The 288,358-nt window shown below is 36.7% G+C and overlaps 3 protein-coding genes and 1 long non-coding RNA gene across 6 annotated transcripts; 1 reads left to right on the forward strand and 3 right to left on the reverse strand.

The window, feature by feature from the left end:
- Positions 1 to 10,800: 10,800 nt before the first annotated feature.
- On the forward strand, positions 10,801 to 130,224 carry ALCAM (activated leukocyte cell adhesion molecule). 2 transcript variants are annotated; one of them, XM_087721401.1, is made up of 15 exons: positions 10,801 to 11,239; positions 92,616 to 92,716; positions 95,546 to 95,765; positions 98,613 to 98,677; positions 104,867 to 104,954; positions 108,133 to 108,315; positions 112,163 to 112,290; positions 112,654 to 112,783; positions 114,888 to 115,000; positions 116,024 to 116,159; positions 116,517 to 116,648; positions 118,784 to 118,912; positions 121,097 to 121,135; positions 123,502 to 123,619; positions 130,108 to 130,224. In XM_087721401.1, exons 1-15 carry the CDS (start codon positions 11,131 to 11,133, stop codon positions 130,193 to 130,195), a joined length of 1,779 nt encoding a protein of 592 aa, XP_087577527.1. In that variant the 5' UTR covers positions 10,801 to 11,130; the 3' UTR covers positions 130,196 to 130,224. The 2 variants fall into 2 exon arrangements, with proteins under 2 accessions (XP_087577527.1, XP_087577528.1); XM_087721402.1 differs by lacking the exon at positions 121,097 to 121,135.
- Positions 51,093 to 53,737, reverse strand: LOC148044356 (uncharacterized). Its single transcript, XM_087721400.1, has one exon. The coding sequence runs from the start codon at positions 53,015 to 53,017 to the stop codon at positions 51,542 to 51,544; it is 1,476 nt and encodes a 491-aa protein (XP_087577526.1). The 5' UTR covers positions 53,018 to 53,737; the 3' UTR covers positions 51,093 to 51,541.
- Positions 86,642 to 107,362, reverse strand: LOC148044357 (uncharacterized). Its single transcript, XR_015697476.1, has 3 exons — positions 107,162 to 107,362; positions 87,386 to 87,538; positions 86,642 to 86,671 (listed from the first exon to the last, which is right to left on the reverse strand). It is a non-coding gene; the product is annotated as an uncharacterized LOC148044357 (long non-coding RNA).
- A 21,659-nt stretch (positions 130,225 to 151,883) lies between the features above and the next one.
- On the reverse strand, positions 151,884 to 217,116 carry CBLB (Cbl proto-oncogene B). 2 transcript variants are annotated; one of them, XM_014066233.2, is made up of 19 exons: positions 215,866 to 217,116; positions 215,210 to 215,384; positions 208,191 to 208,441; positions 187,925 to 188,071; positions 183,647 to 183,803; positions 182,643 to 182,764; positions 181,888 to 182,025; positions 180,821 to 180,908; positions 179,204 to 179,365; positions 175,943 to 176,146; positions 173,705 to 173,890; positions 172,129 to 172,497; positions 171,173 to 171,267; positions 166,990 to 167,127; positions 164,706 to 164,794; positions 164,489 to 164,617; positions 162,672 to 162,815; positions 160,599 to 160,718; positions 151,884 to 156,068 (listed from the first exon to the last, which is right to left on the reverse strand). In XM_014066233.2, exons 2-19 carry the CDS (start codon positions 215,375 to 215,377, stop codon positions 155,812 to 155,814), a joined length of 2,964 nt encoding a protein of 987 aa, XP_013921708.2. In that variant the 5' UTR covers positions 215,378 to 215,384; positions 215,866 to 217,116; the 3' UTR covers positions 151,884 to 155,811. The 2 variants fall into 2 exon arrangements, with proteins under 2 accessions (XP_013921708.2, XP_013921709.2); XM_014066234.2 differs by having other exon boundaries at positions 179,204 to 179,335; positions 215,866 to 217,115.
- Between the last annotated feature and the right edge of the window lie 71,242 nt (positions 217,117 to 288,358).

Raw genomic sequence — 288,358 nt, forward strand, 5'->3', positions numbered from 1 at the left:
TGGTTTTGACATTATTATTAATTTATGTCTGGATTATTTTGTTATTAAATTGTTATTGTTGTTGTTAGGTGCACAGTCATCCAGATGTTTAGACTGAGTGTGACATTTTTATTCATCTATTGAGTCTTTCCCAAGGCCCTGGAATAGACTGTGATTGTTTGATGGTGTTAAACATATTTTTGCAAATCAACTTGACTTTTGCAATTGACTGATAGTGATTTTGTCATTGACAGTGGTGTTCAAGATTGCCCCCAAGGCAATATATTGGTACTTTCTTGGTTTCTTTTGCCACAAATGATCAACTTCTATTTGCAGGTCTTTGTAATTTGTGATTTTCTCCAGTTCTTTCTTCTATGCTACTCTTTACAGGTTCTAGCATATCTGTTATGCAGACTTTTTAGTCTTTCTTATTAACAACCATTAAGTCTAGGCTGTTATTTAGCAGGTGAATTTTAGTTTGTTTGTTTCCTATTTATTTGTTTTTTAGACCCACCAGTTCTTATTTATAGGGAAATGTTATTAATGATACTCCAGTGTGTCATTGTTGCTTTCTTCAACTGCCTGGTTTACTTGCAACATTCCACCCCCATCTATTTTCCTTGGTAAGTAGAATCTGTCAGTGTTGCTACATGGGTGAAGGGTATGATTTTTCTGGTCTGCCATTCTAGGGTTTTCAATCTGTTTGAGTTTAGTCCACTATTCCAGCTGAGAATCCAATGATTGGAATTGTCAGGTGTTCATTGCTTTGATGGTACCTTGTTTCCCCAAAACTGAGACTTCTCTGGATAATAAGTACAGTCAGGCTTTTAAGCTCATAGGGTAAAATAAGCCCTCCCCAAACAATAAGCTCTCCCCAAAAATATTGCAACACAGCAGCATCTATGAGGTGATCATGCTCGCCTCCTGCACCTCAAAAATAATAAGACCTCCTCGAAAATAAGGCCAAGTGCTTATTTCAGGGGTTAAAGAAAATAAGACCCTTCCACTGAATTTGGTCTTTAAAATATTCACTCTCGTGATGTATTCAATTCTAACTTTCTTTATGACACTAGCGTGCTTGATTCTGTCAGCTTGAAGGATGTCTAGATATTTGTAGTGATGTTCTTCATCCAGACTCTTTATATTATTTCACAAGGCAACTGGATTCCTTCAGTTTTCACTATTTTTCCCATTAATGGTAAGGTGGTACATTTGTCCACTCAAAGTATTAATACTTAAAACACTTTCATTTTTCTTTAAAATCTATATTTTACGTGTGTTAGCTTCCCGGTCTAAGGTTCATTTCTACCTCAATTTTTCTTCAAATGTAGGTTCTCTCTGTTTCCATTGCAGCACATTCTTCCATTTTTCCAATCCCATATTGATGGCAAATTTGATTTTTTCCAATGATGTATTAGATTGATTCTTGTTGCTGACGCACCATAACTTAGTAAATTATTTTTTAAAATTGATTTTTTATAGATCACCTATAATAAAAATATGGATCAACTGCAGCTAAATATAATAAATCACGGCTTAAGCTTATGCCATTAAGTTTGATAAGTGTGTATCTAAAAATATACATTTTGTATGCTTTCATTTTTTTGTTTCATTTTCTTCTTTTATAAAATTGTATATTTTTTCTTTAACTTTAGCTATCTAATTTAGCTATCTAATTTATACTTGTGTTGAGTAGGAAATGCTTCCAGATTTCATATTGTTTTGCATGCTTTCTACAAAACTGGCTGCAGTGGTATACAATAAAAAAGTTAGTAAAGTTATGAGCTTATGGGTCATTTTGGCTTTACATTGAATCCTACTGGCAAAAAAAATAGCACATTTCTAACCTACTCCTAAGAACACATCACCACTGTAAAAGTGGATCAGTGGACTAGAATTCCCTTCTCAATTTCTTCCAAATAAGACATTTCAATTTAGTTCTGGGGTCATGATGATATAAGTTGCAAAATATCATTTTACATATATCATAAAACTGTAAGATGGGAGAATATTTCAGAAGAACTTATTTTATTTGCAGAAATGGACTGTTGATATGTGTTTTTAATTAGCCTTTTAACCAAAGAACAACGGAGAGGATTTTCAAATTAAATTTCTTTGATTATTTCTATTACTGTTTACATGATTACTGGGGATTTTATTTCTCAGCATTTTTGTTTGCTTAAAAAACATTTCAACAATTGTAGATAACTATTGCAATATTAACTAAACATGTGACATTCTAGCTACAAGGCAAGCTTGGAAACATCATATATGATTTTGATTAGCTACTCAATGATCATTATATTTATGTATATTTATGCATTATACTTACAGAATAGATTTAAAAATAAAAAATGGGAAATGTGGGAGAAAAAAGTAGGGTTGATAGTTTGTCTAAAACAACTGAATTTAACAGGTTCCACATTGTTTGCTCACTCTCTTACTCTGTCTCCAGGTTGCCTATTTCTCTGAATAATTGTACGTATGTACAATCTAAATATCATACAGAAAGTTTCGCTTACATATACAGTATAGCATTCTTCAACATTCACTGAACTGAAAACTTTACTTGGCTAATGTAGCCATTAGCTAGCCCTGTGGTACTTGGATGTTTTTGAAACTTCCAAACTACGCAGTTTAAATTAATCATTCTGAGGAGAACTTAAAAAGCTTCCTCTGAGGATTTTGAATATCGTCCAATTTAAGTTTGAGCATTTATAATTAATACTTGCAATACCCAATTTGCTTTGGATCCTGTGCACAGTGCGCTAATTAATTTTGCCAAGTCAATGAAAATACAACCTAATAGAGGCTGGATAATAATTTGCAGAGTAGCCAGATAATTATTACCCATTTTCTTTTGGCCTCAGTTCTCCCAACTGCAAGAGGCTCAGGGATATTTAAACAGTAATGAGATAATACTACTATTTTTCTATTCTTAGGTATTGTACAAGAAGTCTAAATAAATATAGGTATGCATTATTTCTGACATGGCCACCCATTTTTATTTTATTTTTCTGATTAGTCTGTTTTCCAGCTGTTTTCTTATAATCTTCTAAGATGTGGCTTCTGACATCACGGATCCATTTAACACTTCTTTTCTAGCTGATTATTCAGGTCGTCATATTCTAATAGGAACAGCTGCACCTTAGCTTTGCCTAAAGAGTAACTTTTGTCAACTCATAAACATATTTTCTATTCTGATCATAAACTGTATCAATTATATAGTGTTTCCATATCCAAGACTCAGTTTTGCAATATCATAGACTGTGATTCATAGTGTTATATAAGAACAGAGTTTGTACAGAGTGTAGCCTTTGTGGTTATTCATTGTATTGTATAACTGAATCTCTCTTTTGCTTAATCACCAATTTGTATTGAACTCAGTGAATCTTTTTGGTTAATATACTTGATCTTTTTCTCACTTCTTTGCTAATTAACAGATGAGATATGCTAGGTCAAAAAACTATGTATTCATCCATATCCTAATAAAAAACCCAATGTTCTAATGATGGTATTATTTTAGCAAATTCTATAATGAACACTGATCTCCTTGTAGTTAATAGCTGAACTTCATATAAAGTTATAATTAATAGCTATTATACATATGTCAATAAATTAAAATTAAAATCATAGCCCTAATCTCACTATTAAAATAAAATAGCTATAAGAAACTAACTATACAAATCTGTACTATATAATTCTGGCAATATATGCATTTTGCATTTACCTGGAAGGAAAGGTGTTTTTCCATAATTCATCTGATTTTACAAAGGGAGGTTCATCTTACATTCATCTAGAATATGGGCATTTTGATCAAATCAAATTAAAAGAGACTTTCCCTTTTTGAAGCCTGCTGATTCAATTCAATTCAAGATAAACTTTCTGGTACTCGTAGTAGTAAACAATTTTTTGGTTTGTTAGACTTATATCCTGCAGAATTCATGTTTCTTAAATTTATATCTTCACTTTCTTCCAAAATTCAGGGTAGCATTCATCCTCCCACTGTACCTGTCATTTCAAGGTAAAACATTATTCGGGTCTTTTTACTACAAAAAATGTTACAGTATGTAACTGCAATGTAATCTTATCCTATGTATGTCAATTCTCAAATAATATTCACTGAATGATCCGTATCCAGGGCCGATATCTTCTAAGCAACTCTAGACTACGGTGTTCTGAAAGGAAGTATTTCTCTGGTAAAACTGTTTGTAATAAAAGGAAGAGGAGGAACAGATATAAATGTATAACTATTCAACTATATTCATACCACTTGTATCTCATCAGTTACTATAAGATATCTAATTATTATTCAGCCCAAGGTTTATTTGGGTTTTCTCTTAACATAAACTAATTCAGGCCCAGTTTGAATTAAAAATCAAATTAGCCATTTTAGGAAAGCTAATTTCAATTTGATATAATGAAATCATATCCATGCTATCACAAGAACTATGGACCTGCCTTTGAAGATTAACCAGGAAACAAAATTAGTATTACAAAATGTAATGGCCAGAGTTCTTGCAGATGAGAGCAGTTATGGCAAATAAACATTCATTTTGTGATTATGTTACCAATGGATTTCTGAGGCTAATTCAAGGTGCTGGTTATTAATTCATATAGCCCTTGGTCGATGGTCAGGACCCAACCTGTAAGAGTTCAAAAGGGAGTGTAAAACACCCTTTGAAAACTAACAAAAGAAACTTTTCATAGAAGTTCATTTGGCAGAATTTTATATAATCTTAGAAGGTAGACATCTGGGCTACTTATCACTGAGTAGTTATCTATTTTATTTATATTTATTTTATAAACTTGTAAGGCTGTCCAAATTTACAATGACTCCAAATGGCTTATACTAAAAACGTTTCATCTTACAATTAAAAAAAAATCCAAATGGAGAACAACCATTAAAGAACAATATTGCAGGTTTTTCAAAGCTCTTTTGAACATGTTCACGGTTGGGCTGAGATGTATCTCTAGGAGATAGTATTCCAGAGGACAAGTGTTGCACCAAAGTAGGTCTTCTTAAGTCCCATCAAGTTATACTCTCTAATGGATGGGACTTTGAGCATGCTAACTCTGCTCAATTGTGAAAACTGAGCAGGAATCATAGTAAACAGATGGTCCTTTACAGGTAGTTCTTGACTTATAATAGTTATTGGGACTGGAATTTTGATCACTAAGCGATATAGTTGCAAAATGCAACATTACCTAGCAACAGGTAGCCCTGAATTCCTGCTTGCAAATCCTAGTCATATGGTGAGGGAACATCTTACTGGCTTTCCATAACAAAAGTCAGTGGGGAAGCCAGCAGGAAGTTGCAAGTTCCACACCAGCAGACAAGTAAGTGGCTGCTGCCAGGTCAGGGAGGAATTGAGATGTGTGGGGATGTGCAAGATTATGAGGAAATGTGAGAAAGGCGTGGTGTAGGTTGAGGGCAGTGTGAGGCTGCAAGAGACTGCAAGGAGAGATTGAGAGGGTATATGGGGGTGAGCAAGACTATAAGATGCATGAGGTACAGTATGGTTGAGGGGATGTAAAAGAGTGCAAGGGGGTGTATCCAGGGTGACACAAGTGCAGAGGACTTTGAGGTTAATGCACAGATAGGGAAGACTTAATCCCATAAGTGACTTATGGAGACAAAGTGTGCTGACAACTCCATTAGCTTTCTGGGGAAGCCAGAAGATTGCAAATGTTGATGTGGTTGTCAGGCCCGGAAGTCAACTATTGCATTGAGGCTTCTGACCTGCCACATTTAATGCTGTGGGAAAATGGGAGGGGGGATTATATGGTGTATGAGAGACAGTCATAATAATATTCCTTTCTCAGACAGTCAAAGACATCTTGCCCTGACCTAGAAGTGTATGACTGCGAGGCATCTCCAGTTGGGATGGTGCTGATTGGATCATATTGATGGACATGTGGTTGCTGGGCAGGGACTTGGACTTTCATTTGGGTGGGGAAAACCTGGACACTTTCAGATTCGGGTTTTCCCAGATATGCCAATATGATAGCTCTAATAAAATGGAATTTTGAGGAATCTCAAGCCTCGGAGTCTTCTTTCATTGGGGGTGTTACTTGGAACCCTGACAATGGTGCTGCAGCCAGTTCTAAGTGCAAACCAATTGCCAATTTCCAAAATCACCATCAACTGATCACAGGGGTGCTGGAACATCAACATTCTGAGAGCTGTTCATTAAAAACATTGGTTCAACGCCATCCTGACTTTGAACACTAACTGTATGAATAGTCATACATTGAGGGCTACTTTTATATAAGAAGCCACTATGCTATCTAAAGTCATAGGGGTTCAGATAGGACCTCTTTAATCGTCTTTCAAACACCTTCTTGCCACAGAGAAAATGTTGCTTCTGTTTGCCAGATATTGGGAAACTATACATCTGTTCTTACCATACAATACTTTTGAAATGCTTTATGGCCTATAATTGTATTTTGGTCTTCTTGTCTCTGAGATGCTTAAAAAAAAAGAGAAAACCATTTGGTTGCATTACCATTATACTGTATCCCCTCCCCACCCACTAAAACCTGGCCTTGTACCTGGGCATAGGGCTTGTAATATGTTAAGGAGCCCTTTTGGGCTTTACTGTTAGATGTTTAACTATAACCTGCTGAATGTATGTATTGTTTGGGTGTTTAATTGCTTTAACTGTTATGTAGTTTTAGTATTGTAAGCTGTCCAGAATCATTTAGCTGAGATGGGGAACAATAGAAATTGAATGAATGAATGAGTGAGTGAATGAGTGAATCAATGAATGATAGAAATATAGTAAGTTTCCATAATCCTGAAAAATGTTCCTTTCTCTTTCCACACTTTTTATTTATTATGCGAGCATGAAAACTGAATGTGTGTTTTGGAAATGAGAATGTGAAAAGAGTATTTATCAAGAAAATATGTTACATTTATAGCATTGGTTCAGGTTGTCTTACAAGTCAAGCAATGAGCAGTGAAGCCTTAATATTTCCTCATTCTCTCTTTTGATAAAACAATTATCACCTCTAATCTGCCTGAACCTGAAAGCATTGTAGCAAATCACTTTTTGTTCTTATAGAGCAGAACCTGCTACCTTTAATACAAGGAAGTTTGATGTTGTTGCTGAATTTCCTATTTATCTATTCTAATAGTGGACATGATTGGTTTATTTATCAGCTGGGTAGAAAAATGGGGCCACCTACAGACAAGTGCTAGGAGTTTTCACAAACACAGAGGACATCTCAGGATTGATGTATGAATAATTTGTTTGTTCTGTTCTTTCTCCAGGACAATCTATGCTGTCTAAGGACTGAAACGGACAATTCCCACTAGGGATTTTCCATCATATTCTCCTGAAATTTTTCTATTTTTATTCATCAAAAGCCAAATAACGTTATGAGTCTCTTCTTCCAGGTCAACTTGAATTCTGAATGGTATACATTCCTCCTGTATAAGAAGGTTTTTCTATCTTACATAAGTTTGCTAAATCCCTATCAAGTAAATAAAAAATAAGTAAAGCAATTCTTTTGAAATATGCAAGAAAATTCTCAAGTACATGAGCATTTTTAAACAAAATCCAGAAACCACTCAGCTAAATGAAGGTTAAATGTATTCATTGCCCTGCAGGAGGCATGGGATATAGAAACATCATTTGAAAATAATAGGGCAAAGGTGCAAAATAATTAGTCTATCACAGCTCCTTACACACTCTGATTCCTATTCCCCCTCCAATAGTCACCAGTGCCTGCAGACTGCAGTATATCTGCAGATCTCTCTTGATTGCTACCAAATTCCGCATCTTTCCTAATTTGGTAGAGTATAAATTGTTATTTTTTTTCCAATCCCAAGACCAGCATGTTGCAAAACAAAGCCCCAGCCTCATTTTCATTTTTAAGAATTCCTATGGTAATTTTATCAAAACATAGCTAGCTGCTTGGAACAGGATTTTCTTTGAAAACACTCTTTATCAGAGAGAGATTGAGAGAAAGAGGGAGGGAGAAAGAGGGAGTGAAGGAGGGGGTTGGAGGCAATATCTTGAAAGTCTAAAAGGGATGCTAAGGAAGCAATAAGCATTGGTAGAAAGTATAAAAGTATTTTAACACAGTAGGTTGGTTTCATCAGGAAAAATAAATAAGATAAATTGAAGAAGTATCTTTATATTGTGACATGTGTTAGCTTGTTTATAAAATCTGTTCCTTTGTCTGGGTTGGTACATTGTATGCACAGCAGGAACATCCTTTTTTCTGCTTTTGCTTTTAAATCTGGGAATTATGCCTGTACAAAGCAGCTCTGAAATTGGTGTAAAGGAGCAATTTGATTCAAGTTATCCTGAAAGGTGCCTGTACTGAGGCGCTCAGCTGAAGCATCAAAGGCTTTTTCCTCTTGCCAATCTATTTCCAAGAAGTGCTTTCTGAATATGCATACCCATGTAGAACTGAAGGCCCTCAAAGTGGCCATCTGGATTTGAATCATGTTTTAATCATGATTTTATAAAGCTTAATAGTTATATGCCCGGTGTGTGTGTACTTATGCTTTCACATTAGTGGGGGAGGAGCATTCCAGTTTGCCTTCAATGTCTTCTGTGAAATAAATGGTGGGAAATATGAAAGGTTATTTGAAGCTCAGACCTACCTCTACCCTTACTCCCAATTACTTGGCTAATATGTATTTCTGTCTTCTTTGAAATAGATATTCAAACAGAAAATTGTAGCTCAAGTGAATAAAATTAGGGGCTAAAATGTGCAAGAATTTTTTTCCAAAATTTTACTTTACCTCCCAAACTGTCTTATATACCACTGAAGATAAGTATATCCTTACAGCCATGCACTTTTAATCTAAAAGTAGTTTGCTTAATTTAATCCTTTGTTCTAAAAGAACTGTTTTATGTATCCCAGCTCCAAAATTTCAGCAGTCAGCATTTTTAATGGACTAATTGTGCTAGAGTGCTAAACTAATATGTGATTGGGTAAAGATGAATCTACTATTTAAACCCCAGAGTGCGCAATTTCACATCTATATTATTAACTGCACAGATGGGACAGGGAGCAAAGGAAATTATATATTTTCAATATATATGATGCTTTGGGAGAGCCCAGTTTGTTTTCAATCTATTTCTGTCTTGGGTTTTCTAGGTTTTACTCTAGAAACTATGGTTCATATTAAAATCTATCTATCTATCTATCTATCTATCTATCTCTATAAGAGAACTCATGTCATGTGAGTCTTGTTTCATACAAATGAAAGATGATTTAAATAACTGCAGAACAAAGTATCACAAGAGTATTACTTGGAAGATGCTGATTTGCCCTTCAGGTTCATAAATATCCCTTGGAACTGTTCCCCTAATTAAAAAAAAGGCAGAGAAAAATCTACTTATAAATTAGTATGCAATCATTATTAATACAACTATTTTCCTGCGTATGCAAGTTTAAATGCACTAGGGTAAGCTAGTCCAATCATAAGATATTTTTTGAGACACTGTAAGCTCCTTTGAGGCAATGGGTAGAGCAAAGGAAGAAGAGGAAAGCAATCCCAGAAAGGAACGTAGGATTCCTTTGAACCTATTTCTCTGCTTAGCTTGTTTAAGATCAACAGGACAGTTATATTTAAAAAAAACAACAACAACCAAGGGCTAGGCAGTGCAGAGTTAAAAAGAATGCAGCAGTTTCCCCCCCCCCTCAAGTAATCAGATCCAATTCACCCTTCCATCTATCACCTACCGATTTAACCAAAGCCTTTGGCAGTATCAGAGAACATCTGAGATTTCCACATGAATCTCCTGGGAAAACGCCTACTTAAGAATCTAAACACTGTATCCACCAATTTAAACACTGTACTCGCCATAAAGTCATTGTAGTCCTTTGGGACGAAGCCCTGAAAAGCAATTAGATCGGCCCAAACGAAGAGAAAAACTCGTCCTCTTCACTGCATTCTCTTTGTACCTGTTAGCTTAAAAGTCTCACTGAGACAAACCCGTTCCTGGTCATCTAGCCACAATGATTTTGGCATCGCTATCCTCAACTGGATGCACCAAGGATTACAGCCGCGGCGCGCTTGCCTTGAGAATTTCCTGCAAGCCGGCGCTTACTCCGAGGTAGCAAATGCTGCCTTCTGCCCGCATCGCACGTTTCTGACAAGAGATCGCAGTCTCGCCACGTTGTGGCCTCAATCTCTTCTAAGATCACTCCCTCCCCCCCCCCCGCCCCAGGGATCAACAAAATCCAAAGCGATTTCCATCCCGGGGATGATCAAAGTTCCCCCCCTCCCCCCCCCTCGTCCTTTCTTTCCGGAATAAGGCGCCCTTCAGCCGGATTCGGAGCCTCCAGGAGGGCTGCATCCTTTGCCCTTTTCTGGGAGTAGTAAGCTCCCTTGCAAACCGTGGGAACTTTACTGCCATCAATACGTCCTTAGAATTTCGCCGGACCTGCCGCCATCGCTCCCACCCTGCCCAAACCCGGCGACCCCCTTTGGTTCCTTCCCTGCCCGGTCTTTCCCAGGGCTTTTCGTTCCAGCCCGCCAACCTCCGGCCGATCTCAAATCAAGACGCGCCTCAGGTTTCCATTCCGCATTTTATCCTGCCTGTTCCCCCCCACCCCCTCCCGCGGTTACTTTCAATGCGCCCTTGCCCCGCTATACAGTCAAATCGCGACGTTCCCTTTTTTCCCCCTCTCTTCCTTCGCTGGCTATTTTAGAAAAGCTTGGTCGGAAAGCTGGCAAACGGCTCCGGGCAAAAGGAGCGGGCACTTTGAGCGAGTGCAGGGGGCGTGTCCTCCCTGGCTGGCCCCGCCTCTTTCTTTCAGCTTTCGGTCTTGGAGCGCCGCTAGGCTGCCAGAGGAAAGAGCCACCTGCTTCGGAGCGGTCGCGTTTGGCGCCTCGCTAGCCCGCTCTCTCGCTCCTTCGTTCGTGCCTCCCTCCTCGGTCGCAGAAGAAGCCGCCAGCGGCCGCTTTACCCGAAGCCTCCAACTTCGGCTTCTACTCCCCCTTTCATTGGACCCCGTTGGCTGGAAAGTTGCGGAGCCTCCGCTGCGGTTCCTCTTAGGAGAAGAAAGCCGCCGTCGCCGCCTCTCTCTGGGGGGGGAAAAGAAGCCCGCGCCCTCGTCCTTCGTTCCTTTCTTCGGGAGGAGCAGCGGCCGAAGTCGCCGTTCGCCTGGCGGAGAGGCGGAATGGAGATGCCCTCCGCCGTCGCCTCCTGCTTTCCTTGCCGGCTGCAGCGGCAAACGCCGCTCTTCTTCCTCCTGGGGTTGCTGCTTTCTGCCCTTTCCCTGCGGCCAGGTAAGGGAGCGGTTGTCGCGGAGCTCAACTTGCGCCCGGCCGGGGGACAGGCGCGCCTTGCGGGGGCGGGGGACGGGACGCGGAGAGAAAGCGGTTGAAGGGTTCTGGCTCTTCGGCCTCTCGGTCCTCCGTTTTCTTTTGCTCTTTCTCGGCTGCCTGGAACTTTAGTGGTGGGAGGAGGACGAGCCGGGTTGCGGCTGCAGGTGGCTCTTTGGGGAAGTCTGGCTGGTTCTGGATCCGGTAATCGCGGTGCTTTTTTTCCCCTTCGGAAACCGGCTTCCTGCTCCGGACGAAGCTCGGCGTTTGTGTGCTTTTACAAATCGAGCGCCTTATCTTGTGTGGGGCGAAAGAGGGGGGGGGGATTGATCAGAACCGATCGGCCAAAAAAAAAAGCGTGTGGATTAGATTATGATTCCCACCCACCCCGTATGCTGCAGCACCTCCGCATGACTGCAATCCCTCACTTATTAAACTCATGGAGACTTTGGTGGAAAAGTGGAGACCGTCATCCTGCGTGGACTTGATGCATCCTAGTCAAGGAACCTTTGAAAATGATTCCCTCTTATTTTAAAATTATTATTTCTTTTTCGGGTTGGTCTGCCTCTCCTACCTCCCCCCCCCCTCCTTCCTGGCTTAAATCGCGTTTAAGATCCCACTCTCGTGTATTCATTTGGGAGAGAGAGAAGCCTGTTGATCTTGGCCAGTTTTATTTCTGACCTCATGGGCCATTAAACATTGAGCCTTTGATAGATGAGACTGCCCTGTTTTAAATTCAAATGTAAGAATCGTTAGCCCTTTTCCCTCCCTTGCATTGTACAAATGACAAAAAAAGTTTATTTATTTTCCTTAATTTGCTTGGGTTTTATAAAAAGGAAACAAAATGTGCCTGCCAAAATGTTCCTTTGAGTTCTCTGGGAAGCTGAGCAAGATTTGTAAGGTACAGAACAGCCTTTTATCTCTGGTGGGTTTCTCCTGCTCCTTTTAAAAGTTGCCTTACTGGTTGTGCAAGAGAGAGCAGAGCAAGGTGACTTCATCTGCTCTGCACATATACGCACACACCAAACACCAACAACCATGTCCTTTAGCTCAAAGAATCACAAGTACTATGTCTGTAGCTGGGGGGGGGGAGGCGAGGGGGGGGGTAGGGTTGAGTGAAAGATCATTCAAACCAAAGGCTAGTTGAAAGTTCAGAGCAGATTTGATTTCAAAGGATTAAATATCATTATAGGAAGCCCTCTAGATAAAATTATCATGTATACAATTCAATAAATGGCTCCCTAGATTGGAATAATTTTCTGCTGTTTCTATTCTGCATCTATATAGTTCTTTATGGACTTCGCTTCTCTGCCTGTAATGTGCACATCACCTTCATGGATGCTGTCCAATTCATCGTTGTACTGTTTTCAGAATTTTAGAGACAAAATATATATAGTCCTGTTACGGATGGTTGAATCTTTACGAATGACAGGTGGTGATATCGAAAGATTAAGTCAGTTGCAGACACTTGGAAAGTCTTCAGGCAAAGAAGTGTGAGATCCACCTGGAATATTCTTCTTAGTGTTGTAAGATCAGTTAGGATCTTGAGAACAAGCACGGGTTTTGCATTAATCAGCTCCATTTTGGAGCAAATTTACTCAAATATGGTAGAATTACTAATGAGTGTGATTTTCCACTGAAATTTTGGCTTGATTCCTATTGTTTCCTAAGCTTTTTAGGAATAAAGTAAACGGGACTACAGAAATAGCCTGCATAGTTCTCTTTCAAGTTTCTCTCCGAATCTATTTGTGTATTAGCTTGGACTGGAACAAGAGAAGCAAACTGCAAACTGTATTCTTCCTACACTGTGCAGCCTCTTATTATTCTTGTAGAAAGAGCGTCAGCCTGTGGTGACATTTTGTATTACTTGAAGAGAGCAGCTTTGTGTGTCGGCCTTGGAATGAATACAGAACCTTTGTAGTGGATTTAGTGTTTTCACATTTGGAGAACCCCCTTATTAACTATATAAACGCCATCTTTTTACTGGGATACAGCAAATAATATTGCAGTATTTAATTATTGTGCCTTTAAGCAGCAGTGAGGTTGCATTTTTAAGAAAACTAATTGCAGTGCAACATGAAAAGACTAGGAAAGCCTGAATTCAGGGGTTTGATTAAGAATGCAATTTAATTGATGGTTGCTAGAGAGTAGTGGGATTTATCTAATGAAAAAACGTGCCACAATATAGGATGGCGTAGATTGTGCAGTCCCCAAATAAAAGTATTAAAAATAAAAAAAGGAATAAAGTTGCCAAAAATGTTAAATATGCCTACTTAATTATTTTTGTGTCATCTCAAAACCATATACTGTGAGTGCGAAAAATCATAGGACTTTCTGCTTTGAATTTTTTTCCTTAAACAAGATAGAACTCCTTAATAGTTGTTTTTGCTTCAAAGGAAAATTTTCAAGGAATCAAAAATGCCATTTGGCTGAGATAGAAACCATTATTAAAAAGTACGTTGGATTGGTATCAGTGGCCTTTACCAGTGGACTGAGGCTAGTGTTGCTATATGGATGCAGATAGACACACGGTTATTTGTGATAACTATAAGCCTGATAGCTGAAATAGGTTTTCCTTTCAAAAATATAATTTTGGAAATCAGTCATTCCTTCTTCTAATGTTATACATACAGTACGTGCCACTGAAGTCTAAGTTAATGACAGTTGGCCAGCAAAGGCATTTTGAAGTGATGGTGGATTAGTCCAATGAAAACATAAGCTGCTGTGGAAATACAGTACTGTAGAAAAAACATTAAAATGAGAAAAATGTAAGAATTTTACATAAAGCTGTGCACCCATTCTGATATTTGCCATCCCAGGCTTACTACTGTAGAACTGGAAAATGTGGGGCACGATTACTAAAGTGGTCATAGGGAATTGAGTGGGAGAGTAGTTCAGAATGAAGAAAAATATAACAGAAACATATTAAAATTGCTAAAATACTAGACTGACCCAATGTAGGGAAAGAGGGAGAGAGCCAGTACAATTGTATTGTTTTTCTGATAGTTACCAAATTTCTCAGAATACGACAGTACACTTATGTACAAACTCATGAACATTTAGGCTATTAGTGAAACTAGTAAGTGGATTGTAAATAAATAATTATAATATTTATATTATATCTATGTAAATAATTTATCCCTACTATAATATCAATTAGATACTGTTGGCCACTATTTTAATAAATGTGAGATTTAGAACCATTGAATTGGGGAGCATTAACATGAAAGTCTGTAAATCAATCTGTAGACCTTTTAAGATAGAGATAGAAAACCTATGGCTGTACAATTATGCCCAATTGATTCATTAAATTTATATAGCTGTTACAGAAGTGCTGAGAGTTATAGTTCTCTATGTAAAAAAAAATCCACTGATTACTTATTCAGAAGTTAATAATCTGTGTGCTGTGACATATTTTCATCTAGGTTGATGTAAGGTACCATGTAAACAATGGTGGGATTCAAATAATTAAAGAACCAGTTCTCTGCCCTAATGATTTCTTCCAACAACCAGTTCATTGTTCAGAAAGTTAGCAACCGGTTTTCCTTTAGTGGTGCAAACTGACTGAATCCCACCACTGCATGTAGATGGGCATTTTATAGAGGGAGTTAGTTTAGTTTAGTGATTGGGCATGATTTATACAGGGAGCTAGTTTAGGTTAGTGATTAAAGGAACTTATCTAGAAGCTAGAGATTGTAAGTTCTAGCCCTGTCTTTTAACTCCCTCAGAGCTAGAAAATAGCAATTGCAAACTACCTTCAAAACATGAATACTACATGAATTTGTTCATTCAGTTAACAGAGTCATGATTAACTTGAAGGCACCACCAATATATCATATATATAATAAAATGAAAGAAATTTGCACATTACATATTTATCCTGAAAAGTGGATTTTTGTACTTTTTAATCTTTTTGCAAGTAGGATTACTTTCTCCATTTAGAGAGATTTGTTGTTCAGAAACATCTGGAAAGTCAGTGATTGCCATGTTAATTATTGCTGTACATTTTTAATCCAACATTGTATATCAAACTTTGGTAGGCAGATTACAGTGTACCTAGACAACATCTCACTCTCAGGCTTTATCTTCAGTTCATTTAAAATATCTTCTTTTCTGAGAGTATTATAAAACATACTTTTTGGTAAGTAGGAGAAATTTTCATTTCTCAGTGACGGACCGATATTTTATTCACATTTTATTGTATCTTTGACTTATTCTAAGAAATGTGAATGAGTTAGTGAATGACTGAAGTTAATCTGTATCAACCAGCCTCTGGGGTTCACCACTTAAATTCAAAATTTTATGACAGGATATTTTACAGTCATTCCAAAAAGAAACAGACTGTGAAACATGTAATAGTTAAGTGAGATCATATCCACCTAGATTGTTGCTGGATTTGCATAAAGTTTTTATGCACACTGTTAGTTAATAAATGTCCTTTAACTGACCAGTGTGTAATTCCTATTCACACTTATTCTCATAGATATTAATCCAGCATTGTAATGGCAAAATTCTCTGTTGGATGTCTACTTAGTTTATGATTCATTTCACTTTCTTTGTCTATTTACATGTTTTTACAAAGCATCAGTAACTAGTGCCTTAGTATTTTTTCATTTATAACAAATATATTTCCCTCTCCTTATTTTTATTAAAAGTGATGAAATAGTGAAAAGAGAAAGGAAAATTTCAGAATATAATTAACTCGTGTTTGGAATGGTCCTCCAGTGTTTACTTAAAAGCACCGAAGTAAAGAAACTCTATATTGTTCCCCAACTAGTTTTCAAAAAATAATATATTTATTTTATTCTCTCCTTTAAAATTATTTCTTCTTTATTGATTTAATCTTGATTTCAGTCCTATAGCATGTTCTCATTTTGATGTTATTTAATCTAATTTTTACTAAATTGATCACCTTCCAATGAATTGATCAATCCACATAATTGTTAGTTATTTTTAAGAATATATAGATGAAGAAAGTAGATATGCATCCCATAGTTAGTTTAATTAATGCAGTTCATATTAAGTATGATTTAGAAATGAGAGTATTAATGTTTTAAGAAATATAATAACTGTAACTCCAGCAAGTTTCCAGGCATTTATTTTAAGAAAATATTAGTCAGTACACACAGACACACATATATACATAGATGTATCTCCAATGTTGTAAAGTCTTAAATAATTGCAATAGTTTAGGCCAATGTATTTAGCATGCTGGGAAACCGTTTCCAATATTATTGATCTAGTTATTATGTTCAGACATGTGACTTTGATTACTGTTTATGTGCGTTGATAAGTATTTTTATGCGTGTGCTGCTCAATGATAAATTCTTGCTATTGAAGCTCACCATCTGGACCACTCAATAATCTCCAGTACTATCAGCTATGGTAGGTATAGATAATCTGCCTCCATATGTTTTATACTTCAACTAGTATCAACATTAGCAATAGCAATAGCAGTTAGACTTATATACCGCTTCATAGGGCTTTCAGCCCTCTCTAAACGGTTTACAGAGTCAGCATATTGCCCCCACAGTCTGGGTCCTCATTTCACCTACCTCGGAAGGATGGAAGGCTGAGTTAACCTTGAGCCGGTGAGATTAGAACCGCTGAACTGCAGATAACAGTCAGCTGTAGTGGCCTTCAGTACTGCACCCTAACCACTGCGTCACCTCGGCTCTTCATTAATAAATCCAGCCAAAGGCAAGAGATTATGGGAACAATAGTACAAAAATAAAGTTTGGCTTGTGGAATTTCTTTAGGCTGCTTTATGTATTACATGATAAACATATGAAGTTTTGGTGCACATTATTACTAAAATGCTGAATATATTGCATATTGCCCAACAATCCCAAATAACTATGGATGTTCTCAGATAATTATGATGTCAGTATTGGTCTAAATGGGAGACATGTTAATATAATGCAGATTTTGAACTTCCTGTTGTGACTAAAGTATTTTTTAATTTCAATAAAAGATAAAATGTGATTATTATAACAGAAGAAATTAGGAAATGTCTATTGTATTGAAGATGATGCAACTGAGCGTCTTGTGGATAAGCTAATGGGAGTTAGATTAATATTGTTTAAAGATATTTATCTTTGCGCTCAGTCCTACATATATGGAGAGGCCCGTGCTTTTTAAATTTTTATGAAAGAAAACATTTCGTTTTTAATTAAGCCTGATAAACTTTACTATGGTTTGGCCTCTGCGAATTTTATGACTTTACATTGTCTGGCATACTAGATTTTTACAGAGAAGAACAGATACAAACAAGACATTTGATTCAGAACTTCCCATACTGTGTGTATAAAGGAACTTTTCAAAAGTTTTCTACATTTTTTTTTCTTGATATACACAAGAATGAGGAAACATTTCTTTACGGAAAGTTAGTCATATATTTGTGACTAATATAAAAAGATAAATCTAAATATCATTTAAGTCTTTGTGATTTAATCATGGAATTAAAGATTGCCATGGTGATTTTACTATTTATATTATTGTCAACCTAGTTCTATAACATTAGGATAACACTATCCTTTTGGCAAACTAATGTAGTAGCTTTCAAAAATTGAAATTTAAGCAATCAGTGTATCTTAAAAATAGAGCCTTAGAGCCTGAAATTCATTTGGTAATAATGGTATGTTTTTACCATATTAATATGTTTAGGATCAAAATCTGAAGTGATTTATGTTTAATTCTTAGACTTAAGTCATTCAAGCAATAAACATTGCTTGAAAACCAGTGTTATTTTTATAGAAAGATCTTTCTACTGTTTCTGACACATGGTATATGTGTCAACTTGTCATATATGTTTGCTGGATTGTTATCATTAATTATGACAGAAGTGTTCAGCTTTTTCCTGTCTTCTCCATAGTACTGTTCTGTATATGCAATTTCCTTACAATTGATTACAAAAAACATTGCCCTGTATACTCTGATTGCATTTTTATTATAGCATAGAGATTTGACACTTATAAAGATCATAAATACTAGCACTGGGATAGAGTAGTGTAAAATATAATATTACCAGCCAATATTAACAATGGGACCATTTTACTTACTTTGAGAGCATCAACATTTTGAAAATCTATTAAGATGCTCCAACCATTTTAAATAGAAGTGGATGCAATTTAAACCAATTCTCTTTAATTAATTTATATAAGTTAAAAAAAATCTGTATGTACGATTGATAGACCTGTGATGTTCAGATATTAGGCAATCAAATTATTATATATACAACAAAGTTGTATCACAGCTCTTAGTTCTTTAGCTATAGTGTTGGCCTTCATTTTCATTGAGTTCTTCCCAATAACCTTGGATGTTATAACGAATTGGCAGAGTATATGTGTAGATCCGAGCAGTGGGCCTTCTGTTTTAACGGGAATTTTATCAGTGCATAAATTTTCTAAGTGTCATCCAGGGTTTTTTGGTATGGCATGCAGTAGGCTGATAACCACTAGTACCACCACAATTGGTTTATGCCATAATCTTTTCAAATTTGTTTTTCAGATCTTAATACTTTATGATCTTCTCCAATTTTCTGTCCTCCATTCTCCTATTCATAGATATTGTGACATCAATTATCTACACGTTCTTTCTTTTCAATCACAGTTAAATATAGTGTGTCATGTGCCAAGATTTTAAGACTAATTATTACTATGGTTGGTCATACAGTCAGCCAAATGTTTGGAATGCAATAGGTTGCTTGCTATTGTTAAAGGTATCATAGCAGAATATAAGATGTTCCAAGTAAACTACCCTTTGCAATTGACGGATATTGATTTTGTCAATCCTGATGGTATTCAAGCAGTAGTCTAGATATTTTGGGATTGCACCCAAGGTACCTATTATTGTTGCTACTATCCTTGCTTCCATTTGCCACAGTCATTCTACTTCTATTTGCAGCTTCTTGTATTTTGTGATTTTTCTCGTTTTTTCTTTTCTATTTTTCTATTTCTAGGCAGTTCTATACCTATTATCCATATATTTTTATTGTTATTATTATTATTTTGATTGTTGCAGAGTTGCCACTTAGTTACAATTAAAAAAAAGAATTAAAACTATAAACTAGCAATAACTCAGATATTTAAATAGAACAGAGGGTAGTTAAGATATTTTACCCAGCATTATATTCATGCTTTTCATTTATTTGCCATTTAAATAAAATGAAAACTTTAGCGCTCTTAAATAGATAAATTATATTTAATACTCTTAATTATTTACTAAATAATTAATATTTATTTAATATTAAATTAATTTCTATGAGTATTAGTAAATACTCTTAGTAGTTTTAATAATTAATACTGTTAAAAATTAATTGCTTTCAGAATCATACTAATATTAAAGAAATATACTCTAGTTCCAATATTAAAAATGTATGATGTAGGCAATACAAGTTATTTCAGTGAAACACTTGAAGAGCTTCAATATGAATTGAAGCTAAACATAAATATGCTACATTTAGACCTTGAAAGCTTATAGGATTACAATATGATCTATTCAAGGAGAGTGTTCATAATTATATTTCAGGAATTGAAAGTGATGGCCTTACCCTGTGAAGAATATGATATGTTAATGTGTAGAAGTCAGATTTCTAAGCTATAATTTGCTTTCCATTATGTACAAATACATTAAATTTAAAACTAATGGGATTTACATGAACATAAATAATGACAGGTTTGCAATTCAGTTAGTACATAGAACTAGGAAACTACTTTTTTGCAGTAATATTTGCAGGATTGAAAATAAGATTTTAAATTGTACAGAAAAAGCTTTTTAAAGCAAGTATCTAGATTCCATATAAACTATTTAAGTGGGTACTATTGTATTCCCTTTCACTTTGTATATATATATTTTAAAGAAATAAGGCTGTTTGTAATGCCTGGTAAAATGAAAGATTAAAGCGTAAATATAATGGACTGTTGGGGAAAGAGGTTTCGCTTATTTGAGGATCAAATGTTGAATGGCACTTTTGAGCTCAAAAAAATCCCAGGTACAGTAGGTAGGTATGAAAGAAGGGAGGTAAGAAAGAATGAGCTGAAAAAAAGCAAGATGCATAACAAATTACAGGAATTTGAGCCGGACAACCACAAATGGTGATACTAAATATGGGCCAAGGATCAGAATCTAAGAACACTGGAGCCAAAGTAATCACCCAGCCAGACATAGTGGACTCTTCCAGAACCCAAAGGAAGCACAGATAGGAACAGAGGTGAGCAACACATTGGGAACTAGGCACTGCCAGTTGTGGAAATCTTGGGGATTCAGCACATTTTGTACATTAAACCCCAAGACCACTGCTATTTTGAGTGTCTGTTGCAGTCATCTTAATTATGGACAGATTTGATATATAGTTTCTCCTTAAGTAAAATAATCTTTTTATTGTATACTAAAAATAAGCATTTCCAGCCCATTAGTATTAGCTACAAAATCGTGCCTGTTAAAGGCAATATCTTGCATTGGACATTTTCCACAATAAATCCATTAACAAGTATAAAGTTTTTGAGTCATTTTTAAAATTGGGTTGTTCATCTAGTTTTGGGACTTGTGTGGAGAACAGATCTTGTTTTAGGTCCTATTTATGCATAGGTTGCAGCTATGAGTCTTTGCAGAACAAGCTTTCTTTTGGAGATCCAGATGGTTTGCTCTTTTGTTGTGTTTTTTTGCAAGCCCTTGAAGACTGAGCTTTCCTCTTGGAGACTTCTATTTTAATGTGACATTATCATCTTTTACTTTATTTCTATTTTTGAGGCATTATTGTTTTTCATTATTATTATAAGGCACTTTATATTACATATTTTTCCTGTGTGAGTAGCTTCTGATTGCAACACTGTAGGATCATGTAAAATAAAATAATAAATAACTCAACAAAGAAACATTTTGTGGGAACAAAAATGAATATAATTCATAGTTGTCTTTCCAGGACAGAAATCCTAGCAAGTTTCAGACCGATGGCTTTGCAGGATGGTAATAGCGGTACCGGCTTCACCTTAATGCATATTAAAGAGTCTGTTTTGCCAATTTATTTTGTGTCATTTGCCATGAAAATACTGTCAATAGATGCTTATGCAAATAAACTATACCACTTTAGCAATTACAGTTTAAGAAAGACCACATTTAAATAATATAAACTGAAAGTCTATGTGTGCAGCTTTATATTTTATATTTGTATTTATCATGGTGGGGACAGGTATCATTTTTAAATGCTAAATGCCCCTTTCTTTCTGTAGTTTCTTTCAATGGAGGGGTTATGATAAATGTATAAATTTGTACAAACATATTATCAGCAACTTTTTACTGTAGATATCTGATATTGGTCTGAAAGTTTAGGAATAGTTCATTTTGGTTTGAGCTTCTTTTTGAGATCTACCTTGATAAATTCCAAATTACTCCAGAGGTTGGATCAGGATTTGCTAAAGTATATACTTTAAAAGAAAATATGAAATATAATTCTAAAGAATGTAGTAATACTTACTGTAGAACATTGAAATTGTATTTTAATTTATAAATAAATGTAAATGATAACTAAAGTTCCATTGATATTGAGCAGTTATAATTCTCTGTAGCATACAGTTAGAGAGATAGTCTTCAGTGGCTAACTTTCTTGTTTTTCTGAAAATGCCTAATGTTTTCAACTCAAATTAGCCTTTTGCAACTAGGATTTTGATCACTATCCTGCTTAAATCACAGGGTGTGTTTCTTTGTTATTGTATACATGCCTCTTCAGGAGTATACCACTCAGGAGAATAATATGCTAGCCATATACTAACACTATATGACGTCCCTAATGCTTGCTCTAAATGTAACTATTTTTCTTGTTCTTGCTGTCTTTTTCATGTGAATGATTAACAAATTTGTGTAGATTTTATGTGAATGATTAATAAATACTCCAGTGTCACTATTACCATATAGACATCAGCACTGCTTTCTGAAAAATGCCCATTGAAGTTCAAACAGAACTACCACAAAGCTATTTCAGCTCACATAGCTTGGTTAAATCTTTTGAGAATAATAGTTCAGTTGATGATATTGAAGGCTGCTAAGATGTCCTGATGTATCAAGCAGCATCATAGCAGAAATCATCTTACAATGTCGTTATCTCATAGTGTGATCAAGTATGATCAAGTAGTTTCTAGGATAAAAAGATGACTGAATTCTAAGAGAAATAATTTTAAAAATCCATTTTTTCCCTCAGTGTTCATGAACTGTGTTCTGAAAGCCATTGTAGGCAACAAATTTATCGTATGCTCAAATTTTCGGCTGTTATTATTATTTTCTATGGAAATTATTTCACAATAGCTTCCTTTAATGAAGCTAAAACCACTCTATGGTGTAAAGAATTTACCTCTTGTCTCCAATCCAAGATCCCCATTCTGCAAGGTGTAATATACCATCTGAAAAATGACTGTAATACATCAGTGATTGGCCAGAATGTGCAAATATTATGTATATATCCTCAATTATAAAAACATAGACTTGTTTTAAAAAATCACCAGGCAGTGCCTGGCATAGTTTGAATTGCCAAGGCTGTTAATTATTATCTAGCATCGCAATTACTTATCAAAATGAATTTGTTAGGAGAACCATGACTTTTCCTTCATTCTGATGTTGTTATAAAAGCATCAATCTATCGTCATATATTTCTTCTTTTTAAGTAATGTTCATTTTATTTTTAATCTTCCAGTGTGGCATACAGGCAGTTCACAACATTTCCCTATTATATGCCTGCTATTCAAACCAAACTGACATCTTAAGTTAAAGGTAATAGTTCTCTTCACACATATGTCCTAGACATTCCCAACTCTAGGGGCGGTGCTCATCTCCATTTCAAAGCCGAAGAACCAGGGCTGTCCAAAGACGTCTCCGTGGTCATGTGGCCGACATGACTAAATGCCAAAGACACATTGAATGCTGTTACCTTCCCACCAAAGGTGGTTCCTATTATTATTTTTTACTTGCATTTTTACATGCTTTCAAACTGTTAACTTGGCCAAAGCTAGGACAAGTAATGGGAGCTCACTCAGTTACCTGACACTAGGGATTCGAACTGCCGAACTGCCAACCTTTCTGATTGACAAGTTTAGTGTCTTAGCCACTGAGCCACCTTAAACTGACATCTTAAAAAGGGGAAATAGATTTTCCTCTGTAGAGGAATGAACCCATCACTGGCTCCTCCTACAATATTTTTTTCATAGCTGATTCACATTGACATTCTTAAGAGTTGTGCTGCTCTAGTTTCAGGTCTCTTTTTAATTTGACAGTTGGTTCCTTACTGACTCAAGCATATTTTATTTTTCAAGACATTTATTCTAAAATTGATCTATTTCTTCCTCTTGTGGTATTGGCTTGAAAGTTCATGATAGGATATTTAGTGCAGTAGCTGAAAATTTAGGGTTTATTTGCCTTGGATACTTTTGTACATGAACGAGAACATAATATGCAAAGAGAAGAAGGATGTATTTTAAACAGCTCAGCTAGGAATATGCAATTAACAGTTTTTGGCTGAGAACATAACTAAAAGGTAGAAAATGAGTCTGTACAAATTGCTACGATTATCTCATCACAGTTGTTTTATGTTTAATTAAAATACAAAGAAATCCCTTAACACAAATTTGTGCTTTGGTGGCAGTTTTTAATAAGACTTTTGTGAAAGACATGTCTTTATAGATACTTATCTTTATTAGTTTTGAGATCAGCATATATTTAATTAAAATGCATAGCTATTGGAGTCTGTGATGTTTGTTTCTGTATTTGTTGGTTTATTTCTCTGGCTACAGTTTGTAATCTAATTCAATTATATTGCTATTCAAATGCATTGTACTTTTTTTTCTTAAACTCTGTTGCAATTCATCTCCTAGTATTATGAGCATTTGCTAGAATATTGAAATATCTTACTCTTTTAGGATGTGAGCATTTGGACAAATATTTATATGAGATGGAATCCCATATCATTGCACACCAGAGGATAATTGTAATGTGCTTTACAATTTTGGCATAGGACAGTCTGTGTACAAATATGCAAATTAAGACACTGTGGCTTATCCATGGACTGTAATTAAATATTCTGGATTAACTATTATTTAGTTTAAAGAAGCAGCTTGTAAAATGTTTTATCCTTTTGCCTTAGCAGTTCACAGCTTTTCTCAGGCCAAGAGTGCATTTAACTTCTAAGTGGTGTATGGGTCATAGTCTCAAAAGAAGAAGCAAACAGGATATGTGAGCTATCAAATAGTAATGTTTTGTTCTATTTAAATACAAATGCATTTTAAATTAAATATATGAAATAGACTAGTACAATTGCTGTTTACATGCTTAGAATTTTTCCTTCTACTCTATTAATAACTACTGGAGATATAACAAAGGTTCAGACACTTTATTAGTACCGCTCTTGTGTATCCTCTCAAGTTATAGATCTTCTGATGGTCTCGGGAAGCTGAACCAACTAACTTAACAGAGTTAGCTTCATGTTCTAAAATATATATATATATATATATATATATATATATATATATATATATATATATATATATATATATATATATATATATATATATATATATATATATATATATATATAATACAGATAGTCCTCGAGGTATGAACCTAATGGAGTCTGCCATTAGGTTTGTAAGTTTAAAAAAATCATCGAATGAATTAGACTCAATTTTACAATTTTTTAAAATCAAATTCATTAAATGAATGAATGAAGCTCATTTGATGAATGAAGATCTGACTACTTCCAGCCCACCACTAATGAGCTGTTCTCCAGCTGATGGCGCAGGAGGGTCCAGAAGTGGGAGTTCAATCCTTATTTGCCCAAAAGACTGAGTCAGATTTGAAGCCACGCCTCCAGCTTCCCCTACTGACTTCCAATTCCGACTCATTCGTGTCCAAGAAGAGATGTATTTTTTTCATTACTGTGAGTTAGTATTTTAACTTTAGTATTATTTTCCTTTAAGTTACCTTTTCTCTGTTGTTTTAACTGCTGGATGGTGGAGGACTTGGCTCACAAGTTCTTTTTCACCATATTCGGTTTGTGTCTGAGACTATTCGAGCCGGGAGCCTATTGGAGGCTTTTACTCCAAGGCTTTTACTGTTTCTTACTAAGGTGCTGCTGGCTGCACTGGCTATCAGGGCTTTGTTGCAGTATCCTTTTACATTTTCCCATTGTGGTTGCCTATTTGTGGGCTCCTTCAGAGGTTCTAACTTGCCCCTGGCTCTCAGAGGCAACGGCGGGCTGCCGGCGATACGACAGACGGAGGGGGAGCGTGGTCAGAGCACTGGCACTTCTGCAGGACTTGTAGCGAAGCTGTGTGGCCGATCTGGAGCTCTTGGGGCTGTTTTTCCTCACCGGGAACACCAGACTTAGTTGAATGGCTTTCCACATGAGTATAGGGCCCTGGTGGTGGCCATTTGGGAAAGGACCTCATGGTGGCAGCCATTTTAGGGAGGACCTCATGGCAGTGGCCATTTTGTTGGTGACCACATGGTGGTGGCCATTTTGGGAAGTCCTCTGTTGAGTCATGAGGGCAGTGATCATTTTGTTATCATCTTTTTCAGCCACAAGGCTCACTGTGATTGCCGGTATCTGTGGTGAAAGTCGCAGGTTGAGCAGCAGTCGCAAGGCCTGGTTCTAGTGTGTTTTTTTCCACATTTACGATGGCTGATTCCCCCAGAGAATGCTCCTCTGGAGTGGTGCAGAAGGAAAAGGAACATGCTACTCCTTCTAAAAGCTCCAGGAAGAGGAAGGTCTCCTCATCAGATCCTCCAACCCTGACAAAGCAAGCTACTCTAAGCAGGGAGGTAAAGAGGCTGGGGAGAAGTCCAAGCAGGGGGGTGAGATAAGGTCCCTTTGCCTTCTGTAAGATCCCCCCTTCTAAGGGCGGCACCACTCTCTCCCTTACCTTCCCTCCCGAGGGCCAGCTCTATTTCGCCACCCCTTTCAGAGGTGGAGGACATGGATGATGAGTGTCATCCATTTGCTTACCTGGATACTGCCCCCAGATTGGATCACAAGCATAAACTAGCGCCCAGACCTGGGCCTAGCAATACTGTTGGTGAATTTGATGACCTGCCTGATAATATCCAATCTCTTATTCATCGAGCTATTGCACATGGCATAGCCCTTCAGAGTCGTTCCCCTGGCCAGGCAGATGTGGAGCCAAGTGCAGGCGCATATAGGATCCGGTTGCTCACTTGGACAGGGCGCAGAGAGAGGTATCCTCCTCCTTTTGGAGTGAGGTTTCAATCCAGGAAGATGAGGAACAAAAGGAGACTGAACTGTCTGATGAAGGTTTGGCACCTGATGCCCCAGCTTTTGCCAATTTGTTTCCTCCTAGTTTGTTTAGTTCCTTACTATTCAAGGCCAGAGGTACTGCAGCCATCGAGACTGAGGCTGACAAATAGAAGGAGAAAGAGAAGGGGGCGGAGGCTGATGCTTCAACCTCGAAGACAGCGCCTAAGAAAAAGCATTTATTTGTGGAGCCTGCAGCTCGGAAGGAGGCAATTCCTGCGCCAAAGCTATTTCTGGATGTCATTCAGAAGCAGTGGGCCAAACCAGGTACCTTCCCCACCCCCGGTGGGAACGACAGGCGTTTCTATAATATGGAGCCTGATATTTTTCAAGCATTGCAGGTGCCGGAGGTAGACGCTCCCATGACTGCCTTGGCATCCCCTACGCCTATGGTGGCGAGTGATGTGGCAGACAACTTGAAGGCTGAGGATAAGAGGACTGAACTGGTGTTACGTAAGACTTTCTTAGCTGCAACGTGGGCAATAAAGGCTGCCTCCTCGGCTTCCTTCTTCAACCGAGCCACACTGATGTGGCTTGAACAGATGCAAGAGTGGGTGCCGGCGCATGACATAAGGTTGCTCCAGGACATCAGCAAGGTCATGGCTGAGACCCAGTTTTTGGCTGATGCGACCTTGAATGCCCCTAAGTTTGCTTCCAGGGCACTTTCCTACTCTGTTTCAGCTAGGCAGATGGTGTGGCTCCAGAATTGGCAGGCGGATGCCAGGGCGAAGTGGAAGCTGGTGGCGGACCCATATGCAGGGAAGAAGCTGTTTAGTAAGGTACTGGACCCTATTCTTGTCGAAGATAAGAATAAATGTAAGGTTTTGCCTGCCACGACTAAGAAGCACGAACATAAGCATACACCTTACACACGTAGGCCACCTTACAGGGGCTCTGACACTGACTATCATTACTAGACTAGGAATTTCCAGCCATGTCAGGATAGGGGACAGGATAGGTCTTCCTACAGGCATAGGTCCCATTTTCAGTCCTAGGGTAAATGGCCCTTTTGTGGGGGGGGAGACGCCCCTTCCGCAGAAATAAATGAACGGGCTTTGGTGGCTCCCATAGGTGGCAGGTTGGCATTGTTGCCAACCATTGGGAGAGTATTACATCGGACTTCTGGGTCCTGAATACAGTGAGATTTGGCCTACGGCTGGAATTCCTCTCCTTCCCCCCAAATTATTTTTGAACCTTCACGTCCTCCAAAACTGAAGCCAAGATGCACCAGGCCATCAACCACTTGGTGGAGATCCAGGCGGTTGAATTGGTTCCAAGGGAGGACTGGAGCAAGGGGTCTATTAGAACCTTTTTGTGGTTCCAAAGTCATCTGGGAGATGGAGGGCAATTCTTGATCTTAAAAGACTGAACTATTTCCTAATTTACAAACGGTTTAAGATGGCTTCACTTCGATTCATCCTGGAGGGTGTCAGGGAAGGCAATTATTTGACATCTATTGATTTAACACAAGCCTATCTTCACATATTAATTTTTCCCAATCACAGGAAGTGCCTTTGGTTTTCCTATGCTGGTACCCATTACCAGTACAGGGGTCTTCCTTTTGAGTTGTCTTGGCCTCCCAGGACCTTTATGAAGATCCTGGCAGCTCTGATGGCTCATCTAAGAACAGTGCCCATCAGGCTTCATTGTTATTTAGATGACATCTTCCTCCGGGTGGAGTCCCCAGAACGGTCCCTTCAGGATCTGGGCCTAATGGTGGAAACCCTGCAGAGGTTAGGTGTGTCAAGGGATAACGGCCCATTCCACTAGGAGCACGGCCACCATGGCTGCATGGGACACTCAGGCTCCGATTGGGAATATTTGTAGAGCAGCGACATGGGCTTTCCCCATCACATTTATCAAGCACTATCGGCTCGATGCCTTTGCGTCTGCTGAAGCATCATTTGGTTGTAAGGTGTTTCAGGGGGTTCATGCTCCCTCAGGTACCATGGACCAATGAGTTTCTGCCCTAGGGACTGACTGCGGCTTTGGTATGTCCCACTTCTGGACCCTCCTGCCCCATCAGCTGGAGAAGGAACATTGGTCCTATCTGAACCTTCTTCTTAGCGTGGCGCAGGACAGTCCAGACCCCCCCCCCCTTGTTTGATGTGTTAGGTCCATGTCCCTCGAGCTATTAATGCTGCAGGTAGGGCCTGTCCTTCTTGTGTTTCCCTAGTTGGAGCTGCGCCTCATTGGAATTGGAAGTCAGCAGGGGAAGCTGGAGGCGTGACTCCAATTCTGACTCAGTTTCTTGGGCAAATAAGGATTGAACTCCCACTTCTGGACTGTCCTGCGCCATGCTAGAAGAATATTCAGGTAGGACCAACATTCCTTTCCGCCTCTGCTGATTAGCTGTTTCTAGTACAGCTGAAGGAGGAACAAAATTGCCTCCAATTAACTCCGTTTCAAGTTTTTTTTTTTTTTTAAATCAATTTGCTGCTGATCAACTCAAGCGTCTTCAGACAGCTGCCCAGCGGGAGATGGGGATGGATTTTACAGAACTTTTGGCTTGCAATAGTAACAGAGATGGAAAGGATCTTAAGTCATCTAGTCCAACTCACTGCTCTCACGAGTATTTCTGATAAATGCCTTATCCAGTCTCTTCTTAAAAGCCTCCAGTGATGGGGCACCCAAAACTTCTGAAGGCAATTTAGATTTAAAACCTCTTAAAAAAATACACTGCCCTGATCAGCACAAACCTCTCCAGGCAAAATCCAAAAACTGATATAAACAGCTTGCAAGTTTGAAAATCAGCAGTTTAGAGAAGAGATACAGCACACAACATTATAAAAGCTTTGTGTTGATGCTGGCTAGCATTTCTACAAGTAGTTTCAAAGCAAATGCAAACAAACTATCTTTGCAAACAACTGTACTTACAAACCCAATATTGTAGTTTGCAAAGTATAGTACAGTACTTAAAAAGAAGCAGAGCTGTTCCCAAAGTGGTTACAAACAAACAGCTGTTCTATACAGTAACAAAAAAGAATATTTTAAAATACTCACTGGAGTAATTCTAGCATTCTAGTTCTCAATCCAGCAGATCCTACGTGCAGCCCAAAACACAACACAATAGAACACAACACAAAACAGCCCCTCACAGCCGGCTAGCTGCAAAGATCACAGGATCTTGTTTTGGCCATGTGACCAGGGGCAAAAAACGCCCTACCCTGCCAGCTTCTGGAAATTGCTTCATAAGCCCAAATGGCATAGGCAAGACACAGAGTTAAAAATGGTGGCCGCTGTAGTAGTGACTGAATCGAAGTCACATGGCTACAGAGGTCTGTTTTTGAATTTCTAACATAATTGCCCTTTCTGAATACATTTTTTCAAATATTTTTATTAATTAATACAGTCAGGAATGACTGGCACATATGTGCGAGGGGAACATTTACTTTTACCTTTTTAGAAAAATATATTTTTATGAAGTATCTCCAGACTTTGAGAAAGTATAGATAGGTAGTTGTTCAGATTCTTGCCAGGAAATTTCTGCTCCTTTTTCAAAATGAGTCCCTTTTTATTTTTAACGAAATTCAGCTTTCCTCAATTCCTGGTCCTTTCAGGGTATGAGAAATAGAATGGAAAAACTTGATTGTTTAACAAGCAATAATTGTGCTTATTTATTTATTTAGCCGGCAAATACATAGTGGTTCAAATGTTAATGTCCAGTCCACTCAATCTGTTCAAGGACAGGATGGTCTATATTGAAAAAAGGTAGTTTGGGCTGGTGTAAGCTCTTGATGGACATTTGGACACAATGTGATGGATACTTTGTTGAGCACCAAAGTCACAATGAGGGGTAAAGACAAGACATCACTTAAACAATGAGTCCTTGCAGACACTATGGTGGGTATGGATCCTGTTCAGAGTTGACCAATGCTGGCAAGAAAGGTAAAAACCTGGCACCTTTTGTGTAGTGTCATCTATGTAACTTTCTGTATCTGGGAGTTCAGCAGCCTATTTGGCTTTCCACTGTATGCGGATATCAAAGTTGTTAGACAGCTGTTGAGTAAGTGCCAGAGATGCATGCCCAGGAAGAAATGAGTTTCTCAAAATTTTGTTGTACTCCTTCATTAAGGCTTCCTGCCTTCATAGAACTGAAGTGGCTCAAGACGGAGACCAGCAAGTAGGAGTAGATTTTATGCAACCGCTTATGATCCTCATTGTATCATTGTACAATGTGGTACAATAATTGAGCTATTTGAAGAGGTTATAAAGATGGGGAAACTGTGAGATTAGAAGTCTTGCCTAGAAGTCTGTTTTGAAAACAGTTTGCATTGTTATTTGAAGATGAAAAAATATAAAATTACAGCAGATTTCTCTTCCATATTTTAAAGATATTTAAAGCCAGCTAAATTTTGTTTTGGGAAACTGTTTTGTGATTGATGTGGTGAACTGCTATGTTGATAAAAATGTGTAGCACATGCTTTTAAAGGAAAAATTGTCAAGCACTGGGAAAAAATTTTTAACTTCATTTTATCTGCGCAGAGGTGGCGCAGTGGTTAAACGCAGCACTGCAGGCTACTTCAGCTGACTGCAGTTCTGCAGTTTGGCTGTTCAAATCTCACCGGCTCAGGGTTGACTCAGCCTTCCATCCTTCCGAGGTGGGTAAAATGAGGACCCAGATTGTTGTTGGGGGCAATATGCTGACTCTGTAAACCGCTTAGAGAGGGCTGAAAGCTCTATGAAGCGGTATATAAGTCTAACTGCTATTGCTATTGCTATCTTACAAACAATATTTCAAGCAGCATTGTGCACAGTTCAATCTGTTCTACTCCTGTTCTGTTTTATGCTTTTTAAAATGTCATTGTACTTTACTTAATATAGGATTCAAGGAGTATACTGAATTAACATTTTACTTAGTATCCAAATGATCTGATTACAGCTATTTTAGTTCTGTTGCTTTAGGTTTTCTTGGTTCCTGTGAACAAAGAAAATGGTAAAAGCATGGTAAAAGTTAGCTGATCTTTCTAAATATAGCACTCACTAATTATACTTTAAAAGAAGTTTCAGGTGTAAAATTATTAAAACAAAAAAATCAGGATCACAAAAGTCCTAGTGTTCTGTGCTTGTGTTGAAATCTTGAAAGGTATCAACCTTACGTTTTTAGATTCTTAGACTGTTGAATTATGAAACCATAGAATCAATGGCATGTAAAGAATCATCTCTAAGACACAGCTGCCTAGGTCCATGGAGGTCCATGTTCCTTTATCCAGAATGGGAAATAAAAATAAGTCTTTGGTTCTGAAATCTTTGGAGCTTATTGCCATTGTTGATTGAGGCATAAGTATTTCCATATTCCCTTTTATGATAATAAACACAGATGTGAAGAGAGAGGACATAATTTCCTGCAGTGTCATGACATGCTTGTTTGCTTTTTTTGTATGGTGTGGTAAAAAGGGACCTCATTGAAATAAAGTGTTCACTGAAGGAAAATCTTATGGGAAAGAAAAGGAAATAGTATTTATTCTTGGGAAATAACATATCATCATATGGAAAGGGTGTTTTTTTTTCAATCACTGTAAGATAAGTTTTAGGAATAAGGATGTGCTGCCCCACTCACACATACACGTCAGTGTGGTTTATGGAGAGTTTTATTTGTATTCCCCAGCAGTTCTCTATACCCAGCTTTAGAATTGTTCCAAACGAAGCCACCCACAAGCAAGCCCTGATTAATCCCCCAGTTTTATGCCCAATTAGTCCATAAAACAAATAGGAAGCTGCTCAAACAAGTAAGTCCCATAAACAAATACAATGCCTGGAGGGGGGCGGAAGAAAGAGGTGTATGGAGAGTGGAAGAGTGGAAGAGGTATATTGGGTTTCTATTTTTGGGGGTATTGTTGACAAGAGGAATTGCTGTGATTATTGTTTAATGTTGTATGGCCCTGGCTATGTACAGTATATATGTGAGTGTATGAAAATGAAAAATGGAAAATAAAAACATTTTAATATGAACAAATACAATGCCTGCAGGGAAAAAATGAAAGCCTATCCACATTAGCTCATTGGCTATAGAAATTCAGAGTCTCAAAGTCAAGCAGGAAACACAAACACAAACATAACCCACATGTTGTTCCCAGCAATGCCTCCCTCTGCCTGCTGTGCTAAATAGCTTCCCAATGCAGCCCATCAAGAGGGGCAGGACCTTCTCCTGAGCAATCTGGCACACCACTGTTTCTCTTCCCTGCGTACTCCAAGATCCATCATGGCAGGCAGCCTCTCTCCCTCCTCTTCACTGGCCTGCAAACTGTCTTCAGCCAAAGCCTGTAATTCTCTTTCTGCTGGCCATTCAAGGTTAGTAATTGACTCTGTTCCTGATGTGCCAGAGCGAAGGAGTAGTTGTCCAAGGGAGACATCACAAAGGAAGACTGTAGATAGCTGTTACAAATCATAAGCAGAAGTCTTCCTATGGTGCTTTTTAACAGCTTCACAATCTCTTAGCAATAGACTTATATACTGCTCCATAGTGCTTTGTAGCATTCTCTAGCGCAGTTGTTCTCAACCTTAGGTGTTGCATAAGACCATTGGAAAACACATATTTTCAAAAAAATACGGAAAACATAAAATAATTTTATGGTTGGGGGTCACCACAACATGAGGAACTGTATTAAAGGGCCGGGAAGGTTGAGACCCACTGCTCTAGCGGTTTACAACGTCAGTATTACCTCCAACAATTTGGCTCCCCATTTTACCAATACTATGTAGACATTTTTACTGACAATGAATATACAACCTGGATAAAAATGCATTTGATTTCAGCACAATATTATTTCCATGTACTGTCAACATACCATATCATACCAACATAAATCTTATACAGATTGATAACAACATCTAGGCCAGTTTAATTTCATTATCTAAGAAAAGGAATGTCTTTTATTATTGCTACATGACTGTAACTGAAGATGCTGCACTTCAAAGTAAAGATATATTTGGATAAAAATAAGTGACTGTAACTGAACTGTAGCCTATCTGTAATAATATTTCTACAGGAAGTACAGTATAGCTATAAAATCTGAGTACAAAACAAAAAATGCAAGTTAATTGCAATAAAGGAATAAATGGGACAGTTACAAAGATGTTAAAAGATTGCAATGATTTTAAATTTGGTTAAATCATGCTATTTATTCATAAACATATGTTGGTAATACTCTTTAGAATAGGAAGAATTGCAGAAGGACTGACAAGAATAGAAGAATGGTTTTAAATGGTTTTAAAAAGATGAGGATGAGAAGTGCCATGAAATATTGTAGAATTTATTTCAGGCATTAGGTCTGTTACAATTGTTTCTAATATGTATTGCCATTTCTTTCTACAGCTTTCAGTCTGTGTATTGGAACCGTTAATTTACTATGCATTTGCTCTCACATGGAGAAGCATGCATTATTCAATGTTCATTGGGAAAAGGTTAAATTGAAATATTTCTGTTTATTTGAGTAGTTGGGAAGGTGACAGCTTTTTGGAGCGAGGACCGTATGCCTATTTCAGGATTTAGTAGTATAGTATGAGCCTTTAATGAGCATTTGATTACACAGTAGTTGGTTCATTGGTTTGTCTGTTGTTTGTTTTTTTATTGTTGATTGTAAGGTGAAGGGTTTATTTGGACCTCTGGCATATGATAGATGTGGGTGTGAAGGTACAATATTTTTTTGGGTGGCTTAACTAGGTGCTCTGTCAGTTCTTACCGTATGAAGAACATCTGTTCAGCTTCAAGGATTTACTTTGTTCAGCAAAGACAATGCCTTCTACCTCATGAAGTGTCAACCAGAAGCTATAGCCATTTTACTTCATCACTTACCTAAGAGGATAACTCAAGGTCATCCCTCTATAGACACTGCCATTTGCTATTACCGTAGATATGACTTAGAATGAATTAAACTTTCATTCAATCTGTAAATCTTGTCAGGATTTTTTGAATTGTAATAAGTGTAAGATTGAACAGTTAGGACCTATCATCTGGAAACTAAGTTGGTTGGAAGCATAAGATAGTCATCAGCGATGGTTTCTTTTAATATGTAATAGAGTGAACCATGCTGGGACAGTTTCAGGCAACTTATAACATCATGGTGCATTTGAGAAGATAAATACTGTTCCTTGCTCTTTAGAAAAGTTTAGAACATAAAGAAAAATGGGTTAGCTGTCTTTAATTTGGCTGACAAAAGAATGGAGATGAGCTTTTTAAGGAATATGATTATAAACCTTCCTACAAGAAGGTTTTAACTTTTTAAAATATGTTTTTGGCTTACTCTGGGTACATTTGTTTATTGGCAGTTCAAGGATACAAATGACCTTAGAAAAAAAGTCATTAATGACCATCCTCAAAATTATGACCATCACACAACATCTATGGTCACATGATCGCAATTTGGCCATTTGGCTGCTGGCTCACATTTACAATTGTAGCATCCTTTTGAGACTTCCCAGTCAGCTTCTAACAAACAATTAAGGAAGCAATATTCATTTAATGACTGTGTGATTCACTTAACAACTGATGATTTGCTTAATGAAGTGGTAAAAATGGTTGTAAAATAGTGCTAAAAGTGTTACGAAAATAATCCTTGCTTTTCTTCATCTCACGATTTTTAGGATATTGTAACTACTATGTAAGAAACCAGCAGTATAGAGTATGATTAAAAGAACCTTGACTTTATGATTATTATTTTGATGTTTCGGGTTTTTATTGTTGCTTGTTTTTACTTTAAAATAATATATTATTGGTACCTTTTTAATGCTTAGTGATTTGCTTTGAATTCACAAAGTTGAAAACCAAATCCTATAAATAATTTAATGTTGTCTTATAATAAAGGTGAACTAGCTATACTTTAAACACTTTCTCATCTACAACTGCATTTTTTCTCATTTGGACACATTTGTTCTTTATTGCAATTAAGTATGCCAGAGTGATTATAGAAAAGAAACATATCTGCTTCTGTTCTGACCCAGCCTTAGCAGAAACAAGAAACAGATGATTCCTTGTCATGAAAAAAATCCTTTTTATATTCTGTGAATTAATGGCATACACACACCAAAAAGTCCAGGCAATAGTCTTTCAAAGAGTTAACTGCAGTATCAAATCAGTTCCTTGCGATAATTGCCAGGCCACGAGCTCCAGCCATAAAGCTGCAAATTAAGTTCTGCAAATAGTCTCTGAGGCACGAAACACGATGAACCAACTCTTCAGAAATCCAAACTGTTGTCTCCTACGACCACCATTCCCCTTTCCTTCTATTTATTACCCAGCCAGGGGGGGGGGGGCATTCACTGTCCATGTGTGCCTTGCTTCCCAAGTTGACTCCTTGTCCTCAGTTGTTCTCCTTTCCTAACAGTTCTGCATATATGCACATCTGCTGCAGACCCCAGCTGTTCTTCCTCCCCACGTATCTCAGCCTCCAAAAGCAGCTGCCTCTCTAGTGGCTGGGAAATGTTGGATGGCCCTGGATCTATTTCTGCATCTTACACAGAGCATCCATCAGAGCCTTTCCCAGACTCCAGAGCTGGCCCACGTTCCTCCCCAACCTTCTCATGCTGGCAGCTTGCGGGCCACAACAGCTTCATTTAATATTCATGATAGCATCATTTACTTTAAACTTTCTTAAAAATATATTTGCTTAAAATATTTGTCATGCAGGATATATGGTATGGTAAAATAAAATGTTGACTAAAATCAAAGCTTGTTGGCTGTTCTCCCGCTCCCACTTTATAACATTTATAATTTCCAAAAGGAACATTCAACGCTTATAAAATAAAATGAACAGTGCACCTTTTCTTGCATGCCTTAGTTTCTAAAGCTATTTTTCCTCTTGTGATGAATCATATTGATTTGAAAGGTTTTTTTGCACTTAAAAAAGAGAAAACATATTTTGATGAAATTGATCCTGATTTGTTTAGTCAGATTGGCTTCTGCAATATTAATGTGCTTTTGAATTTTCAAGAGAAAGAGGCAGATAGTGTGCTAATAGTTCTATGTATATACAGAATAAAAAAAGATTTTGTCAATATATATTCGTATAGCAAACAGAGAGTTTCAAGAAAATGTGCAAGATTATCAAACAGATTTACTGATTGCTTAATATCCTTACAAAGAAGAATAGAGCCATGCATAAAGAATGAAATCCTGAATTTTTCATGAGACCTATCCAAAGTGATTGAACCTAGGACCGTGAAGGCGAAGCTATGGCATGCGTGCTGGAAGTGGCATGCAAAGCTGTCTCTCCGGGCACGCCAAACATTGCCTGTTGCTCTTTCATGTTCTTCCAGCTGGTCTTTGCACGTGCGGGAGTGCCGGAAACCGGAAGAGCAGCTCCCTGGCATGCATGTGTGCGCTGGGAAGCTGAGCTTCTGGTTTCCGGCATGCACATATGCACCAGCCAGCTGGTTTTCGCACACACATGCATGCCAAAGCCCAGAAAACCTCTGCCTCTAATGTTGCCTATTCCCGCCGCCTGGAACAGGCCAAAAATGGGACGCGCGGAGCCTGAAAATGGGATGCCCAGAAGCCATAAACAGGATGCGTGGAGGCCGAAAATAGTGTGTGTGGAGGTGGCGATAGGTGGCAGCGGTGATGGGTGGCACCAGTGACGATGGGTAGCAGTGATCCCCGCAGCCTGGAACAGCTGATCAGAGGTATTCTTTAAATATTCTATATTCTTATATATAAGTCTAACTGCTATTGCTATTGCTGTTCTGGGAGGCAGATCCAACCAATCAGCCGCTTGTGCTAAATCAGGCTGACCACGCTGTTTGCAGTTTGCTGCAAGGAGGCAAATTGCTGGGAAGCAGAGGTTGAAGGATGGGGGCTGGCAGGTGGGTGGGCTTTGGCAAGATTCACTATATTAAGACACACAGACATTTCCACCCATTTTTTTGAGGGGGAAGTGCGTCTTATACTCTGAAAAATACAGTAGTTTAGTTTTTATACGTGGTTTATATATTTTTTCATTTCAGCAAAATTCAAAGTGATTAGAATTTTAGTTAATGTCTGATTATGAAACTTTAGGATACTTTCTTTTAAGTCTTCCCACTATTTATGATTTGCAGTTGAAGTTTTCTCTGTATGCCTTTACTATTTGTTTGGTGTGTGGTTTTGAATTAAAAACATATTTGATGCACTTAGTTTGGAATTCAGTTCATAAAGGGATTCCCAGTGAAGCCGTTCAGTTTTGTAGGCATCTGTTCAACATGAACCGATTTTTGTCACTTTTAGCTGGTGTTGTGTTTGTTTTTGTGCTGCATTTATATCTTAAGTTCATTTCAAGAGGTGCAATAATCTGTTAAATATGTAGCCTTTTTTACATTGACTGCTATTTCATTATTAATGAAATTCTGCAAAAACTGAGTGTCATCCAACGGTATCTTCCATGAATAAAAAACATGACTAAAGAAAGTGAGATGAGAAAGAAGCTATAGTTACAGAGGTCAATTGCTGCAAAAAAATAAAATAATGTTGAAAGAGACATGGTGATGATAGAATGGTTTGTTCAAATATTTTCTTAAAAGAACAAGGAATTTCAAAGTGATGTAAAATACAAAGAAGAAACAGTATGAAATCTTCAAATATAATAGCAAAGCTAAAATGAAAAAAAGAAAAAAAGATCATTTTACTAAGAAAACTTGATTTGTTTGAAATGATAAAGAACTGAGAGGATACTGAGGAGATTATGGCGATTAAAATGAGAAGTGACCATAGGGAGGGAGAGCGAATACTGGCTTCACAGTAAGAAAATATATTGTATATGTATTATACCCAAAATCTATCATTATACTTCTACACTCATGAGAGAAATGTAGATAGATTTGATTTAATGTACATGTTAAAGACTTCATTCAAAGGTGATTCAAAGTAGATACACTTTGGAATCAAAGCAATGATGATGATTATTTTTTTGCAATGGAAAATATTATTGTGAAAACATCATATTGGCTTCTTTTCTATAAATTGGTAATGGATCTGATTACAATTTATAAAATTCTCAGATGGAAAACCTGTGAACTATAGTCTAAAACATGAAATAGATGTTATCATATTTTGCTAAAATACAGCATACAATAAGAGTTAATTTGAATAATCAAACCAAATTAAAACTCTACTAAGTTTCTGAAAAGTGAAAAAGCCTTAAGAAAAATGTTATTTCTCAATATATTATAAGTGGCATAATCATTTGTGTGGTTTTTCTGATGCAGATTTAAAGTCTAGGCAGTTTTTCAAATTATGGAAATCCTTTTTTAGGTAGCCTGGTTTAGGCCATTTAAGATTTGAAGGTTAATATCAACATTTCAAATTGCAGTGAAGCAACAGCCAGTACACATCATACTATGATTGTGAAAAGAAAACATACAATGTTTTTGCCTTAATTTATTTTTTTGTTTTCAAGCATAATCCAAAGTATAGGTTTTATGTATTCAAAAGGGAGATTATTAAGAATATTGGCATTCATAGCTGGACCATGACTGTCTAGATCTGTGATGGCGAACCTATGGCACGTGTGCCAGAAGTGGCATGCAGAACCATCTATCTGGGCACACCAGCCGTCACCCATTGCTCTTCTAGCACTGGTCTTCCTGGGCACATGAGTGCCGGAAATTGTAAAACCAGCTCTCTGGTGCGCATGCGTGTGTGTGCTGGGAAGCTAAGCCTCTGGCTTCCAGCACGCACATGTGCACCAGTCATCTGGTCTTCATGCACACATGCGTGCCAGAAACTGGAAGACCAGGTGACCAGCATGCATGTGCACACCAGAAACTGGAAGCTCAGCTTCCTGGTGCGCACATGCATGTTAGGGAACGGCTCTTCCGGTTTCCAGCACTCCTGTGGGTGCGCACCAGGGAGCTGCTCTTTTGGTTTCTTGTGCACTCACATTTCAGCACTCAGTGCCGAAAAGGTTCGCCAACACTGCTCTAGTTGCTTAGTCCCAACAAACCTGTGTGCTCTGTCTTGGTCCTTAGGAGAAAAAATAGACACAATGAGATGAAACAAGCATTTACAGGAAACATGGTCAGTGGTAAGGGTTGCTGGAAAGTTTAGGTACATTACACAGGGAAATATGTTCTGATCTTCAAAGTCCTGTTTGAAAACTTAAGACAAAAGACATGTATCTTAAATACACATTCAGAGGGGTTTATTTGGGAAGTAATGGAACATGCTTTGTTATATATTCTTTTGCCACTGGTAGCATTTGTATACATCGGACTTCAGCAACTGTGATTCTCCAACCAGCCAATGATACTAACAATTTTAGGGAAATCAACAAATGGGGGAAATATCCATGAGGTACTGGAAACTGATACTTGACCTAGTGGGGGAATTTTTTGGACAGATATTGTAAGTGTATTTCTTAGCTTATTAGAAGCTTTTTATTCTGCATTTTACCAGCATACCATCTCATTTCCTCCTTTTTGCTTTTTCTCTCTGCAAAATACATTCTGTGTATTTTGAAGAAAAAAATCTTCTAAATACATTGTTTCCGGAATGTAACTGCAAATTGACTAGATTAAAAAACAACAATCTGCTTACAGAAAGTGCCTTCTACTCTTTGTAAGTTAACCTAGCAAGACTTTTTAAAAGGCAATTTCTTGAATGCTGGGGGAAGTGGGGTAATTTTCATTTGATGTCCACTAAAAAGAATGTTTACGTAATGCCACCAAATAATTATTACTATAAGAACCAGGCATCTTGATGCAAGTATATATATATATATGAAATTATGCCCTTTTCTTAGCAATGGTAATTGCTGTGAGAGCAACTAACAAAACAGCAATGAGCTGGTGTTTGCATTAAAAAGGCTTCTAAAAGACTTTTAAGGGGGAAATGCACCATTATTTTGCAGAGAAAATTGAAGCCTGACTGAATTTGCTTTCACTCAGTGTTCTAGCATTTGATAATCATATCGCTATATTAACAGTTAATGTTCACCATTTAAAATGCTTTTTTTAGTAGAAAACTAGCATTTATATGAAAAATCCTATTTGTTCTTTTTTCTATGAAGAAAATAGATGCTGAAAAATCGAAGAGCCTTTCTCCATTGTTAACCTGAAATACTATCCAAATATGCTGACAGGGTAATTGCTGTTCCCATTTACAGACACTGTTTGCCTCTATTGCCTCTGCTTGTGTTGTGTCATGCTTGTTTAAATAAATTGAATTTACTATTTAAATTCCCATTTTTGGGCAAGTGTTTATGTTTTTTGGGAAGCCATTTGTGTTTCTTGTTACTGTTAGAATTCAGGCTATGTTGCTTTAACTTTTTAACTTTTTAAATATTTTTACTGTTTTGGAGGTTATATCTGTTCTACAGTCCACCAGAATTACATAGTTGTAAAAAAATGTGAAAACATAATTTGAGTTCTTATTTATTAGGATCAACTATCCTAAATGTTCTCTATCATTGTCAGTTTTATGATTCCTTCATGCCGGTTCATTATGAATATACTCAGTTCCAAGGCAAATACTTCTGACCATTTATTCCCAAATAGAACTTGGCCTTGGAATAGGAATGTTACACAAATTGTTAACCATCAATACTTCAAATACCTTGAGTTTTGCCAAGTTAGTTTCACATTTACTGAAAGAGGGCTTGTGTTATGCTATTCTGTAAGCAAAATTAATTAGTTGGTAGTGACTTTTAATTATGGATTGGTTTTGTTTGTCCTGCTCTAAATAAGCTTCTTCATTAGTTAATAGCAATGTATAGTTGATAGAATGCCTAAATCATCCAAAAGGTAGATAGTTTGAGGATTCAACTCCAACTTTATTTGACATATTATGTCAAATATGAATATATTTCTGAATTCCGCTTATGATATTGTAGTATGGATTCAGCAAGAAAACACTGAATTGCAATATATTCCACTATTTTATTGGATCCCTGAACTAAGTAGCAGTTGATTGATTTCTACTTGTTTTTCATGAATATTTTTCTTTCATTTGGAAGTGGTGTGTGTGTGTGTGTGTGTGTGTGTGTGTGTGTGTGTGTGTAATTAATGCTTCTGCTTCCTATTTTCCCCATAATAATGGAGAATGACTGACCTAAAGTCACCAGCTGGTTTTTATGCTGAAGGGAGGCTAGAACTTACATTAGGTAACCTTTAAGACAAGGGAACATTTCAATAGGTAGCAGTTAGGTAAGAACATTTCAATAGGTAACAACCCATTTAGTTTAATTTTTAGATTTGGCACTCCCCCCCTCCCCCCTGAAACATACTGTATGTTTTACTAGACTACTGTATCAGACATAATTGTGCCAAAGTATCTGAATCTTCATGTTTCTTCTTGCAGGGAGGTATGTGTTGCTCTTTAATAACTAAGCTCTAAAATATTTTATTCTGCATGCTTCCTTGATTCAGTTTGATTGTATGCTGTAACAATTTGTTCTGTTGTGCCTTTGAAATCAACAAAGAACAAAAGAAACTCAAACCTGAATAAATGAATAAATTTGAAGGAATGAAGGAAAAAATGAAATTGTGGCATACATATGCTTTTTTAAATCCAAAATATGCTCATATAGTTTTAACAAAGGAGCTAGCTCATTGTTAGGTTGCTGCTGTATTAGCTGAGCATTATTCCTAAAGGCTTTCAAATATGGAACAGCATAATATAGTACCCAATATTTCTGTGAGAGAATTTGAAGACTTGGTATCAGGAATGGGAAGTAGGAGCAAACTCTTGCAGGGAATTTTCATAAAAGATTACAGAGTCTTGAGAACATGGAAAGCATGAGAAACAATACTACTTTCATTTTGTTTACTCTAAGATACAATATAAAGAACAGGCTTTGGTGTTTTGTTATTCCGCTTTACTTCAAACTGTAAAGGACATTCTGGAACCCCTTCCATGCCTATTTTTTTTCACAGTTAAAGGAGTGGTGGAGTGGGAAAAGAATAAACATTGCTGTAGAACCTTACAAGGACGGATCTATTATTCAGTACTTTGAGGTTAATACCATTTGGTCAAGTGTGTAAAATACATTATAAATATCCTTCAGTGATAACTGTGAGCTGTAAATAAAGTGAAAGGTAGGACATTGTAGGACTTGTAGCACTCTATATTTAAGGAATGTTATATAAAACAAAGGGGGAAATGCTATTTATCATTGGGATAATTGAAAATGAATTACTCTTGCACTACTAAGTATATGAATTAATGTGCATGTGGACTTGATGTCAAACCCTAGGAGACCCATTCTGTTCTTATATTCTCTGAGATAAATGAACAGTTATATTTTAATTTCCAGACCCCTGTTGAGCTAGCCACAATCCAAGTGGTTAATTAGAAATATTGGACTTTTTGAATTCAAAAACCATGTCCTTAAGGACATGGCCATATAGACATACTGTAAATGTTTTAGGTAACATATTATAAATCAGAGTATGGCATCAATGTAGATTGGATCTAGTCATAAACATGCTTAGTATAGCTGCTTTCACATTAATTGAGCAAAATTTTCATGATTAATTTGAGGCATACAAATTATGCATAGATCAAAACAATAATCATTTTTGCAATTATTCCTTTAACATTTCTGAACAGAAGTATTTTTACTATAATGAGCACTATATTTTTCAATCAACCTCTTAATGTACCAATAAAATGCAGAAATTTTGAATGAGTTACACAGCACTCTAGAGTAGAAATGGAAGTTGGTAGGGGAATTGTTCTATCAGTCAATAAGATGTATCAAGCAGAGTTCATTCTTTGCAAGAGCTCAGTAATTGTGCAATCATTCTATTGTGGGGAGGGGAGGAATCATTATAGCTATATGGTTACAGATTGCAAGAAAGACCACCCACTGACTTAATTGAAAGGCCATCTTCAAACTTTTTTCCTGCCTAAATATTTTTATATTTTTTATGTTTTATATATAATAAACTCTGCTTTGTAGTAGTGAACATTTGGTAAATTTCTTGTATCCTGTAGAAAATGTAGACAAACCATTCTAGGAGTTCAAATAAAGATTCGACAGTTGCAACTAGTGAAGTACTACAGTAGCAGCTGTTGTTATATGATGTAGCACTGCACTTCTTTCTCACGAAGAATATAAGTAGAATGTGGCTACACCATGCCACATACATCAGAAAGATCCATATCAACTTCTTCTGAATATCTAGCTGGTAAAATTATGGGGAAAAGTACCTATGACCTCTGGGGCCACCGATCATCTCTATTGGAGATCATCATATTCAGAATAACTTTGAGTTGAGATCAGATTCCTTTGGGAGAGATGTAAAAGCAGAAAATAGGATTGAACATTCTTGCCCTACTTACACAGTGAGTCACATATCCGTCTCAATGCAGTGTAGCAATTTGTTACCCATAGATTTATTCTAAAGCTCATATAAAATGATGCATTAGGTAAACTTTCAGAGGTTTACCTGCCGGCTTGTACTTGCAACTTCTTGCTGGCTTGCCCACTGTCTTTCTTCCTGCAAACTTCTCACAAGCCAATCAAAAGGGGAAACTGGCAGGAGTTCTAGGGAGGAAGGGAGCAAAGAAAGAAAGATTCCCAACACTTACTGACATTTTCCCACAAGGAAAGTCAATGGAAGCTGCCTGGGAGTCTCAAGTCATTCCTGCTCCTGCTGCTTGTTTACTTATTTGTTTGTTTGTTTATTTAGCACGCCTGCTATAGTCATTCTGTGTTTTAGGTTTAAGTAAGAAAATATATTTGAAATGATACCTTAACACACTCGCTGCGTCACGTGGCCGTCATGTGATGTATCACGATGTTTTTCCCCTTTGCAGACTGGGTGGGTGTGGCCTTCGTGTGATGTATCCAGGCTTCTGGCCGCCAGTTTGACCCCTCCTGCTTTAACAAATCATAGGTAGCTTAACTTATTTGTTTTTGATTGTTAGAATTTATATTAAACGTCACAGAACACAGCTGCACTTTAAGATGGCTTTTTACTTTTCAAGGACCTTTTCAAGGTGAAATCTATCTGCTGAATAATTTGATTTCTGTGTTATTAAAAAATGTGAAAGAGGAAAAGAGCTGTGTGGCAGTTGAAGTTCTTATATCAACTGTGAAGCCCTTTCCTTTTTCTTGACTTAATATAGCACATTAAACCTGAATTAAAACTTGTAATGCTGATTGATTTTATTAGTCTTATAAATGGAGGGGAAAAAGCGGGAGGCATACCATTTCAACCTTCACTTGACTTTGACTTAAAGCTTTTTAAACGGCTGAATTGCCTCCTATCTTATCTGGAAGACAGGCTTGCCCAATGCAGATTAATTAAGCAGTGGTCAAGAGTTACACTGAAAGTTTTTTTAATTTCTCTTTTTCTGGATGTAACTAATTAAGTAGTTATAACAAAAATATAATTATTTCATTTTTATATAAGTCATAAATATTATTATGACTTACATAGGCAGGCTTCATTTTTCTGATTTCAGCCATACTCTGAAGTTAAGCTGAAGTCATAAATAAATATGGAAATACAGATAATAGCAAATAAATGTATTGTGGAAGAAATAATATTCTGAGATAATAAAATACTTACTCTTCATGAAAATGTATAATTTTCCAGTAGAATTGAGGAAGGGGTTACACGTGGTTTTAGTCACAGCCTGATTGGTCCATAGACTGAGGGAAATTTCAATAATATTCCGCCATTCCCCATTGGCTCCCAGTTTTCTCTCAGTCTTTTGATCCAAGCACTGCTTTGGCTCCTAGGTAGGAAATTTACAAAAATATTCTTAAACTTGCTGAAATTAACTTGCTGAAATTCATTGACTCTGATTTGACTAATTGGATAATCTAAATTACTCAAATTATCTCAGCTGTTGCCCCTTTCTGTCTCGTGCAAGGTAGGAGAGCCAGTTGGGTGCTGCGCCTCCTACTCTTAGGGCCAGGGGCCCTGTCCGATTCGTGGGCCAGCGGGGATGACAGGCTTCAAGGCGCAGCTTTGCAGGAGCTAGATTGCAATGGAGATTGAGAGCCGGCAAAATTACAGCATGCCTAGGCTAAAGGGAGAACGAGCCGCACAAAGGCAAACCACAGCTTTTTTCCTGGTGCTGGGAGTCTCCTTGTGATGATTGAATATGCTGCCTTTCTGCCACTCTGAAATTGCCCGAGCACAATTTAACAGCTGAACTGGTAAGCACGAGCTGCGGCCTTTAAAAGGCAAGCCACTGCCACTTGTAGGCTCTCGGCAGCGCAATCGGAACCTCTGGGGCCATTTTGAAGCAACTACATGGAGGCAGCCATTTCCAGATATCTCATGGTTGGACACTCCGGTCTCTGCATCGCGGCCATGATCGATGCCAGCAGGTCATTATCTGGACAGACTCCTCTCAGCTCCGGAGCCTACACTGGCCTTGATTACTTCTGACACATGAGTGGCAACAATGGCAGCAACAAGGTCTGAGCTTCCACAGGCCCCATCAGAGGCTCCAAGTGAGGTCAGAGAAGGGGAATTTGACAGGCCCAGAACCTCTATGCCCTCAGCCGACCAACGCCCTTCCAGAGCCATGACCAGGGATGAGCTTAGGCACCAGCGGGCTCTAGAAAAGAGAATTGCTAGGGCAGAAAAGTAGGCCCAGTCCACTAGGCCCAACTCTGCCAGCAGATCCAGATCTCCTATGAGGCCCTAATCTCTCCACTCTGGTTCACTTCCTAGAAGATTCAGCCCATCTTCCCCTTCCCCTTCAGTCTCTCCTGCTAGATCCCACAGGCACTCCAGGCAGGAAGTTTTTCCTTCCCTTTCCATCTCCCCGAGAGCCATCAGCGGTGATGAAGGGAATCCCCTGGAGGGCCCCTCTAGGACCTACCATGTTTCTTCAGGGTTAGCTCCCCAGGAGCCTCCAGTTCCAGGTCCATCACAAGATGACCTTGAAGACCTGGATCTCCTTCCTGAAAGTATTATGGCTCATCTCTACAGCCATAACAAGGGGCATTGCCACAGGTCTGTCCCAGAGAGAAAAGGCATCACAGAATGGCAGGGCCCCAGTGGATCACCAGGGTCAAGCTTCCTCCTGTTTCTCATAGGCAGCACCACGTTAGGCCCCCTTCCCCTTCCATGGTTAGTGAAGGTTCCATTTTGGGGGAGGAGGCTCATTAGAACATGGGGTTTTCGGAGGATGAGGACTCAGTTCCTCCTGACCCTCCAGCCTTTCCTGGGCTTTTTCCACAACACTGAGCTGTAAGCCATAATCATCACAATTATGACAAATCACGGCTTGAACTATCTTGCTTTGCATGTAATGAGTCTATCTCATATATTAGTTTCACCTTTTAAGTTGCATTACTGAAATAAATGAACTTTTACACGATATTCTAATTTTTTGAGTTTTACTTGTATATCACATTTAAAATATTACAAACACATGGATTAGTTTGAAGTTGAATATTCAGCTTTTATTTTCTAAATTTGTGCAGATATTTAAGACAGTAGGAATGAAGCATTAAACAGAAGAACAAGTTGGTAATAACCATATCCACTCTATTTGTTGCACTTGGTGTCTGCAAAACATCTGCTGATGCTGGGGAAAAACAAATGAGTCAAATACCTTAGCAATTCTAAGTAGCTTGTTGAACAGTAATTCTTTAAATAGTTTGGCAGAGGATTCCTCCATTTCCTGTATAGCATTAGAGATTATCTTGATTGACCCTGGCAGTACATTTCTGTCCTCATTTTCCCTAGAAATTTTCAGTAAACAACAGATCAGGTATAAAAAAAATACTTTATTTGGAAATTACACAAAAAACCTCTTTGATGTTCTTTTTTCAACAAAGTAAGAATGGATTTTTTAAAAATAAAAATTGTTTTCATATTGACTATTATGTGTCATCAATTCATTGTTGATTCTGGACTTTCTGACAGTTTCCCTGCACTAAGTATTGGCGTTATTGCTGTTTCTATTCCTTTTATGTCATGGATATATCATTCTAAACCTGCATCGCAATGCCCATTTTCTATGCTGACAGTGTACAGCTTGGGAAGGGAAGAATTGCAGCACTGTGTCCAGACATAGAATGAATTGACTTAACCAATTGTTTGTGCTACATTATCAAGAAGAGTCTCTTGATACTCCTAGAGTCTCTTGATAGTGGTAGAGTCCAAAGGATGTCTGAAGTTTCGAGTAACATGGGATGTCCGTATTTGGATTAATAAATTTAATGTGTTTGTAATGGGCTATAATGAAATTATGATCTATGGTTTTTATCAATTTCATTGAATTAAGGGAAAAACTACATGTGTAAAGTTAGTAATTATGTAGCTTGCAAATACTCTGAGAAACTTGTAGTCTGTTAGACGCGAAGTTATTTAAAACAATACTTTTACAAAGCAAGACAGTTGTAAACCATAGATTAATTGAACTGTCCAAGATCTGAGATGTTCTTCTGAACCATGTTTCCATTTCTTATGACAAGCCAACTTGTTCTCATTAATGATGGTACACATTTGCATATTGATGGAACATTACTTTTGCCTAGATTCATGATGATGACATGGTCAACCATAAAATTTTAATCAATCAAAGATATGCCTGAACATAGTATATTCTGAATTATGTAATATTCAGAGATTCTTTATTAAATACATTTGGAAACTATAATGTTGCTTACTGTCTTTGGAATATACAGTATTTCTACTCCATAACATTCTCCTGTGCGCTGCTTGGAGACTCCATGCATGGGTATAACTTCTATCTATCTGCCCAGAGACTGAGTTTAAATTGTTTGGACACACCTCCTTGGCTTGACTGGTTTCAGTTTTCTTAACTCAGTCTAGTCCAAAGGCACACATTCTTCATTCTCTCTCGCTCTACTGAGCAAATAAACAAAACTATACTTCAGTTTATGAGGATTCTGCAAGGATTCTTCAAGCAGATCAGCAGGATTCAGGCAGGAGCCCCCTTCTCTGATTGGAGGGCTATGCGGTTTTAGTGACCTTCGGACAGCTGTTGCCCGAGGTAAGGAACGGCTGAAGCAAGTGAAGTGGGAACTCTGCCTTGTGGTTGGGACTACTCAGCCACTTAGGTGCAGCTGTTCCTTCTGCTTTACACTTTACCATTCAAAGTGTCAGAGTGACGGTTTAGGCAGTGATGGCCTTGAACTGATTGCCCTTGGAGCTATCCTCCCCCCCCTACACACACACACATACACACCAGCAAGGCTGAACAGAGCCCTAGGGAGCTCCTAAGCAGCTGTAGACATACATAGCAATACCCCCAATTCCTAGTCCTGAGATCACTATCCAAGAACCTGGTTACATCCCAGGGCTCTGGGGTTCCCCTTGGATAGTCACTCCTTTTCGCTTTTATTTCAGCATGGTGGTTCAACATCTGAAGAGATCGTGTCCTTTATCCAGTGGCGCATTGCATCTTCCTCATGGCTGACAATAGACCAAGCACTAGCTAGGCTAAGGCCAAGTCTTCTCATAAGAGATCATCTACTGCTCCTGATAACGCATTTATCTAGGCGTCAGAAGGCATTGGAAAAGCAGTTTGCCAAAAACCTCAATGCACCAAGCTAGTACTTCTGCATCTGCTTTGGCCCCTTCTCCTCTGCAAAGTAGGGAGAGATGTGATCTCGCTCCAGATTCCCTTCCTGGACCTCCAGTGTTACAGGCAGCTTGTTTTGAAGACACCTTTGCCCCATTTGATTGCCCCTGCAGCTGGGGGAAGTTTAGAAGAGCCATCCTGAGCACACTTGGCCTCGGCACCCGCTCCCCAGCAGAGGGTCTCTGCCCTCCAGCGGCCCCAAGCACCAGTCTCACTCAGGAAATCTGTGACTACATATCTGAGGCCATTGTTCAAGGGTTTGGCTGCATTCCAGCACAGAAGTCAACGGGCCTTGTTTCCATCTGAACCACCTGTTAACAGGTACGATCCAGCTGTTGGGAACAAAGCCGCCTTCACCGGTCTGTTCACCCCATCCCTGTTTAAGTCTCCTGTATAAGGCTACAGCCATAACTAATTTGGGTGGGGCAGGAAGCTCTGCTCCCCTTAGGGAACCTCAAGACCTAGTGAATGGCTGTTCATTGAGCTATCTACTGATTAGGAGAACATTCCTTCTCCTCATTTATTTAGGGACGTCATCCAGCACCAATGGGCTCAGCCAGGCTCAGTCACTTCTAGTGGATCTGACAGGCGTCTTTATACTGTGGCTCCTGAATTGGAAGAGCTGTTTGAATGGCCAAGGTTGATGCCTCCATAACAGGTCTTACGTCTTTGGCCATCATTCCCTCCAACTTCATGAAGGGTCTGAAGGTAGAAGATAAAAAGACGGAAACCTCTTTCAGCAAAACTCACCTAGCATCCGCATGGGCTATCAAGGCATCTATAGCAGCCTCATTCTTTAATAGGGCTTCCCTACTCTGGCTCCACCAACTGTTAGCTAGGGTCCAACCTGAGAACACTAGGCTCCACCAGGACATTAACAAATTAACAGCAGCTGAATTTTTGGCTGACGCCACCTTGAATGCTGCCAAATTTACCTCTAGGGCCTTGGCTTCTAATGTTACATCTCATCAGCTCGCCTGGCTTCACCACTAGCAGGCTGACATGTGTTCAAAATGGCATTTGGCATTGGTTCCCTTCAAGAGAGGCAACCTTTTTGGGGACACTCTAGATCCAGTCCTCATTGAGACAAAGGATAACAAGAAAATCTTACCTTCCAGCTATAGAAGAGCAGACTGCAGGTCCACTCCTTATTCTCATATGCAGTCATTTCGACCTGCTGACATTGGGTTGCCTACCCCCCAGCTGACCATCCCCAGGACAATGCGCCTTTTAGGATAGAGGCAGGCAGCAGCCCTACTCCAGGCAACCTTTCCAGGGGGGAGCAGTAACAGGCCCTTCCAAAAATCCAACTGACCCAGTTAGGCATTCCCATTGGTGGTTATCTGCAATTGTTCACGACTCAGTGGGGAAAAACTACCACAGTTGCGTGGGTCCTGCAGACAGTGAGACTGGGGCTCACCTTAGACTTTCTCTCCCCTCCCCTCATTACTTTATCCATTGTCCTACCTCAAGGAATCCCTTCAAACAGGGTCTCATTGAGGCAGAAATTCACCACCTATTGGATACCAGGGTGATAGAACCGGTTCCAAGGGGTCATAAAAGGACAGGATTCTATTCAACCCTGTTCCTTGTGCCGAAGAATGTAGGGTGTGTGGGGGATGGAGATGATCTTGGATCTGAAGAGCTTGAATGTACACATAGCATACAAATGTTTCAAAATGCAATCCCTTTGGTCCATCTTTGCTTGCATTTGAGAAGGAGACCTCCTCACTTCCATAGACCTCAAGGAGGTATACTTGCATGTTCCCATCCGCTCATCCCACAGGAGGTTCCTGAGGTTATGTGGACCATTACTATCAGTACAGAACCCTTCCATTTGGCTTCTCATTGGCTCCCAGGACCTTCACCATTGGTGGAGCTGATCGGTGATTGCAGCCGATCTCAGGTCTGTCCCAATACATCTGCAATATTACCTGGATGACATATTGATCCAAATCATCCTATCACCGTGCAATGCAAGATCTGCACATCACACTCTGGACATAGCATGGGTGTTGCATTTAGGGTTCCCGAGGCTGAAGATGAAAGGAATGTCCACTCACGGATAGCTGAATCAACCAAAGTTTATTGAGCATCCAGAATTAACATGAGAATCCACAGCAAACTTATTAATCATGAAACATCATTCTTATAGTGTTTTCAGCCTCTTTGAGCTCTACGTATTATCTCATTATTGGCTAATAAGTCTCCAAGGCACAATAATTGGTTAGTCCTTACATCATTGGTGTTCGTGAGAATGTTCACGTTATAATAGCTAAGTAAATCAAGTATTATCAAATAAGTGAATAAAATGTTGCAGGTTATACTTTGTATCATCCCGTGTCCTCGAACATCCCTGGGAACACTGCAAGAGCAAAGATTAGCTGACAGGCAAATATTTTCTGCAGATTGATGCAGTTTCTACTTACACGTGTAACCTCAGTTCTAAGGACCATCCAGATGATTCACTGTAAAAACCCTACATTTCCTCTCTTTTTGTTTTTAATGACGATAAAAGAGATTTTTCAAGAGCATGCATTTGAATCATATTCAAAGTAGGTGCAGGAGACTTACGAAACATAGCAAAAAACATAGCAAAAAATGAAGGAACACATTGCATACAACAACAGCAAAGTATAAGTAATACAATTATGCTCACACCATAGAAAAACAATTGTTTTAACCAAGAAATATTAGGTAACCAGCTAGTTAACCAATCAAAAGGAGAAAATTCATAATGTACATTATTTTTTATAGAAGCTTGTAAATTAGCTAATTCATCTTCAATAGTTCTATTAAGTGAATGAAAATGCACAGCACAAGCACGTTGACCAACTAAAGTGCAAAATCCACCTTGACGAGCTAGCAAATAGTCTATAGCAAAACGTTGTTGCATTAAATCTTGATTAAGTTCTTCAATTTCATTTTGCAAGTCTCTAATAATTGCAGCAGTAGCATTAATAGATTTCTCCAATCGGCATGTAAGACCTAAAATAGAATGTCTATTTTCTTGAGTTAATATTCCTGGGTATGATCCCAAAGAAATAGTTCCAGTTATTGCTCCAACTACTGCACGTCCAAAAGTATGCAATGAAGAAAATTGAGTATCAATAATAACTTCATCAGAACATTTTGATCCCAAGGCTGCACGTCTTTTTCTAGTTGGTAAATTTCCATAAGCACCCACTTGTACAGGTAACGACAAATATCCAATGGCAGCACATTGATAGTTTTGAGGGTGTACGTTAGTTGCATATTTGTCAAAGAAAAACCACATTGTAGGATCTTTCAATTGCCATCCAGCACAGATTGATCCACCTGTGTCAGTATTAGAAAAAACAGTTTGAAAAATAGGAAAATTTTCAGGATACATTTCAGGTATGATGTTATGACCTTGTGATGTTTTAATAGTACCCCATAACCAATATTTTTGAGTACAATAACTATAATTCCCTACTTTATCTAAAATACGTTTAGCTTTTGAGTAATCAGACCATTGATTAAACCAATTATGACGAGCATAACAACAAAAACATAAGCCTCTAGTAAATTGGTTAATGCGAATATACTTCCATCTAACTGAATTTAATTCATTTGGAGGAGTAGAAAATAGCCAAGAAGAAGAAATATGTTGAAGTTGCGAAACAATGAAAGCAGAAGAATTAATTAGATTAGGAATAAAAGCAACTTGACCAAGAGCCATAGGATGTTCATAATATAAAGTTATATTATGACCATGAATCAAAAACATATATTGAGCGTGACGAATCCAAAGATTAGGACTAAGAGGAAGAGCAAGAGTTGTTTCCGAGTTAGTAAAAACCGGAAAGGAAAAGAAAAAGAGAAAACAACACATGAGAAAAAAGGATTTTTTCAATTGATGTTGATCTTCAAGGTGATTCCAAGGCAATATTGGAGGACGTTGCATCCTTGGATCTATCATTTGTTTTTCCATGATAAGGACGAACACACCGGCCTGGAATCCACACAGCTTGCTTTGTTTGCAAATCCTCAACTGCAGCGTAACCTCGTCCCCAGGTTATAAGTTTTGTAGGTCCACGCCAGGCAGGATCAGGAAGTTGACGAAAAAGCACCAAAGGACGTGCCACAGGATCCTGAATATGAAAATGTAAATTCACTGGGAGGTCTGAAAAGGAATCTAGAAAAGTTAAGTAATTCCACGCATAAAGAGCAATAGAGATCAAATTTTGAATTTTTCTCAAATTGAAAGGACCAGATTCAGATTTTACCAACTTAGTTAATGTGGCTTTGAATGTACGATGAGCTCGCTCAATTATAGCTTGCCCTTGAGAATTGTAAGGAATTCCATGTATCAATTGAATGTTCCATTGTTGACAAAAAGAATTAAAGTCCTTGCTAGTATACGCAGGACCATTATCAGTTTTTAATTGAATTGGTCGTCCCATTACGGAAAAAGCAGAAAGACAATGAGACATGGCATCAAAGGTGCGCTCATGTCTAGCAGCAGTGACCCACAAAAAATGAGAATATGTATCAATGGATGCATGTAAATAAATGTATGGTTTAAAGGTAGCAAATTGTGTAACATCCATTTGCCAAATTTGATTAGATTTTGTTCCTCGAGGATTTACTCCCATAGGAAAAGGAACAGCAAATTGTTGACAAGAAGTACATCCTCGAACAATGTCACGAGCCTGAGGCATTGGAACAGAAAATTGTTTAGCCAAAGATTTAGCATTTTGATGAAAATATGAATGACTAGCAACAGGATCTGAAAAAAGAGTTGTGACTTCTTTGAGAGTCTCATCAGCTCGTCTATTTCCTTCCGTCAAAGGATTTTGAAAAGGAGAATGGCTCCTAATGTGCTCAACATATAAAGGAAAGACACGTGCTTCCAAAACATGTTTTAAAGATAAAAATAAAGACAAAAGATTAACGTCAAGAGAAACAGCACAATAAGCATAAGGAAGAGATTGCATTGCAAGAAAAACATATTTGGTATCAACAATCAAGTTAATAGGTTGATCAGAAAATAATCTCAGAGCCAAAATAACAGCTGCCAACTCAGAACGTTGGGCAGATGTCTGAACAGAAGTGAATTTAGAAAACCATTGTTGACCATCCGTCCAAACCACAACTCCACGAGTGGGTGATCCGTCTGTGAAAATTGTTAATGCTTCAGGAAGAGGAGAACGAGTAAAAATAGAAGAAAATGAAAGATTCAATGTATTTGTAATAACTATTCTAGGATCTTTAGGTAAAGAATATTGAATATCACCAAGGTAATTGGAAAATGCAATTTGATATGAATCAGAAATGGTCATCAAATGTTCATGTTCAAGTTTAGTACGAGTGAAAGCTATTCCATCCAGGTCATGACCTATTAATTGCAAAGATCTTCGTCGTGCTTTCATAATCAATTCTTCTAAAGCCTGTTGATAAGGAAAAATGTTTCTAGGAGGAGAAGCAGACAAATTCAACCATTCATGAATATGAATCACTTTTTCATCCAAAATAGAATAAAGACATCCAGTAGGTAAAGGTGATGTAGGAAGAATTGCTAACCACAACTTTTTGGTTATAGTAGCAATTCTATCAACATATCCCAATTTAAATTTATTTAGAATTTCTTGGAGACATTTCTTTTGCAAAACAGTAAGTGAAACCAAATCTCCAGGTTTTTTGGAACCTTTTAATAGAGAGAAAAGAGGTAACATTTCTCCTGTAGAAATTTTAAAATATGGACGAGCCCAATTGATTGTACCTAAAAGTTTTTGCCACTGAACCAAAGTGTATGAAGATTGCACCTTAAGTTCAGGTAAGATAGGAATGGAAGAAGATTGTAAAACTTTAAAACCTAAATAAGAATATGGTTCAGAACGTTGTATTTTTTCAGGAGCTATAAAAAGCCCTCTGCTTGCTACAATGGTAGTCAATTGTTGTAGCACTTGTTCTTCATCAAGATTTTCACCTGCGATTAAAATATCATCCATATAATGGAAAATAAGATAAGAAGGAAATTGATCACGAAAAGGTTGTAAAGCTTGATCCACAAAATATTGACAAATAGTAGGAGAATTTAGCATACCTTGTGGTAAGACACACCATTGAAATCTTTGTGTAGGCTGACTATTATTTAAAACAGGCACAGTGAATGCAAATTTTTCTCTATCCTGTGACTGCAAAGGAATGGTGAAAAAACAATCCTTCAAATCCACAACTAATAATTTATAAGACTGTGGGATTAAATTAGGATTAGGAAGACCACATTGTAAAGGTCCCATTGGTTGAATACATTCATTTATTTTTCTAAGATCAGATAAAAATCTCCATTTTCCACTTTTCTTTTTAATAACAAAGACAGGGGTGTTCCATGGACTAGTAGAAGGTTCAATATGGCCAGCAGCCAATTGCTCCTGTACCAAGGAATGCAAAGCAATCAATTTTTCAGAAGATAGAGGCCATTGCTCAATCCAAACAGGTGTAGAACAAAGCCATTTAAGAGGAAGCGCCATCATCCAAAATCAAATGAGCATTAAGAAGAGAAAGAAGGTCCCTACCCCAAATATTAGTATGAATATCTAAAATGTAAGGATGTAAGGATACAGACTTACCAGCAGAGGTCGTGATGGCTATGGAATGAATGCTTTGCCAAGCATTTGTAGACCCACCAATGCCCCACAAGGAATTAACATCACGTTTAGGCCATTGGACAGGCCACTGTAAAAGTGAGATGACAGTAACGTCGGCTCCTGTGTCCAACAAACCTTGAAACGGTTGCTTATTAAGATACAAAGTAAGAAGTGGTCTATGAGAATTAATAGACTGCAAGAGGCCTATAGAAGTAAGAGTAGAACCAAATCCAGAATCACCACGATTTCCAATACCTGGGTTAGGTATTTTATAGGGAAGCAAAAGAAGTTGTGCTACAGAAGATCCTTTAGGAAGAAATTGTGGAATGTTAACCCAAATTTGCATAAGAATCACTCCAGTGTAATCAGAATCAATAACTCCTGGAACCACAAAACATCCCAATTTATGAGCAGAAGAACGTGGTAAGATGATGCCAACCAAACCAGAAGAAAGAGGACCAGTGTATTGAGAAGCAACCAATTTTACTTCTAAAGGAAATTTAAAATCCAAATCAGCTTGAGTAATTAAATCGATCCCAGCACTACCTGCTGTGGCTGAGGAAGCGCTAGAGAGGGAGGAGGAACAAGAGAGGGGGGAGGAAAACTCACAACGGGAAAGGCACTCTTTGTTTTCTGGGTGGGTGCCACACCCACCTGGCCGTTTCCCGAACTCAAACGAAATCTACACTGATTTGCCCAATGAAAACCCTTCTTGCAAATAGGACACTTCTTCACAGGACGCTCACCACCAGTTGATGTTGAACGACAATCTTTCTGAAAATGCCCTAATTTTCCACATCTAAAACAGCTCCCTGGAGGCTTCCTCCCTCTTTGAATCGCTGCAGCCAACAAATTCATTTTATATGATTGAGAACCTACATCCTGACAAACACGTAACATGTCTGCTAACGTGTATTGATTTGTAGCTTTTAAAGGCTGCAAAGCACGTTTACAGTCCACATTAGCATTTTCAATAGCCAACTGACGAAGCAATTCTCCAGCCGCTTCCTGGTTATCCAACTGTTGATGCAAAGCTTTTGAAAGTCTCTCCACAAAATCAGCATAAGGTTCATTCACTCCCTGGCGTATGTTAGAAAAGCTAACTTTAGGTTCTCCGGCTTGAGGAACCTTGAGAAAAGACCTGAATGCACATTCAGAAACTACCGCCAAAGTTGCAGGAGGAAGTAAAACCTGATTAGGAATGTCTGCAAACTGACCTGATCCAAACAACTGTTCCACTGTGTAAACTCCACCACTACCTAAAGCAGCTGCCTGAGAATGACGCAAATACTCACTTTCCCAAACAACATACTGCATAGAAGTCAAAATCATTCTAAACAATTGTTTCCAATCCTGCGGAATCATGGTATAGCCATTCTTAATTCCTTCCAAAAGACCTTTAGTAAAATTTCCAGTGATACCATAATCAGAAATAGCCTTCTTTAACTCCCTTAAAATCTGAAATGGCAAACCTTCCCACTCAGCAATCTGCTGACCTGGTTGTGGCCCTGGTTGATATTGAACCGGACACACAGACAACAAATCAGCTAACTCTTCTCCAGAAATATTAACATCTGATTTACAATTTTCTACCATTTTCTGAAAAGCAGACTTTAGAAGAATATTAGCAGAAGGATGAGGAATAGAAGGAAGAGAAAAAGGAGGAGGAATAGGAGGAGGTGGAGAAGGTGGAATGGGAATAGGAGGAGGTGGAAGAGATGGAGGAGGCTTTATCATAATGTCAGAAGAAGGAGAAGAAGGTATTATTTCAGACTCAGATTTAAGATCAAAAGAAGAAATTTCTTTTTCAGACAGTGGAGGAAAAAGCACAGTATTAGAATGTTGAGAAGGAGGGGATGATAAGGAAGAAACAGAATCTTCTTTCTGACCAAACATTTCTACAGCATGCCGACACAAATGCCAAGCGTGCAAAACATCTACATCTTTCCTAGGCTCAGAATGCAAAACCTTGCCAACTTTTTCCCAATCTGACAACTTCAAAGAACCTTGTATAGGATAGAAAGGACAACTTAAAGCAATTTCACGGACCAGCCGAAAAAGAGCCTTTTGTGACACACATAACTCAGACTTCTTAAGAAGATACCCTAACTCACTAACATGCTTCCTTTGCTCTTGAGAAAGCGAAGATCCCATACTTACTAAGAAAAGCCCTTGGGCTGACGACGCGTCTGTCCTTCTCTGGACGAAGTACGGGTCCCTGTTCGGGCGCCAAAATGTTGCATTTAGGGTTCCCGAGGCTGAAGATGAAAGGAATGTCCACTCACGGATAGCTGAATCAACCAAAGTTTATTGAGCATCCAGAATTAACATGAGAATCCACAGCAAACTTATTAATCATGAAACATCATTCTTATAGTGTTTTCAGCCTCTTTGAGCTCTACGTATTATCTCATTATTGGCTAACAAGTCTCCAAGGCACAATAATTGGTTAGTCCTTACATCATTGGTGTTCGTGAGAATGTTCACGTTATAATAGCTAAGTAAATCAAGTATTATCAAATAAGTGAATAAAATGTTGCAGGTTATACTTTGTATCATCCCGTGTCCTCGAACATCCCTGGGAACACTGCAAGAGCAAAGATTAGCTGACAGGCAAATATTTTCTGCAGATTGATGCAGTTTCTACTTACACGTGTAACCTCAGTTCTAAGGACCATCCAGATGATTCACTGTAAAAACCCTACACATGGGCACCGTGAATGTGGAAAAAAGCCATCTGACACCAGGCATGAGACTCCTCCACTTGGGGGCTGTGATAGATGCCATTCACTGCACAGTGTCTCTCTCCCAGGATCATCTGAACAGCATAAGACAGTTAATGATCACGGTCAGTTCCCAACGGAGGGTGTCACTCCTATCACTGTGTTGTCTGCTTGGAAAGATGATCTCCTGTATAGAGATAGTTCCCTGGATGCGTCTACACTCCCGCCCATTACAATGGCTTCTTCTATCACACCAAAAGGATGGCTCCAGCACGTCCAACTTACGTGCCAGAGTGCCACTTTGATACTTTGATCCCTTCACTGGTGGACTTCATCGGGCATGCAGAAAGGGTGTCTGTTCAATGAGCCCAACCAGGTTACAGTCACCTCACACGCTAGCGTTTTCAAATGGAACACCCATCTCCAGACTCAAATGACTCAGGGCTGTTGGTCATAGGACAAGCTGGAGAACATCAACTGGTTGGAATTTGGGGCAGCTCATCTGGCCCTGTGTTATTTCCAGGAGAGAATATCCAGCCAACATGTTCTCCTGTTGATGATTAATGTAACCACCAAGGCGCATGTGAACCATCAGGACGGCACCCATTCCAGGGCTTTGATGCATGAGGCAAAATATTAGACCTTTGGGTGGAAAGTCACATCCTATCCATATGAGCAGAACACATATCCGGAACAGCCAATATTTGAGCAGATTGGCTGAGCAGGGCAACGATCGACCATTTGGAATGGTACCTGCATCTGGATCTGTTCCATGACATCTCTCAAAGGCTCGGCTGACCATTAATGGACCTATTCACCACTTCGGAGAACACTCACCTACCGAGATTTTTCTTGAGTTTCCAGTCTCTAGGGGCGGAAGGCATCAACGCCCTACTCTGTCATTGGGGCTCTTATGCATTTCCCTCTCTTCCTTTCACACAAGTCATCAGGAAGCTAATCACGGAGAGGGCGGAAATCCTCCTGATAGCTCCTCACTGGTCGAGATGCTCCTGGTTTGCAGATTTGATCAGCCTGTCCACGCCACGCCCCTGGAGAATACCTGGCAAAGGATATCTCAGCCAAGGGTTTCTGGACCACCCAGAACCACAGTGACTCCAGTTAACCATCTGGCACTTGAGAGGGACCTCCTGAGAAAGGGCAGCTTCTCCAGGGACGTTATCATGACCATCAAAGCATTCAGACGGGCATCTACAAATCGGATTTACAACGCAACCTGGACTGCATTTAGCAAATGGTACACCAAGGTGCGCATCGATGCTCTCTCGGCTTTCATTCCTCAAGTCCTGGAGTTTCTACAGCAGGGCTTAAACAAGCACCAGCACCATCTGGAGACAGGTGACTGCCTTATCCACCATTATCTCAGGCAGAGACCAATGTTCCCTCTAAGCTGCGCGGCCACACACGTGACAACTGCCGCACAGTGATTTTGAATGTTACAGCGTGATGTGGGGACAACTGCTGCTCTGCATGGTAAGCCTCTGGCCTTTCCCTTGCTACGTCTCCTGTTACATCCTGATACGGGCAAAACTTCCAATTGCTAGCGCCTCTTTCCCTTTTCCTTTCTCACCCATCTTAAATCCTAACCTAGAATGTCCAAGCTGAACTCATTGTTGTTGTTGTTTTCCCACTGTTTGTTTTTCTTGGCCTGTTTCCCTAAACTTTTTGAAGCCTCCCGCGCACTCTTCCCTCGTCTCCATTTCATACTGCCTTCCCTGGGTTAGATTTGGCGCTCAGAACACCTGCATGGCATGCTGGGAAATGTAGTTCCTGGAGTCCCACCCTCAAGCATTTACTTCTGGAGAAGAACTGGAGGGGAGCACCTGCCTTGTCTAACCAAGAGGCATGCTGGGAAGTGTAGTTGATAATTTTTTTGCTCCTCCTGCCCTTCAGTCCCAGTAAAGCTGCTGATCTGAAAAGAGGTGGGAGGCTTAAGTTAGAAGTTTCGTTTTAGGACAGGAAAGAAACCTGAGCTGGGGTCAGTGCCCGAGAGCATTGAGTCATGCTCCAAGGATGAAGGAAATAGGGAAAGAAGGGGGAACAATCACAATATGAGAGTCTTGATTACAGTGAGTAAGTCACCTAGGGAGGCCACCCTTGCCAGCTCAAGGCATTGTGCCTCCAAGGTGTTCTGCTTTGTGAACGTGCTTCTCAGCTTCTCATCAATGCTTGCTTAGTGGTTCCGCTATATTTATTTATTTTTTATTTATTTCATCAAGCATGTATTAGACAATGTGTGTGTGTATGTGTGTGTGTGTATGTATGTATGTATGTATGTATGTATATATGTATGTAATGTATGTATAAACATGATTTTGGATGCATGAAATGGATACCAGTACAGGGGAACATTAGGACAGGGACAGTAGGCATGCTGGTAGCTTTTTGCTCATCAGTTCTCATTTTCTGAAAAGATGTGAGAATGGACTGTGAATGGACGTTGCGTGGACCCTATTGAATCACATATTCCGAAACTTTAGTTCTTTGCTTGTGGGACTTCAATTCAAGAAAATAAGTGATTCACATAAGCGATGGCTTAGGACCGAGATCTATGTCTGTAGAGCCATAATATATTGAACTCCTAGGACTTACTAATAGATACAGAAATGTTTGCAACTCAACTCTGTTGAATTCACTGCTGTAAATCTAGCTTTAAAAAGTGGCTTGGGGGTCTGGAGTCTTATTTTCTAAAGGCAATTCCGGTAGGACTTGACTTCAGTAAACCTGTTTAGGATCTTGCTTTAAATCTAAAATAATTTAGAAGTCTCTTTAAGTGGTTCCACACCAACAAGTTATCTTTAATAGCTGATGTTTCCTTTCTCTTCTTTTTCTTTTCCCTCCTCCTTACACTTCTGTTTAATTTTTTCACTTGTAAGTATTTAAAGAGAGATCAATGTGAGTTTAGGGTTTAATGTTGAAAATTCACCAAAAACTTTTAGAAAGGATTAAAAATAAATAATTATTATATAACACTTTTAGTTAAGTGGGTACCTTGAATAAACATAACTTTGAGTTTCAAATAACACTGATTTTGTTGTTGTCTTGGGTGACATCTGTGAAAAAAAATCAGGTGCTCAGGCATGAAAATGTGCCGCTCAAACACCATACTTTTCTTCTCACACTGAAATAAAAATAGAGGGAACATCAGTGGAGACCCAGTTCCCACTCCAGCACCCAAGGGTGCACAGTTTTCTGAAAGGGGCAACCAATCTACAACCACCAGTCATGCATAGGTATCCATCATGGGACCTATCCAGGGGTGGGTTTCAACTGGTTCGCAGCGGTCCCTGCGAACCGGTTGGTCACCAAACGCAGAAGTAAGTAACTTCTGGGAATGGCGAAGGGCATGCCCGCCCGCGGTCCTTACCTGGTTTTGACGAGTTCTGCGCTTCCACGCATGCGCAGGACGCATACAGCGCCTGCGCGATCGTCCAGGAGCAGCTGGAGCATCGCGCAGACGCTAATACGCATGCGTGCACTGCGCGCGTACATGAAGATGCTGCCGGCCCCGTTCCAACCGAACTGGCGAGAAACCCACCCCTGGACCTATCTATCCACCCCTGGACCTGTCTTACAAGCTCTCACTTTACCAACATTCAAGCCATTAAAATCAACCAGTCTCAGACTCCTGACCTTCAATTTGGCCTTCCTCGTGCCTATCACATAGGCCAGGAGGATTTCTGAATTGGCAGCACTGTCAGCATGGGGGGACTTGTGTAACATATGTCCGGACACAGTTATTCTCAGACTTGATCTGTCTTTTGTGCCTAAAGTGAACTCATGGTTCATAGATCCCAGGAAGTCATTTTGCTGGACTTTCGCCCTGGAACCATTCATCTAACCGAAAAGCGATGGCATAAATTGGACGTCAAGCATGCAGTTCATTGCTATATGAAAAGAACAGCTTCCTTTAGATGGACTGAGGCCTTATTTGTATCATTTCAACCTGCGTCCATGGGAAAAAAAGGTGTCACTGTTCATGATTGGTCAATGGTTGAAAGCCTGAATCACTATGGCCTATGAACAGCAATCCAGGCCTGTACCATGATGCATCATGGCACATTCGACTTGCAGTGCTGTCACCACTGCTGCTCAGGCTACTCAGGCATCAGTAAAAGAGATTTGCAGGGCTGCAACTTGGGCTTCGCCATCATCAAACATTACAAGCTGGATTTGTTTGCCTTGGCTGTGGTAGTGTTTGGATGACGTGTGCTTCAAAGGGTTTACTCTGTGGAAGGGAAGGGACCCTGGACCAGCCTGTCACCCACCCTTCAATATCTATGCTTGGGTATATCCCATGCATGGAGTCTCCAAGCAGCACAAAGGAGAAAGATCGCTGGTCTTACCTGAATGGTAGTTATCTGTGTACTGCGGGAGACTCCATTCCTACCCTAAGGAAACTGGTCCAGCGTCCAAGTAGGATTCATCCTAAAGACATCATGATATTCTTTTGATCTACGCCTTCGTTAAGAAACTGAAACCAGTCAAGCCAAGGAGGTGTGTCCAAACAATTTAAACTCAGTCTCTGGACAGATAGACATAAGTTATAACCTTGCATGGAGTCTCCCGCAGCACACAGAGAGCTACCATTCAGGTAAGACCAATAGTCTTTTTCTTTTGATCTTTTCTGTTTTTTCCTGAACTTTGCAATAGTTTATTGAACTAAACAAGATTAAGGGTTTTTGTTGTTGTTTGTCATGAAGAATAATTTTGAATTTATATTAGCTTTACTTAAGACCAACAGGTAATAGGTCACGATAAATGGGCAATTACAATTACTAAATAGTGTGATTTGCAGACAGTGAACAGAAAATAAAAATTGGATTTTTTTTCCTGTAACATTTTTCATGATGAAACAGAAACATAAATGATGATAGGTATAAGGGTGGTTTTAAAATAAATACACAACCTAATCTCTCTCTCCCCCCCTCCCTCCCCCCTCTCGGGGTTTAGTGCTGTCTTATATGAATCCTAAGTCGGCCTTGTACAATCTTTTTGTTTTCTAAAATTTAAGTATACCCTAATCCCTTATCTGATCATATGCACTCAAAACATTGCACCTTGACTATTTTTTTCTGTAGCCTTAATGTTTAAAGAACATTGCTAATTAATTTACACATTCCATTTTCTAAACTCTATTTCTCAGTACTTCCTGTTAGCTTCCAAAGAAAGCTTTGACAGGTAGGATTAATTGAAAGGGCCTTCAGTCATGCTACAATAGTAATTTCTCCCTTTGGAAGCTGGTCAGTCATTGCTTCAGATGCTTCATGAAGGTTAAGATTACAGTTTTAGCATACATTCAGTTGAGAGGCAGCTCATAGAAATATTATCATGGTGAGAAAGAAAGAAAAACACTTTAATCTTTGCTTTATGCAGGTAATTATCTCTGGAATAGCATCTGCTGAGTTAGCCTTTACTAGTTTTGCTTTGATGTTAGTGCTCTTCAGTTTTCAGTGCTATATTCAGTCCATGTAAGAGCAATTTTCCTGCAGAAAGAAAGAAAAACCAACTATCCACTGGAGAATCAGATTGTAGCAAGAATTAGCCATAACTGCTGCCAATGAACATCTCAAAATAGACTAAATAGCCAAAGGAAGCCTGGCTGAAATAAAAATTTAGAAGGAGAGGACAGTTGATGGATGAATTGTACCCATAATGTATTAACATAGATCACAAAAAACTACTTGCTATGTATTCTAATAAAATTAGGGCTTCTTCTGTGACATGCACCAGTTTATTAGCAATAATCTTTAAGTGAGATTTTAAATAAGGATTTAGTGGATAGTAGTCATATCTTATTTAGACCTTATGTTAGTCTTATGACACTGAGCTGCAACACATTTGAAAATTTGAAAACATATCCTGTATCCTATTAATAATTAACTATTCTGAAAGGCAGAGCCTACCACCAAATATCAAAAATAACCTTATCTCTTTTCACATGACAGATAACATTTTCTTCTCTCTCCCTTTCCCCCAATGTTTTTTAGTCTTCCTCCCACAGCAGTTTTTTTTTAAATAACATTTCTGATTTTTCACCTCCTTTTTTGTTACTGTCATATTTGTTTTCTTATCCAGCATCTGATCTCCCTACAATGCTGTTTCCTGTGCTCTCTGCTGCTGCCTAGATCCCCCTGGGAGAAAGAAACATCTTTTAACCAAAAGAATATTTATCAGAGTTTCAGAAGAAAGCTAGTAGTTTGGTAATATGGCGACCTAGATCAAAAATAGTCACGTATCTAAGGGGTAATTTTTTTTCAAATAGAAAAAGGGGTAAGCAAGGCAATAAACCTTTGGATAACAAAATTCAAGAAGAGAAATCAGGAATGCCCAGTGGGAATAAGAGTGATAGAGACTGTGCTGATATATACGGATGTTGATAAATTTGACGTTTAAATCATTCCTTCAATAATTGTTGAGTGAATAGATGAGTTTCTTTTTGCGTATTCATATGAAAGAAAGTAACTTTTGTTTCATTTCCATTTAATTTAAACTTAATCTAAAATTACATAGTTAATTATTTCCAATTTATGAACCAGAATGCAGTTGTATTTCAGATTTGTCATATTTTTGAACTTTGCAGACAGTTCCAAAACCAATTAGGGAAAAGTCTGTGTAAAATATATCTAAGGGGAAATAGGAAAATCTGCAAAAAGGATTATGTTATGAAATGTTAATTTATATTGCTATAGTGCTATATGTTGCTATTATATTAGTAGTGAATATAGATGGTCCATGTATGAAATGCCATATGATAGGTAGACAGACAGACAGACAGTTACGTAAATAATCAGTTAATCTCTTAATTATTACAAACCACTTGATAAATCATTTAGCCACACTGGATTAATTTTGTTTATTCTTTCCTTAGTTCCCAGATTCTATTCTTCCTTGATGGAAAGTTTAATTAAACTATTAATTTTTGTAGTCACATAATGGTGGCCAAAGATGAATAAAACTAGAAACTGGAAATCGTTGAAATTATCAGTATCATAGGAAGATTAAAATGTTTTCTGATTTTGTGCAGTAAAATCACAATTTGTGTGCTTCTTTTAAATTGTGAAAACTCTATTTTTGTCAAAAATAACATTGATTAAATTAAGACAAATTATTTTAAAAACTACAATTAACAATTAAGTGTGTTTATATTCATTTGTTTTATACTGTCAAATATTTACTCAACAATGTTGAATTATGTAAATTCATTATAATAATATGATTGTAGGAGAATCGTATCTAATTTCATAACACTAGATATTATTCTTCCTGAATTTATAGGTCTGGAAAAGAAATGAAACAAAATTGCTTCTGTGCTTACTCTGATGGATTATCTGGTTACTTCTGAACACTTTACACTTTGGGATAGTAGCCAAAGGCTATATATCCAAGTGAATTGTATTCTGCTGCAGAGTTTAGCGTTATAGTCTGGAGATACTGAAGCTTCAAGATCTTATGGAAAAGACTTATTGCACTAAATTAGCTTTCCTCTTACCTATTAGTTATATAGCAGATGATCATGATAGAAAAGTTCTTGTACCTAAAAATACTTATCTTTAAGTCTGTAAGTTCAGCTCTTTCACATGAAAAGATTCTTTGCATTTATATGGCAGAGCTATTTCACCTCGATCTACAACAAAAATATATTATATTTTGCCAAAGGAGGCACAACATCTTTGAATAAAGGATATCCTCACTATCAGACCTTTCCTAGGTTACTCAGCTGAACATCTCTTCCTCCAAATCAAAATATTTCAAAATATTTATGTTATACATTTTAACTGAACTACCAGGTCCATGGGGTATTTAATATTTTTATGCATCATGTTTTATGATGATGTCTTGGATCAGAGGTTTGTTTACTGCAATGGCTTTCATATATGGGAGAATAAAACAGGTATGCCAGATGTTTAGTCTGCATTTGACATTTTTATCCACATATCAAATCATTCTTAAGGACAGGGAATAGGGAGATTTGTTGTTATTGTTATATAATCAAGTGGGAAATAGCTTCTTGTTATGCATTTATGCATTGGTGATATAGAAAAAAGAGAATTTATAATACCCACTCAAAGTTATAAAAACTAAAATGTATGTTTGGGAATTTTTCAGTTGTGGAGAGCATAATCAATCAGAAGACATAACAAGGTAATATTCTTAGAAATGAATGATGGTTCTCCCATAAATTGGAGAAAGTGGCAGCAGTCCAGTGGAAATGTATCAGGAGGTACTACTGTATGTGAAGGGTGCTCAAGACGAGCCTTCTTGGTCATTATGAAAATATATTGGAACTAGTCATTTGGAGTAGTCAGTATTGAATGAGGTTAATGCACATGGGACATCTCATCTCAATTCCTTTGGAATCTAACCTGGCCAGTTAGAATTTTACCAGCTATACATAGTGTGTGAATGACCACAGACCTCTTGTTTTAGAAAGTGAATAATAAAGCTTATAAACTGCATCTGTTTTTACATGTCTGAGTGATTAAAAAAAACAAATAGCACAGAAAGTGTCATAAACACTCTCTTTACTAGTCCCAAATTCAGAATTTTTTTATTACACAATAAATTGTACAAAATGTTTTTAGATAATAACCTAGACTAAGACTTCAAAAAATAGCTTTATAAACTTTGGTGTTCCAGATAAGGTTCAGATTATACTAAAATGAGAGTGACATTGTTTAGGGTTCAACATACTTATTGAGACTTTTTTGAATAAATTCCACCAGCAGTAAATTAGATATAGAACCATCTTGTCAGATGCTTAAAAACATAATATTTATTTTATCCTTTGATGGCCTTCTAACTTTTCGTTTTGCTAGAAAAAGGCATTTTTCATGGATAATGAAATTTATGAGCAGAATATTACATAAAACATAAATATTTGCATGTACAAGCTCATTTTCAGATTACTCCTGATATGGCATTACAATATGCACTGTCGAAGTATGCAATAAAAAGTTTTCAAAGGATTTTAATACAGTTGACTGACCATTGACACTGAAATCTTCAATATTTATATATGCTGCAATATTTATATGTGTCAGATACTTTTACATAATCATATTTAAGGCTGAGCTCTTTCCTTTTGAAAACTTAAGTATATGTTGAGGTTTCTCACCCTATATATCTGGGCTAAATAGCCCCAGACTTGAATGTGAAGCTGCTTCTTTTACAAGTAAAAAAATATATGAAAATCATATGAATTTGTAATTTATTTATAAATAGAATAAAATATTTAAGTCATACAGTGTTCTGTAAAAATCTCATCTAAGAACATTTGGAGTTTCTTTTTCATATATTTATCTGGATTATGCTAACATAAAAATCAATGTTTTGTTAAAAAAAATTTAAAAAATCAGATTTTTAAAAATGTAAATTGGTTTTTTAAAATTTAAATCAGATTTTTTTTATCAAAGTTATTTTAATACAATGCTTTTTGAGTAAAAATCTATCTAAAGGTAGTTTTCTATTTAAGATACATTAATAATTTAGTTTATTCAGTATGAAATGGAGCTTAGTTATGTAGCATGAGGCTGTATATTCTGCAATATTGGGACTGTCAGTGAGTCAACAGCGGGTCAGAGGAGAAGCCGTTGTGGGACAGAGATGACAGTTGCTCTTTTAAAATTAGCCTTTTTACCAGTGATTTAAATCATGACTTAAAATCATGATTTAAATCAAACCCACCCTGTAACATATTAATTTTATATTGAAGAAAAAAATTGCAACCTTAATATTACAAGGCTAAACATATCCCAAATGAAAAATTATGGGTTTTTTATTAATTTATTAATTTAATGAGCTAATATACTCATTCAACAAAAATAATTTCTGATAGTTTACAAAAAAGAATAAAATATAAAAGTGAATTAAAAGAAAAACAATAACTGTAATCCTCAATAACCATTTCTTTCACAGTTTCCAACAAGCTAACAATGAAGGTGTCAATCTATATTTGAGGTGGGAGGTAATGGGTACTTTGTATGTGGAAAAAGTGATCTTGTGAGTAATTCAGTGTCAACAACATAGGGCTTTATACTGTAGGCTAAAATTAACGGTTTGAATTGCACCCACAAAGCTGTTGATAATCAAATGCACAAAACCAGCTACTATATGATTATTACTACGTTGGTGTTCTATTATAATAAAATTATAATTGGATAGATAGTATGCTATCTATCCAATAGTTTTGTTAATTGCTCAGCCCAGATTGCTTTGCCAAGCTACAAGGCTTTAAATAAAATTGAAAAACAAAGAAGGGACAGATTTTGTGAGTGTAGGGACCATGTAGAGAACCAAATAGTACAAAATCACAGGATTGTGAGCAAGACTAGAAAGCAGGGGGGGGGGGAATCTCAGAATTCAGCAATACCGGCTGTTGAAGTTAATAATACTATGATAATGTATCCATGAAATCATTAAGAGTTGCGTATTCTTTATTAGAATTCCCCCCAATTTTGGGGGAGAAGGGGTCTGGCAGTATCTCATACAGATTAAATTAAGTTCAGATTTTGTGTAGATAAATGGGTACCTCTTTCCTGTCTTGTCTAAAAGTACTTCGATGATGATGATGATGATGATGATGATGATGATGATGATGATGATGATGATAATAATAGGTTAAGATCAGGAGCATTGAAAAAAGAAACAGAAGGCTTTATTTTGGCAGCTCAAGAACAAGCCTTAGCCACAAACTGTGTGAAGGCAAAAATTCAACATGTTACCACCAATAGCAAATGTTGCCTCTGTAATGAGAAAGACGAGGCAGTCGACCACTTGATCAGTGGGTGCAGCAAAATTTCACAAACTTGACTACCTACAACGCCATGACCGCTCTGCTCAGATTATTCCCTGGAAATTGTGCCAAAAGTTTGGATTTGAGTACAGCAAAAACCACTGGGACCATCAGGTTGAGAAGGTTTTAGAGAATGAGAAAGTCAAGATCTTGTACTTCAGAATCCAGACTGACAGGCACTTGGCCTACAACACACCTGACATAACAATAATTGAAAAGAAAAAAGTATGGTTCATTGACATTGCAATACCTGGTGATGCACGAATTGAAAATAAATAGTAAGAAAAAATCACAAAATGCCGGGACTTGCAAATTGAGGTTGAGCGACTGTGGAAAAAGAAATCATGTGTTGTCCCAATTGTAATTGGAGCCCTTGGAGGGCTACCTTGCTATTTGAAAATTCTAAATTTACCTGGCTTGAACATTCTGATTCTACAAAAAACCACCCTACTTGGAACAGCTTATATCCTCCGACATTACCTTAACAGTTCCTAGGTTCTTGGTTAAGACTCGAGCTGTTGAGCTACCAACCAGCCCCAAAGGCTGTAAATCTCACCAAAGATTAACCACATTAATAATAATAATAATAATAACAACAATTATGGAGCAATACCTAAAGGACTACCTCGCTAATTGGAAATTTTAAATTTATCAGACTTGAACATTCTGATTCTACAAAAAACCACGCTACTTGGAACAGCTTATATCCTCCAACGTTACCTTAACAGTTCCTAGGTCCTTGGTTAGGACTCAAGCTGTTGAGCTACCAACCAGCCCCAAAGGCTATGAATCTAACCAAAGATTAATATAATAATAATAATAATAATAATAATAGTAGTAGTACTAGTAGTAGTAGTAGTAGTAGTCACCGAAAATCAGATGGTCAAGATCTTATGGGATTTTGGTAAAAAAATTGCTGTAAAAAAATCGAACATACTGATTATAAATTGCGGCACAATTCAGTAGCACAAATGATCCATTGGAATTTGTGCAAAAATTATAATATTACAACAGCAACAAACTGGTGGGAACATCAGCCTGAAAAAGTCACCGAAAATCAGATGGTCAAGATCTTGTGGGATTTCCGTATACAAACGGACAAAATACTGGTGCATAATACACCAGACATCACACTGGTTGAGAAAAATAAGGTCACAATCATAGACATCGCAATACCAGGTGATAGCAGGGTCGCCGAGAAGGAACATGAAAAAATAGCAAAATACCAGGACTTAAAAATCGAAATTCAACGACTATGGCACAAACCAGCAGTGGTAATTCCAATTTTTGAATGTTCAGTTGGCTGGGTTTCATGTTTAATGAATAAAGTATATAATAATAATAGTTCTTCCTTCAGCAAGAAACTTCTATTGAGCAATGAATGTCAGTTTGAAATTCTGTAATATAGCTTCTTTTATTATGCAATAAAATGCAGGAGTGTAATAAAGAATAGAATAAAGGAGATAATATTTTGCAAGGAATATTTTAATTTTCATTGCCTCTTTCAACACCATGTTGCTTGTTCATCACATGCATCATTATGTTAGTTTTTTTATTATGTCAACATTTCATTGCAATTTCATCTTCTGTTCCATTTTCTTACTAAATTAGAATTGCCAAGGTTGAATTTACTGCTTCTGAATGTTACTAATAAATAATTAAGACCAACTTGGGGAATTTATGGTCCTCTAGTCACTGAAGAATAACTTTCAACATACCCTGTTACTTAGGACTCTTGGGATTGTAATTCAGCAACATGCAGAGAGCTTCTCATTCCCCCAACTGTGTTTCAGATTATAAATTAGAGAAGCCAACATGATGCCATTTACCATAGCTCCATCTAAATAATGATAAAATTTGTCAAGATACATTCACAATCAAAATAAAAAAGAATTATTATTTTGAATTCTAATTGTGTGTCAAGTTGTTGCAATTATAACATCTTCTTTATACTCAATAGAGTCACTTGCATTTTTCTGTCTTCAAATCTAAATCAACAAGCACACTTCTAGCAATATTTTCCATTTCTTTTCATAATATTTATTTATATTAAAAAGTACATTCCATGTGTAGGTGCCCTTTATAATATAGATACTGATGTATTTGCTTAAATGGATTATTTATCCCATTTAAATATGTAACAATTGTTTTTTTAGGCTGATTATATTATTTGATTTGAGTAATAAACAATAATATTGCAAGGTTAAGAACTGTTTGGATTTGGATTTAATAATACATCTCACTTTGCTAAAGAATATTAACTATTGTGTCTACATTTAAAATATGTATATAAAGTATTTGTTTATAATACTGGGCAGATGTTATAAAATGAATCTTACGTAAGTTATGATTAAATATCAAATATGCAAAACTACGAGGACAATAGTAAATTAAAATTAGGCTTTCAGTCTTAGTATTAAAAACAATGTTTTCCTTAATCATGAAATTACTTTCATTGTATATTGTCTATACAAAACCTCTATGGGCTTTTTAGATAAATCAGAGTATTGAGCTTTGTAGAATGACTCAGCCACATTAAAATGACAATTGATATGTTTCAAAGAAGATGTAGTGGCTCTCTTACAATGATCAGTGATGTCTTGACATGCATGCTTGATTGATGGGGTAGCTTCTTGTAGGCTCTTGAAAAATTAACACAATTTAGAAGAGATGTTTCATTTTAAAACTCAAAACTCAGATTCAGGATTTGCCTAAAGATAAACAATATATGTTTATGACACTTGCTCCTGGGAAGGAAAGCTATGGCAAATCTAGGCAGCATCCTAAAAAGCAGAGACAACACCCTGCCAACGAAGGTGTGTATAGTCAAGGCTATGGTTTTCCTAGTTGCAATGTATGACTCTGAAAGTTGGACCATAAGAAAGGCTGAATGCCAAAAAAATGAGATCTTTGCACTATGGTGCTGGAGAAGACTCCTACAAGTCCCATGGGCTGCGAGGCGATCAAACCGATCAGTCTTAGAGGAGATCAACCCTGATTGCTCTTTAGAAAGCCAGATCCTGAAGATGAAACTCAAATACTGTGGCCACCTAATGAGAAGGAGGGACTCACTGGAGAAGAGCCTAATGCTGGGAAAGAGTGAGGGCAAAAGAAGAAGGGGACGACAGAATGGACAGTTGAATGGAATCACTGAAGCAGTAGGCGTGAACTTAAATGAATACCAGAGGATGGTAGAGGACAGGAAGGCCTGGAGGAATGTTGTCCATGGGGTTGCGATGGATCGGACATGACTTTGCAACTAACAAAACAATATATGTAGTTATCAAACACATTTCTGAAAAGAAAATAAATGGGACAATAAGTGCCCCTTTAGATATCAAACATTTGTATATTTTAACTGTTGTGTATTTATATCTCTTTACTGAGGCATAATGAATGGATCCAATATGAATGGATGCATTTTAATCTTGTACAATCTAATCTTCTTAGTGTAGCCTTTGGGAGGAATGTTTAGAAATGTAAAATGCTATTCTAAGAAACCAGTTGCATTAAACATGCAACTGAATACTGTGAAAATAATGAATCAACAATATCTGTGGAATGAGATTTAAAAAGCAGATCTATTATTCTATTCTTTGTACTTTCATCTTCACTTTCATTTTTGTTTGATTTTAATTTTGTTTCTTCGTCATTTACTAGGTCATGATTTTATGATGTAGATTTAAAATCTTCTATGTTCCTTTGTTCCTTTGATGCTTTGTTTAATTTTGCATATCACAGAAGCGGGCTTGAGATGGAATACCAGAGAGACAAATGAAGTAAATAAATGAACTGTAATAAAGTCAATGAAAAGATGACTATCCTCAAATAAATTGTATTTGGAGATGACTGGCAACATGATACTTGAAACATTTCTCCTGATTTGTATATTACTTGTTGAGCAAAGAAGCTGTCTGCCCTCTAGAAACCCACATTTCAGACACATAATGATGTCTGATGACTCTAGTTCAATATATTCCTATAACGACATTTAGTGCTGTGCTATCATAAGTTATTTCCAAAGGTGAAGGACAGAGGTGGTATTCAGCCAGTTCTGGAGAACCAGTAGCGGAAACTTTGAGTAGTTTGGATAACCGGGAAATAGGCTGGCCCCACCCCACTGCCTCCCAGCTGATGATCTTTTGTTGCTTTGAACAGGAGAAAGGAGCTGGAAAGTGGGTTAGTGGGGTGGGGAGGGAATGGGGATTTTGCAGTATCCTTACCTGCCATACCCACAAAGCCACACCCACAAAGCAACGCCATGCCCAGCAAGCAACGGCCACAAAACCAGTAGTAAAAAAAAATTTGAATCCCACCACTGTTGAAGGAGCAGTATACAGTTTACCACATGAAAGCAGCTACCATCGAAATCGGTATCCGTAAGAATCCCTCTTATTTGTTGAATGAGACTCTAGCATCTCTACTTTTTAAAAAATTCTGCATGACACCTGTGTAATTTGGCACCTACTCATTTTCTCCACTGTCTGGGACTTCTGTTATAAATGATCAGAGTGTAGAAAATTGCTTAGTAAATGAACTAAGTAAAGATAATGCTTCACAAGACGTACACTCTTCATTTATTCTTGCAATTGGACTTTAAAGTCTTTTAATGCTTTATAATACAGGAATAAATGGACGTTATCGTATTTTTTGCAAAAGCAATGAAATTCAAGCTATGGCTGCAGTTATTCCAGCTGATCTATTCCGAAATCTTCAAAGGAACATCATGTGTCAATATGGATTGTAAAAGCTGTGTTAATGAGGGCACCACAGTGTTATTATTGAAATGAAATGCAGCTTCATTATATCATTATGTGAAGGAATATTTTAAGACATAAGTAGGTATGCTTATAGCCATAGTAACTTAATAGAGTCTTAGTTGAATTTATCTTGTAGTGATTCTTGGGACATCTATATTACTTTTATAGCAATAGTATGGTAATAGCTTGTCACTACTTCATTCTAAGTTCTCGATTTCTCGGTGTAATCTACTACTATTGTGTTAGTACTAATCACTCCTGGTCCTTCTGCTTCTAAAATCTGTCAAGTATAGCCACCTGTTTAATCTATGTAAAAGTTGACTATTTGGTGGTGGGACGGTAGTCTTATCAGTTTATCTTGAGGCTAATTCAGTTCAATCAAATTAAGCATACTTTTCAGGTGATGTAGTTAAGCTTCTAAGAATGTTAGTTAGTGTACAGTATCTTAAAATTAAAGCTCTTTTATATGTATGCCATGTTGTTACCTCAGACCTCACAAAATTGAAGCAAAGGGAGGGGAAAACCAGTCGCAACATCTTTGTACAGTACTTCATTAGCATAAGTAAGAGCTATTGGCATTGCTGCTAGGCGAACTAGACAAGATAATTCCTGAGGTTACTGGCCAAAGCCAATTTCCACTAGATCGTTCTTTCCATATGGCACTTGAAGCAAATGGTTTACAACATCCTATTGTTGCCAAACATCCACAATATTTTCTCAAGTACTGTTTAATTTAACATACCCCCTAAACATTCTGTCGTCATAATTCTGCATACCAAGAACAAGGGGGGGGGAGAATCCTTTAAGGGTGATCCATTTTTTTCTCTTGGCCTTCCTTAGCAATGTCCATCCACTACACACACACTTTTCAAAGTAAAGGTGTTTGTTTTTTTACTGATTCAAGTTTAATAAATAATGTATCAGGCAGACTGTCATATCTTGATTATTGTTTTTGTTGCTTTTGACCCAGGCAATCTGTAGACAAGGGTCATGAAATTTTGGTAATAGAAATTACATGCCTGCATTCTTCCAAATATTTTTCATGGTAAAACATATGTATTATGGGGAAACAATTCAGTGGATGCATTCATACTGTGTCTGAGTTCCGATGTATTTCTTTTTTGAGTAATAACAAAATCTTTGCACTTTCTTCCTTATAATGCATGTTTCAGCTCATTGCCATTCAAGAAGCAAGAGACTTGCGTTGCCAGCTCCATAGATCAGTGAGGAGTTGGTTAACTATTAAAAAAATGACTCAGAGGAAGAGCCTGTAATTTGTGTAGCATAAATCAAAAGGATTCCAATCTGACTCACAACATAGTCTCTTTCTTTTCCTTTTACCTGTAATATTTTACTTTTAGTGCAGGACCCATTGTCAGCCTCTGCTTTGCTGCTGCTTCGGCTGCCATTGAAACGGGGAAGGGGGGCATGGTATTTGGGAGGGGAATACTAATTGTGCTGGAGGAAGATTCTGGAGTTTCTGCTGCCTGTCTTACTGCGCATGCGGAGGAGGTTTCCCGCCAAGGCCAACGGCACCGACATTCCATCTGGATGATGCCTTTCGAAGTTATCCCACACCTGACACTTGGGAGAATTATGATTGGACTGTAACTGGGATGCCAAGGGGAGGGGAATGGGTTATTCTATATATCATTTGCTTTCGCGCCTAAATAATCAGTTTTCGCTTTGCTACGCTTCTAATCATTTATAATTAGTAAAAGTACACTTGATTTCTATCAATGGAGTCTCGTGGTTTTCTTTCCTAATTACTCAATGGAGGAGTGCTGACACCCATCTACCTGGAAATGTCACTTTTATGGAATTATTTCATCTGTTTGTCTGTCTATCTATCTACCTATCTAATCTGAATAAATGCAGATCTCTTTTAAATAATCCAACTTTTCTAGTTGTCTTGAAAAAACTATTTTCTTCGAGTTGATTATTTTGATTATATATATATTACAAACAGATATAATATATATGTGTGTGTGTGTGTGTTATGTATGTGTATATGTATATATGTATATATGTATATATGTATATATGTATATATGTATATATGTATATATGTATATATGTATATATGTATATATGTGTATGTATGTATGTATGTATGTATGTATGTGTGTGTGTGTATGTATCTTCCTCCCATATTTGGGCATACCGGGGGTTGTAAAAAAATCTAATAGATACATATATATATATATATATATATACAACCCCCGGTATGCCCAAATATGGGAGGAAGATCACTACTTCCATTCTCTGTCCTTCGGCTCGTCACAAGAGACCATCCAGGCAGAAACCCAATATTTTTTACTGTTGCCTTTTTGTTACATTTTTGTTTTTTTGTTTGTGCTGATAAATAAATAAAGGGAGACTAGTCTCCCTTTATTTATCAGCACAAACAAAAGACAAAAATATATATGTATGTATATACATACATACATACATACATACATACATACATACATACATACATACACATTTATACATAAAATCAAAACACCTAGTGAATTTTCTTGATACATCAAATTCTCTTCATTTTTAGAATGAATTTGATTTCATTTTCCAAAAAAAAACCCTCCACAGTAATTTAAGAACAGGTCAGATTGAACTAAAACCTCCTTTTCTTTTTAACAGCCTTCGTGGCATTTGCATTTTCTCTGTATTACAGTTTGAGACAATTTTGGCTGGGAAGTTTTCATTAATATTAGAACATTTTCTTAATACTTAGATCTTTTCATCATTTTTAGTATATTATAGCTAATAATTGGGTTATTAGAGTAAGTTCCAGTTTAAAAGGGTCACAGATTTGGTAATACACAGGATGTATTAACAAGGAAATGTGGTGCAGTGTGATGTCATGATGTAAAACCTTGATTTGTGTTTTGACGCTGCACACAAGTGCATAACTCATGTGATTTGTACTGGGTGCTTTGTCTTTTGACCTGCTTTGCCTCCACCTGTGAATATCCTTAGTGAATATCCTTAGATATTAAAAGATATCATAACACTTCATGTGATTTCAAAAAGACATATCTAAAGTACTTAGCAGTTTAAAGCAGTAAAAGAAAAAAAAACCAGATGATTCCCCCCCAAATAAATATATATATATATATATATATATATATATATATATATATATATATATATATATATATATATATCACATGCCAAACTAGGCATGTGATTTTCCTGCTGCTACTGCCTCCCTTTCAAAACACTTTAATTTTCAGCAATGATATACTGTATTTTTCAGAGTATAAGATGCACCAGAGTATAAGACGCACCAGAGTATAAGATGCACCAAGATTTTGAAGAGGAATTTTTTAAAAACAGTTTTTGTACTCTGCAGACCTCCCCAAAATGGTCCATTTTTCACAAAAACTGGCCTGTTTTTTTAACGGGCATGAATAGCCTTTAGGAGGCTTGTAGAAGACTTGTAGGGGGGCACAAAAGAGAAAAAAATGGACTGTTTTTTGCCAAAAAAAGGGCATGTATAGCATTAAGGAGGTTTATAGTGCTCCTGGGGTCGGGGGGGGGCAAAAGTGAGCAAAACATGGCCCATTTTTCACTCATTTCTGCCCTCCCCAGCCCCCAGGAGCACTCTGGAAGCCTCCTAAAGGCTATGCACGGCCATTTTGGTGAAGAGGGCAGGGTTTCGGGAGGCAAAAAATGCTGTATTCAATGTATAAGATGCACCCAAATTTTCAGCTTCTTTTTTGAGAGAAAAAGGTGTGTCTTGTACTTCCAAAATACCATAGTTGCGCTACATATAGTTGTCTTAGTTGAAGATAAGTTGTTTTTAAATATAGAAGAAATATGGGACTGCTGAAAAAGTAAGGTAGAATTGTAAAGAGAATGAGAAACTGTCTTTCTGCCATCATAGCAATTTAGCATGCTATGAAATTAGATATTTCTACTTTCTTCCATTTTTTTTTATTTTTTCCTGATCCCTGATAACATTTTTCAAATTTCTTTTAAGCACTTATATAGTGCCCTCTACCCTTGAGGCAATTTTCTAATTTCTCTAGAGATTTTTAATTTCAGCCTTTTACTTCCTAATTTAATATTCAGCTTGAGGCTTTTGCATCTTGACAAAGGCCATATCAATTTGATAATTGGTTGATAATAGCAGAGAATGAAATAAAACAAGCTTCGTGCCTCTGGGTGACCAAAATGCTATCATTTTCCAACACTTAAGGAAATCATACACTTTATTTTGGCAACTATTCTGTTGTCCTTATTCTCTTACAGAGTTCCCTTACAATAATAATATTGCAATTTTTTGGAAACATCAGCGATTCAGAAGCAAATCAAATTGATTTCTATGCTGGTAATGTGAACAAGCCAGCAGGAGTTCTGAAAAAAATAAGAGCAATTGTCAGGCAAAATTCACTTATGAAGTTTATGATAAAAAGGCAAGATCACTTTACGTCCTGCTGATGACATGGACATATCCATGTACTTTTCTTAGCAAAAGTATTAGAAATTTTTTATCATTCTCTTCTGGGATTGTTTTTTCTCTTCCCTTCCCTTCCCAGTCACTTCTTCATTTCTTCTTTCCCAGTAAGTAAAATGTACATGCACTAAAATCTAGTGATCAGCCTGATTCTGCCACTTATTGAGAAATATTAGAATCTGTTGTACCAAATATGTTTTCCTGTATCTTAAGCATCTCATGGTTTACACCAAAAAAGAGATTTTTTTAATCAGCCACTGACATAGATGAGTGTTGAGAAAGAGTGCCTGTCTTATGGTTACTTACCTGATTTCATAAGGAAAAACAAAAACCAGGGTCCATATTCGGGAGAATAGAATAGAGTTGGAACAGACCTTGAGGGTCTTCTAGTCCAACCCCCTGCTAACCATTGGGACTTACCATTGAGTCTTACCATTCATTCTAGCATCTTAATCACTATGCCATTCTGGATCTTTATAATTATGCAAAATAAATAAATATGTAGTTGTGCCTTTTTGACATCAATGCATACAATGTTTCATCTAAACAAGAAAATTAGGAGTCATTGGGTAGAGCAGTTTGTTTCCAATTCAGTATGGTGTTTTAACTTTTATGGCATGGGACCAAGTTATCAGAGCCATAGTGGCACAGTGGTTAGAAATGCATTTGTCAGGTTTCCTAAAAATGCCCTAATTGATTCATGAGTTGAGCCAAGGTTCAAAACAAAACTAGTCATTTATTAGGAGCACTGTTAGGCAAGGCCTTTTTTGCAGTCAGATCTGAGCTTCATTTGAATTTTAGCTGAACTTTACCCCTGTTCCTCTCCTTCCCTCAGTCTCACATCACATTCCCCAATGAGGTGCACCGCTTCCAAGCCTGCTGCAGTAATCTGAGATCCGACTCTAGCCAAAAGTATACGTGGAATGGGTTCCCCCACTTTCCTCACCATGACAACCTTAGGAGTTGACAGCATTATTGCAGGCTAACTGCCCAATGCCAGGAGTTTGATCCTGACTTGCTCAAGGTTAACTCAGCCTTGCCACCTTCCAAAGTTGGTAAAATGAGGACCCAGATTGTTGGGGGTAATATGCTGGCTGTGTAAATCACTTAGTGTGGGGCTGTCCAACTCACATCATCACAGTGGCATCACTTGACGTATCCAGATTTTTCACCCTTCTCTAAACTGGGCATGGGTGTGGCCAGTGTGTGACGCATCCAGCCCACGGGCTGGAAGTTTGACAGCCCTGACCTAGAGAGTTTTATAAAGCACTATGAAGTGGTATATAAGTCTTGAGTTCTATTGCTATTGCTAGTCTCTGAGGGACTCAGAGATTACATCACCCCTTCTTATTAGTTCTGACATAGAGAGTATACTATCGGTTCCATCTGTGAGGGGCCTACATTGATGGATCCCAGACTTTTTGTGCTGTGGTATCTACTTTATGGTTCATTTTCCACCTGAAGTTAGGTTATGTTCTGACCTAGGCTTCCTGATACAGTAAAAAGCACCCACTCAGTCCCAGAAAACCCTCTTTTTATTTCAAAGGCTATGAATTATGTTCATTCACAGCCCGTAATGAGTCCCAAATAGTTGTAAAGAGTCCTACATTAGGCTGCAAAAGTCTTTTGGCTGATAAGCATTCACCTTTATCTTCCTTGAAATGCTGCCCAAGACTTAATTGGCAATTAGCTTGGCAAGGCCACACGGAACAAAAAGTCAAAACGAAGCTTCAGAAGGGAAACTGACCAGCATGAACAAAGTTGCTTCCTGCAAAGGCTCACATGCCTTTGCTCCTCCTTTTTGTCCTATGGGAGGACCCAATCACCCCCAAGCCTTACTCCTGAGTTATCCCTTCTGTCTTAACTGTTCTTGCCTTCTGGCAGCTTTGCGCATGCATGCACTGGGAATGGGGAACCTGTTCCTGTGCCTCACTGATGTCTGACTCTGGAGGCATCACATAACTCCTAACTGGCCTGGCCCCCTCTCTGTCTCTGACGCAGAGCCCTCGTCTGAGCCTTCCCCAGACTCCAGGACTGTCCCATGTTCCTCCGCAAACTCCTCGCTGTCCCACTCTGCTGCCAGCTCCGCAGGCCACTGGTGGACCACAACAGATTAGCTCTATCTCTATTAACCTTCAGGAAGACCCTCAAACTATGATTATGTCATCAGGAAGGTCACAGGAACATTTTAAGGAAACTTCCCTATTGTGGTTAATATGCAGTTGCTATACCCCTTGTTTTTGTGGTTTGTTTATTCTAATTTTAATGATTTTTAATTTTTTTTAATAATTATTGTCTATATTTGTATAATTATTTGATTCTTGTATGTAGCCGTGTCATGTGTGGTGAGATGGGAGTAGGGGTGAAATACTAGTGGTTTGGACAGGTTCGTCAGAAAGTAGAATTTCCCGCTTTCTAGCTAATCTAAGTCATGTGGCACAGTGGAATCCCCCCCTCCCCCTCACTGTTCTACTTACCTTTGCAGGCGCACTTGGTAAGCTCACATTTGCGAACTGGTAGAGAAGGTAAGTAGATTTCACCCCTGGATGGGAGGATATATAAATTTGAGAAAAAAATATAAAACTTAAAAAAAACTATGTTACCATCTTATATCTCTTAAAAGATACATCGTACATTGTATGCCACCAATGCTCAGTTTCTAAGATTGTAATTTAACAACATTATACCCTATTCTTATGAAAGCATATTTTTATCAAGTTTATAAACTTGGTAACTTTGATCTTTGCTAAATAAAAAGTCATCATTCTTTTTCACCTAGGACAAAAAATAATAATAACCCATTATACTGTGTAAAGAGGTATGACTATCAATCCACTTGATTGATAATGTGTCATCTAGTTGGTATCAACTCTTAACGATTATGTAGACAGATTTTCTCCATGACGATCTGTACTTTCAGGTCTCCAAATGGCAGACTCATCACCACTGTAACTGAGTCTATCCACCTTAATGCTGGCTGTCCTCTTTTTTTTCCATTCACCTTTTCCACTATTAGACCCTTTTCTAGAGAGCTGAGTCTTCATTTTCTTACCAAGTCTTTTCAGAAGTGATTTCCCACTGCTTGCTTTCCAAAGCTAAGAGACAGTCACTGGCTCAAAATCACCCAGCTAGCTTCATGTCTAAGGTGGGACTAGAACTCATGGTGCTTGATACCTTCAGCACCATACCAAACTGGTTCCTTGGTCTAGTATTGCTTGTTCCATGTAAAGTATTCCTGGGACTCCATAAAATCACAAATTGCTATGAGAAATTAATACCTTATTTAACAATATGTTATGTAGTAATATAGTATATAGTAATATACTAATATAGTCATATAATAATACGCTCTTCTACATCATTGTTGTAAAGGTTTGAAATGTGTTTTAATGTTGTTGTAGTAGTTGGTTATGTTTTTTAAAGTTTATTATTTTACAAGGAAAAGATGATAATGTTGAATTTTTTTTCCTGTTATATACCACTCTATCACTGTATATGTTTTCACACACTCATATTGTCTTTGATGTATTCCAGAGCAGGATGTCATTATTATTTCAAGAATTACTTTTTCCCATATACTGTAGATAGCCAGATACATATACTAAGAGTGTGTGTGTGTGCATGCTCGCACACACACACACACACAAAAACACACACACACATCGGTATACAGTCCCCCTGGGGTTTTAGATGGGAAAATAAGAGAAAGATTTCCTGTTTCTGTTCACAGCAGTATCTGTACTGAATAATAAAATATTTATAACAAGTAAGCAAGACAGCCTTTTCCTCAGCTTAATTAGTTCTGAAGAATGTATATATGTGAACATTCTGATTAAAACAATAGCAATGTTACACTATTAATAAGTAATATATTGTAGATAAGTTAATGGGCAAGAAAATGGTTAATTTATTTTTAATATGACTGTTCATATATGAAGTATTCATAATTCATAAGATATTACAATTAAACAAGAAAAATATGCAATTTTCTGCTAAAAATAGCAAACTATTTATGCATCAGAAGAAATAATTTCTGTTTCTTTAATATGCACAAATGAAATAGTATTGATATATTTTTAAAGATTTTTAAGAAATCCTGAAATGCTTTGATTTTTTTAATTGAAAAACATTTTTAAAGCTTTTATAAGGCAAGTCATAATTTTACACAGCTCATTTTAGCAAACACCACTTCTGTATGTCACTCTCACTTTCACTTATACATTCTTAGACCCACATGGCAAACACAACTTGAATGATGTATGATATGTATGATGTACTGTCTATGTATTATAGACAATGACTTTTACAATAAAAGCTTTTCAAAGTAGTCACTGTTATGCCATATTAGATCCCGGCAACTATATTAAACAGTTTATTTGCCTTAATTTGGACTCCAGAGAATATGCTACTGCCAGAAAATTATGTAATATTTAATATTAAACATTTAAATATTGGAAGACACGTATAAGAACTGATCTAGATAGCTGTTGTCTATACTGAATTATTGTTCTCTAGAGTTTGAAATGTAATATAACAATGCTAAAAACTACTGTACAGTTAAGGAAAATGTTTTGTGCTGAAATTTTGAATTTTTACGAAAGATAATTTGATCAAGTAGGTATATAAACTATGCATCCTGTCATCAGCATTTCAGAGAATGATTGGTGGAAAAAAATCCATGCAGGAAGGGCAAATAGGCAAGCAAGGAAAAAGGAAGGAAAGTTGTTCTAGAGAGCTTGTTGTTTTGTTCTTTTTTTTTTAAAGTAAATATCAAAATTTAAATAAAGGTGGACATTTTTACAGATATCAATGAAAATGCATCCCTTTTCTCTCTTCCTCCCCTCCTACTCCCAATCAGATTTTAAGGCAGTCTGAGACATCTAGTTTCCAACTTTAAGAGGATGTCACCTTCAGGGCTTCTGTAAAGTAGATATGTTGAGAAGGGGAGATTGCAATCATGTGGAAGAGCAAGAAGAAAGAAAGTTACAAGTGAAACATCACAGCCAAAACAACTTGGTGCAGCATGTAGCAGGAGATCGGTGGCATGGGTAAAGTGATACAGAAATCAGGTGCCTAGCAACCAAAAGCTGAGAAGAGGGACAGCCCAATGTCCATGATAACGTCTTCAGAAATCCCAGCTGGCAGCTGGTAACATACCTTTCCTTTCCCAGTCAAAAACTATGAGTCTCTGCAATAATTCAGGATGCAGCAACCAGTTCTTGGCTGAAAATATTAAAATGCCAGCCAGCAAGAAAGCCAGCTCAATCTAAGATGACTAATTGGTAGCTCTAAGAGATGTCCATTTTTAGGTTTCCTCACAATTCATAGCTGAGCAAGGAACCAGCTAAGCTCTCTAAATAAGCCTGTTTCTTTACACAGGGTTAGGCAGTTCAACTGCCTGGAAAGGTAAGGGGGGACATACAATCGTTGAAAATTCATAATATCCATAGATAAGAATTCTTAGAAGTAACCACAGCACATCTAGAGACAGGCACATAGATCAATAGTCACCAGTAGAAGTCCAAAAGTATAAATCCAGAACACGTTTTGTCCAGTTGTTCAGAATAACCTGTTGTTTAATAATATTAATATTAAAATATTGTAAGGTGTTCCAAGTAAATATGTTAAATCATTATGCAACTAATGTAAACAGAAGTGTTAGCTCCTTAGGTTATGTCTTCACAACAATATTGCAACATTTTTTTCATTCTAATGAAAAGTAACACATATTTATTTGTGTAGGAGTGGGGCACAACTGTGATTGTCTATTTATACTTTTTCTGTAAAAATAAGATTCCTGTGAATTGTGGGATTTTAATAGCATAATGTAATATTTTTCTTTTGTATACTTAATTCAGGTTAGTTGTGTTAAGACCAACAAAGAGTCCCAATATAACATATTACACTTCAGTTGCTTAACATTTTATGGCATGTGTTTTCAAAGAGTAGCACCTACAACAGCTTCTCTCAACATGATGTTTTTCAAGAGGCATTTTTTTTTTAATCTGGGGATGATTATAATGTCTCAATTAGGCATACCTGGAATAATCTGGAGAGCTATTCAATAAACTATTTATGATTGCAGTTACATTTATATATGATATTATATGATTTGTATATGACATGATGCCATTGATGTTTAAAATTCCAGAGGGAATTATTTCTATATTAAGTTTTTATTGTTTCAGATTGTTCTTTGTTATAGGGAATTTGGAATCACTGATATGTTGTTTTACTTGATGTTGGCTTAGAGGTAGTGGGGAGGAAATTATATTCTATCTATCTATCTATCTATCTATCTATCTATCTATCTATCTATCTATCTATCTATCTATCTATCTATCTATCTAGGTAGATAGGTAGATAGATAGATAGATAGATAGATAGATAGATAGATAGATAGATAGATAGATAGATAGATAGATGATAGATAGATAGATAGATAGATAGATACATTCATTCACAAATAAGAATCAGGTTCACTGGACTTTTGAAAAGTCGCATTAATGACTTCATATTTTGTTTCTTTTAAAGAAGAAATGTTTTTATTCTAAAGTGTTTATTTTATTTTTTATTTAGTTTTTGAAAACTTTTTATATGGACGCATCTTAAACTACTGTGGGTAGTTTAGCGAAGATTAGTTTAAACCTATTTTTTAAAGAGCCATAGGACTCTTTTTTATTACAATATATATCTTTGTAATATCTTAGCAGGATGTCTATATTTAATGTATGGAGTTACTTACTTTACTTGGATCCGCTTTTGCAGTGCCATATTTTGTTATGTTTACATGCATAGAAAAAATCCAAAGGAAACTTTTTTATTTTTGTCAATGATGTTGTAGACTGTGTGTTGTCAGCCCTGGACTCCACCATCCACCCACACCCAGCAATTCTATTTACACAGCCAAACTTATGTGTTGACTGATATTGTGCATTTGTTACTATAGCAACTTGGAGGGGTTAAAATGCATTGTTTTAAAGTAAAGAGAAAAGATCAACAATGAAACTCACACAGGAACATTCTTTTATAATGACATTTAGTGTACTTAAGCAGGAAAGCAAATACTTATCCTCCTTTTTATCAGATGCAAAAATAGGTTCTGTCTGTGGTCTCCATTCATCCTAGTGAAAAATGTCAAATTTCTTCCGTGTTCTGACACAGCTCGTAGGTTTTAGATAAAAGATGGCTTTTCATTCTTTTAACCGTCTAATTTATAGATGTTTGGGTTATGGGTGGGTTTCTTTGTGAATTTATATTTGTCATTAATCTATAACATATTATGCACATTATTAAGCAATCAAAAAAGGTTTATATTTCCTTAGCACCATCTAGTGGTCAGACTGCTATATTCATTAAATTAAATGATAAAATAGCTGTTTTCAGCTTGTGCTTTAGATGAGATTGATCAAATTTAATTTAGAGAATGAAACAAAATATTATAGATGAGTGCATTACTGTTCATCTGCTAGATAAAAGTGCTGATCAATTGCTTTAGGCTGTACTAATGTGGGTAAGATGCATGTTTATACTATAACATTTTTTTAGTTTCTGCATTATTTTCTGTCAAATGTTTGCTCATAGATAATGTAGAGATAAACTGTATATTTTGAACAAAAGACTGCTACTTATTGCTGTTAGATATATCAAAAGATTGCATTTCTTCTCTGTACTGCTGTAATTTACTCGTAATAGACTTTTCTTTTTGTTTTTATTACCTAAGGATCCCATGTTAAGAAATATTATAATACCTGAGTATAGATAGTCCTCGACTTACAACCATTAGTGAGTGTTTTGTCCTCTCTACACATTAGTCTATGTGCAGCTCCACATGCAGCTAAACCCATCTCTCCTCCAATAAAACACACCATGTGTGTAGATCTGAATGCTTTATTGAAAAAACAGGATATGGTGAAACTGGGGAAAACAGGGATTCATACAATGAGAACTAAATAGAAGATAGACAGTACTGAGTTACTGCTGAACATAGCAATTAATAAATACAAGTGATTTAAATCTCACAGTGATGCTCAGTGTGTAGGATGTGGGGTTGTCCTTGGATGACCATATGCCACAGATTAAGATGGATTCTTCCTTGTACTTCTACCTTCTCCAAATGCTAAAGGAAATGGAGTCTGGCTTCCCGGCGTGCATTTGTTCTGAGAGTGTGGGCTGATAGGTAATGAGATGGTGTCAGCTTCAAACAATGTAACTGGTATTTGTTCCTCCGGCCACTGGATGGGGATAGAGAGCAACAATAGTATTCAAAGCATTTCTTGGGGCATATTTGTTCCTCCGGCTACTAGATGGGGATAGAGAGCAACAAGAGTATATAAAGTTATATGCTAGGGCAATGGTAGTCATCCTGGTCCCTACCGCCCACTAGTGGGTGTTCCAGCTTTCATGGTGAGCGGTAGGGGTTTGCTGTAACTCTGCTTTATAAATTTTATAAATAAAGTTACTTCCCTATTTTATAAATCGCCATTACTGTGGAACTGGGTGGGCGGTTAGAAAATTTTACTATTAACAGAGATACAAAAGTGGGCGGTAGGTATAAAAGGTCGAGGACTATCTATACTCAGGTATTATAATATTTCTTAACATTCCCCGTGCTAGGGTATGACAGTGAGTGTTTGAAGTTACAATGGGACTGAAAAAAATGACTTATTACTATTTTTCACATTTACAGCCATTGCACTGCCATGCGTTATGGTGATTCCAGTGTCCCTGGATCATGTGGTCAGCTTTTGCAATCTTCTGACAGGCAAAATAAGTGGAGGAACAAAATTCACTTAATAACTGTGTTACTAACTTAACAACTGCAGTGTTTCACTTAAAAACTGTAGCAAGAAAGATAGTAAAATGATGCAAAACTCACTCAACAACTGTCTGGCTTAGCAATAGGGCTCAATTGTGCTCGTAACTCAAGGACTATTGTCTATCATTACCTGTTAGTTGTTTTTTTGTAGGAAGAACAATGAGCATTCAGTGAATTGGATAGTGGTGGACAAATTATAAGCCAAAGTATTTAACATCTGAACACTTTGGATAGTTATATTCCTTATTTTGATTTTGGAGTAATGTATGCAAGTCACAAAAATCTAAAAAAAATGGTGGAAATGGGGAGAGTGGTTACAAAAGGAGTGTCCTTAGTTCGTATTTATTTAAAATATAATAACAAATCTTAATAACAATGCGGTACACTGTAGTATTTTTTCTGTTGTTGTATCTTTGGATAATATCATCTTTTATCATTTATATTTTCTACAAAAATATTAAAAACTTATTAGAATAAATTATTTACAACACAAATAATACCCAAGCGCAGTTTTGGTCTCATGCCTTACAACAGTGATGGTGAACTTTTTAGGCACGGAGTGCCCAAACTGGCAGGTGTGTGTGTGTGTCCGCATGCATGTGCTCGCCAGAGCACTGGAAACCCGACGACCAGCTGGCTGAGCTGGGGCAACATCACACGTGCCCATAGAGAGGGCTCTGCGTGCCACTTCTGGCATGCGTGCCATAGGTTCGCCATCACAGCCTTATAATGATTGAAGATGCTTGATGATTATGTGCCATCACGTCCTGTCAATTTTTAGAAACAGTATAGTTTTTCTTCAGAATGATTTGATCCCCATCTGATCCTTAAAGTTTTCCAGTGATGCACTGTATAATTCAGTTTATCCACCTTGCAGTTTTTATTTCTTTTTCTTCTACATTTGCCTCCCTCCAGACAACTCTGGAATGATTTGTTCTATTTGATTCATTTGTTTTGTTTCATGGTATTCCTAGGAATCTTCTGCAACAACAAAATCAAAACTGTAAACACACTCTTCTGTGTTTACAATTACTTGAATAAAGTATCAGAGGAAAAATTATCACTTGTATAATTCTGATTTTAGAAAGTACAAACACATCCTAGTATCTGAATATCTTTTCCAAGGTTTTTGCTACTTTTCTAAGTTCTAGTATGTGGTTTCTTTTCTGATTGCTAATTCCTTAAGATTGATAATTGATCCTAAAAGGCAGAAACTATCCATAACTTAGGAGCCATGGTGGTGCAGTGGTTAGAATGCAGTATTGCAGGCTAACTCTGCTGACTGCTAGCAGTTGATCCTGGGGTCTCAAGGTTGACTCAGCCTTCCATCCTGCCAAGGTCACTAAAATGGGGACCTAGATTGTTGGGGACAATATGCTGACTCTGTAGCCGCTTAGAGAAAATTGTAAAACACTATGATGCCGTGTATAAATCTAAGTACTATTGCTATCATTTCAGTATCCTCATTGTCAATTCTAAGGCTAGTCGCTATACTTGTTATGATTAGTGTAGTCTTTACATTTAATCTTTGTTTCATTTTTGTGCTCCTTCACTTTCATGCCAGTGCAGTTCAGTTGCATTTCTGGCTGTTGAAGTACCGTGGTATCTCAATACTCATTGTTAAGTATATAAGAGTATATAACCATTGATACAAGAGTATATAACCATTGAGCCCTTTCCAACCTAGAGCCAGGCCATATTACCATTTTCAATCTACATTGTGGGCTTTTGCTAAACGTGTGTGTGTGTGTGTGTGTGTGTGTGTGTGTGTTTATTAAATTAATTTGGTCCCCTGTCTTATCTCAGGGTAACCCTGGGTGGCTTACTGTTAGGAATATAATCTAACGGTTGGATTGGCAATATATAAATCATGTAGCAATGCTATACCTGATTCTTTAAATCATACTGTAAAATGTGATTGATTGCTGTTTCCTCAATCGGCCATATGAGGGAGCCAGAGTGACTGTTAGTTCTCTGTTTGTTAGATGCTGGGCTGATCTGATCTGAGTGTTTTGGAAACTGGCTGTTAGAAAGTGCCGTGAGCTATTGTAAGTTTTGCAACTGCTAGCATGTTATTTGGATTATCCCTTAACTAAAAGACATTGATGACTGACTATCTTATCCGTGTATGACTTGGACTGTTTGATGGACCCTGATACCTCTATTTCCACTACAGTAAAAGCCTATTTAAACTGCAGTGTCTCTGTATGCTGGTTTGTGTGTTCCCCAACACAATTCTCACAACGCTTCTCTGAACGCACTTGCTCTCCCAACGGGGAGCTTACCTAACACTTACAATAATAAAAAATAAAAACTGTAAAAGCATAAATAAGATATTAAAAGATGGGAAGGGTGGGAGGTGGCATCTATTGTTGATCAATCAACCACCTCCACTGCAATGCTTCCCCACTGGAGCTCCAGCCCACCAGCAGAGCCAGGTCTTTAGGATCTTATAGAAAGTCAGAAGGTTTGGAACAAACCTCACTCCAGGAAGCATGATATTCTACAGGGCAGGCACAGTAGCAGAGAAGACCCCACCATTGTGAATACTTAGTCCAATGAGGCCCACAGCATACCTCCTCTGCCAGCACCGATGGGATGGGCCAATCACAGTGGGATGAGATGATGCCCTAAGTGCTTATACTATATTTCTATGTATTCAATCTGATGATGCTCATGCATATTGGAATTATTTGGGCTATTGGAAGTCTGTTACCGATGAAAAGACAATTGGACTGGCAAAAAGTGATAAGTCAATCTCTTGCTTCATTTCAGTTTCTAGACTAAACAGTCCAATTGTATCTTCCTCAATATTCCAACTTTGGCATTACAGTCTCCACTATTAGGAACACCTTTTATTGCAGTTTCAAAACTGATCTGAGACACACATGATCTTTTAGGAAAGGAAAGTCAGAAAGGATGTTTGCAGTAGGCCAAAATGCTCCAAGCAAAGGAAAAGGAAGATAAAATAAAACAAGCTAATTGTACATGTAAACAGAAATGCACCAGATAGATAGGCTTGTACATTTGGAAAGTATGCTGATGCTAAATGATTTACTAGGGTCTTCATATATTTTTAACCCGCCTGCCCAGGCCATTGCTTCCAGATCCATTGTACAGCCATTAGCATAATTCTATAATGAAATAATCCATAGGGGACCTGTTATGGAAAGACATTTCCAGAGTATGGAATTACTGCAACACTAGTCAAATGTTATTGAGCCTAATATTTATTGTACTTCGCCGCCTGTCTATGTAATCATTCTTATTAATCAACTGCAAGATTTAGTCTTATTCACATGTTTTTTTCGTGGTCTCCAAATCATGCAAAATATCACATTGAACTGTAGCCATCATGCAGAGATAAAATCTCTATAAAATACTTTATCTTGTATTTTACTTTAGATAGAAGAGTAAAAAATTGAAATTGTTTTTAAAAGTTGTTAAATATTGATAAATGACTAATCTCCCTGAAACAATTCATGATTGTTTGTTTTGAGTACAAACTGACCAAGTTTACTTGTAATTAAATTAAATAATTGATATGCTTATTCTTAGATGCAAAAACCTAGTTTTCAAGGCTATCAAAATGTTTTATAGCCTTGTAAGGTTCTTTATTTTGACACACTGCAGTGTAGAAGATAACTGTATGGAATGCTTATTTGAGGCGCACATCTTTCCCTACAATAGGTTGGTGCCCTGGGTTAATTCCACCCTCCTAGTCATTGTGAGTTGATGTAACCATAAATAAGTCTTTGATACTTTATCCTTGAAGCAGGCAAATATCTTAAAGTTTGTATACACCCTTTGACTCCCTCCAAAAGTTCCTGCAATTGTTGGGATTAGGTATATTGCCTGAGTGTGGTTGGTCTTACTTTGTTGCTACCAAACGCCAGTCTTTTACACTTTTAAGCAATGTTGCTTTTGAGCACTCCAGCTGAGCTTCTAAGCTCAGACAGGAATCACACCAAGATGTGCTGCTTATCATAGTTTGTGATCCTGACAGTTGATTGACAGCCCTTTTGCTTGCCTGTAATAGTTGCAATTACTAGATGTTACCTGTCTCTTCTCAACGCGAAGGGATACAGTGGTTCAGTGGCTAAGATATTGAGCTTGTCAATCAGAAAGTTTGGCAGTTCAAATCCCTAGCAGAGTAAGCTCCTGTTAATTGTCCCAACTTGTGCCAACTTAGCTGTTCGAGCATGTAAAAATGCAAGTAGAAAAATAGGGATCACCTTTGGTGGGAGGGTAACAATGTACTGTACATCTTTGGTATTTAGTCATGCTGGCCACATGACCATGGAGACCTCTTTGGACAGCGCTGGCTCTTTGGCTTTAAAACGGAGATGAGCACTGTCCCCTAGAGTCGGGAACAACTAGCACATATGTGTGAGAGGAACCTTTATCTTTATTTCTCCCTTCTCACCTGCTCCTATCTTCTATCACCTTTTGTCTTACATAGCCACACCTATACTGTGTTAGCTTTCCCTTTTGTAAACTAAGGATATGAGTGGGGTAAAGCTGTTTATGAACATTGACAGATTCCTGAAAACACCAGCGTGTGGCTCCCATCTCCTCTCAAGTTTTCAAAGCTGTAAACTTTCATGGCCTTTTTTGGAGAAGCGGGTAAGCTGAGCCTGGCCTTGGGGAATTAGGGATGCAGAATGTCTATGCAAGCACTGAAAGAGCAATCTTAACTTCACTTCCTCACATATCTCACAATTGTTTTCCAAATTACTTAAAACTTTCCAAATCCTATCACACCACTGGGATTAAGTTAGATCACTGATAATGTTGCACTTCCAAGGAATCCAGACTTCACTGGGAAATTTTATATGCTAGCATTGAAACTTTTTCTCACCTTTAAAAATTCTCTAATTCACAAATAATATAGAATAAGAATACTTTAGAACAATCATATTGTTCCAGTGACTAATAAGAAAGAATTGTGCACCACCACAGCATGCTATTCAGATAGATGTGACGTCTATAGAGGCATGCACATGCACTGTGGAAAAAGAGGGGGCAAATCACAAAATCCAAAAGTATAGAAATATATAAATATGCATATACTGCAAATTTTAGCCTTATATTGGATGTGCCACAAGTATGGAGCCCTGTGTTCTTCTAAAATTGCTATCACAGATTTTTGCCAACTTTGCCGGCTTCATTTTGAATGGTGATGAATGAAAGACAACAAATATTTAATGCAACACGAACTAATTTTTTAAGAATGGGTTAAATAATTAAATTATTTAATTAATTTTGAAAATGTGTTTCAGTTGTACATATGCTTTAGCTAAGACTTAGAAAAATCCAACATTTTAGAATTAATAGTTGTTTCTTATTGTTTTTAACAGGACTTGGATTATATACAGTAAACACAGTATATGGAGATACCATTGTTTTGCCTTGCCATTTAGAAGTTCCTAATGGTCTTTTGTTTGCAAAATGGAAATACGTAAGTATAAATTATCTTAAATTATTTCTGGTATTGCAATGTAGGAGGAATTTTGTGGGATTAATGAACGTATTATTCAAAAGCAGGTCTTTAAAATTTTGTGTTAAATATGTCGTAATAAATAAGTCTCTTGGTATTTTTATGCAGAAACTGGTTAGCAATATGCCACTTCTCTTAGAGTTCATTAGGATAAAAGAACCATTATAATTTGTTTGCTCATTTGGAAACAGATTGCATAGTTGTTAGACCAAGTGTTTCACGTGGTAAAAAGCCTATTGCCACATTTTTATTATATTCACATTGTTTTATACACACTGTTTTTCATGCTCACTATAGCAACATGAAGCAAGTTCATAGAATCAATAGTTGTGTGTCATACTGTGTCTAAAAGTGCATTGCCTGCATAAAGGAGACCAAATACAGGTCCAGCAGAATGTAATAAAAATTGTTGCGGTTACTCTCGCTTCTCATAGCATGTTGAAAGCGCCACAGAATAAATAGCCCATTCTAACAGCAACCAATAATCCAGTTGTAGCTTTCTAACAAAGAAAGGAAGGTCTTTCTAGGTTTTGTGATTTTTTTTTCTTTATTTGGCTTTTGTTTTGTTTTGGCAAGGAAATGTCCTGCGGTGAATTACTCAGTGTATGCATGTTTATCTGAGTTGATGTAGCAAGCCTGTGTGCTCTACACAAAGGCTTGGGGGAAAAAGCTCCACCTTTTCTCAATAGTACAAGAAAGTGCTGGAATGCCAGGAGATAAGACTAAATATACTGACAAATGTGACCTGAAACAAACTCCTCATGAGTATTCCTACCAATTCTTCCACCTTCTTTAGGATTTTTCCATTTGGAGGTCAATATACATATCTTCTATGCAACTACCACCTAATGGTTTCTTGCTTGCAGAATGGAAATATGTCAAATTCTAGGTTACTGCAGGGGTGGGCTGCTTGAGGGTTAATGGGTTCAGGAGAACCTCTAGCTAAGATTGTGTACAGTTCAGAGAACCCCCAAATCCCACTCCTGGCTAGCCCCGCCCACCCCTCCTCTCCCAGAAGTTCCCAAGTGGTCCGTTTTGGATGCAGATAAGTGCAGGGTTCACGCAGAGACTTGGGGAGGGCAAAAGACAGGCCTACTGGAAGTTCGGGAAGGCCAGAAATGGGTCTATTTCTTGCCTCCAGAGGGCCTCTGGAACCTGTGGAGGCTGTTTTCACCCTCCTGGAGGTTCGAGAAAAGCCTCCAGAGCCCTGGGAGGACAACCCCCCCCCATGCCATGGTGCAGGAGGCCAACTAAGTGGCGCCCACCATGGCCACACCCACCCAGCAACCGGGCAGAAAACTCCTTGCTATAATTTTTGAAGCCCACCCCGGCTACTGGATAGGATATAACAGTTCTGATTGAATTATTTCAGGGAGGGAGAATAATGGTGACTAAAGGTTTTTTTTTTCACTTTAAACATTATTTATTCTTCTGCAAAACTTAGGTTTTTACAAGCTTTGAATATTTCTCCTTAGTACTTTTTTCAGCCATTTTAACAATATTGTCAACTATACAACAAAGCAATAAAAAAAGATGGTATAGCACAGATTCAATAGTACAGTAACCCACTGCATAAGGTGGTGTAATCTCTGTAGGGTTTACTAGAAATAAACCAAGGTGCTTAGTCCAGAGAAGTCTTTCTCAGCTTGGGATTCTCAAAATACATTAGATCAGTACATCTCAAGCTCATCAAATTAAAGGCTTCTTCAGATGCTTAGTGATTTTTATATCTTCAAAATTGGGTACTTCCTAATAAATTTTTGCTGCATATGATCAAATCTGTTGAATAAAATATTTTTTTACAATAGTGCTGAACAAGATATTTGTAGGAGCTATAAGAAAGATATGAGTTGTTTAACTTTCTTCACATGTTTTCCTAACACATACTGAGCAACAATTTGCCTTTGATGCAGGTAGTATCATATTTAATATGTAATTAATCTCTGGAATTGTTCCTAGTTCTGGTGATCCAATTTGTGATTTGATTCTCATATATCTCTGCTGTACCCCAAAATAATCTGCTGAAATATAATATCCGGCTTGACCTACCTAAACAGTGTAAACTTACACACAAAGCTGAACACACACACACAAACACACACCTACATTTGAATTGTATTCTATTGTGATTTGCTAACATACTTCTACATAGGAATGCTGAAAGATTTTTTTAAAAGTTATGAAAACTTGGAATTTTCTTCTAGAGTAGGGAAAATAAACTCAGAGATTTTAAATAGGAATGGAGAAAATTTCTTTTACTGTATTTTTAGAACTCTATTCTGCAATGAGAAGTAATCAGGCACAACATACCAAAATAGATATTATTCAAGATTGGGAAAAGGGTTAACTGGGTGAACAACTATTGATTTATTGTGCTGCACAGTTGTTGTTTTTTTTAATATCTTTTGAATAGCATGCGGTATTGTCAATGCCTCACAAACTCATAAGCTTTGTGAAGTTAGTCTACAATCTAAGCCACTGTGGGCTGTTGCTTAAAAATCTGGAAACTGGCCAGTTATCAGGTTGGAAAAAAATGGCCAAATCTTTATATTCTTTTTTCAATAATTTCCCAGATTTGTAATATATTTAACTAGAAAATTGGATTCGGAAGCCTTGAAAAACTGAATGTATTTTAATTGTTCATAATGTGTATTGTGTAAATATAAAGTAATATTGTATATGAATAACTCTGTTTTATTGAAGTGACATAAAACATTTGAGGGAAAGATAAGAGTCATCTGGTATGAGATAAGCAGCCGTATAAATTTGATAAATATTTCCCGCTTCTAGGAAATTGCAAACAAGGCTTCAGAGTCTATTGCTTTGCGATCTGCAAAAAAACCAAGTGCACAATATGACAATGTGCCAGAATACAAAGACCGAATAAGTCTTTCTGAAAATTTTACCCTGTCCATTAATAATGCAAGAATTGGAGATGAAAAGAAATTTGTATGCATGCTTGTAACTGAAGACGATGTCTTTGAACAGGCTACACTCGTCAAAATTTTCAGTAAGTACCGCTTAATTTCTCTAAATTGAAGGATAACGTCAAGGCCACTGAAAGCCATCAAGATTCTTTTCAAAAATTACCAATGAATTGTAATTTTTCCTGCAACATAAATTAAAAATTACATGGAAAATTATTCTAGTGATTGTATTTAAGTTAATTTTACATCAAATTGAACGTTTGTCCCAGTTCCTTTGTACTAGCTTGTGATATTATTGAACTGCAATTCTCAGTTTCTCAGTTCATGGAACATTTTTTCTTGCAGTTGTCATGCTTGTTCAAAATGGTGACTTCTAAAGTAAGGGGTTGAACACTCCCTGAAAAAGGGTGAATTGCAATTCTGAAATTTTTAGTACTTTCCATCTGGAAAACTTCAACCTGGGAAAGGATGATCTAATACAATGTGTCTTAATCTTGGCAATTTTAAGACACATGGACTTTAGCTCCAAGAATTCTGGGAGTTGATGCTCATATATCTTAAAAGTTGCCAAAATTGAGAAACACTGGTCTAAAAATTCAGTAATTAAAATTAATAGAGCTGAGGAGAAAAGTACAAATTCTGCAACCAATTACTTCTCTAACATAAGACTTAAGCATTCACTTTTTGAGCAATAATTTGAAAAGATTCAGCATATCTGCCAGAAGAAATTTTTATTCCCTCAAATTGAAATTCAATTTTTACACGTTTAAAAACACTTGTAAATATCTAATACTCAAAATTAGAATGCAAATATTTATCTACATGTTACGTACTGTAATAAATAACTCCAGTGGAACTTGCATAGGAATATATATATGCCTCAAGAGTAATATAGAGATTGTTTTTGCACTCACTCTTCAAGAACGTTTTTCTCTAAAATCTAATGTGGAACAATAGCAGCTTCATATATTGTTTGCTCTATTTCTATACTGGGTGGCAAGGAGCACTTCTTTCTTACAGCATTGAAAAATTAAAATCTCTGATCTATGAAGCAAGTTGGGGAGAATTACTCGGAGAAATCTTTTTAAGGAATAAATCTTGCTGTCAATTTAATGGGAGAGAGAATAGATGTAATGTTATAATTGTTCCATTAATCTCCAACCTAATTTTAGTTTTTGTGAGGTTAATTTACCATGAGAATATAAGAATAGTCCTGCCAATTTTAATTGAGCATTTTTTCCTCAAAATTTGCCAAACAAATTACTCCAGGCTTTGCACAACCAGGAAATGGAACTCTTTATCTTTCATATTATTTTCTTTCATCCGGTATTTCAGATATGCTGCCCCTACTTAGAAATAACATTGACTGTTCAAGAGAGTTGTTAAAACTACCGTATTTTTTGGAGTATAAGAACCAAGATTTTGAAGAGGTAAATTGAAAAAAAAAGTTTTTGCACTCTGCAGACCTCCCAAAAACGGCCCCGGTTTGTTTGTTTTTTTTTCCAAAAAAAGGGCATGAATAACCTTTAGGAGGCTTGTAGAATGCTCCTGGGGGTGCTCCCCCAATGAGCAAAAAAACGGCCCATTATTTGTGAAAATGGGCCTGTTTTTTGTCAAAAAAAGGGCATGCATAGCCTTTAGGAGGCTTATATTCTGAAAAATACAGTATCCCCCCATTAATTTATTCAATGCCTTTTTAACGTCATACAAGTCAGTGGATATCATCTTGTCCTATGGTAATGAATTTCACAGGTTAATAATGTACTGCATGCAGAAGTATTTCCTTTCTACTTCAGCATGCAGTACATTATTAACCTGTGAAATAGGTTAGAATCTCCTTCCAATCAGTTTCTTTGGATGGCCCATGGGCCTAACATTTTCAGAAAAGGAGAAAAACTATTGTTGGTGCTATGCACAAATTCATATCTTAATCATAGCACCACATTCCCCCCCCCCCAAAAAAAACCCAAATGTTCTTATTACCTTTCTTCCAATCCTAAAAGGATCAAACATTGTACCTTATTCTTATAAGGATGTTATTTGAGCTCTCAGTTAATTTTTATTACCCTTTCAATAAATCTATTATATCTGTTTAGAAATTTGATAATTAGAATTGTGCAGTATCTCGCATGCAGTCTCACTAAGTTTCTATAAATGTATTGTAATATTGACAATTTTATTTTAAATCATTTCTTAATGATTTCTAGAGCTGAATTTGTTTTTTTTTTCCTCTCAGTTGCCAACCAAGTTGACATATTTATTGATATTTACTTTATCTGGTTAGTAATGGATGGCTTATATCTATCAGTATTGTTACAATTATTTGAGCTCTTTGCATACATAATACGAAAATATAATTCTGTTACAATGACGGTTTCTCACATAATTTGATTCCATCCATGTTGAGAAAGCTGCATAAAGGTAGTCCTCACTTAATGACTACAGTTGGGCCTGGCAACTCTGTCACTGTGTTATTGATAAACAAGATAACGCATGGCTGCAACTGACTTAATGACCTCACTTTTGTGAGATTATTAAGAAATCACCTGTGGTCATTAATTGAGGTACTGTATCATGTGAATGTGATTTGTGATTTTATTGCTGGATTCTCCATTGATTGTATTTGTTGAAAGTCAGCTGTGAAATGTACAAATGACAGTGACTATGGGACACTGCAAAGGCTGCAAATGCCCACTTGTTGAGAAGTGCTCAATCTCAATTACAGGACCTCAGGGATGCTGTGATCGTAATAAGTGCAAGGAAGGACTGTAAAATTGCTTTCTCAGTGCTATTGTAACTTTGAATGGTGCCAAGCAGTCATGCATTAAGAGTTCCCTGTATGTGACTCAGTTCCAAATATCTGAAAGTTGAAATATAACCCAAGTTTTTATTATTTTCTTTCACTAAAAAAAACAACTCACCAACAACAGAGCAACCATCAAAGCCTGAAATTATAAATCAAGCAGAATTTCTAGAAACAGAAGAGTTAAAACTGGTAAGTGAACATTTTTGTCCTGTTAAATACCTTTAAGCTGATCTGTTATAAAACGTCTTGGAAAACAGGATAGGAAAAAAAAAACCTGTGGTAAAAGGGACACTTAAATCCACAAAAGGGATTGTGGAATCTTCCTTTTTGGGGGAGGATACAGAGCAACTCCACTTCAATTATACTACCGTAACTGTATGTTGAGTGGGAGAATTGCTTCCATGGGGTATCAAAATTATCTTACAGAAATCCAGGTTGTCCTTGTTTCATGAGCTTACCAGCCTCACAAGACTTATCAACTGTCTTATTTTGCTGGTTTTTACATGCATTGTAGTATGTCAAAGGCAAGCCTTATGTTAGGACTTAAACAGAAAAGCATTATAATTCTCATTAGATTCTCCCATGTTATGTAATATATTGGGCAGCAAACAGAAAAGAATATAGTTATAAAAAAAAGCTATTTTGTAATAAAAAAGGCTTAAAAATAGATAACATCCTGAATAAATTGGCCACATTCTATGGATTGTATGTAAATACAGCTGTCTACATAGTTAGTTTTTAATTAGTTCGTTTATTTGTCTTGTATGCCGCCCACTCCCGAAGGACTCCAGGCGGCTCACAATAAACAAGGGAATAGACAAAAACAACACTTTAAAATACGCAACATTCACAGTTTCCGTGGGGCTGGAAGTTTCACAAGCCCCCCGGCCTGCTGGAGCAGCCAGGACTTGGTGGCTTTGCGGAAAGCCGGGAGGGTAGTAAGGGTCCGGATCTCCATGGGGAGGTCATTCCAGAGGGCTGGAGCTGCAACAGAGAAGGCTCTCCCCCGGGGAGTCGCCAGCCGACATTGGGTGGCAGATGGAATCCAGAGGAGACCTAACCTGTGAGATCTAATCGGTCTATGGGAGGTAATCGGCAGGAGGCGGTCTCTCAGGTACCTGGTCCGATGCCATGTAAGGGCTTTATAGGTAATGACCAGCACCTTGAAGCGGGTCTGGAGATTAATGGGTAGCCAGTGCAGCTCGTGGAGGATAGGTGTGACATGGGTGTACCTGGGTGCACCCACAATCGCTCGCGCGGCTGCGTTCTGGACTAACTGAAGTCTTCGAACACTCTTCAAGGACAGCCCCATGTAGAGCGTGTTACAGTAATCCAGTCTTGAGGTCACAAGGGCGTGAGTGATTGTCTGAAGGGCCTCCTGATCCAGGTAGGGTCGCAATTGGTGCACCAGGCGAACCTGGGCAAAGGTCCCCCTGGTCACAGCCAACAGATGGTGTTCTAAAGTCAGCTGGGGATCCAGGAGGACTCCCAAATTGCGGACCCTCTCTGAGGGGCGTATAATTTCACCCCCCAGCCAGAGAGATGGAATAATTGGCCAATCTTTGGGAGGGAACATCAGAAGCCACTCGGTCTTGACTGGATTGAGTGCCAACTTGTTTGCTCCCATCCAGACCCTAACAGCCTCCAGGCACTGGCACATCACTTCTACTGCTTCGCTGAGTTGGCACGGGGCGGACAGATACAACTGCGTATCGTCCGCGTATTGGTGGTACTTAATCCCGTGCCGGCGTATGATCACACCCAGCGGCTTCATGTAGATGTTAAATAGGAGGGAACAGGACCAAACCCTACGGCACCCCATAGTTGAGGGGCTTTGGGGTCGACCTCTGCCCTCCGACCAACACCGACTGCGACCTGTCCAAGAGGTAGGAGGAGAACCACCGAAGGACGGTGCCTCCCACTCCCACCTCTTGCAACCATCGCAGAAGGATACCATGGTCGATGGTATCGAAGGCCGCTGAGAGGTCAAGGAGCACAAGGATAGAGGGGTGACCCCTATCCCTGGCCCGCCAGAGATCATCGATCAGCGCGACCAAAGCAGTTTCTGTGCTGTAACCAGGCCTGAAACCCGACTGAAAGGAAGCTAGTTAAAGCTATTTATGGAATTACTGCTAAAATCTAAAGTAGCCCTGGTCTGTAAGGAGGATGCTCAAATATATATTTTATTAGGAAAACATTTCAAGCAGAATTACTTTGTATATTTTGTAATCTGAATATTTGGAAAGATTCCATAGCCTTCATCTGTGGCATTTATACATAGAAAACAGTACACTATATTCACCTTCCCCACCTAGCTATAATAATAGATTGTCCTCAACTTATGGCCCTTCATTTAATGACGATTCAAAGTTTCAGAGGCCTTGGAAAAAGTGACCTATATCTTGTCTTCAAAGTTACAATTGTCACGCTATCAACATAGTCACATGATCACAAATTTGGTGCTTGGTAACTGGCTCTTATTTATAATGGTTGCAGTTTCTTGTGGTCGAAATTTGCAACCTACCCAACCAGCTTCCAACAAACACAGTCAATTGGGGAAGCAGGACTCGCTTAACAACTATGTGATTTACTTAACCACCATGTAGTTTGCTTAACCACCATGGTGATTTGCCTATCAACTACATAAAAGTGAACATAAAATTAAAACTAGTTATCATGAATCACTTAATGACTGCATCAGTTAATGACCAAAATTCCAGTCCCAATGGTGGTTGTAAGTTAAGGACTACTTGTATTATGGTTTAATGGATATCTTACATGTGTATTTTATTTTTTTAATTTCATGCAGGATTTTCTTTATAACACAATGATGTCTCCATTTATTTCATTATTTCAAATAATCTATCCTTATATGTAACATTCTTAATTTCTTATATTTCTTTCATAATATATCCATGTTCCAATAGCTATACTAGTAAAAATGAATAGAGAGTATGACAGGACTGAGGAAAATGTAGTCTTCCAGATGTTCAAATTCTCATAATCTCTAATGATTAATCATGCTACTTAGAGTGAATTGGAGTTGGAATTCATATCCCTGCCCTTGATTTATACATATATAATGATCTATTATGTAAGATCTGAGTTATACAACAATTGATTTAAAAGCTTAATGAAATGAAGACTTGCAAGACAAAGTGTAACAGGAAAGTTTTCAGACAGACAGACGGACGATGATAGATAGATAGATAGATAGATAGATAGATAGATAGATAGATAGATAGATAGATAGATAGATAGATAGATAGATAGATAGATAGATAGATAGATAGATAGATAGATAGATTTTCATGGGTATAGGTATGCTGGTCTTGTTGTATTCAGGTCTTTTCCTGTGTAAGATTGAGATTGTCTTGGCAACATTTCAGCGAGGTCTCAATCACCATCTTCAGGCTGGGTTTTGGATTTAAAGTGTGATCGGAGCTGCTGTCTTTCTGTAAACCTTGGTGGAGGTATGTGGAGTGCTGCCTTTGTTTCAGTAAGTGGAATGATTGGTTGTGTGGTTGTATCATGATTGGTAGATTGGTGCTGATTGGTGCTGGCTGCGTGTCTATTGTTGTTTCGTGTGGTAACGGCCTGGGTGGTGGCTGGGCCTCGTTTGTTGATTAGGGCTGGTTTCCAGATGTCTGGTACTCGGGAGGTATTGTCACGTCTATTGCTATTCATGTTGTGGGGGTGTATTTTGATAGCTTCCATAATTATTTTCTTGTTGAAGTGTTCTGTTTTGGAGATTAACCTGGTTTCTTCAAAATTAATTTCATGTCCTGTAGCTTTAAGGTGCTGGAAAAGGGAGGAAGTTTTTTCTTTTTTTCTTACTGCGTTCTTGTGTTCTGTGATGTGTGCATTTATTCTCCTGTTCGTTTGTCCAATGTATGCTGCAGGGCAGATTTTGCATGGTATTTTGTAGACTCCTTGGTTTTCTAGCTGGATTTTGTCTTTGGGGTTTCTTAAGATGTTGGCTATTTTTTGGTCAGTGTTGAAGGCTGTCTTGATATTGTGTTTGTGGAGAATTTTGCTGATTTTATCTGTGGTGCCTTTGATGTAAGGGAGGACGCCTAGCTGACAAAGACCACCTGAAAACTGAATTACACACTCTCACAAACATATTAATCTCCAACAGATTCCAAAGAAAAACTATTATCAACCTAATCCAAAGGGAGACTCCCTCCCAAAACCAAGACACAGAACAGGACAACGGCATCGCCCTCCTCCCTTACATCAAAGGCATCATAGATAAAATCAGCAAAATTCTCCACAAACACAATATCAAGACAGCCTTCAACACTGACCAAAAAATAGCCAACATCTTAAGAAACCCCAAAGACAAAATCCAGCTAGAAAACCAAGGAGTCTACGAAATACCATGCAAAATCTGCCTAGCCACATACATTGGACAAACTAATAGGAAATTAAATGCATGCATCGCAGAACACAAGAACACAGTCAGAAAAGAAGAAAAAACTTCCTCCTTCTTCCAGCACCTTAAAGCAACAGGACATGAAATTAATTTTGAAAGAACCAAATTAATCTCCAAAATTGAACACTTCAACAAGAGAATAATTATGGAAGTCATCGAAATAGAGAAACACCCCCACAACATGAATAAACGTGATGCTACCTCCCGCCTACCAGACATCTGGAAACTAGCCCTAGTCAACAATGAGTCCCAGCCACGAAAACTGACACCGGACTCAGAAAAAGTCAGGATGCAACCACCAATCACCCTCACCAGACTCAAACCCAAACCCATCCCATAGACAAAATGCAACCATCATCCAAATGCCAAACCACGGCGACATCACCAACTGCTGCATCCTCCTCCGACCCCCACACAAAGCAAACTGACACACGCTATGAACACATGGCCAGGCCGCAAACTTTGAGCCAAATCAAAGCCCGGGATGTTACACCTCAACCATCTGCTCAGGACATTACATCACAGAACTCAGGAGGTTACAATACAAAGGCTCAGGATGTTACAACGCAGCCAATCCCCCAGGAGGTTGCAGCACAGGACTCAGGATATCACTACAATAGAGGTCAGGATGTCATCACACAGCCCATTACCCAGGCCATTACAACACAAAAGAACAATAGGCACACAGCCAGTATCTCAGCCACACAGGATGCTATGAAACAGCCGACTAATCTGCAAACATCAACTCTATCAATTAATCAAGATGTTACAACACAGCCAACCAATCCTGTAACAGCAACAAAGCCAGCATTCTCCACCTTCCCACCAAAGCTCTGATCACGCTTTGCTCGCAAAAGCACAAATCTGAAGGCACCGGCCTCAAAATGACGAGTGAGACTTTGTTGAAACGTCAGCAAGATACTCTCAATCTTACACGGGAAAAGAAACACACACACAGAGAGACTAGATAGATAGATGGATGGATGGATGGATGGATGGATGGATGGATGGATGGATGTAGATTTTGTAGGTATGCTGGTCTTGTTGAATTCGGGCCTTTTCCCGTGTAAGATTGAGATTGTCTTGGCAACGTTGGCAACGTCTCACTCGCCATCTTCAGGCTGGATTATATATATCACAGCAGAGCAATTTAATGTGAATCCCATATTAGTATATTGGAATTGTAACTGCAAAAAACACACACCATCTTCTGCTGCATAGTTACTACCATCCCTCATTATGAGGGAAGCTTTTTTTAAATAAAAGTATACAAGAATAGATGTGTTGAAAATAATAATTAAATATACTAGTAGTTACTTGATGAGCTAACTGGGACCATTATCAAGTGATGTAGTCATTAGATCAAAAATGATGTTACCACATTAGGGGGTGGCAATTTCAGTAGTTCTAGTCGTAGTCATTATGCTAGGACCTCCTATTTCTCCTGCCCTTCTATGTTCACTTTAAGCCACTCCTCACACTTGCCTGTTGTTCTCACCCATCTCCGTTTTTTTGTTTCCCCTGAATTCCACTGCCTCACTGCCCCAAATGTCCTGCTACCCCCAGCATTTTGTGCTTTGATGCTTCTGCCACCCCATCATCCCTTATTCTGTTACCCTGCTACCAATATATATTTGATGTCTTTTTCCACCTTTTCTCTGCCCCTGGCGATAAGAGCAGCATAATGCAGGGCAGGAATGAACAGGCCAGGTAGAGTTGAAGCACATCCTTTTGTCATAAATGCAGGTGGTGACTCTAATTTTGATACATGGCTTTTGAGGGGTTCAGTGTTTGTATTTCAAGGACGTGATATGTCTACCAATAGTTCAGTGCCATCACAAATGTGAACAGTCACTGAACAAATGTTCATTAAGTGAAGGCTATCTGTTATGAACAAAAGAATATGCAATGTCCAGTAAATCATATATTTGAATTCTTAGCTTGGAGAATGTATTACAAGAGATGGTTATCCTGCAGGAAATATAACATGGTTTAAGAATGGAGCTATTCTGCAGTATACTGAAGAAGGTAGGATTTTGTATTTAGATGTTACTGCATGTACGTTTGTTTATCTTCCTCAATCAGTTTAAAGTAAATTAAGCATAGAAATCATTGGCTTTGTTAACAGTGCTGCACTTTACACAGTAAACAATGTTAATTGAATTTTGTTGTATTTTTACAATTTTTTAAATAATAATTATTGATACAACTTAAAGTAGTTCTTTAAAAATGTTATCTAAGAACCAGCATGATATAATTGTTCTGCATGAGAAGCCTTAAGTTTTAGCCCTCCTTAGGCTCAGAAGTAGCAGGCTGATTTGGGGCCAATCACTTCCTTTCAGTCCCAACCAGCTTCAGAGTCTTGTGATAAAGCAGTTGATAAGCCATATTATTATTGCATCATGCATTCATAAATAAAGCAGTATAAAAAACAAGTGCAGTGTAAAACTCAAATTGATTGAAGTAACTATGTATTGTTTATACACACTTTTATTTATTCTATGGTTCCAATTCTAATTATTTTCATTAATGTGATTCTATTCTTTCTAATTCTATTATGGGTATATTCTATTATATTCTAATTCAAATTCTTATTCTTATTCTATTCTGTTAATTTTAATTGATTTATGCTTTCCAATTTTTTTATATTCTAAGTTGTTTTAAGTTCTAATTCTGTTTAAATTCTAATTCTATTCTATAATTCAAATTCTATTCTAATGGTATTCTAGCTCTGATTCTGTTCTAATTCTAATTACATTATTATTCTGTTTTAATCTACTTCTGTTCTATTCAGATTTTAATTCTGTTCTAATTCTAAATCTATACTAATCTAATTATTTTCTAATTTTGATTATATTCTATTTCTACTCATTCAAATTCTATTCAAATTCTAATTCTTCTACTCTTATTATAATTGTTCTAATTCTATTCAAATTGTAATTTTGTTCAAATTGTAATTCTATTCTTTTAATTCAGTTCTATTCTAATTCTATTCCTAATTCTAAAACTATTCTAATTCTATTCTAATTGTTATTCTGTTCCAATTCTCTTCTAATCTGTTTAACTTCCACATTTATTCTATTCTGATTCTTTATTCTAATTCCATTCTAATATAATTCTAATTGCATTCTAATTGTATTCTAATTCTTACTTTTTTCTATTCTTTCTCTTGTAATCTAATTCATTTCTACATTTATTCTACCCTAACTCTAACTATTCTACTCTACTCTATTCTATTCTATTTCTTAATTTTATTCTAATTCTAATTTAATTCTGTTTCCCATGCCCTTGCCCCTACTTCTCTTCCCTTTTCTGCATCCCTTTCTCCTCCAAATTCCTCTCCCCATTCTCCTGTTGACCCCTGTCTCCCTCCCTTGCCCCTCCCTGTCCCCTTCACATCCCCACATCCTCCTTCAGTCATTCCATCCCTCCCTCATCCTTGCTGTCTCTTCTGTTCCCTTCTATATGTCCCCTCCCCTTCTTCCTACCTATCCCCGTTCCCTTCTGCCCCTCTTCTAACAATTTCCCTTTTCTTCACTCTCCCTTGCTCTCCCTTACCTCTTATAACCTCACTTACCTCTGATAAATCATGAAAACATTTAAATCCCTCCCGCATTCATTCCTACCCACCCTTCTTCTCCCTGTCCCATTCCCCAACTCCTCTCTCCCTGTTCCTCCACCCTGGCCCACTGTATCTCTTTGTCCTGCACTCCTTCCTCTCCCTCTTCCCCTTCCCCATCCTCTCCCTTGCTCTGGTGATTACCTGCCTTGATGAAGTCATAAAGGTATTAAAATTACTCTCTCCCCTCTCTCCCTGTCTTGTCTCCCCCCCTTTCCTACTAGGTCCATCCCCCACTTCTTCCCCTTCTTCATCCTGCTTCCTTCCCTTCCCTCTCCTCTTTGCCCTGTCCCTCTCCCCTCCCAATCTTACTCCATCTTTTTTCCCTTCCCCTTTCTCATCTTCGTTTCTGTCTTCCCTGACCCCTACTTCTCTCCTTTCTACCTTTTCTTCCTCCCATTCCCTATACCCATTCCCCTGCCTATCCCCTCCCCAAATCCTAACCCTGACTCTCAGCCTCACCCTCACTCTTAGCCTGTCCCTTACCCTTTCACCTATTCTCATCCTCGCCCTAACCATCTCGCCCCACCCTAAACCTAACCCAAACACCTTCATTTACCTCCTTAAGTGTTGTCTACTAAAAGAGGGAAGCTTCTCCAGAGTCCAGGAGCCCTACCGAAGAGCAGCTTACTTCTAGGAGGGCATCTTTACTCTGATAACTTATAACTGACAATAAATGACACTTTAGCCTGCTAGAATGAAATCATAAAGCCATTCAATTCCCATGGAGATGATCCGCCTCCCTTATCCTCCTATCAGAGTTCATCTGCTCCTATACCTTTTATGACCTACACCCATGTCACACAAATCTCTCTAGAAAGCTACCAAACCAATCACTAAAACTGCCTATCAGTCATTTTTTTTCCACGGAAGCCATAGGTCTTTGGATGTTGATTGCCTCTTGTTATAGAAGCTCCATTAAGCACTTCAATATTGTGAGCAGCTTAATAGTCTGCTGTTGGCTTTCTAAAGTCAGGAGTTGGAAGCAGACTTGACTGTGTTTAGGATAGCACTTGAAATAGATTTGTCTGCATAAAAATAACAGGATTGAATCTAACAGATTTCACAGATTTTAGTGGCACAAATTTGAAAACTTTGAATCCAGCTCATTGTCTGAAAAGATGTTAAACCAAAATTATTCACCCTGTCACATTTAGACTCATTGCAATATATATTAGGCATTGTTTTCTGTTTGAGAAAGGGGGAAAATATTTTAAATTTATTACTTACTTCTCTGTTCCACGTATATCTCTTGACATCTTGTATTATTTAATTAGTGAAGCTCCTTCTGTTTTCCTCATCAAAGAGGCCGGGTGCTGTAAATTTTTGAAAAATGACAATGGAAATGGAATATGGAGGGCAAATTAAACTGCATGCAAACCTATCCTAGGGGATCAATCTGCTTGTGTGTAACAATGACAAGAGGGTATTCTGCTTGAACAGAAGGTTGGACTAGAAGACCTCCAAATTTTCTTCCAATTATTGTTATTCAGTTATTCCATTTAAAAGAATAAATTTAGGATTAGACATACACAAGCTTTTTATTTGCAAGTAACTTTGTGTAAATCATGCTTTTTCTTTTAAAAGCTGTTGTCATAGATGAACAAATAGATGCAGATAAAGCCAGTGGACTCTATACCATCAAATCTTCCCTAAAATATAAACCAACAAAGGATGACACAAAGGCACAGTTCATTTGCACAGTGACATATTTTGGACCAACTGGACCAGAGATAATACAATCAGAATCAGCAGTCCCTGACATTTACTGTAAGTTTATTATCGTATAAATAACTTCATAACATAGATTTTACATAAATGATGCATTTCCAAAAATCAGACAAGCATTACATTTATGTACATGCAGTTGTTTGCCATGTCTTGTCCTTCCCTTTTGAGAAAAGGTTTTTATTCCTTTAAATTAAGAAGCAAGAGTGAAATCTGCTACAACCTGTGCTTCCTAATATTTGACTTGCAGCCAAAACTACCTACAAAATGCAGTGGAATTTTCTCTTAACTATATAAGCATCTGAGTAGCTATTCCCCAAATGGGTATTCTGCGAACATATAACTGCGGTTCTGAAAATTCTCAGCAATGTTCATGATGGTTGGCAAAACCTGAGAAAAAGATTACGTATAATTTACCCTATTCTGGGTGTTTTTTTTTTCATTAACACATTCTAAATTGAGTAAAAGAAAATTAGATTGCCCCCAAATACCTATTGAATTTACAAACATTTTAACAAAGAGATTAATTTATCTGATTCATTTGATTTCTTTTTTGAATCTGTACCTTCAGGCAAAATATGCTAGAGGATGGTTTTTCAATATATATATATTTCTTAATGCAGGCAGGCGCGTGTGCGCACACACACACACACACAGACACAGTATATAGCTTCAATGTGTTTTATCTAATGGTTAAGGCAGAAACCAGAAGACTCTGAGTACTAACCCTGCCTTAGGTATGAAGCCGTTGGGTAATCTTGGTCAACTCATTTCTATCACACACACACACACACACACACACACACACACACACACATATACACACACAATATATAGCTTCAATGTGTTTTATCTAATGGTTAAGGCAGAAACCAGAAGACTCTGAGTACTAACCCTGCCTTAGGTATGAAGCCAAGTTGGGTAATCTTGGTCAACTCATTTCTATCTCATCCCTTGGCAGGAGGCAATGACAAACCACCTAAAAAAATTTTCAAGGAAACTGCAGGAGCATGTCTAAGCAATTGCCAGGAGTGAATATTTACTCAAAGGCATGTGCATGCACACAGCCAAACACATGCACACATACACTATTTAACTCTTTCATTCCAAAATTCTGAACTGCGTTAAGGTTCTACAAGTATGGATCTTCAAACTTGGCAATTTTAAAACTTGTGAACTTCAACTCCCAGAATTCCTCAGCAAGCCATGCTGGCTAGGAAATTCTGGAAGTCGAAGAACTGAAGAAACTTCCTGGATAAGAAGCAAAATGTCAACAGGGGGGGAAAAAACCAAGTCCAGTTGCCTTATGAAAAACACCTTTGGGACAACCATGACCTGTATGATTGAGAATCTACCCTGTTTCCCTGAAAATAAGACCTCCCTGGATAATAAGGCCAATCGGGCTTTTGAGAGCATGTGCTAAAATAAGCCCTCACCGAAAAATAAGCCCTCACCGAAAATATTGCAACACAGCAGTAGTCATGAGATAACTACGTTTGCAGCCTCCTGCACCTCAAAAATAATAAGATCTGCCCAAAAATAAGAACAAGCGCTTATTCGGGGTCAAAAGAAAATAAGACCCTGTCTTATTTTCGAGGCAACATGGTATATCAGAGGTGTCCAACTCGATCCTGCAGTGGACTGCATCAGAAATATGTTCGCTTTTGCTTATACCTATGGATTAAAATTCTCCTTTTTTTATCATGCTTGATTTGATTGATTGGATTGTTTTTGATCTCCATTTAAGGGTTTTTTTCTTTCTTAAGCTTGGAATATAAAGAAGATAATAATAAGGATTATAAAGAGGGTTGTAACAACAGGAGGAAAAGCAGTTACACTGCCACCTGGAGGCAGGATACATTGTTTTTTCTTCTTTCTCTTTGATCATTTGAGATTCAAGGTTCTTTCAGTTTGTTTACTGACAGTGATAGTAGGAAGAGCACAAGTTGTTTATACAGGTGCTTCTTGGAAGCTCTATCACTAGCTATTGGAGGGAAGACAACATTTTGACTTGAAAGATAATAAATGAACCTGTTTGAAGTTTATTAAAATAGCCTTGAACCCTATAGTGGCAGTGTCTGCAAAATTGAAAGAATGGCTCAGCAGGGAAAAGAAACTGCAACATTGCAAATGATTATGTTTGAAATTCAAAATCTATTAGTTGTGACAGAGAGAATTGAAAAGAGATTGGAGAATATGGAATACAAAACAGAAAAATCTGATGGAGAAACTGAGGATGTTTACCAAATGAAGAAAGGGGAGGACAGAGTTCAAAAGATGGAAGAAAAAAATGAGCAAAGAGATAAGAAAACTGTGGATACTGACAACAAAGTGAGCGTGGTTGGTAGTGGCAAGAGCGGAATATGGAAAGGGGAGATAGATGGATTGGAACTCTACCCCAGACTTCAAAGCACAGAAGAAAAAAAGAGATAAAAATTGACAGAGATAAGGAGAGAAATCTTGACAGAAGCACTAGTGATAACTAAAGATAAGCTGATGGAAAGAACAGATGTTCGGTTTCAAGCTTCTATGAGATACGAAAGGAACAACATGTTGCGAAGAGAAGTTTACACGATTTATTAAGAACGTAACTAGAACATTAATGCTACAAATGGCAAGAGATATAAGACCGTACTATTACTGGAAAGATACAGGTTGATGCACTAAAAATGTATAATAAAAATTAATCTTAATTTCGTTTACTAGTAGTATGTATAAAATGAAGCGACAATAGCTATAGTTAAATAATAATATTGATAACAATACAATAGTTTGATAATATGAAATTTTATATAAACAACACATGGAGATTATGAGAGGGGGTTTAAAAGCTTTATCTAGAATATGTTATAAAGATGTATTGTGATTGGATGATTTTAGGATGATTTAATGGAATGTTATCATATAATCCTATTCTAGATTTTGAATATTATATTATAGTCAAATTAAGATTGAGATATAATAATTGTGATAATACATGAATATAGGTGAATTTAAAATATGCGATTTGATATGAAAAGCAGGTGGTGACTAAGGAAGAGGTGCAAGGAAATACTGTAACCAACTGACACACTTTCTACAATTTGTAATGGAAGATGGGTTTTTTAATTTTAATTTTTACGTTTGTTTGTCCTTGTTTAAAAACAAATAAAATTGTGTGGTTTTTTTTAAGAAATATGTTTGCCCCTGGGGGCGGGGGGTGTATGGCCAGGCCTGAGGCAGTACGGGCTGGTCTCTCACTGTCTCTGGGATGGCCCCATGGGCCAACTCCACAGCCTATCGTGGGCTGGATCCAGCCTGCAGGCTGCATGTTTGACACATCTGATCTACATAGATCTACAATCTTGAAGTTGCCAAGTTTGGAGTGCCTTTTTCTACAGTGATGTTTCACATATATGCACAGTGATGGTCAGTGGTTAGAATTCAGTATTGTAGGCTAGCTCTGCCCACAGCCAGTAGTTCAGTCCTGACCAGCTCCGGGTTGATTCAGCCTTACATCCTCCTGAGATTGGTAAAAATGAGGACCCAAATTGCTGGAGCAATATGCTGACATTTGTAAACCACTCAGAGAGTGCTCTAAAGCACTATGGAATGGTATATAAATCTAAGCCCTATTGCTATTTACCGATGTAGTCACTAAATGGGGTGTTGACTTAATTTTTGAGAGCACCATTTGGAGATAAAGAGTGGAAGCTCTGAATCAAAATTGTCAAACTGATGATTTCCCAGCTAAGACAGTCCAATATTCGCAGGGTGAGGCCCAGCACTTTTATTTTGCATCAAATTCTTGATGGATACAGCTTCATTGCACTTGCTTGACACAGATTTATTTTACCCTATCTTATGTATTTGGGAGAGGCAGATTATTAACCAGTTTGTTGCTTTACAGATCCCACAGAAAAGGTTCAGATTGAGATTCTTTCACAAAGAAAAACAATTAAGGAAGGTGATAACATTACCCTGAAATGTTCAGGAAATGGTAATCCTCCACCTGAGGAGTTCTTATTTTTCATCCCTGTAAGTATTGCTTATCTATGCAACCTCTTAAATCTGGGGAAGCCACAATTTGGTTTAGACAGGAAAGTGTCTTTCTCACAGTAGTCTGTTAATCAGTCTTACATCTTTCCATTCCTACCTTCCCAGTTCTTTTATGTTTTTCTCTAAATTTCATTCAGTTTTACTTTTAAAATGTGTACATGACAACTCTATGCAATAGTTCACTATATCTGTGACATCATCAGTTTTACATAAAATTGATCAAGAAGGCTAGAGCAAGAAACAATAATAACAACATCTGAAAACATAAGTGAACTAGAAGTTGTACACAAAACATAGACATTATATTGTACTGCAAACTTTTATTTAACCTTTTTTTTAAAGGGAGAGCCTGAACCAATTCGAAGTTCCAGTTTTCATGTGTTGACTGATGTAAGAAGAAATGCAACAGGCGAATACAGATGTTCTCTGATTGATAAAACTTTGATAGATTCCATAACAGTTACAGTACATTGTAAGTAATTTTCTTTCATTCCTTCTTATAGTTATATATCATTTTGTAATATATGCCAAGGCTTTTGCCACACTTTTTGTCTCTTGATTGAATTATACATGGATGTTTCTGTCAGAGACCAAGTTTTTTTTAAATTCATATCTGAGGCTTATTTTAAAAGTTCAGAGGTATTATTTTTTTCACATTCATCTTTTTGTATTTCTCTCCTTTGCCTCTAAACATCTGACTTTATTTTTAATCGATATTCAAATTTAATGTGGAATATAAACATTTTCTTATCTTTAACATTTGGACTGGTTAAAGCATAAAAAATTATATTATACCATAATTATAAAATGGTGGTCTTGTTATTGGGAGAGAAGAGAGAGTGATCCCAGTATTAAGGCATAGAGACTGCAATTGTCTGTCACGTAAGATACAGCTAGGATAGTCCATTAAAGGGGCTGTCCTCAGTTATTATTTTCCTGCATTTTAATGTTTTTGCATGTCAGACAATATTGATATAGGTGCACTTGCTTATGAATATAATTCTATTTTTCCTATTTACATTCCTTTATCATAGTATAAATATATGAATAGAAGCAATGTCTAGTTACAGAAAAAATCCAGGGCCAACTTAATAAAATATACTATCAAAAATTGTCATGAGGGCTTTGGGTTTACAGGAAATAATTCAACATAAAGCACACAAAAATGCTCACTTTTTCACTTCATCTACAGTAGAGTGGAATAAGAATGTGGCAGGGATTTATTATATACCCCTAGGTTTTATCTCAGATAGACATTTTAGTTGCTTACTCATAGGATTTAGCAGATTTATTAATAAATCTGTCAGTATGCTCACCAATAAAAGAATGCTTCTGAATGGGGGGAAATCCTGTTTTAGTATGTACATGCTTGTTTCAATTTAGGCACATTCTTAATAGAGGTTTTAAAATATAAAAATAAATAAATAATACCTTTGTAAGGAGATGTGCTTCTTTATACTTATCACATGTATTTTGTATGTTTTCCTGCCCAGGATTTACAAATGGCATAAATAATGGGTAGAGCTGGACAACCTTAATGGGACAATAAATATAAAATGTTTAATGTTATTACTATGTGGTCATAAATGTAATAACTTTCTTTTTCCATCATATCAAAAGTTGTTACTTTGTATTTTGAGAGTTTAATCAAGGCTTTCAGGGGCTACGTGTAGTCCTTGGACCCCATCTATATGCCTCTGACACCGACACCAACATAGATTTCTGCTTACTGTGGTGCCACAATTCAAAACTGCAACTCTATTTTACATGAAGTTAATATTAATTTGGAAGTAGATTTATCATAAGAAACTAAATGAAAATCTCAAGCGGTTATGTATGATTAAGAAGATGAAGATAAAAGATAAATAAAATTGTGTAATGTATTAAAAGTAACCAAAAAGACAAACATAGGAAAATGTAGTTAATTTTAATCTCACTGTATTTTGATGGGTTTAACATTTCTTTTAGAAAAAGTTTCAGTTTCAATTTCTAATCAGATTATGAATACATTACACTTTATTTATCTCTGTATCTTAGATACATGCTCAGAATACTTTAGTTGAGAATTTGCATTGCGGACTTCACTGTCTTAATTTTTTTATCATGGAAGCAAAGTTGAGGGAAGAAGTTGTATGGGAATGCCTCTTACTCTTCTAAACACCATTTCTTTAAAGAAAAAAAATATACAGATATAGTATTTCTTAACCATTTTCTCATTTCACATATTTTTCTTTACCCCAAAAAAATTTTAAGTAAAAATTAAAGTGTTTCATTTTATGCTATCTACTGATTACACGTGTTTGTGTGTGTGTGTGTGTTCTTTCTCAAACGCACACAAACACACACACACATGCAGTACATACACATACTATATAATACATGCAAATATTTCTGCTATCTTCTTTTTAAGTTTATTTTCAGTACTTTTGTAAAAAATAATTGACTGAGACTTTGAGAAATTGCATCTGTAACTGAAATTATCAAATAATTATGTCTTTTTTTTTTGCTTTATTTAAATTTCCTAAGTAAGCAATGTTTGTGAATATGAATATCAATCCTGAATTTCTTCAACATAGATTTGGATTTGTCACTTATTCCCAATGGAGAAGTTATTAAACAGATTGGAGAAGCATTGCCTGTGTCTTGTACAATTTCTTCCAGTAAAAATGCTACTGTGTTCTGGCTGAAGGTAAATATTTGTAACTTGGCAGTGTTTAATCCATTATTGTATCTGGAATGGTGATACTCTAACGTTCACAAGAACTTAAATGGTTCTTGTTCTATGACCAAATGCAGCCCTCTAAAATATTATACACAGATATTAGAGTTCTTCCAAAATTGTTTCCTAGATTGTAATGTTTAATATTCAAGGAGGAGGAAATGTTCAAACATGGGCAAAATAATATCCACATTTAATGTATTGTTAAATTTAATTTAAACTTGGAAAAAGCTATCTAGCTATTAGAGCGGTTTGACCCAGAACCAGTAAAAACTCAAATCCTCAAACAGGTGTTTTATTTTTCTGAAGATTTGAGTGAGACTCTTCCATAAAATTACTTCATGAAGCAATGTGGCTCTTTCACTTTAAGCAGTGAAACAAAACAAGTAAATTGTTTCCATTTGCGTAGCTGCTCCTTAGCATAACACTTCCACAGAAGCCTCTTCTGGCTTTGGTAAATTCTGAAGAATGCTGAGTAGTCCTCTCAAAAATTTCTGTTGGGTCCAAAGCATAGTCCATGTAAGAGTCATTTGAAAGATTTGAAAAAATGCAAGTCGAAACATATTTGCAATTGCCTCTTCAGTTTTGAGGAGAAAAATCAGGTTGTATTATGTGCTTCTTCATTGAAGTAAATTTAAGTCATTTTGTTCAGGACAAAACTAATTACTACAAGAGCTGGGAGCTCCTCTTTCCTTGACATTTCTAAGCAGAGACTAGATAGCCATCCTTTGGCTTCAAATTTATTGAAGGAAATTACAAGCTCTGCTTTATTTTAGAAGAGGGAATTGCATTGCATAACTTGTGGAAAGTTGAAAAGTAGATACAAATAGGTTTTTTTAATTTAGTATTAAATACAGTTTAATTGGAGAAGCAGTAAAAAGATTTTTGTTAGTACTCCAAAATGGCTAGTTCAAACTAGTTGTGCTGAAGAATATATTTTTTTTCCTGGAAGAAAGTAGGTTTCTAAGGATATGGGCATATATTTTTTTACAGGATAATAACAGAATGAGGTCAACTCCTTCTTTTTCGAGTTTGCAGTACCAAGATGCCGGAAATTACATCTGTGAAACAACTTTACAAGAAGTTGAAGGCTTAAAGAAAAGTCAAATTCTGACATTGATAGTACAAGGTAATGTAGATTCCTACTATTTTATATTGATGATGTGTTTAGTTTGTATGTTGCTACATAATTATGAAATGCTCACCAGCTAGAAAATACCCACTTAAATCTAACACTGCAAATAGAAATAAAATAAAAGGTGTTTGGCTAGCTTTTAAGAAATAACAGTATTTTACATGATTCAGCTTTGTGTGTCTTTGTGTGTATGGGACATGAAAAATACGCATGAATATCTAGATTAATTGGTTTCTAATTTGCACTGTTTAATAATGATATTTTAATTGGTCTTGAATCTCATAGTGATTCAGTACTATGAATGTAGCAATAAATAAATAAACAGTTTAAAAAATTCTTTTGCATTTTAAGGAAAGCCTCAGATCAAAATGTCAAAGAGAACCAGCACAGATGGATCTTATAAAACTATAGCCTGTCACGTAGAAGGATTTCCCAAACCTGCAGTACAGTGGACTAGCAGTGGAGGTGTCATAAATAAAGCAAGTAATTTTCTCATTATTTCTTACATGTTTATTTCAACTACAGTAGATATAGTATTGTGAACTTCTTGCTGCTCTCTGAACTTGGCTGCTTCATTATCAGACTAAATTCCAAACTATGGTCTGCTTCCTTTTTCTGGTTTTTTTTTGGGGGGGGGGGTTGCGGAGGGGAATGAGGTGAGGTGCTCATCTAGATAATGTTCTTACACAGCAGCTCTTGGGTTATTATTTTGGTAATGGAACATTTAGTAAATGTGAGGGGTTTTTCAATGGGCCCCTGTTTCTAATTTGTTGCATTTCCTCTGCTGATAGGGATATACAGGAATGGTAGTGTGTTGGTATTTTCTTATTTCCTTATGAATTTTATTCCTTGGAGATGCTATGGATTATTTCATGTGTTTTCTATGGTTATTCCTTTTTATTATGACAAAGATGTTACCTACATATCAAATCCATAGTTTTGGTTGTATGTGTGGGAGCGCTATAGTTTCTAGATGCTGCATTAATGTATCTGCTTTCTGAGAGTGGTGATCTCATGGGTGTTTCTCTGATTTCTTGGTATACTTGCCCATCAAACTGACAGTAGGTAGTGAAGGAGAGATTGATGAGTTCCATGATTTGGATCTTAACCTATTTGGTTTGGTTGGGTGTATTGTGTAGTACAGCTGCTATAGGTTATTTTGCTACTTCTGGGCATCTGGATGTAAAGTATTGTGATATCAACTGAAATTATAACCTCATCTTATTTTATTACTAGATAACTAGGTCTTTGATTTTCTAGAGCCACTTTAGTGGAGAATATTTACTCACAGATGAAGGCAGTATTTTTCTCCTTTGTGAGTTGCTCAAGCTTTTTTGTAAGTTCTTTATCTAAAAAGATAAAGAACTAACAAAAAGGTACAAAGAGGTATGTTGGGCTTGTGTATTTTGTGGCATAGAAGTATGGGAGGACAAGTACACGGCTTTTTATCCACTATTGTTTTTCTGTTGTGATTTGACCTTTCTTAGTTCGGACTTTTGTGGTTCTCTTGATCAGGTCGTCTAGTTTCCTGGGATGAAGGGTTTTTTTTGTTGTCCGGTAATTCTTTTGCTTTTTGTATCTATTATGATCCATACATTAGCAATATACAATTTACTGAAGCAATTTATCATTGAGTAAATAGTATGTTGATAATGTATATATATCATATGAAAAGTACAAAAGAAAAGATATAGTATTTTGTTTCAAGTATAATTTCAAATAATAGTTAATTATATATTTATTTAAAAAATTTAAAAAGCAAAGCATCATAATTTGTGTGGTATATATAAAATAATAATAAACAAAAAATAAATTAAACAAATAATATAAAAATAATGTAACAAAATGCAGTCATAGTCAAGTGTAGGGAACAGGTTTTCAACAGTCCCTATTGTATATACACTATTGATCCTAGTGTATATAATATTTTTTAATATAAAATCAATCTCTCATACCATTCAAAGGGTGTGTAACTGTATGGGAGTAGGATTGGATTTCCAGAAGAAAAACTGCAGACTTCAGGAACCAGGAGTCACTCAGGTGACTTTGAGGACACAGATAAACCTCCAAGTGCTTCAACAACCCCTGAAAAGGATGCAAATGACCAGCTGTCTCCAAGGAATTTAAATCCTTCCATTTCCCACTACCCTGTCAGCTGAAGAAGCTTCTTGGATGAGAAGCAAAACATCTTCAAAGAAAAAACAAAGTCCACCTGCCTCTTGAAAAAGCATGTTTGGGGCAACCATGCCCTGGATGACTGAGAATCTCTACAGACCAGTCCATATAATTGCCAGTAATCAAAGGTGCAAAAACAAGCAAAAAAACCCCATCTTAGTAGCATAGAAAATAGATCTGGAGACATAAGCGACAGATTTACATATTAACAGAGTTGCCTTATCAGAGAGATGAGTGGCAAATAAACGAAATAAACAAACAAATAAACAGATGAAAATAAATTTGCAGGATAAGTCAGGGTACTATTATACAGGTTCATGCTTGTATGTCATCAGTATAAATAGTTAGCCAAAGAGAGTGGATAGGCATGCACACATACAAACCTGTCCCTTCTGATTCTTTCAACTTTGAAATAACTGTTTTGAAAACTTATTTCCAGACAGAAGAAACTAAATATATCAATGGAAAATTTATTAGCAAAATCAAAATTGCTCCTGAAGACAATATTACATTAACCTGCATTGCTGAAAATCTACTAGAAAGAGCTGTCACCTCTTTGAATGTATCTGCTAGTAAGTATGTTTATTTTTAATATACTAAAGAAGAGGAGGAAAAGACCAAAGGTGATCATATTTCCTTATTTATTTACCTTTACATAAACAGTTCTTAGTATTCTTGTTCACATGCAGGTGACTCCAGGTTAGAATTTTGTTTATGAGTTACTTCATTGTCTTCCCATTAACAAAAGACATGTGTATGTGCATCTTATCTTAGATTTGTGTCACCATGCTACTTTCTGATACTTGTTGTGTTTCCAGAATATCTGCAGAAATGCAAATGAAATGTACTTAATACACTGCTAACTGATAAATCTCCATACTGTCAGATCCCATAATAAGAGTTCATTGTCTCTTGGTTTTTATATATTTCATCTTGTTGTCATTCTTTTGAAAAAATTCTTGTAATCTGAGAACTACCTGTTTTCTTTTTAAAAGAGCAATCCTATAGGTGGGTTGAATCTAAAGGCCGAGGAACCACTTAATCCAGACCTTGCTTGCATCATAGTAATAGGATAAAAGTTTTCCTTCCACATGTATGGACATATACTTCCCCTTCATTGCTCAATAAATAGATTAGTTTATTAATGGTTAATTATTGCGTAATTATAAATTAACCAAGAAATACAGTCCACTGAATTTATTGAGATGGCATGCTATGGTCGACTATTGTTAAGATGACAACAGGTTACCAATTTTAAATTGAATAATGCTACCTCTGACCTGGACTACATTATGTCTTAATAATTAATGGTTATAACAGACTACCTTGAGACACTTCTGTTTTCATTTTTAAATATAATTTAGTGTGCTGTCAGAGTTGAGAGGCATTAATGATAGTCAACACTTTTAGTCCATGTAGTTTTTTAGTTTCTCATTTTTTTTCTAGTCAGCACAGCACTAATGGAAAATCAGTTATTACGGAATATGTAATTTCGCAGTGGTTTTAAATAGGTACTGTAGTGGCACTCAGATGAAAATTTTATATTATCTATACACTTTGAATCATTCTCCTAAGCCAATCCTTTTCCTTAAGAGATCACCAACGGTGCACAATTTCTTGCCATAAGTATGGAAAGCAAACTTTGTGGAAACTAATGGTTGAATGTGAACTCAGTATGGTCATAACAAAAGGAATTATAATCATTGTCACTAATTATAACATGCAAACTATTCAGTAGTTGTCTTTAACACACAACTGCATACCCATATGAACAAATTATAACCGAGAGCTGTGGTGGCACAGTGGTTAGAATGGAGTACTGCAGGCTAATTCTGCCGACTGCCAGGAGTTCAGTCCTCACCGGCTCAAGATTGACTCAGCCTTCCATCCTTCTGAAGTTGGTACAATGAGGACCCAGATTGTGAGGGGCAATATGCTGACTCTGTAAACCACTTAGAGAAGGCTGTAAAGAGCTGTGAAGCGGTATATAAGTCTAAGTGCTATTGCTATAACAGTAATTAATACTGTTGAATTATCTGTTTTTTTAATATTCCAATTTTGAATTATGATTATTGTGCTGTCTCCAGACTATACAAGAACATGTGAAGACTTAACATAACAAATAAGTGCATAGTTTGTGCACAATAAACAATTATGTAGATAGACAAATTATTAACTAATTCAAAGAATGAACTTATCTTATTATAAAGATTTACTTCTATTTAGAGAACACTTCTGCACCATTTCGCAAATTCCTGAAATGTATAAATTAATATTATTCTCAATTATGCACTCTATACTATGGAATTTGCAGTGAGCTATCCAGGGCAGTTCCCATGAACTGTTTGATGGCTCTTTTCATTCTGTGCAGAGTCTCTAGAAGAGTTGATCAAAGGATGACTTCTAAATTCATTCAATGGTGCTAAAGTTTAATCAACTCTCTGTCTACAGTAATAAAGTGACAAAAAGTCAGAATGCAGGCCAGAACAACACATAAATACTTCTTCTGACTAGGCATTTGTAAGATTAAACTTGTCATTTTTTAGAATAAAGCATTTTCACAGGATGCATTATAGATACAAAGTAAAGATTGCTGCCTTAAAAATAAGATTAATCATTTTGTTTTGTAGCTGATGCTGATTAAGAATATTTTGGGCTCAGCTGAAATATAGATTATTAAATATCTTTAAATGTGGAAATTTTGAAGGTGACTTAGATATCAGCAGCTTTATTTTGTTGTTGTTCCTTTGTTTCAGTAAGTATTCGAGAATCTGATGAACCAGAAGAAAAAAGTGGTAAGAACATAAAAATATTCCACATTTAATACTATCAATTCAAAACTATTCTACTTATTTTTCTGGATTAAGGGTAGAGTTCTAAAAAGGAAAATAAATAGAACTAATTTTAAATGCTAGGTTTTACTGATGTGCAATCAAAATAGTACTGATATTAATACATAGCTATGTAAAATAAAAATTTAATTCAAAAATCATTTTTATTGGAAACAGTAATAATGTCCCAAGTCTTAACTGATTTCAGAAAAGCCAACGTTTGCCTAAATCTAAATCTAACCTATGCACACAAGGATAGTAAGAAAGAGTTGTACTTTTGAGAAAAAAAAATATTTTTGACAAATTTACATTGCTTTTCACATGAAACTAAAATGAGTATTTAATACAGTGATACCCTGGTACTTCTTTGAAACTCAGCAAATTTTAATGCTCAATACATTTTGATATGAAAATATGGTCCCAGTACTCTTAATTTGTTTGGTACTCAACAAACAAGCTAGAACTTATCGGTGTTCACTGCCTTGTGATTCACTACATTCTGCACGGGAAAAAATTGTTTGGTACTGATTTTTGGTACTTATCGTGCCTCCCCATACTGAGGTACCACTGTATTTAGTATTTATTAATTAATAATATTTAATATATAGTATTTTAACAAAGAAGGCTGTAATCCTTAGATCATTTACTCCAATAATTACTTGCTAATTCTGTAGTACCTTTATCTGTCTGTCTATCTATCTCTATTTATCTCTATCTATCTATCATCTATTCATCTACCAGGTTTTCCCAAAAATACAACCTACCCCCAAAACAATCCCTAGCCCAATTTTCACACCTGAAACTAATATAAACCCTATGCCAAAATTAAGCCTTAGTTATGCCCCACCCACCATCTGCTTGTACAAGATAGGGTGAGGTGCAGGCATAAAAATCAAGCTAGCCCCCTATCGGCTTACCTTAGGACCGTTGCAGCCAAGCCTCCCATGCTCTGATACCTCTTGGGCTAATGCCTGACTTCTGCCACCGCTTGCGGATGGAGTCTGGTTTCTCTTCAGATGATATAAATCTTTCGCCCCACTTGTAGCTGGACGCCACATGGTACATCACGCTGGTGCCACCACTCACAGCAGGATGCCCCAAGGTTTGTTGTGCTGTGTGCACAACAATATAACTTGGCACACAGTCACCTGCTGTAAGCCATGGCACCAGCACAATCCTCAAGTGGAAGCACCGACACAACAAGCCACAGAAGTTGGGCAGCGGCACAACAGGTGTTCGGGCATGGGAGGCATGGCTGCAGTGGTCTTAAGCTAAGCGGGTAAGACATCCCCCCAAAATACAAATTGATACTCATTTTGAGGCTGAAAAGAAAATAAGATCAGGTCTTATTTTCGGGGAAACACAGTATCTATCTATCTATGTATCTATCTATCATATTTGTATATTTTATTATATAGACTTAACTAAGAACCTTTTTTTATTTTGTAGGAAAAAATGCAGATAGAAATTTTATTGTACAAGAATAAAAAGCTGAAACAATTTATCTTAGTTTACCCAGTATAATGGTTCAAGTGTTCTGGCACTGTCAAAAAAAATCTATTTGAAAGTGCCAGATAGGTGCAGTTGTGACAACTGATCAAACTTGGTAGATAACTAAGAGCACAGCTTTTAAACGGGATCCAACAGCATTTATACTCAGTAAATGTGCATAGAGGAAGCCTCAATGAAAAGCAGTAATGCCAAATCTACATTGAGATTTAATATAAAGTAGAAAATACTTGGCAATTTGTGTGATCATTATGTTTTTGTTTTTCCTTTTCCACCCAGAACTAGAAAATCTCAAGCTTAAAAAGCCTCTAAAGGAAATTTGTGAAGGTCTTCTAGGAGTGAGGAGGATTAAAGTAAAAAAGAACCCCCACTCTCAGGCTTCAAACAATAGGAAAATAGCTAAACTAAATGTATTCCTTCCTTCCACTGTTGACAGTTGGAGATAAATTGCTTATCTTGTTTAGCAAAACTTGATTGGGCATAGGATTGCTCTGCCTACTTCTAATGCATCAAAGGTAGATTTTTCAGACAGTTCTCAGACTGCAAAAATCTCATTTGTAAAATCTCAGAATATCTGTGCCATCCTTGTGAAATAAGGACAATACCAAAATGTTTGTAAAGCAAATTATTTAAGGATTGCAGCCAATGTATCTTTGTTCTGTAAATGTGTATGCTCTCATAAGGATAACTTGTTGTTGCTGCTGGTTTTAAATAAGCTTTTGAAAGAAAAAAATAGTTTTGGATATTATGATCTATAGTGAGTGTTCCATATTTTATTTTTTTTCAAGACACTCCATCATCCCTTTCTTCTTTTGTTTTAGATGATAATAGGGAAAATGTTAATGATCAGGCAAAATTAATAGTGGGAATCGTGGTTGGTCTTCTTCTAGCAGCAACGGTGGCAGGTGTTGCTTATTGGCTATACATGAAGAAATCAAAGTAAGTCTTCACTGACTTTCTTAATATTTTATGGAAATAAAATGTGTTATCTCACCAAATCTGTTTTCTGTAGCATTTTGTAAAACCAGGCAAAGTATGTTTTTGTGTTTATTTGTCTAAAATGTTTTTCTTCTCCTTTTATCAAAAGTAATTCCATGGCAGTTTGCAGGTTTTTAAAAAATGTATGAATGTTATCAAGCACAAAAATAAATAATGAGATAGCACAAAAAGTATACTGGCGTAGGCTTTCACAGCTAGTGTCAATTAAAAGGTGATGTAGGCTAAATGGCTATGGGCCAATTCTCTAATATCCTGACATTTCATTGGAAGCTGTGGCTGGCATCCGCAGAGGCAGTGATTTTCAATTCAACAAAAGATAGATAGAAATAGAGATAGAGAGATATAGTTAAAACATCCCCAGTGGTAAAAGTACAGACTGAATTGGAAAATTATTGTAGAAACAAAACCTAAAAATAATTATTCAGTCACCCATGGATGAAAGAAATTCACTTTCTTCAACAGCATTTTAGACAGTTATATCAGTCAGAACTAGATTACTTAATCACAAACCATAAGCACCCAGTCAGTGCCTGTTTAGAGTTGCTGACAAATTCTCCTAACCTAACTAACTACTCATTAGTCATTGTGATCATTAGTTGAGGTAACCCTGTGACTGAACCTATTTTTCTGATATTTTTCATAGCAGTCAATAAGCAAATCATGTTGTCATTGAGTGAACAGCACAGTTGTTAATCCATTCTTTTGAATTCATTCTTTTGAATCAAATTTTTTTTTTGCCCAGAAACCAGCAAAATCGATTGCAGATTGTGGCCAGTGGTCATGGGTTTCTACAGCCAGTCGTAAACATGACTCAGTTGCCAAGTCACATGGCCACGGGGGTTGGGGGAACATTTTACAATACTCATTCTAAAGCAATCATAATTTTGAAAGAACATAAAACCACCAGTTGTAAGTTAAGGACTTCTGTGTGCTATGGAGCATATCACTTTGCCTCTGAAGACTCTAGCCACAGTCACCAAAAAAACATATCAAAATTTTAGAAATTAGACTGTGATCATTTAGCAGAGAAGTCCTTCATTGTTTGAAAGCACATAAAATTTTATGTAAATAGTTCAAAAACTGGAGCATTTTTTTTCCAAAGCTGCATTTCTCTTAATCCATACCCTATTTCCCCGAAAATATTGCAACACAGCAGCAGCCATGAGGTGACCATGCTCACTGCCTCCTGCACCTCAAAAATAATAAGGCCAAGTACTTATTTCAGGAGTCTTATTTTCGGGAAAACACAGTAGACAAAATGCCTCTCTGCAATTTTTACACATCTTATTTATGATGAGGAAAGTACATAAGAAAGAAAAATTATTAGACTCAGTTTTAGTGTATTGGGAATGGGGGTGTTGCAAAGACTTATCTACCCCTCAACTAAAAATAGTATATAATTATGAGACCATATTAGAGGGTTAGCTAGTAGGATTACAAGTTTGAATGTTGTAACTAACCAATAAAATTGTTTAAAAATAAGCAGATACTATGTTGTCTTAAGAAACAGTTGTTAGATAGAAATAATCACCATAAGTATTAATTTTCACTCATGTTAATTATAGTCTCTTCCTAGGTAATTGCAGTGGACATGCTGTAATTGTGATTAGTTCATTTGAACATTTAATAGAACAAAATAGGGCACCATCTGGTCAGAGTAATAGTTATCAGTACATATTCCCTGTAGCCTGAAGTTGAACTGCTTTGTGTATAGTTGCTGGGTTTGCTTAAGGTATATTAACTGAGGCTCAGAGGACATGAAATTCTATGTGTTGCTCACATTTTTTATGACATGCTAAAAAAATTTAAATATGAAATAAAAAGTCCTGTGGTGTGGTTTATGCATTTTTCCTTTGTTTGAAAAAGCTACTTTATATATAATATAGTTTATTTATTTATTTATAGGGTTTGTATGCCGCCCACTCTCGAGAGACTCAGGGCGGCTTACAGATAAAAAGGAAGGGGGAACATACAAAAATTAAAAAACCATTAAAATTCCACAACGTTCATAGCTTAGGATGGGGCTGGAAAGATCAACAGCCCCAGGCCTGCCAGAACAGCCAGGTCTTGGTCGCTTTGCAGAAGGCCGGAATGGTAGTAAGGGTCCGGATCTCCATGGGAAGATTGTTCCATAGGGCCGGAGCAGCTACAGAGAAGGCCCTCCCCTGGGGAGTCGCCAGCCGACATTGACCGGCAGATGGAATCCGGAGGAGGCCTAGTCTGTGGGATCTTATTGATCTCTGGGAGGTAAATGGTAGGAGGTGGTCTCTCATGTAGCCAGGTCCTATACCATGTAGGGCTTTAAAAGTAATGACTAGCACCTTGAAGCGGGTCTGGAGACCAATGGGAAGCCAGTGCAGCTCGCGGAGGATAGGTGTAACCTGAGTGTACCTAGGTACGCCCACTATCGCTCGCGTGGCTGCATTCTGGGCTAACTGAAGTCTTCGAACACTCTTCAAGGGCAGCCCCATGTAGAGCGCGTCACAGTAATCCAGTCTTGAGGTGACTGGTGTTTTATACAACTGAGTGTTAGTGTTTTATACAACTGAGGTTTGACATCACATATTAGCATGATTTCTTAACTATCTGATATATCATGACTCTAAAATTTCAAAATGTAGGCCATCTATTTGCTTATTTGTAAAGTAAGCTCTTTGTCATTATCATTGTTGATATTTAAAAATAGTCTTATTTACTGCAAATTAGTATTCAATGTATAAAATAGCATAACTGCTATTCAGGGACATGAAGGTTTGAGTATGTATAAAATAAAAAAGAATCGATTTGTTCATTAGTAAGACAAAATAAAAATTATTCTTTCCTATACTTTATTATGCCCTTGGCTTTGACTATCTCTTGTCAAGTTTTCCTCAGAAAAGTTGAGTGGAGGTGGGGGGGGGAGTGTTTTTGCTTTGCAGAATGTATTAGCCTGCAACTTTCCACAGTTATCCCCTATGAGTTGAAGTAAACTGGGATTCCTTTAAATGTGGGAGTTAACATGCTTAGTCACTGTATGTCAAGTCAGAAGGCAGGAAATTGTATGCCTGATAGCTTTTGATATTTCTATCCATTCATAGTATTCTTAGAACTAAATTGGGGAACCAATGGCCCATAAAAAGGGCTGCTGATACAAATCCAATAATGAAAAGTTTCAGATCATTTGATAAGCCTTCATGCATACATGAAAGTTGTCTGCCGTGTAGAAATCCCTGTGCGATGTAATAACATGCTATTCCCATGGAGTATCTGCTCACTGCCAAAATCACAGCACAACTTTATAGAGAAGACCAGCTGTTCATTTCTAAGTTCAGTTCTGCTTCTGGACAAGGCCTGAATTAGTTTAATTACAGTGAATGAAGTTGCTTCCCAAAGCTAAACTAAATAAGTAGTCTTGCATTGTGGCCTTTTCTTTTCTTAAAATTTCTTCCTGATTCCTCCCATTCTATCAGCAGCAATTATGTAGACCAGCTAAAACAAGTTATAAAGTTACCCATTCAGACAAAACTAACTATATGTATTTATTTTTCATAGGGAGAATTGAAATACCTTTGAAATTTAAATAACATTTAATTAACTAATACTATAGCTTAAAACATAATATATATTGCATTTGTTCTAATACTATAATAGTGTCTAATTCTACACAGAAACAAATAAATATATGTCACATTATATCACAATTTCATTCCTATTCACTTTCATTGGCTGATATCTTAAAAAGATGAGAAAACTAATACTAAAACACATCAAACATATTTTAATGGTATATTGTATAGAAATTATTATGCCACATCTCACAGTTAGCACATCAGTTAGCATTTAGGCTTCAAATGCTTTTAATCTTGCTTAAAATTTGGTCTGGCGCTTTTATTACATACAGAAGCCCAGGATTAATTTTATATTTTTATGCTATGACACTGTCCATACACTGCTCTCATTTAGTTATTATTTTCTTCCCGTCCATACAGTCTATTTCCTTTTTAACATTTATTTCTTTAAATGCATCAAAATGATCAATCAGCAAATTGTCCTTTATTATTTCTTTGTTCTATTTGTAGACCTAGTGCTGAACTTGTTTTATTAACTGCAATAATAATATAAATGTGTTGTCAGTAGTTCACATTAATTTATGAAGAGGGCCAATTGGCTTATTATCAGTTTATTTAAAGCTGATAATGAAATTAACAGAGATTCTGATGGAACTGAATGTTACTAAATTATAGATAATTACCAGACCTATCATTTTAGGATAAACGCAAACACTTGAAAGATTATTACAGGTAATCTATTTTGAGCATGCATGTGTGCCATATGAAATAATTGTTGCTGCTTTGATGAAAACAGTGACAACATATTTAACAAAATAAGATTCAATAGAAACAGCTGCCCAAGAGGTGGAAATACTTTCTATTTTTAAAAATCTTCTCTAATGTATAACCCACTCACTCATTAATTTTGGTATTCTTATCAATCATCCTTCTCAGGCACTTCTGATCAGTTATTCACATCACATCTATGAAAGTTATTTCTTTGTGTGTGTTTTTGGTCTCTGCTGTTTTAATATAATCCCTACTCTTTGGCAAGATTGTAACATATGGCATTGTAAAAGGTGATTTTAGATTTGTGGTTATTCATCAAAAAGTCATATGTTTTCCACTAAGAACAACAACAAAAAATAACTGGGACCTAATTAGAGATTTAGCTATAACTGAGTATTGGTATGGTATCAAGTCCAAGTTTTATCTATAGCTATGATCTAATTTTTCTATGTTACATATTATTTATAGCTATAACATGATTTCTCTGTTATAGGGCTTCATATTATTTGAGAATTAAATTTCTTTTTCTAAAATATCTGCAGCAGTTTTCTAACCCAACAAACTACCAAGTTTTAGATGACTCCTCCAACAATATACCTTTGCAGGATTTCTACACTCTTGTTCTCTGCACTCGAACTTTCTTGATATCTTTTGTTCAAATTCCATATTGAGCATAGGCATCAGCTCAGTAATCATTTCTTTAGAAAGGTAGCTATAGGATCCTCAAAGGGAATTCATTTGTAGCACCTTTGTGGGTTTCATGATATACCTCATAAAGCCAAACTGTTTAAAATGTTATCACATTGATATAGATGCCTCTCACCTTACTAGATTGTGAAAGTTTTCTCTATGTAAGAAAAGCTTTGTCAGGATAATGATTTAATAGCTGACCAGCTGCTGTAATGTTATAATTCTGTAATACTGTAACAATGATCCAATGATAGTAATGAGTCATTTGACTGCTACAGCTTTAAGAGGCTGTTAATATAAGAGAGCCCCTGTGAGAGCGTATCTCCCTCTCCATGTATGCTCCATGCTATAGTGGATGATTGATTGCCTGACTTTGCCTAGTGCATGTATGTATATACTCCTTGTATATAAACGACTGTTTGAAAGACAAACCTCTGTTTACTGGCTTGTGTTTTGGTCCTGGCTTGTCTCAAAATAGTCACACTGTGTGCACTCTTGACAAGCTTTAAAGTGTATTAAATTACTCAGATCCCCAGGCAATTAAAACATGAATTTACAAATAAAAGTGTATGTCTTCGTTTAATTTAAACCTACTTCTGTTTTGCTTTACCTTTCTTGGACATCTAGGGGTTTTCTGTGGATAGGCATTTTTGAGGGTTGGTTTCAAGAAATACCTGGATGCCTGTAGATATGGGCCAGTTCTTTTTGTGACTAGCTGCAAAAACACCCTGTGTTATATTACAAAATATATTTTGTAAATATAGCAGAAGTAAATTCTAGTTAGTAAATAAATGCATTTTTAGCTTAAATGTTGTTTTGGAAAAGAAAATATAAGTATTAGAATGAGATAAAACGTACATATTTGAGGGAAAAATAGTATCAGAATTATGGAATGCTATGTGAAATAAGCAATAGTTTTATTTTTATTTTATAGAACTTGCTCATAATTAATTGAAATCCTGCTAAATCAGGTTTTTGCAGAGAAGGAACAGCTAGTTAGAAAGATATGTCTTTTAGATTTTAATTATCCTTCAGTTTAGATTTCAGCAAAACAGGTATTATCTCAAACCATATAAATAAAGTATTTTAATGATAAAATGAGTTTATAGTATTTCGGTGTTAATATGCATATTATTTGAAGGAAACAAGAATTAAATCCTGATGATAGTTCCTCAAGCTAAAAAAGTAAATGTATATATTTATAAATGAGAGAAAAATAGAATTTGAATGTTGTCACTAGGTATATATTATTCCAGCATTCACTATTTTAGAGTCTTTCATTTGCCAATAAAATCAGATTCCTGTGTTGGTAGTGGAACAATTTTATGCTGCAGAAGTCAAAATGCTGTGCATCTATCCAGTAATTGGATATAATAATAACAGCAAGATGAGACATTAGTATTTTTATTTCTGTTTCAGATCAGCTTCAAAACATGTAGCTAAAGATCTTGGAAATATAGAAGAAAATAAAAAGTTAGAAGAAAACAATCATAAATTGGAAGCTTGAAACACCAAACTATTTGATTGCCATTCCAGGTATGTTTAACAACTTTATAAGGTATTATCCCCTCTGAATATAATTTAATCCTTACACTAGTTAAATTATGGGATAAGGAATTTCTTATATGTATTCATATCAAGAGAAATCCAAGTCTAGCCATTTAAAATTTAAAGTGCCTTCCACAGCAATATGTTGTCATTTTCAATGTTTAGGGGGGAAATATGCTTTAAAATGTACTGTAAGTTACACTTTATAGCCAACTGAACCAGTGCTACCTTAGACAATCCTGTAGAATGCATAGCAGAGGTGGTATTCAGCCGGTTCTCTCCGGTAGTGGCGGCTGCGGGAAGTTCCGCCCACCAAATTATGACTCATGTGACTTCAGATTCTACAACCAGTCATAAACATGAGCTGGTTACCAAGAACCTAAATTGTGATCACATGATCATGAGGGTGGTACAATGGTTATCAGTGCAGACACAAATTATAAGTCACTTTTTCTGAGGTAGACATAACTTAGAACTATAAGTCAAAGTGTACCTGGACTCAATTGTATTCTAATGTCATTAAAAATCCACAAGAAATGAACTACAGTTTCGAAAGTCCTGACCTTATACAGATTAATGGCTATTATAAAGGGTTGTCCTATATCACCACTCCAGTACGACTGTTGCTAACTCATTAAAGTGAGTTAATGGCAAAACATTTCTGTATTTTTAAATTTTAGTTTGACTAATCTACTTTATTTAACTATTGAACAAATACAATAGGATGACTACTGAGATAAATCTCTCTTGGCAGACATCCTTGTATTTCTATATCTAAGGCTTTCCAGCTTAGAAAGCTCTTAGGTAAGTGGAGTGGAATGATGTTCAAGATCCTAATAATATCAAATATATTTCTCTGTCACAAATTCAGCTCATAGTTTCAGGGGTTTTTCCCCCAAAATGCCAAATTCAGAAAATAATGGATTGGATTAAGGATCTGACTCTAGACAAGTCAGACATGCTCATACTAAGATCAATGAATGAGGAGTATTTCACAATTTGGGCTTGCTCCTAGAGCCAGATAATGTAACTCTCTGGTTTTGCAAATAGAGGCCACAGCCAGAAGCATTTTTAAAAAAATTAGATTTAGCTGATACACCAACTTGGAAGAAAATTGTGTTAAATTATATGGACTGCCTACTTTTGTATGGATAATGTATTTCATTTCATACAGAATGCAGCAGGAATACTTATCAAGATTTCTTTAGTGACTTTAAAGGGAGCTTTAAAATATTTAAAATATTGTAATATTTTTATTAATTATTTTAATGGCTATTATTTTGTATTTAATGTTATTATTGAAAATTACTAGGCTATTTCACTAGTATAGAAAGATTCATCAGCAAAATAATATACCTCTTAGCTGATAGGATGAAGGCAATAATACATTGCCATACACAGGTTTGATTAAGATTCAAATTTTTTGTATCTTACCAAAAAATCTTAATTGACCAAAGACGTATGAGCTGTATTTAGTACATAGCATCTTAAAATCTTAAATAACAACACTAATAACATAAAATTTGGCTACCTTCTTGGGTATTTCAAATGGCCTTAGTCTGAAATTGGAACACAATTATTTTATTGGGTAGTAGTTTGAGGATGAATGGAGACCCTAATTTTAAGAAAATCCTAAATACTTACCATATTTTTCAGAGTATGACACATTGGATTATAAGACGCACCTAGATTTTAAAGGAGGAAAACAAGGAAAAAAGTATTCTGAACCAAATGGTGTAGTAATATATTATTTAATAAAATACCAGTATAGCGGAATAATTTTTACCACCATATATCCTTTTTACAACTCTTCAATTCTGGCACTTGAAGTGCACAAGTCTTAAAACTGTACCCCTAACACTTAAAAAAACCCAAAAAATAAAACTTTATTTTTTAAAGCAGTTTGCACCTAGGGAAAGTTGGAACACCAGCCACACACCACCTCCACTGACTTCTCTTGTGCTGCCAAAACCCCTCGCCACTCTTTGCCTGTGGTCGCCCTTTTAAGCTCCCACCCATGGGGGAAGCATGATGATCCTCCTGCTTGGCAGTTGCTTGCTCCCCACCCCTGAATAGCATGGAGGCTGAGGAAAGGGAGAGGGGAGCTGTGGCAGGGAAGGAGTCTCTGGTGGCTGCAGCAGTAAAAGCGGTGGCGTCTGGAGCACAACAGCGGGCTGCCAGTTCCGGCTCTCCCTTCCCCGAGCACATCCTGTTGCTGCTGGCACAGGCGGAGCTCTTTCCATCGCTGCTACTCTCCGGTGGTGGCAGTAGCAGTAGCAATAGCAATAGCCCTGCCACCCAGCTGCAACCACCATGGGACATGCTTGAAGAAGGGAGAGCTGGAGCTGGCCTGGGGTTGTGCTCCAGACGCTGAGGACACTTCCGCTGCTGCTGCAGCCACCAGAGACTCCTTCCCTGCCACCGCTTGCATGGGATAGGGCATGAACATGGGAAAGGAGGAAAGGGCACCCGGATCCACGCAGTAGGCAGGAGAGATGAGCAGCAGTAGCTGCTGAAAATTTGGAGGCAGAGTGCAGGGAGAGGGCGAGAGGGACTGGTACATGCTGGGGATTGTCCCGGCCATCACCGACGCCAAGCTGGAGCCAGCCTTTGGGGTGAAAGTGGATAGGTCTCCCCGATACACTCCAACCTTCCCTCCCGGCTCCCCCTTTCACACCTGGTATGAGTAAAGTAAAGAAAGAAATGTGCAGGAACTGAACTCCCTTTCTGCCCGCTGTCCCCCCAAAAATCAGGACTGATTCAGGCTGGTGTGTATGTATGTGTGTTGTCTCTGCCTGTGGGCAAGTGGGCGGAAAAGGGATTCAGCTCCTGCACATTCTCCTACAGCACCCTCCTCCTTCGCAGACTCACCTTCTCTCCTGGCCAGAACCGTTTCAGGTGGCAGATCTGGCCAGAAAAAAAGAGAAGGTGAATTTGTGGAGGAGGAGAAGGTGTGAGGCTCTTTCCTCCATGATCGCTTTTCAGGCAACAGCTCCTGAGGGGGCCAAGCCTTCCCCGCTCGAAACTTCTTCACCCTGAGGGCCTGCATGCTCCAGGCAACCAGCAGCAGAACCAGCAAGCCAACAATTATCTGGCTGCATCTGATCTACTTGCCCTGTGCCCACGCACAGTTCCTGCGCCATCCCCGGACCATGTTGCCTGCTCACTTTTCTCCCCACCTCCCCTGGCTGATACGGCTGGCTAGGAGAAAAGACAAGGCAGGTCTGTGGAGGAGGATAAGAGTGCGTGGCTCTGCGATGTGAATCAGGGAACTGGGGAGAAAAGCATTTTCAGGTGGCAGCACATGCTTTCAACGCAGTTCCCCAGGCAGCTTCGGGAATCAGGCTCCATGTGGAGGGAGGATCCCCACTGCCCCTAACCACTGGAAAATATGACATGTGAGGGGGTGGGCAGCGCTACATTTGGAGTATAAGACCCATCCAGATTTTCACCCTCTTTTCTGGGGAGGGAGTGCATCTTATACTCTGAAAAATATGGTATTCCCTGTTTATTGTGGTACATTAGATATAGAATCATTTCAGTGCAATAAAGAGGGTAAATGAAAGGCTTCATAGAATTGGCATGTAAGAATTGGAAGAGATATAGTAAATCATCTAGTCTACCTTTCTATTCAGCATGAGAATATATTACTACAGATAGTTCTTGATTAATGACTATAATGGAATTTTGGTCATTATAGATCATTAGTTGAGGCATTATATGGCCAGACTAATTTTTTTAACCAGTTTTATAATCATCATAAAGTGAGTCACTATGGATGTAAAGTGAATCACAATGTAGTTAAGTGAATCCATTCGTCCTAATGGATTTACAAAAACATTGTAAATTGTAGTAATATGATCATGGGACATTGCAACCAGTCATAACTGCAAACTGGTTGCTAAGCCTCTGAAATGTGATCATATCACTGAGGAGGGAGCACTAGTCGTAACTTTAAGTATGGGTTATAAGTGAGTCATAAGTCGAGGACTACCTATACTGCATTTCCAACAGATAGCCATCCAACCTCTGTTTAAATGGGAGTCTTACTTCACAAAATGGTCTGTTCTATTTTGTACAATTCTTACCAATAGAATTTTTTTTTCTTGATGTCACATCACAATTTGTTTTCTTGTAATGTAAATCTTTATTTGCTTGTCCTGACTTCTGGAAGTTCTTAACCATTCTGCTTCATCTTCTTCATGGCAGAACTTCAAATACTGGAAGACAGCTATTATTTTTCCTCACAGTTTTCTGTTTCCTTCACTAAAACCTCAGAAGAATTTTCCTTAATTATCTGCTTTATAAGCACAAAGCAATGTATGGATGTTCTCATCTAGTTTCTCCAAAACTCTTAAAAACAGTGTAATTGGGGAACAGTGGTAAACACTACATAGCCAACTATTTCTGGAAACTATTAATATCCTAACAAGATATGATATGTAGTATATTGCTTTTGCTGCTAATTTCCAGACTACTGTCATTATTCTGCCAATCATGTTTGCTATTTAATTTCTCTTATAATTTTCAATTTCAATAACAATCAGCAAGAACTTTCTAGTATTATAAACGTGAACAGTGATGGAGCAATTTTCTTTACTAATTGCTGTTACATTAGAAAATAAAATTTCAACCATATTTTCTGTGCCATTTATGCCATCTTTATTTATTGTCTTTGTTCTGGTTTTAGAAAATAAACAGACCAACTGAAGCATGAACATGGATTATGTTTAAGATATATAAGAAGATGAGACGGCTTATACAGATCATTGTTTCAAGTTTTCAAAAAATATATATCCAGTTTTCTCAAGCTTACAAAATTTCAGCAAAACTAATTTTGGCAACAGCCGTAATAATAGGTCAAAAATTGTGTTCAGTTTGAATATATATATTATTTTTTTGTAAATGTCTGCACTGAAGATTACTTTTGGTTTGCCTTTATGTAAATTTTTTACGTAGCTATTTTTATACACTGTAAGGCTTTGTTCTGGGAGTTGCTGGTAATCTGATGTATAGTGTTTTTATTTTCATCGTTTTTGCACCCTTTAAAGAGGTACATTTCTAATTCTGACTGCTATCAGTAAATCTACTACTTTGCACAGTGAGTATTTAATTTATGAAATTGCCTTATGGGAAAAGGAAACATTTCTTTGTTTTTCAAAAATCACTGTAAGAAAAAATATTTAAAAAAAATATGTAAGGGAAAAATAGAAAAAATCAAATTAAACACTTTATAATATAATACAAATCTGCTAAACTATTAATAACATGTACATAATTGTCAAAGGGTAATCAGGTATTATTCAAGATTCATGTTATTGTGTATACCGATGTCTATTATGAAGTCTTTTTTAGACAGGAAAAATCTTTTTATTGATAGCATTCTGAAAAACAGTTGTTTTTTCAATTACATGATATATAGTATGAATGACTGGAATTAAGAATTAGTTCAGATTTTTTTTGTTATCCACTGCCTTAAAATTACCTTTGTTTTTTAAATTTCAAAAAGGAAAAAAAAATAATTGGAGGTTTTTTTCTTTTTTCTTTTAAGTAGTCATACTTAAGCTGCATTTTTCCACAAAATAGAATATATATATTTTTGTGTGTATGTGTGTGTGTTTGTTAACAACACTACAGATATTGCACCTTGAGATGATTTTAGTGTTTTTAACTGGTACATAATTTATCAAAAGTACAGAAATTGTAACAATAAAATGAAATCTATGTATCTTTAGTTACACCCAAGACTGTAACTTTGTAGACCTGTTTTATGCTTTAGAATTTTTTTAGAAAGTTAGCATAAAAAGAAACATTTGGATAGATCAGGACAAATAGTGTTTAGCAATGTTTCCTCTTTTAGCAGAAGACTAGGACAAAATAACATTTTTTATCAGCAGGAAGATAGAATTAGAATAAGCGTATGGTTTGGTTCACCGATTTATGAGTCTGGGGAAAGGATGAGTCTCTAGCTTATTGGAAAGTTCTTAGAAAAGAAATGGAGTTGGAAATTAGGAAAAGCATTTTGCCACACAGGAGAGGGGAGAAACTGTTGTGATTTTGTAAAATGTTAAATGTTTGGGCAGTAGTGATTAATATCTTAAATAAACCCTTTCTATGATGTATTTGGCATGGATTAAATACATGAAATGTTCTAGAAATTCAATAGTGTAAAAATATTATAGAAGAATCCTGTAAAAAGTCCTCTCTGCACTGGTTAAGGCTTTATTTGGCAATGTAACAACAGCAAATCTTGATAAATGTTAAACCAAAGTTAAAAGGGGGATAAAACCAAAGTCTTGTGTTCTATATGGCTAAGCCATTTATGAAAGCTATGTAAATACTGTGATTTTTCTTTCTTTTCCTCCTTTTCTTTTTTTAGAATTTGTTTACAATGATTCTAAAATTTTTAAGCACCTGTTTTCCAAAATAAAATGTGAACACATGCAAAAAAGATTATATATAATTTGTTCTGATGTGAAGTAATCACTACCTTTAAAAGAAAATTCAACTATTATGAATATAGGAAAGGGGGAAAAAGATTTAAAGTGCTACGTATTGGCCTTGGATAATATGAAATATAAAAATAAATACAAAAAAGTATTTCCATTTAGGAAAGGAGATCTCTTTGCTCTATTAATAAAAAATAAAATTATTCACACAACTGCTTGACCATGCTTGAAATGAAACTGAAAAAGAGAAAAGTGGAAGTGCTTAAATTCTGCATCCAGTGTCATCATGAGAAAGGACTAAAAATTTCTAAATTCTACTTCCCACTGTTATTTTGGGGGAGGGGTGCCTGCTCTACTGTTCAGAATTCATGCTAAACTTGTTACCGAAATCTACAGTGCAAATTAATTGTTGCCATTAATGCCTGAAAGACAATAAAAGCGAAGTATGTTTTCCCATTCCCGTGTGACATTTCAGTTCAAAGATATTATTTGTGTATAAAATAAATTTTTGGATATTATGGTAGTATGAATCTTCAGCTTTCTTCAGGTATTTTGACGTGTGTCAAATGAAACATCTTCATGCATTTTATTTATCTTAATTTATACCTGTTCCTTATATAATTTATAAAAGTTAAAATATTTAAAAGCAGAATTTAACACTTAATTATGAGGTACTTGTTTTATTTTATTTTTATTCTGCTCTTTCATTATTAAGAGAAGAGAACTTTACAGGTAGAATCTGAGTTCTAAGTTCCAAGTTTTATTTTTTTATCCAGCATCTTTATTTAAATCTATATTCTACAATATATTGAGATAAAATTAACTGTCATGACTATGAACATGGCTCAACCATTTCTGCATGCTTATTATTTCAATGTCACAAGGAAACGATACTATATTTTATTGAAAATGTTTGTTAATTTAATATTTCAGTGACAGAAAGAATTGATTTATTTTAGACCATTCTTTAAATTCATAGTCCAGTAAAATTACTTCCATGTGAGTTGCATCTTTGGCCAATAACCATTAAAAATAAAAATAGCAAGATAGGAATTCCAAATTTAAGCCAGAACTTTGTTTCAATGTTACATTCAACATTCTACTATTCTAATTCCTCTCTTTCTTTTTCCCATTAAATTAGCAAGAAATATCCATTGTTTTACTGGAGTAATTTCATTATTTTCAAAATTATGAATAAGACGGAAGTTTGGCAAAACGTAATTCCCCTGAAAGAGAAAATGTTGATTATTCTCCATCTAGAAAAGCTTAAATCTATTTCAGTACTTCACAAAAACAACTCGTAACTTTCAATTTTAAAGTTTAACATAACATTCTTCTTATGTGCTCATAGTTTTTTAAACATTCCTTTGTCAGTATTTGCAAAACAGGCAAGAATAAAAACTTTATTAATGCAAGCAGTGGAAAATAAATAACCTTTACTAACCAAGCTACTGATTAAATTTCAATCACTCTGATGTGATTTTAGACTATACAACACTTTTTCTCTGTCTAGGAGATTTTAATATACAACATTTTCCATTTGGAAAGTGAAAACTATGAAGAAGAGATCAACAGGAAGGATTACATTTACATTTTTCTAGAGAAAAATTGAATAAATCCCGTTACTGGAGTGACCCACCAGTCATAATCTGATTGATTTTACCAGTATTTTGCGGGAGATTATGTTTTACTGGATTGGCTCTGGACCAATTAGGGGAAAACCAATGTGACAGGAAAGATTGTTTTGAAAATCTGACAGAATGATAGCTGTCATAGCTGCTAAGAGGTCTTAATAGGTTAAATATGCACATCTACACATGTAGTAACTAGTCAGTGGATTAAATAATTCTAAATGTAGGAACATTTGTGCTAAAAGATACTGGTCTGATGACTAATTTTTCCATAGGCCATAGGTAATAATATCAGGAAAGTGAAAGAAAGAGACAGAGGACCTATATCTGGCTGCATAAACCAAACCTGAAGAACAAATGGATATACTGTAAAACCAGAATTGATAATGCAGCAGAATAGAAAATGCTCTCACTGCAAAGAACTGAAGAAACAGGGAAACACCTAGTTCGCTGCTGTAAAAAGATTGCAGTCTGACTTCAAAACCGGTATAACAAATTAGCAAAAATTGTGAGTTGGAATATCTGCAAGAAATACTATTTGTACTGATGAAACCATCAAAAAAACAATGTAATAGAAAATCAAGTAGCTAAAGTGCTCTGGAATCTTAGCATTCAAACAGAATAATAACTTTAAAAAAAGACAAAAAAATCTAGATAGTGACAATAGCACCTAGAAAAGCACAGGAAAAAAAACCAAAATGGAAAGATTTGCAAATAGAAGTAGAATTTCTGAGGCAGAAGAAAGCAAATATACTACCAATTGTAATAGGCACCTTGGCTACAAACCCAAAATATTTGGAGCACCATTTGAACACTTCTGGCATTGACAAAATCATCAGTCAATTGCAAAAGGCAGCTTACTTAGAACAACTTACATCCTGCAATAAAACAATCTAACAATAACATCTGCCTATCCAGTTGTATCCCAGGTCTTTGGAAGGGCTTCATAAGTGGATAAAAATGCCAAATCCAGTCTGAACATTTTGCTGACTGCAATGAATCATAATAAAAAATAGGGTTCTTCGTAAACCAAATTCTAATATTTCAAATAAAATATAGTCAAATCCCAAATCCTCAGCCAGTGCCAAACTAATGGCCATTGAAAGAAGCATATTGAAAATTACTTTCCAAAGCATCTGAAGGCCAGACAAGGAACAATGGATGGAAACTGATTGAGAGATTTAACCTAGAAATGACATTTTCTGACAGAACAATCAACCAATGCAACAGCTTGCTGTCAGCAGTTGTGGTGCTTTATCACTGGAGGCTTTCCAGAAGAGACGAGAATGGCACTTATCAGAAATGATATGGGGTCTCCTGCCTGAGTAGGTTGTTGGACTAGATGACTTACAAGGTCCCTTCCAATTCTGTTATTCTAAGTCTAAAGTCCAAAAGGGAGGGGAAGTCAGGAGTGCCAATGAAAACAATGTGGGAAATCAACATTAAGATTGTCTTCTGCCCCATTTTCATCTCTTGAGAGGACAAGAACTTACGTTCTAGACAATCTCAAAGAACATTCATTGTGAAAAAGGCAGTCGCTAATCTGTACCTGTGCCACTAAGTGGTGCTTTATGGGTGATACCCAGACATCTAACTTGCTGCTGCCAAAGTACCAACTATGGGTTATACTACAACTGTTCTATCAGCAGTCTAGCCACTGTATCCCTGACTAGCTGCATATTAGTCATATTCAAAGGGAGCTCCACATAGGGCACACTGCTATCGATAAGAGCATGGTCACTGTTGCCAAGCCTTCTTCCTGGTGGGGCTGTAATTCTCACCAATTAAAGCTTGACTGAGGCTTCTTTAACTTCAAGCAAAAATCTCCTGTGACAAATCCAAGAAAAAATCCATGTCACGGATCTGTTTTTAAGGGGAGCAGAATCCCATTTATACTAAGAATCAAAAGCAATGTAGATTTTTCATGCCAACTTAATCAGAATGACTGTAAACTGAATCTTTTGGGGATTAGAGACAGAAAGTGCAAAGTAAAGTGGAAAAGTGTGATAGTGATATTATAATAGTAACTATTGCGCTTTAGTCATGAGGATTATTGGCTCATAAATGTATTGCTATTTGTTGTATGTGTACTAATGTTTAGTATGGAAATAAAATTACTAGGGATTTTTAGTATAGGAAAACAAATGTAATTTAATAGATGTAGTAGAAAACTGATGAAATTACTCCCATTAGTGGAATGTAAGCACTAAAGGCTGTTTCCTTAAAAGGAACCAAAGCAATAGTAAGAGAGAAGAAGTTGAACAAATCCGACAGTGTTGTAGAGGGCATGTGGATTAAACCTGTGTAGTAATGAATAAAAGCAATTCTGTTGATGGTGTCTACTATCATTCAGTCAAGGAAAAGATGTGAGTGATGTGTTCCAAAGGAAACTGCAAATTACTCAGGGATGCATGAAGTAGCAGTGATGAGTGACTTTAATTACGCTGACATCTGCTGGAAGACAAATTCTTACTTCTCAGAATGGTAATTTCTCCTTCAGAGTGGAGAAAGGCACAAGAGGATCAGCTATCCTTAACTTGATACTGAGCAATAAGGAGGCTTAATCAATAAAATGTAAGTATGGGAAACTTGCAGTTGAATGCATGTCATTGAGTTCAGAAGAGTTTTATTTTTTAAACTAAACATAATCCAGGTTTCTATGCCCAACAAAATTGATGGGAAATTAATGGGAAAAGTTGCTCAAAATGCAAGAGATGTCTTTAATTGCATCATAAAAGTACTGTTGCAAACTGAATAAAAAAAATGACAGCTTATTGTGAATGAGCAAAAACAACAGAAATCAATGCAGATACACAAAAATGTCTGGAAAGAGTAGCACTAAGATATTTTTTATTTTATCTATGAAATTTATTTGTTGTCCATTTCATATCAATGACTCTGGGCAGCAGAGATAATACTAGGAAGATAGCTTAGCAAAGAACTACACAAAAATTGTTCATATGGTTTCAGGAAAACTAGGTTCCCAATCACCTTAGGTAAAAGTAAAGATTCCCCTCACACATATGTGCTAGTCATTCCTGACTCTAAGGGGACGGTACTCATCTCTGTTTCAAAGCTGAAGAGCCAGTGCTGTCCGAAGACGTCTCTATGGTCATGCGGCCGGCATGACTAAACACCAAAGGTGCATGGAACGCTATTACCTTTCCACCAAAGATGGTTCCTATTTTTCTACTTGCATTTTTACACACTTTCAAACTGCTAGATTGGCAGAAGCTGGGCAAGTAATGGGAGCTCACTCCATTACGTAGCACTAGGGATTTGAACCGCCGACCTTGCTGATCGACAAGCTCAGCATCTTAGCCACTGAGCCACCCTTACTTGTACAATAAAATGGTTTCTTCAAATACTGCCCTTGCTGAAAGAAAAGTAAAAGAAGCAGATGGAAAAGAACATTTTGTCACATAGACATTTAAGTAGGAACATAGATATACATTTACAGTTCCAAATAAGTTATACATTTATGGAAACAGGCTTGTCTGCAAATACCAAGAGGAGAAGATATACAGAGCACAAAGAAATGTTTATGAAATGATAGTGGGATTATGTAAAGATGTATAAAATTGTATGTGAAACAGTAAAAGTAAATGAGATCATTTTCCTTCTCATATATTAAGTTAATCAAATAGCAGGAAAGTTGCTCTATTTTAATCTCACAATACACAATTAACTTAGGAAAAGCTATATTGTTCAATGGCAGAATAGATGTCTTCATGCAACAATTCCCAGCATATAGTCCTGACAACTACCAATAGTTAAAAGGGCTTTTACAGCTTAAAAGCGGCAAACAACTGTTATCTGCTGCCAATTTATGATAAAAGTAAAGACACACACACACACACACACACACAAGGCAATATCAGTAAAATAATGGCAGACAATAGAATAGTTTTAGAAATGCAAGAAACCCATTTGGAATGACCTGCTGCCTACAACATACCATTCTTCAGCCCATTCCACTACTGCCATTCATTCACGTTAGCAATGTCAAACTCAAGGCCTGCAGGCTGGATCTAGCCTGTGAGCTGCTTAGCAATGTTCCCTCTAATTTTTTTTCAGTGTGTGCAGAAAAGTATAGTGTTTGAGTGGCACATTTTCATGTCTGAGCACCTGAATTTTTTTCACAGATGTTTCACAGAGCAATTGATTTATAGGATCTGAATTGGAATGGAGAAAAATGGTTTTGTGCATGAGTGTGTATGTATGTGTGTGTGGGTTTGAGTGAGCGAGGGTTCCGGTAAGGGAACTGTGCCTATTTAGAAAAGAAGGTAAATTATTGCAAACATGATATATGTTTCGAGAGAGAGGGGGGGAGGGAGGGAGGGAGGGAGAGAGAGAGATCTGCCGCCCAAAGACCGAACGGAGAAGCAAAGAGGCAGGAGAGATGAAGCGGGAGCCAATCCAGGTCATTCCTTCCAAGAGGCAACTTTCCCATCGAATGACTCGCTGCCCTAGACTCGAGGAGACCCTCTACAGTCCCTCTCATCTGGCCGGGATGCCAGCCAGAGTGTTGGGCTGAAGGAAGGAGGGATACTCTCTCTCTCTCTCTCTCCCTCCCTCCCTCCCTCCCTCTCTGGCAAGTCTGAGCAGCCGCTGCTGGGAGCCCGTCCCATGCCTTCTCCCAACCCCCACACCCCTTCTCTGAGCTACTTATTTTCTGACTTGTGGACCTAGAACTGATTGCTGTCTCCAGGCTGGCTCTCCTCTCCTATTATGGTGGAAGGCGTCTCACAAAAACCACTGTGCGGCAGTTGGAAATTGCTGCGTGGTGTTTTGTTGCCATGTGCGCGGCCGTGCGGCCGCACAGCTTAGAGGGAACATTCAAGAGGGGGAGGAGCAGAGTTCCAGGGAGATCAGCCAGGCTATAGAGTAGCCCAGGTGCTTCCTGGTGGCCTCCCATCCTCAAGCTAACCAGGCTGATTTCTCTCCCCTAAGTGAGGTCATTGGAGGCTGGGCAGCTGCCAGCTGTTGAGGGCTGATGATAAAATATCAGCTAATGTTGGTGATATCTGATCAGGCCAGGCCAGGCTCAGAGCCCCGACCCTCTCCCAGCTGCATCAGGCAGACATCCCACAGGGCTCGTATCCTGAGATGGCCTGAATCCTTTCCAGGGATGGGGGAGGGACTGGAGGGGTCAAACTCCACCCTGCCCTTCACTGGCCTCAGCAGGCCAGAACTGGGTATCCCCCCCCCTGTAGCTGAAGGAGGCAGCAGAATCTGAATGGGTCCCACAATTGTGTGTTTCGACACACCCAGTCACACAAAATTGGCCCCAGATCCAGGCAGACTCTGGTGGGAGGCCCATCGTTCTCCTGATCAAAGCAGAACTTCTAGGCTCTTTTCATGTTTCCCCCTCCCCCAATACACACACACACACAGCAGCAGCAGCATTTCTTCCTCCAACCCCCAACAGCTGCAGGGTTTTGCTTCCCCAGCGCTGAGGTCAGGCTGAACTAGCTGCTGCCAGAGTCACCGTGAATGACTCTGCTTAACTGTTTAAAAAAGCCTCTAATGACGTGCCTCACCTACGTCAGGATTTTTTCGGCTTTTAACCCTTGCTTAACTCTGCTCGAGTGATAATAAAACACCTAAAGTCAGACTTGATGATGCACGTTGTTCTCCTGCGGTGACTCTGGCAGCAACTAGCTCAGCCTGACCTCAGCTCTTGCCTTTTTCCTTTTACATTATTTTTTCTTTTCATGATGACAGTGGTGAGGCTCTGCCTCTCCTGCCTCCCCTGACTGCACGTCCCTGCCAGTTGCTCTCCCGGGTTCGGGCACAGCAGCCAGCTGGTCTTGACGTGCATTGGGGTGCCAGAGAACAGACGAGGAGCTGCCTGGGGTGCAAGCGCAGACTAGGGAAATGACCTCGTTTCTCGCTGAGCAGAGCAGAGCTGCAGTCAGAGATTCCCTCCCTCCCTGCCCGAGTGGGCTTCTTGCATGGCCCTCGCCCTCCAGCCCATGGCTCATCGGCAGTCCGAAGGGCTGGGCCAGCTTGGGCACCGCAGAAAAGCAGCGGCAGGTAAAAGGGGAAGGGCAGGAACAGCCTGAAGCCACCCCCACACCAGCTAGAGGGGTGCTATGACAGCCGCCCGGGACGAGGGGATGGCGGTGGCCAGGACGGGCAAGGGCTGCCCACCCTCCCCACCCAAGCGGGCTTCTTGCACAGCTCTAGCTGGCAGCTCGCATGGAGATCCGTGGTCCAGAGCACTGCCGCTTCCAGCGGGATATATTCTGCCAGGCCCTCGGCGGCGTCTTTAGGCGGGGATCTCGCCTGCCCGCCAGCAGCTCCTCCAGCGTCCCGTCTGGAAGCAGCAGCACAACGGTCGCCGTTACCAGGGGCGAAGGGGTGACGGTGGCGAGAACAGGGGAGCGCCACCCCTTCCCCTTCCCCAACATTGGCTGTTGCGCTTCCGCTTCCATTAGCAACGTGGTTGTTAAGTGAATCGCTGTTTTTAAATTAGTAATACGGTTGTTAAGTGAATCATTGCAGTTTTTAAATTAGTAACATGGTTATTAAGTGAATCACTAGTTCTTAAATTAGTAACACGGTTGTTAACTGAATTGCTGCAGTTTTAAAATTAGTAATGCTGTTGTTAAGTGAATCATTGAAGTTTTTAAATTAGTAACATGGTTATTAAGTGAATCACTAGTTCTTAAATTACTAACATGGTTGTTAAATGAATTGCTGCAGTTTTTAAATTAGTAATGTGGTTGTTAAGTGAATCACTGCACTTTTTAAAGTAGAAACATGGTTGTTAAGTGAATCATTACAGTTTTTAAATTAGTAACAGGGTTGTTAAGTGAATCACTGCAGTTTTTAAATTAATAATGCAGTTGTTAAGTGAATCACTAATTTATTTCACCAATTAGAAATCAGAGTTCAGAAAGGAGGGAAGGGGGATATTTCCAGTCACATTTAAAGACATTAAAAAACACTGCGCTGCACTTTGAAACTTGTGCGCGGTGTTTCTTTGATACCTGCGCGGCCGCTCACACGCGCACCTTAGAGGGAACGCTGCTGCTTAGATACGGCCCATAGGACCAGCCTGGAAATATTAAAGGACCACCCCACGTTGCCTCTGCCAGGCAAAACAGGCTGCATGGGGGGCTGCGTTTGGCCGCTCCCCTGGCCTGTTTTTGGCCTCCATGGCCTGCAGCACTCTGCCAGCTGAAAACAGGTGAGGGGGGGTCGTGAGATCCCCACAGCCTGTTTTTTGGCCAGCAGAGTGCTGCAGGAGGCTGTGGAGGCTGAAAACAGACCATGCGGGGGGGGGGGGACGACGAGTTGTTTTGGCCAGTATACTGCTGGAGAAAGCACCACCTTCATGTTCCCTTTAGCAGCATCTGTCAAGCAGAACTAGGTACCCTCCATGGTTGGGTTATTTTTTCCTCCCATATTTCCACCCAAATATTAACCAGGCTTAACTCTGCATAGCTTCTAAATCCAGATAAGGAAAACCAGATGCTAAGCTTTGAATTTAAGTATTGTATCTAAACCTTGAGACTCTGCCTCCTGAAGCTGATATAATTTTTCACATTTGATTCATTTAACATTTGTTCTTTTTTCTCCTCCAAGATGGTGTCTAAATCATTTGGCAGCAGTATAATGACATAAATAAAGTTGTGTCAAAACTGACTAGGCCCTTTGCTCCTAGCAAGAAAAAACAGCTTGAACTATGAACATAGCCATAGATAACAAGCTAGAATACAATGATGTCATTCCAAACTGGAAGACATAAATAGTTTAAAATCCTCACATTGGAAACTAACTAAATTCAGAATATTCCACCTGTAAATCCATTGGACAACTTGTATAACAATCCCTCTTCTCTAATCTTTCACATCACTTTTACTCCAGGCTAGAATCTGATGTTGGTGAAGTAAATATAAATGACTGAATAAATATAAAATGGTAAGAAAGTATTCCTGTGGATTCAGATATAAAGGGTTCTTTACTCATTTTAGTGTTCAGAGTCTAGCAAAGCCTGAGAAATGCAAATTTTGTACAGGATCTTTTTCGGTTCTCTTTGATGAGCTTTTAAAGGAAAGATGTGTGTGTGTCCATATTGTCTTGGTCTTTATTTTTCATTGTTACGATTATTTTGTTAATTTATAGTATGGATTAATCTGAATTGTTCTCTGTGCTTCTTCAATGCTTATTTTATTCTCTATATAGACTCCTTGCCCCTAGGAATAATCCTTTTAATGCCCAAATGGGCTCTTAACTGTTAATTTATATAATAGCAATTGCATTTTATTTTTATTTGTTAGCTCTGTCAGGCAAGTAGCCTGAAATATTTGGAGCTTTGGTATATAAAAAGGGAGACAAAAGCAGAATAATATTCATTTTCTCTTCTAAAGGGGTGGGGTGTGTGTGTGTATATTTTCCCAGATGAAAAAATGCTGCAGGTTATTTTAAAAGGTTCTCAGAGATTGTGGGAAATTGCAACACTAGGCTAAAAGGAGGCCTTACAAATTCTATTGAAGGAAGTAGAGAAGCCAACTACCACATTCCTGGGTATATAGAGGACCTGTATGAGTGCCACTGAATAGCCTGAGTACTGACTCCCTCTTCTTTGGCTTTTGCTTTAGGTTAAACATAAAAAGCAAAGTAAATATAAATCATTAAGTGAATGAAAAATATTGTACCATTTGACTCATTAAGGCTAATACCAAGTGTATGTGTGCATGATCTAACACATCTTCATTCATGCATAACCATCTATTCTTCCTGAAACCTAATTACAAGACTTCAACAGTAGCATTCAGTTTGTTTTGCCATTCATTTTAGTATGCAGTCATTTATAAGACAAATAACCTTTTTTCCTATTCTGTTCATATTGATGCTGTTTCAAGGCATCTGTCTATTCCCTTGTTCTATAATGTTCAATTATTTTTGTTTTATTTTTAATTATAAACTGCTAAACATAAGCTGGGTTGAACTGCAGTCCTCATTATGTTTTAACCCACCTTTCTGAAATTTATTTGCGAACTACTAGATAAGTAGGATTCTGGCAAAATTCAGTTTGCAAAATCAAATCAGTTCAGGGAAATCCACCCAGTTCAATAGTTTGAACCATTTCAAAAAAAAAATACCCATTTTGGATTTCTGAATTGATTTGCAATTAGTGCCTATGCAAACACATCTAAATCAAATATATTGCATCCAGTTCAGTTATATAATTTGATTTGATAGGCATTTTAATTGAATCTACAGGTCATTTTTAAAAAAAATTATAGCTTCCTTTCTGTAGAAGAAAATTCAAGAATTTTGCTTTTTGGTATAAGAAGTACTCAGCCATCACTGCATTGTATGTATAAGATTCTGTGAAATATTTCCCTGTTGGTCTTAATACGTTTAGAAATTTTAAAACCATTATTGAGTAAGCCTCCCCCCCCCATTCCTTCCTCCCCACACCAAATCATTTATCTTGTTTTAAATTGACTGCTAGCTTGTTTTCCTTTTTTTCCAATTTAATGGTCAAGGCTGTTAATTAGAGAGTCTGGGCCTTTCTGTTAAAAATACAAAGTGATTGGCACAGACAATTAGGCTCAGTGTGAGGATACATTAAATGCCAAATGCATATGGATAAAAGCTACCAATTACTGGGGACAGAGTGAGGAATAGCAGGTGGAACAACATACACTATCTGTCAGTACTGATGGCATTAAAGCAGCATAGAGGGAGGGAGGGAGGGAGGGAGGGAGGGAGGGAGGGAGGGAGGGAGAGAGAGAGAGAGAGAGAGAGAGAGAGAGAGAGAGAGAGAGAGAATGAATTAATCATTTCACTGGGGAATACTGAAGGGAAATTGAACTGCCAGAGTTTCATTCCTCCAGTGGATCAATAACACAAAAACAATTGCAAACTAAGAAGTACAAGATTACATTTAAAACAGGCAGAATAGACAATATCCTAAGCATGCGAACTATAGGAAGCATTCTGTACTTACTGATCATGAGGGAAAGAAGTTCAATCATGACAGCTGACATAAATATTTCAGTTTCTACTTTATCAATAAAATTTACATAAGCAGAGTTTGGAAAGGCATACTGTATGTCTGTATCCTAGCGTTATTTTGTGAAAGAACCAAATGGTACTGTTCCTTGGAAATTCCTGAAATATGGGGTGATCGTCTGCCTAATTATAAATAAAATGATCCATCAGCCTAAAAAAGTTTTCTCATTCTGGAACCCCAAAGAAAACCCCCACTGTATTCTGATGCACAGTGGCAGAGTAACTCCAATCAGTACAAGGGTCTGGCTAGTTCATTTAAAATTTTATATCAATCTTTCCTAGAGGAAGCTTTGATTCCACACTCAAATGATGAGATCATTCCATACTACCAGTTCGTGTCTGATCTCATAAAACTTATTTACATTCTCAAGATTAATAAAGCCTCTAGCTGTGACAACCTCATCTCCAGACCTGCAAGTGATCTTAATCATTCTATTTTTTTTAAAAAAAGATAAGGCTAACCCTGCCAACTACTATCTTACTAGCTTGCTGAGCATCACCAGCAAGCATAATTCATGCCATTTGGAATGGAAATTGCAAGAATGGTTGGCAGAGGTAACTATCTTCATTGCAAACAAGTGGAGTTTAGGCACACAGTCTAATCTAGATAATGCTCCTGTTTTATGTGGTCCATATTTATGTAGTTTATGGAAAAGTGTAGGGAAACATTCAGAACTCCCTTTGACAGTGGTTCTCAACCTTCCCAATGCCGCGACCCTTTAATACAGTTCCTCATGTTGTGGTGACCCCCAACCATAAAATTGGTATCTCAGTTCCTAAGACCATCGAAAATATGTGTTTTCCGATGGTCTTAAGCGACCCCTGTGAAAGGGTCGTTTGACCCCCGCAAAGGGGTCCCAACCCACAGGTTGAGAACCACTGCTTTATGAGGTCTTTGCTGACATTAAATCAGCATTTAATTTTATTTCAAGATCACTCCTATGGATGAAATGCAAGAATCCCAGCATTATTTGGAAATTATTTTCTTATCCAGAGTCTGTATAATGACTAGGATCAGAATGTGTTTTGATCCACAGGGATTACTATTAAAGCTAATTCCTATACATCAGGGAGTTAGCAAAAATGCCTTCTTTTTAAGATTCCTCTTAATCTATGCATATGCTTATTGGCTAAGGAACTTTCAGACCCAAATATTTATCTGCCCACAATTGCAAATATGAGTCTTCTGCAGTTACTTTATGCAGAAAATACAGCTATTATTTCTTTAACAACTTAATACACTGCTCTGGAGTGATAAACTATTTGAAGGTTAAAATACTGATTTTTGTTAAAACATTTAGGAACTTCTGAGAACAACTAGAGGATCAAGGGACTGAGCAGGTAAACACATATACTTACCTGTGATTTTTTTAAAAAAAAACCTATGGTCATGAAGTGCACATATTGACTATGTGATCCTGCAGCCTCAAAAAAAAAAATCTACCCCACTTCAGAAACACTTCTAAAAAGGGTTTTCACATTAAAAATAGGGAATATATCCCTGCAACTTTAAAACTATTCACAAGTAAATATCTGCCTTAGCTTTTTTTATGGTTCTGAGCTAGCTCCATATGCAAGTTACAGGTGCATAGAAGTGGTCCCAAATATATATCCAACTTGATTTTGAGCTAAAATGTGTCCAGCTAAAAACTTGGCTGTTAATTATTGTCTTGAATGCCCCACTTTTCCCAGCTGCTTTGATTTCAATCCGTCACCTATTATCCTAATGATTCACATGTCAAGCTAAGCCATTATACAATTTGTTATTGATGAAACATAGCCATTGTGAATGATAAATCATGGTTTACTTTTTCCTAAGCAAATCTAGCTATTTTATCATTGTTAAGTATGATGTACAAATAATTATAACTGGTTATAAAACAAATATATATTACAGTGCATCTCCCTTATTACACTAGTTCTCCACATTTTCCATACTTAGAAGAAATTAGAATTCCTTGAGAATATAATTGTCCTGTATTCCAAGGGTATAAAAATGTATATTTTAAACAGGGGGAAACTATTTTTCTTCAGATAATTGTTTATGATAGAGCAAGAGTATACACGGGTGATAAAAATTCCAATTCATTTTCTATTAAGTTATTAATCTGTATCCAAGATTATTCAGCTTCTATTTGAATAAATAAATCTATCTATCCTTTTACATAGGCCATGGACGTACTGTATATAAGATTCTCTCTACAGAACATTGACTGAAATAAGCATTAATCTCTCATTGCAATATTACAGCCCAGAGTCTATTGGAGTGGACAGCTGTGGAAGGAAAGCTTTGCAGTAGCCAGCATGTGTTTTTCCTTCCCTTGGTTTACTTCCCTGGGAGAAAGGCAGCACAGAAGGTTCAAGGAAAGCCTAAAGAACACTGTACTACATCTGAATTTCAATCATAAAAGGAAAAAGCTGAAACCACCAGTATGGGTGTGTGTGTTTGGAGGAAGTTTTATGTTGTGGGGGAAATAAGAAAGGTAGCATTTGCAGCCGAGGGAATGGAGCAACCATCAGCTTAACAATGAATTGATGGTGAAGGGACAGTTGGCTTCTACAGAACTTCCTAGTTAGAGATATATACAATACATACACTCTCTTTAATTTAGAAGATCAGATTCAAATAGCAGGGCTAATACTATCCCCTCACAATTCTTTCAGTTGTTTTTAAAAACTTCCAGTTTTTCTGTTTTATATTTTTTGAGATTATAATTATTAACAGCACAACATTCTCCCAAAATTCCCAATTTCCTGGCATAATGAAATGGATTTATACAATGGTTCCGTGAATAAGAAATAAAAATTGCAGAAATTTTAAAACTAGTCACAAATGTCTCATAAGAAAAACAGGAGCTAGTAAGATGATTCTGTATTGTAAGAATAATTTTGCCCTATATTGAGTCATTGAAATTCACAATTCACAAATTATAACATTTCTAAAAAAAATTGTAGAAGTATACATATGTCATCCTTTATGTACTAATAAAAGAAACTTAATAGACAATCAAGACAGTGCTTTAAATGATAACCATTGCAGAGAGGGATTTTGGCATTGATAACAAAACGTTAATTTGTTAAAGGACTGTGTCAATCCTAAGTAGGCTCTCCCATAGTTTGCTGACTACATCAGCTCTTGAGATCTGGTATGATCAAAACATGTTCACTGGCTGTTAATACTTGGTAATGCTTTATGCATCACACAAACTAGTCCTATAAGACAACATGCTACTACTATCATTGACACCAAACCTTTAAAATATGCAGGCCTATAAAACAAATATGGTTGATAAACATATTCTTGAGGGCTGTTGTTTATGAGAAGACAAATTTTTCATAGACAGCTCTTGAATAAACTCAAATGAACTCTTTGCATCCCAACAACTCAACTGGCATTTAGGATAGTAGCTAAAAGCTATGAAAAACTATTTTGCAAACACACATCTATACATTCTGAAGCCTGCATTCCTCATCATGTGGAAATGATGTATCAAAACCTAGTTGATGTTTGATAGAAAACAAAGAGAAGTCATTTTGTTAACATTAATTTTTATAAAATACCTTACAAGAACAATATAGTAACTTCAGGTTACATAATATTTAGAATTGAAAAAAAAGCTGAACAAAATATAAATTGATCACATCACTATTTTTACCACATTAAACAAGTTTATAAAAAGTATTTTTCTTTCAGATAAAATAGTTATTTAGAAGAAAAATCTTCAAAATAAAAACTATTGAAGTCCTTTCAAGAAATCAGTCTGAGAAGCATTACAGTTCCAGGTCAAAAGGCTGTGCCTGATTTAGAACTCACTTGTCTGCTTCCAAATGTATCAAGCTTTAAGACACAAATTAAAACATTTACCAGGTCAGTGCAAAGTAAAGCTTCAAGCTGGAAACAGGAGAAACAGAACAATGTTTCGGTCCAAAATGAATTCACATTATGAAAAGTCATTAGGTTATGTGCTCAGGATAGAAGGAAACTGGCATTAGAGTACTGGAAAGAATGTTAAAACAGATGCTTGTTATTTAGATGCTGAGTATCTATTTGTGCTCTATAATGTGAGATATCATCAACATTACTGGAACGCATCACTATCTGTTTAAACTATTTAAAATTGTTTGGCTGTAAGGCAAGGATGCATAAACTGCGCTTCCTTCTCCTGAAGACTTTTGTATGTGAGCCCAAAGTCATTCTGAAATAGCCATCTAGATGTAAATTTTTAAAAAATCAGAAAAAGAAAATATTAAATATGCATTAAGTAATCATGTTTTATTTAAATCAATTTAGATCTTGTATAGAAACTCATTCAAAGCCAGCAGACTGATGATTCCCCCCCCCCCCCGATCAACACTTTCAATCCAGATAAAGAATGTAAAATAAAAGTTGAAGTATGATAAAATTATTTAAGTTTTTGAATAACTCTCCATTGCAGAAACATGGTCATACTTCCAACCTAGCAAGTAGCTTATGGATTAGACTCCAAACCTGATTCATTTAGGACAGGGGTGTCAAACTAGTATCGTCAAGTGACATATCGGGACTTTTTTATCCTTCGCTAAACCAGACATGGCATGGCCAGTGCATGACATATCCTGCCCATGGGCCAGGAGTTTGACAGCCCTGATTTAGCAAGTGGTCATATAGCACAATATGATTGCTTAAAGTTGTGAAGTTGTGAATGCCCCAACACTGGAAGTCTTTAAGATGTTGGATAGCCATTTGTCTGAAACAGTATAGGGTTTCCTGCCTAGCCAGAGGGTTGGACTAAAGACCTCCAAGGTTCCTTCCAACTCTGCTTTTGTATTATTGTAAATATGTTTGTATACTTGTAAGTTATGTGCCCTTTTCCTCTGGAAACACAGAAATCTTGCAAAGATAATTTGCTATTTATTCTTCTGGCTGCTAACATGTGCACATTAATTTATAAAAGAATGTTTATATTTTGTTAAATTTAAATCCTGCTTTTCCTTGAGGAACCAATTATATCATACACAGCACTCTAAAAAAAAAAAGGTTATATTAACAGTGACCAACCCCAAGCTATTCAATAAGTTTCTTTGGCTGAGGATAGACTTGAATCTGGCCCAAGTCTTAGTTCATCACAATTATATTACACTGGCTTTCTATTTCTTTTGACTCTCTTCAAAAGCTGCACTTGAGAGCAAAAGACTTCTGTAATGGTGAAGAGATTTGTAGGAGTATTTTTCATTGGGACATGATATCATAATCTATCTTTTTTAGACAAGTCCTGTATATGTTTTACTACTATGTTGGCACAATCAATGTAATAATTATAAATATTACTATTCATAGGATTTTTTTAAAAATATACAGGACAAAATCCTCTGATTACCCTAAACCGCACAGACATATATGTGCCAACACACACATATACAATCCATTTTTCTGAACTACAATTGGGAAATTTTATTTTAAGAATGACATTACATCCTTTAATTTAGCAGCATATTAACTTTTTAAAACATACTTAAGTTGGGAGTATTAAAAATCATTTTTTTAAAACTTTGACTTCAAGGTAACAAGAGAAAGACTCTATCTACTCTTTTTGATACATTTAGATTTAAATGTAGTCATATTTCATGTTTATTTTTCACAGGGAGTAGTAGGGATGATGTGTCAGTGAAAATTCTATTTTTAAACAATCACTGTAAATGATGTTGATTCTATAGTTCTATTAATACACATTTATAATTTTCCAAATGACCAAGGATAAAAGATGTAACACTGGCATTACAGATTACAGGCATACCTGGCTTTTTATATTACTTGCAAATTCCACTAAACCAAGTCCAATCTTTGTGGAATGTTTACTATAGCTTTGGCCTGTCAAAGGCATCACCAGATGCTGAAATATTACCAAACCATATTCTATTCTATATGTTGCATCTTCCTCCCTCAATTATATGGGATCAGAGAAGACTGGAGGGTCAACCTACACATTTGTGTGTCTCTATTCTTACACTATGTAATATATAACTTAAACAGGTCAGTGATGGTGAACCATGCCCAAAGTGTAATATAAATGCCAATTTCATCCAGCAGGAACGGATTTCATAGATTTAAGAGAAGCTAGAGAAAATAGGCATTTCAAGATTACATTTTTTTTTTAAAGGAATTGGAAGATCTAGCTTTAAAATGTGGGCTTCAATTCCTAGAAATCCCCACCCAGCATTCTGAAGCCCACACATCTTAAAGTTGCCAAGGTTGAGAAACACTGATCTAGGGGAAAATGAAATTCATTGAAAAATTTGATTTGGCTTGTGCTTCAAAAAATTACTAGTCACTCAAGGCAGAAAGTTATGTTCAAGAATACAGACACAACACAATAAGTTGGTCTGGGGACTAAGTAAACATTTAAGGTATAATGTAACTTAATTAAAATCCTTGTAAAATTGGTTGATACAGAATAGAATTCAGAAACAGCATAGCAAATTTAAAGTGTTCTTAAAATGATTCTGTCCCCAAAGCTGTGATGAAATAATTATCTACACAGGAAATTAACCAAATACTTCTTTCCATAAGACAAGATAATAATTTACCTGGACACTGATAATATAATTCACTCTGATGGATTTCATATATCAGCCAATATTAAGGCACGCACAGCCTTTCATTAAGTTTGTCAAGGAACAAAAGTCTAATTTCAATCCCATACCTTTCGCATTTTGAATAACTATATCAAAAAGGATTTATGTTTTCAGGTCATTATCATGCAATTCTGTATATTTTAATTTTGTAAGATAACCATACTGATCTTGAAGCTTAACAACCACATGTCAAAGAAAAGCTACCCAGTGTTGCTGGTCAAAATACCTTTTAAAATAGACCAGTAACAAAGTAACATATTACACATTCATTATTTTTGCTTTGTGTAAATAGCAACGGTCTTATCAGAAAAATAAAATCAGTAGTGAAGGCCTCATTTTTCTTGCATTTTATTTGAGCAGAAATGCAAAAAGCTTTCAAAGCTTCTTGAAAAATAAAAATGGAGAGTGCACTTATATATGTATAAAAAGTAACTGACTTAGTAAATGGGGCAAATCAGTATAAAGACAACTGGAAATGCCTCACAGTAGAAAATATGAACAAGAACACAGGAGGACTATCAGCTTTAAAATTATCATTTACCATCTTGTAAACATGAAAAAAGCATTTCACAGATTAAAAGTTCATGGGAAGTAAATGTCTTTAAATTATTTGTCAGTTCAACCCTGATTCAAAAATATGGCTAGCAAAAATACAGATTTAATTCACTTATATCTTAAAGTGAGCAGTTGATCTTATTTTGAAAAATTGTTCCAACTCATTCTTTGAAGATACATCCAGGGAAAAAAATCTCACTTGAATCCCATCTCACAATTGTACAATATTTCTCATGTTTACACACACACATACAGAGAGAGAGAGAATTAGGCTTGCTGCAAGGTTTTCCATACTATAGATTGAGTCGTGGAGAAACTGATGGAGGAAAGCAAGCAAATTCTCTTAGAATGCTCCGTGCTACATCAAGATTATTCTGGGCTATTTCAAGGGCCCTCTTCACTTCTTCAAAAGAATAACCTTCTCCCATAAGTTTTGCAATCTTTGCATCAACATTTTCTATAGATGTATTATGTGCCTTCCTATGGTGTATTTCTGGAGCAGTCCTACGAGGAAGTGGTTTTGGAGGTCTGGCTGGTGCTTGCGAACAATCTACATAAAAAGGGGAAAAAAAGAATGATAATTTTTTATGGAGAAAAAAAAAAGATATTCCTGGCTAATACAAAGTCATTGATTCTATTCAATTGTCTAACTATCAAAGGTAATTTCTGAATTTGAACTGCACTGTGTATTTATACATATTTAGTCTTTGCACAGATAGGAGCAAAAGAATTATTACTTGTTTTGTTTGGTTCAAGAACAAGCCTTCCATTCTTCTGAGGTGGATAAAAAGAGGACCCAGATTGCTGGGGGCAACATGCTGACTCTAAAAACCTCTAAGAGAGGCTGTAAAACACTGTGAAGTGGTATATAGGCCTTAGTCAGTGGTTCCCAACCATTTTTTGGTTATGCCCCACCTAAACATCTATAAAATTCTGATGCCCCCACATGACATATAATTTTTATTTTATTCAAAAAGTGAACTCTACTTATGCGGAGAAGCCTAAAAGGCCATTAACTTGGTTTAAACAAGGTTCAAATTGCCCCCATTAAAAATCAAATTGTCCCCCTATGGGCATGAGCCCCACATTGGAAACCACTGGTCTATGTTATTGCTATTAGATGTTACCAAACCATGCAAGAAAGATATAATTAAAACTACTTCATTTTAACTTTAACTGATTTTCTCTAATATTTTCTATGAATCTAAGACCTTCACATTTATGATTCCTCTGTTATCACAATATTTATCTCTATGACGTGCAGTTGCAAACTATAAAGTGTTCTTGGAATTAATGAAAATCAGGGATGACATTTTAAAGCATAATTTAATAAATACAAATGCAAATAAATTATCTCAGAAATTACAGGTAGTCCTTGATTTATGACAATTGAATCCAAAATTTCTATTGCTATACGAGACATTTCTTGCCCCATTTTTTGACCTTTTTTGCCACATTTGTTAAGTGAATCACTGCATTTATTAAGTTGGTTAGACAGCTGTTAAGTGAATCTGGCTTCCCCATTGACTTTGCTTGTCAGAAGGTTGCAAAATGTGATCACCCCAGGACACTGCAACCACCATCATAAATATGAATCAGTTGCCAAGTGTCTGAATTTTGATCACATGATCATGGGGATACTACAATGGTCATAAGTGTTTAAAAAGTAGTCGTAAGTCACTTTTTTCACTGCTGTTGCAATTTTGAATGGTCACTAAATGAACTGTTGTAAATCGAGGACTACCTGTAATTACATATCCGACGACCTTCCATTCTTAAGGTTTTTAATTCAACGCATTCCAATAAATTAATTACAATGAAAGACAGTAAGGATTTTTATCTTAATCATACATATGAATGGGATTATTTAGTTATTATCAGCTGTGGTCACAGTAATAATAATTCATATGAAATTGATTTTTACAAGTCTTTATTCCATCAAATGGCTACATCAATTCTGATCATAAAATGGGCTGAAATAAATATAACATATGCCTTATTTTTATTCAAGAATATAAGTATTATTCACAATATTTTATTTGATTTGGGTAAAACTCTATGAACATAAACTATAGAATCTAAATCTATTTAAAAAAATATTTTCAACTAGTACACACATTTTCTCTTAATTTGGCTTCAATGTAAATTATTGATACATTCTGTATTGTATTGCTTGCAATATGACTAAGGGGATGGATATTTAGAAACATGTTATTTCAAATAATCTTAATATTTGAATATCCTTATTTTTTTTAAAAAAAATATGTTTGAAATTGTCAGCAATGAGAATCTTCTAGTGGCAACATTAATTTATTTACTAGTATCCAAAACACCACAATTAATAGATAGGAATTATTTATAATACATGCCAAATTATGGATATTGGACAATTATGTTGGATAGAATTAGTAAACAATGAGGAGTTCTTGGTGCTTTCTGAGCTTAGTTGTTTGCCAAAGACTCTTCATATCATTCAATCCTGAGCTATATATATTATCGTCTATTGGAATAAATAATGCATATAACTTATACATAGCTATTATAGCTTATATCAAGTATACCAACATCCACATTAAAAAGATCCAAGTGATTTAACTTGTACATAATGCACCTGGAAACATATTACATAAAATTGATGAAATTGAATTTTGGAAAAGATCTGTGTAAACTAATTGCATTACTATACACACTAAAGCAATATATTATAATAAGAGCTTGAAAATATTTTTTCACACCTTCTATTAGATTAGAACTTCAAACCCATTGGGCAGAGTTTATTACAAAGCAAGTTATGTTGAAGTTAAATTTAACCTCATACACTTACGGTATAGGTACATAAGAAGTTTCTACTGTTACAACTAATGCACTCGGGATTACCTGTTGTCTTTTTTAAAAAACAGTTACCACATCTTAAAAGACTTTCAGCCTATAGCTATCTAATAGCGTCACTGTATCTAATAGTGTAATTCAATTTTGTTTATTGGCAACAAACATATTTTTGGCATACTTTACTCAAGTGTCCAGTTTAATGGTTAAAATATGGGAATGCTCAGATGGCAGACAAAACCCTTTACTTACATAGCCTTGTACTTGGGGACTCCAAGCCAATTATAACTGTACCTTTCCACCACAAATCTTAAAGGAGATGTAATTGAAAAGTTCTCCATGGGCTCCTAAAGTTAAATCAACTACCATCCAATTACAAGTACCTCTTTGTTACTAGAAACATAGATCACTGAATCAAACTTGTAAAAAGTGTATTTTGAGTCATCAAGTTTAAGTATTGTCATCAAGAATACAATTTAAAACATCCAATAAAAATGAGTTGTCCAGCCTTTGTGTTGGCAATGTGCTTAATAATGTAGCAACTGGCTAGCTGCAGATATTTTGAAATGACATGATTTTAACTCTTTCCTAGGATTAGGCCTGGGTTTGCAAATTAGCATATCAGATACTCTTCTGAAGGACAGAGTTAAATACAATGCAATTCTATTGATGTTTGATGTCCATGTAGCTTAATACTGTCAACCACAGTAGTTCCTTGGCTTGTCTCTGTGAATTGACGGTGCCCTGTTACAATAATTTCACTCCTACTTGCACAGAGTTGAGTGACCATCTCTCTATCCTGGCAACAATACCATGGGGTACCTCAAGACATTATTTTGTCCTCAGTGATACACAATAACCATAAAAATTGCTGGAGGAAGATTATCTGGAGTTTGAGGGCTAATAACAATCAGTATGTTGATGATAAAATTCTCTGTAACCTCTGAATTAAGAGAGGCATATTCCAAACCAGGACACAGCAATGGGGTAGATAACAGCCAATAAATAGAGACTTTATCTTAATAAAATTTTGGAATGGGTGGTTTCCACATAAGAATTTCAGAAATTTGCTTGCTCTAACTGGAACCTAAGTGACATATTTCTAGTTTTTGTAAGTGTACCAGTTATATCTTTACATGGATGGGAACAGTTTAGCTGTATTTGTTCAGGAAAGGGAAACTTTGTATTTAGATTACTATAATATATGCTACAAGGGTAGCTTTGTGCCGATCTGGAAAGAGAAGTGCACACAAAATGTGGCATAGCAGGTTGCTAAGTATGGCGCATGATCATGCACATGTTATATGTTTCTGTTCGTTTCAAATTCAGTATTATGCCAGGTTGAAGATTCTGCTCCTTATATTAGAAGATCCTAAATAATGTGGCACTAGGATACCTAACAGATCAATTATGCTGTTACAGACCTGATTGGTAAGATCATCCTAGGAGGTTCTGCTGCGTGTGCTGAGACTGACTGATTGTCATCTTGCGGTTACTCACAGACAAGCCTTTTCTGTAATGATGCCTGTACCCTGGAATGCTCGGCCACCTGAAATTCATGAGGTACCTACTGTTACATCTTTTAGGTACCTTCTGCCAGGATTTCCTTCTATCAATGTTTGATGGCTAGTTTTGCTTTTATTTAACATATCTTTACTTTGTTTTTATTATTGGGTTTAATCCTTCTGATTGTAAACAAGTCCAGTATTTGACTGTATGAAAAGCACTATAGAAACATTAATAATGCATCTTGAATTTGCATAATATTTCAGCACATTTAATTATGGATTTTTTCTGGTAGTGATTGTGATGTTCTCTTTTTATGCTAATAGTGAATTTGTAGATACTAACACTACACAGCAATTTTGTTTGTTATAAACCAGCATAACCAAGACTGACTCCCAGCAGTTTACAACACAAAAACAGAAACACAGAATAAAAACCAGGAATGAAAACAGCAGCACATAACCCTGATGCCAAAACCAAGGACAATGGTAACGCCCTTTGAAAGTGATATGGAAAAGCTGTAGTTTCACTGCCTTACAAACAGATTAAAGGGTTAATACAAACTGAAGATCTATAGAAAGGGGGGAGGGATTGATATCCTAAATCACATATTCTCCATTTTCAATTTCAATGTATTTTCTGAAAGATTTAATCTGAAAGATTAAAGTAACAAATGTATCTTTTTGAGAAATTATGCAGAATATAAACAGTTCTGTAATTTTATTCCTATATATTGGATTTTAATTACCTGAAGAAGATGGCAATTGGTCATAATCCTGGGATATTCTGTGGGCCTTTATGTTTTCACCAGTTAATCTTCTAACGGGTGGTAAAGGAACTGAGCCATTTGTAGGGTCAAAAAAAAGATCTGTGAAAGGAAAAATAAAGATCATTTTGTGTATTTCTATTCATAGGACATACATTGACAAAAAGGTAATTCAAAGATAAAAAATACACAAGAAATGAATGGTGTAATATGTTAAATTTTAATTTAATTGAGTTGAATTGTAAGGTCCTCTTCATGAAAAGGACTCCCTTCTAATGTGGATTTCACCTTCTTTTTAACGGTTTACTTTGCTAATCAGAAAAAATGTGGTTAATTTTAATCAACTATTGAGATATGCCATAAAGAATTCACAGACAACCTGAAGTATAATGTTAAGACTATGCACTCTTTTAGTTGTCATGAAATCTTTCTATCCACTCATTTGCAGCTTTGTTCCCCACTGTTTGCTACTGCTTTGCTTCAACTGAATTTTATAAATTTTTAACATAGATTCACAGTAGAGCCACTCATGCAACAAAGCTTCTCAGAGTTTTCTTGTGGCCTCTGAAAAGAATTAGAGAATGTGTGGCATATCTTTCCCTCAGAGGAAAGAAAAAAGACTTCCTAGGTGAAGATACCTTTCATGAAGAGTGCTTTAAACCAAACATTATTGGCAAAGCATTAGTAAACACATATATGTTCATCAAAGGAGAAGAGTTATATTTAACAAGTTTAAAAAAATAAAAAATTAAACTTTTTACAATTACCCAATTAATAACTGTTTCAAAAGGAAATAATATAAAAATGAATTATTGTGCAAGGTAGGGCTTTAGAACATTTCCAGACCAAGTGCTGCACTTTGTTTTCAATGGCATGCTGGGAGCTTCATTCCCTAAAATAATTACTAGAATCAGGACAGTAGCTAAATTTGATTTCACTTCATTTAGTTTTGCATTTAATTAATATTAAATACAGTTACTATGATTACTCTCTAATCGTGTTTTTAATTTTTCTTTCATGTCCCTTTGTAATTTGAGAACCTTTAAAAGCCTCTGAGGACCATCGCTAAAGACTTTTTAAAGCCTCATATAAAAACTTAGAGAAACAAGTATTAGCAATATTCAATGAGAGAAGCATTAAAAAATTAAGACGGCAGTGAAATTGATAAAATGTATAAATTACGCAAAATTAGACTGTGCTATTACCATTTTATAAATGGTATCTCCATCAGCAATGCAGAGTCAATAGCTCTAACAGTTATAGATCCTTTAGCCAGCTACAGTAAAAATCTACAGCTGAGAGAAAGCAGAGCAGAAGCTATGAATCTTTCCCATTTTGAATTGCCAACTTTGCTCCTTGCCTCTCACCTCCATGAATGTATTTTAGATAGTTCCAAATTTTTATTGCCATTTTGCTGTTTATTCCCCACATTTTAAAAAAGTCCTGAGACTTGTATTTAAATTTTCCTTTGCTGAGGATTGAAGTAAACTCACCCAGTGCTGTAAATCCTCTAGATTCAAAAGTTTCTACTGGTCGAAAGGCAGTTAACAAGAAATTTCTTAATGTGATTAGAAAAGGAAGTATGCAAACTTAGCATCCTTTCAAAGGCATCAAGCACAGTTTGAGCAAGATGGCTATTCCCACATTTCCCAGAGTGCTAAACCCCCTGGAGACATTTGTGATCTTTTCACGAGGAGCAGCTGTCTGGGGCACTTGTGGGTGATATCAATTCCTCTCCTTATCTGGCCAGCTCTTCATTCCTCTGTGATTGTCAGCTCTGGATTTTGCAGAGTTGTCTTTAATCTGCCATTCTTCCAAATGGCAAAACTCCAAACACAAACTACCTCTTAATTTGCAGATCACTATACCATTAATAGTGTATATTTCAGAAATGTGAGAAATTAGCTTGCTCATTTTCATAACTCCGATTTTATAGTGTACTTCTCCAAATGCATGGTTAGATCTATGTTGACAGGCAGTTAAATATTTAAGAACATTTTTATAACTAAATCTCTATAGTAAAATAAAATAATTATCACCATCACCATCTCTTACCAGCGGGAGGGTGGTATAGTTCATGTCCAGACAGGGGTCTGTTTCCTGCAACAAGTGGTCTTGTTTGCTCAATGAAGCTATGGCGTGCAGGAGGTGGTGGAGGTGGAGGAAGGGAAGGTGGTAGATTGTCGGACAAATCTTCACCTGCATTGACAGAGAAATTATATAAACCCATTATTAGATCATTTTCCAAAACTTGATCTAGTAATACAGGGATTTTAATACAGGTCATTACAATGGAGCCTGGAATTTTGGTCATAAATTGTGTTAAGTGGGTCACCACAACAATTCTTTTTGGGAGGAAAGATAATCGGCGCTATCTCAGTTCTGTTATTTGTGACCAACACTTCCAGTCTAGACTTGTCTATTTTAGGAGCCAAACTGGTTAGTAGATAAATGAATTTGGAGGGAACAAATTTCTATTGAATCAGTCTTCAGTTAAACTCCAAAGCTATTCTGATTAATACTGTATAAGAAAAAATGTCTTTAACTAAAAAGTCAGAATAAAGAACTTTTAGTCTTTTTTTGGGGGGGGGGGGTTCAAATACTTAGCTCAGAATTTTCTTTAGGAAGTGTAAACTTTTATGATAAGTAGGCTCTTTGAATCTGAGTCCAGACTCAACCTTTCTGCTAGTAGAAAGCCACATTTCTTCATTTGTATGATATCGCCTTCCTTGGCCCAAATCAATCATCACTGTGGGGGCCGACAGCCAATACTATATTAATGCTTGTTTTCCTTGATTCAGGGTTATAAAACTATTCAGGCTCTTCCATAGCTGACCCAAGATACAGTCCACATTCTGGTGATATCCCAATATCAGTAATATCAGTCTTTGAAGCCATTATATAAAATGAAAGTAAAGTTTCTGCTAGAGAAATTGCTGACCCCTGTTTTAGGTTGCTACACATTGAAACATATTACATAATATTCTAGTCTTTTTCACCAAAATAAAGACACTAAAATTAAAAAGAATTTGGGACCTGCTTGACGAATAACAGCCAGGCAAATCGAGGTAATTTGAGAAAACATGCCTAGATGAAACTTGTTAATCTAGTTTATTTTTAAAAAAAAAAAACAATTAAATGTTCCCCACTCCCAATTTAGGAAATACATTAAAACAGAATACAGTATTATTCTATAGTATTATAAATTATGTTGTTATATTTATGATAATTTGAGATGGAATTCAATTCATTTTGATTTTGAATAAAATGTTCACATCTAGCTAAATTTACATGTGGAAGACAAATACATAAACCTGGACAAATCTTAATCTAATACTACTAAATATTACATCAAATATATTATCATTTGCAGAAAAATGTAATTATTTTAAATTGACTGTAGAATACTGGTATGCCTCAAATTAATACCACAATTGAGCCCAAACTTTGCCCATTTTACGATCTTTCTTGCCACAGTTTTTAAGTTAATCACTATAGTTGTTAAATTAGTCAAACTGTTGTTAAGTGAATCTGGCTTCCCCATTGACTTTGCCTGTCAGAATGTCACAAAAGGGGATCACATGATCCTGGGACACTGCAACCATCATAAATATGAGTCAATTGCCAAGTATATAGTACAGCCATATGTGTGAAAACTGGTCATGTCACTTTTTCAGTGCCGTTGTAACTTTGAACGGTCACTAAATGAGATGTTGTAAGTTGAGGACTACCTGTACAGTCATAAAAATCAATGAGGCATCATTTACTCAATACTTAGTGTAGGATCTTAGATTTAGTCTACATATAGCTGTGTTTGAAAGATTGATTATAAGGAGCTTGCTATATTGGAAAGAAAAAGAGAAATATATAACCTGGAGGATGCACAAGCAAGTCATAATCAGAGGACGTTCTATTGAGTACAGATGCATGTTTCAAATTTTCCCTCAATGGAGGTCGCAGAGGTGGCAGAGGTATTGGAATAGTAGATTCAAAGGCTTCTCCTAAATACCAAACATTTAAAATACCTTAATTTTTAAGCTTTCAAAAGCAGCATATTAATTTTTCCCTCTAAACATGTACTACTCATACCTATATCAGGTTGTTTCAATTTTTTCATCTCAGATGAAGTATTGTGCATTTCACTACTTATTCCAGAGCACTGACCATTCTCAAATACACTGAAAGCAAACATAAAACCTGTAGTTTTAATCACATAGAAGTTACATGGAATTAGATACAAAAATGAAACGCAAAATGAAGATACTTAAACTAGTACTAAGAAAATTTAACTTCAAACAACTTCAACTCTTTCCCTTTGCCCCCATTTTAAGGACTATCACCAATCTTAATCTTTAATAAAAGACAACATCATTGTTTTCTAGCACCAACTGCACACGAATTCAATAGAGGCAGATCAGAACTCAAACCAAACAAAGTTTGATAAAATGACTGACAATTATAATTCATTTCACAACGTTTCTATAAAGGGAAATACATACATGAATTCTAAGTTAAGTAAAATAAAATAATGAGAGGAGGGGAGGGAGGTAGGTTGATTTAATTTCTATAACCACCCATCTCAACAAGTGACTGAAAAGAATTAACAGTACAAAATTAATATATATGAAACCAAGCAAAATTTACTATGTATATTAATACAGCTTGGACATAGGGCCCTCAACACACTTAAGGCCCCAAGCCTGAGCACAAAACCAAGTCTTCATGGCCTTGCAAAAGGACAACAGAGTTAGGATCATCCTCGTATCTGACAAACGATATTCCAGCAGACAGAGCTGATTTCCTGATTTCTGTTAGTCAACACTCCTTGACTGATAGGATCTGCAGCTTGCCCAATCTGCCTGACCGAATTGGACAGATAGAAATAACTGGGAGAAGACTATCCCCTAGTAACCTGATTGCAGATCATAAAAGGCTTTTTAAGCAATAACCAGCTCCTTGAATTGCACCCACAACCACACAGGAATATTGGTAACCCACAAAACAGTGATGTTACATGTATCAAACACATATAGCTACAGTCTGTATCAGTTGAAGCTTCTGAGTGCTTTTTAAGGGCAGTCTCATGTAGAATGCATTGCTGTAGTTCAGAAAAAAAGCCACAAGGCATGAGTCAGCAAATCCTCCCTATCCAGAAATGCGTACAACAGTCATCTTATAGGGGAGATGGGTGGTATAAAGTTTAATCTATATATCAATAAACTGGCATACTATCCTAAGTTGTGCAAAGGCCTTCTAGCCACCTCTTGCATCCAATCTTCTAGCAGGAACCATGACTCCAAGAGGATACTTAGATTGTGCACTGGGTCCATCTGGGGCAATGCCACTCCATCCAAAACTAGTGGTGGCAAAACCTTATCATCATAAGCCCCAAATATGCAAACTCTGTTCTGTCTTCCGTGGGTTGAGTTGAAAACCAATATATGCCATCAAGATTCTTACAGCCTCCAGGCACTGACATGGGACAGGTAGTCCAGGGTGGAGATACAAAGCTGGATAGCATCAGCATATTGATACTGACCGCCGAGGTACCCCACAAAGTAGGGTTGGAACTCTATCCCCACATGTTGGAACTCTATCCCCATCAACACTAACTGGAATGGAGCCTGGAGAAAAAAGGAGAATCAAAGCAATGTTGCTCACCACCAATTCTCAAAGATGGTCCAGAAAAAACTGTGATCAATGGAATCAAAGGTCACTAAGAGATCAAGAAGAACAAGGACAGTCGCACAATTCCCATCTCACTACTGCCAGAGGTCATCTAAGAGCAGTCAATGCTGTCTCAGATCTGTACGCAGTCAGAACCCCTGACTGAAAAAGGTCCAGATAATCTGTTTCATCCAGTGTTCTCTGCAGCTGCTGCATAACCACCATATTTATAAACATCCTAAAAAAAGGGAAGGTTGGAGACTGGACAAAACCCAGACTGGTTGAGTCAGATGACTCCTTTAGGACAGAGTGCTCTAATGCCTCCTTAAGAGCTGACGGAATCACCTCCACCCTCAAGGGTATTAATTACTGCTCAGACCCAATTGTTTTTCTTTTTTGTGTACATGCATGCGTGTACTTGCTGAAATATGTTAAAAAGGTGATATTCTATTAAGTATTAAAAGTTGTGAATTATATTCTGAGAATGTATGTTGGCAAAAAGTCTATTCTTTGTATGGAAAATAAAAACTAAGAACAAGGCCTAAAAATTGAGCAGAGAGGTGCTGAAACCTTATACCAAAATATTTTAAATTCTGCGTAAAGATGTAATCTTAAAAGTAATATTATAATTAACATCAATCAAATATAAAACTAAACTGAATGTCATGTCAAATGGTTCTCTACCATCAACTTAAAATAACCTTACCGAGTATGAGACTTCATATTATGGCAATGAAGTGATTGTGAAGGCAAAGAAACAGGATGAGATGAAGGAATCTTGTACTCATCTTCTACATGGTCTCTTGATTTTTCAGAAAAGGAATTTATAACAGCAACAGAAGACCTCAAGAGAAAAGTACACCAAATCCAGATGAGTTTTGTTGGTACAGAAAATAAATATATCAATCACTGCATTTACAAATGGATTTAATTACATTTTTTTCTATTTTATTGCCACAACAAAGCCAAAAATAGAGTAGGTATGTGCATTTAATGAGATACAAATGTGTTCCACTTCCTTATGGAGGTTGTGCACTTTGCTCTCTTCTCTCTTTTTCCACAAGCCAAGGAAACACTCAGAAATTTCCAGCTTTGATTAACTGCAGCTTTCTTTGCAAAACAAATTCAGATGTCTCAAAACACAGAGACACACAAAGCAAAACTTAAGAAGTTTAAGCCATACTATGTTCGTTTTAAAAAACTAGAAGAACTGAACATAAAATTAAGGAATCATAGCTGTATTTTCTTTAAATAAAATTTGAAATGCTCTACATGTCAAAAAAACAATTGTTCCATGGAAATAATTCAACAAATTAACAATTCATTGATAATTTATAATGCAAATTATCACTAAAGCATATATCAAAATGCAAGATGCTATGAATCTATTTCCATAAGCTCCAAAGTCTTCCCAACTCTGAGAGTTCAATCTCCAAAGGTAATTTTAGGAACTGTCATTAATTATGTACGGATGTTTTAAAAGCAGGCATTTAAGACATTTATATAGTATTATAGAACTCAAAAGATTCTGATTATAAATGTAAACACCCTAAAGTGTAAGGGCGAAGTTATGGCTTGTTAGTGTCCATTTTGGTTAGCTTTAGGACAATTAAAAATTGAAACAATGGGGAAAAAATACCCAATGTGATGTGAGGAAGTAAAAGAGATAACTAGCTTCAAGCTACAATTTAGGGGGAGATTCATGAGAAAGGGAATATTTTCCTTCCAAAACAGGGTTTGAAATGTTCATTTTCACTATTAGGCATTTTGTACTATGCAAACTGTGTTTCAAAGCAGTTTAAGCTATATAAAATATAACAAAAAAGTGGCTTTTTAGATTAATTTATTTAATAAAAAGTATATAACATTCAATGAAATTTAAGGCTTATAAAGATAAAATATTACTTTCTGTAAAGTCTTTGAAATAAGACAAAACATACAGCTGTTTTAACCGGTATCCCAAATGAGTATTTCATTTGCCAGCAGGAATGTTATATAAAACTACAGAAACTGAATTAATTGTATTAACAAAGATATATGTAATTCAAGATTATATTTGAACTGAAACTATTAATTTGACATCTAGCAATGATCATTTCAGAGATAACATTTATAAGCTCTTTTTCAACTATAAGAACCATACCAAATGACACCACTGATCTCAAATTCAATTGTCAAGCATAGTGCTTTTATGACATACTTTATACATCTGACATATCATCATGATCTATCTAATGAAAAGATGATAAGCCCTGGCAAGTTAGATTTACTCTAATAAGCTTTATGCTGGCAAGATCAAAACTGGATTTTGGCCTGCTTCAGCATAACTTTGTGAGCAAATGATACTATATTCATATGAGATACTATTTTTGATTATGTAACTTAATTGACCTATTGAATTGAATTTGTACAGAAATTTATTTTTTTACAATATGTTTTTAATAGTATACAGTATAATGAAACAAACCAAGTAACCAAATTGTCTTTACAATCCCCAAGGCTTGTCACTAATTTTGAGCACCCCTAATGTTTGTAAATTGAAAGCTGAAAAAATTGACTCACCATAATACACAGTATACGTTCTTAGTTTACAACGTATCTTATTAGTTTTTTTTTCTTGTTTTGCTATTTTAGTTTGGCTTTATTCATTTCTATATTTTAAAACTTGTTTTAAATCACCTGGAGTTGTATGAGATATGCAGTATATAATAAATGAATAAATACTAAATAAATAAATAATTTTATATTATTATAAGTGGATTATTTATTTATAAATATATTATTTATAAATAAAGAATGACATGGGACTGCCCTTAAAAAGTATCCAAAAGTTTCAATTGGTTCCAAATGTGGCACTCCACATGGCTTTATGCAGGCCTAGATATACACATGTGTCATCTCTCCTGCGGAGACTGCATTGACTGCTGATGCACTCCCAGATCCAATTAAAGATGCTGGTTGTCACCTTTAAAGCCCTATATGACTTGGGGCCAGGTTATTTGAATGATCATCTTTTCCTAGTTACATTTACCTGACCCACCAGAGTGGAGTGGGCAGGGAATGTTACTGGTCCCTTCTCCTAAGCAGGTTCATCTAGCAGGACCAAGAAAAAAGGCCTTCTCCATGATGGCTCCCTCCCAGTGGAAAATCATCCTGTGGAGATACGATTAGCCCCCAATACAACTTTCAAAAGGCCCTGAAGACATGTCAATGAGCTCAGGGATTTCAGATCGGGATAGAGCCTATCAAGTAGTTTATTTAATTGATAGTTGTCATCAGGGGAGGGGGGGTACTGCTTGTTACTGTTTTTATATTGGGTTTTCAGCTGTCCAGATTTACTGACAGTGAGTTGGGCAGGCATATACATTTTCAAAAATAAAATACAGGTCTGATGTTTTGCCACATTTTTTTTTTAAAAAACTTAATGGTTTCATGTTTTATCAACTGCAGTGCATATCATGAGGATTCTATTAAATGCCAGCTTTAATAAAAATAAACAATTTCCTCAAGATCCACTCAGATGGTCTTGCATCTGCTACTTAATGTTTACAGTTTTTTTTTACTAGAAAGAACAGTCTTGCCTTTATACTTTGCCTAGAATAAACAGAGTTGATGGAAATATATAAAAGAGGTGGTATGAGAGATACTTATCATATCACCAGATTCATAAAAATTGAAAGATGTGGGGAAAAGGGATTATATCTAGTGGTGAAAAACAGCATTTATGAAACAGAGTCCCATAGAGGGAAAAAATAAAAAACTTTATTACAAGTCCTTTTAGCAGCACTATACATAATTCTATATTTATTCTTCCAGATATATGTCTAACATGTGGGAGACTAGAAGGAAAGAATGGTGACTGAAAATTGACTATTCTATGTCGCTTAGAGAAGCTAATTTCGATTTCTGAATTTTTAGTTTGAATTTTTAGGAAATGTAAATAGTTTTTTTTTTTTTACTCTTTTCCATTTTTATGATGGTAGGTTGGTGTCCATCGTAACCCACTTTCCTCAAATCTGGACACTAGAACTGCTAAAACTTTTTTTAAATTGTTTTTGAAACATTTTCATCAAAATTCTTTGAATGACTTCTATAAGTAAGCATTATTTGTGTGAATATGTGCCTTCAAATAAGTGTTGATGCCTGGTGAGAGCCTGGAAAACTCTTTATAGTTCCCTTGGCAAGATTTTGGAATTGTTTTGCCACTGTCTCCTCCCTATGGCTCCAAGAGGTTACCCAGAAGCTTCATGTCAAGGCAGAAATAGAACTTATAAGTCTCCTAGCAGTTGGCAGGATTTATGAAAAGTTCTGAAAAGAGTTTTTCAGGAGGTAAATCTACTCTTTCCTCATTTTAGAAAGTGTTTTTTATCATTGTTTAAAAATGAAACACTAGATCAACCTAATGACTCCTAAAACAGACTTTATTTCTCCTGGCAAAGAACCTATTGTTTCAACAAACAGAGATGAAGGAGAAGATGACTGGTTAATTCTAGAAACAATTTTTTCACTTTAGTGAATCCCATATTGACACAATATTATTATTGCCTTATTAACTCTGATTTTTCAGAGTTTTGTATGCATCACAAATTCTGCATCTTTAAGACTTCAAATCTAAGTTTTGTTATTATCATTATGAAATGCCTATTAACAGAATCTGAAGGAACTATGATATGGTAACTCAATATTTATTCACAGTCTTCTTTAATGCTCTTATAAAACACTTTTAAATATATTTTAAAAATTCATCTTTGCACAACACTTCGAGATAAATGACGATCTGAAAAGTCCCAAATTTGTGAACATATTCTGCTCAATACATAATTCTAATTCATAAAAATAAAAAATCTGCATCCTCATAATTTGTATAATTAATGTTCTTAAAAACTTACTTCATATTTGGCATGGCTGAAACAACTGGTGGGGGAGGTGAAATGCGAGGTGGAACATCATATTCTTCATTACCTAGATGGCCATTTGAAAATATCTGCAAGAGATGATTTCTCAGGATGGTAATTTGCAAACTACATGCAAGTAAAATGCTCATTTACAACATTTTGAACCCATTCTCATCTTTAATTTTATGTTCCATTCCACCTGTAATCAATATAAATTTCATGTGTTCACACTATAAATAATTCATCTAAGGTTTCCTCACACATTTTTAACAGAACAGAACATGTAACAAATATAACATATATCTAGGAGAGAAGCAGCTCGAGCTAAAAATTTTCCTGACAGTGAAAACAATTAACTAGTAGAACAGCTTTTAGAAGTTGTGGATGCTCCTTCACTAGAGGTTTTTAAGAAGAAATTGGAAAGCCATTTGTCCAAAACAGTATAAGGTCTCCTGCTTGTGCAGGGGGTTAGATTAGAAGACTTCCAAGTTTCCTTCCAACTGATATTCCATTTTGTATTTTGTTACCTAAATAATTCAGCTAGGGTTCCCTCACACACTTTAATAGAATATTCCTTAAAATGTCTAACATAGAATTTTTTGTTTTTAGTTATTTTACTATACAATTTTCAAAGAAATTATAATTAAATAGGCCACTAAATTTTATATTACATTTACGTTGTACTATATTATTATTTAAGGATTCATGTTCATTAAACTTCATATATTGCATCATGTATCTTCTATTGGTAATTCATGACATAAAAATTGTTGCAGAAATCTTGTATCATGCAATAATGTTTTCTACTGATATCTGAATTTGCAGTATCATTTCCTATAAATGTCTTCCTATTACTTAATTATTTTACATACTTCTCAACAGCATCAGACTTCAAGTTCAATATTCCTAACTAAAACTAAACTTCATGCATCATGCCATCTGGCTCTTACCTTGGTACCTTCTAAAGGTAATTCAGGGAATCTGTGCTTTCGTAGAAATAATGGATCAGAACCCATGCGACAATGTCTTCCATTCATATTTGAGCTTGCAGTAAGTCCAGGTTTGGGACAATTATCATTTCCTACTATACGACATCCCACAATTTGATTATTCCCACACACTTCTCTGGGGCACCAGGCTTCAAGTGGCATTGGTTGTTCTCTGGCAGATACACTTTCAGGATGATGCAAATGTCTACTTAACCTATTATCTGGAGGAATGGGTGGAGGCCTTTCTGGTGGAGGTGGAGGTGGATCTCGTATTGGTGGTGGTGGTGCTGGAAGAGGCTTGTCTTGTTTCCTCAGCATACCTGGAGAAGACTGTGACATAACACAAAATGAAATGCTTCATTAAGTATCTAATCTATACTTAGCAACAAATACAATATTTTAAGTCACTTTAATTAATATCACTGGCTAAAATGATCAGCATGAAATTAAAAATTAATATTGCAAAATTATTTGAATGAATCAATATAAACACACCCAAATGTAAAAGCAAACCCATGTTATAAATTAAATCTAGAAGCCAAATTCTTCAGTTAAAATGATAACCTTAATTAAAATATCAAATAACAATTTGCAAAGTTCAATAAATCAATATCTAACCATAATCAACCATTTTAAAAAACTCATCAAATCAGAAAAATAAAATACTAATGCAGTACATAACCAAGATGTTTGCATACATATGGAAGCACATATTCTTAATAACTTCTTTTTCTTTTATTATGCACCAAACATTGGTTTAAAAATCTGTTTAGTGTTCCAGCTATAATCCAAATCTGGATAAAACATAAAATAATTATTTCCCTTCTCATAAAATACTATCTTTATTGAAATTAGAAGTAGTCTCCGTAATTTTCTTTCAACTAATTGTAGATAGTAGTCTTGAGTGTCCCACATAATTTTATTTGTTCTAGTATCTGTGAAAGTAAGTGTAGAATATATAAGTAAAATAATTAACTTTATAAGGTAACTTGTGATTTGTGAAAAGAACATAGACCATCCCACTGACTAGAGCATCCCACTATATAGAGACATAGAATGGTTTGTATATATAATAATCCCAAAAAGTCACATAAAATATCAAAGTATTAACACAGGAAGTAGATTAGGCTGTTAGTTTGAGCTCTGAGCTTGGCAATTTGGTTGCAAATGTTTCGTCACCATTTGGGGAGACATCATCAGTTCAAAACGCACTGATGATGTCTCCTCGAATGGTGACAAAACGTTTGCACATTTCAACAGGAAGGAGAGCTCAGAGTTCAACAGTGAAGACACACATGACTTTATATAGTATGCTTTACTTGTTCTAATTATTGTTTGCTTTTCCAAATACATAAAATGACTTAGTGAAAAGAGAAGCAAAAGCTTAGGTGCAGGAATGGTCATAAGTTAATTGATTTCAGTGGATCTGAATAAAAGCAGAAAAACCCTGAGAACAGGAACTAAAGAGATCCTCATTAAGCTTCTAAGAAAAATAATGTTAAATTCCTAAAGCTCTATTACTAAATTGTACTTTTACCTTTGGTGAGTTTGTTGGGCTGGCACAAGGGGATCGGGAAACTCCTTTCTGTATTAGGTCCAATCGAGGGGGGACTGGTGGAAGGGTAAGATGGGATCCTTGTATGGGATCAGGAAATGGTTTCCTTCTTTGAGCAAGAGGAGATGATCCTGGAGATGTCACTGGGGAATTCTGTCTTTCATTACACTGCAACAGAAGATGTTATGAAGTATGTCATATTCACCATTCAAAGAAAACACCAACTTGTAAGTTCTTACTAAACACCTGTCAATTATAACTATATAAGATATTCAGACTGGATTTGGCATTTTTTGGGAAAGACTCACTCTATGGACTCTTTCCCAAGGACCTAGGACAGGCAGATGTGGATGTTTGGTGGTGTTAGAGGTATCATCTAAGGATGCAAACTGTTTTGGGTAAAGCTGCTTTTTAAATTGACTGATGGTGAATTTGTCAATGCCAATAATGTTCAAGTGGTACTCTAGTTTGCTTTGGGATTGCACCCAAGGAACGTATGACTATTTGTTAAGTACTACATTTGCTTTCTTTTTGCCAGACATTCTATTTCTATTTGCCGGTTTTTCTATTTTATTATTTACTTTATTAATATTATATCTCACTTTTAAAGAAGCACTTAGCAAAACTCAGCTCTTCTTTCTCTTCACAATTTTATTCATAAATCACACCCTCTGCTCATTTAGCAACTACAATCTGTTCCTTAAATCAGAACAGAAATGGTCATTAAGTAAACAGGTGACTGAAAGAGATATGTTACAAAAATCACTGGTTGCTGCTCTCTCATTCAAATAACCTCTTCCATACAGTGTCCTATGCCAGACCTGTTTGCTTTAGAAAGTTATTTATTCCTGACCTGCTTTTCTGCAGAGCAGCCCTTTCCTAAAAAGTGCTTAACAAGCTCATCTCTGTGACTTTAATTGATCCATCCATTGCTGCCTGAAACTGACCAGAACCTTATTCAATTTCACACTGAAAACTTTTTGTGTCATGCCAATAAAATTTGGTAGAAAATGCATGTGTTTTGATTTTTTGTTTTTAAATTTATCATTACCATTGCATTTATGAAATCACTTCAATGCTGCTAAATGAGGAGTACCTATAGTTCTGTTAGATTTGGATGAGAGCTTCATAAATAACTAATAAATTTGCTGTTAGAATTGTTAGATACCCTCATTCTCTCCTAAAATATTTCGTTATATGAAGCCAAAGGTTTGACTGGAACTTGTAAACAAGTGGAAATCCTGCTCCCTCAACAGAGACAACCCATCACTGTACATACATGAAGTAGTAACAAAATAGGTTGGCAAAACCCAAAAACCTACAATATCATAGATACTAGCAACTGTAGTTCAGCAACATTTGGATTGATACAGATCAGAGTTCTATTGTAGAAACTAATCTTCAACTGTGATTAGCTACTATAATTAATGGAATATCAGAGTGAATCTGTCTTTGATACCTGGTTTTAGATAGAAAACATAGGAAACACTCATGTACCCATACCTTTCTCATGGAAGTACTTAGATTTCTACTATTAGAAATAAGCTGCTGAGATAAATGGTTCCTTATAATAATACAAAAGGATTCTTCTTATTTTCCAACACTCTCCACGAAATAAAAAAGAGAATGCATCAGTTTACAGCCAGGGAATATACAATGATGTAATTTAGTCTACTAGTTCATATTTTTACAGATAGTCCTCAATTTGCAACAGTTTATTTAGTCAGTGTTCAAAGTAACAACAGCACTGAAAAAATGACTTATGACTGGTTTTCACACTAATAACCATTGCAAATTAGTTAATCTAGGGATGTCAAACTCAAGGCCTGGGGGCTGAATCTGGCCCACAGGTTGGTTAGATATGGCCCATGGGACCAACTTGGAAACAGCAAAGGACCAGCCCGTAGAGCCTCTGCCAGAGAAAATAGAGTTTGGGAGGGTCATGAGGAGCTCTCTTGAGCTCCATTTTCACTGTCAGAGGATTGCAAGATGCCATTGCAGCCGAAAACAGAGATTGGGAACTCATTTTTGATGGCAGAGCCCTCGAGTCACCACAGACACCCACACACAAGTGATGTCGAGCTGACCACGCCCACCCTGGCCACCCAAGATCAAACACAACTCTTATGTGGCTCTCAATGAAATCCCTGCTTTAATCAATGTGTAAATTGTAATTGCAAATTACAAAGTCATTGCATATTTCAGGAAAAAGAGAAGCACCTTTCTCACAGAAGCTAATCGATTCATCATCAAACACTCTTCTCTGTCATCATCATCATCATAGTCAAGCATAGGAATACCAAAGCTGTCCAAAATACTGCAGCATCTTATGTTTTCATCTCTTGGATCAAAGGGATCTACAATTATGGGTTCAGTTCCTTTGATTTCACAACGACAAAAGGGACATCCTTGACCATCTGATTCCTGAATTATGAAAAACAAAAACGCCAAAATGCTGATAACTGTTTAGAATTATTTTACTTCATAGATAATTCTTAAGGCAATGAAAAGCATATTAATAGTATTTTTAAAGTCACAGATGCAAATATGGAGATAGAGAGAGAGGGTGGGGGGAACTTCAAATGAATAGCAGCACCAGCAATTTTCTATTACATATGATGTTGGGAAAAATCAATGGCAATTGGACAGACTATCACACTCTTTTTTTTTTACATAAATAAGATACATTCATGCCTTTCTGTAAATCTCAACATATCTCAAACATATTTAGAGATTGGAAAAAATAATATTATTCCTCATATAATGGAATTTATATATATATAATTTTCTCCTTTGGTAATATTGCATAATATTTTATAATATTGTATTGTTGACACAAGTTGAAAAGATACATGCTGCTATTTGTGAGACATTGGTTTTTATCTGATTGATTAAATTACCATCATGTTGGTGTTGACTCTTAGCAACCATATATTTTAGCTGTGAGAAAGTAGTGCAATAAGATAATGATCAGAAACCTATTAATGCAGGATTCTTTTAAGAAATCTATATTCAATGCACTTATATCAAATATTTCATTAAGACGTTTAAGACGTTTTCCCTTTTAAGTTTTACCACAATTCCGTGAAACAGATTGTAGCAACTCATCAAAAGTTACCAACATAATTTTATGGCTGTGAGGGTATGCAAATATGGATCTCCTTAGTCCAATCATCACATTGCAGTGGCTTTATAACCAATACTTCTTATATATCATTGAACTCATATTTGATTTTCTGAACAGTGGAGCTGTAACTTACATAGTAAAAAGTTTAGGGTTGAGGAATATAATCTTTTAGATTACTAAGAACTAAACTGATGTCAAATTCTAAAGTCTCAGATCAGAAGAGCCAACTACCATTAACAATCTTTCTTAGGCATTCATACAATACAATACAATAGCAGAGTTGGATGGGACCTTGGAGGTCTTCTAGTCCAACCCCCTGCCTAGGAAGGGAACCCTATACCGTTTAAGACAAATGGCTATCCAACATCTTCTTTAAAACTTCCAGTGTTGGGGCATTCACAACTTTGTTGCTCTTCTTTGAACTCTTTCTAGAGTCTCCACATCTTTTTTATATCGTGGCAACCAAAACTGAATGCAGTATTCCAAGTGTGGCCTTACCAAGACATTAAAAAGTGGTACTAACGCTTCATGTGATCATGATTCTATCTCTCTGTTTATGTAGCCTAGAACTGTGTTGGCTTTTTTGGCAGCTGCTGCACACTGCTGGCTCATTTTTAAATGATTGTCCACTAGGACTCTAAGATCCCTTTCACAGTTACTACTATTGAGCAAGGTACCACCTATACTGTACCATTTCTTATAAATATGTAAATTATATACTTTAAATTTTTTAATACATAAATTAGGCATTTAATTTACCAAAGCCTTTTTAAACATTATAATGCAAAGCAAAATTTCCAAAATTCTTTTTACTGAGACTTAAACATTAATTGGACCTGGTCAGCTGAAAAATTGGTGGATATCAGTAGCCCTGCTATAACTAATATAAGCTTATACAAATTAGTTATTTTTGTCTGTTCTGTTGAACTGAACTACAAAAGAATCTAAAATCAAAATAAAAAAATACACATATGCTCCAACCTATATAATTCAGTTTGGGTTTTGGGCAGATACTTGTCAGATTTTTAAATGTTTGCTACAGAAAAAGGTGCCAATTTATTCAGTAACCTCTGCTTTATGCTTTAAGGTAAGATATGGATCTATGCAATATTATAAAACAATAAAAAAGCAAAATATGGCTATAGTAATATATACACAGAAATCAATTAGAAACCTTCGTTTACCGAAAAAACCCATCCCATTTTACCTTATTTTAGTTGTATTTTTATTTCAGTACCATTAAAACAAAGGATACCCAACATGCACAGAGACTGATCGACCTTCGGCATAAAATATCATTCAAATGTGATTTTGTATTCACTAAGGAGCTGGGAGTTTTATTAAGTAAAACAGATGCTTTATTATGATAAAAAAGTACCAGAACTCTCTCCTTAGGCATCTCTAACGAGCCATTATGACGGCAATTAAACACTAACCATTGGCAAGTAGAAACTGAACTGCTGCAGTATATTCCCTTCATCAGCTTGTTAATTATACAGAAGTTAAATGTGCAGTGAAATTTATTTAAAACGAAATGACTGTTAATGAAGGAAAACCTAATACTCCATTTACTTGGATGTCACTTGCTAAAGTTACAGCTTGAGTATTTATTAAATGTTTTTATTTTATTAAAAACCTACATTCCCACTGATGTTATGACCCAGAAAAATTCTATGATATTGTGCTTCTAATTCTATATTGTTTTCAGAACTGCTCCCAAGAGAACATCCCTATCAATGAATAAATGGGAAGATATTTTTCTAAAAGAGGATTCCTATAATTTATTCAGCCTCTTAATATTAGCTAATTTTTCTGATTAAGTGATTTCAGAAGTTACAAATCAATGTTGCAGATAAAATATTCTTACTGACTGAATATTCATCTTAGGTGGGAGAATTATATTGTTGGTTGATTTTTGTTTCATTTATTTGAGAATATTTTTCTTTCCATGCTCAGTTATGCCCCTTGCTATTACAAGTATCAAACCTTTAACAGTTACTTACAAACAAAAATTCAGAGCATTCTTTAAATAGATTTAACTAGAAAGGAGAATAGAATTAAGTTACTTAAAATTTGGAAATGTTAAGTTCAATACCCAGGTTTGTTAATACCCCGTTTTTTTAAAATCTTCTTCCTAACTACCTGCCGATACACTGCATTTTCCTGATAAAGAATATAAAACTGTTCTATGCTTACAGTATTTTGAAAGAAGTTATGCTATTTCCCTACATATGAATAAACTATCATTTCAAGATTTATTCCTACAACTAAAACATTTGTTAATGTATCAATAGAAAAAAGAATGGGAAGTAGAAAAAAGACATGTATGAATTTGATTACAGAAATATAGTTACCTGCCATGCGGTCAGGCAAGATGTACACATCAAATGTCCACAAGGTTCAATCTTCACATCTTTGTCATTTTCAGCACAAATTTTACAAAGCTGGAATGTGGAACCCATTTCACAATATAATTCATATTGTTCCTGAAAAGGAATGACTGCAATGAAGAGCCTCTGAAAATGATAATATAAGAGCTACTTGGCTTACCATTCAGGTTGCAACTTTTACATCATAGCAAATACTAGTAAGACAAATTGTTACTGAAGATATTCATATAATATTTATATATGTTATTGCTTTTTCAAAAAATGTGAATCTATTTATACACAAAATCTATTGCTCATAAACAACCATAACAAACCACCACAGCCTTGTAGCATCTTATCTAAAAGAAGTTATTCTGACTCAAATTTGTTGCACAAGAATCTACTTCTTCAGAGAAATAAAGTATGATTTGGTTTAATTCAAACATTACCAGTAGAGACAGAATTTTTAAGCAGAGAGTCAGAGAAAAAATACTTTTGAATCCCATCCCAAAGCCTACCATCAATTGCATCAGTTAATGGTAAAAGGACAGTAGTTCATTAAAATTTGGCCTAATAGATTTGTTCAGGTTTCAGAAAGTCCAAATACATTTTGTAGTTTATTTAAACCAGTGGTTCCCAACCATTTTTGGCCATGCCCCATCTAAACATCTTTAAAATCTTGATTCCCCCCCCCCCCGGTTGACATATAATTCTTACTTTACTCAAAAAGTGAACTCTACTCACACAGAGGAAGCCTAAAAGGCCATTAACTTGGTTTAAATAAGGTTCATATTGCCCCCATTAAAATCAAATTGCCCCACATTGGGTACCACTGATCTAAACACATCAAGCCTTTTAGAAAGGAATATTTTTCTGATATTTATTGGATTTGATATTATTTAATAATACCAAATTTTGCTAATACAATTGTTATATTGGTGGTAATACAAAGCCTCGACCAGCAGCAGAAACTGCGCTTAAAGTATATTTTTCTTTTAGAATTTTAAACAAAGATTTGTTGCCGTCTCCTAGCCATTGTTGAAATAAATACATTTAAGGTTAGGGGAAAATACAAAATATGGGTAAAAATCCCCCAAAATTGTAAAAAAGTTAAACAGAACAATCTAAAAACTTCAATGTGATGATGAACAACAGGAAAAAGAAGGGAGTAACACTTAAATAAAATGATAAAAACAATTTTAAAAATCTACCTGTCACTTTGTCATGATCATTTTTTAGAAAATTAAAGTTTGGGTTAATTTTTCCCCGATAAGAATAACAAATTCATTAAACTAACATGCCTATAGTGATACATACTTAAAAGATATCTGAAGTATCTTGGCAAATCTTTTCTTAGTATGGTTAGCCCAGTCAAAACTGGATTTTAAACTCATACTCAGAATTTTCATGGTCCTTGAGATATGTTGAACTGCTGCCCCCAAACCCTTCATCACTACAGTCTTTCTGACTGCTATCAGCCTAATATCAGTTATCATCATTAGGGGACACAATACATAAGCTGTTTAAAAAATATCTCTCTATATAAAGTTCTTAATGGATATGAATGAATAACACACTCCAAGTGAATAACATACAATATACCTGTGTAACTTTTATATGATCATGTGGAATAGGTTCACATAGTCCTGTCAGATCAGGATTATAACTTCGTCCATCTGGATAAAGATAGCTGAAATGGAAATAAATATTTGGCTTCATTTATATAGCTATTGAATACTTAAGATGATGAGTGAACAGTTTTGGTTTTTCTATTACAAATAGTCTTCAGTTAACTATGGTAATGGAGATAAGAATTTCCATTGCTAAGTGATATGATTGTAAAACTTGATGTCATGTAGCACAACTTAGTAATGACAGTTGCAGTAATCCAGTTGCCAACATTAAGTAAGAACTACATGGGTTTTTAAGCAAGGATTTCACATGGCCACGACTTAGTGCCAGCCTGCCCATTGACTTTGCTTGTGGAAAGCCAGTAGGAAGTCACAAATTGCAATTATGACTGCAGATTATTGCAATTGTTGGAAATCTGGGCTGGTTGCTAAGTGCCTGGCTCATGATCATGGAACTGGGAAGTTGTATTTGGCAGAATTTTGATGGCCAGTTGCAACATTGTTGGGCTATTTGTTCAACAATGTCACAAATTTGAACCATCGCTGATTGAATGATATTGAAAGACCTTCTATATAAGTATCCTCCGCTAAAAATTCCCATCCAGAAATACCTCAATGTTTTTCATTGAATGATCTATATTCTTACTGTCTTCCACATAAAAGACTCTGCTAACTGCACCCAACTTTCCACTGCTGATTTCACTTCACAGTTGAAGTGATCATCATTCTAGTCCTGTTTGCCCTAATTGGGGATACAAGAAAAATTCTCAGTTGAACGTTTTAAGATAAACTAGATTTTGCAATTATGATAATCAAATCAGATCAAGAATACTTTAAATTAGGGGTATCAAACCCAATTGCATTGAAGGCCGTGTCATGACGTATCAGGATTATTTTTGCGCTTGCGGAACCAAGATGTGCATGGCCTGCATGGGCCATATGTGGTCCGCGGGTCACGTGTTTGACACCCCTGCTTTAATTTGTGCCTGTTGTATTAGCAACCCATACCTTCCATATATATAAATAATTTATACTCACAATCCTTCCCGACTGCCATCAATTAGAGCTTGAAATAAAGGCTTATTATGTGGTATGGTCTGTAAAATATTTCCATCACCAGTAACATAACCAATAGCCCATTGTCCAAGTCGAGTGCAACTTAATCTGAAAATGTAGCTGTAAAACAAAGGACAATGCTATAGTGAATGAAAGAATTGATAAAGGCAGGATAAAATAAATTAAAAATTAAAAAAGAGAAATTAGAATATTTGTGTAATCTAAATTTACCAATATTTTTCACTTTAAAAAGTAGATAAACGTAATTGTTTGACTAACAGTGTATTATAAAGATTAAAAACAGTTTCTTTACTGTCAAATAGTTCTACATACTATGTGGTTGCTCCCTCAATTCCTATCTATAATGGTCATTATTGTAACTGCTTTTTTTTTAATATATGGCTCACCATGTCACTAGTTTTCCTATCACCACTCTTTGGAAATGACAACAACACAAATAATTTTCTTTTTATAGAAAATCTAGTTGTTCTCAACAGACCCCTAGCTAAATATGTTCAAGTTGTCCTGTTTCAACGTATTGTTCATGAGGATAATTATGATTTTGAATTACTTCCTCCCAATCCCCCTGAACCAAATCATCTCTTACTGCGAAGTTTCTGGTTATAGTCCAATGTCATTAAATTATGAAATTTCCCAGCCATCCAGAAACATGACTAACTAGTGGCAATCTTCCATAATCTACTGAAGTAAATTGGCAAAAATATTGAGTTCATTACCTTCCTGGTTTGGTGCTATATTTCTGTAACCGTGCTTTAACTTCATCATATGTCAGAAATGCCATATATCCAGGATGCGTCACAGCTAAGAAGTTCCAGTTTCTTAATATTGAACCCCAAGGCTAAGTGAAATATATAAAATATGTATTTATATATATATACTTAATATGTTGCATTTTTATCTGAATTTCCTCCAACAATAAAGAAAACATTTTCTGTAATACTTGCTACTTACCCATCAAAGATAACAGCCATTTAAAGTTACTTACAGTGAAAAATAAGGCAATGTAAAGTTCAGATTAAAAAATAGCTTAAAAGTGAACAAAGAATTAAGAATCTGAATAGTATAAGTTAATGGAAATAATTCAAGGCTGAAACAATCCCATTTCAGATCCAAAACTAATGAAATATATAAGCTTTTATTAAAATGATGAAAGCAGTACCACACTGCAAACCCTTTGGACTATTTTGTGAAAAGGAGCAGGGCTTCTGTAATCTGCTGCTTTCATAAGTCTGCCATTCGCCTCTTAACATTTGTATCATGCCTAGATTAAACCAATTTCATGTTCTGAATAAAAATTTAGAGTAATTAAAAATAAGAAATGAAAGCAGCACATGAAGAGAAGGGAAATGGGATTTAATTGGTAACTTAACTCATGGTTTACTAAACCAAGATAATTATGCCAGATCAGTTCATGTTTTCATGTGAATTCATTATTCCAAACAGTAATTTAAAAAAAAATTGCATGTGTACCTTTTAAAGTTTTATGTTACCCACAGAACTAGTAATATAATGTTAATTGTATTACCTCTGCTATGAAAAACATAAAAATATATCAAATTTACTAAAAAGAAATGGTATCCTGAATTAAAACATCTCCTAGCAGGAAAAATGGACAGAAAAAAAAATTATAAAATCCCATTTGTCTAAAATTGCAAAATCCAGATATGTTCCAATAATAGAGAAAAGCATGTTCAGTATTATTTCAGTTTAGCTAAATTACCTGAAATAATCTTGTGAAGATATCAAATTCAAAAACTGAAATATAGTCATTGCATGTTAGATCAATAGTAGACTTCAAAGCCATTGCTTCCAGACCAGAACTAATCTGATGCACCTCATGAAGACATTGTCGGAATACTTTCCAAGGCACTATGGTCCTATAATAAGGAAATAATATATATGTGTGTTAGATAAGACACCATTTTTAATTAGAAATAACTGTCTTTAATAACCACTTGTTCAATGACCATTCAAAGTTAAAACAACACTGAATGAGGAGGTGTTAAGGAAGATTCCCATAATCATCACCATCGCAGTGTCCCCAAGATCATGTTGATTATGATTTGGGTGCTTTGCAATTGGCTCACAATTATGACATGGCAGGATCCTGCAGTTGTATGATTGCCATTTGCAACTTTCACTGCTGCCTTCTGACAGAAATTTTCTCATTAGTTCTAGGCTGGTTCTTTCTTTGATTATTTTCCATCCATTTCTTCTTGTACTGCCTTCAGGTGCTTGGGAGAATAGATTGATCCATTCTTCTTTGTGGCAGCCCCTTAGATATTGGAACACTACTATCATGTCACCCCAGTCCTTCATTCCATTAAACTATACATCTATACATATCCCCTAATCATCTTTATTGCTCTTCTCTGCACTCTTTCTACAGTCTCAACATCTTTTTTATAATGGCAAAACTGGATGCAATATTCCAAGTGTGGTATTACCAAGACATTACAAAACAATACTAACTTTAGAAAAAGTATTAACATTTCATGTGATTTTTACTCTATCCACTGTTAATGAAGCCTAGGACCGTGGTGATTTTTTGGCAGCTGCAGCATACTGCTGGCTCATATTTAAGTGATTGTCCAGAAGGATTCCAACATCCTTCTCACAGTTACTACTATTGAGCCAGGTATCACCTACTCCATACCTGCGCATTTGGTTTTTCTTCCTTAAATATAGAATTTTACTTTGCTCACCATTGAATGCCATTTTGTTAGATAGGGCCCAATGTTCAAGTCTGCCAAGATTTTTCTCTACGTTTAGCCTATTTTCTAAAGTGTTGGCTATTTCTGCCAGCTTAGTGTCATCTGCAAATTTGATGAGTTCCTCTTCTATCCCCTCATTTAAATCATTTATTTAACTATTGAAGAGTACTGGGCCTAACACAGAGCATTGAGGAGCCCCACTGCATACTTCCCTTCATTAAGGATTACACACTGAGTGCAGTTGATCAGCCAGTCCATCTGGTGATAATGTTGTTTAACCCACATTTTTCTATCTTATCAAGTAATAAGTTATGGTCTATTGTATCAAATCCTTTACAGAAGCACAAATAAATTATATCCACAGCATTTTGCCAGTCCACTAATTTTGTCACATTGTCAAAGAATGCAATAAGATTTTGCTTATTTATTTGCCTATCTAACAACAACATTTCTATTTTACCTGAATTTTACCTTATTCACTCTTCTCAAGCGCATTAATGAAAGTATTCAAGAATCAAGAAATCAACTTGGAACTGAGATAGCAAGGAACAGTATATTTGGAGAGTACTAGGAAGTGGGCAGTTCCTTGTCAAAAAAAAAAAAAAGGAATACCTCTATAGCACAATAGAGAAGATGGAAACTTGTAGGATATCATGGATAAATAGCTAGGGTGTCGAAGAGTTGTATATAGCATTACTTTCTGGAAACAACTGTAGAAGGGAATAGAATTATTGCAAAACTGTGCTCTCAGGGCCCAACCCTAGATTTATTTAGGAGACTAGCACAGCCAATGTTTTTAAAAGCCATTAGGAAGTTCAAGCAAGTTAGCAAAAATGTATATTTCATATCCAATTCCTGGCAGAAGTTATCAACAGACCAAAGCAATTTTATTCCAATTTCCTGATTGGAATGCCTGTTAAAAGTAGTTCTATATTTTTCTTCCAAATGTGCTTAGATTTACAAAGCCATTGCCTTTTCACATATCTTAGGCAAATGTATAAATTTAAGACCAGGTCTTCCTTATCAAAGAATGTTGTTACTCTTTTCTCTAAAAGGCCTTTTAGCCTACTTATTTAAACTGGAAGACAAGTAGTCTGCCTCAAAAAAGATATTAAATATCTCCCTGAATGGGGCCAAATCCAACATGATAAGATATCAGCCAAGTTAAGCAAAAACCAAGTAAACAAATGCAGCCTGCCTACATCTTCAATATCCACAACCAAAAGAATATTCAAAATGAGAAGATTTGTACAATAAGAGCTTGCTGTATGTACTACAACATTTAATATTTGTGTTAGCATGACATTTAACTATAAATTATTTATTTTAATTACAGATAGTCTTTGATTTACAAATGGTCATTTAACAACTGTTCAGTTACCACAGCCTTAGAAAGGATGCTTCACAGCCCATAAACTCTTTCAGACAACGTACAATGTTATGCTGCCCTTCTCTGTGGTCACATGATCGCATTTTGAGTGCTTGCCAATTCGGTCACATTTACAATTGGTTGCAGATCCTGTGGTCAGCAATGGTTTTCTGCTGATTTCCTGTTTTTTGCCAGTTTCTGGCAAAAAACACCCATTTAGAAGCATGGATTTACACTGATTTGCTTTGTGTGATTTGCTTAATGATTGTGTGATTTAGACTTACCACTGTGCAACTTGCTTAATGACCACCATAACAAGAGATGTAAAATTCAGGTCTGGTCAGGTAGTTGTTTTACAACTGTCACAACTTACAACCAAATTCTAGTCCCAAATGTGATTGTAAGTTGAGGACTAACTCATTATCATTCAGAAAGCCCTAAAGAGGCATGTTTGCTTCATTATCTCATTAAAGCATGGTTGTAATTTTGTATTAACTGCTCCTTTTACTTTTTTGACTATATTCTTGTTACTATTGATTGTTTTTTATTTTATGTTGCTTTGAGCCAGTCTTTTGTTGCTTCTACCTATTATTTTTGTTAATCATGTTTTTATTTCAGTATTAATCATTAATACTGCCTTCTGCCTTTCTTTCTGAAAATCTTCCTAATACGTGTTTGCTTCTAAATATTTATTTATTCATTTATTTTAGATTTTTTTTACCCCGCCTTTATTATTTTTATAGATAGCTCAAAATGGTAAACACACCTAATATGCCTTCCTTTCCCTATTTTCCCACAACCACGTATGAGGTGAGTTGGGTTGAGAGAAAGTGACTGGCCTCAAATAACCTATATCATTTATAAATGTAAAATTAGTATAACACTGATGCCACATTACAGTGGTTAATCAAGATTCTATTGCTAATGGCAATAGCTTCTTTTGAATTTTTCACTTAATTCATACACATTGTGATTTTTACTACCTATTACAAAGTTATTATATCTTCAACATTTGCAACATAGCCAGGTAAATCTTTGGAAAATTATACACGATATGTAAAGATTTGTGATATATACAACAAACCAATTCAATTATGTGTTCTTCATAAAATCTTCTATATTTAGTAATAATTTAAAAGTTTATTTCCTATTGTCTATCACAAGTTTCTATGAAGAACTTATCACAAGTTTCTATAAAGAACGTATCACAAGTTTCTATAAAGAACTATCATTTGATAAAATATACTAATAAGATAAAACAGTTGAAATAAGCTTGAATACTAGAGGCCATTTTCAAGTACAATGAAATATAGACTGTTGATTGGATTAGAACCATTTAATACTTTGTATGTTTTTAGTCTGATTACCATAATGTCTTGAGAATTTGGTTTGGAGTATATCTGTGCCCAAGTTAAAAACGAAAAAAGAAGCAAGCATTTTCAAACTAACTTTTTATAAAACTATAGATTCAAATATATAATTTAAGGCAATTAGACTTGTTGATTAAAGGAGCTTTCATGAGCAGTAGGTTTCAGGTGCTTCTTTAGACAAGCAATAACTCTGTGGTTCTAAAACAATTCCATAGACTTTTACAGTCTGCTTCATATTAGCAATTTTTGAGAAGTATGCTTGCATCAATCATTCTATTACCAAAAAGGTCCATTTAAATTTGGGGGGGGGGGAATATCAATTTTTTTAGGAATCTCTATTAAATGTGAAAGTATACCACTGAATTCTTTTTGTATTTTCTTTGTTTATTGCTTGCATTTATTTATTCAATTTGTAGCTCACTGCAAATAATTTGTTGTTTGTGATAATATTATACAATTTACATGGATAAATGTAAATGAAATAAAAAGTAATAAAAAGACACTCAAGTGAAATAATCACTAGCAACTCTACCTTTGATACTTACTTTTCTCCAAAGAACTTCTTCCAGAATTCTGCAGCATCTGCTTTTGTGATACGAAAGTTGTCACCCTGGAATTGAGCGTTAGGGAAGATTGCTTTTATTTCTGCAAGCATATGACTGAAGATGAGGGACAATTTTGTAAGATTTCGCCTGCCAATACAAAAAAGAAAAACAAGAAAAAAATAAAATCTGAACAAAAATATTTCATTGAACATATAAAAAGAAGAGCTACATCATACAATAGGAATTCCCCTTCCTAAGATTAGGAACTAGCAGTGACTCATAATTGGGGAAAATACACCTCAATATAAACAAGAAATGTACAGGCAGCAGAGTAACCTGAGAATAAAACAGCTTAAATCATTGCTGATAAGCAAAGAGCCACCACAGAGAAAGCCCTTCTCCTTGGTCCTGCCACATGAACCACCTTAGGTGAGGGAATTCATAGCATTTTGTGCCTTCCTGTTCTAAGGGGTTAGGTAGATGTGACTAGGAAAAGATAGCCCTTCAAGTAACCCAATCCCAAGCCATGTAGGGCTTTAAAGGTCACCTGGAAGCAAACTGGCAGTCAATGCAGCTCCCCCTGGAGAAATGACATAGGTAAGCATCAAGGCTTGCAAAAAACTATGCAGGATTCTGTTTTTAAAACTAATTTAAGCTTCTAGATAGTTTTCAAGGATAGCCCCATGGAAAGCACACTGCAAGAAAGGAAATGACTAGAGTGTGAGTGGTTCAAGGGAATCAAGACAGGAAGGGACTAGGGTATGAGTGACTGTGAGAGGAATTGTTGCTCCGGGAAAGGGCATAACTGGCACATAAACCACAGTGCATGAAGTCCCTCCTGGGGAGTGACTGTGAACAGGAGTCCTGAAACCAAGAGAACTCTCTGAGAATGTATTGGATCTGTCTGGGCATTAACACCTCATCCAAAACAAGAGATGGCAATTCTCCATGGACCAACAAAGTTCAAACCCAGAGCCAGGTTCAGTTTCAGCCCATTGTTCCCCATCTATTCCATAACAGCCTCCAAGTACTGTGAAAGGGAGGTCACAACATCAATTAACTCACCATGGACTGAAACACATAGCTGTCACCAGCATATTGATGTTAACTCAGCCCACAGTGGTGGATAACCTGACCAGTTTCATATAGCTGTTAAACAAAAGCAGGAAAAGTAGCAAGCTCTGTGGCATTCTGTAAAGTAGGAGACAAGGACTGGATCACTTGCTTTCTATCAACACTGCCTGAAAGCAACCAGAGAAAGGAAGTGAACCAGGACAACATAGAGACCCTATTCCCAACCCTTGAAGCCATTCCAGAAGGACACTTTGGTTGATAGTACTTAAAGGCGCAGAATGGTCAAGCAGAGCAAAGATGGATGCACTACCTCCATCCTGCTCTCACCAGAGATCATCAAAAAGCACAAGCAATGCACATTTCCATCCCATACTAAGCCTGAACGATGACTGGAAAGGGTCTAGATAATCCATTTCATCCAGGAAACTCTGGAGTTGCCACACAACCATCTCAACAACCAATTCAATCCTGAATTACAAATATTCTCTCAAATGAAGGTGAATATTCATGGATAATGTTGCAGGATCCAATCTGGGTTGATCATCAGGACCAGAAGTTTCATCTTTCAAATTTTTTGACTGATGTTGGTGCCCATTTTCAGGGAACTTCTCTCTACAAATATTCTCTTTAATTGGTACTTCAGTTGTTTAGGCTGATATTCAGGCAGAAGAGCATAGCAGCAACTGATTATTTGTTCAGTATCAACTGTAGATCACTGTTTTTGTATGCTTAAATAAGAGTTATCAGCAAAGTTATCAGCAAAGAGGGTTTCTTAAATGACTGTAGGGAGGCACTTTGTCCATGTGTTTAATCATCAAAGGTCAAAGAATGTTGCCCAATTGGTACCTCCTTCAGACTATCGGTAGCATATGACGATATACAAATGAAAAACTGATTGAATAGAACTGGGACTAGCATTCAAACTTGTTTTATCCCATTGGAAATGGCAAATGCAGCTGATGTACTCTGTGGAGACAGATGATGTCACTTGGTGAGTGAGTTCTTTTTGAAGGCCTTTCTGATCTTGAGCCTCACTGACATTTTTACAGGCTTTAGCTGTTATACACTACAATTGTGCAAATTAGTGCTGCCTGTTGACCTGATCTTTCAACATCTTCTTAGCCAGCTAAATGACCTTCAGCTCCAGTTGACTGAAAGGCATTATTAATTCTTGATGGAACCACGATCCCGCACTCATCTGCTTTTGAGGCAGGCTTCTATTCCATCAGATCTATCCCAGATTTGCTAAGATTAACAACCACTGCAATTATCTAGCTTGGCAACACTATGCTTAGGAAGGATCCATTGATCCTGGGATGGAAGAAGGTACAACCACTGGAGCAGGAAGCAGCTGCCACTCAAGTAAACTGGAATAGAAGTAGACTTTGATACTAAACCCAGAGCCTCAATTATCATCACAAGCATTAGCCTCATTTAAACTTCCTAAGCCTGATGGGACTCAGGTCAGAATTTATTTTTATTATCAGTTTCCACTACAGTAGAGTTGACCTTTACTCCCAAATAGCTGCTTCTTCAAGAACTTTGTTGCAAGGTTGGCTTGTTTAGTGGAGCCATGAATCACTAACTCCAATATATTGCACTTCAAAGGCCTCCGAGATGACTATGAATTATAAAAAATTCATGATGTGTTATGTGAATTCTGCTGTTCTACTTAATTTATTAATGCCTTATTTTAAGCGATGGACTTCTATTGAGACTTCTGATTGGAAATTAGGTGTGCATATTATTGATATTTAAAGACAGCTGTAGCTGATTCCCAATACTACTGGTTCATGAGCTTGCTTCATCATTCCATATGTCTTATTTTGTTGGATTTATGAGTATTTTTCTCCCTCTTTTCCATTAATTTTATTATAGAAATCAGGAGTGTACTGTGCTCTTCTTTAACCCTCTGAGAAAAGCTCAGCATAGGAACACAATCTCAGGTGACATTACTTGGTCTCCTCTCTGGGAAAGGATTATCACAATAGGCTGTAGCTGGTATCTAGGCCAACAGTATGATAGAGCATGTTTCTCAACTGTTTCTTCACCCTCCAGAGGTCCGCAGATCATAGGTTGAGAACTAAGGTAAAGGTTCCCCTCGCACATATGTGCTAGTCATTCCCGACTCTAGGGGATGGTGCTCATCTCTGTTTCAAAGCCAAAGAGCCAGCGTTGTCCGAAGATGTCTCCATGGTCATGTTGCCAGCATGACTAAACACCGAAGGTGCATGGAACACTGTTACCTTCCCACCAAAGGTGGTTCCTGTTTTTCTACTTGTATTTGTATGTGTTTTCAAACTGATAGGTTGGCAGAAGCTGGGACAAGTAATGGAAGCTCACTACGTTACGCAGTGCTAGGGATTCGAAGTGCCAATCTTTCTGATAAACAAGCTCAGTGTCTTAGTCACTGAGCTACTGCGTCCCTTCAGGTTGCTGTGATAGAAATGTTTGATGTTGATGCTGCAGCTTGATTGTTTCATTTTGCTGCAGTAACTTTGTGGGTACTTTCCATTCCATTTAGTTTGACCTGTTTTTGGCATACAAAACTGCTCAGTCACATGTGGCTCACAGTACTATTCTTCCCTTTCATTTTTTCTATTCTCTCTCCAAGACTTGTTCCAAATGGTGTACACCACCTCTACCCCACACAGATACACCCATTTACTCTTTCTTCTTCCTGGAAGAAGATTGAAGAGGGCTTTTTTTAAGAGACAGAAAGAGGTCTTATGTTTATCTTCATCTAGATGAGGTAAACATAACCTTTTCCTGTTGGCTTAATCTCTGCTGACTGAACAGCCAAAAACACATCACAAAAAATAAAATCTAATCCATCTTCTTCCTAGAGAATGGAATCATTTTCAGTTAATGAAGAAAATTTTCATTGTCTGAACACTGATAGTAGAACATCTGTTCGGGTTGGGTTTTTAGTTTTTTATTTGACAAATATTTTTTCCAGAAGACTTTTGTTGACCAGCTATACTTCTGGGCTTTCATTTTCATTTCTGATTCTAACTTTTTTTAAAATATTGTATTTGTGAAATTTTAAGCATTAAAAGCTAAATGGAACAGTGTTTTAGCAGCAGATGGACAGGATATTAAAAAAGGAGTTTAAATAAACTATCCAATACTGCCACTTCAGGAAATCAATAAAAAAGCCAATTCATATCACTTGAGCAAATTTATATTATTGTGTTTTAGAAATGTGATGCTTTAAAACTCTAATCATTGTGAATTGATACATAATGCTGAAATAGATTTTGTTTATTTCCCCTACTCTCCAAATATGTTCTGCTTTCCTTAAGAGGCCTTAAAGAAAAGGAGGCATTAATATCACATAAAAATGAGTGCAGCTATATTTCACACTTATTCTGTTTTAATTAGCAATACACCTTATATGATTAACATATTCACCCAGTTTTAAAGTTGTATATCTTCAATATGCTATAAATAGCTTTTAACAGATAGTTTTATGTTTTATTTTTATGTTTTTAATTTGCTTTCTGTTACTGTGAAACTATTTACTGTGTTTTATTATTTGCATTAATGCTTTTAACTATTTTGTAGTTTGTGGAAAAATAAGATAAACATTTAAGAAATAATGTAATACAATTATCATATCTATATTTACATTTGAAGCAAACCTTCAGATGAGATTTTTCTCTCTTGAGAAAGTACATTAATGAGTAATTTAGAAGCCCTTCCAGAATGGACTCATCAACTGTGACTGTGATGTATTATTTAGCATTTATAAATCCCTGATTTATTTATTCCCTATTCTGTTTCTCCTGATCTTTCTGTTTTTATCTATTGGTACATTTCAATTTCTTTCTGCAGCTTATGAAATCTCAATTACTGGAAAAATGAAATAGTTTCCCTTAAAGATGTTTCACTTGTACATTAGTTCATCTTTTAGAATCTTTATCATGTGGCAATTTTCAAATTTCTGTTTTGAAGTCAAGGTTGGAAGGGGAAAACAGGAAGCTTTCATGTTTGAAAGCATACATCTTATAAATAATAACTCCGAAACTTGTGATTGTATGGTCACGTATCTTACAATTTGGGAGAGTATAATCTTGTTCCCTTTTAAATTCTGGGCCATTGCTACAAAGGAAGTACCAAGCATTCAGTATTAAACTGGTTCTTTCTGCTGGTATATAGTAGTAAACAATTTGATTACCTTGCTGAAGCTCCACGGCCATAATACTGTTTTATTTTTAAAGTTTCAGTTCCAATTCAATGTAGTGGAAGGAACAATGTTTTTACTTATATTAAAAAAAAGAATAATTATCCTATTCACTTCCATTCTCTTGCTTTTCAAAATAGCTACCTTTTGACCTAAAAAAATTAATCTTCTCTCCAAAAACCTTCCTACCCCAATAGCATTGCTGTTTGCTAGATGCATGGACACATGTAACTAGGAACCATTTTTTTTCTGTTTCAACCAGATGTATACTGCTTCTAGCTACGGGTAGATCTCCTCTGTAAAATCCCACTGAAGAAACTTTACCTGTGATTAGTCAGGAGGATCAGAGCAAGATCTGCTAGCCAAGGGAGGAAGAAACTTTAGTACTGTTTCCTCTCCATTCTGATGCTCCACGCTTCAGACAAGTGGAAAATATTGATGCTCACCTCCATTAGCAATCTAGGAGGTGTAGGGAAGGAAGAGGAGCTGCTTCCTTCTGAATCGAAGTCCAGGACACATATTGGATGTGCTGTAGGCCTGGGGCCACCATGTCACAGATAACTCTAGACCTGAGCAGACATGGCTGTTCCTCCATAGCAAGTTGCTAAATGTAGTTCACATAGTAGCTGAAATCATGAATGCATAGTAGCATTGTCATAAACTGCATAACTGAATCTGCTGGGCCTATTTATTGGCATTCAGCAGCACTGTCAACTGACTGGGTCTGTTTGTGCAGGATTATATTAGTCAGCATTGGTATCCTCTCAAATAGTAGAGCTTTTATGGATGAAGACCATAAGACCAATTCCAAATTATCCTCCTCTTAATTTTGGAGACTCATAACAACTTTTTTTTTTTTGGCAAAAAACAAGCCTTGTAAAAACAAAACACAGAAGGAAACTAGTTAGTTTGCTGAAATAAGAGAACAGAACAAGAAAGAACATACCGTAAAAAAAATATTGTTTTTAAAGGAAAGATATGATTATCTGCAGTTGCTAGAATTATTTTGGTAGTGTCTTCAACTTTCTCCAGTAAATATTATTGTCCTTGGATTTTCTTATGAGCTTATCTAAGCATTTTCAGTTGTGCCTGCGGTTAAGACCTGACAAGATTCTTTTCTGAGAAAAGACTTTGGATGCACTCAGGAGAGCTTGGCCTTAATGACAGCTGAGTTTTGGCATTGCCATTTATTAAGCTAGACAGTGGCCATAGCTATTGAGTTCTGGGCAAGCATAAAGCTTGTCACACTGTGCGATGCAAAAAAGAAGGAGACAATGATCTTTTCTGATCTTTGCTACAGTGTCTTTACTTTCAAAGGCACTCTAAAAGTTTACAATAAGAGGAATCAAGAGCAAGTATCGAGTATACATGCTTAATTAAAGTCAGCAAGCCATTGATATAATGGTTTAGCTTTCACTTGTTTATTTACCTTTTTCAAAAGTTGAATTCTGTTTATTTTGGATGGTTGACTTGGAAGATTTGAAATGTGGCACTTTTCATTTATCCTTGCACTTTGTGTTGTGTTCTTTTTTATTCTTTTTTATTTGTGGAAAATTCAGAATGCAGTTAAAATTATAAAACGTTCAATGTTGATTAGACTGCTAAACCTTGGCGCAACCTTCTATTTGTGCTCTTACGAATTGTAAAATTTATTTGCCCAAATTTGAACTATTAATTTGTTTATTTATTTAAGCATTTTAAATATAGAAAGTTATTTTGCCAAGCAAGTTATGTCCATGATTCTTAAGTAATCATTTGCTACTGAATATTAAATAAGTAGTGTACAAAATGTAGCATTGTTATAATGTTCCTTGCTCCTGTTTTCCTAACCACAATCCTGTGAGCTTGCTTAGACTGAAAGAGAATGACTAGTCTAAAGTCACCTACCGGTAATCAACTTCCACAACTAAGGGAAAACTAGAACTCGACTCTCCCAGTTTCTATTCCAGAATCTTAGAGACACACTGATTCTTCCTCATATTTATATGGCATGTTATCTGAGTTAGAGCAAAGTACTTTAAGAGTATGTGTAATACTCTTAAAATGTGGGAGCAAGGAACTGTGAAAGCAATTCTTAGATATAGATAGAATTTTACCTGGTTTATATGTCCCCTGCCCAAATTCCAGTTATACCTGGTCCATCTCTTTCCAGAGGTAGACTTATTTATATTTAAATAGTTAAGTACGAAAACTACATACTTCACATATTTTGTGCAATAATCACATAATACACGTGATGTCACTTGCCTTCCTTGTCCTTCCCTGATGACAGAAGACCAACTTGAATGTAGCATGGATTAAATACAAGACATTTGACTCTCTAAAACATGACTGGATAATCAAGGGTCTAGAAACAAAAGGAGTCACAGCATCAGAAACATCAGAAGTTTTGTGCAAATTTCAATGCACAATGAAAGATGTGGTTGCTGGTCAATGATGATAGATTCGGAGAAGTTAATTTTCAAGCAAGGAATCTTTCAAGAAGATTCACTTTCATCAGTACTATCTGTCATTGCACTGATTACTTTGTCAACAATACTGAATAATAGGCCATGGCTTTCAAACATCAAAAACATCTGCCAGACTTTTCCACATTATTTACCTGAACATGCATGGAAAAATACCATCTGAAATAGAATCAGTGCTCAATACTGTTAATCTATACAGCCAAGATATTGCAATGAAGTTTGGACTGGAGAAATGTGCCACGCTCACCATCAAATGGGAAGAAATAGTGAAAACTGAAGCAATCAAGATGCTCTATGAGAAATAAAATCGAGCCTGGATTACTACAAATACCCGGGCATCATTCAAGCTGACAACATCAAGCACACTGAAGTCAAGAAAAAGGTTAGAAGTAGATACACTAAGAGATTGAAAAAGATCTTAAAGTCAAAACTCAGTGGAAAAAATGCCATCCAGGCAATTAACAACTAGGCATTTCCAGTTATTAGATACACAGCTGGAATACTGGAATGGACTCAAGCAAAACTAAAGCCGTCGATAGGAAGACCAGAAAAATGACAAGGAATAATGTCGTTCATCCTTGCAGCAATATTGACAGATTCTACTTAACAAGGAAAATAGGTGGATGTGGAATGTTGAAAACATATAAGATGATTGAAGAAGAAAAAAGGGCATTGGAAGAAAATTTGAAGGACAGTAAAGATCCACTGAAACTAGTATACCAGGAAAGGCTACTGATTACTGGAGAGACCAAACTGGCTTACAAGAGCCAGAAAAGTGACATGGGAAGGCAAAATATACATGGCCAGTATATTAAAAAAGGGCAGGTAAGGGCTAACAGCAGGAAAGTTGAAGAGACTAAGGGGCTAATTCTGGCTGCACAAGACCAAGCCTTAAGAACAAATTCAACATCTCACACACAAAATTGTTCGGATTCATTCTCTGTTTGAACCCATGCATGGTGTAAATCATGTGAGGTGCCTGGGGAGAAGTCTTGCAGTTATCTGAGATCAGTTTGATCCTGTTGGACCTGAAAAAGTGGCTAGGATCTACAATGTTGTCAGTGTAACCACCTGCCAATTAGTTGCTTGTCCCGTCTAGTTGGTGAAAGCCTCCAGGATGGTGACCAGAAAATAGGTAGTGATAAACTCTTTACTGCAGGGGAGGCCACTTCCAAGGCCTTGTAAGGGTTAGCGTTAGAGTTAGCCCTAGTTCTCCCCTTCCTTAAAAAAACATTACTTGATTCCTCCTCTTGGGCAATTTTCCCATCCTCTTTTTTTAGGGAACGTAGAGAAATAAAATGGTTGTTTGGTAGCTTCAGAGGGTCCTGGATGAAACAGATTACCTGGACCCCTTTCAGTCAGGATTCAAGACTAGTTATGGGACAGAAATAATATTGGTCGCACATGCTGATAATCTCTGGTGAAAGTGGGATGGGGATAGTGCAATCATCTTTGCCCACCTTGACCTCTCAACAATCTTTGATGGTATCATTTTGGCTGGCTAAGGGATTTGGGGCTGGATAGTGCATTTTTGTACTGGTTTGACTGCTTTCTCTAAGGCTGGTGTTGAATGGGAGTGAGAGGTCCAGCCCACGGCTTCTCCTTTGTGGCATGTCGCAGAGCTTCGTCTTCTCTCCATTCCTTTTTAACATCTCCATTAGGTGAGATCATTCATCACTATGGATTGAGATATCATCAATACTATGATGATACTGAATTTTATAACTCCACCTCTGGTGAGCCAAGTGACATTGTGGCTGCCCTCTTGCAGTGCCTAGAGGCCAAGGGGGACTGGATGGGGGACTACAGGCTTCAGTTGAACCCTGCAAGACCAAGAGGTTCCAGGTGCAAGGAACTTTAAGATCTGAGACTTTAATATCCTTAGTTCGGGGTGGGATAGCATACATAACCAATTTGCAACTTTGGGGTTCAATCTGCAACAGGTGGCAGTCGCAGTCAGGAGAGCCTTTGCACAACTTTGTCTTGTGCACCAGTTCCAGCCTTTCCTGGATAAGGTGTCCCTGTACTCAGTCACTCAAGCCCTAGTTATTGCATATTTGGATTACTGCAATGCACTCTACAAGAGTTTATCCATTTGGAAGCTACAACTGGTGCAGAGGGCAGCAGCACAGGGAGTTCTTAGGGCCTCTAGAGTGGCCCATGTTATACCATGCTCTGTGAACTGCACTGATTACAGATTTGCTTCTGGGTGCACTTCAAGGTGTTAATTATTGCCTTTAAAGTCCTGAATGGCATGGGTCCACATTACTTGAGGAACTATCTCACCATGATGGGACGGGCCTGCCCCACCTACATGGGCAGAGGGGCATATTGCGGATCCCATCAGTCAAGAAATTTTGGTTGGTGGGGTCGAGAAGTAAGAAGAGCCTTTTCTGCACTGCTCCTGTCATTTGGAATATCTTACCCCGAGGTGAGATTGCTCCTACCCTTCTGACCTTCTGCAAGATCTGCCTCATTATTATCTGTGCTATTAATCAATAAGCAATACAAACAAATTAAAATATATATTATGCATAACTTCTTGGAAATTTCATCGACACTGAAGTTAAGAGAGTTTTTAATGTTACAATATAAAATGCATGTATCTAATAAAGCTATATCCTAAGATTAAAACTCAATTTTTAAATAACATTGTTAATCTCTATTTCCCATTTTCACATATTCTGAGGACTTCAAAAGCATAAATTTACAATTATTTGTTCTTACTTCATACTTCATAAGTATCTTGGGGACTGCACTGTTCCTTAGCAGTATATTTCTGGCAATGGAAACAGGAGTGATTGTTGCCATTTCATAAAATTGGAAGGAAAAACTTTAATTCTTCCTTTTATATTTTAATCCCATTTTGGTTGCTTAAAGCTTCTTAGCCATCAAAACAACCCACATTTTATAAGAATCTAATTATCTTATGAAGGACTAAATCAAATGCAAGGTTAACCAAAAATTCTTTTAAAAACAGAAAGACATTTTCATGTTCAGAAAACGGGAGACTTTTATAGCAACAATGTTATTGAACCTCAAATAATGATTTACAGATTAAAAATCTTTAAAATGCAATTAATACCATTATGTTTTTATGGAAAGAGAATGTCAAAAACAGCACTTAGGGACTGCTAGTTATCTAGTCTGTTAATACATTCAAGTGTTAGTTTGGCAAAAGAAACAGAAACATGGGCCTGCTGTTCTTACCTGCCTTTTAATTAACCACAAAATATATAAACAGGAAATCTGTTCTCAGTATGTTACACTATATAAATTTTTATACATATGTTTGCTATTTTCACAATGGCAACAAATTTTAATTATTTAAGATTTGTAAGTTGCAATGCACGTAACATAAAAATCTCCAAAAACTGGTCATAGATTTAATCAAAGTCCAAAAATTATGTTTCTTCTCTATCATCTCATTTTTCACAATTAAACATCAGGTCCAGACATTAAAAAGAAATACTTTGCTGAGACAATTCATAGCCACTTCCTTTCACAAAATCCTATACATAAATACTATAAAATAATAAAAGTGTAATCCTTAATAAGCAGGGAAAGATTGAACTTTAAATGTTTATAGACATAAATTATAAGATTTATTGAAAGAAAATTATTTAAAAATATGCAAACTCGGTGAATTATAAATAATACATCTATATTTGAGTTTTAATGTCTGCTTTTAAGGTCTCAAGGCAACTTATATTAAGGTAAAGTGTTATATAATAAAAAAGCCTTTAAACATATAAGTAAGAATCTGTTAAATAGCCATGCTTTAGTTAAAATTAAAACTTGAATTAACTTGATTGCAATGTGATATAATTCTCTAGACTGGTTGAAACAGTCCCTTCATTTCATCGGAAATAATACAGCACGGTATATTTCATTACCTATATAATTTCTTGTTTCATTTAAACTAAGATTAAAGGTTTTGGAACAACTAGGACAATAAATCAATTTCAATTTCTCTCTTTTTAGGCTGCCTTGTTCTATTAACCTATTAACCACTCTGCTCGGTTCAAATGAAGTGAAAACTTTCTGGATTTTCATAGAGAGCTTCCTGGGTTTGGTCCCTGATGAAAGGGAGATGTGCATATACTCAAAAGGCAAGATATGATCCTTGTATTGAACCATTAAAGGCATTAACATTTGAAATTATAAAGTTTTTTATCTGCAGAAATCTGAAATATTTGTTTCTACCAATGGCAATACGAATTACAATGGCTAATGTGGCAGTGACCTCTTCACATAGGGACAGGAGTAACAGACAAGCAAACACTCGATACATGAAAGGCATAGGGGACTTGTAGAACATGTCAAATTTTTAAAAATCAATTTCCAAACATTAGGGGTACTCAAAAGTTGTGACATACCTTGGGGATTGTAAAGATGGTTACTTTAATATAATTTAGATGTCCTTGGTAAGTAACTACATATATCATAACTTTTTAACATTTTGTTTGTTTCCTTTGGGTGAGGGTCTCTTTAACGTCTCAGCAACATAGCTTTAAAACAAACTAAACAACTTGTGATGCCTTGGCTCGTCATTTCAGAGATATTTCTTTATCAGATTCTCCAATATATTCAACAATGGAAGGCTTCTAAAGTACTTGAGAACTTCTTTAGAAGTCAGGGATATTTAGCCCATACTGACCTACGTAGCAATCAAATATCAGGAATTGATAGCAGGAAATGCTTTATAGTATTTTGTATTATGTCCTAAAATTCCTTATCATAATTTTGATGTCACAAAATATTTTATAAAAATTTCCAGATTTCAATTTTACAGGAATTAGAGGCCCCGGATTTTAGACCCATTCTAGGTTCCTTGGTTCAAAAGGTTTTTCCTTATTATATAATATCTCTTCCAGTTAAAGGCTTTAAAAAAGAGATTTTGAAGTATATACAGTATTTTTTGAAGCTATGATCTTAACAAATATAACTCCTAACTAAAGAGAGATGCTTCAAAATGATCCAAACAAAAACGTCCAAAGTAAACTATACATACATACATACATACATACATACATACATACATACATACATACATACATACATACATACATACATATATATATATATATATATATATATATATATATATATAAATGTATAGCACTTAAATTGGAAAAAGAGGGGGAGGAGAGATGCTACCAGAGCGCAATTCTTATGCTTATTTTTTTGGTGGGGGTGGGTGAGTTGCTTTTTAATTTATTTCTCAAAATATTTGTTTGTTTGTGTGTGTGTATAGTTTTTGTTTGTTTGCACATGTTAAATGTTATAAGTTCTTAGTGACCACAATTGTGACTGACAACTTGGTTGTAAAATGAAGTTATTTTTAAATATATTTTTCTTTTGTATTTTTTGCATTAGTTAATAAAAGAAAAACAAAAGAAGCACATTTCTATTTCTGTGTCCAACAACAAACCCGTTCAATCCTCTCCTCAAGAAACAAGTCTGGAAGACCAGCCTCAGCTGACAAAATTTAGAGAGCCTTTTTCTTGACAATAATTACCTCCTTTCTGGTAGCCTTCTTTGAGAGACCAACTAATTTGCTGGTAGAAAAATAAACTGTTTCAAATCCAAGTCTCTTTGAAAGGTTGAAGAAGTTTTACAGGCCAATAACAATAAGAGAACCCAATAACAGGGTGTGTGTATCTGTATGTGTACTCACTGTCTCCTTCATTTTTCTTTTCTTCACTCTTTGAAAGCTCTTTACCGGCAGCTCTTCCGAGACTAAGTTTGAAAATACTCACACTTATTCCCAATGTTTCCTTTTCACAACAGCTAATGATTTTTATAGTGGTATCCATTTTTTATTTTTAAAACTGGAGTAAAATCTATATTCTACTTATTACCTTCTTTTTCATAACTGTAACAAGAATTATAATAATAGAGGTGGATGATATATATATTTAATTCACTGTTATTAGCTCTATTTTATGGATCTTACTACTATAAAAGGGTGCATGAATCTGAACCATAATCTGATAATGCATCATATGGTATTAGAACTTACAAACTTTTTTAAAAAAATAGGTTTGTTAGACATATGAAATAAAGGAATGTTGCATATTTACTAGATATCATCTGGCTATAAACTGGCAATGATTAACCATACTGCTAATTGCCTCCAGCATCAGCTTTCTTTCTCACTGCTATTAAACTTTTGAAGCTAATTTATTCCATGCAGATTATTATATGAAAAGTAAAAAAGCTGCTAATTATCAGGAAGGTTTTTTTTATTAATTTTCCAATAAAATTGTTCTTGCTGTACCCTAACGTTAACAGACAATCTAAAAGAAATTTTCATGTTAGTGATCTTCCTTTCATGATATTATATTTATTATTATATGTATATTTCACATTTTTCTATGAGAAAACTGATTATTACAACTGAAGACCTCCCAATCAATCTGTTATTTACAGACTGACCAAATCAGGAAATACAGGTAGTCATTGACTTATAACAATTCATTTAATGACAGTCTGAAGTTACACCACCACTGAAAAATGACATGTTTTTTTCACATTTAGGACTATTGCATCATCCCCATGGCCATGTGATCACAATTCACATGGCTCATATTTATGACAGTTGCAGTGTCCCAGATCATGTGATCCCTTTTGTGACGCTTTGACAAGCAAAGTCAATGGAGAATCCAGATTCACTTAACAACCATGTAACTAACTTAACTGCAGTGATTCTTTTAACTATGCAAGAAAGGTTGTAAAATAGGGTAAAACTCAATTTCTAACTTTTGCTGAATAAATGATCATCATTCAAGGACTACCTATAGTATTGTGCTTGAAAGAATTGTAACTTTCCACGTAAGAAGTAAATTATGCAACAAATGTTACAACATGCAACACACGTTCCTCCCCTTTTGTATGTGTATCACAACCTCAGTTCCACACTCACCAAGTGTGCAAAGCACGGATCACAATTCTTGCTTCATTTCCCTGACAAAACTGTTGGTGTTCTGTGGACACAGCTGGAAAGCATATAAACATCTTGCAAGGGAATGCAAACCACTTCTATATTGTTCTTATATGAATATGACTATTTAATTATCAGAAAATAAAATTTGTAGGAAACTTTTCTTCTTCATGTCCTTCTTCCAAGGATAAGGATCCTTCCGATGAAACTATGAAATGAAGTCTTAAGGAAGATCCCATCTCTTAAAATTTATCTGTCTCTCTGTTATTTTGACAACATACCTAGTGGGGAAAAATGTGCTAAAAACTTGGGTTTTTGTTCAGCACACATTATCCATCACTTGGAAGAATGCATACTGAACAAGCAATTTGGTGCAGAGAAGGAAATTATGCAAATATAAAAGACTAGATAAAATATTAGTTATTCTTATGAATTGTTACAATGTTTTTGCATGTGACTGTCCTTAAAGTAAACTAATAGTCCAAGAATTTAGGCTCATTGTACCAATTTTAAAAGAATTAAATGAAATTTGAGATGGTAGTCAACATTTTTAAATCCCAAATAACAGCCAATCACAATATGGATTACATCTTCCCATTCAGCCTATCCACTCTTCTGAAATTTTGCACCCTTTTTTCTCACCCCACTTCACCTGCATGATTTAAGTTCATGGTTTTCAATTCATTTGACCTCTGCATGATTATTAATGATTAAAATAATACAAACTCTTGTATGAAATCGTATTGTATGAAATAGTATTTTTGCTCTAATGTCAGGCACTGTTTCCTTTAGCAGAAACTTCAAATAGGTATTCTTATAACTGTTTTCCAGCCTCTGACATTAACTGAGAGGAACTTTTCGCTATATCTTTTTTTCCAGCTGTGCAATGCTTGATAAATTCCTTACATGCACAGTCCATTTCAAAACACCCACAGAATCTCAATCTGATTTAAACCTGGGCTTTAATTTGACTATTTCAAAAACCTTCATTTCCTGAACTGTTTAGTGATATGGTCATATGGCAAGAATGACTCAGCTTTTGATTGATTTTGACAGATGTAACATGTTATCTGCAATCACTCTTGAGTACAATGATGAATTCTATGATGGATTCAAGGATGGTGTGCCATCCAGGCCCTGATACAGTAGCTTCAAACATAATATTTCCTCCATCATACTTTACAGTAGGTAAGAGGTTCTTCTGGAAAAATGATATAATTGGTTTTCATTAAACATATCTTCTAGTAAGTTGGCCAAATAATATGATTTTGCCTTGTATAACCAAAGCACATTATTCCAGAAGGAAGCATTTGGAATAATATTATGGTAGTAATAGTATTCCAGTAATTATCTGGAATAATATTGAAGGTAGTATTGTGGTATTTGACTAGATCTAATTTGTTGGATTCTTTCCAATAGTAGACTCATATATATTTTTTATATTAATAATGATGACAGTTATTTCTATGTCAAATAAGAAAAGCCTGGGATTTTTAGATACTTTTTTCAATATCCAGAATTCTATTTTTAGGGTGAACTTGTTGAGACAAGCTAAACTAGTTTTAAATCTTTTCCACTTGTACTTGATCTTTCAGATAGTGGAATGACTGATATCCAGTTGTTTGGCAATCTTTTAAAATACCTTTTGAGGCTCATAGGCATCTTTAACTTTCCTTCAGAAGGGCTCAATCTAAGAATGGTGATACCATACACAACAACAAAGAGCAAATTAAACTAAACGTCTCATGTTTAAATAAGACTGGTTCTTTCTAGATCTAGATGTTTTATCATTAGTTTCCAATCTTTTGCATCTGATTCTGATTTTATGTATTTTGAGTAGTGATAAATGTAAGGGTGCATTTACTTTTTCCATATGCAAAATTTGTGTATTTAAATTATGCAATACAATACCAATGTAAAAGTACATATTTATTATATTATATCCCCTTTATCTATTAATATTATTAAAATGAAAATCAAATATCTGCCTGTTGAAATACTTAAAAGTATTTGTTAAAAGTAAAATGTTAATGGCACAGCTGTATAACATTTTTCTAAAATTACATCCCATATTTTTCGTCTTAACTACAGGTATAAGCAAAATAATCAGCCAATATACTTTTGTTATCAACCAAGGTTTTCATGATTTTTAATTAAAGAATGATCATATAATTCTTTCCATTTTATTATATAATTGAACTAACATATGTTATGATGTTTCCAGATGAAAGAAAAATTGTAAAAACATTACTGCACAAATCCTATTGTGAAAAACTTGAAAATTAAGATGTTTAATGACAGAATCAACATAAAGATTCTTAAGCAATTATAATTAATTTTCTTGTGCACATACAGAGACATTAAAAAAACACACTACCATATAAAATCTTTCAGAACTAGACAATGTGCCACTTCAAAGTGATTGCCATACATATTTGTTTATTTCATCTACTTTCATCTTACATAAATAGCTACCCTTTCATATTTAAAATTAAAGCTAAACTAATAACATATTGCTAGTAAGTTATTCAATGAGGTTAGCTTCATTTGCTCAAAATCTGACAATGCTTAGGCACCAATTATTTTGGTCTTAAATGATTGGGTATATATATCTACTGGCAAACGATAGGTTCTACTGCAAAATATTTACAGTTCTATTAGTCTTAACAGAAAAATGATCTTACAGAAAAGGAAGTCTGAAGCTCAGAGACTGAGCTAAGTGATAATGAGCCAGTCATGGTTTATTGATATATAAAGTAGAAAAGCTTTAATCTTAACAAAGATTTTTCCTTGTTCATGTTTCTAATGATAGTGTTCCATTACCATTTCAACAAACCATATATTCATCAGTTTCACAGAAACTATTAACATAGATGATTACAATACTAAGTTATACTAAGATGGTTTCTTGATTTTATAAATATTTCTATATTAAAGAGAAATAAACAGAAATATCTATTTTATGGACTTTCAATTTTGTTAATAAGTTGGATTCCTAATTAATTAATATATTTAAGTTACTAAAACATTACTATATCAGTTTTATTGGGATAAAATTCCTTTAAATGACATTTGAAAGAAAGAAAATTCTTTATTCGTGTGTGAGAAGACAAAAATATTCTTCCCTCTATTGATGGCAATAATATTATCATCACGTTTCTGTTAATATATTCCCACATGATCTTACTTTGGGTACTTTAAAAAAGAAAATCTAAACTTCTCTCCAATATACTTTTCTGTTGATTTGCATTGCCCTTGTAACTCCACCAGACTACTTCTGTACCCAGGAGCATATATCATAAGATATTTGATTTGGAAAGCAATTTTAAATCTCAGAATAATTTATACCAATTTAGAATTGCTAATAAAGATATACAAATGGCTCATGGTTTCTATTTTTTAGGAACTATCATCAACAATAAAGGAACAAGCAATCATAAAATATATCACAAATTAGCCATTGGTAGAGTAGGCCTTGAAGGCCCTGGAAAAGGTATTCAGATGCCATATTTCTATATCTATATCAGTTACCTCAAAAGGACTGACAGTGTGCCCCCAAAATCTGGGACACATGATTTCCATGGAACTGAAATTTAGCAAATTTTATAAAATACTTTATGATACAAAAATTATCATAAAGAATTTTATGACAATATAAAATGTCGTAAAAAGTCTCCTGTGGTCAATACCTGATTTTTGAGTGTGTAGTTCAACATGAGCTACTTTCAAGGCAGATTCTTCCTGAATTTATAAGAATTTTTCATGTACATTAGAATTTTTGCCATTGTTGAAGGCAGTGAGGAATCTGGTAAGGAAATGTCTCTGAAATGATAACCCAATTAATCAGATTGTCTAGTTATTCAATAACACTCATGTGCTATGTATGGAGCTCAGTGTAGCATCTCAGGCATTAATACATCTTCACCTGTGCTTTGAATGGCCATTTTCATTTCTCATGACACAACACTTATACATAGGCAAAATGTAATTAGCTTTATAAATGATGCAAAACAATTAAAAATGCAAAGCAGAAAACTTAAATTACTTAGCTTGCTACCTGAAGTGTAGCCAATTAGTAACAAGTGACTTAACTTTAAATATAAAACTGTTTCTGTGTACATACATTTGATCTTTTAGTGTACTTGTATTTGGTGGGGGGGGGCGACGATCTAAGCTGTTTCAAATATGAAATGATGATTAGGCCACTTTAAAGTCAGAAATCAATAAAACCTTTCAGGCAATGACAGGATAGAAGTACTAAGTTCTTCCACTGAGTTCTTCCACTTCTTCATGCTTTCCACCCACTTTCCTGTCTCAAAGTCAGAAGGTTTTCCTCATTTTTCAGCATTTCTTTTTCAAATCAACACTTCTAATTATCTACTTAGCTATTAACTTTATCCAAAAATTAACAGCTAAGTTAAGAATGTTAGAATGGGAAAAAAATGCTTTCTATAAATGAAGTTAATACATCAAATAGGTGAGTACCTTTGTTCTTGTATCACAAAAATGCTTAATTTTAAATAAAAAACATGCTTGGTACTCATTTTAAATTATGAAATATCTCTAGCAGACAAAAAAAGATGGCATTTAAAATTGCCGTTAAAAATACTAAGACATTACCATTATTAAAATATAGTTTGCATTCTTAGTCACTAATGATTAACATTAAAACCTGGAATATTAACTAAAGAGTATATAAGTTTAGAGTATAATTATTATTTCATATATATAGAAGAAATACAAGTAGTTCCATAACAGACTTCAAAAACTTCATTTAACACTATTAGCTCAGGGGGAAACAAGCATCAACAGTGACATTTAGAAGCCTTCCCAAACATACAACTAAACTGCAACAAGTCTAATAGAAGATGCAAAACTATTTTAGAAATAAATGAAATTAATTCTATTACAAACTGGTATTTTCAACAAATTAATCTTTATTTGTTATAAACAGTCTAAGGATTCAAAATCAAACCTCAAATGTGACTGTCTAGGAAAACACATAAAAGGGCTATCAATTTGAACAATACAAACTTGCACATACATTAAAATGTTATGTATTTTCACTCTGAATAGCAACAAAAAGTCTGATGAATTTTGTTCAGAAAGTATATAGAATCATGATGACGAACCTATGGCATGCATGCCCAAAGTGGCACACAGAGCCATGTTGCCCGGCACGGGTGGCAGTGCCCATTCCTCTTCCCAGTTTCTGACATGCAATCAGCTATCCTTTGTACATGCAGCAGTGCAAGAAATTGGAAGAACTTTTCTTCCATTTTCTGGAATGAGCATTCACGCCGGGCAGCTGATCATTGCGCCGCATGCACACCAGTAACCAGACGTCTAGCTGGCTGGTGTGCATGAGCCTGCCGGAAACCGGAAGTGCATTTTCCGGTGTGCGCATGTCCCCGGGCCACTCTTCTGGGTAACATCCCCGACAAGCCCAGACGTGAAGCACGCATACACACACACTCCTTTTCGGCACATGGTGCCGAAAAGGTTCACCATCACAATGTTCCAAAAGAGAAAAATATATAAATATACATTAAAAGAATTAAACAGTTTGGATAGATATGTACATTCTCTTACCTGTCCTGTGACTGTTCTTCGTACATTCTTTCTTTTCCCTCCTTAAAAAGTCTTATAGCTCGTTTTGACTTTTTCATGAGACTATCAATATAGATTTTAAAATATTCATTTTCACTGAGCTGCGCAAGTTTCTGGTTTTCATCATATTTGCCCAAAATAAGTCGCAAGTGTTGGTACGTATCCGGTAAAATGTCAAGTATGTAAGGTGGACTGTTTTTCAATTGAAGTTTGGGATTCTGACACAGTCTGACCTAAAATTAAAGAATAATGTACATAAATTTAATAATTAAGTTTACTTCTCTCAAAATTTATTGTAGATGAGTAAGACAGTAGTGGGAAGCTTACACCTAAGTTATAACATTACCTAGAACTTAACTGTTCAGATACAGAGACTTATCCCATAGATGCTTTCTCAGGAGGCAACTGGACTTTCTTGCTTTGTTTTGTTTTTCTTTGAAGCCGTTTTGCTTCTCATCCAAGAAGCTTCTTCAGCTCTGACAGGATAGTGGGGAATGGAAGGATTCATATTCCTTGCAGGAATATATGTATTATAATATGTACTTACGACGGTTGTAGCATGCCCAGGTCATACAATCACCATTTGGGACCTTCTCAGCCAGCTTCCAACAAGCAAAGTCAATGGGGGAAGCTAGAGTTGTTTAACAACCACGTGATTCACTTAACAATTGCAGTGATTCACTTAAATCCATGATAAAAGGACACGAAATCACTTAATAACTCCCTTGCTTGGTAATAGAAATTCAGGTTTCAATTATGGCCATAAGTTGAAGACCATCCGTACCAAGTTTCCTCCTCAGTTAGGGCTACATTTCAGCTATGGTGTAGTTATTTTGTCTGTTTCTTTAAATGTTTTAATAAATAAACTATTACAATATTTCAGCTGAAAGGAATCAGTCCAAGGATCATATTTGGGATTTCTGAGATTTTCTAATTCAACTTTCATATAGTTGTATTAGAACTTTGTATTTTTGTATTTTATAGTTTTTATGAACAAGATACCTGAAAGGACATTCATTTTGTAATAACAAGATGTAATAACATACATTTTTTTACAAATTGAATTTGTCATTGGAATTTTAATCCACCATTAAAATATGTGCACTTGATTATTTTCTGAAGTTACAATAACTGTTCAAGAACTTTTCTGTCTAAAGACTGAGCACCTATTTTAGTATACATACAATAGTACAGTATACAATTAAGCAATAGGTCACATTTAGCTAGTAACAAACAGAGAAAGTATCATTGCCCCATTTTTAAAAGGCCAAGATTTCTACTCGTGAAAAGACAACTAAAAGCTTTTTCAAGGAAAAGAAAAAGGAATTCTACACATCAAATCATTACCTGCATACTTTTATAAGAATATCAAAGGATATTTTTTTAGAGTCCTGCGAAAAAATCGGTGGAACAACGGCTGATGACCTCTTTCTATCAGTCTACCATAGAAAGTGTCCTCACATACTGCATTATAGTATGGTATCTGATTTAACAGCTGGGGACAGGAAGGCACTATAAGAAACCATTGGTTGCCCTCTAACACCAATGAATGACATTGCCAGGTCTCGCTGCTTTAGCAGAGTAAGGAAGATACTCAGAGATGATTCACACCCTGGTCTCTTCACACTTCTACCATCGAGCAGAAGACATCAAAGCATAGCCAGCCGAACAAATAGGTTTAAAAATTGTTTCTATCCTTGGGCTGTCAGACTCTTAAACACAATCACAATCACTCCATGCACACACGGAAACGTATGACTAGTTTTTCTTTTTCTTCTTTTCCCCTAATTACTTGCATTTTATTCTTTATACTATTTATGTTGTTTGTATATGTTGTCATGGATTGCACCATTGGGCTAAAACCAATTTCGTTATATTTATTTTGTACAATGACAATAAAGGGGTCTCTCTAAACAATTTTTAAAGCATGAAAACTATAAATTAGATATTTATATGAAGCTGTACAAGTAAAAAGCAAATTGGCCAGACTTAGTAGCAAAGATATTACATTAAAATTCAGTAAACATATACTTTATCACAGCTGAGAATTTTTCTTATTATCATTCTATTCAATACCAAAGGATGCTAATAAAAATATATGTTTACACGGTAAATGAAGCAGGTTTCCTTAGCACAGGAAATCAGAATGGCCTCACACCCATTACACCACTTCCTCTTGTGCAGAGTTAATGACTTTCAGGTGCTAAAAATTTGGCCAGAATAAAATTGGGTCAGTCAGATAAGACGAGTACATATCAGGCCCCATTTCCCAACCCACATTATTTCTTAATATAAATTAATATAAATTCAGTCACAGTCAAGATACAGAATTTGCTGTCACAAGATGTAACAACAAATCAGAAAAATCAGAACTACTAATTTGAATTTGGACAGGAGACAATCAGAGAAATACCAATGATGTAAACTAGAATGATATCACAGAAATAATTGCGGGATAACAATAACTACATTTTGTTGTGAATTGCTATTTATTAAGAAACAGCAATACAGTGGGACCTCTGGCCACAGCCGTAAACTGTTCCAGGACTTCGGTCAACACCCGATTTGGTCGTGAGACTGGACACAAGACTGACTGTGCATACGCGCACACACAAAAATGTGGAAGGGGTCATCGCTGCGGCTGTGATTTATAGCCACCCAAGGATGTGTTCGTAAACAGAATGAAACATTTAGCAGATTTTTTGTTCGACATCCGATTTGGTTGTGGTTAGAAGCATTCGTGACCCGAGGTTCCACTGCGTACAAAATTATACATTGCTTATTTATAGAAGAGATTTTAAAAGCTTTTACTTATGCTTATATATCAGATGTTTCTGTTTAAAAATATTAAGATGAATAGAAATATTGCTTCAAATATGGAAGTTTTATATCAAAAGAATACATCTCTCTTGCATTCAGCTTTCAAAAGATTTTTCTGACAATCATGATATACATCAGAATGAGGGATTGCTACATAAGTTATCATAAGTTTGAAATAAATATTATAAATTAGATGGAGAGGAACACTATTTTGGGAAACAAATTCAAATGTCAGAACAATCTGTTATTCAGGAGAGCACACTGAATTGCAGTGGGAAAGGGGCAAACAGGAGAGTGGAAGTTGTTTCTGAACTTCCATATTTTAGAACTTTGCCCATTATATGAAAGCTCTTAAAATTATAACGATGATGAAACACAGTCTATGTTTATTTATCTAAACAGGAAAACTAAGTATTTTCATACAGTTTCGGTATCAGTTATATTAAAATATCATTGAAAAGCTTCTCAAAGCTTGATCCCAAGAATGATAAGTGCTTGATTAAATATAGATTATCTGATCTATATTTAATTAAACACTTAAAATTTAAATGCACAATTTTCTAAACCTAGGCTTAATCAATATATATACTGCCATTTTGTATTGGGGGGCGGGGGGAATGGGACAACACATTTCTGCAAAGCAATTTCATGTACTCTCAAATTTTATGTAGCAGCACATATCTTAGTTGGTTATTATCTCAGATCAACTGGTATCCAAGAAGGAACTTAAAACCATGTGCTACAAAATTTAAGATGTGCCAAAATATCTCAGCAGATTGCATGTGGCAGAGGTTTAATCCTAAAGGCATATCTCATTGGAAATTTCTCTCAAATTAGATAAAGATTATCATTAGCACAGGTAGTCCTCGACTTGCAACCACAATTGAGCCCTAAGTTTTGTTGCTAAGTGAGGCATTTGTTAAGTGAATTTTGCCTCATTTTACAACTTTTCTTGCCACATTTCTTAACTGAATCCCTTAAGTTAAGTTAGCAATAAGGTTGTTAAATGAATCTGGCTTCCCCCATTGATTTTGCTTGTCAGAAGGTGGCAAAGGATGATGACATGACTCTGGGGCACTGCATAAATATGAGTTAGTTGCCAAGCATCTGAATTTTGATAATGGGAATGCTGCAACAGTTGTAATTGTGAAAAACAGTCCCAAGTCAAGTGTTTTTTTAATCAGGGCAACCTGGTCTACCCAAATATGGGATGGAGGATATTGCTTCCACTTCTGCCTTTCAGCCCCAATCTAGGAACCTTCACAGTCACTTTCGTGACAAATAAAAAAATTAACAGTCCCAAGTCACTTTTTTCAGTGCTGTTGTAACTTGTCACTAAATGAACTGTTGTTAAGTCAAAAACTACAGGTATATAAGTTTAATTCATAGGATGAAGAAAATTAAGATGAATTTATAACATGAATTTTTTTAAAAATCCCACAGGATATCAATTTTAAACAACAAAACTGGTATATTAAATACATGTTTCATTGACCATTACTTTAGAAAAATGTAAAAACAAAACACCTAATTTTCAGTTGGAAAATGATAAAAACAAGGATTTTTAAAACTTTAAACTAAATAACATTGGGTTTTTTCTCACATAAATGGACCATGAGAAGAAGACATTTTGGACATCAAATGAATACAAATCCCACTTAATTTTGTTGACATTACAGTTATTTAGATTAAGCCCATGATTCCATATACCATTCTAACTCATCAAAATAGTATCAATTATAAATTTTAATATTCCTGTTACTGATTTGTGTTTTAAGAGTTTAAATATTACTATGTAATAACATTGTGCAAATCATCCCCAAAAAACCCCTTCTCAACTTTAATAACTTTGGCAGAAAAAATGTGGCAAGGAGATCAAGAATTGATGTTAAGGTACATCATATGAAGTTTTTTTGTAGCTCAGAAAAAGATAGCCAACTATTCTATGAATTTGGGATTTCAGGCTACCTCTTCTTTAAAAATTAAAACAACCAAGGAAGTTAATTCAAATTATTTTCAAATCCGAAATCCATTTAAAAATATGGTCCCAACTGTTAAGAGTAAACTTTTTCCAGACTCATGCAGCTGTTTTGGGAACTGCTCAACTATTTCCAGATATATGCATGCACTCACACATAGATGTAGTGACTATAGTGATATAGCACCCAAGAGACAACCATATGAGCCTAAAAAATGACATGACTGCTTCAACCATTTGAAAATACTGAGTTCATTTACAGTACCAAGCTCTTCTAAACCAGTTCTTTAGAAGAAATTTTGCAGCAGTAATATTTAATTATTGTAATATGTCTTGAAATCTCAAGTAAACAGGCAAGGAATAAATGTTTTAAATAAAAACTAAAACTGAAAAGCTAAGAGTTATATTGTGTATTTAGAAAATAGCCAAGTCTCATGAATAAAGGCAAATGTAACTTGTCCCAGGGTAATATTGCAATATTGAATCTGGATCAATCACCGAGTAAACCATAGTCAACTCTTTTTATAATATTTTTACTTTGGGAAGTAAAACTATAATCAGCAGTCAAGGGTTATGTAAAATGACCCATATTCAATTTTTGGCATTTCTGGTAAAAAAACATCAGAATAGAAAATGATGTAAGAGATTCAGGCTTTAATAGGTAAAGTCAAACTGTAAAACATTTTGAGCTGGTATAGTTATCTTATTTTGTTACATTCAATGTAATATAACTAGAATTGCATACTTATGTCCTGTAATTTTCCAACATTTCACGTTATAGCATATCACAGAATTACAGAGTAGGAAGAGTAACTGAGGTCATCATGTCCAACTTCCAGGTTAATGTTGGAATCCAACAAAAGTTTATTTAGCCAAGAAAAGTATAACCCATAACTTCAGCAGGTAATTGTTTTCACACTTAACATTTTTAACCTTAAATAAAAGTTTGCTCCTTTAAAATTGTACTAAACTAATATGAATTAAACGTAAAAGTGTAATTTTAAAAACGCAGATTTGGAACTGACAATGACTTAGCAACTAAATAAAAAACGTACAAGTCTACCATAGGTTTGAGTCAACAATACATTTCTATGGATATTTTAAATTCTGAACTGATTCTAAGAAAATAGGTTGTTACAGACATATGTTTTAATCTGAGTTATTGCCACAATTTTGGTAGTGCTCACTATCTTTAAACAACTTTCACGAGGCACCCAAATTGATAGTACATCAGAATTCCTGGGAAAAACTGTAACTATCTTGCCATATAACAGTAGTGGGAATAATATAATGCATAAAACCCTGTAAGACACTTATGTGCCTTGATGATCAATGCAAATGCTTTAAACTGTTTTATATCAGGTCTATTCCTCATAAAGAATCTATGAACTTTTTAGATAACTATTAGACAGACTGGTGGCCTCTTTAAAATGTTTTATATGCTACGTGTAAAAATATTACAGTTCTATGCATTTAGCATTTTCTACTTACAATTGTGATGTTTTATGAACACTACAATGAAATCACCCACAGAAATCTATGTATAAAATGTAATTTGCAAGGACTGAAAATGAGCTATTATACTAAGCTTATCACAAATGCTGCATATATAATTTTAAGAACATTCTACCTCCATTACAATACATTTTTGTTCAGAAAAAATACTGATTTCCTTCTATCTGTATTTCATAATACATGCTCCTACTAAATAATCTACAAAATAAGTAACTCTAGTTTAAAACAGATGATATTTTAGTACATTACTTTATCCTCCAATGATGAATAATTTTCCAAGATTTGATTACATAATATAATTTTATTGTGACATTACAACTGAGGATAATGAAACTGTTGTTCATCTGGTCAAAATAATAAAACTACTTTTTTTTCAGCAGATTTGATTGCATGCATACAATTAATGTAAGAGTAGATCTCAATCTGATTGCCTGAATTGGTTTCATTTTCAAGGAAACAGTACAACAACATAAGCCAAAGTGATATAAATGAAACATATTAACAATCTTACAACTGAAGAGCTGTATATTTAAAGTATATTTAATATAATTTTATACTGAGAGTAAACATAAAGGCTGAATAAGCATATAATATCTATTATGAACCTGAAACACACATTGTTTTGTCTAATCCATCAATAATTTCTGGGTACATATATTTTTGTTACAAATATAATTTACAGACTCACCACTTTATCCATTAATTTCCAAGTTTTTTCCACAGTCCTGCGATCAGCAGCTGCCTGCTTGGGGGGGCCAACTGCATCCTGAATAGCATCAATGAATCCCAGAATACGCCCTTTGCGGGGGTTTCCTCCTCGGCCACCTGGGTTCCGGCCATTGAGGGAATTGGCCATCTGGGATCTTAAATTTGGAAAAGAAAAGAAAAAAAGATGTAATGCAGTGATATTGTTGATATCTCTTGCCCAGACATAAAATATATCAATACTGACTTCACACAGTCACTCTAAGGAAAAATGTATGTAAGCTATACTGGGAGTTTTAACTTTTGATGGTGAAGAAGCAGCAGAAAAACCTGGTAATCTTTATCCAGAAATAAATTTGATCAACTGTTTTTCCTTCTAGCTCTTTTTATATCTTTAAAAATGTTATCAGTCCACTGTTTTTATGCCCACTTTTCCATGTTAAAACTTATACTTTCTCACAAATAATTCAAATATGGTTCACAAGGGACAAATACATCTGTCGAGTAACAAAGGTTTTAACAGCCATATTACCAACCTCCCTCCCCCAACCAGCATCTGGTAGCAGAGAAAGAGGGGAAAAATAACATCTCTTCTCTTACACACCATATATATGGGACAGAGACATTAAAAATACGTACAAGTTGGCGAACTACACGCGATACTTGTCTGTGGGTACCGTTATAGTTTTTTAAAAGTACCGAGGAAAGAAAATAAATCCCAGAATGGAAAGGTAAAGTTGCTTTTTTGTTAAATCCACAGTATCCAAGATGAGTTTCAAACAACCATCAGCCTCCTTTGCCTGGCCAGCTTTGGTGAGGTCGAAGGTTAGGCAACTGTGTCCCCAAGAAGTGCCGCCTGGTGAGCTTTTCTGCCGCCTCACTGCGACCTCTTGTTTTCTCTTTTCCCTGCCTCCCCTCCGGGCACACAACAGCCCGAAGCGCAGCCCGTGTTATTAAATCCCAGCAGTTTTCCTGGTTCCGGTTTCTTGGTAAGCGCTCTCCGTCCCTCGTTGCAGCCCTTGCAGCCAGCAGCACCACACGGCACGCCTTAAGCCTCCGCAGCGAGGCCGGCCGAGCCAAGAGCGATGGGACGCCTCTCCCCCAAGTCGTCGCGGTTGCTGGGGTTCCAGAAGGAAACATGGGTAGTTACTTCGCCACCGCGGGCCCGTTGCGACGACGGCGGCGGCAGCAAAAGCAGCAGCGGCAGCGCTGTTCTCGCCCGCTCTTGCTCCTGGTTCGGCGGCGCGAGGGTAAGGGGCGTGTGGAGGCGGGCTGCGGAGGCGGAGCTAAAGAAAGGCAGGGACAGGCGGCGGCGAGACCCGCTGCAATCCAAACGGCGGACGAGTTGCCTCGGATGGTTCCTCGCCGTTCGGAATCTTGGGATAAGAAACCCGGCACGCCGCCTGCGCGCTGGAAACGGCTCGCGCCGGCCCCTCCACTCCCTACCCACCCCGTTCTAACGGTATTAAGGTTCAGTTTCCAGATGTTGCCCAATCAAACGCGAGCGCGCGGCGGGGAAGAGGGAGAACTGAATTGAAACAGAGGCGCTGAAAGGACTCACATTCACAGACCACAAAGAACCGAGACTTGGCGAAGGGAAAGGGCAAGAGAGGCACAAAGCTCCTTTTCTTAGCCCTCCCTACTTAAAAGAAAATGCGGGGCAGTATTGCAAGTGTGTTGGTCCTCCAGGGCCTGATTGATAAAGTGAAGGACCAATGGGAGCGTGAGGAAGGACTTCCGGCTCTGCGCTCTCCTCCTACTCTGATTCATGAATCAGTTGGAAAGGTGAAGCGGTGGGCGACTTCGAGACTTCTGCAGAACATCTGTAAAGGGGCCGGAAATTACCCTTACGGAAAAGAGACTGAAACGGCTTTTTTGGAGCAGGAGTCGAGATGACTTGCATTAGTAAATAAGCCATTTATTACGGCGGTAGGGAAATGCTTATATAGTCATTAGGGGAAATGGTATTCGTAGTCCTAACCTTGATGTGTTTTAAGTCCTACATTGCCTCACTCCCCCGCCCGTGCGTGCATGGGCTTGTCAACCAATATTTAGAATAATGTGTCATATTGTCTACCGAACTGGTAATCCGATAACACTGGAGACAAGATATTTTTGAACTCCACAGCACTTAAATTGTGAATAGATCTAAAGAAGATTGTATGAACTTTGAGAATTATGTCTGCACAATACAGTTTTTTTTCTCCCTCATATAGAATTTGGCACCACACAAAGGTAAGTATTTTAATCCATGTAGTTTAAATTTCTATATTGCCATAAATAGCAAATAGGATCCCTGTGATTATATGATTGCATTCTGAGCACTTGGTGCCCAGTTCCCAATAGCAATGGCAGACTTCTATACTGCTTCAGTGCTTTACAGCCCTCTCTAAGCGGTGTAAAAAGTCAGCTTATTGCACCCAACAATCTGGGTCCTCATTTTATTGATCTCGGAAGGATGGAAGCTGAGTAACTCAGAATCAAACTTCTGGAGTGATTATTAATTAGCCCTGCAGTACTGTATTCTACTTCTGCCAAACTAGCAGTTTGAAAGCATGTAAAAAAAATGCAAGTAGAAAAATGGAGACCACTTTGATGGGAAGGTAACAGCATTCTGAGCGCCTTTGGCGTTTAGTCATGCCGGCCACATGACCACGGAGATGTCTTTGGACAGCGCTGGTTCTTTGGCTTTGAAACGGAGATGAACACCGCCCCCTAGAGTTGGAAACGACTAGCATATATGTGCCAGGGGAACCTTTACCTTTACTTTACTGGATTCTAGTCATTGTGCCACCACGGCTCTTGTAGGCAGTTGACACATGTCCTATGTGTGCATGAATTTTCCTGAATATATGCTTTGTTGCAGAGGTAGGTTGCACATGTTTTTTCCACCTTATATAGAGTTCACACAACAGCTTTATGCACTGCGGTTCAACCAAATGGAAAAATAGCAATAGCAGTTAGACTTATATACCGCTTCATAGGGCTTTCAGCCCTCTCTAAGCGGTTTACAGAGTCAGCATATCGCCCCCACAGTCTGGGTCCTCATTTCACCCACCTCGGAAGGATGGAAGGCTGAGTCAACCTTGAGCCGGTGAGATTAGAACCGCTGAACTGCAGATAACAGTCAGCTGAAGTAGCCTGCAGTACTGCACCCTAACCACTGCGCCACCTCGCAATTCATTCCAGAAGTTGTTTATTTCAATAAACATTTATTACTAAGGGAATATTATGTGATTAGTGTACAAATTCCCCAACCATGTACTACTTCAGTTAGGAAAATGAGCTAGCCAAAGAGGATATGCCCTGAGATAGGGAAAGTGTTATGAAAACAGTAAGAGGTGGTTTGGAAAATGAATGTGGCCTTAAAATTCAAATCCTGATAAAAATGGACAAAAAAAATCTGGGAGGTTTGTCCTATTCTGGGATCTTGCATGTAATTCATCCAGATCTGGAATTTTATACTAATTAAAAATAAGTAGTATTCTTGATCATATTATCTGATGTTTAAGCTTTAAGTCAGTACTTTCTACTTCTGTGAATAAATGTTTTTACAATTATAAATCTGGGTTTCTAGGATCTTATGTAAATGAAAGCAGCATACCTAGCTTCAATGTGTGACTTATGGTATCCAAGCAGCTAAAACGCTGCCTGATATCATATTCTTTTACTGCTAGATAGTCATATTTACCATCTATATTTGCTGTTCCCCATCTTTATTTCTGCTTATCTGTCTGGCTTGAACATTAAGATAACATTGAAAATGCCAAAAAATAGTGTGCCAACAGTCTCCTGAACCTTAACCTTAACAGGCTTTCCCTTCCCCTTTCCTTTCTCCAGTAGAATAAAGAGAAAAAATTATTTTTGTAGCTTTCACCATTTACAGGTAGTTCTCTAGCATCTCTTATAATCATGTCTTCCAACTTCTGCCAATTTCCCCATTGACTTTGCATATGGGAACCCAGCAGAAATCACAATTACATGATTGCAGCTTGCAGCTAGAGCCGTGGTGGTGCGGTGATTAGAATGCAGTACTGCAGGGCTAACTCACTGTTCACTCCAGTTCAATTCTGAGTGGCTCAAGGTTGACTCAGCCTTCCATCCTTTCAAGTAGGACCTAGATTATTGTGGTCAATATGCTGACTCTTTACACCGATTAGAGGGGGCTGTAAAGCACTGAAGCAGTATATAAGACTGCCATTGCTATTGTGAGTTGGACACCAAGTGCTCAGAATGCAATCATATAATCACAGGGATCCTGCAACAGCCGCAATGCTTAGGTCTAATCTTAAATCCCCTTCATTTAGAACCATTGTAACTTTGAGTGATCAATAAAAGAGTGATAATAAACCAAAGACTACTTGTATAAAGTATGTATAATAAATACTGAAGACAGTAGGAATAACCCACTTCAGGAAGCACTGTGGAATAAATAAAGGCAGTAGTTGTTTCTAGTATTAAAATACCTTGTATGGCACTGCTAAAAGTTGATAGATTTCACTGTAAGTTTAGGTGGGCATAAAGACTTTCTATCCAATTTTCATGTACATATATAATTTATTTCAAAATTAATTCCCCTTACACTGTATAGGTATTCTTCCTTGCATTAAAGTAATTACTGATTAAGTTTTAGTTTATTATTTCTCTTAGATTTCATCAGTATTACAGACAAAAGTTGTTTTCTCATACTGGGACCAGACCATAAAGAACAGTTAGTTGAACAACTGTTTGGCTAAACTTTAATGCAGGGTTTAAGTTTAATTTATCACATTATAAAAATGCGTACGTTTAGGCTCAAAACCACTTTTCCCCTGAGGAAATTAATTTGTTTTCATTTCCATGTCACTTTTTAAATAATTTTATTCCAGCTGCTAAAACAGGTGCTGTAGGCTCTAATTAAAATGTAACGATATTCTAATGCCTTAAAACTACTTCTCTTATTTCTTAAATCTACTTTATAATATTACAGAACATTAAATCATTCTGATTTTATTCAAAACTCATTGAAATATGTTTTTTTCAGTTTTTCTTTCAAAGTGGGTTTTTTTCCCACATTAGGAAATGGGACTTCCAATCATACTGAATTTTTAAAAATAGTAAAATTGTGTGGTCTTCCAATTTATCATTTTCACTTTTAAGAAAGTGGAGCTCAAATAATCTTTAGCTTTCTTTTGGAAGAATTATTAGGATAAGGCCTGCCCTTGCTACAAGCTTTTGACTATTTATTTGCCCAGTTGAAGTTGAAGGTTGTTTAATTGTTTGACAGTTGAGGAGAGTTATTTTGTTTTTAATTTAAGATAGACAAATTAGGCCTCGAGTAGCCCTGTTAGACATAGGGCACAAGAAGGTTTCTGTGAAGAATTCTTACTGTTAGTAAAAGTGTTATTTTCCTTATACAATATCCTACAAATAAGTAAATATTGTAGCTTGCTAGACAAAAAGTGTCAGAATAGATTGCTTTGCAGCCACTCATTGCTTGTTTCATCCTTACTGTCTACTGCCAGTAAAGCTCCTTCTTCAAGAGCAGAAGAAGGCTTTGACAGACAGGGGAAAAAAAGGTTCCTTTTTTGTTATTCCAGCTGTACAGGTATTACCAGTATAGTCTTGTTCATCCCATGCTAGACCAAATTCAGCCATCTCAGAAGAAAAAAGTGTGGCAGGAAGATAGAGGGAGAACTGATGCATCTAAATTGAAGCTGATTCTCCAGTCTCAGAGAAAGCTATCCAGTTGACTCCATGATCTTGAGATTACAGGCTACCCATGTAATGATGAGATTCAAATAATTTAACAACCTGTTCTTTGCCCTAATGACTAGCTGAGTAGGCGTGGCTTGGTGGTCATGTGACTGGGTGAGCATGTCCAAATCAACGTCACTCATGTTGATGGGCGCTTCGCTTTAGCTGTTACAACGTAAGAAGGGTTAACTGGAGAGGCAGTTTCTGTAAGCAGGGCAATAAAGATTAGACTACAAACAACACCAGAATGTTTCCTTCCTGCTTTCCCTACAGGATTAGCCCTGTAAAGTAGAGAAAAATAAAATGAGATTTCTTCCAACAACCAGTTCTCCGAACTGCTTAGAAAGTTAACAACCGGTTCTCCCAAATAAGTGCGAACTGGCTGAATCCTATCACTGTACCTATGTAATAAAATTCTGGGAGAATTCTTCCTAATATTACTTCCAGTGATATGATTTGAAATTAAGATTATTCTAACCAAAATGTATTTGAGAGTGTTAATATGTGTAGTAATTGTATTTACAATAGAAGCATTTATAATAAATGTGCAAGCTACTTTCTCATGTCTGAGACTCTAAAACTACAGATGTATTTAGTCTTTTAGTAGACTTCTCATCTCAGCAAAGTGATTTGTATTGCTTTAGAGGGCAGTAATATAGAATAAAGATGACATACTTGAAATTATTATTATTGTGAGGAATATAAAATATATAAATGGATCTGGCTGTCAAAAATTAAACTGAGAGAATATGTACTTTAGCCAATTAAATTATATAATAGGCATAGTGCTTTTGGCACAGTACAGTAGATTTTAGACAAACCTGTTGCATTCATAATTAAATTTTACAAAGGGCTTTATCTTTAGAAGATAAGATTATTTATGGATATTTTTGAGGCCTTACATTTTTAAGAATTGCCTAGGGAAAACACAAGTAATAAATTTTGTTCCTATCACTTTGTAATGTGCAGGCATTGGTGTAGTTCAGGAAAGATTTTTTTTAATGAATGAATGCCAGTGAAGTAATTCTAGGTCCATTTTTCACCTTCCTGAGCCTTCAAGGGCCTTCAGGAAGCGTCTCTGAAGGCTCTGGAGGGCAAAAACCAGGCATACAAGCAAACTGGAAGTGACTTCTGGTTTGTCAGTAGGTCCGTTTTTCGCCCTCCGGAGGCTTCAAGAGTGTCAAAATTGATTTCATTGAGGGCCATGTCAGGGATCTGTTTGATTTTGGAGGGCTGGGGTGGTGGTAGCCAGAGTTGAGCGTGACCATAGAGGGCGTTTGACATAGGCGCAAGATGCATTTCCCCCCCCTTCTTTCTTTCCACAGTTCTTTACTATAACCATTTTCCTATCTCTTCTACCAGATATTAATGGCAAACATTTATTACTTACTCTTCATATTCCATTAACTTTTTATTTCTAAACTTATACCCCATTGTTTGATAGTAAATTGCTTTTCCAGACAGAAATATAATTGTAATCCAGTCCAAGCCAATCCTCCTGCAGCACTCCGCATGGCCAGCATTCTCCTGGCCAACGGCAGAGGCACTGCAGGCCAGTCCTTTGATATTTCCAGGCTGGCCCTATGGGCCAGATCTAAGCATTGAGTTTGACACCCTGCTCTAAGCTGTCTAATACCCTTCAGAAACATGTACACACTAGAACATTACATTAATGTGTAAAATATTAAATTTGAAAAGCTGATTTTTAAGTGCTTCCAGAAAGACAATTCAGTGTAGAAAGCATTTCCTGAAATTAGGAAGAATGAAAACCACAAATATAGTATTGAAAATCTCTAGGATTTACTTTCCTTTTTACACTTATAAATTACTTTTTACACTATATACATTGAAATAGGACACAGTCAGAAAAATTAAGAAGGCTTCCATAATTTAGAATAATTTGGAGGCTGAAATATTGATAAAATGTCTTGGGTCTTTTATTACTGGAGGAAGAAGAATCTGCTGGATAGACAAGAAGCAACTGCTTGCACTTTGGAACATTTATCTGAATCTTTCACAGAATATTTTCTGACTAATAGGAAGATGAAGATCATGAAGCACTTTTCAAACTCATGAATCATTCTAAAAATTGCAAAGAGAATGAGTACCGTATATGAATAACTATGATAGCTATGAACATAGATGTAGGAATTTAGGACACTGAATTCACTGATTTCAATAGCATATGTATTTGTGGTAATTGTCTTTAGTGTGTCGAAGAACTCAGGAATTGTCTGAATTACTTGTACTTGCTTGTACTTGACGCCTCTTCACCCATCGTGGGTATAGGCGACTTCCATGGAGATTTGACGCCAACGGCGATCCATGGAAGCTGTTTCGGCTGGATATACCCAAGGGGACGCCAGTCCCAAGGGTCGACAGAGCCCGATTGGTGGGAACGGGGGGCACCACGTGAAGGCCGGGTTGTCGTTTGATAGTTGATAGTTTTATGAATTAGAGTGTCACTGGATCTCAAGTAGGATCTCAAATCATACTATATATATTTAAACTCTTTTATTGTGACATTAAGCTGAGCTAAGAAGGAATTTAGGAACAGCATTAGAGATTAAAACACCAGTTTCTAATATATGACAGTCACCAGAGATTCAAAGTCTAGACAGACCAATCTGAGCCCAGTTCAGATTAGCTACAGGAAAGCCTATAACTCAATCCCGCACACATGAATACTTGGCACTATACAAAGTCAACAGGACACTAAGGACCATTGTCAATAGAGGTGGAGATAGCATCCATACATGGATTGACATATATGCCTTCTGATTGGACTGAGCCTGATTAAAGATAGTTAAGACACGCCCCTTGATGCTAGCCTTACCCAGCTTTTCGACTCAGATCACTTCGAGGACGGTCATGTCATCGCTATCTCCTTGAGATATTTGTTTCTGACTCCTTGAAAGAATTGAGTATATTGGACTTTCCATATATTAATTATATTGGGACTGACATCTTAGTCTGGTCTGTGAGTGAAGGCTGGAGCGACTGGGCTTGGGCCCTCAGCTTGCCCTGGAAGACATCACCTGGCCAGTGGCATGGTCAGGGCGGAAGAAAGCGCAGCACTCTTTGGAAGGTCACTTAATGTGTCCCGGACCCCGCTTCTCATAACAATCGTGTCGTTGCTGTGGCTTTCCTCAGGATAGAGCCTGACAGCTCCTGCACTGAGGCTTTGAAATTCTCGTGCTGTGACAGTTTCCTTGCAGCGATGTCTGCACTCGGCTCTGGTAGCCGCTGGGGACCTCCTGGACGAGCTGAGGTGAGCCTCTTCTAATAGGGTGGACATAGCATCCATCCCCTCCCTTCTTTGATTGATCTGTTTTTATGTCTTGTAAGTTTATTGCTTCCATGTTGTAAATTACAAGCAGGGTTCTGCGTTCAGTGTATTATTGTACATACAGTTGTTCATTTTCTTGCCTGAAGGATTTCTGTTTACTAAACTGTTGTTCGATGACACCTTGAGTCTGTCTAAGTTCTTCTTCGCTGAAAAGCTGGGTAAGGCTAGCAACAAAGGGTGTGTCTTAACTATATTCAATCAGAAGGTGGACAATCTCCACCCATGTATGTATGGATGCTATCTCCACCCTATTAGAAGAGGCATATCAGTTAAGTACCAATGCCCTTTCTCAAGAATTCAGTGGGACTGTGGAACACTGGCAATCAACTTAAGTCAACTCAAGACAGCTTACACAAGTGGCTATCAAGTATGGTATAGAACCGTGATGGCGAACCTATGGCACGCATGCCACAGGTGGCACGCGGAGCCATTTGTCAGGGCACACGAGGTGTTGCCCTGTTTGCTGGCCAGCGTGCATGCACGTGCTAGCGAGCTAACTTCGGCCTTCTTTTGAGGCCGTTTTTCGCCTTCCGGAGGGTTCCTTAAAGCCTCTGGAGCATGAAAAACCAGTCCTATGGGCAAACTGGAAGTTCAGGAACGGACTTCTGGTTTGGCCATAAGGCCGTTTTTCACCCTCTGGAACCTTCAGGGAAGCCTCCTGGCCCTATGGTGAACCCAGAAGTCACGTGCGGTTTGCTCATAGGGCTGGTTTTTGCCCTTGGAGCCTTCAGGGAAGCCTTCTAAAGACCCCTGAAGGCTCCGACTGGCGAAAAATGGCCCTATGGCCAAACCAGAAGTCACAATTCCCGAACTTCTGGGTTTCCCATAGGTCCATTTTTCGCCTTCCGGAGGCTTCTCTGAAGGCTCCGGAGGGCAAAAACCAGGCATACAAGCAAACTGGAAGTAACTTCTGGTTTGTCAGTAGGTCCGTTTTTCGCCCTCCAGAGGCTTTAAGAGGCTTCTCTGAAGGCTCCGGGGGGGGCAAAAACTGGGCATACAAGCAAACTGGAAGTGACTTCAGGTTTGTCCGTAGGCCCGTTTTTCGCCCTCCGGAGCCTTCAGGGAAGCTTCCTGGCACACCTGCGCATGACCCCCTGTGCTCCCCCCACTTTTGTTATGGAAGCCAAAAAAGGTTCGCCATCACTGGTATACAACAAGGTGATATGCTATCTCCGCAGTTGTTCAGCAAAGGCTTGAACCTCCGCATGCAAATAATCACAAGGTTTGAGTATATAACTACCATCAGCCACATTGTGTTCATGGATCAGATCAAACTGTGTGTTAAGTGAACAAGATATTCATTTGCTCCACCTGAGATGGATCTACAATGAGGACATTGGCATGTCACTTAGATTGGAAAAATGTAGATGGATGATAGTTAAAAGAGGGAAGGTATTTAAGACTCATAGAATGGAACTCCCAATAGACAATACAGCACACTACAAATCTTGGTATCCCACACTCACATGATAATCATAATGTAAAGAAAACATTAACAGAACAATACAGGTCCCAAAGAGCCAGCTCAATGGGAAAAACAAGATCCATAGTGACTACAACTGATGATGTTACCTAGTTTGGGTAATGAAACCTCTGCAAGAAAACAACCAAGCTCAAAGAGCACCAAGCACCCCTCATTTCACTCCTGAGCTACAAATATTATTCTTTATAGAATCCATACTATCAACCCTGCCTTCAGATATCCTGCTAGTATTGTGAGCTGTCCAAAGGAAGACATGTAGACTACCTATGTAAAGACCCAAAACCTCTTCACAATCTACAGATATTTCCACCCTAAGTCCAATACCCATAGGGTGTACATTAGCTGGAAAGAAGATGGGCAGAGTCTATTGTCAAAGCCACTGACCTGATTCATCCCCAGAACACCCACAAGTTCATCACTAAGATGCTATGAGTTCTGAGAGAATGCCTGAGGCAGCAAGAAACATTGCAAAAAGATCAAGCAGAGGAAGTACTGTGCCAAGGCAAGACCCTGAATGGAAGTATTGTCAACAGAGAGCTGAGTTAGCTACATTAGGAAAACCTACCAATGGTTGGAAAGAGCTGGACTAAAGATATCACCGAGACTCTGAGCATAAGAGCACAAGAACAGACACTAAGCACCAGATCCATAGAGTCAGGGATCTACCACACTAGACAGGACCCAAGGTGCAGACTATGCAGAGAGAATTCAGAGATAGTCCAACGCACTGTGTCAAGGTGTAATATTCAGGTAGAAACAGTATAGGTTGAATGGCATGACCAAATATCTGGCATTGTGTATGTATGGACTAAACTGCCAAGTCCAGATTCCACATGGAAAATAACATTCCATGGAAAATAACACAGCTAGGATCCTGTGGGACTTCCTGATCCAGACAAGCAGGCAGGTACTGGCAGCTTATCATTGAAGACCTTGCGGAACTGTTAAGAACTTTCATAATCAAGTGTCTGAACAAATATAAGAGGAACATTTAAAGCTCTATACATAGAACTCAGTGAGGCAAATAACACTGAGGCCCCAGATTTTACCACATTAAACACCTGCTGGCTGGGATATCCAAAACTGAATGTGGCATAGAGACTATCATTGGTTAAACATCAGATTTTATCCTATAGAGTTGCTACTGCTAGTCTTAGCTGACAATTATCTCTCATTTTGAACAAAAGCAGTAGAGCAGAAAATTAAGACTATCTGGAGTGCCTGTATATTCTTATTAACTGTTGACTTAGTTCAGGCCAAAAAACTAGTGATGCAAAAATTGGATGATATTGAATATCAGTCTGAAGTCAACTCATGGTCTCAGAATCCCAGAAATATGCTAGATATTGAATGTTATGAACCTGCAAGATACTAAAAGGGTGTTTTAACACCACATATAACATCCCTCTATCTGGCAAGTATTGCCAATATTTATCTAGTTCAATACAGTTAGATTTATGAGGCTGGGGAAATTGATACAATTCAACATCTCTTCTTTTTTTAAAACCAGAAGCTTTATACAGACCTCAAAAAGGACATTATGACCTGTCTTTTACTAAGGCACCTGGGAGAACAGATAATTTTTACACCTATTCTGAGAGTAAAATGACAAAATCACATAGTAGCCAAATGTATAGTTACAGCAGTTAAAACAAGGTGACAACTCACTTCAAATGTAGCTTGACAATCCTTTCTTTTAACTGTTTAATTTTATCTGGTGGTAATCTATTGACCATCTTTGATAATCAATAAATGATTTAATTTAAATAAGTAATGTCACACTCTCTGCAATTCAAAGCAGCATTGCATCTGCTAATTCTATTAAAATAGCATTGCAAAATAAAAAACATAAAAACCAATTCCTAACATTCTTTTTTCCATTTTTTTTAGCTTGATTTGGGAGAGCTATAAAAAGTTGAACATTCTACAGTATTATGTCTTCAGCTTGTTTCTGAAGAATGGCAAAGATAAAAGCACTAAGATGTCACTTGTGGAGGGTAAAAAAAATAAATGGTTCAGGTTGAGCTTGACCCTGTATGAATGCATCGATGTAGCATTTTTGCTAGTAGGACAGAAATAATTGGCACTATCTTCATCATGGATCAGTTTGTGACTTCTAGTATTGTCTACAATCCTGTACTAGCAGCTTAGCATAATCATGCATAGTTTCTAAATCAAACAAAGACAGCCAGATGTTACTACCTACTAAATTGTGCAAAAAATTATATGGAAAACTAATACTTTGTATTTTTATATTCACCCTTTTAAGGTATTAACAATAATTTTGCTGTGGAAAAAGAAATCCTGCTGTGTTAGATTTGATTCAGCAAAAATAGTTTGTAAACTATTACAAGGTTAAGGTCAAAATTCTGAACATGCATTGGTATCTGTCTAATACTTAGATCTGGCACAAGCAAGACATTTATATTTTGAGACAGAAATCGAGATGGCTTCTTCACTTACAGTAAAATAACTGCCAGAAATAATTCTGTCCACTCTTTTTCCTTAGAATGAAATTTGAGTCTCGCCATGTCTCTTAATAGGGTTGGTCTCTTTCAGTTCTGCTTTCTCTATTAAAAGATGTTTCTGTCTTTCCGTTGTCATACCTGTAGTAGCTCAGGAATCAATAGAAGAAAAAGTGAACTTCTCTACTTATTTACCAAAATGGGTATGAGTATAAATACCAAGAACTTTTTCTATTTTCTTTCCCATTATTTAAAAAAATTGCTATAATGATTATTTTTAATGGTTCGGAATTACCCTATAAGGGTGATCTTGCAAAGTTGTAGGATACATGGAAATGTAGGTGCTGTTGCATTAATTATTTGTATTAATGGTTGTTTGGCAATCTAGTTTTCAGAATTTATTGTTTATCTAGACTATGATGTTTATTGAACAGTAGGAAGTATCAATAAAAGAATATTTGTAGCTCTGGATTAAATTTTGGGATCCTTGGTGGTCTCTGAGCTTGGGAGTTTGCTTGCAGATGTTTCATTACCAAACTAGGTAACATCATCAGTGCAGTGCATTTTGCAAAAACATCTGCAAGAAAACCACAAGCTCAGACAATACCAAGGACCCCACAGTTAGACGTATGTTTAACTTCAGATGGTTTGTAACAATATATATGAAAACATAGTTTTTAAGATAAATCTGGCAAAACCTTTACATCAAAATAGCAAGAGTACAATCATAATTCTCACCCTTATAAGTATATCATTTACATTTCTTGGAAAATGAAGTAGTTGAGAAGTTTGTAGACTGTGTGTGTAGTGTCTTTTGATTGAATGCACTAAACTATTATTTATAGATTTTCTAGTAAAGATAATAAATATGCTGGGAATAAGTAACCAATGTATACATTTTAAATTAAAGATTTGAAACCTGGTAATTTTTGTATGACCACTGATTGTATTTTACATTTTGAAGATGGTTAAAAGATACAGAGCGGTGGACTACATCATACATGTGGATGGGATAGCTTTCTTTTGAATACATGCCTCTTTCAAAATGTATATTACAATTTTCACTTTAATTTTCCCATGGAAACTGCCCAAAAATTTTAGCAATCAAAATCAAAGGTATTCCAAAGATCACTGAATTGCATGTTCCCCTGAGCATACAGGTTGTTTATACTGGACTAAGTATCTGTGTCTGTCCATCCATCCATCCACATATTGCCATGCCCCAAAGGACATCTGTGGTTTTCAGTATTCAGTTATGTGTAAAAATGCACATTGCTCTATAAGAAAAAGCAGCAGAACCACATGCTTTGGTGATATCATCTGAGTCCTTGAATCTCCAATGTAGACATGAGAATAACAAAAAGCCAACAGAGTTTAGAAAGCCATGGCCTTGGGTTGTAAGACCAGCAATCCTATGTTACATTATCACAACATAAGTGAAAGTTTGGCTAGGCATTTCAAGGACAAGAGGCATTTCACATTTGGAAGGCTTCCTGGCTTGAAATTGACTATTATTTAAATACAAGCAGTGAAGCATTTATTTTTTGCCAAATCTGAAGGTGAATGACTAATTTTTGTCTTCTGGGACAGAAGAATAGTTTTCTGGGCTGAATACTAACAGCTGAGACATTGCTATTGTTCTTCCCTTTTACTTCTGCCTCTGTTACTCACTGTTACTGTTACTTATTCATTCTGCCTAAAAATACGGCTGCCTGGAATACCAAGAATGAGTTGGGCAGCTATATAATTTTTAAAAATAAATAAATAATATATTTTTGAATGTGAAACTGATATCAGGGTTCTGTCTTGCATTTATTAATTAGTAAGCCAATTAAGGAGCACTTCCAACTTATCACATATAAGTTTATTAATTCAAATAATTGGCAACCTTTTCAAATCAGGACTGTTTAAGCAATTTTGAAAGCATCGGGATGCATTGTAAAAATGACTGCTCTAGATATCTACCTATTTACAAAATGTTTCCTATAGCAAGTGTGAATAAATTCCATTTAATAGTAAATTTGTAGTGCCCCAAAGCATTCCTGCATAAATATGATGCTAGAGGCTTGGCTTGCTTTGTACCATAACAAATTCTTTTATATATAGTTTTTAAAAGTTCAGGAAAATCTTTTGATTAGCTGATAAGGTATCCTGTAAAACAGTCCTGTGGAATTTGAAGTTCAATTCAAAATTCAGATTACAATCATTGAATTTTTAAGAAATTCGTTGCTAAGGCAGATTGTTTTATGTGACCCAATTTATACTATACTGCAAGACAAGTGCCATTACTATTGCCATTACTCTGGAAAGTAAATAACATAAAGGTGATGTGATTAATATATTTTATTTTTCAGCAAAATATAGATAAATAACCGATAACAAGTAGGTCCTCTATAGAGAATTTAGGAAGCAATTTGATCTCTGTTTCCAATATATAAGATAAACCATTAGGAGGGGTAAAAGGTGAAGCAATGTTTCAAAAAATTAACATGCATTTGACATTTAGTATCATTCCTTTAAGACATTTTGATAGGAGGAAAAAAACACTGTTCATTTAAGCATGTGTGGTCTTGCATTAACTATTTTCTTTGTGATAATATTGTGAGTGTTGGGTTTCACACTGCTATACTTGATTTATCTAAAAATCAAAATTAGGGGAAAAACAGATTAGACTAACTACTTCTGCAAGTATATTTTGGACTGATATATTTACACCTCACAGTTTCAAACACCGCATAACTCTTATAACGTTGGACTATGAACGGGTAAATTTAAATTCTTAACAGTAAGTGTCCATGATCTTTAGCTAAGGGGCTTTCCCCTTTTCAGTTGAATTAGCCTTGTTAATGTCAACGGAAGTGAGAACTGTAACCACAGGCAATGTGTCTTTGCAGTTGTCAAATCTCCCTTTTCTTAATTCTGCAAATATGAAACTTATAACCTTTTAAGAATTGTTCCTTATTCCAATATTTCTATCACACATTTTTATATTTATGCACCATATATTCTCAGGAAGCATCAGAATCTTATTTAACCAGTTAGCACAACATAAAATTATCAAATGCTCAGAAATAAGCAATTAACTTGCATTAGTACAAAAAAAAAATCATGAAATTTTATTCTGTTGGTAGGAGGGTCACTTAAAAATAAAAATAAAAAAATTGCTGCACCCATTTTTGTTTTTCTGATTAGATTACTCAATGTCCTCAAGACAGTCACCATTTATTATTTTATTTTGAAAATCCAAGTACTGTTAACATCTGTTCATTTCAGAGAGGCTTTGGATAAATTTTCAGAGAAACTGAAATAAACCAGTATTAGCAATAATCTTTGATGGGCTACTTTTGTAATTTCTGTCTACAATCTCAGTGCAATGAACTCATAAAATTTGGTAATTTGGTTAGCTACAACATAAAAATGTAGCTGATTGTGCTTTTATCACGTTACATATGAATGAAGTCAGTTGTGAATATATCCAGATTTCATCATATCCAAGGGCTTCCAGTATAAGCAAGTCAGTAGAAATGACTCAGATTTCTATTGCTCTCCATAGCAATAAATCTTAAAATCTCAAACTAGATAAATATTCAGTGTGAATTAATGAGAGATAAAATGTTCAGTGTTCTTTACAAGGGTTTACTAATGTTGTTTTTATTTTCCATATTTATTATTTTTATAAATAACTCAAGATGGCAAACATATCTAATACTTCTTTCTCCTGCTATTTTCCCCACAACAACAATCCTATAAGGCAGGCTGGGATCAGACAGTGTGACTGCCCAAAGTGACCCAGTCATTTTTCATGCCTTAGATAGGACTAGACTCATAGGCTCCTAGTTTTCATTGTAAGGTTCTTTTTGCTGTTCTTACTACCCCTCCCTCAAAAGATTTCAGTTTGTTTTTCAATTGAATTGTACCACTTATAGTTATACTAAGCATGGAAAAAATTCTGAAGTAATTTATCTTGATCTGATTTTTTTTTACATCTCAAAAGCTTGGCATTTCAACATGGCTATACTTTCTGCAGTATATCCACTGTATTTGCAGATATCTCGTGTATTTTATTATATGATATTCTATTTACAAAGAACAACACAGAGGACCTACATTATTTACAGTTTAAAATTATTAAAACCAAGGGACTTTCATTGTACTAGTTTATGTAAGTAGTATTTAAAATTTGATGCCAAGTTATCATTCAATGATGAAAGTTCTTTCTATTTTTTGCTTTATTCCTTATTCTTTCAATTCTTCAATGAACATTTTATTTAAAGCAAGAAGCATAGCTGACATGCTGCCTATTGTTTGTTCTTTAATGCAATATAGTCAGATTTATATTTCACAGTTACTATATGGATAGTCATAATATTTATATATTAAATTATATTAAATATAGGAATTAAATACATATAAATTAAATCAATATACATTAAATCAAATTTTATTCTTTCCTGGTTCCACCCACACCTTTGCCCTTGCCCTCCCCACTTATTGGAACAGTGTTTTTATAACGCTACTAAAAGGCCAAGTTATAACATTCTAAAATAAACATTATCTTCAGCTGAGTGAGAGTTTGTGAGAGAAAGTGGGAGAAGGGAAGTCAATTTATATGAGCAGAAGCAATACAGCCTAGGTATGGGTACCATGCAAAAGAAAGCATTTCAGAGAGACTGCCTTAATTAACTCGCTATAAGTCTACCTGGGAATTTACTCTTACAGTTTCCAAGATTATGTTTTTTTCCTCCTGACTAATAATAGAAATGCTTTTCCGAAATCTTTGCTTCTTTCTTGCTTCTTTGTAGTTATGTTTAACAAGTTGAAAAGCATTGGGTACAAGGAATATCTCTGGTGAGGATGAAGGAGCAGCAATTGCTACCTTTGCCTTTACCTCATAAAGACTTACACAAGGGACAGATTTTACACTGTGATGTCACAATGGAAGTTTCAGTATTTTGATAAAATCTTTATTTGACATGACACTCTTGTTGCTCGCTTCCCATCCCCCCAAAAGTCTGATGCATGCATAATCATATTAATTGATGTTACTTCTATTATGTTATTCTCAGAAATGTGCTTATCAAAATATGCCTGAAAATATTGCTTGCTGCTTATTCAACTGAGGCAACTTCAGAAGACATCAAAAAGAAATCATTGAAAAAGCATTTATTTGTTGCTCATCATGTGGGTGTGACTATGGCATCCTCTGGGTTCATGGGGTTGAAAAGGTCTTGTAAGTCTTTTTGTCCAATCCTTTGCCCAATGCCAAAACTCTTCATACTGTTCTGGATAAATGGTTGTCTAGTTTTTCTTGAAAACTTCCAGTGATGGAACACCCACAACTTTAGGGAACTCGTTGTTTCATTGCTTAATAACTGTCGTGGCCAGGAAATTCCTTGTTAGGTGTGGTTTGGATATCACACTGTAAAGCTTCCAGTGTAATTGTATGTGGGATAGACCATGAGAGATGGTATTGCCTAGGGAATGGTCAGATTAGACACAGCATAGCCTGTAGATATAAGGAGTAGAGCAAAAGTCTCAGAAGTGACTCTCCCTACGTCCTTGGGCTGTAAAGGTGACTCTGTGACAATTATACTTTCAGACTTTCAATACTATGTTAATATGGCTTTACAATAAAATAGAATGAGTTTATGTAGTCGTGTTTACAATAAGGTCTATGTTCTGACCCCCTCTTCCATCCAGTAACAAAAGCTGAGACAAGCTAAACTAGAATGTACTTTTAATAGCAAGAAGCCAAAATCTCAGTGGCTGAAAGCTAAGCAAACAAACAGATAAGGACCTTGGCAGCAAGTCAGACAAACCTTGGCAGCAATTCAGACAATCCTTGGCAGCAATCCAGCCTGCCAAGTTAGTTACGTTCTCTTTAGTCAATGTGTTGACTTCTGCAAGAGGGGCATGTCACAGGCAGTCTTTTTTATAGTCTGGAGAGGAGCCTAATGACCACCAGCTGAGTGCAATTACCTCTGTAATTGCGTAATTGTTCCTGACGGCGAGTAGCTCTTCGATGGTGTGCAGCCAGGAACAACTCATTGCTGGCTTCTGGATCACTCTTCCTTGTCTCCTCTCCACTGGTCCAAGGCTCAGGTGCCACCTGGTGGCCAACCAGTCTCTCTGCGCCCTACTTGGAGTCGGAACCCTGTCCAGGGTCCTCCACATCCTCCAGAGCTGACTCAAAGGGGCCCTCGCTGTCGGAGTCTGGTGACAGCTCCAACAGCTCCTGCTGGGCCACAACAGGTCTATATGGTAAGTGGAGTCTTTCGTGCTCTTTGAGCTTGATTGTTTTCTTGCGGACTAGGTCACATGGTCAGATGTACCTGGTAAGGTTGACACCCAACCTTAAGGTCGAATTCTGGGCACTGCCATATTGAAGAAGACATTGACAAATGATGTGCAAAGAAGAGTGACTGAAATGATAAATTACAAGTAAATAGATTTTTGTTGGACAACAGGAGAAACTATGAACTTACTGCAGGAAATGTTTAAACAGAAGCTGGATGACCATCTGTTTGAAAAGCTAATATAGTGGGTTAGACAAAATGTTTTTCAAGGTTTAATGTATTTTGTTGTAATATTTTATTTTTCCATTTTTAAGCAGAGTAGAAGCTTAAAAACAACAGCCAAATTTACTTTATAAATACATTCTTTAGTTTATAAATCTTCACATCACCTTTGGATTTTCTGAACAAAATCTATTTATAGCAAGAATTCTGATGAGTATTAAACAAAAAGGTCATTTCATACTTTTAGATCCTTCTTTCTTCACTATGCCCTATAGACTTTCGTAAAACTATTATATATATTACTAGAAAAATAGTACTCAGTGCAAGTATCCCTACATTTTTGGCACTATAGCACACTGTTACTAGATGTTAACTGATTCAAAGCTATGATGCAGAATTAGGATAGATAATCTTTTGGCCCAAGACATATTTAAATTCTGAAAGCACATAGTAGATTCATTCACAAAATAGCTACCGTGGAAGATGTAAGAGCTTCATAAGAGTCAATGGTCATAAAATAGTAGACCTGTGGAATTTTGTCTGTTTTCCAAAAATACATGGCAACGTGATTTAAAAATTAAGTGGCCAACCTGTGTCAGTTACTGCTAATATACAAAATGACTTCTATAAATGTACAATGCAAGGCCAGAAACCTGCTCTGCATAATGGAATTGACAATTGAGGCTTTGAGGTAATATGATAGCAATAAATGGTGTTGCCTCTGAGCCCCAATAAGTCAATTTATATTGTTTCTGTAGTGCAAACCACCATTTGAGACAAACTATTCTAACACCCCTATAAAATACCTATTTAACAGAAAACCAGCTCACTCTCTTACATGCTCTATTTGGTGGGGTCCAAACTTTCTACCAATAAATGAGGTATGGGCAAGTACTTTGCAGCAAGCCAGATCTCTAGTTTTGTCTTATTTTTTTCACACAGAAAATGTTTGTGCACCAAGAGACATCTTGGAATACTGGCAGCAATCATGGATATATAACATTTGCGTTATTTGGAAGTGAAGCCTCCCAATTCTATTTTGTGTCTAAATATGTTAATTTATTTTTAGAAGTATAAACCAATTTTCAATCTTATAAAAGGAATCTGTAAAATATTTTAACACTTGGATCTACCAATTGTCCTGCTTATCTTAGCTCTGGTGGAGAAATATTATTTATCTGTTACATTTTCCTTTTCCAGTTTTAATGATTCATGGGATTTGAAAAGGAAAAAAAATAAAATAAAAATTTATTGACGTAAGGAATTGCATAAGAGCAGACCTTTCCAACTATTTGTGATTCTCCAGTAATGCTTCATTCCCATGTGGTATGTATTTCTGCTGCATTTTTGTGAATAACTGCACATACTCCCTGTTGACTGTTTGCAGGAAAAGGAAATGTTGATGTTACTAATCTAGGCTTGGACTCCCCCCCCCCCCTCCCGCCATTAGACAGGATTCCCAACCACAAATTTAGCTATGTCATTTGGAAACTTAATCATTATTCCACTAGTTGGGAATCTAAAACTGAAGAAAAAGTTTTACCTTCATTCAACACTTCCAGTAGCCTTATAAGGACATGAGGGCTTTGGATTGAGCAGCCGTTTCGTCTATGGAATGTTATTTCTGTCTGAAGCAAAAATACTGGCACATTCTACCCAAACAAGCAGATGCTTTTAACAATACTTCAGAGACTTGCAGTATATAGATTCCCTGTTCTCTGACAACAATTTCAAATATTGCTAAAATTGGTAAAAATCTGAATTTAATGCAGTATTTTGACGATACATACCAGGGCTGTCAAACTCGTGGCCCACGGGCCTGATGCGTCATGTACTGGCGACGCCCACGCCTGGTTTAGCAAAGGGGAAAAAGTTGTAATACATCATGTGACGCCACCATGACGACGCGAGTTTGACACCCCTGATATATACAATTTTTTTTTAAAAAGGTATTTGATTGGTAGTTTCATTTATCCAATAAATGAATTGGGTAATTTAATACTCTGCTGAATTGGTGAAGTAAAAAGAAATTGCAGTTTAACATTTCTAAGATATAATTATCTAAAATGAAATGGTTACACACTAGAAGCTTAATCTTACTAGAATTTGAATTCCTTGCTGTACCCCAACATTGAATGGTCAAGGAAAAATATTACTTGACAACATCTACTAAATAAAACCCTGCCACATAATCTCTGTGAATTCCCAGATTCAAGGACATGTTTTTGGGTGCAGATTTAGTTCAGAAATTTCAGTCCTGTTACTGTCAGTTCAGAATGCTTTCTGGAACACACCTAATAATTTTCTGTGAGTATAAGTGAAAACTGATAATGTTAGGCAAGATGTTTTCACTTCTTTACATGTTGTGATAAGGTTGAAATATCTTTGGAAGAGATCCTGAGAACATTTGACTTGTAATTTTGACAAAATTTGATGCTTGACAAACCAATATTTAAAGTTAAGTGGGTAAATGAAAAGAGCAACATAGAGTGTTGATAACTTATGCTCTTTTTAAAAGGAAAAATGCTAAACAATACTACCTAAAGAGTGCAAAGGTTCAACATGTGGACTCAGAAGCCATTAATAACCATCAATTAAGTCTTAGGAGACACTCCATAACCTACAAGATGCAGATCTTCTCTGCCTCACACAGCAGAGAGGAAATTACACATGTACTGGAATAGATACATATGGATAAAGGCAAATTTTAAGAGACCTAGGACCATTTAGAGCAGGGCTGTCAAACTTCCAGCCCGTGGTCCAGATGCATCATGTGCTGGCCATGCCCATGCCAGTTTAGCAAAGAGGGGAAAGTGCCAATATGTCACGTGATACCGTGATGACATAAGTTTGACACACCTAATTTAGAGCTTTAAAGATTAATGACTTCAGAAAAACTAATCCAGTAAGCAATTGCAGTATTTCTCTTGTTTATTAAGTTTGTAAGCGGCTGAATATTATGATTCCCAGCAACTTAAACAGAGTAAAAAAAATAAATAAAAACACAATAAGAAAACCTAATAAGGAGGAATATAGTTTAAGAGTTGTTCTACAACCCTTCCCCAGTACCAGAATCTTGAATAACTCAAAAGTCTCAAACCAATGGTAACAATATTAAAACAAAAGATATATAGACAATAAAGAATAAATTATAATGCCAAAGGATCACATCTCAAATTCTCTCAATAGAGGGTCTGGAGTTTGATCCTTGTAGCTTCTAAAAGAACATTCCTACGTAAGGTAGTCTAAGGAGACACAATCAATCTCCTATTTTCTATCTCTTTTCCATATATCATTTGCCTATAGCCCTAACCTTGTTCTTCAGGTCATCTCAAAGTGCATTGCAGGGGTGGGTTCCTACCAGTTCTAACGTCTTTTATCGAAGAAGTTCCAAAAATCTACAGTGCCATTTAGAACCGGTTCCAGCTCCTTCCCCCCGCCTGTCCGCACATCATCAAGATGAAGAGCAAGAGGAGGAATGCTGGGAGTTGAAGTCCACAAGTCTTAAAGATGTCAAGTTTGAACACCCCTGGGTTTTTTCTAAAGGGTTAGGGGTGCAAGGGTCTTGTAACTTGACAGCTTTAAGACTTGCACACTTCAATGCCAGAGCCAACATTTTGGTTGCTAAGCAAGAGCGTTGTTAAAGAGAGTTTCACTACATTTTACAAGTTGACTACACCCACCCAGCCACATGGCTGACAAGCCACTTCCACCCAGTCATATGGCTGGCAAGCAATTCCTACAAAGCAAGCCACACTTACAGAAGAGGTTCTAAAAAAATTTGAAACCCACCACTGACTCATTGTCACTATATCTGACTCCATCTACCTTGCTCTTGGACAACCTTATGTTTTGTTTTCCCATTCTAAGCAATCAGGGCCCTGTCCAGAAAGCCAGGTTTTAAAATAATGTGTCCAAAATAGGTTAATTTGAGCTGTTCACTTGTGCCTCATCTGGATTGATTTATTCAACAGTTGATTTTGGTTCTTTTTCTTAGACATGTTATTCTCAGAAATCCTCTTCACCACCAAATGGATACATCAATACTCTTCTTTATAGTGCATCTTCAAAGTCCAATTTTTGCTTCCATGGAGTATCACAGGAAATCGTGTTGCTTATACTATTTTGATCATTGCAGGTAATGGGCACACCATGTCATCTGAATATCTTTATCAAGGCCTTTATGTCTGTTGAACCAAGTGTAGTCTACAGCATATTTTATTATTGCTTGTTCTTTTACTGTTGATGTAAATCGTCTATTCATACATAGTTGTTAGGAGGGAAATCATTTAGCTCAAGGATTATTTGAAGTCTAACAAATCTTTTTGGATTAGTTCTGGAAGATAATTAACCCATTAGGCTATATCACACATGATATATTAATCCAATTCCCTAACTTAGTTATGGATTTCATGTAAGCATAGCTAGAGTACCGTATATACTCAAGTATAAGCCGAGTTTTTCAGCCCACTTTTTGGGCTGAAAAAAGCCGCCTCGGCTTATACTCGAGTCACTGAAAAATTTGCCCGAAATGGAGGAGAAAAAGGGGCGGGGCCATGCCGCTGAGTGACGCTCGTGAATGGCCCGGCGCCCCTATGAGTTTCCCCTCCCTCTGTGTCAGTTTGCCGCGCAGCGCGCACCACACCATCCCCCCTCCTCACGTTCTAATGTAATGCAGGGCTGTCTTACGATTCCCCTTCCTCCCCCTCCTGCCGCTCTGCAACGATGTCCCACCTCCTCCTTGTTATGGCAAGCAGCCACATAGCGATGTCCCACCTCCTCTGGTACAGTGATCCAATGATAGGAATCACTGTGCCGTGTGTCATAGGAGGCGGGACATCGCTCCCGCGGCTGCACGGGACATCATCATCACAGCGGGACATCAGCATCATGAGGTGAGTGAAGTATTTCATTGAATACACTGCTAGTTTACTGTTTTTCTTTGAAATAAATATTCAAAAACATTATTGGTATCTATTTTTATTTTTGAAATTTACCGGTAGCTGCTGCATTTCCCACCCTAGGCTTATACTCGAGTCAATAACTTTTCCAGTTTTTGTGGTAAAATTAGGTGCCTCGGCTTATATTCGGGTCAGCCTATACTCGAGTATATACGGTATATGATATATCTCTTCCAAAAGTGGTCATCTACAATAGCAAGATAAATCTGAAGCCAGAATAAAATGGATTTGTAAAAATAAAATTATCCCTGACTTTAGAAAGCTGGAGGATATGTCAAGAGAACACACTCTAGGTCAGGGGTCTCCAATCTCAATAACTTTAAGTCTGCCAGGCTTAAAGTTGCTGAGGTTGGAGACCCCTGACTTAGGTCATATAGCTACAAGATGTTGTCTATAGTCTCAGACTTCCGTAACTGATAGATCACAAAACTGGAAGGCCTTTGCTGATTCACAGGGGGTATGACTATTTACTCAACTGTACATTTAGTTCCACCACAACTTGTGTGCCATTTTAGTCACCAGCTGTAGAATAGTCTCTTATTATTAAAAACAAACAACAACAAAAATCTCACACTCTTTGGCACTGGAAAGATTTAAGGACCACAGGAAGACTTATTGTCTTGACAAGGCTATTGGCTTTAGTCATTTGAACTTTCCTAGAATATTCAATATGTTTTTGGATTCTGGAGTCTTCTAGGGCTAGACTTTTTTAATAGTTTTAAATCTTGTAAGTCACTCCTTTCTCTTTCAGGTTACCTTGTTTGTCCAGAAACAGAGGTGGCCTATCAATGGATCTCAGGAAGTATTGCACTTAACACACACACACACACACACACACACACACACACACACACACACACACACACACACATATTCACACACTTTGAGAGAGAGAATTCTTATTGCCCTGAACACACTTTATTAGGAAAATGAAGATCGGAATGATTTTGACATTGCATTTGTTTTCTTCCTATAATCGACCTTCAGAAACACTAGCATTACATTAGTCTTATATTTTAGGGTGGTTCTCTCTCTTTTTTAATTCATTTCCCTTCCACTTTTAATTATTTATGTGCTGCAAGTTCAAAGCTGAATATTTCACTTAATCATATACTGAAGAGCAGTGACTCTATTGTTCTGGTTCACTGAACTTGGTAGAAGTCTGACTAATGGTTGTGCCTTATGACTGTACATGTGAACAGTTCAGATCATTAAATATAAAAAAAGGAATATGCAATTGCTGTGAATTACTGACTGTTAAAATAAATAATTCTCAAGTCTGGCAATTTTTTTTTTGATGCAGATTATATTCTTCTAACATACTTGTCTATAATAAATTATTGCTGAGATGAAAGTCAGATTCTAAACCTCAGTATCATGTTGTTAACTTATGAGTCTTGAATAACTTGGCCTACATTACTTGAAACGCTGCCTGCTAGACCTGTTAGATTGCTACAGTCAATAGGGGAATTTTGTTATATGATACTACATACTGCAAATAGGGCACTCACTTACAAAAAAAATCAATTTTAGCTACTAACCCTGACCATCCTCAGAATTAAATTTTCATCATACATAGATTATTTTAGCATATGATGATGAACATGACAGAAGAGAAATAAACACAATCCATATACATTTATACAAAATTTCTATGGTGGTACAGCAATGGCCTCATAACTGGATGTTCAATTCAGATGTTCAGGTGTTCACCTCTGACGTTTCTTTGTGTAGATCTTCTAGGAAACCAAAGAATGCACTTTTGGGCAATCTTGCATATTAGGAACACAAGCACAACAAGGAGAATCTTTCCATCCCCACTGATACAAGGCAGAGGCACTTCTTCCAGTATCACACCTAATTTTGTTCAATTTCATCCACACAGATCAAGGCAGGTTAAAACCAGGTGGTTTGGTAGACGCAGGGATGGGTTCCTGCCAGTTCTAACCTCTTCTATAGAAGAGGTTCCACAAATCTACAGTGCCATTCCAGCTTCCTCCCCCTGCCTGTCTGCACATCATCAAGATGAAGAGCAAGAGGAGAAATTCTGGGAGCTGAAGTCCACAAGTCTTAAAGCTGTCAGGCTTGAACATCCTTGGGTTTTTTTTTTCTAAAGGGTTAGGGGTGCAAGGGTCTTCTAACTTGACAGCTTTAAGATTTGCGTGCTTCAAATGCCAGAGTTTCTGAGCTAACATTTTGGTTACTATACAAGAGCATTATTAAGTGAGTTTCACCACATTTTACAAGTTGGCCATGCCTACCCAATCATATGGCTGGCAAGCCCACCTGGTCGCATGGCCAGCAAGCCACTCTCATCCGGACACATGGCCGGCAAGCTACTCCTACAAAGCTACTCTAAAAAATTTTGAAACCCACCACTGGGTAGAGGGATTATTAATGATCAGGCCAAAAGAAGGTACCTTAAATCATTCCTCTCTCTAGGCATTCTTGGGGTTAAAGCAGGGGTGAAATTCAGCATGTTCTGACAGGTTCTGGAGAACCGGTAGCGGAAATTTTGAGTATTTTGGAGAACTGGTAAATACTACCTCTGGCTGACCCCAGAGTGGGGTACAAATGGAGATTTTGCAATATCCTTCCCCCAGGAGTGGGGGTGGGAATGGGGATTTTATATATCTTTCTCTGGAGTGGGGCGGAAATGGAAATTTCACAGTATCCTTCCCCAGTCTTTAAATATATTTTATATTTTTATAATATATATAAATATACTTTATATATATTTAAAGTCACAACCCCTGGTATGCCCCAATTATGGGAGGAAGCTAACTGCTTCCATTCTCTGTCAATCGGCTTGTCACGAGTCCATCATGACAGAAACCCAATATTTTTACTGTTGCCTTTGTTATATTTGTGTTTTATTTGTGCTGATAAATAAATAAAGGGAGACTAGTATAGATCTATTTCAAGCTATTTAGCTCTCATCAGCTAGCAATACCCTTACTGGGATTCGAACCTGGGCTATATTACATATTAGGCAGACGTCTTAGCCATTAAGCCACAGGCTCTGATCCGTTATCAGCTGAGCCAGGGAGAAAGGTATATATTTAAAGTCACAACCCCTGGTATGCCCCAATTATGGGAGGAAACTAACTGCTTCCATTCTCTGTCAATCGGCTCGTGACAAGAGTCCATCCCAGGTTCGAATCCCAGTAAGGGTATGGCTAGCTGATGAGAGCTAAATAGCTTGAAATAGATCTATACTAGTCTCCCTTTATTAATTTATCAGCACAAATAAAACATATATATATTATTAAACATATATATTATTTATCAGCACAAATATAACAAATGTAACAAAAAGGCAACAATAAAAATTTTTGGGTTTCTGTCTGGATGGTCTCTTGTGACGAGCCGAAGGACAGAGAATGGAAGTAGTGATCTTCCTCCCATATTTCGGCATAGCAGGGGTTGTGACTTTAAATATATATCTTTCATCCTGGCTTGGCTGATAAGAAAGTCGAGCTCTGTAGCTCAGTGGTTAACACATCTGCCTAAGAGGCAATACAATACAGGTTCGATTCCCAGTAAGGGTGTGGCTAGCTGATGAGAGCTAAATAGCTTGAAATAGATCTATACTAGTCTCCCTTTATTTATTTATCAGCATAAAATATAACAAATGTAACAAAAAGGCAACAGTAAAAAATATTGGGTTTCTGTCTGAATGGTCTCTTGTGACGAGCCGAAGACAAGAGAGTGGAAGTGTGACCTTCCTCCCATATTTGGGCATACCAGGGGTAGTGCCTTTAAATATATACCTTTCACCCTGGCCTCGCTGATAAGGAGTCGAGCCCTGTAGCTCAATGGTTAACACATCTGCCTAAGAGGCAATACAATACAGGTTCGATTCCCAGTAAGGGTGTGGCTAGCTGATGAGAGCTAAATAGCTTGAAATAGATCTATACTAGTCTCCCTTTATTTATTTATCAGCATAAAATATAACAAATGTAACAAAAAGGCAACAGTAAAAAATATTGGGTTTCTGTCTGAATGGTCTCTTGTGACGAGCCGAAGACAGAGAGTGGAAGTGTGACCTTCCTCCCATATTTGGGCATACCAGGGGTTGTGCCTTTAAATATATACCTTTCACCCTGGCCTCGCTGATAAGGAGTCGAGCCCTGTAGCTCAATGGTTAACACATCTGCCTTAGAGGCAATAGAGCACAGGTTCGATTCCCAGTAAGGGTGTGGCTAGCTGATGAGAGCTAAATAGCTTGAAATAGATCTATACTAGTCTCCCTTTATTTATTTATCAGCATAAAATATAACAAATGTAACAAAAAGGCAACAGTAAAAAATATTGGGTTTCTGTCTGAATGGTCTCTTGTGACGAGCCGAAGACAGAGAGTGGAAGTGTGACCTTCCTCCCATATTTGGGCATACCAGGGGTTGTGACTTTAAATATATACCTTTCACCCTGGCCTCGCTGATAAGGAGTCGAGCTCTGTAGCTCAGTGGTTAACACATCTGCCTAAGAGGCAATACAATACAGGTTCGATTCCCAGTAAGGGTGTGGCTAGCTGATGAGAGCTAAATAGCTTGAAATAGATCTATACTAGTCTCCCTTTATTTATTTATCAGCATAAAATATAACAAATGTAACAAAAAGGCAACAGTAAAAAATATTGGGTTTCTGTCTGAATGGTCTCTTGTGACGAGCCGAAGACAAGAGAGTGGAAGTGTGACCTTCCTCCCATATTTGGGCATACCAGGGGTAGTGCCTTTAAATATATACCTTTCACCCTGGCCTCGCTGATAAGGAGTCGAGCCCTGTAGCTCAATGGTTAACACATCTGCCTAAGAGGCAATACAATACAGGTTCGATTCCCAGTAAGGGTGTGGCTAGCTGATGAGAGCTAAATAGCTTGAAATAGATCTATACTAGTCTCCCTTTATTTATTTATCAGCATAAAATATAACAAATGTAACAAAAAGGCAACAGTAAAAAATATTGGGTTTCTGTCTGAATGGTCTCTTGTGACGAGCCGAAGACAGAGAGTGGAAGTGTGACCTTCCTCCCATATTTGGGCATACCAGGGGTTGTGCCTTTAAATATATACCTTTCACCCTGGCCTCGCTGATAAGGAGTCGAGCCCTGTAGCTCAATGGTTAACACATCTGCCTTAGAGGCAATAGAGCACAGGTTCGATTCCCAGTAAGGGTGTGGCTAGCTGATGAGAGCTAAATAGCTTGAAATAGATCTATACTAGTCTCCCTTTATTTATTTATCAGCATAAAATATAACAAATGTAACAAAAAGGCAACAGTAAAAAATATTGGGTTTCTGTCTGAATGGTCTCTTGTGACGAGCCGAAGACAGAGAGTGGAAGTGTGACCTTCCTCCCATATTTGGGCATACCAGGGGTTGTGACTTTAAATATATACCTTTCACCCTGGCCTCGCTGATAAGGAGTCGAGCCCTGTAGCTCAATGGTTAACACATCTGCCTTAGAGGCAATAGAGCACAGGTTCAATTCCCAGTAAGGGTGTGGCTAGCTGATGAGAGCTAAATAGCTTGAAATAGATCTATACTAGTCTCCCTTTATTTATTTATCAGCATAAAATATAACAAATGTACACACATACATACATACATATAAACTCAGGTCTTTTTCTGAAATTTAATGTACTTTTATTAATATGTTGTATGAATGGTTTATTCATAAAAAAATTTATAATAGATTTTTTTCTGTTTTATTCTCTATATCACTTACAAATTATCCAATGAAAGTGGCTTCAAATTATTATTTGAAATAAATAATGAGTCCAGTGGCATTGTTATATCTAACTCTTCTAATAAAAATACTTTTGTGGTTACAATTACAATAGAGAATTAAAATGAATTCTCAAAAAAACAAAAGGTTTTCAGAAATGGGGTGGTGCGGGGAGTCTAAACAAATAAAGCTTCTCAAAACATCCTAATGGCTCTTTTCACCTGACATCCTATTGGGGTCAGAGTTAATGTATCACATGAACTCTATAACCCCAGTCAGCAGTAAAGAGAATAGCTTTAACCTTAAACAACCACAGACCTGTTCAGAGCTATTTTTAACTACCTCCTGTCCAGTCTCTTGTACAAACAGAAAAAGGGCTTAGTGGGGAAATAATCCTCTTTCCCTGATGCCCTCAGAAAAACAAAGTTCTATTACAGCTCCAGCAAAATTGTTGAGAGTCCTGTCCTGGTAGGCCCATTTCATTTATTTAATTTCCAAAACTTTAAAATAGTTGATAGAGATATATTCTAGATTAACAAATCAGTTAAAGCCCTGCTGTTCTTTAACATAGGTCAAACCTGTCACATGGACACACTTTTTATTGACTTTTAATGCATTAACCAATATACAATAGTCTGTAGGCCTACGTGAATCAGCCCTAAACTAAACTGGAGATTTATGGCTGAAAGAGGTCTAATTCAATTTAAGATTGTGAATCACCATCTGAAAAAGCCCAATTTGATTCAATCTGTTTCAAGACTCAAAAGATAATTTTTAAAAATTGCCCTTAGGATATAGTGACAAAACTATAATTACGGAAGTTAAAAAAAAAACCTTTTCCAGTATCTTTGTATAAAACAAATATAGAAACTGCTGCTGAGGCAATAAAACCTCAAAATCCTTTCTTAGTTAAGCAAAGGCAGCCTAATTGTACAGATTTTTAAAGTGCATTTAGAGATATATATTTACATCTTAAATATAGCAAACTAATTCAAGTTTGCTCATTCAGACTGCTGTAAAGAAACAGCCATTGGATTACCTTAGAATATTTGCCACATATCTTGCCACATCAGAAATTGCTTGCTCTGCTAAATGCTACATCCCACATAAGAATGAAGTAGGATTGTCAGTGGGAGACCAGGAAGTGGGAGTGAGATGTCATTTGTTTATTCATTTGGCTTCAGTGAAGGAGTAGAAAGCAATCACACAAAGCAAACGCTTTCATAAACAAAGCAGGAAGCCAAAACATTAGAAATTCACTTGAATATGAAAACATAGTGACCAGTTTGGGAATATGCTCACTGTACTTTTTTTTTCTTTTGAAATGAATGGATCTTTGTTCAGAGCAGCATTTTACAAGAAAGCACATTTGAAGCACAACACAAATGACCCAGGCATCCTCTCCCTAGTCTATAAATTCATTTTTATGTACAGGCAGCACATGATGCAAGATATCTGGTCAATAATTCATTAGCCATTTTTAATCTTTCCAGCCACTCCTAAATTCACAGAGGATATTTATTATTTCTGGAGAGCAATATTTACAATAAAATACTTTTGCTCTTCTTCAAATGGCTCAATTTTGAGATTAATGGGATGGAGAGATAAATTCTGCAGTTTTATGTGCAATAAAACTTTTGCACTTCTGAGTTAGTGTCCATAGGATTGCACTGCATGTAACTTTGGGGCTATCTCACTACTCCTGGTGTAGTCCTACTTTTTGTAACCCTTGACAAACCCTTTATGGGCAAAGGCAATGTTTAATTATTTCCAGAATCTGTGAACTAATCAGATGATTTTTAAAAAATGTATAAAAGTCATCTATAGTAATGACTTTCCTCCCCTTTCCAATTCTCAGGGAACTGTTGAAGTTTCAAAACTGCCTCTTTTCAGAAGCTATCAGCTATTCTGGGGAAAAAATTAAACATTTTCATGGTTTTGGTCTTTTCTCTCCATTTCCCCAAATGGGCTTTGAAGCTGGAAAATGTTTTATACAGATGGTTCAGCTTTGTATAAAAATCAAAGGAAAACTTAAACATCCATCCAAATGTGAAAAGAGAGACTTTGAACTTATATTTGAGAATGGATTGTTTTAGAAGGTCAGCACATAATTTTTTGTTGCCATTTTATCTTGACAACCTGAAGAAACTGATCAGTATGGATGAATATTAAAGGTTACTATTCCTTATTTCATGCATCATAAGAACAGATTCCTTAGGAAAGTGCAGTTTAATATCTCTTATGTCATCAATTTAACTTATTCAAATTGTACCTTACATATTTTATAAACATATGATATGTCAAGGTTTGTTTGCAATCCAGGCCTTTAGGTCAAAATGGGCTTAGCTTGGACAAATTTTTTTGTAACACCTGCCTGGAATATGGTGCGTTAGAATTGGTCATACTTAACACGTTAAACAATAAAATGAAGAATGTATAATAATACATGAACTCCAAACAAGATTTACACTTGACTAAAATTATTAAATTATTAAATTTAATTAATGTTAATTATTAAATAACTGAAATTAATTAATGTTAATCATTAAATAACTAAATTTACTGGAAATTAAATGGAGACACTGATAAAAGATGCCTTAAGTGCTTGGTTGAAAAGCTGCAATATCATCATCATCATCATCATCATCATCATCATCACCATCTAGAATGGGAGGGACAAAAGTCAGAGACTAGGAAACACAATGTCAAATACACACACACACACACACACACATTTGTACATGTCACTGAAGACTACAGTGGATCTATGATGTTCTGCACCCAAACAAATCAAAAGCAAAACCCATAAAGTTATATAGATCTTACTACAGTCTGAGCATAGATTCTTTCTTCTCTCTTCCTGGTATTCCATTGTCCAATAGAGTAATTACAGACAGCTTTTGAAATTAGGGAAGAGATACATGTGACTCCAGATGAATGAAATGAAGTTCAATATTCAGCATAACAACAACAGAGTTGGAAGGGACCTTGGAGGCCTTTAAGAAAACAGAAGGACAGAGTTGGTAGGGACCTTGTAGGTCATCTAGTCCAACCCTCCATCCAAACAGCAGACCCTACACCATTTCAGACAGATGGCAGCCCAGTCTCTTCTTAAAAGCTCCCACTGACAAAGCTCCCACAACTTCTGAAGCCAAGCTATTTTATTAGTTGATTGTCTTCTTGTCCAAGCCCCTGCTCAAGAATGAAACCTTGTATCATTTCAGACAATGGTGGTCCAATCTCTTCTTAAAAACCTACACTGTTGGAGCACCCATAACTTCTGTATTCCGCTAATTAATTGTTCTAACTGTCAGGAAATTTCTCCCTAGTTTTAGGTTGCTTCTACATACATACATACACACCATGATTGAAATAATATATCTGTCACTCAAAAAACTTATAGAATGTATGTCTTTAGTGAAATGCAGCAGACACAGGAAGGTGATAGCAATGTCTTCTCTTTCATCTTACAGCTAAGGATAGAGTCATCTTGTTATGAGTAAGAATTAGACTTGACACCTTTGTATATCAAAGCTGCTATAGTATTGCATTTCAAAGAATATTACTGTACAATCTTCACATTTTAAATGATATTCTTGTCTTTGTTCTAGTTTTCTTGCATCCTTTTCCTTTCAGAAAGTACTTCATTACATAGAATATATGCAATGAATACTCACTTTGATCAATATACATGCAAGTTCTATGTAACTTTATGGCTCTTGCTTTTGACTTGCCTGTGTGCAAGAGACCATTGATTTATTATAGCTTGCAGCTTGAGAAATAATAAAATGATCTTTGACTCCTTTTCTCAGATCAGTTTTCTGCTGCATTGCCCTAAGCCATAAGATACTGACTCTGATTCCAAACCTCTTAAACTCTTTTGCAGTCAATTCAAGGATGGAAATTATGCATTGCTACTTACAGTAGATCACAGAAGTTAGTACACTCCCTCACATTTTGTAAATATGTAAGTATATATTTTCATGTGACAACACTGAAGAAATGACATGGCTACAATGTAAAGTAGTGAGTATACAGCTTGTATAACAGTGTAAATGTCCTGCCCCCTCAAAATAATGCAAAACACAGCCATTAATGTCTAAACTGCTGGCAACAAAGGTGAGTACAGCCCTAAGAGTTACTGTCCAAATGGGGCCCAAGTAGCCATTTTCCCTCCTTGGTGCCATGTGACTCAGGTGTGAAGGGGGAGCAGGTGTGTTAAATTTGGTCTTATTGCTCTCACTCTCTCATACTGGTCACTTCCCTCCCCTCTGAGTTCAGCTCTGGCTATGACCTGTGCACTTCAGGTATCTCTTGTGACCCACTTTTGTTTCATAATGGAAGATAGCACTTTAAATAAAGATTATTTTTAGTTTTCTTTCATAGAAGCACCTGCCTAGAGAAAGACTAAATTAAAAATGTGTCTTTTATAAGCCTTTATCTCGCATACAGTCTTTCCATTATGTAAAGCCATTATCTGCTATCTAATGCTTTTTCCCCCCCTTGTCTGTCTCTCTCTATCAAATGTGAATGCCAGGGGAAGAATAGGTCCTTTATACTATGAAAAGTGCTCAGAGGCAATTGCACTTGGGTGCTCTCTTAAATCTATGTAAAAATAAAGAAAATATATACTAAGGGACTTTAAAATTCTATCAAGATGCCAGAATTATCCACTCTTCTTGTAAAAAATGTATTTGATTAAAAATTGGTGTACGGATTTGTGAAAAAGAGAAAAACAAATGCAAAAAACAAACAATTCCTGCCCCCAACTCATCACTAAAATAATAAAATCAGAAAAGAAAATTGTTGTGATTTTTTCCTCCTAATCACAAGGTGCTTTCTAACAAAGAGGACAGTTAGGTATCTCTGATGAAACATATATCTTGTTAAAATAAAGTTTTTAAAAAATAGAAAGAGAGGCTGTATAAGCGGTCTACATCATTGCAACTTCAGGGAAGTAAAATACCTAAAATGCATTTAGGTTAGCCTCCAGAGAGCCTAATACTCAACATTCCTCTTCAGGTTTCTTTTTTTTCCTTTTTAGTATATTTTATTTTCATTTTCATACACTCACATGTATACACCATACAGTATTAAACAATAATTGCATCAATTCCTCTTGTCAACAATGCCCCAGAAAATAAAAGCCCAATATACCTCTTCCATTCTCCATACACCTCTTTCTTCGACCACCCTTCAACTTTCTATCTTCCCTCCATCATCCCCCTCTACCCTACTTCCTCCGCCCTCTACCACTCCTCTCTCCAGATCCGCTCCCCCCTTCCTTTTCGCCTCCCCCCCTACCCTTTCTCCCATCCCTCTCTACCCATCTTTCTTCTTCCCTACTTCTCCTCCCCTTGGTGTATTTCCACTATATGTTAATGTACTTGGCTTATCCTATTTTTAAAGAAAAATTAAAGAAAAACAGTATACATGTGAAGTCACATTGCATTGAGATCTAACACATCGTGTCTAACCTCTTCAGGTTTCATATTAATGTGACATTTCTCTCTGTATTTGTAGCTATACTGATTTTAGTAAGTGCTCTTTTTGCTCTAACGCTTTTATTGTTTTCAAAATTCTAAAGTTGTTACAAATTTAGTTCCACTCCAAGGCCAGATGGCGGGAGTAGTCAGGACCCTGGTCTCAGGTTGTTGTTGCTAAATGCCAGGTCTGTAGTTCACAAAGCTCCCCTCGTCCAGGATCTAATTTTAGACGAGGGGGCAGACCTGGCATGTATTACTGAAACCTGGCTGGGCCCGGAGGGAGGAGTCCCCCTCACTGAAATGTGCCCAGAGGGTTTTCAGGTGCTTCATCAACCGTGACCCCAGTGAAGGGTTGGGGGAGTGGCCATTGTTATCCGAAAGTCTTTAGTTCCTCATTGGATCTCTGCTCCGGAGCTTGTCGGGTGTGAGTCCTTGCTGGTGAAGTTGGACCTTGCGGGTCAAGTGGGCTTATTGTTAACGTACCTGCCTCCCAACAGCGTGACAACAGCCCTCCCCTCGCTCCTCGAGTCAGTAGCTGAGCTGGCAGTTGAGTTCCCCAGACTTATGATCCTGGGGGACTTCAATCTCCCTTCGCTCGGCGAGCATCTGATGGAGCACAGGAGTTCATGGCTTCCATGACAGCCATGGGTTGACTCAAGTAATTCGGGGCCTGACTCACTCAGCGGGTCACACGCTCGACCTCGTATTTCTCTTGGAGCAGTGGAGTTGTGATCTTGGTTTGAAGGGTAGTGAGATCTTGCCCCTGTCATGGTCGGACCACTTCCTACTGAGGCTCGACTTTTGGAGACCAATCCCCCACTGTAGGGAGGAGGAGCCGATTAGGTGGTTCCACCCCAGGCATCTTATGGATCCTCTGGGTTTCCAGACAGCGCTTGGTGTTGTGCCTGATACTCTCGCCCACAGTCCGGTGGAGACCCTAGTTGCTGCTTGGAACTCAGCAGCGTCTGAGGCTCTCCACCGGATTGCGCCTTTACGGCCGATCCAAGGCAGTGGATCCAGGAGGGCTCCTTGGTTTACCGAGGACCTCCGGGAGATGAAGCGCCAAAAGAGACGCCTAGAGCGCCGCTGGAGGTCCAGTAAATCTGAGTCAGATCGAGCACTATTAAAAGCTTGCATTGGAGCATACCTTCTGGCAATCCGGACAGCTAAGAACACCTATATTGCCGCTCTGATTGTGTCCGCTGAGTCGCGCCCTGCCGCCTTGTTTAGGGTAACCTGCTCCCTCCTGAATGGAAGGGTTGTGGATAATCCCTTACGAGGTAGAGCGGAGGAGTTTGTCCAGTTCCTCGTGGACAAAGTTGCTCGACTTCGGACAGACCTGGACTCCAATTGCGCAGAGCCAGCCGAGGTACCATGGGAGCGGTGAGTGCCGCCACGTGTGCACTGGACCTGTGCCCCTCCTGGCTGGTCGCAAACAGCAAGGAGGTGACGCGGGGCTGGATCCAGGCGATAGTGAATGCCTCCCTTCAGGAGGGCTTCTTTCCCCCGCCATTGAAGATAGCGGTGGTGAGACCCCTCCTGAAGAAGCCATCTCTAGATCCAGCCATTTTGAATAACTACTGTCCAGTCTCCAACCTTCCCTTCGTTGGGAAGGTTGTTGAGAAAGTGGTGGCCTTTCAGCTCCGATGGTCCTTGGATGAAGCCGATTATCTGGATCCCTTTCAGTCTGGATTCAGGCCTGGCTACAGCACGGAAACTGCTTTGGTTGCACTGACCGATGATCTCTGGAGAGCCAGGGACAGAGGTCATGCCTCCGTCCTAGTGCTTCTTGACCTCTCAGCGGCCTTCGATACCATCGACCATGGTATCCTTCTGGGCGGTTACGAGAGGTGGGGATGGGAGGCACCATCCTTCGGTGGTTCTCCTCCTACCTCTCGGACAGGTCACAGTCGGTGTTGGTTGGGGGACAGAGATCGACCCCTAGGCCCCTGAAATATGGGGTTCTGCAGGGTTTGGTCCTGTCCCCCCTCCTGTTTAACATCTACATGAAGCCGTTGGGCGAGATAATTCGGCGGCACGGGATAAAATACCACCAGTATGCGGACGATACCCAGCTGTATCTGTCCGCCCCGTGCCAACTCAGTGAAGCGGTTGATGTGATGTGCCAGTGCCTGGAGGCTGTCAAGGTCTGGATGGGGGTAAACAAGCTTGCGCTCAATCCAGACAAGACCGAGTGGCTGTTGTGTTTCCCTCCCAAAAATTGGCTAAGCATTCCATCACTCAGGCTGGGGGGTGAAAATTTACGCCCCTCAGACAGGGTTCGCAATTTGGGAGTCCTCCTGGACCCACAGCTGACCTTAGAACATCATTTGTCGACTGTGACCAGGGGGGGCATTTGCCCAGGTTCGCCTGGTGCACCAATTGCGTCCCTACCTGAATTGGGAGGCACTCGCAACAGTCACTCATGCCCTTGTGACCTCAAGGCTGGACTACTGCAATGCGCTCTACATGGGGCAGCCCTTAAAGAGCATTCGGAGACTTCAGCTCATCCAGAATGCAGCCGCGCGAGCGATTGTGGGTGCACCTCGGTACACCCACGTTACACCTATCCTCCGCGAGCTGCACTGGTTACCGATTGGTCTCCGGATACGCTTCAAGGTGCTAGTCGTCACTTATAAAGCCCTTCATGGTATTGGACCTGGGTACTTGAGAGACCGCATGCTGCCAATTACCTCCCAAAGGCCCATTAGATCCCACAGATTAGGCCTCCTCCAGGTTCCATCTACTGGCCAATGTCATCTGGCTACTACCTGGGGGAGGGCCTTCTCTGTGGCTGCTCCGGCCCTTTGGAACAAGCTCCCTGCAGAGATTCAGACCCTCACCTCTCTCCAGGCTTTCCAAAAAGCCGTTAAAACCTGGCTGTGTCGGCAGGCCTGGGGTTGATGAGTTCCCTTCCCCTCTCGAATCGTGTGACTGTTGGCTGTTTTTTAAATTCCCCAGTACCTTTTCTGTTGTAGTTTCTTTGTGTTTACTTCCCCCCTCCCTTTGGGTTTGTGAGCCGCCCTGAGTCCCTCAGGGAATAGGGCGGCATATAAATAAAATGAACCTCGAACCTCGAATTTACTGTAGATAGGATCAAGGCTAAGTATTTTTTTCTGCAAGTCCCACTTGATTTTAGAATCCATGCAGTAAACAGTGCTTTATGTTGATGTACATGAATTTCTTTAATTGTACATTGAAAGAGACTTGCTGCTGAGGATTGTGTGTTTACTTTTGAAAGCCAGAGGACAGCTGAGCTTTGGATTCCAGCTTTGGATTCCACTGAACTGCCTCAGGCACATTTATAAGATGGCAAAGAGTGCCCCTTCAAAAACATTCAAGAATTATTTTGATGTATCTTCCTGAAATGACAGTTTGATTTTATCTCCGTGCCAGTGGTAATTGTTGCAACAGCAACACTTATCTATCTAAGATGAACTGTATAAATGGGAGATAGGTTAGCCTCATGCTATACAGATTTCTGGATTAAAATGTTTATTCTACAGTGACCAATGAACATGTCCCACTGAAATGGTTCTTCACTGATGTGAAAGTTTATTGGGGGGGGGGGAGGGTGTTGAGCATCTACAAATAAATGTTTTCAACAGTTTTTTAAATGTTTTAAAATAGGGAAGTATTAAATTAGAAAGCCCTCTTCCTGTTGCTCTGTCCCCTCCTTCTTCTTGAAATAATTTGGGTATTGGAACCAGAGTTCTCAGCCAGCCACTTATGAATGGAATGGAATGTACAAATAGTAAATTAGGCATGACTATTATATGGGCATGCATGTGGATAGTGGAGGAGGAGCAAGACTTGGCTTCAAACATTCTTAAGGACTTAACAGGGGTTTTCCCCAAATATGGATTGATTTTAAGGAAAGTCTTTCTTACTTTACATAATGAGTAATTTTAGTTTGGTTTACCATATTTATGTGAATTCATAAAAAATGCTATGAGTTGCTACTGTCAGATTTTTTTTTTGTTACTGTTCCTTTATTGAAGAGCTATAGTAAGGTAAAGGTAAAGGTTCCGCTCACACATACAGTATGTGCTAGTCATTCCCAACTCTAGGGGGCAGTGCTCATCTCCGGTTGAAAGCCAAAGAGCCATGCGGCCAGCAGGACTAAACACTGAAGGCATATGGAATACTGTTACCTTTCCACCAAAGGTGATCCCTATTTTTCTATTTGCATTTTTACATGCTTTCGAACTGCTAGGTTGGCAGAAGCTGGGATAAGTAATGGGAACTCACTCCATTTCGCAGCGCTAGGGATTTGAACCACCGAACTGCCAACCTTTCTGATTGACAAGCTCAGCCTCTTAGCCCCTGAGCCACCGTGTTTCAGACCTGAATACAAAACATATCATATTGCTAGTCTACTCCAGTCAGGATTTAACTCCTGATAAACTTCTCTGCAAGAGATCTGATTTTCTTTTCACTAATAAATATGCTCAAGGTAGGGATGGAAAATCAATAATTACATAGAGACTGTCATAATAATATAATCTATAAATGAGCTTCTATTCATTTATGCATATGACTTCTTAATTCTGTATTATCAATACTATGCCAACTCCATATCCAAAGTATAAAACATCTCAAATGCCTGCATTGTATTAATTTATCCATGGATATATGAATTAAATTACATTCAATAGATGATGATGTCCATCCATCGTGTTCGAAGAGGACCTTGACATCAGGTTGTGGGTTTGAAGTTTCACGGGAATTGGGGGGATGTCAAGACTTATGCGTGAATTGGATTAAAGTGAGGGAGAGGTGCACATAGCCTCACTCTCTCTTCCCAGATTCCATCTTGCTCCAATAACAGGACAAGAGTCAAGACGGTTGGAGATGGGCTTGGCACAGTGGTTGACCAGGGTGTCTTTTGTGTCTTGTCGTGCTCTTAGCATACCACATCGCTTGCAGAGACCACCTTCATGACTGTTGTCCTATTACAGTAGGTTTCATCCGCTCAAACCACCGGAATCTGTCTTCACATGCTCAGGATAGATAAGTGCCTATTTCATTGAAGATCAATGACCCAACCTGGTTTGGCCAGCCTGTCAAAGCTGTTGCCCGGGGTGTGGCTGCTGCACATGCTACAGCTACTAGGAGCCACATATGAGAGCTGAGTGACAGGTGGGGACCAACTATGGACAAACTGCCCTAAAATGAGCTGCCCTAAAAGGGCACGACATGCCCCTCCCCCTCCCTGAACACCCCAACAACCAATAGAAGTAATTATTTTAATTTCTCTTCATTTTCAGGAAAACCAAGCTTTTCACATGTATTTCAGTCAATGTTATCCCTGTAGTATACAGTGCTAATGGGCTAGTTAAATCATTCAGTGAAGTGGGGTGAAGGCAGTCAGGGGAACATTCTGTTCTTAAGCTGTTCCAGAACTATCACTTCTAAGAGCTTTAAATACCTTTGCAAAGGAAGTTAAAGCAGTCATAGCCCTTTTCAAGGCCAAGTATACTTGTGGAAAACATCTGTTATTAAATGAAAAAGGGAAGCTAAAGAAATATTGCCATCTAAAAAGAAACAGACAAGCAAAAACTCTTTAAATATGGTTGTATTTCCATTTCTGGAACAGCATCCTCCCAGATGTAAAGACAGCACCCTCTCTTCTAGCATTCCGGAAAAGTTCGAAAACATGGCAATAGTCCCAGACCTGGGCTTGATGTTTGTTATTTGTTAAATGGCCCTTGTTTTGTTTTGTGGATTTTGTTACTAGAGCATATTAGTCCAGGCTGTCTGTTGATATATTTTTAGTTGTATTTTAGCTTTGTGCACCTCACAGATTCCAATGGAGATGCACTGCCAAAATGTTGAATTAATTAATTAATTTCATGCAAAACAAGGATTGTCATCCAATTTTTTTAAAAAAACCACAAAAGGGATATATGGGGCAAGAGTTTTCTCAGGGCTTTTTCTTTAGGCTGCCTTTTTTCTAAATCACTTTATTCTAGGGAAAAAGATTAAATGGCTTATGGAGATTACTGTTCATATCAATTTTCAAATCAATTTTCACTATTCCTACTATATTATTACAGATTTGTATTTATTTTTAACTTAATGTTATGTTTTTAATATGTTTTATGGGTTTTTTAAAATGATGTAAACTGTGGAAGTTATCTTTTTAACAAATAAAACATAGATATATTATACTATGAAGGATTATATAGATCTGTAAACATTCATTTGTAAGTTGAGAAAGGAAATTGTAGCATTAAAAAAATTGCAATTCATGAAAAAGGAATACAATGAAAACAATGTACAACAAAATGATAAAATGGGTGCAGAACTTTGGCTGTAATATTGAATTAGACAAATGGGAAAAGTTTGGGGAGCAAAGTTAAAAATGACACTGTCAGTTGCATACAAAGAAAACCAGTACAAAATGTTTTACAGATGGCACCTGGCACCAACAAGGTTAGCTAAAATCTTAACAAATACCTCTCCAAAATGTTGGAAATGTGAATCAATACACGGAACATATTACCATTTATGGTGAACCTGTGAGGAGGCTAAATGTTTTTGGAAAAGAATCAAAAATTGGCTGGAGGCAATAACGGGAGTTAAAATAGAATGGAAACCTGAAGGTTTTTTTATTAGGAATAATGTCTGCGAAATACAAAAAAGAAATCCAGTATTTAATACTACATATAAGGCAAGGATTGCCTTTGCCCAGAAATGGAAAAACAAATTAATTCCAAGCGAAGATGAAATAATAAGAAAGATTATGGATTGTGCTGAAATGGACAAACTAACTAAAGAAATCCAGGGAAAAGAAGAATCAGAATTCTACCAGATATGGGATAAATGGTATAGGTGGATGGAGGAAAGAAACAAGAATCAATGAAGGAGTATAACAAAACTCAAAAAATAATAGTTATGAGTAAAATAAGAGGGTTAAGAATGGTAAAATCCAAATCCAAATGAAATACAATAGAAGGGGAAATAATATAAGGTGAGTGGTATTGATTGATAATTGCTATTAGAAAGAACAGGAAGCTCCTGTTCATATTGTATTGTGTAAATGTGGTGTACGTCTAAGTTTTGTGTGTGTGTATTTTACATGTTTGTTAATAAAAAATAATAAAAAATATTAAAAAAATAAAACAATGTACAACAAATCAAAAGAAAATAACGTCCAACAAATCCATTAGTTAATCAAACTGTAATTCCAAACATAATAAAAATAAAATAAAATAAACAAATAAACAATACTCTATAAAAATCCACTTACCAAAGTGTAAAATGTTATGAAGTCCGTGCCAAAGGAACACCTTATGTCATTTTTACATTAATAATCTTTTCCGAAATTGATTAGTTGCAGAGTTCTTGTACCAATCTTTTCTATCCAGGATATTAGTATTTTTCCAGTCTCTTAACATAATCACCTTGGACCTAAATATTTCTAAAATATTCTGCAATTTATGAATATCATTCAAAATAACATTAGCATGTCTAACAAGAAGGAATAATGAAAGCATTGACTCTTTTTTTATTTGCCACACAAGAATTATAGTGATGCATATTTAGAAAATTGTCCATAACTGTTGTGATTCTGAAGTGTATCTGCATGTTCTGTCTTCTTCAACATTAATTGTAACTGCTACCTTTTCCTCAGCAGAGACAAGAATTTATATATTTTCCACTGTAAATATGAACAGATAATTGAAAATCCTCCATTCTTTCTATAAATGGAGAAGAACAAAAAAAAATAATACTATTTTAAGATTGGAATGGCTATAGACAATTTTTGCCTGCCTCCTTAATAAGATGAAGATGAGTCAAAAGTTGTGTCCTAAGCATGTCTTCTCTAAAAACTCTTAGCTGGTTATCTCTGAATTATGATTACCAAATTGTGCAGAAAGAGTCCAATGTCTGTTAGAAGGGCCCACTAGAATGCCAGTAAGGGTTTTTATTATATGTAAACTAAGCTAATGTATCAGCTAATTGCAGCTGCTTGTGCATTTCTCTCTCCCACCCTTGGAGAAAAATGCCATCTAAGATTTGTTTATATCTTAAACAGTAACAAAATGCTACACATTATTTGATGTCTGTTGGACTGGTAAACAATTGCTCTGTGCCTAGTTCATGCAGCTAATGATATTATGGCAGGGAAATAATATTGTACTTTTCAGATCTAGATGAACATATAGTGTGTGTAACTTTTGAAAAACATGTTTTTAAATAGTAGAGGAAAATATATTTAAATGCTTTTAGCAGATTGAGTAGAATGTACAAGTAACCATCTCTTATATATGCTGTATGTTATGTTAATACATGTTATTTTTCTAGTTTTAATGTAACACAGATTCGAAATTATTTCTTACTTTTTTAACTATAGACTATAAAATAAAGACGTTATAAAGAAACAGAAGTTTATAGAATGTTACAATAGTCCAGTTAAATGATCAAGTACTGCATCAATTTTTGTTTGTTTCATATATTTAATAGGGACAACTGATATGGAATCATTTCTATAGAACAATTCCAACACAGCTATTAATGGAAATGAATAGGGAATGTACCTCTACGGCAGTGGTGGGTTCCGTATCCTGGTGCAACTGGTACGGTGCAATGGGGCTGGGCATCCACCACATGATCATGGGCAGCATGTGCAAGCGTACTTACTGCCCGCGACGTTCCATGACGCCTCCGTGGTGCTCCAGCTACTTGGCGGAGTGTTGCACAGGAGCCGTAGACTCCATGTGCCTATGCAGAAGCCCCGAACAGCTCAAATACCGGTAAGGAGAGCAGGCAGGCGGGTGGGCCCTCCGGAGCACTGTACCGGAATGGTACCTGGTGCTCCCAGCAGTCACCGATACGCCCGTACTGGGGAATACTGCCTGCAACCCACCACTGCTCTATGCAATAAAAGACTATGAATGAAATGTTTTTTCCCAGGGGCCAATGATTCTGAACACACAATTTATGGAAAATAGACTGGTTTAAATTGAGAGGAAAGAAAGAGATGAAAAGAGCTAAATATTGCCAGAGGATTCAAAACCACTTAACATATAAAAGAATGTTATCACTGTGTAAGAATAAACTTTAAAAAGGAGCAGAACCTATGGACCTTTGATTTTGAAATCTGACATTGGAAGAGAGGGACAGAGGAAAGAAGGAGAGGAATGGTACTATTTAATCTTACCTCTTCTTTCATTCCCTTCCTTTATTTCTTCTACCAATATATAATTGTTTGAGTTGTAGATAGTTACTGGCTAAAATGTTTTACAAGTGATGAGTGAAGACCACCATCTAGTTTGGTTAAGAGGTCTGATTGAAAGTTCCATGTTAATCTAATCTGGGTTGTTTTGATGCTAATCTAATCTAATTTGAATCCTGGTTACAGATTCAGAAGAATGAATTCTTGTTTTCCCATAATGTCATATATCTCTTATGTATTTTTCAATCCAGTGGAATAAAATCGGCAGACATATTAGGCTGTTATGAAGAAGGGATGAGACCTGTTCAATTTCATAGATCATAGTATTTTATTTAAAATCTGTAGTTTTTTTTTTTTAAAAAATACCCACAACTCTGTAAGGTTGTGTAACATTGTGCCATAGTTCAGACAGACATGTTACAGGAATTTTGTACAAAGGGAAAGGATGCATGTAAGCAATAATAATACTATTTTCTAAATGTGTAGGGCTGGTGTTCAGCATTAAAATGGAAGTACAAGATTTAATTCACAAATAAATAAGTCATATCTGCTAGCTAATGTAAAAAATTCCAAATATTATCACAAATCCACTTAGGACAAGAAACTGGGTTGAGTAAGAGTTCTTTTAATATGAAAGATCTTTCCATTTCTACAAGGTACTGTGCTTTAGGCAATGGATATCACCTAAGCACAAGGATCTTTCCCATCTGATAAACACTGGTTTCTACAGTCTTTCTCACTTGTTCCCCAACCAGGAAATTTTGTATAAATTCTGAATACTTCCCCCCCCCCCCCGTATTTTTTTTGTTTACATGGTGCAGCAATAGCCCTTGTAGCACATTAAAATACCAAACGATAAAATAAGAAGTGGATCCAGACAGTGGATTGTGAGAGGATAAAAAATTGATAAGGCTGTAATGGATGTCAATGTGATGATAACTGTTTTGCTTTGAAGATCTATTTGTATCTAAAACTAAAATGTCTTAAGGCATACACTTCAATTTCATTTTTTGCCTCCGCCTTCCCTCATAATAGCAATAAACTGACTACAGTTACTGCTGGGCCTGACATTTATAAAATAGAAAATAAGGGATTTGACGCCTACAGATTCTAACTGGGGATTTAATTATGTATTTTACAATTGTTTCTAAAATGTTTACAAAATAGGCAAATAATTCAATCAATGGAATATATCACTATGTGGTATGCAAATATGCAGTGTCGCATATGTGTTATGCAAGTATTGTAGGTCATGTTTGCCCAAAATATCTGAAATGTATTTAAATCACATTATGGTAAAAAAATATGTATTTATTAAACTACAGTTAAGCCACAGATATCCACAATCATATAATTATAAGATGGCACTTAGATAAATCACTTGCTCATTGGGCATTTTTTGCTACTATTAATATTAAAGAGAGTATCAGCATGACACAGAGGCTTTTAAAAGTTGTGCTGTGTTTTTTGATCATTTATATAGATATCTGGACAAAAACATCTAACAAACTGTCAGAATACTCATGAACTGGAATAGGACATAGTAATAGGTCAGCCATTGGGGACTGGCTGGAATAGGACATGGTAACAAGGTCAGCCAATGTATAGGCATGGCAACTAGGTCAGCCAATAGGAACTATCTGGTGACTGAGCCATGCCAGATGGCTCAGAGCCTAGGTGTGGCTTACCTATGTAGCTCTGAGTCTGTGCAAGAGAACTAATCTTGTCTGTATTAAGCTCTGAACTATGAACTGAAACTAATCTCTCCTCTGCCTTTGTTTTGCCTGTAACTACTACCACATTGCAGAATTCACTATTGGTATTGTACATTTACTCACGTGTCATTATGTATATAAAGAAGTTAATTAATCCTGCTGAGTCAATTATCTGTGTATGCTTTCTGGATATGATTTCTGCAACAAACTCTGACACAAACTGATAGAAAAAATATATTGGGTATATGGTAATAACCAATAAATTTAATAGGATTGTACCCATCCAATGTCAACCATGTCCTGCTGTTCAAAAACTTTTCCTGTGCAATATTATTTTTGAAACAATTTAATCATGAATTCTGGATAAACTACTTTATGATTTAAAAGTCCTAATATTAAAAAATAGTTTTAATAAAAAAGAACCTAATGTTTAAATCCCTAATAAAATCTTACCATTTGTATAGGAATATGAACATTGCAAGAACATTGGCATAAGGATCCTGAAATTTAAGGAGAGAATAGACAAACATTGGTTATGACAAAGAATGCAGTTTTGTTATTTCAGGAAAAACTATGGTAGAGATGTTTTTCTGAGGTCAGTGAATCAGAAAGATAGCAGTGGTTTGAGGAATTGGACTTTATAAATTGGTAGAATAGCAGTACACCACTGTAAAGTTATGCATTTTGTTATTAAATCTACAACATCTTTTTATCTTGCATCTTACATCTTGTCAATGTCATAGACGTTTATAATAAGACTATATAATAATCTTATGTGCATATGTACCAGTTTTCCGATTTATTCAATATATATTGGTTGGCCAGGAGATTTATACTAATTGCCAATTATTTATGTATCTTGCATGGTTTAGAATGTAGAATGATTTCCTTCTCTGACAACTGTCATGTGGTATAAGATGTAAGACACAGTAGTTAGACAATTCAAGATTCTGAACTTAGTATTTCTATTTCCTCTGAGTTATGCAACTGATCTGAAAACAGTATTTAAATATTTATTGATTATTCATACTTATTTATTACTGATAAGACCTTGGTCACTTTTCAATGTTGTTTTTTAAAAGTTTCTTACTATAAGCAAAAATTAAAACAAAATGAAATTAAAAAGCAGCAGTATTACTAACCATTAACATTTATAATTCTAAATATATAAAGTCAAATTTATTTACTTATTTTGTAGGTTTACATGGTGACCCAATTTAAACAGAGTCTGGACATTGTACAACAGAAAAATAAATATGGCAAGTAGCATAAACCATTGATATAAATATAAAATAGTAACCACGCACAATAATAATACAAACAAATGATATATTCAGGATAGCTACTAGATAAAAATGAATCTCATCATACATACTGAACAATCCACCTTTATTAAAGTCAGCCAAAAATTTAGTAGGACTGGAAGACACTTCCTGAAAATTAGCAAACAAATGCTCAACCATAGATGAAATTCTACAAATGAAAGATAATACTGAAAAGATATGCATCATGCCTATAAATAATAGGATATTTGGGTGGTGGTGGTGGTGGTGTTCCTTCCTTTTGTAAATGTTAATCTAAATGTCTTCCAGCTGTCAATGGGTGCTTGTAGAAGAAGCCAGAATGAAGTGCCTTTTAACTGAGATACAATATGCAGTAGTATTTAAAATGAATACCTCTTTTTATTAACTAATTAGGAGGGAATGAACAATAATGTACAGATTGGAAACTGTTAGTTCAACACGTACCAACAGTCAGAAGCAATGAGGAAGAATTAATTCTGATAGTATTAAAAAGCCAGTGATTCAATTTAAAAGATTAGCATGTTTATTTAACCCCTAAATGATACATTTGATTTGTAAAATCAAATTTGAGAGATTTCAGGTGAAAGTTCTAGCAGCTGTGTTTTCATGTTAAGATGCTTGTGAAAAAAGTATGTTTTTTCTCTCCAAATATTCTGACATTAGCATATATCTCTAATTAGTTTTTATTAAATGGATTTATTTATATTATTATAGCACTTTTTTGCCAAATATTGAGGTTTCATTGCATCATTATTAAATGATTTATGCTTGTCAGATCTACAACTTTCTGTCATGGCTGATGCCTAATTCAAGGCAAATAGCTTCATATTAGTAAAAACCATCACAAATTCACAATCAAACTGAAAAAAGTGAGGTCATTCAATCCAATGGAATACTATTCAGCAAACTTCATGGCTGAGCAAGGACCTGACCTGGTTTCTTTGATCCAAATCTATAATTTATTCACTTTCTACAGCAGGTAATGATATTCACTGCATGAATGGCATTGTAAACTGCCCAGAGACACTTGGTTGAGTTGGGCGGCCATAGAAATTGAATAAACAAATGAATAAAAATTCATGTATTCTACTTGTCTTCTGCATACAATCCAACTGTTAATCTGAATATTAAGTATATGTTTTAATATTGTTAGTATATAATATGTTTTTAAAATTACTTATTATTTTAGTAACAGATCTGAATATATTTTGGTAATCAATGCCACCATTTGGCTGGGGTTAGATTTTTAACTGAGTTAATAAACAAATGAAAATGGCAATGGTAGTGATTTTATTCTGCTTTTCACAATGTGCATATTAAATAATCACAGTATTTCTTGGACTCGAACAGCTTCGAGGATCTCTTCAACAGTAAGCAAAGAAAGCCTGCAAGTTAAATTATGTGTCCTTTATATAATGTTAACTAGGTGACTTCTAAATACCAAATATGCCACGTGATTCTCCTGAAGGCATTCTTGTATAGAAACTGAATGTCATACAAGCAGCTGGGTTTCAGGCATGCAGAATGCTGACACTAGTCTTTATTAACAGCTAGCTTAGAAGCATGTTTTTGCCAATAATCTGTACCTTGGTCCTTCTATAAGGCTTCAAATTGCAGTTTTTACCATAGCAAAAATAAAGCCTAATGAAATTCTTTCATCTCCTTTCACTGTTTTTGTTTAGTTCTTGGTTTTAGTTTTTATTATTTGTATTTGCTTTATTATTGTGAGCCATTCAGAGTTATGTTGTAGGATGGGTGACCATACAAATATTTTAAATGACTCAATGAATAAATAAATAAAATCTTCTTCACTCTGTTTTTCTTTTTTGTATTTTGTTTTTCCCATAACCTCTTGATACGATTTGCATGCAATTTGGAGCTGGATCTATTTAAATTATATTAGTGTCATAAATTACAACATATACTAATGGGATATGAAGAGATGATTGTGTCATTTCTTTCTTCATGTCCTTACTCACCTCTCTAACGCTTGTTTCATGAAGCATGGAGAACAAGAGGCAGACAAGATTTTGTGTCTCTGATAGAAGGGATACAATCATAGATAACAGAGGTTAAATAAATAAATTGGACAGAAGTTTGAGCAGTAATAAAAGTTTTGTATTACCCATACCTGTCTCACATTGTCTGGGTTAGAAATAAGCAGCCTTGGATCTCATTAGTACCTAGATAGGAAAGTACCACAGAATTTTAGATCTGTAGGTTACATTTAAAAAGTGAATAACAGTCCAGAAAGATGCTATGACAAACCCAGAGGTGGGTTCCTACCAGTTTGCACCTATTCAGTAGAACCGGTTCGTCAAATCTACCGAACCGGTTAGAAGAGGTTCCACCAGTGGACCCGGAAAGCAGGCCACACCTACAGAAGAGGTTCAAATTTTTTTTGAAACCCACCACTGGTCCTTGGATATGATTATTCTACACTATCATGCTCATATTTATAAAACTCAGTGCCTCTGTGAAAGTAAGGATGATTACTGCGTTTGTGGTGCAATCAGAACATTGCGTGTGTTGAAGTTGTTTTAACGCAAACCAAAGATGCCTTTTAAAAAACAAGTTTACATCATATTCTTATGCATGCCAGTGCTGTGTGTGAGGTAATTTAAGGTGGTTCTGACAAGTGTCGTCGGCATCTTCATATCCGGTCACATGGGCAGCAAGCCACTCCCACAAAGGAGGCCACACCCACAGAGTAGGTTCGAACAATTTTTGAAACCCACCACTGGACAAACCTCTCCTACTATTAGCAAGTAAACTGAATGTAGTTACCTAGAATTATGCCAGGAAATGAGGGAGGGAGGAAAGTCATCAACCATTCATTTATGGCTAATCTTCAACCACTCTATGTATCAGCATTCTCTATGCCCCTCTATCTTGCACTACCTCCTTCAGATCCACCATGGTTATCCTGGTGTAATCCTTTGTACTTTCCAGCTATGAGATTAGAGCAGCTCTATTTCCTTTCTCCATTAATCACTCCTGGTATGATTGACTTTTCAAGTGAATCAACTCTCATGATATGAGACCCTCTGTTTGGTTATGTGGCTTCAAGTGATATTTTTGGTGAAGTTTGGTCTAGGAATTACTTGTTTGTTATTTTTGCAGCCCATGGATATGTAATAGTTGCCACCAATACCAGAGTTCAATAATACAATAGCAGAGTTGGAAGGGACTTTGGAGATCTTCTAGTCCACCCCCCTGCCTAGGCAGGAAAACCCTATACTGTTTCAGACAGATGGCTATCCAACATCTTGTTAAAGATTCAAGTGTTGGGGCATTCACAACTTCTGGAGGCAAGCTGTTCCACTGATTAATTGTTCTAACTGTCAGGAAATGTCTCCTCAGTTCTAAGCTGCTTCTCTCCTTGATTAATTTCCACCCATTGCTTCTTGTTCTACCCTCAGGTGCCTTGGAGAATAGTTTGACACCCTCTTCTTTGTGGCAACCCCTGAGATATTGGAACACTGCTATCATGTCTCCCCTAGTCCTTCTTTCTCTTAAACTAGACATACCTAGTTCCTGCAACCATTCTTCAAAGGCATCCACCTTCTTCTATCTGTCTTTTTCAGAGGCCGGGTTTCTCAGCCTTAAGTAGCCTTAAGTAATTGGAAAAATTATTGCATTACTAATCTGCATTTGGTTGTGAGGCTCATGTCTTTAGTTTTCCAGATGTTATTCATGTCAGACATTGCAGTTCTTCCAAGGGCTATACTTCTTTTAATCTCAGGGCTGCAGTCACTACTTTGGTTGATTTTAAAGCCGAGGACAATGAATTCTTTTACTGTTTCAATGATCTCATTGTAGATCTGCACTCTGACCTGTGTGTTCTCTGTGACTGTCATTATCTTTGTTTTCTTGTTGTTAAGGTGCAGTCTAAATTTTTCACTTTCATCTTTGACTGTCTGGATTAGCCACTCCAGATCCTTCTTAATTTATGTGAGCAATGTTGTATCATCTTCACAGTGACATGTGGTGAGGTTTATGGCTGGTGAGGCAAGCGCAAAAGCCGCCCTGCCGCCCCAGCACTATGTCCGACCTAGAGGCAGACGCCATGTCCAACATAGAGGCATCCCACCTCTATGTCGGACATAGCGCTGGGGCAGCAGGGCGGCTTTTGCCTCTTGAAAGCAGGCAAAAGCCGCCCTGCCGCTAACTTTACTCCAGTCATGTAATGTGTTGATTGTGGTAAAACATTCAATTGCTGTTATTTTTACAATGGGTTAATGTTAAAAGAAGTATCATCAGCTAAATAAGAAATGTGAGCTATATGTAGAAGAATCTATTTCAAAACATTTGAAGGAACTTCAACTGTTTGCTTAAACAAATTAACAAAAAACCATGTCTTCTTTGTGGGATATTGGAAAGATTCCTGACAGCAAGTTACTGTGTCTTAAAACTTCATGGCGACTTCCTCTTTTCCATATATCAAGTAGTGAAATAATCTTTCATTTGGCTAGGGCTGAATAAGATGTATGAACATGTACTAAGGCAAAGAGGCTTCATTTTGTTATAAAGTATAAATCAAGGGACATATTGGTTTTGCTCAATCAACCAATCTATGATTTGTTTTTGGCTTAACCTATTGTGTGAACACAGCAATTGTGATCTATAAATCCATAATTTAGAACTGATCATGATGTGTAAACAAGATGTGTTACATTAGTATATTAGGCTAAGTAACTTCACGTATATTTTCCAATTTTTTATTCAAGGGATAAAATACAAACTCATAGAAAATAACCAAGAACAGAACAAAACTAAACAGGACAAAATTGTTTGGGGGAGGGGGCATGATTTTGTTCCTTGATTTGGCAGATATGCCATTTTAGCAAAACATTTCACAATCCAATCCTTAAACCTAAATCATAGTTTGCCGGTTGCCTGAAGAAATATAATCTGTTACTGAGATGGATTAGAACTAGTTAAACGCCAAGCCTTCCTTGAAAGGTAGGGAAACCAAGTTTCTTAAGCGTTTTGAAGCAAATATCATTTAAAGGTCTTACTTAACTCCAAGTGATCTTTTACATATTGGGGAGGTAAGTAGGCTAAAAACAATTCAGCCTTTTATTTCCTATCAATTCTGGAGCAAACCAGCACCCCCCCCACACACACACCAATAGCGCAGAGGCTGAGGAAAATGAGAGTGAAGAATTGAGCTGCTCATTTTTCCTGGCGGGGCAGAGGAAATGAGGTGAGGCAGCCTCAGGTGACAGCCCTTTGGAGGCGTCGCTTCTCGGGCCGAGCCCAAGTGCGTATGTAACAAAGCCTGTGGTAAACGTGGTTGCCACCACAGCGCTGACTGCCTGGTAACTGGGTCCTTCCCCTTTAAGCCTTTCCACCCCAACCTCTGGCTGGTTCTTCCGGTGCTCCTGTGGGTCGCTGGGTCCTGGAGCTGTTGCCCTTTCCTTTTCCTGCTTTCGCTTGCTCACTCCCCATCCTGTGCAGGCAGGGGAGGGGAAGGAGTCTCTGGTGGCTGCAGCAGCAGCAGAAGCGGCGGCGGCGGCGGCGACTGAAGTGCAAATCCGGGCAGCCGGCTCTGGCTCTCCCTCCCCCGAGCATGTCCCATTGCTGCTGGCGCCGCTTTTGGTGAATCTGACTGAGTGGCGGGGCTATTGCCATCGCTGCTGCTACTGCTGCTGCTGCCACCGCCAGCACCATCACCACCGGAGAGCTCGCCGTTCCGAGCCATGCTCATGAGTATGGCTGGGCCCGGGGCAGCGGCATGCACTTTAAAGTACCAGCATGCCTCCCAGCCATAAAGCAGGACATGTTTCACTCTATGGCGGAGTGAGGCAGCATGCACTTTAAAGTGCATGCCGCCGCTCCAGCCATACAGCGGGACCTGCTGAATGCCGGAAGCCGGCGTGTCCCGCTCTACGTGGCGGCATGGCTTTAAAAAATAAAAAATAAAAAAGTGCCAGCCCGCGCGCCAGCAGAGGCGGGTAAAACACACACACACACACACACACACACACACACACACACACACACACAAATTGCTTATAATAAAACAAATTAATAAAAATTTTGAATTCCTCCCCTCTGCCCCCTCCCTCCAACCCACATATCTTTTCCAGCTGTCAGAGGATTTCAACTCTCCTCTTCTCTGCCACGATGAAAATGTAAAAAGAAAAAGGCAAGAGCTGCTCTAGGCTAGCCAGGCTGGGATAGTTGCTGCTAGAGTCACCACATGGATGACTCTGCTTAACTGTTTTAAAAAAGCCTCTAAACAAAGTGTTCTCTGCAGGAGGAGGCGTGCCTCCTTTGCATAAGGAATTTTTCGCTTTTTAACCCTTGCTTAACTCTGCTCAAGTAATCATAAAGCTAGAGTAAAGGACGCCCGTGATTCTCTCACCTCCCCCTGCAGTTAAGCACTAACCAGAGTCATCCACTGTGACTTTGGCAGCAACTACCTCTGCCTTTTTCCTTTTAATTTTGTTTTTCTTTTCATCATGACACTAGTGAGGCCCTGCCTCCCCTGCCTCCCCTGACTGCACGTCACTGCATCTTCATATTGGAGGTTGTTCATATTCCTACCACAGATGTTAACCCCATAGGTAGATTCCTCCAAATGTGCATTTCTCATAAATATTTCTGTGTGCGTGTTGAATAGCACAGGTGAGAGGTTACAATTTTTCCAAATGCCTTTTTCAATTCTGAACCATTTTGTGTCTCCATATTCTGTTCTTACAGTGCCTGCCTGATCAGACTCACATTTTACACAGAGTGAGAGAGGTGTGGTGTGAGACAGGGGGACTCACTACTTGGTACCATATCTTCTACATCATTGAGTTGATCCATAAAGTTTTTTTTGTTGAGGAAAAGTGGAATAGGTCACCAGGTCTTTCTCCCAGGGAAGGGAAGGAAGGAAGATTTCTGATTGTCCCTGCCAGTTTCCCACAAGGAAACTCAATGGGGAAGCTAAAAGACAGAAGTCACTCCCACTGGTTTCCCCCCCCTCTTGCCCATGGTCATTCTTCCAAATGTGCTTCTGTTTCTCTGTATGAGCAATGAAATACCTAAAAAAATCTCAGAGTTTGTCTAATATATAGTATGAGCAAAGAGAAAATGGTCAAGTTTAGTGGTAGTAAGCTGTAGTTAATGTATTTGATAATTAATGTATTTTTATTAGCTTGTAGGGAGATATTTGTTTGTGAATTTGTTTATTTCTTAAATTATTTCAACTTCATTAAATTATTGATTTGGGGCCTTATAAGACTACAAAAAAGACAGTCGAAGTTTTCATGAAATTCATGTTCAAACTGTTGTCCCTTACTGAAAAATATTTCTTGCTGGTTTCAAAAAACATACAATCAGTTTGGAATGTGTTTCTGACCGATCTTCAAGATTTTTTTCTGTTAACTTCACACCTTTAAATTTTTAGAGTTGACAGTTCCCATCATTCCTGGTAATTGAATGTACAGGATTATGCTGATGGAAACTGTAACGGAAACCAGAAGGTGAGTAGAAGGTTGCCTCCTCTGTTAATTCATGTCCTTTTTTTGACATAGATCTCTGGATGAAGCAAAACGTGGTTCAAAAATTTATTTTTCTTTATCTATATAATGGAAGACAATCTCAACCAAAACCATAGTGCATTGAAGAACTATTCAAATAAATAACCATAATGCTGCTGATTCCATAGCCCATTTAACAGCCTGTGATCTCAAAACTTAATCCATATTTTTAAAAATATTATTACAAAATTTTAATAATAATTTGCAATGTATACAGGCTTTTGTGGATCCACTATTATTGGTTAAATGTTTATCTATGCTTCCTAAACACTTCATTCCCATAAACAAACAGAAGCAATTTAAAAATTCCTGTATCTGTGATGACCTCCAAGTGGTGATTTCCCCAACAAACAGAGCTGCTTTGTTTTTGAATGACCCATTTAAAAAATGCATTTAATGAGAAGCATGACTAGGCATGGGTTGCTCAACCTTTTATGCCTAATGCTCTCTAGAGAGCTTTTAAAAACCACAGTTTTTGGCAAGGCAGAACCTCAAGCACTAAGAGGCTCAGCTAGAGACATGACTCACAAATGAGTGTGTGTGTCTATGTATGTGAGTCTGTGTGGGGGGGGGAGCGTGGGATGTGTGTTTGTCTCTGCATGTAGTGAAAAATCAAGGAATGTACTCTCCTTGTGTGAAATTATGCTGCTTAAAGTACAAATCATGTTCACCATATTGTTGCCACTATTTTTTCCTCAGTCTATATGATGTTATAATGTTCATAGGAAATATACATGCCCACTGGCTTCCTGCTCTAGACATTAGAAACACAACACAACACACACACGCAAACACACACACGCGCGCACACACCATATGTGACTATTCAGAGAGAGAAAGTCAATTGATATTCTGAAGTACCAGGCTAAAAGATCACTTTCCAGCCCAGGGTCTCTGAACTCAATGACTTACCCTATTGTGCAGACTTGGCAAAGGTTCAAAACCAAGCTGATGCTTCACACTCTCAGCCAATCACAGTATCTGTTGTTTCACATCTTTATTTCTGAAGTGGATTCTGAGACCAAAGTACGTATTGACAATAAAAGCGCTCAACATTAGACCACAAATGTCATATTACCCTTTAAAAATAATTATGGCAAGATATTTCCTTCATTAATAGAGGTAGAAAACAGAGAAGAAATGAGGTTGGGATTTTATAAATGGAGAACTGTGATGTATCTGCTTTAAATTCATGCAATTAAAGAATTGGGAATGACCTTGGAGATTATTTCATCCAACTCCTTCTTATGTGCAAATTCTATTTAAAAACATCTCTTTGAAGAGTACATAATTTCAGGTAGCAGTGTTTTCCAATGGCTGATAATTCATAGAGTCTGTAGTTTCTCCTAATATTTTGCCTCAACCGCCTTGGATTTTAATCCAGTGGTTCTGCAAATCCTCTTGGGCAATAGAAAATTATTCATGTCTTCTTTAGTGTGCCAATCAGAGGTGGGTTCCTACCAGTTTGCACCTATTTGGTAGAACCGGTTCATCAAATCTACCGAACTGGTTAGAAGAGGTTCCACCAGTAGACCCAGAAAGCAGGCCACACCTACAGAAGAGGTTCCAAAACTTTTTGAAACCCACCACTGGTGCCAATCATTCCTTTATTTTAAAACAGTTATCATATACCTTTCTTCAGCTTTCTTTTTTATAGGCTAAACCTTCTCAAATATTTTAATCATTCCTTATAAGGTTTGGGTTTTAGATGTTTTATCTTCTCATTGGTACAGCCATTAACTTGTTCCTATTTGCCATTGTAATCCCATGAATAAAATAGAGCAATAGCATAATGAAAGCCCTAGAGACCATCACCTAATATAGATATTAACATATCCTAGCCCTTTTTGTTGTAAGTATGAGTATATGAAAAAGAAAAGACATGAGTAAAAGAAGTTAAAGGCATGATACAAATGAAATGAAAAAGAAAATTAAACATATCCAGTTTATAACTATACTATTCATGGTACCTCCACAACCTTTTCTGTCCTTACCAACCATCCTTACTTTCATCGATTGTGTTGTTTAAACTTACCACTTCTTTCTTTTTGAGGATTTTATCTATAACAGAAAGCAATGACTTTATTAGTCTTCTATTTCTTCTGAACTCATTCTTTCTTCTTTCATGTATTTCTTCTGCAATTAAGTCTTCATATGTTCTCATTGTATAGTCAAAGCACTTTTAACTGGGCATTCACTTTTGCACTCAGTGCAGATTTATTTATTCTTGACGCTGTCTTTCCTTAGGCCACACGCGGGGTTTAAATATCCCATTCTCACCACATGCAGGTTATATTTTCCTGATGTATTCACCTCTCACTTTCAGAATAAACTGGATAGATGCACATCCTTGCATACAACCATTTTCTTTTGACAAATATTCATTCCATGCAAGAAGCCACATGGTAAACTTTCTATCAATATTTCCATGTCTAACTTTCTCTATCCATTTCCCCACTCTTAGTAAACTTTCCGCCAATAAGCAGAAATGCATCTACTTTTTCTACTATTTTCTGGAACACTTTATATGTGCATAATTGTGGAATACAGAGTGATAGTGATATACGGTTGCACCTCAAAGGATTGGTCTATGGTTCGATTAGAAACACAAGCTAAAGTTCAACCCAAGGGTTTTTGTATTGATTGTTTTTGTCTGTTTTGTACTTTGTATCCAGTGTATCTATTATATATGGCTTGGTTTTTTCTTTATTTCAGCCATACATACAGGTGGCCTTCTATTTACGACTACAATTGAGCCTAAAATTTCTGTTATTAAGTGAGACATTTGTTAACTGAGTTTTGCCCTATTTTATGACATTTCTTGCCATAGTTGTTAAGTGAATCACTGCAGTTGTTAAGTTAGTAACACGGTTGTTAAGTGAATTTGCTCGTCAGAGGGTAACAGAAAGTAATTACATGACCCTGGGACACTGCAATGAACATAAATGTCAGTCAGATGCTAAGCATTTGAATTTTGATCATGTGACAATGGGAATGCTGTATTGGTCGTAAGTGTGAAAAACAGTTATAAGTCACTTTTTTCGGTGCCATTATAACTTTGAAGGGTCACTAAACAAACTGTTGTAAATTGATGACTACCTGTATTGGTGTGCAAAGCTTGACTAAATCTGTTGTTTAATACACGGTGCGCTACTCATCTTAAAAACGTATACTGCTAAATGTTTAAATGGCCCATTGAACTGATTGCCAGAGATTGCAGCAATCCTTTCCCACTCTAGCTGGAAACCAAATTTATTAAACTTATTGTAAATTTAATTCTTGTAAATTCTTAAATTTATTGTAAAAGATGTAAGAATTTTGTTTCTGGAAACTGAAGGAATTATTGGCTGTTGCTCTATTTTTTTTCTTTTTCTTTTGAAGAATACTACATCAAAAGTGGCAAAGCTTTTCTCCCCCAGAAACAGTTCTTTTTATCACCCAGAACTGTCTGGCACAAGGAGATAAAAAGACTGACACCACTGGCACAAAAATGATATATTCTTCTGTATGGGACATATTGTTCTTCTTTGGCAGACCTGGGCAAGACAGAATGTTTTTCAACAACATGAGGAAGTATCCGCACACTGCTATAGTAAAATAAAAATTGGTCAATCTTGGTTGAATGTGCCAAAATATCTCTTACGTATTAAAATCATCTTAGGTATTCAGACTCATATATTTGGATGTAGGATTGTTGAGAGACTTAGTATTCAGTGATCATTATTGGAAGTGAAACTTATTATTTTGACATAAATTGAATAAATAAATGGGTTGTTTCAATGCTTTTTCAGAGATATCATAATCTAGTGACCCCATTAGTGAATCACTTAAGATGAAACATTGGTTCAGCCACAGCTTGTCAAGACGTATCCAGGAAGATCAGGATTAAGTGACTCAGCTAAATTCCTTTCTCTCGTTTCCCTAAACAGACAGATAAGGACAGAATAAATAATAGGCCTGTAACAAAGTGTAAAAAAAACAGATAGAAACTGGAAATCTGGAGCTATGAGTCTGAATATTCCCTTGAAATCTGATGAGGAATAATATCTATTAAAGATAATGCTAAAATTCAAGGTCTAACCTTATGTTCAGTCTTAATGTTCATGTAAATATTATTTATTAAATTTTATCCCATCTTTATTATTTCATAAGGAACCTAAGGCAGTGAACATATATAATACTTCTTCCTCCTATTTTCTCCACAACAACCCTATGAGGTAGGTTGGTCTAAAAGAGAGTGACTGCCCCAAGGTCACCCAGCTGATTTATCAACGTTATGTAATGTAATGAAGAATCCAGTGGTTAGAATGCAGTATTGTAGGCTAACTCTGCCCATAGCCTGGAATTTGATCCTGACAAGGCATGTGGAAGGTTCCAGGAGCTTCCACCAAGCGGAGCTGCGGGGCAAACAGGTCCGTCCGACCTGCCCAAAGAACACTCTCCGACTGAACTGCGCAGGTCAGGCAGAGCTACCCAAAAGCCCGCCTACCTGCGTGACTACTTAACCAGTAGGATTATTCCATCTAAGAGGGGAGTTGTGTAAGATACTAGCTTCAGCTATAGTGGTTTCCACCAAGGTCTTCTGTTCAGGCGGGAACAGAGGTTTAATCTCATTGGTCGAAGGGTGTGACAGCTCCCTAACAGATTTGGCTTGGAAGTCTTTTCCTCTTTCCGAATAAATGGTTCTGGCCTATTAAAATATCATGGGTATTGGACTTTCATTGAAGGAGTGGAAGAATTTTAGATTGGTAGATCATATTATCTAACCTAGGGTTAAAGTAATACATGAGTTTGGGAAGCTGGACTGAATAATTGTTTCTGTCAGTGGGATTTCTATAGCAATATAATATTAACAATATTGACTACTGCTTGTTATTTGTTTTTAAATATTTTAATAATTTGTAAATCCACCCAGACTTTGCTGGGAGTCAAATGATATATAAATTTAATAGTGTGATAAGTTTCATTACATACTGATCTAATGTGCAAGGTGATTTTTATTTAGTGTTTGAATTGTTTTCACAGGAATCAGAACTTGAAAAATAAAGCTACATAAAGAATTTTTGTAGAATTGAGTTACATAAAATTAATAAACAATAATAATTCCCAAGCCAGACAATGTCTCTTCTAACTTCTCTTCAAAAAGAACAAAGCTCTACGTTCTCCTGCTCCCTCCCTCCCTCTCTTTTGTCTATAACTTTTACTTTGGATTGTAATTCTATTTTTATTGTTTTTAGAAGTATTCATATTTTATGGTTTTACTGCTTTTAATGTTGTAAGCCATCCAATTTTTACAAAGCAAGATGGATGGCAAACACATTTAATAAAACAAACAAACAAATAAAATTAATTAACTAAAAGAAGAATTGGGATAAAAAATAACTGAATATCTAGAGCAGCACAAAAACAATAGAATACGATGGTCTACACTGAAGTTTATTCAAAAGAAACAGGTACCACAATTAAAAGGTGCCAATACTGTAACATTAATAATAAGCACCAACTCACTAAAAGAATCAAACTAACTAATCTGCAGCACAGCTTCACAGTTATAATTGAATACTGGGATAAAAATCACTATCAGGCCATTGAAGAGGTAGGCCCACGGCTCACGTACATGGAGCTGCACATGCATGCTTGCCCGCTGTTCACACAGAACCATCCTCTCTCACCATCTGCTGGGCCATGTAGCCAGAAAGGTTGGAGAACTCTGGTTTAGTTGAAGATAAATTCAGTCCACCTGATCAGAAAGGAAACTGCCGAACAGCAATGAAACTAAAAATCATCTAATTGACAAGATGATTTTGAAAATTGCCAGAGATGGAAGACCACCTTGAATATAGCTTGGATTGATTTTAAGAAGGTATATTTCTCTGCCACATGCTTAGATAATCAAGAGCCTAGAAGTAACAGAAGCTAGTAGAAACATCTGGACTTTGTATAAAGATCAATGGCATAATGGAAGACATAGTTCCTGGTTAATGATAGAGTGGGAGAGGTTAATTTCAAGACAGGAATCTTTCAAGGAGACTCATTCTTACCACTACTGTTTGTTATTGCAAACAAATGCATTTACCACAGTTCATTGCAGCTGTTTCCAGAATAGCACCTACTGCCAAGACAGTACTATGTACCTTTGTGTGGAATTGCTGTGTTCCAAAGAGATCTACTAAAAAGAAAAGTGACTGGGCTGTGATAACAAGTGGGCAGGAGCACATGGGATCCAGAGGGGTGGGAAGTAGGCCCAAGGCCAGTGGGGATCCAGTGATGTAGGAAATATCTGAAAGCCTGTGGGAATCCAGTTTGGTGGGAAACAGAGCACAGGGTGTCTCAAGACTTGGAAGAGGCCCTGGAAGACTCATAGCCTTGTGTGAGCTGGGGTAGTGTTGCAGTGTGATCTAGGATAGGCCTTCCAGGGCCTTGTCTACTCCTGAGGCAGCCTATGCTCCGCTTAACAATTCACCTAGTTGCTTAATAACTACAATAAGAAGAGCAGGGATTGGGGTAATTCAGCAAGTTGATCATATGAGTGCATCGCTTAATGACTGTCGTGACTTCTTATAATATCAGGTTCCATTTCAGTTGTAAATCAAGGATTATCGGTATATACATAATTGTAGTAATCTGAAAGCTGATTTACAACTATTCAATGAACATATCACAAACACTCAATAATACACAGAGACAGCACTTCTCACCATTTGCAAACAAACCAATTTTCTCAGTAAGTTCAGAAAGTAGTTTAAAAGTTTCAGTAACTGATTTGACAGACAGTGCTGTCAAAACAAACAAAAGGGATTAACGCAGACAACAGATTAATGTAGTGAGTCATCACTGCACAAAATGTGCATTCTTAGAATGAGGTTACATGACTACATTCTTAATTCTTCTCATTGTGTAGGTGTTTTAGATGGGAACCAGATGTGAGGTCCCATGGATGCTAGGCAGGCCATATGGAAAATGCTTTAAATTAAATGTGACTGCTGTATGTTTGTCTGTTGGACATGCATGTTAAGATGAAAAGAAATATACTGTTACCTACCTCTATAAACAGACTGCCTCAACATGTTTTTCTGGGCATACAATGGCTCAACATATGGTCATGAATCCTGTTCTCAGAACATTCATAGGTATACAGTATGTTCAAAACATATACTGTACATGTGATATAAACAACCTCTTCTAAAACTCATCAAAGAATCATAAGGTGAACATATGGTTCCTCTAATAAAACATATTGGGAATGATTAGTCTTAAGATTGCAACATAATATAGCAAGAAATGTATATAAGAGGGTGGTTCTGTGCATCTGCACCTGAAAGTTTGCCAATAATTTCTTCAGATTTATTTGCACATGAGTAGGATTCTTTACATGGTTATTAGTACAGAACAGCAATAGCAAAAAAGCAAAATCTATATCGTAGAGAGGCAGCTCCACCTAACTATATATCTATTGGTGTTTCTCCTAAATTTATACTGTACCAGTAGAACAGAATTTAACAGGTAGACACACTTTGATGATAATAGTGCACTGTAATAATTGTATGACTATTCTGGGGTCAGCCTGAAAGTGAAGAATGTTTGTAAATGTATGACAAATGTATGATTTTCACAATCTTTCAAAGAATACATAATGCGTCAACAATTGAAACCTGAAAATATTGGAAAATATTGGAATAGCATGCATACACATGCACATACTTAGTCTATTTAGTCTAAATATGTGCTCAGGGAGAGGCTGAAAGTTACTGAAGTTTACAATCCTGCCACAACTGTGACCCATCTTAAAAACAGATCTGCATTGCAAACAGGTCAAAAGGGGAATAACTAATGTAAAACAACTGTTTGCACTGTACTGAAATTTATGGAGAGGAAAATACTGCTTTCTTCAGAATGCTGGCTCTGTGACATAATTCTTTTCTGTGCCTTCAAGTCAGTTTTTGACTCCTAGTAATTGCCTAGAGTCAATTCTTTGCAGTTTTTTTTAGCAAGGTTTTTCAGAAGAGCTGTGCCATTGTCTCTTTCCTAGGGCTGTAAGATAGTGGCTGGTCCAAGGCCATTCAGCTAGCTTTGTTTCTAAGGTGGAACAAGAATTTATAGTATCCCAATGTCTAGTTTGGTGCCAGTAATGAACTGATACATATTGTGGTGAGTTAAACCATTCCATTGGAAGTAGCTTCTAAAATAATTGGGGTGAGTTCATTGGTGCAAACTATATGAGTCCCAAACTAATAAGCTGGGTTGCTGATAATGTGGAAAGCAGTGTTCATCTTCCTGAAAATACAAGTACAGTTCTTCTTGGATATCTTGTTGAAAATGTGACAATTGGAGTAAGCATGCACAATCCCATTCTTTGCAAAACAATTTTCCATTGGCTCAGATAACTTTTTTTTTTTTACCAGGAATTAACTTGTAATATAATCACATAACTAGTAAATCAGCAGAAATGGAATAACAACAACTATGGAACAGGACAAAACTAACAGAAGCCATCTGGATGGGTACAATTTATCAGCCATCTGTCAAGGTTTCTTTAATTTGGATTCCTACTCAGAGAGAAGGGTTGAATTGTTGACCTGAGCTGCCTATCCAACACTATGATTCTATGCAAAATATACTTTCATTCTTTCTGCTTTTTTCCCATCTTAAAATGAATTTCTGTACTCCCATATGTTGCACAAAGAATTTATACTGCTGCAGTTTCCTCTTAATTTAAGTGAAAAACAAAGAATGAGAATTCTTGTTAATAATACTTTGATGACTGAACATATTTGTAATGAAGTGGCAACTGATTACTGAAGTGCCCCAAATAATAATCTCTGTTTACATACAAATGAATTGGAGAGCATTTATTTATAACTATTTTTAGTAGATTGTATTAGTAAATATTTGCAAAGCTTTACAAATACTATACCCAGTTTATGCATGAAAGGATAGAGGTTTTTCAAATCAAAGGCAGCTAAGAAGACAACAATAAAAACCATGATGATGCTTAATTTACGAAAAGGTTACAGTTCTGGTTTTTCTGAGGCTGGTTTAATGATATTTTATATCTGCAGCTTCACATGCTCCAAAGTCACCTTTCTGACTTGGATTTTGAAGCACTGCACAAACTTGCTCTTAATCAATCTAAATTCTTTGTCATCTTTTTTGCCTTTTTCTTCTTTTCTGGAAAGTGGTTTTAGAGCAGTGGTGGGTTTCAATTTATTTTATTATCAGTTCGCCTGTGCATGTGTGCACTTGTGCGATGCTTCTGCGCATGCACAGAAGTGTCTAGGCAGGTGGGTGGAGCCTCCCACTGCTACCACTACCAGTTTGTCCAATCCAGGGTGAACCAGCAAAAACCCACCCAAAAATGTTTTTTTTTTCAATTTCCTTTCTTAGGTACTCAGATAATGCTTATTTGGATATTTTGGGGGAATCCCCCTAATCTGTTGCAGTAAATAGAATTTGCCTTCCCAATGTGTGCCAGCAGAGAGACTCTACTGAGTCTCACCATCTTACAAGTAGCAGAAGGAAAGGCAGGCAAGAATTCTATGCAGGAAGAAAAATCAAAAGCACAGGTAGAGAAAAGGCAATGCTTGGCTCAACAGTAGTATCTGTGAGAGGAATCTTGGTGTCTTAATGAACCATCACTTAAGTGTGAACCAGCAATGTGCGTAGCTGCCAAAAAAGCAAATGCAATCCTAGGCTGCATCAACAGAGGGATATCATCAAAATCACAGGAAGTAATAGTACTGCACTGTAGTGAGCCCACACTTAGAACATTGCATCTAGTTCCGGTTACCATGATACAAAAAAGATACTGAGACCTAGAAAAAGTGCATAGAAGAGCAAGAAAGATGATAAAGGCTTTGGAGGTTAAATTGTGATGAACAGTTAAGGGAACTAAGTATGTCTAACCTAATAAAAGGGTGACATGACAGCTGTCTTCTGGTACTTGAGGGACTGTCACAGAGAAGAGGGGACTAACTTATTCTCCAAAGCACCTAAAAGGTAGGAGAAGAAACAATGGGTGGAACCTCATTGAATAGAGATCCACCCTGGAACAAAGGAGAAATTTCTTAATAGTGAGAACAATTAATCAATGGAACAGTTGCTTCCCATTATTGTAGTGCTCTATTGCTGGAGGTCTTCAAAAAAAGATTGGACAACCATTTTTCTGGGATACAATAATGTTTCCTGCTTTGGACAGGTGGTTCATCTAGAAAATGTCCAAGGTCCCTTCCATCCCTATGATTTTATGATTTCCTCTTCTGTGGAAAAGACACCAAAATAGCAACTTTGTCCTTAATACTTACGTTTAGAAAGCTTGTTAACACTTGTAAAGATATTCTGAATAGGTTTTAAATTTTGAGGAGTAGAAATCCTATTAGTACTATTAATATTTTTTTTCTTTTTATGACCCAGTAATCTCTTAATTCAGGATAGGGTCAGGGCAACTGAGTGGAGTTGACAGTTTATTGCCCAGACACCCTTGCTGACACTTATCATAGTGGATATTTTGTCTTTGTGCCCTGAGAGAGACATCTGCCACTGCCTAGGATTGAATTCTCAACTTTCCAAGTGGAAGATGGGTTTCTTCACCACTAGGCTGCTCATTGAATATTTATTATTGATTATATATTTTGATGCTATTTATTATTATTATTATTGATAATGTTATATGTCATGCTTTATTTTATTGGCTGAAGCAGCATAAAAGCAGCAATAATCAACCACCTATTATGAAATACAGAACTGTCACTTTTTTTTAGACATTCAATCCCCCCTTTTTTCTAGTTTTCTAGTTCTAGGGATGATGTATAGATCTGACTTTCCGTTTCTTTTTCTCCTTTCATTTAATCTGATTTCTCATTCTGCATCTCAGAATTTGCTTTTTAAATGTATATATTATATCTCTGAAAACTAGATTTTAGCAGAAGTTAATTCTATTTTAGTCTTTAAAATTATTTTTTGTTAGTAGAAAAGTGTGATAAATATTTTAAATAAACAATTTTGATTTCTTATTTTGATTTCTTATTTTGATTTCTTATTTTGATTTCTTATTTTGATTTCTTATTTTGATTTCTTATTTTGATTTCTTATTTTGATTTCTTATTTTTGCCATGGATAGAAAGCAGCCTTTTTTTTAAGGTAAAATATTGAATTTATTGTAAAACCACGTAGCAAAACAAAAAATCAAGCCTCTTTTAAATTACCAGATGCATGTCCTTCCCAAGCCCTAAAGTGTTGTTCTAACTTTTGAAATAGCTAGTTTTACAGCAATCTCAGATAATTAGCCCTCATCAGAATCTGAATTGTTGTCCTTTCAATCAACCATCTCTGTGCTCTAAATATAGCAATATAGGAAGACAGGTAAAAAACATCTCAAGGGTTTTGTCAAAGAAGTCAGAGATGTCATTGCCAAAGGAAGACATAAAAATAATAAATACCGGTATCTAGAAAAAAATTATACTGTTATTGTGACCTTTAGTGGATAGGCTTAGTCAGGTAAAATGTAAAAAGAAAAAGGACAATTGCCACCAATTCATACAGGATGCTTCCATTTAAAAGTGCAAATAGAAAGCAATTTTCTTCAGACCAAAGTGGTTATCTAACTACAGGTAGTCCTCGACTTACAACAATTCATTTAGTGACCAGTCAAAATCACAACAGCACTTTAAAAAGTAACTTATGACTGTTTTACACACTTACGATTGTTGCAGCATCCCCATGGTCACATGATCAAACTTTAGATGATTGATAACTGACTCATATTTATGACAGGTTCAATGTCCCAGGGTCATGTGATCACTTTTGCAAACTTCTGGCAAGCAAAGACTTTGAGGAAGTCAGAGTCACCAACCAATATGGCTTTCAAGCAAGACAGATCTCATTTGCACCTCTTGACAGAAAAATATTCTAGTCGCCCAAGAGAAATTCTTGATGCTATTTTTTTTATTTAAACTCAATCTCTAGAGTGATGCTGCAGAGAAAGGTGGCAGTTTCCAGAGGTTGTGAGTGTCCCAACACTGGAAGTCTTTAAGAAGATGTTAGATAGCCATTGGTCTGAAATGGTATAGGGTTTCCTGCCTAGGCAGGGGGTTGAAGACCTCCAAGGTCCCTTCCAACTCTTCTATTGTATTGTATAGCCTCATCTATAGATCAGTGTTTATTAAGGTTGATCATGATGCTGCATGGGAACATCTATTTGCAGGTTAGATGTGTTGCTGATGGAAGGCTCTCTGGTTCCATTTCCATTCTGAAGGGTGCTAATCCCAGATGTATTGTGCTTCATCCCTCCCCCAGTCTAGAATAAAAACGTGCAAAACAAAAATAGTTCGTTTATTAATCATTGTGTTGATTGCCATTGTCAGCAGAACATCAATAGCATGCAAAAACAACAGAGCATTATTTAAATACTTAGGAATTTGCTTTCAGTTCTCTACTATATTGGAATATTAGTTGTGACCTCTCAGTTTGTGCCAGAAGACTTAAAATGCTATAATTAGTTTTGCTAGAAGTAGCGTCAATAATTTTGATCAGCTGCATCAAGCTGTAGAGAGAGAAAGAGAGAGAGAGAGAGAAAGAGAGAGAGAGAGAGAGAATGAGTGGGGGAGAATTATTTTTATGAAGACTTGATTGCACTTGAAGCAATTTGTTAAAATTTTAAAGAAACTTGAGAACTTTCTCAGTATCCTCACTCTATGCCTAATGCATTTATTCCTTTGAAGCCCAGTTTTACAGCTGGGTTTGTATGAGAATTTGCTATTTAAAATGTTGGATTAAGACAGTCTTTTGGGTGTAATTCTTGTTCAGTTCCTCTATAGTTTCCCCTATTCAGAGAAAAAAGATATAATCAGGAGTTTAGCCTATTGTGGCCTTTCAACTGAATCACTGATATACTTTGCCCTTTATAGAAAAGGTTATAGAAACCAAACAATGTCCTTTATTTGTATTTGCAGAGAGATGAATTTAAAGACTGAGAAATTGTAATATAGACTAATGAACAAACAATCCTCTTAAAAATTTCCATATTGTATTTGTTTCTCACAGGAAAACCTTTATACAAACAAGGGTTGATATCTTATCTTGATTAGATATTTTTAAAATAAACTTCTATTAGCTATATCACTCCTGCATTTATTTGATTCCCTTTTTTAATTCTGATTGTAAATAAATAAATATTGATCTGATACATTATTTTGTGTGTGTATTCGAATTTTGTAAAAGAACAAGATTTGGTTTGCAGCTTGCCAGTGCTGCACAAAGAAATGAACAAAGCACAAGCAAATAAAAGGTAATGATCTTCCTTTTTACAACTGTATATTATTGTATTTTTATTGATTTCACAAAAGGTTATATACCGTAGCTTGTAGATCTTTAACTATTCAAAGCAGTGTGAGAAATCTTTGACATGATACTGTGAATGTAATAAACTTTATTGACTGACATTTTGAGTTTGATTTGTTTTAAAAAAACTAGAAACATGGTCAATGTAGCTTAGACTTGTTAGCATTAATATTGGGAAATCATATGACTTAACTTTTTTCAGTAAAATAATAATTTCCTGTACAACCTTAAGGTGTTTTGAAAATATCTGTAAAAGGTAAGTTCAACATGGAGTTATAAATGCATTTTCTAATATCTTCATTTATTGTTTAAGCTGTTCCGATCCAAACCTTATGTTGATTTGACTCTGTGATTGTTTATGAAAATCTTGTCTGAACTGAGGTAATTTAATAACAGACAAAAGGCTACTATAGTCTTGCATCAGGGACGTGCAGTCAGGGGAGGCAGCGGAGGCAGAGCCTCGCCACTGTCATCATGAAAAGAAAAAAAATGTAAAAGGAAAAAGGCAAGAGCTGAGGTCAGGCTGAACTAGTTGCTGCCAGAGTCACCGTGGATGACTCTGCTTAACTGTTTAAAAAAGCCTCTAAAAGCGCCCTCTACAGGAGGAGGCAGGAGAATGACGTGCCTCATCTAGTCTGACTTTAGGTGTTTTATGATCAATCGAGCAGAGTTAAGCAAGGGTTAAAAGCCAAAAAATTCCTGACATAGGTGAGGCACATCGTTCTCCTGCCTCCTCCTGTAGAGGGCGCTTTTTAGAGGCTTTTTTAAACAGTTAAGCAGAGTCATCCATGGTGACTCTGGCAGCAACTAGCTCAGCCTGACCTCAGCTCTTACCTTTTTCCTTTTACATTTTTTTCTTTTTATGATGACAGGCAAGAGCAGAGTTGAAATCCTCTCTGAAACAGCTGGAACAGGTACATGTGGGTCGGAGGGAGGGGGAGGAATTCAAACTTCATCCTCCTGGTGCAACTTTGTGTGTGTTTGTTTGTTTGTTTGTTTGACAGAGAGTTTGTTTGAGTGAAGAGAGGGAAGGGGGTAGGAGAGGCAGGGAGGGCAGCCTGCCTTACCTGGCCGGAGAGGGCGTCACCTGCAGCTTCAGTCCAGCCTGCGGCACTTGCAGTCCCCGACAGCTCCTCCAGGCTAAGTAACATAGAAAGATGTATTTCCAAGGAGGAGTAGAAAAACAAACCTTGAGGTCACTTTCTCAAGATACATTGGAAAACTGAATCAAATCTATCCATTTCAATAACCCATGTCTATAAACGCCAGTAGTCCTAACTATCTGGATGGAGGAATCATGACTAGGAAGCTGACTGGGGAATTTGGAGTTAAAGTCATACATCTTCAAACTGTCATGATTGGGGAAAAAACTGATCTAGGATGATTCAATTTTATTAGTGAAATTCATCCCCAAGATGAGAATGAACATGGAAACAAAGTCCAGTTCCCTTTAAGAAGTACCTTTGGGTTGATTGAGAATTTCCATAGATATAGTGAGATTAATGTTATTTCTTCTAATAGCTACTCTTGTGGCAGGCAGGCAAGGTCATGCAAAGTTTAGAGCTTTGGCGTTCTCCTCAGTCTTTTATAACATTTAACAATTTCAACTTCTATGGTCACCTTTCTCCTTTCCATAACTGCCCGTGCTGATTCTCCATTGTTTTAAAATGCTCAAATTTCATTTAAACCATGAGCCTGAAGTTATAATAATAATAATGAGCCATGATATCTGTGGTTGCAGAAATAAGTCTATGCCACCAATAGAAACAGGATTACAAACATTTTGTGCAGCTGCAAACAAAAATTTGGAAAAGGATCATGAATGAAGACACTGTCATATAGAAAAGAAAAATAATAGTTGTGGGAATAGTGGGTAGGATTGATTGGAAAACCAAGATGGATTTGAATTGGTGAGCTTAGTTTAATTTTTAAGAGCATGTTGTGAGTTTACTCACAAAAAGGGATTTCATGGTGAGAGGGGGGAATTAACTATTCACAAAAGGGCTGGTGTGAAGAAAAGTTGGTGAGATTGCTTCCTAATTCCTATATTAGTCCAGTTTTCCCTTTTCTATGTATATGGGCATCATTTGGACAACAATTTGTCCAGGATAGTATAAAGACTCCTGCCTTGGACAGGGGGTTAGATTAGAAGACACCCAACATCTCTTCCGGTCAGGAGTGGATTCTACAGAGTTACTACAGGTCCACTTGTGCGTGCACATGCACCAGTGACGTGCGGTCAGCTTTAGCCCCGGTGAAGCTGTTTTTAGACTTGTGGACTTCAACTCCCAGAATTCCACAGCCAGGCATGCTCAGTTCCGATTTAAAGCGACAGCATTTTTCCCCCTTGCAAAATAAGTTTTCCCATTCTTTTTCTTCTCCCTCCCCCTCCTTCCTCCCTCTCTCCCTCCCTCCCCCTCTCTCAAACAGACACACGCACACAGAGAACTTGGATCCTTCTCTCATTCACTCACTCTCAAACACAAACACAGAAGTTGGATTGGATATATTTTCCAAAGGCTTGAAAGCAGCTCCTCTGCCATACCCACCCTTTCCCTGCTGCCTTCCGATCAAACTTTTGGAATTCCTCCCCCCTCCCCACACAACTTTTCCAGATGTTTCAGAGACGATTTCAACTCTGCTTCTCCCTGCCCTGCCCTCCCCTCTTGAAAAGCCAGAGCTCTGAAGTCAGACTGAGCTAGTCGCTCCCAGAAAACTCTAAAAAGCCTCTAAAAATGCCCTCTACATGAGGCGAGAGAATACGTGCCTCATTTGCATAAGAAATTCTTCGCTTGTTAACCCTTGCTTAACTCTTAAAAGGCGAAAAAATCCTTATGCAAAAGAGGCCCCTAGTTCTCTGGCCTCCTCCTAGTTAATACTGAGAGCAGACACCAAGCCACTGTGACTTGAAATCTGGTAGCAACTACCCTGGCTTTAATTATTTTAAGAAAATTATTTAAAATCCTTTCCTTTCTCTGAGGAGACTGGTGAGGCCCCGCCTCCCTTGCCTCTAGTGACTGCATGTCCTTGACATGCACAGTTCAATGGAAAAAAGATGGTGGCAATGGTGGTGGCAACTGGGGAACCGGTTCGGGTGTGTGGCAAGCCTGGGTCACTGCTGTTCTGCGACCTAGGCTGGCATACCATTACTGGTTCAACCAAACCAGTCCAAACCAGTTGGAACCCACCTCTGCTTCCAGTCCTATCTATCTATGATGGTAAGTAGGAAAATAATAGAAGGCAATATCATAAATTTCTCTTCTCCATATATAGTTGCTGTGCTATTTTGACAACAGGGTAACATGGCAATATGTACAAACACTAAATCAGTATTTCCTTGATCACAGACATGATGAAAAACACTTTTTTTTGTCAGACACCTAAAACAGCCTTGCAATTTTTTTCTGAATACCTAATTTTGATAAAATCAAACCTGTACACAAAATTTCACAACAGATAACAAGTGTTAAAATTCCAGAGGCATATAATTTATATATTATTTCATTTACAAATATTTACAAATAATATATATTTATAAAAACAGCATAAAACATAATACAGCCAAACCTAACCATTAAGACACTGCAAACTCCTCTAGAAAATCCTATTGATGCTTGACTGAGCAATTAAGAAAAAGCAAACAATTTTGGATGGAGCAGAGAATTTCTTTTACTGAGAATAATTCAGTGCAATAACAACTCAGAGAAGCAAATAGAAGGACTAAGTAGTATTAAGATAAGAGGAAGAAGTTAATCAACAAATGATTAAGGAGTATGTCTCTATAAAAAGGGCTTTTAACCATAAGTATATAGGAAAACCATAAGACAATCAATTGTAGATAATATTAGAGAAAATGGATTAAAATGAAAAAATGATTACTCTCAACTACACATAAATTCATTGTAGTAGGAAAGGGGGTTGTTTATTTTTAATGATTGTGTCTGACATTTGTGATATTCTAATTGTAATCTACTTTTCCTATAACAGATTTAGAAAGTCTCTTCCACAGAAGACTTACAATGTGTAGGTTGAAGGAGAAATTAAAGGGTTTACTGTACATATGATTATCAGAAAAAGGCTTCCAGGTTCCATTCCTAACTAATTCACTAACTTCATTTTTAGTTTAATAACTACTACGAAAAATTTGGCTGTCTGAATAGTTACCTTGGAATCTTGATTAGAAACCAAGAACTTAGTCATAATCATATCAGATTTGTCTGGCATCTTTTTAAAAATAGACGAGGTCAGATTCCGGAGAGACTCTGGACCTCCAGATCCTGGAAAGATTCTGGATATACGAATATGCATAATATACTGCACAAATTCTTATACT

The sequence above is a fragment of the Thamnophis sirtalis genome, unplaced genomic scaffold (assembly GCF_051295495.1).
Source record: "Thamnophis sirtalis isolate CommonGarterSnake01/CBP01778 unplaced genomic scaffold, rThaSir2_p1.2 scaffold_8, whole genome shotgun sequence".
NCBI classification, from domain to species: Eukaryota; Metazoa; Chordata; class Lepidosauria; order Squamata; family Natricidae; genus Thamnophis; species Thamnophis sirtalis.

Bases quoted from the DNA above. Each gene is read 5' to 3' on its own strand.
- LOC148044356 (XM_087721400.1), bottom strand. From the start codon at position 53,017: ATGGAAAAACAAATGATAGATCCAAGGATGCAACGTCCTCCAATATTG.
- ALCAM (XM_087721401.1), top strand. From the start codon at position 11,131: ATGGAGATGCCCTCCGCCGTCGCCTCCTGCTTTCCTTGCCGGCTGCAG. The intron at 116,649-118,783 runs GTAATTTTCTCA...ATTTCCAGACAG, and splicing joins AGGTGTCATAAATAAAGCAA to AAGAAACTAAATATATCAAT. The intron at 118,913-121,096 runs GTAAGTATGTTT...CCTTTGTTTCAG, and splicing joins CTCTTTGAATGTATCTGCTA to TAAGTATTCGAGAATCTGAT.
- CBLB (XM_014066233.2), bottom strand. From the start codon at position 215,377: ATGGCCAATTCCCTCAATGGCCGGAACCCAGGTGGCCGAGGAGGAAAC. The intron at 208,442-215,209 runs GTGAGTCTGTAA...CTTTAATTTTAG, and splicing joins GGAAATTAATGGATAAAGTG to GTCAGACTGTGTCAGAATCC. The intron at 179,366-180,820 runs GTATATTGTATG...TATCATTTTCAG, and splicing joins ATCATATAAAAGTTACACAG to AGGCTCTTCATTGCAGTCAT.